Raw genomic sequence first — 288358 nt, 5'->3', positions numbered from 1 at the left:
GAAATAAAAAGAAAAACCCCAACTGGCTAAATCATTTTTTCAAGAAATATATACCTAACAGGATAGCTGGCGATATCTAATTTGGAGACTACAAAAGTAAAGTAAAATGAAATAAAAAGAAAAAATGCGAATATTATGGATCAAATTGAACTGGGGAAGAGAGTGGGATAGATTTGGAAGCGTGAAATAAGGTTGCATAGCAACTAACCCTGTTATCAGGAGATTTCCAAAATATAAGCGAACGGTTATTAATCTTAGATGTGATTTCTTTCTTGCATAGCCGTACCCGTACGACATGTGCTTTAACTAAATATCATTCGTTCTCAAATATGTCCACCATTAATAGTTGTTACCATCATAAAAATACTTTATATATTGTCTTTCACTTTATTATGATTGCGGCCAATAAAAGCCAGCTCCCTATTGTATCTTGCAAAGTTATATCACATCTGACAATATAATTACCTACATTCGGGATCATAAAAGAACACACTCCTTAAAAAAAGCTTTCAAAGAAAAACAGTAGCCAATGATCAGGCACTTAGAACATAATTTTTATGGTTTTGACCCTCCTTGCCCCCATTCCGCTTACGTTATGGCCATTTGTAAAACATCATTCCAGTTGTACTGTCAGCACATGGTGCAAATATTTTATTAATCACTGCAATTTGTTATGCTAGCGTTGGGATTGTTAAAAACTCTTTCTATGATCTCGCTAGCTGGCAATTTCATCAGTCTATCCTTTCTATTCTTCGGGTGGCAGAATAACTTCTAGTTTTATAGACAATAAAAAAACTGACTCCAAAGTGATATTCATGGGAGTTGCTTACAAGCTGATCATTATTAAATGATTGCAGAGAATCTTCTTCTGTGCACATTTAGCCACTCATGCCACAGTTATGAAGTTTACGGCTAGTTGGCATTATTGGCTTTATAGAATTGGTATTTATAGCTAAAGGGTGTTTCTTTGGAAGAATGATAGCATGGGAATTGAGAAATTATGTTGAAGAACATTAACCATTAACACAGACGAACGGAAAACAAGAGAGGCTACATATTCCTACAAAGGATCATGAAATGTTTTAAGGCCACATTTCTCGAGGACGAACTTAAAAGCGTGTGGGGTTGCAAAAGCGAGTTGAGGGAAATCGTGTCTTTAGGTTTAAGGTCCAGTTAGAAAATCTTTTTATGCGAGCAAAAACGTGGGTCAGCTGATCTGTATATAGAGCTGAACAGAGTTGAAGGAAAGCGTGTCTTAAGGTTTGAGGCCCAGTTAGAAAATCTTTTTATGCGAGCAAAACTTGGGTCAGTACATCTGTATAGAGAGCTTAACAAAGCTTAGCAGCTCTATATAGACAATAGCTGAACGGAGAATTCTAAAGGCTGTCTGAACTGGAGCCAGCTGGTCCATATAGAGATGGCCTGAACGGTGACCAAACGAAGGCCCAACAAAATTCATAAAGATGCGTTAGCAGTCTAGTCTGTTCCGTGTAGAGAAGCTGACGGGCCAGTGAAGACCATATAGCCAATTTGACAGTACAATGAAGTCCTTAAAGACCGGACAAGGACAAGTGAATTCCATATAGACAAGTTGGCGGGCCAGTAAAGCAACAACCATATGGGCGATCCAGAGGGCCACATAGGCAATCTGAAGGCCAGAGAAGTGAAATCCATATGGGAGAGCCAGTAAAGTCCATAGGAACAGATGACTAGCCATCGAATGCCATATAGACAAAATGGCGTACAAGTGAAGTACAATCCATGTAGGCGAACCAGTGAGTCCATATATGACTAGATGACAAGCTATTGAAGGCCATATAGAAGCAAATGAGCCATCGAAGGTCGTATAGACAAGCTGGGAGGCCAGTAAAGTAAAGATCATTTAGGCTAGGCAGTGAAGTAAAGTCCATATAGGCTAGCCTGTAAAGTCCACATAAGGCCAGATGAAGAGCCATTGAAGGACTTATAGATAAGGTGGCAGGCCTGTGAAGTCCGTTTATACCAGATGATACGTCACTGAAAGTCATATAGACAAGCTGGCGGGTCAGCTAAGTAAAGTCTATATATGCGAGCCAGTGAAGTCCATTTAAGACCAGATGACGGGCCATTCAAGACCATTTAGACAAACTGGCGGGACAGTGAAGTAAAATCCATATAGACGAGCCACTAAAGTCCATATAGGACCAAGTGTGCCATCGAAGGGCTGGCGGCCTGTGTAGTCCATATAGGACCAAATGACAAACCATATAAACAAACTGGCGGGCCAATGAAGTAAAGTCCATGTGGGCGACCCAGTGAAGTCCCTATAGGACCAGATAACCCATCGAAGGCCATATAGACAAGCTGGTGGGCCAGTGAGGTAAAATCTATATATGCGAGCCAGTGAAGTCCATATAGGACCAAATGACGAACTATCAAAGACCAAATGGACAAGTTGACGGGCCTGTAAAGTCCCTATAGGATCAGATGACAAGCCACTGAAAGCCATACAAACAAGCTGGCGGGTCAGTTAAGTAAAGTCCAAAAATACGAGCTGGTGAAGTCCATATAGATCAGATGACAAGGTAATATAGATAAACGGGCGGGTCAGTGAGGTAAAGTCTGTATAGGTGAGCCACTGAAGTCCAAATAGGACCACATGAGTAGCCATTGTAGGCCATATAGACAAGCTGGAGGGTCAGTAAAGTCAATTTAGGCGAGTCAGTGAAGTCCCTATAGGACCAGATGACAAGCCACTGAAAGCCATATAAACAAGCTGGAGGGTCAGTGAAGTAAAATCCAAAAAGAGGAGACGGTGAAGTCCATATAGGACCAAATGAAAAGCTATTGAAGGTAATATAGAAAAACGGGCGGGTCAGTAAGGTAAAGTCTGTATAGGTGAGCCAGTGAAGTCCAAATAGGACCAGTTGAGGATACACTGTAGGTCATATAGACAAACTGGAGGGTCAGTGAATTAAAGTCAATATAGACGAGCCAGTGAAGTCCCTATAGGACCAGATTACAAGCCACTGAAAGCCATATAGACAAGCTGGCAGGTCATTGAAGTAAAGAACGATCCTGTGAAGTCCATTTAGGACCAGTTGACGAGCCATGGAGGGTCATATAGGCAAGCTAGAGGGCCAGTAAAGTCCATATATGCGGCCCTGTGAAGTCCAAATGGGACGAGTTAACGAGCCATTGAAGGTCATATAGACAAGCTGTAGTAAAGTCCATTTGGGCGATTCAGTGAAGTCTCTATAGGACAAGATAGCAATCAATTGAAGGCCTTATAAACAAGCCTGGCGGGCTAGTGAAGACAATATCATCCGGATAGACGATCTGACAGGCCTGTGAAGATCATATAGGGCGTGTGATTTGTATATGGACATCCTGGTGGGCCAGTAAAGTCTATGTAGGTGAAGGTGAAGTTCGTATAGACAAGCTGGCGGACCTGTGAAATTGATATAGACGAGCTGAGGAGTCAGTAATGAATATAATTTTTCAGTCAGACGTGCAGTGGGGAAGTGATATTTATATGGGAGGTCTGACGAGGCAGTGGAACCTATAAATGCAAGCTGCGAGCCCAGTGAAGTAACTAGACGTGTTGCCGCAGTAGTGAAATTAAAATAAAGGACCTGAGGAACAGGGAACTTCTCATAGTTCGGAAGAGTGGCAATCCTTGTAGATGGGCTGGCCAAGGTATCAGGGTAACCGAGTTCACTGGACTTTGAGATTTCAACCAACGGATCTGTTAGTCCTTTGACCAAATACCCAAATTTTCCAACCTATCGCAATACCAAATATATTCCATCTTATCGTTTATTTCTATCCATAAAAAGAAGAAATCTCTTAAAAATAATCACCATCATCATCAGCAGCAGCATTATGTTGATTTAACGAACTACCAACCAACTAATTTTGGCAATATACTTCGTGGTTTTTATCTTTTTGGATTGTATTATAACTCCAAACCATTTCTAGCCATTTTTTCAGCTAATGGTCAATGCAATTTGACTTCCAAATAAATGCTGTGCAATGCGTAACTAACAGCCACTACCAAATCGCTGACACGATTTGCTGCTGCTGCTGTTCTCCCAAAACGAATTGCTCAGATTGACTGACAACCGGGCAGATGGGTAAAATACTGGAAAAAAAGATGAAAAAGACCCCACTCCAACATCAATGCTATCGGTTCAACAAGTAAGCGTCATGTTCATGCCACAAACCAAGGCAACATGTTGCTTGCCACCACCACTACGACCGTAACCAATACCACAAGCCAACCACCGGCAGCACCTTCTCAATAGGAAGTAGAAGTTTGTTACATTCAGTTGATCATCGTCTTGCCTGAAATTGATACCTTTGGCTCTGGCTGGCGAGAGTTCAGTTCTTTTTTTTTGTTTGGGTTGTTGGGAAACACGCCTGCCTTTGGGGTCTAATTTCATTTATTACCATAAACGGTGGCAGCGGCAATGTTGGCCATTTTCGGCTTGTCATGGCTTATTTAGGAATACATTTTGGCCCCCTCAACCCAAGACGAGGATGGATGTTGATGTACCTGCTGTTGTAATGGCTGGCTTTCTGATGTTCAATCATCACGGGCCACAACATGGGAGTAGTCATCATTATCAATGTCCAAAAAAAAAACAAAACTTCATCATAAGGCAATGTATTATCAACGTTACTGCTATCTGCGACTAAATATGGTCTTTATCGAATTGAACATTGTTATCGTTGATTCATTAATCTGCCAAGTCAATAACGGGCAGTCAAGAGGGATGCAAAGAATTTTCGATGGAAGAAACATGGTCCTTGAAAAAAATTAAATTAATAAAAAACCAAGAACACTTGTAATGCTGCATGGAAAAACTTTTTTATACAAATTCAAGTCGATGGTTAGCCCTTGAAAAATATTTTTAAAAAATTCAGGTCCTTAAAAAAATATATTTTTTTTAAAAATCCTAGAGACATGGATTTTTTTAAAAAAAAAAATCAAAAATAAAAATTTATAAAAAAATCAAAGTTTTTTAAACTAAATATTTAGAAAATATTTTTTAAAAAAGTCCATGTCTCTATACAAGAAAAAATATATATTTGAAAAAATACTTAAAAAAAAACCAAGGTTTTTAAAAAAATATTTAGAAAGTATTTTTTAAAAAATGCACGTTCCTATAAAATAAAAAATATATATTTGAAAAAATATTTAAAAAAACCAAGGTTTTTAAAAAAATATTAAGAAAATATTTTTTAAAAAAGGTCACGTCTCTATAAAAAATATATATTAAAAAAACCAAAGTTGTTTTGCACGTCTCTAAAAAATTAAAAAAAAACAAAGTTTTTAAAAAAAATATTTATTAAATTATTTTTTTAAAAAAGTCCATGTCTCTATAAAATAAAAAATATATATTTGAAAAAATATTTAAAAACCCAGGTTTTTAAAAAAATATTAAGAAAGTATTTTTTAAAAAAGTTCACGTCTCTATAAAAAAAATATATATTTAAAAAAACCCAAAATTTTTTTGCACGTATCTAAAAAATTAAAAATATATATTTGAAAAAATATTTAAAAAAATCAAGGTTTTTCAAAAAAAATATTTAGAAAATATTTTTTTTTAAAAATTCACGTCTCTATAAAATAAAAAATATATATTTGAAAAAATATTTAAAAAACCAAGGTTTTTAAAAAAATATTAAGAAAATATTTTTTAAAAAAGTTCACGTCTCTATACAAAATATATACATTTAAAAAAAAACCAAAGTTTTTTTGCACGTCTCTAAAAAATTAAAAAATATATATTTAGGAAAAAACTAAAAAAAACTAAGTTTAAAAAAAATATTTGAAAAATATTTCTTAAAAAATCCACATCTTTAAATGAAATTATGAACAATTTTATAAAAACTAAAGTTTATGGATAGCCCTTAAAATTGTTTTTTTTTAATTTATGTCTTTATAAAATATTTAAAAAAAATCTTCAAAAAATATTTTAAAAAAATTAAAAAAAAATATTTGAAAAAAAAAATATTTTCAAAAAATCCACGACTTTATTAAATAATAAACCAAAATATTTTTAAAGAATCCACGTCTTTAGAAATATTAAAACATATATTTGGAAAAATATTTTTAAAGAAGCCCTTAAAATTGTTTTTTTAAAACTTTATGTCTTTAAAAAAAATTTAAAAAAACTTCAAAAAATATTAAAAAAAAATTAAAAAAAATATTTGAAAAAAAAATATTTTCAAAAAATAAATCAAAAAAAAAAAAAATAATAAACAAAAATATTAAAACATATATTGGGAAAAATATTTTTAAAAAATCCACGTCTTTAGAAATATTAAAACATATATTGGGAAAAATATTTTTAAAAAAATCCACGTCATTCAAAAATAATTGGAAAAATATTTTTAAAAATGTACCTCTTTAAAAATATTAAAAAAATAAATATTTGGAAAAATATTTTTAAAAAATTCATTCAAAAAAAATATTATTATTTTATAAAAAATCTATGTCTTTAAAAGAATTAAAAAATATTAAAAAAAAACACGTCTTTAAAAGAAATAAACATACTTGGAAAAACTATTTATAAAAAATCAATGTCTTTAAAACAATAAAAAATATTTGGAAAGGTATATTTTAAAAAATAACAAAAAATGTTAAAAAATCACCGTTTAAAAAAATTAAAAAAAAATTTATATGTATCTATTATAAATATTTTTAAAAATCCACGTAATTTTTTTTAGCAAATCCACGTCTTTGAAATACGTTGATTTTTATTTTTTTTTAAATCCACACCTTTAAGAAATATTTTTACAAATCCCTGGTTTTTTAAGACAAAAAAATATTTGGAAAAATATTTTTTAAAAAAATCCACGTTTTTTTGTAAAATTAACAACAATATTTTTAATAAATTCACGTTTTTTGAAAAAATTAACAAAAATATTTTTTTTTAAAAAATCCACGTTTTTTGAAAAATTAAAAAAAATATTTTTAATAAATCCACGTTTTTTTGAAAAATTAACAAAATTATTTTTTAAAAAATCCACGTTTTTTTGAAAAATTAACAAAAATAATTTTTAAAAAATCCATGTTTTTTTTGAAAAATTAACAAAATTATTTTTTAAAAAATCCACGTTTTTTTGAAAAATTAACAAAAATAATTTTTAAAAAATCCATGTTTTTTTTGAAAAATTAACAAAAATATTTTTTAAAAAATCCACGTTTTTTGAAAAATTAACAAAAATATTTTTTTAAAAATCCACGTTTTTTGAAAAATTAACAAAAATATTTTTAATAAATCCACGTTTTTTTGAAAAATTAACAAAAATATTTTTTTTAAAAAATCCATGTTTTTTGAAAAATTAACAAAAATATTTTTAATAAGTCCACGTTTTTTGAAAAAATAACAAAAATATTTTTAATAAATCCACGTTTTTTTGAAAAAAAAATTACAAAATAATTTTTAATAAATCCACGTTAAAAAAATAACAAAAATAATTTTTAAAAAATTCACAATTTTTAAAAAAAATGAAGGAAAATATTTTTACGTCTTTAAAAATTTTTTTTTAAATATACGTCTTTAAAAAATATTTTACAAAATCTACGTCCTTGAAAAATATTAAAAGCAAAACATTTAAAAAGTGGGTCTTGAAAAAATAGTTTTAAAAATCCACGTCATTAGATGTCACTTGAAAACATAATTTAAGAAAAATTCACGGGTCTTGAAAAATATTTTTTTAAATCTACGTCCTTGATTGGTACTTAAAAAATATGTTCAAAAAATCCAAGTCTTCTGACGGTACGTGAAAAACTATTTTTAAATTCTATGTCTTTGGATGGTACTAAAAAATATTTTTAGAGAATCCACGTCTTTGGGTGTTTTTAGAAAAAATATTTTTAAAATATCCATGTCCTTGGATAGTACTTGAAAAAATATTTTTAAAAAATTAACAACTGTGGATGGTAATAAAAATATGTTTTCCACGTCTTTGGATGGTACTTGAAATAATATTTTTAAATATTAACGTTTGTGGATGGTACTTGAAAATATATTTTTAAAAAATCAACGTCTTTGGATGGTGTTTGAAATATATTTTTAAAAAATCCACGTTTATGTTTGTTCATGGAAAAATAATTTTAAGAAATCATCACCTTTGGATGTTTCTTGAAAAAAACATTTTAAAAAATCCAATCCTTTGTATGGTTCTTGAAAACAAATATTTTTAAAAAATCCCCGTCTTTTAATGGTATTTGAAAAAATATTTTAAAAAATCCAAGTTTTCGATGATTCTTGAAAACTATTTTAAAATGGATGTGTTTCCTTTTCCCCCACCCTGTCAACGTATTTTAGCTCGCCCATCATTTTCTTCGCTGCTAAAACAAAAACCAAAATCTCATTCTTAAATTATTGCCTAGCCGACCGGCAACTTGTAACCATGTCTTTGTCTTTAAAGACAAGAATCCCCCAACAAGAATGTTCAGTGAAAAATCCGCATTTAAAGGTAAAAGTTCACATTGCATGGCTGGTTCGCAGGTTGCTGCTACTCTCGCTCGCCGGCTCACTGGTGTAGTTTTTTGTTTCCGCAAGTCGTAGGGCAGGCAACAAATGAATGACGGTCGAACGGCGAACGAATAACTGAATGATTAACATCAGCAATCAGAAAAGAGGCTTAAAGCTAAATATTCATGTAAGAGCGGAAATGTAAATACAAAGCTGGAAAAAATGAGAAAAAGAATAAGAAGCGAAAATGCTTTAAACGTTGCAAGAAAAACGAACAACAAAAGAGGACAAAGATGAAAAAAAAACACCATTCAAAAGGACCCTTCGCAAAAAAAGAAAACAAACACAAACTTTGACCTCTGATATTGAGGGCTATGGGCAATTGTGTTCGGCTGGTGCTATTGCGGAAAATTCTATTTTTCCTCAACACTAAAGAAAATGAAAGCATAATATTGCTGGAGAAAGACACGAAGTGGAACAGAAAGGCATAAGGCGGCACAAGGATGCAGGAAATGATAACAAAACATAATGATTCCGCTGGGCCTTGCAAATAGTAGTCAAGTAATGAAAAATAAACACAAGACCCACTAAAAATTAAAAGAAAATAAAAGAGAATTACAGCAATTGCAGTGGATGGTAGGAAGTAGAGGAGGAGGAGGAAAGGGGGAAAACAATTGCCAATGTTTATTTATGTCAAAGTAATGAGAAAATCCTGGCAATGTGGGGAAGGTATTTCGGTTGAAGAGTGGAGAGAAATAAACAAAAATAGGAAATTTCTGGCGAAAACAAGAATTTCCTACAGAAAATCTATCGATAGTAAAGATTTTCTATAGAACATTTATTGACAGGAAAGATTTTCCACAGAAAACCTATCGATAACAGAGATTTTCGATAGAAAACCTATCGATAACAGAGATTTTCTATAGAAAACCTATCGATTACAGAAATTTTCTATAAAATACTTGTCGATAACAGAGATTTTCTACAGAAAATCTATCGATAACAAAGATTTTCTATAGAAAACCTATCGATAACAGAGATTTTCTATAGAAAACCTATCGATAACAGAGATTTTCTACAGAAAACCTATCGATAACAGAGATTTTCTATAAAAAACCTATCGATAACAGAGATTTTCTATAGAAAACCTATCGATAACAGAGATTTCCTACAGAAAATCTATCGATAACAGAGATTTCCTACAGAAAATCTATCGATAGCAAAGATTTTCTATAGAAAATCTATCGATAACAAATATTTTCTATAGAAAATCTATCGATAACAAAGATTTTCTATAGAAAACCTATCGATAACAAAGATTTTCTATAGAAAACTTATCGATATCAAAGATTTTCTATAGAAAACCTATAGAAAACCTATCGATACCAGAGATTTTCTATAGAAAACCTATCGATACCAGAGATTTTCTATAGAAAACCTATCGATACCAGAGATTTTCTATAGAAAACCTATCGATACCAGAGATTTTCTATAGAAAACCTATCGATAACAGAGATTTTCTATAGAAAACCTATCGATAACAGAGATTTTCTATAGAAAAACAAGAATTTCCTACAGAAAATCTATCGATTACAGAGATTTTCTATAGAAAATCTATCGATAAAAAAGGATTTTCTATAGAAAATCTATCGATAACAGAGATTTTCTATAGAAAATCTATCGATAAAAAAGGATTTTCTATAGAAAATCTATCGATAACAGAGATTTTCTATAGAAAATCCTTCGATAACAGAGATTTTCTATAGAAAATCTATCGATAACAGAGATTTTCTATAGAAAATCTATCGATAACAGAGATTTTCTATAGAAAATCTATCGATAACAGAGATTTTCTATAGAAAATCTATCGATAACAGAGATTTTCTATAGAAAATCTATCGATAACAGAGATTTTCTATAGAAAACCTTTCGATAACAGAGATTTTCTATAGAAAACCCATCGATAACAGAGATTTTCTATAGAAAACCCATCGATAACAGAGATTTTCTATAGAAAACCCATCGATAACAGAGATTTTCTATAGAAAATCTATTTTCTATAAAAAATCTATCGATAACAGAGATTTTCTATAGAAAATCTATTTTCTATAAAAAATCTATCGATAACAGAGATTTTCTATAGAAAATCTATCGATAACAGAGATTTTCTATAGAAAATCTATCGATAACAGAGATTTTCTATAGAAAATCTATCGATAACAGAGATTTTCTATAGAAAATCTTTCGATAATAGAGATTTTCTATAGAAAATCTATCGATAATAGAGATTTTCTATAGAAAATCTATCGATAATAGAGATTTTCTATAGAAAATCTGTCGATAACAGAGATTTTCTATAGAAAACCTATCGATAACAGAGATTTTCTACAGAAAATCTATCGATAACAGGGATTTTCTATAGAAAATCTATCGATAACAGAGATTTTCTATAGAAAATCTATCGATAACAGAGATTTTCTATAGAAAATCTATCGATAACAGAGATTTTCTATAGAAAATCTATCGATAACAGAGATTTTCTATAGAAAATCTATCGATAACAGAGATTTTCTATAGAAAATCTATCGATAACAGAGATTTTCTATAGAAAATCTATCGATAACAGAGATTTTCTATAGAAAATCTATCGATAACAGAGATTTTCTATAGAAAATCTATCGATAACAGAGATTTTCTATAGAAAATCTATCGATAACAGAGATTTTCTATAAAAAATCTATCGATAACAGAGATTTTCTATCGAAAAACTATCGATAACAGAGATTTTCTATCGAAAAACTATCGATAACAGAGATTTTCTATAGAGAACCTATCGATAACAGAGATTTTCTATAGAGAACCTATCGATAACAGAGATTTTCTATAGAAAACCTATCGATAACAGAGATTTTCTAAAGAAAACCTATCGATAACAGTGATTTTCTATAGAAAAACTTTCGATAACAGAGATTTTCTATAGAAAACCTATCGATGACCGAGATTGTCTATAGATAACCTATCGATAACAGAGATTTTCTATAGAAACACGTCATAAAAAATAACTAATAATATTAGATATGTTCTATAAAACCTTTAATATTCCAGAATTCTTCTTATCGATTTATTTCTGTTGGAAATTAGTTTCATACCCACACATCTCATTAATAACACACTAACGATAACATCTCTTGTGAAAGTTGCTCCACTTGTCATGTAAATATTATGATTAAAACTTGGCCATATGTTGTTGGTCTGTCTGTCTATCTGTCCGTCCGTCCATCCGTCCGTCCACCTCTGTGTGTCGATCAATAAACCATAACATTTTGTTTATTTATTGGTTACTTCTTCCCAGCTTACCCAGATGACAGATGTCATAATTGCATGCAATGCAAGTCATTTCAGATATTCGCCGTCGACATTGTGCTTTTGACGCTATGACAAATTATTGCGCATGCGTGACGGTATTCCGTGGTAAATGGTGCGCGATAGCCAAGGCGTCCATTTGCAAGAGACAAGCAAGAAATGTGTGTATGAGTGCGTATGTGTGAGTGTTGGTGCGTGGTAAGTACGTTTGAAAACAAGTGCCAATCGTTGTAATTGTAATTTATTGGTGTTGTAATTTAAAATGTTTTGTGAGGTGTGAGTTATCGGTGATTAGTCGTGGCTTGTTGTCAAGAATGTTTTGACAATAAGGAGAGCTGCGAATAACATTTTCAATTTATCGTTGGTATTAGAAATTCTTCGATTGCCAGTTAGGGCGTATTTATTTAACAAGCGAACGATTATTTTTAGTAGGTATCTTAAATGGCTTGTTTACTACATTGTTCGGAGTGCCAAATTATTCAAATGAATTGCTTGATAGACATCAGAAAATGCAGCCAAGACATAAGGTTGATGAACATATGCTATGAGGATGTCTATGCAGGTAACGCAATAAAAAGAATCATGAAAATATCGTTATCGAAATCTTCGTTATGATATTTTTTATTGAAAATCTTTGTTATCGAATGACTTTCTATAGGAAATCTTTGTTATCGATCGATTTTCTATAGCAAATTATTGTTATCAATAGTTTTTTTTCCATAGAAAGTCTTTGTTATCGATAGGTTTTCTTAGGAAAATCACTGTTATCGACAGATTTTCTATAGAAAATCTCTGTTATCGATAGGTTTCCTATAGAAAATCTCTGTTATCGATAGGTTTTCTATAGAAAATCTCTGGTATGGATAAGTTTGCTATAGAAAATCATTGTTCTCGATAGGTTTTTTATAGAAAATCTTTGTTATCGATAGGTTTTCTATAGAAAATCTTTGTTATCGATAGGTTTTCTACAGAAAATCTCTGTCATCGATAGGTTTTATATAGAAAATCTCTGTCATCGATAGGTTTTCTATAGAAAATCTCTGTTATCAATAGGTTTTCTATAGAAAATCTCTGTTATCGATAGGTTTTCTACAGAAAATCATTGTTATCGATAGGTTTTCTATAGAAAATCATTGTTATCGATAGGTTTTCTATAGAAAATCGTTGTTATCGATAGGTTTTCTATAGAAAATCATTGTTATCGATAGGTTTTCTATAGAAAATCGTTGTTATCGATAGGTTTTCTATAGAAAATCATTGTTATCGATAGGTTTTCTATAGAAAATCATTGTTATCGATAGGTTTTCTATAGAAAATCATTGTTATCGATAGGTTTTCTATCGAAAATCATTGTTATCGATACGTTTTCTATAGAAAATCATTGTTATCGATAGTTTTTCTATAGAAAATCATTGTTATCGATAGATTTTCAGAGAAATAGATAGATTTTCTGTAGAAAATCATTGTTATCGATAGATTTTCTATTGAAAATCTTTGTTATCGATAGATTTTCTATTGAAAATCTCTGTTATCGATAGATTTTCTATTGAAAATCTCTGTTATCGATAGATTTTCTATTGAAAATCTCTGTTATCGATAGATTTTCTATTGAAAATCTCTGTTATCGATAGATTTTCTATAGAAGATCTCTGTTATCGATAGGTAATCTACAGACAATCTATGTTATCGAAAGGTTTTCTATATATAATCTCTGTTATCGATAGTTTTTCTACGGACAATCTATGTTATCGAAAGGTTTTCTATAGATAATCTCTGTTATCGATAGTTTTTCTATAGAAAAACTTTGTTATCGATAGATTTTCTATAGAAAAAACTTTGTTATCGATAGATTTTCTATACAAAATCTTTGTTATCGATAGATTTTCTATACAAAATCTTTGTTATCGATAGATTTTCTATAGAAAATTTCTGTTATCGATCGGTTTTCTATAGAAAATCTCTGTTATCGATAGGTTTTCTATAGAAAATCTCTGTTATCGATAGGTTTTCTATAGAAAATCTCTGTTATCGATAGGTTTTCTACAGAAAATCCCTGTTATCGATAGTTTTTCTATAGAAAATCTCTGTTATCGATAGGTTTTCTACAGAAAATCTTTGTTATCGATAGGTTTTCTTTAGAAAATCATTGTTATCGATAGGTTTTCTTTAGAAAATCTCTGTTATCGATAGGGTTTCTATAGAAAATCTCTGTTATCGATAGGTTTTCTATAGAAAATCTTTGTTATCGATAGATTTTCTATGGAAAATCTTTCTTATCGATAGTTTTTCTATGGAAAATCTCTGTTATCGATAGGTTTTCTATAGAAAATCTCTGTTATCGATAGTTGTTCTATAGAAAATCTCTGTTATCGATAGGTTTTCTATAAGAAATCCTTGTTATCGATTACTGATTACTTTTAAATGTTCTTGTAATCGACAATTATTGCTTTAGAAAATTCGTATTAAAACTTTGTTGTCACGAAGTTTTGATTTTCAATAGAAAATCAAACTAATTTCATTCGAATTTCATTCTCGTCGCAAAATTTCTTTAATCAGTTTTCCTTTTCCTCTTTTCTTTGAATTCATTTTTATTATTTATTTTTTTTTTTTTTTTTTGAAGTCTCACACAATTTCCCTAGAAAATTCCATTTTGCACGGAAATCTCAGTGTCATTTGACATTAACGACATTTAATTTTCGCTTATTTCCTCCATGTGTCAACACATGCTGTGCTGTGGCCATGTCAGGCCAATGTTAGTTTTTCAACAGAAACAGAAAACTCTTCATCATCCAAAGCTAAGCCGCTTGTTATCAGCGGCCTGAACATGAACACATTTAATTGGAATCCAATTGTAGAAATGCCCATTAATATGCTAATGAGTCCTCTGGCCAAAAGTGATTACAATCAGCCAATAGATAAAGAACAAGAAAGTAGCCAACTAGGCAATTGAAGAAACGCATTCCAACAACAACAACAATGCCCCGATATGAAGCTATTAACTTGAAACCCCAAACGTCGACACTCCACACCATACGATCCGACTCGGCTTGACTGAAATGAGCGGCAGTCATGCGGTTGGAGTTGTACAAAATGTTGGTTACCACATTAGCGGCGGCTGGCTTTGGCACTCACAGCCTTTGTCCCAAACCCCCTCCGCCCATCCCCATCGTTGTGGGATGGCGGCTAATACAATAGAAACCGCAGTTCGTTTGCCACTTTTGCTAATCCATGGCCGCCAATTCAAGTGACTCGCAAGACAAAAGTCACGCTTATGCCACACGACATTCTATCACACACGCTCACCGGCCGAAACGCAGCATTCATATGTGAGTGTGTGTCGCTGACCACAAATACCGCACACACAACACACACGCCATGCAACCTGATAGCGAGCTGTGCTGGGAAAGGGAACCGCAGCGCAGAGAGCAGTCAAGACCTGCCTCTGTCAGTTCTTTTTTTGTTTTTCTAAAATAATGAATGCAACAATGGTAACTAACTAACATTAATCGAAAGCATTATGTTCAGCTTATATCCTGTTACGCATGTTATGGCCATAAAGTCAACTGTCCGAGCCAGCCAACCAACATCACAGCTAGGCCTCAGCATAGCTTGGAGAATTGCAATGCACGACTGCAAAGCCCACATATGTTTGTTGGCTGTTTGCTCTGCACATCGTCACCACTGATGTTGATCTGTCCCCGTCTCCTCCTGGGTTCCTTGCATGGCCCCAAAGATTGCCACGCCTCAGCCTCATTGCAATTCACCAGCACCAGTACCAACACCAGCCATCGAACCAACCATGCATGCAATGGTCGGTCCTCAACTCACCTGGCAAGCCACTAAATCCATTTGACCATGCGCATTGCAAATGGAATTGGTCGTAACTTGTCGGTTTTAAAAAGTCGTCGGTATTTGTAATTTGACTCTCGAGTCAATAGACAAACAACAACTCTCTACGCATGTGTCGAATGTTAGAGTCTCTGGTGTAACTCTTGTGATGATCGCAATGTGGTGCGGACATAACACGAATATATGCGGGCACATGCTCGCACAAAAACAGTGGGGCAATAAGGAAAATGTATCGTAAAAAAAGGATTTTCTATAGGAGTTTTTTTTTTTTTTATCGAAATGTAGACTTATATATTTTTTATTTTATCGACAATTATATTTTCAAGGAAATTTAAATTTTCTTTATCGAAAATTTATGTACAATTTATTTTCAATAGAAAATCTTAATTATCAAAATATTTTTTAAAGGAAATTTTTGTTATCGAAATATTTTCGAAAGAAAATGTTTGTTATAGATTAGTTTTTTATACAAAATCTTCGTTATATATATGTTTTATATAGAAAATCATTGTTATCGATAGGTTTTCCATGGAAAATCATTGTTATCGATAGGTTTTCCATGGAAAATCTTTGTTATCGAAAGGTTTTCTATAGAAAATCTTTGTTATCGAAAGGTTTTCTATAGAAAATCTTTGTTATCGAAAGGTTTTCTATAGAAAATCTATGTTATCGATAGTTTTTCTATAGAAAATCTATGTTATCGATAGTTTTTCTATAGAAAATCTATGTTATCGATAGTTTTTCTATAGAAAATCTATGTTATCGATAGTTTTTCTATAGAAAATCTATGTTATCGATAGTTTTTCTATAGAAAATCTATGTTATCGATAGTTTTTCTATAGAAAATCTATGTTATCGATAGTTTTTCTATAGAAAATCTATGTTATCGATAGTTTTTCTATAGAAAATCTATGTTATTGATCGGTTTTCGATAGTTATTCTATAGAAAATCATTGTTATCGATAGTTTTTCTATAGAAAATCATTGTTAACGATAGTTTTTCTATAGAAAATCATTGTTATCGATAGTTATTCTATAGAAAATCATTGCTATCGATAGTTATTCTATAGAAAATCATTGCTATCGATAGTTTTTCTATAGAAAATCATAGTTATCGATAGTTTTTCTATAGAAAATCATAGTTATCGATAGTTTTTCTATAGAAAATCATAGTTATCGATAGTTTTTCTATAGAAAATCATTATTACCGATAGGTTTTCTATAGAAAATTTTTGCAGATTTGAAAAATGGTTTTTTCTCTTTTCCTTTGTATATCATTGTGTCCAGTGTTTCTGATTTGTCGCTCCTTCCTTCATTGAATTTTAATCTGATTTCAAATGAAGATAATTTCGAAAATTTGAAATCTTTTTCTGCACTGCGTAGATTAGGTAACCAAAGTAAACCGGTCAAACTAAATGAACTCGTTTAGAAAAGAATTTTGTCGTTTTTTTCGTGGTCTCTTTGCCAATTACACAAAAACCATGGCAAAGTTGTTGTGGACCTGTTAACAGCTCCGAACTTGTTCTCAAATAAGTTGTTTACTACGTTTTTTTTTTCAATTAATGCTTGGAATCCTTTAGTTTAGGGCCATGGTTGCAAAATCCAATAACAAAATTGATGGGCAATTGCTACGGCTTGGCTTAGGTGTTAATTTCGAAATGATGAGGGTTGGCCATTGGGCTGGCCTAAGCCCATAACTGTCACTGTGACAAAGTGTAATTACGGCTAAGTGACACCCAGTGAGCGACCGCTAATTAATTCGATTTTCTACGTCCGCCATATTCGTTACATGGCCAGTTTTGGCAACCAACCGGTTGTCGTCGATAGGTAGGTCGATCATCTTGGAAGCTGCCGCCGAACACATAATATTAAATTTGCCAAACAAATATGGCTGAAACATACATTCAAGGCTTAATTGGTGGCACAATGTCCGAGGAAATCTCCAAAAGCAGATTTTCTTCAAAAGATATGAGGCGGCGCGCCAAGCACTTGATAATGGTCCGGGGAAAACTAGAACAGCATTCCCGAGGAAAGGCACCACAAACAGAATTGAATTCCATTTGAGAATTGTTGGAGTTGTTTGATTGATTTTTCGCGCTTATTGATTTGCTGTTCAACATTGTTGTCCCGACCAACTTGCGTATGTTGGTCTAATCAGGCAATCTCCTGATATGGACCGACAATGATGACTGATCGATCGTTCGATCCGATGTTTGTATCATGCGGATGAGTGCTGCTTTCAAACATAATTTCCCGCAAACTTATATCGGAATTTCCCCGGGTTGGTCAGGTGACTACCGCACCTTACTACTCTCCTCCTGCATTCCTTGCCAGAATGATAAATAACATTGTGGAGCATTTATTATGTTGTAGCTATCTTGTTTTGACCATTGTGATAAATGGCCATACCAGTCACAACATTCATTCAAACATCCCCGACAGACATGGCAGCATGTGAACATCGGTTTAGTTAATCGTCTTAATATTTAACGATTCACTGAGTAATCGGGTTGATTTACAATTAACAAAATGCAAAATCCTATAATTCTGGTTTGGGCGAAAACAAATCTCACTCTCTCCGTCAGTGTGGACCTAACCTAGCCCAACAGAGACATGTTGGATGGTAGATAAATAAAACAAAACAATGTCGTCGACAGACAAAGCTTGAACGAACGAACACATAGCCAACCTAGCCCTGAGTGGAAAGAAAAACAAAACAAAACAAAAAACCAACACGTCTGTTGTTCGCGTTCATAAAAAACCTCAACATTTAAGCCTTCTCAGTCATGTCATTACCTTAATAAGTTCAACCAAAGGTTAGAAGAAAATGTTGAGACTTTGAGTAAATGTGCCAATGGGTATACAAGGGTTTTAGGGTTGGAGGAAGACTTGTTTCGTTTGTTTTTTTTCTGTTCTTTATTTTCTTGTTTTGTCATTGAAATTCAAAAGGGAATGGCCTAATGTAATAGAAAATTAGGAAAACGTTTTCTTTTTCAATGGAAAATATTCTGATGAGTAAAATTTTCTATAGAAACGATTTTGATAACAATATTTTCTATAGAAAATACTTTGATAACAAAGATTTTCTATAGAAAATCTATCGATAACAAGGATTTTCTATAGGAAATCCATCGATAACAGAGAAAAACTATCGATAACAGAGATTTTCTATAGAAAAACTATCGACAACAGAGATTTTCTATAGAAAAACTATCGACAACAGAGATTTTCTATAGAAAAACTATCGACAACAGAGATTTTCTATAGAAAAACTATCGACAACAGAGATTTTCTATAGAAAAACTATCGAAAACAAAGATTTTCTATAGAAAAACTATCGAAAACAAAGATTTTCTATAGAAAAACTATCGACAACAGAGATTTTCTATAGAAAACCTATCGATAACAGAGATTTTCTATAGAAAACCTATCGATAACAGAGATTTTCTATAGAAAACCTATCGACAACAGAGATTTTCTATAGAAAAACTATCGACAACAGAGATTTTCTATAGAAAAACTATCGATAACAGAGATTTTCTATAGAAAACCTATCGATAACAGAGATTTTCTATAGAAAACCTATCGATAACAGAGATTTTCTATAGAAAAACTATCGATAACAGAGATTTGCTATAGAAAAACAATCGATAACAGAGATTTGCTATAGAAAAACTATCGATAACAGAGATTTGCTATAGAAAAACTATCGATAACAGAGATTTTCCATAGAAAAATTATCGATAACAGAGATTTTCTATAGAAAAACTATCGATAACAGAGATTTTCTATAGAAAAACTATCGATAACAGAGATTTTCTATAGAAAAACCATCGATAACAGAGATTTTCTATAGAAAAACCATCGATAACAGAGATTTTCTATAGAAAAACTATCGATAACAGAGATTTTCTACACAAAACCTACCGATAAAAGAGATTTTCTATAGAAAACCCATCGATAACAAAGATTTTCTATAGAAAACCTATCGATAACAGAGATTTTCTATAGACAACCTATCGATAACAGAGATTTTCTATAGAAAACCTATCGATAACGGAGTTTTCTATAGGAAACCTATCGATAACAAAGATTTTATATAGAAAACCTATCGATAACAAAGATTTTCTATAAAAAAAACTATAGATAACAGAGTTTTTCCATAGAAAAACTTTTAATAGCAGATATTTTCTACACAAAAAAAAAACTTCGGTAATAGAGATTTTTTTTAGAAAACCTATCGATAACAGAGATTTTCCATAGAAAACCTATCGATAACAGAGATTTTCTGTAGAAAACTCATCGATAACAGATATTTTCTATAGAAAACCTATCGATAAAAAAAATTTTCAATAGAAAACCTATCGATAACAAATATTTTTTATAGAAAACCTATCGATAACAGAGATTTTCTAAAGAAAACATATCGATAACAAACATTTTTTATAGAAAACCTATCGATAGCAGACATTCTCTGTCGATACCAAAGATTTTTAATAGAAAATAATTTCTGTTATCGATTGATTTTCTACTACTAATACTTATCAATTAATTTTCCTTAGAAAATCTCTGTTATCGATAAATTTTCTTCAAAAAATCTCTGTTGTCGATTGATTTTTTTTGATTGATTTTTTGGTTATCAATAGTTTTTCCACAGAAAATTTTTGTTATCGATAGTTTTTCTTTAGGAAATCTTTTCGTTATCGTTTGATTTTCTATGGAGAATCTCTGTTAGCTATAGAAAATCTTTGTTATCGATCGGTTTTCTATAGAAAATCTTTGTTATCGATCGGTTTTCTATAGAAAATCTTTGTTATCGATCGGTTTTCTATAGAAGATCTTTGTTATCGATAGTTTTTCTATAGAAAATCTTTGTTATCGATAGTTTTTCTATAGAAAATCCATGTTATCGATAGTTTTTCTATAGAAAATCCTTGTTATCGATAGTTTTTCTATAGAAAATCCTTGTTATCGATAGTTTTTCTATAGAAAATCCTTGTTATCGATAGTTTTTCTGTAAAAAAATCTTTGTTATCGATCGGTTTTCTATAAAAAAATCTTTGTTATCGATCGGTTTTCTATAAAAAAATCTTTGTTATCGATCGGTTTTCTATAGAAAATCTTTGTTATCGATAGTTTTTCTATAGAAAATCATTGTTATCCATAGTTTTTCTATAGAAAATCATTGTTATCGATAGTTTTTCTATAGAAAATCATTGTTATCGATAGTTTTTCTATAGAAAATCATTGTTATCGATAGTTTTTCTATAGAAAATCATTGTTATCGATAGTTTTTCTATAAAAAAATCTTTGTTATCGATCGGTTTTCTATAGAACATATTTGTTATCGATCGGTTTTCTGTAGAAAATATTTGTTATCGATAGTTTTTCTATAGAAAATCTTTGTTATCGATAGTTTTTTAATGAAAAATCTTTGTTATAGATAGGTTTTCCATAGAAAGCCTTTGTTGTCAATAGATTTTTAATAAAAAAATATTGTTATCAATAGCTTTCTTTTGAAAAAACTTTGTTATCGATAGCTTTCCTATAGAAAATCGTTGTTATCGTTTGATTTTCGATGGAAAATCTTTGTTATCGATAGCTTTTCCATGGAAAATCTTTGTTATCGATAGTTTTTCTATAGAAAATCTTTGTTATCGATAGCTTTTCTATGAAAAATCTTTGTTATCGAAATGTTTTTCATACAAAATTTGTGTTATTGATTTGTTTTCTAAAGCATTTCCCACAGAAAAATCGTTGCCATTTAGTGTTTGATAAGAATTATTACCATTACCAGATCAATAAATTTCTTTATGGCCTTTAATGGAAAAACATGACAACACTGCCCCGACGCCAGCAATAACAAAATAATAATATTAACAAAACTATTGAATTGAAGTCACCACAGCCTAATGCCAGTCAGAAAGCCTCCATTATGATGAGATCGCGTTGTACTCCAAGAATGCAGTGAATCACTCAAATTGACACTAACACTGCCAAGAGCGATAAAATTGTGACAAAACAAATGTTGTTTATGAAGAGCATTAGTTTCGAACGTGATTTAAATTTATTTAAGTTTTGTTTTTATTTTTACTTTTTTTTTGAGTTTAGTTGAAGAGTTGGCCAAAAGCCAAAATCGAAACAGTTTGATAACAAACCGTTTGCGAATACCAAATTAGGTACACAATGTTGGGGTAGGTTTGACAGTTTGTAACTGAATATCGAGACTTACAACATTTGGTGAGAAGAGAATCAAAACCAAAATCGAAATCGAAAAAAATGTTACAATTTTTTGATATTCCAAACGTTTGGCGATCGTTTAGTGATTACAGCTATGAATTGGCAAGCTATGGGCGCCCTTTAATACTGAATACTGGTGGCTGGTGGCTAATAAGGGTCAATGTCAATAATGTAAAATCGGAGGTCCCACCTGTCGTATGGGTGGTCGGTCTGCCTGCTAAGTAGTTGGTTTGGCCCGACTGGCCTAAAGCAGAGAGCGAGAGATAGAGAGAGGAGAGGTGTTTGGGCAATGCCTCACAAGCAGCCAGCTAGCAATTTAATGAGTCTTGAATCGACGTAGCCTGAATTCTAAATTTTTGCTTTAACCGTTTATTCAGTTGTTATTTTATTTTGTCTACCCCCAAAAACTTAATAATAATTTCTGTATTCGACAGTTTGACGAGGGGGAATTTTGTTTTATTTCAATTTTAATTTTTTTTTTTTTGATTTACAAAAAGCCAGCTTTGTTTCTGACCATCAAAACAGTTTGCTATAAAATCAAGCGGGTCTTGAATTTAAATATTAGTATTACATATCTCGATCTATTGTAAAGACAGGTGTTTTTTTTTCAGGAGAACAGTAAAGATGGTATCTTCGGTGGTCACAGTTGGTGTCCTGATCTTGGCTTTAGGTGCCTCGGCAATTCGTGCTGATGTTGCCCATTTGGGTTATAGCCGCTACAGCCGTCCCCAAACTTTACGCTTGCAGCGTTTGGAAGGTCGTCCAACACCTTATCCAGCCTCGGGTTATCGTCCCAACAAGGAGTTCCATTTGCCCGGTGAACAGCCAGAGTTCCCCTTAGGCAGTCATCCACAAAAGCAAGAAAATAACAACAACAACAATTTCAACAACTTTAACAACAACAACAATAATGGTGGATTTGATTTCCTCTCCGAACCCCAACAACCCGAGTTGTTGTACGGGGCACCAAATCGTTTGAGGCCCCAACAGGGACGTCCTCTGCAACCACAGCAACAAAACTTCAACAACAACCCTCAACAAGGCAACTTCAACAACAGTCCTAGGCAATCGAACTTCAACACCAATCCCCAACAACAAAACTTTGGCAACAACCCACAACCAGCTACCTTTAACAACAATCCTCGGCAACCCACAAACTTCAACACCAATCCCCAGCAAGCAACCTTCAGCAACAACAACAATAACCCACAACAACAATTTTTCACATTCGCTCCCGAACAAACCTATGGAGCCCCCGAAAGACAACCCCAACCTCAACCTGAAGTGGAAGTTGAACAACAATCTGAATTGGAGACACAAGACGTCATCAACTCGGGCTCCAATCAACTGGGTGAACCCCAACAAAGACCCAATGGTTTATACGCTGCCCCAGCACGTCTCAGACAAGCTCCCGCTCGTCTGCAACAACAACAACGTCAACAACCCCAACGTCTTTATGCCACACCCCAATCGGGACGTTTAACGGCCGCCCAACAATCTTCTCGTCTCACCGACAATCGCGAGGAAGACGAAGAAGATGATGAAGACACCAATTCGGAAATTGAAACCGAAATGAAAAAGGAAGAGGAAAAGAAGAATGCTTCCACTGCTCCTGCTGCGGCCGTAGCTGGACAAAATGTTGCCACCATTGCCTACTATCCTGCTGGAGCATTTAGTTTTGTACAACCGTTGGGCGCCAACTTTGTGGCCACTGCCCCCAAGGCCGCCTATGTAACAGCGCCCAGTGCTGGATATGTAAGTGCCACAGGTACATATGTTACAGCCGCCGCCGCCGCCGCCCCCACTTCTGCCATCTATCAAACGCCATCATTTGTGGCCGCCTCGCCTTATGTCCAACAGCCTTTGACCTTTGCCGCTGCCCCAGCTCAACTCAACGCTTGGTAAAGCGCTTGGAAACTATTTATTTGGTGAAACTTGTTTCTATTTTAAATTAAATTGTTGTTAAGTTTGTTTTATATTTTTTTTTGTTTTTGTTACTCCATTTGGCATGTGTTTTTTATCGACCCATCTTTATTTCTCATACTATTTAATAAAAGAAAAACATTTTTAAAATTTACTTTGAGTTTTTCATTAATTTTGAAATTTGTTCGATAGCATCGAAAAGTTGGCCATCAAAGAATTGTTTTGTAGAACAATGGACCGAAAAGTTGTTCGATAACAACATTTTCTATAGAAAAGTTGTTCGATAACAATATTTTCTATATAGAAAAGTTGTTCGATAACAACATTTTCTATAGAAAAGTTGTTCGATAACAACATTTTCTATAGAAAAGTTGTTCGATAACAACATTTTCTATAGAAAAGTTGTTCGATAACAACATTTTCTATAGAAAAGTTGTTCGATAACAACATTTTCTATAGAAATGTTGTTCGATAACAACATTTTCTATAGAAAAGTTGTTCGATAACAACATTTTCTATAGAAAAGTTGTTCGATAACAACATTTTCTATAGAAAAGTTGTTCGATAACAACATTTTCTATGGAAAAGTTGTTCGATAACATCATTTTCTATAGAAAAGTTGTTCGATAACAACATTTTCTATAAAAAAGTTGTTCGATAACAACATTTTCTATAGAAAAGTTGTTCGATAACATCATTTTCTATAGAAAAGTTGTTCGATAACAACATTTTCTATGGAAAAGTTGTTCGATAACATCATTTTCTATAGAAAAGTTGTTCGATAACATCATTTTCTATAGAAAAGTTGTTCGATAACAACATTTTCTATAGAAAAGTTGTTCGATAACAATATTTTCTATAGAAAAGTTGTTCGATAACAACATTTTCTATAGAAAAGTTGTTCGATAACAATATTTTCTATAGAAAAGTTGTTCGATAACAACATTTTCTATAGAAAAGTTGTTTGATAACAACATTTTCTATAGAAAAGTTGTTCGATAACAACATTTTCTATAGAAAAGTTGTTCGATAACAACATTTTCTATAAAAAAGTTGTTCGATAACAACTTTTTCAATTAAAAAGTTTTTCGATAACAACATCTTATGTATAAATGTTGACCGATGGATTGAATTATTCTCTATAAAAAAAGTAAACCGATAATCACATTCTCTTTTGGAAAAATGATACGATTACAATTTTTTTTCGAATAAAGTTGACCGATAACCACATTTCTCATTGAACAAGTTGATCGTTGACAACCTTTTCTATAGAAACCAATATTTTACATTTTCTAGGTTGACCGATAACAAGATTTACTACAAAAAAAATTATTCGATAACAATTTTTTTTTCCAAAAGTTGGCCGATATCAATATTTTGTGCAGGAATATTGATTGATAACATTTTCTATAGAAAAAAAGGATCGATAACCCCCTTTTCCTTCCTATGTAAAATATTTATGTTTTATTGGTGGTTACGGTGCCCTGTTCCCTTAAAATCGCCGACAATCATAAAATTAATTAAAAAATATTATTTTAATAAAAGTCATATAAAATTGCTCAAATCCGTAAAATTATTTCAATGGAATATAAAAAAACCGATAATGAAGTAATATTTTTTGCCAACCGCAATATGAACATGTAATCCAACAGGGTGACTCATGCCACCATATGTGTACACCAACAACAACAAAAACCATTGTTTTGTTTTTTTTTTGTTCGGTTTTTGTTATTCTATGCATTAATCGGCGATGATAATGATGACCACAAAAACCGAATTCCTTTATTTGCATTTCCATACGCAATGACTTGTCAAGCTTCCATCCAACCAGCCAGGCAACCCACCTTAGTTCTCCGCAGACATTAATGACAATTGATTGTATAAACAATGCATTTAAGTGTTGAATGGTGGTGGCGATCATTCCATCCATATTCGTTTGGCGGGAGAAGCAACCTGAACCCACCTCAACAAAGGAACGAAACGAACACCAACCATTGCTTGCCGTCATGTCTTCATTGAGGACAGAAAATAAGTCGCCAGAATAAATACAAATTATGTGAAGCCAGAAGGGAGATGCTTAGAGTCATAACAATGACGCAAAGGCAATTGAATAAACAAATGGAGAAGAGATGAACACAAATGAGGGCGATGTATATAAAAAGGTGTCAATGGACATCACCGTACTATGTAATCATAGAAAAGGCGGATATCGAAAATAATTCCTGTAAAGCAAGGTGTTATCGAAAAAAATTGTTAGGAAATAGTTGAACAACTCTCCTACAGAAAATGTTGTTATCGAACAACTTTTCCATATAGAAAAATGTTGTTATCGAACAACTTTTCCATATAGAAAAATGTTGTTATCGAACAACTTTTCTATATAGAAATTGTTGTTATCGAACAACTTTTCTATATAGAAAATATTGTTATCGAACAACTTTTCCATATAGAAAATGTTGTTATCGAACAACTTTTCCATATAGAAAATGTTGTTATCGAACAACTTTTCTATATAGAAAATGTTGTTATCGAACAACTTTTCCATATAGAAAATGTTGTTATCGAACAACTTTCCTATATAGAAAATGTTGTTATCGAACAACTTTTCTATATAGAAAATGTTGTTATCGAACAACTTTTCTATATAGAAAATGTTGTTATCGAACAACTTTTCTATATAGAAAATGTTGTTATCGAACAACTTTTCTATATAGAAAATGTTGTTATCGAACAACTTATCTATATAGAAAATGTTGTTATCGAACAATTTTCCTACATAGAAAATGTTGTTATCGGACAAAATGTTGTTATCGAACAACTTTTCTATATAGAAAATATTGTTATCGAACAACTTTTCTATATAGAAAATTTTGTTATCGAACAACTTTTCTACAGCAAATGTTGTTATCGAACGACTTTTCTATATAGCAAATGTTGTTATCGAACAACTTTTCTATATAGAAAATGTTGTTATCGAACAACTTTTCTATATAGAAAATGTTGTTATGGAACAACTTTTCTATATAGAATATGTTGCTATCGAACAACTTTTCTATATAGAAAATGTTGTTATCGAACTACTTTTCTATATAGAAAATGTTGTTATCGAAATACTTTTCTGTATAAAAATGCCATTATCGAACAACTTTCCTATATAGAAAACGCTGTTATCGAACAACTTTTCTATGCAGAAAATGTTGTTATCGAACAACTTTTCTATATAGAAAATGTTGTTATCGAACAACTTTTCTATATAGAAAATGTTGTTATCGAACAACTTTTCTATATAGAAAATGTTGTTATCGAACTACATTTCTATATAGAAAATGCCATTATCGAACAACTTTCCTATATAGAAATTGTTGTTATCGAACAACTTTTCTACATAGAAAATGTTGTTATCGAACAACTTTTCTATATAGAAAATGTTGTTATCAAACAACTTTTCTATATAGAAAATGTTATTATCCAACTACTTTTCTATATAGAAAATGTTGCTATCGAACAACTTTCCTATATAGAAAATGTTGTTATCGAACAACTTTTCTATATAGAAAATGTTGTTATCGAACAACTTTTCTATATAGAATATGTTGTTATCGAACAACTTTTCTATATAGAAAATGTTGTTATCGAACAACTTTTCTATATAGAAAATGTTGTTATCGATCAACTTTTCTATATAGAAAATGTTGTTATCGAACAACTTTTCTATATAGAAAATGTTGTTATCGAACAACTTTTCTATATAGAAAATGTTGTTATCGAACAACTTTTCTATATAAAATGTTGTTATCGGTCAACTTTTCTATATTGAAAATGTTGTTATCGAACAACTTTTCTACAAAAAATGTTGTTATCGATTAACTTTCTACAGAAAATGTTGTAATCGAACAATTTTTTTTTATAGAAACTGTTGTTATCGATCTACTTTTCTATAGAATATGTTGTTATCGAACAACTTTTCTATATAGAAAATGTTGTTATCGAACAACTTTTCTATATAGAAAATGTTGTTATCGAACAACTTTGCTATATAGAAAATGTTGTTATCGAACAACTTTTCTATATAGAAAATGTTGTTATCGAACAACTTTTCTATATAGAAAATGTTGTTATCGAACAACTTTTCTATATAGAAAATGTTGTTATCAAACAACTTTTCTATATAGAAAATGTTGTTATCGAACTACTTTTCTGTATAGAAAATGTTGTTATCGAACTACTTTTCTATATAGAAAATGTTGTTATCGAACAACTCTTCTATATAGAAAATGCTGTTATCAAACAACTTTTCAATATAGAAAATGTTGTTATCGAACAACTTTTCTATATAGAAAATGTTGTTATCGAACAACATTTCCATAGAAATTAAAACAACGTTTCTATAGAAAATGTTGTTATCGAAGAAATTTTCTACAGAAAATGTTGTCATCGAACAACTTTTCTATACAGAAAAATGTTGTTATCGATCAACTTTTCTATAGAAAATGTTGTTATCGAACAACTTTTTTATATAGAAAATGTTGTTATCGAACAACTTTTCTACATAGAAAATGTTGTTATCGAACAACTTTTCTATATAGAATGTGTTGTTATCGAACATCTTTTCTATATAGAAAATGTTGTTATCGAACAACTTTTCTATATTGAAAATGTTGTTATCGAACAACTTTTCTATAGAAAATGTTGTTATCGATCTACTTTTCTATAGAAAATGTTGTTATCGATCTACTTTTCTATAGAAAATGTTGTTATCGATCTACTTTTCTATAGAAAATTTTGTTATCGAACAACTTTTCTATAGAAAATTTTGTTATCGAACAACTTTTCTGTAGAAAATGTTGTTATCGAACAAGTTTTCTATAGAAAATGCTGTTATCGATCAACTTTTTTATAGAAAATGTTGTTATCGATCTACTTTCCTATAGAAAATGTTGTTATCGAAAAACTTTTCTATAGAAAATGTTGTTATCGAACAACTTTTCCATATAGAAAATGTTGTTATCGAACAACTTTTCTATATAGAAAATGTTGTTATCGATCTACTTTTCTATAGAACATGTTGTTATCGAACAACTTTTCTAGCGAAAATTTTGTTATCGATCAACTTTTCTAGAGAAAATATTGTTATCGACCAAGTTTTCGATAAGTTTTTTTTATAAAAAAAAATTGTTATAGAACAACATTTCTACTATTCGATTTTTTTTTCAAAAACGGTGTTTATCGATTATTTTTCCTGCTTTCTTTTACATTTTTATAGAAAAGTTGATATCGTTTGACTTATTTTTTTTTAAATGGTATTGTGCACCCTCTATAGTTATGAAAAATTTGTTATCGTTTTAAAAAATCTTGTTATCGAATACCATTTTCTTAGAAATATGAAGGTACATAAACCTACCAACCACTACATACCTCTCTAATCCCTGGAGTACAATAAATGTCATCAACAACGAAACAATTGCAAAAAAAAATTCCATTCCATTGACCGACCACAAATGCTGCCTCCAAAAAGGGGGGTGGGCAGCCAGCCATTAACGCCGCTAAACGCAGCACAATAAAACAAAATGTCAATGAACGATCAATGAATTCACAATTAAAATGCAATACCCAATGATCATTGGGGAGTATCATCATTGCATTCTCATCATCATTTGTGTTGCATATAAAGAGCGTGATGACTGGAATGGTCGAAGATGATGATCATCGTCATCATTACCATGATGATGATTGATCGTTCATTGACTGGCGAATAAAGCAACAATAAAACTTTAACATCAATAAAAACTTTTTGATGTTGTAGTTGTTGTGTGCGGTTTTGTTGTAATATAACAAAATCCAATTCCCTTTTGGAGTTGCTGTAGAATTTAAAACATTTCTAGTAGACTGGTCTGAGGATTCCAAAGAATGATTTTTAATTTGTTGCAATGTGCCAACAAATTGCTTAGGATTGCCTTTTATGGATTTTTAGAATTTCTTTGCTTTTTTGAATTGAAAAAAAAAAAAAAAATATTGAAAATATTTCCAGAGACTTGAAATCTTTTCTCGTTTTTTTTTTCTGAAAATTAAAATTTTTTTTCTCATTTCTCCCTGACCATACCCAACACAATTCCCTTGCATTCAAACTCTGAGAAATATAAATCATTTATTTATTTAAAATTTATTGAAGCGTTTCTAGACAATGACCTTAACCAATCAAGCACAGACCCACAATTGTTGGCGTTGATGATAAGCAAGCCCAGCTAGCCATAGCTTGGGTGCCATAAGACAAAATAAAATAACAGCAACACCATCACCATTCACTATCGAAGTCCGAAATGCTTTATTCCAAATAAAAATAAAAAAAAATGTAAACACCGTCCCCCCAGAAACTATATCGGACAGCGACACAGGGGGATGGTAATATCGATTCTGCAATTAATATGTAATTTGAGGAAATTTAAAATATAAGAAATCAGAAAGGTTGGAATGAAAGATGAATTCGTATGCCCCCCAGGGGTTGGGGCCCGAAAAATGTCAAATTCGGGATTCCTAAAATTCTACCGAATTCTTATTTTTGCCCTCCTCGGTGTTTCCAATGGTGAAAATTAGTTAAAACATCAGCCAATTCATCTCAAATAATAGCTGGAGATCCTACCTTCAATCCACCAATAGAAAATCCCTCCCAAAAAATCCATAAATACATGGGGTTAGAGTCTTGGGTAATGTAGGTTGTACGCATGTCACCTACACTCTCCACGAATTTTCATTCAACTTGTTGCACATAGTGTTGGTCTTCTTGTTGTTGCTGTTGTTCTGACTTGAGAAAGTTGAACATTCTCATTATATTCAAAAAGTATTTTTCCATAACAGTGGCGATGACCACGACAATAACAACAGCATTGAGCCCCACTTGGAAAGGGGTCCCAATTTACACAGAAGCAAAATGATAACAAACATTCCATTCGATATTGTCTGGGAAAAAAGAAGGTTAAATCATGCATGAAAAGGGAATTTAAACGGAGGGGAGAGAGAAGGGAAACAGAAATTTAAAAATGGGTTTAAACAATTAAATATGTTTTTTTTTTTTTAAATAAATTTTTTAAGTCTAAACATACACGTGGATTTTTTAAAAATATTTTTTCAATACCGAAACTTAAACGTGGATTTTTTAAAAATATTTCTCTATGACTAAACATATACGTGGATTTTTTAAAAATATATTTTTGAAAACTAAACATAAACGTGGATTTTTTAAAAATATTTTTACAAGGACCATTTATAAACGTGGATTTTTTAATAAATATTTTTTTAACGACCATTTTTAAACGTGGATTTTTCAATAAATATTTTTCAACGACCATTTGTAAACGTGGATTTTTTAAAAAATATTTTTTCAACGACCATTTATAAACGTGGATTTTTTAAAAATATTTTTTCAAGGCCAAGATATAAACGTGGATTTTTTAAAAATATTTTTTCAAGGCCAAGATGTAAACGTGGATTTTTTAAAAGTATTTCGTCAAGGCCAAAATATAAACATGGATTTTATAAAAATATTTTTCTATAACTAAACATAAACGTGGATTTTTTAAATATATTTTTTAAGTCTAAACATACACGTGGATTTTTTAAAAATATTTCTTCAATACCGAAACTTAAACGAGGATTTTTTAAAAATATTTTTTCAAGGCCAAGATATAAACGTGGATTTTTTAAAAATATTTGTTCAGGGCCAAGACATAGACGCGGATTTTTTAAAAATATTTTTTCAAGGCCAAGATAAAAACGTGGATTTTTTAAAAATATTTTTTCAAGACGTAAACATAAACGTGGATTTTTTAAAAATATTTTTTCAAGACGTAAACATAAACGTGGATTTTTTAAAAATATTTTTTCAAGGCCTAAACATAAACGTGGATATTTTAAAAATATTTTTTCAAGACGTAAACATAAACGTGGATTTTTTAAAAATATTTTTTCAAGGCCTAAACATAAACGTGGATATTTTAAAAATATTTTTTCAAGGCCTAAACATAAACGTGGATATTTTAAAAATATTTTTTAAATCCAAAATGTAAACGTGGATTTTTTAAAAATATTTTTTTAAGACGTAAACATAAACGTGGATTTTTTAAAAATATTTTTTCAAGGCCAATATATAAACGTGGATTTTTTTAAAAATTTTTTTAAGACGTAAACATAAACGTGGATTTTTTTGAAAATATTTTTTTAAGACGTAAACATAAACGTGGATTTTTTAAAAATATTTTTTCAAGGCCAAGATATAAACGTGGATTTTTTAAAAATATTTTTTTAAGACGTAAACATAAACGTGGATTTTTTAAAAATATTTTTTTAAGACGTAAACATAAACGTGGATTTTTTAAAAATATTTTTTTAAGACGTAAACATAAACGTGGATTTTTTAAAAATATTTTTTTAAGACGTAAACATAAACGTGGATTTTTTAAAAATATTTTTTTAAGACGTAAACATAAACGTGGATTTTTTAAAAATATTTTTTTAAGACGTAAACATAAACGTGGATTTTTTAAAAATATTTTTTAAGACGTAAACATAAACGTGGATTTTTTAAAAATATTTTTTTAAGACGTAAACATAAACGTGGATTTTTTAAAAATATTTTTTTAAGACGTAAACATAAACGTGGATTTTTTAAAAATATTTTTTTAAGACGTAAACATAAACGTGGATTTTTTAAAAATATTTTTTCAACGACCATTTATAAACGTGGATTTTTTAAAAATATTTTTTTAAGACGTAAACATAAACGTGGATTTTTTAAAAATATTTTTTTAAGACGTAAACATAAACGTGGATTTTTTAAAAATATTTTTTCAACGACCATTTATAAACGTGGATTTTTTAAAAATATTTTTTTAAGACGTAAACATAAACGTGGATTTTTTAAAAATATTTTTTTAAGACGTAAACATAAACGTGGATTTTTTAAAAATATTTTTTTAAGACGTAAACATAAACGTGGATTTTTTAAAAATATTTTTTCAAGGCCAAGATATAAACGTGGATTTTTTAAAAATATTTTTTCAAGACCTAAACATAAACGTGGATTTTTTAAAAATATTTTTTCAAGACCAAAACATAAACGTGGATTTTTTAAAAATATTTTTTCAAGACCTAAACATAAACGTGGATTTTTTAAAAATATTTTTTCAAGACCTAAACATAAACGTGGATTTTTAAAAAATATTTTTCTATGATTAAATATAAACGTTGATTTTTTAAAAATATTTTTCTATGATTAAATATAAACGTTGATTTTTAAAGAAATATTTTTCTATGATTAAATATAAACGTTGATTTTTTAAAAATACTTTTCTATGATTAAATATAAACGTGGATTTTTTAAAAATATTTTTCTATGATTAAATATAAACGTGGATTTTTTAAAAATATTTTTCTATGATTAAATATAAACGTTGATTTTTTAAAAATATTTTTCTATGATTAAATATAAACGTGGATTTTTTAAAAATATTTTTCTATGATTAAATATAAATGTGGATTTTTTAAAAATATTTTTCTGTGATTAAATATAAATGTGGATTTTTTAAAAATATTTTTTCAAGACGTAAACATAAACGTGGATTTTTTAAAAATGTTTTTTCAAGACGTAAACATAAACGTGGATTTTTTAAAAATATTTTTTCAAAACGTAAACATAAACGTGGATTTTTTAAAAATATTTTTTCAAGACGTAAACATAAACGTGGATTTTTTAAAAATATTTTTTCAAGACGTAAACATAAACGTGGATTTTTTAAAAATATTTTTTCAAGACGTAAACATAAACGTGGATTTTTTAAAAATATTTTTCTATGACTAAACATAAACGTGGATTTTTTAAAAATATTTTTCTATGATTAAATATAAACGTGGATTTTTTAAAAATATTTTTTATATGATTAAATATAAACGTGGAGTTTTTAAAAATATTTTTTCAAGACCTAAACATAAACGTGGATTTTTTAAAAATATTTTTTCAAATCCGAAACATAAACGTGGATTTTTTAAAAATATTTTTTCAAGACGTAAACATAAACGTGGATTGTTTAAAAATATTTTTTCAAGACCTAAACATAAACGTTAATTTTTTAAAAATATTTTTTCAAGACCTAAACATAAACGTGGATTTTTTTAAAAAATATTTTTTCAAGGCCAAGATATAAACGTGGATTTTTTAAAAATATTTGTTCAAGGCCAATATATAAACGTGGATTTTTTAAAAATATTTTTTCAAGGCCAAGATATAAACGTGGATTTTTTAAAAATATTTGTTCAAGGCCAAGATTTCAACGTGGATTTTTTAAAAATATTTTTTCAAGGCCAAGATATAAACGTGGATTTTTTAAAAATATTTGTTCAAGGCCAAGATTTCAACGTGGATTTTTTAAAAATATTTGTTCAAGGCCAAGATATAAACGTGGATTTTTTAAAAATATTTTTTTTTTAATTTTTTTTAAAAAAAAAATGTTCAATGCCAAAATTTAAACGTGGATTTTTTAAAAATATTTTTCAAGGCCAAAATGTAAACGTGGATTTTTTAAAAATATTTTTTCAAGGCCAAGATATAAACGTCGATTTTTTGAAAATATATTTTCCTATTTCTAAACATAAACGTGGATCTTTTAAAAATATTTTTCTATGACTAAACATAAACGTGGTTTTTTTCAAAAATATTTTTTCAAGGCCTAAACAAAAATGTGGATTTTTTAAAAATATTTTTTCAAGACCTAAACATAAACGTGTATTTTTTAAAAATATAATATAAGATATAAACATTGTTTTTTAAAAATATTTTTTCAAGACGTAAACAAAAAACGTGGATTTTTTAAAAATATAATATAAGATATAAACATTGTTTTTTAAAAATATTTTTTCAAGACGTAAACAAAAAACGTGGGTTTTTTAAAAATATTTTTTCAAGACCTAAACAATTGCTTTTTAAAAATATTTTTTCAAGACGTAAACGAAAAACTTGGATTTTTCAAAAATATTTTTTCAACGACCATTTATAAAAGTGGATTTTTTTAAAAAAATATTTTCAACGACCATTTATAAACGTGGATTTTTTTAAAAATATTTTTGCAAGGTCTAAACATAAACGTAGATTTTTAAAAATATAAAAAAAAAATAAAGATTAGTGATGTTTTTTAAATATTTTGGATTTTGTCTTTAATATTTATTAAGCTATGATTGAAAGTGAAACTCCAAATTCCCCCCCCCCCCCCCCAATTTTAGAATTTTTTTCATTTCCCTTTTTGCCTCTCTTTCTCCGCTTCTCTCAAAGTGATTTATTATTTGTTGACAGCAGAGTTTAATAGCCCCGCGCATGCCCAGTCAGCCACATAAGACATTCACATTTTGAAGTAACCTTGAAATAAAGTTTGAAATAAAAAAGTTCATTGTGCGTTTAAGCCTCTGCCGATGCAATGGCTTGAGTGCCTGCCTGGCTGCACCTTCAACACCTCCAAACCGGGCACAAAAACCAGAGAATTCCCTTGACGCGCATGCGGCCGGCCATTCAGCTCAGTGCAATTTCCAACTAGTGCATTAATTCTCGCCACGAGCTAGCTAGCTAGCAGGGCTGAGCTAAGCTGTAACCGGACCAGCTGGGACGTGACTTGAAGAAACAAAAATACCAACACCAACAAGAAATATTGTCAAGCTATCGACCAACTTTAACACCAGTAATGTCGTCACTAATAGACCGAGCGATTAACAATCGCCTCGCCACAAATGCCTGGAACTTTTACGAGTGTATTTCTCTCCACAACAAAAATCTCTGGAGCGCATGCGTTCAGGGGTATTTGTGTGAGTGTGTTGTCAATCGTTCAGAACCTCTGCAGCATGCTAATGAGTCTTAATTTTATTCGAATTTAAAAGCGGGAATTAGGGGTTTTTTCTCTCAGCTTAAAATGCACCGCCGATAAAAAAAATCACGTCGCGAAAATTAGTATGTAGCGCGATAGTGCACAGTAGGGTCGATACAAAATGGGGTCCTCCAGAAGGGAAGGGGACTATAAATGTACTCTTAAAAAAAACGAATGATTTCAGACTGACTTTGGAAAAATTCACGATTGTTTTTGAATAAAAAATATTATTAAAAAAATCCGCCAACCCTTCAAATTGATTTTAATGAAATTCGGAAAGTATTCCAAAGCTTTCTTCCAGTTCCATTTCCCAGCCTACATTAAAATAATTTCCATATCCTTTGTTATGGTTACAAAAAAGTTGGTTGCTTGTCCGTTCTTGTGTGTTTTTTTACCCTTCGCCGTAGTATGGAGGGTATATTAATTTTGTCATTCCATTTGAAATCCTCGAATTATAAATTTTAGGCCCCACAAAGTATATATATTCTTGATCGGCATAAAATTTTATGTTGATTTAGCGATGTCCGTCAGTATGTCCGTCTGTCCATCTACCCGTCTGCCCGTCTGTGGATATTACTCTAGCTTCCGAACGAAACGAAGTAGATTGATAAAATTTTACTCAAATGTATTTTATGTCTGCAGGACTTTTGATATTGAAAATGGACCATGTAGGTCCACGTTTTGGTATAGCCCCCATATAGCGGTACCTCCCTATATTCGGTATTTTGATGATTTTAGCGCCATTATTCACCGGAATTGTTTCAAATTTGGTATTTGAAGTTCTTAAAGGATACTACAGCCTATGACAGAAAATTGTCTTTGCAGGTCCACGTCTTTGTATACCTCCCATATAACGGCACCTCCAGATATTCGGTATTTTGATGATTTTAGCTACTTTATTCACCGGAATTATTTCAAATTTGGTATTTGAAGTTCGTAATGGGTGCTACAATTTATGACCAAAAATTGAATTTGCAGGCCCACGTTTTCGCATAGCCCCCATATAACGGCACCTCCCGATATTCGGTATTTTTATGATTTCGGCGGCATCATTCAGCGAAAATATTTCAAATTTGGTATTTTAAGTTCGTAATGTATTCTACAACCTATGACAGAAAATTGTCTGTGCAGGTCCACGTCTTCTTATAGTCCTCATATAAAGGCACCTCCCGATATTCGGTATTTTGATGATTTCAGCGACATTATTCACCGAAATTGTTTCAAATTTGGTATTTGAAGTTCGTAATGGATACAACAGCTTATGATAGAAAATTGTTTGTGTAGGCCCTCCCTATGTTCGGATGATTTTAGCTACATTATTCACCGGTTTTTTATACCCTACACCACAAAGTGGTCTGGGTATTATGTCTTTGTGCATTTGTTTGTAACATGCAAAAGGAAAAGAGATAGACCCATAGTTCCTTTTGATGATCTGCATAGAATCACATTCTGAGTCGATTTATGCATGTCCGTCCGTCCGTCCTTCTGTCCATGTATTTTTGTAAACAAAGTACAGTTCGCATTTATTGCCCTATCCAGATGAAATTTTGCACAAATCATTTGTTTGGCCCAAGGACGAACCCTATTGAAATTGGAGATAATCGGTAAAAATTTAGATATAGCTCCCATATATATCTTCGTCCGATTTGCCTTTTATTGTGCACCAAACGTGTAATATCAGTCCGAATAGTATGAAATTTTGCATGTACGATCAGATTGGACCTGAAAATAAGTATGCCAAATTTGATCGAAATCGGTTCAGATATAGCTATAGCTCCCATATATATTGTTCATCCGATTTGTTATTTTTGTCCTCCGCAGCCGTAATATGCACCCTGTAACAACAATATTTGGGGAAATATATCAAATACAGCTCAGAAATACATTTGCTAAATTTTATCGAGATCGGTTCAGATTTGGATATAGCTCCCATATATAACTTCGTCCGATTTATTTTAGATTGTGCACCAAATGTCTAATATTTGCCCAAATTGGATAAAATTTGACACTTACGACCGAATTGAGTCTAGAAGCTAGTATGTCAAATTTGGCGAAGAACGGTTCAGATATAGCTATAGCTCCCATATATACTGTTCATCCGATTTGTCTTATTTGTTACCCACAGCCGTAATATGCACTCCGTAAAAACGATATTCAGGGAAATATATCAAATACAGCTCAGAAATATCTTTGCAAAATTTTGTCGAGATCGGTTCCGATTTGGATAGATTTGGATTTTTTACCGATTTCAAATTAATTGTGCACCAAATGGGCAATACAAGTCCGAATGTAAAAGATACAAATGGTTCGGCATATTTAGTCCTTTGAACTTTAAATTACGATTATAATCATAGCGTGTATGATTGAATTCGAAGCTCCACTAAATTAGTAAAGTGGTGTAGGGTATCATAAAGTCGGCCCCGCCCGACTTTAAGATTTTCTTTACTGGTTTTCAGGTTTGGTATTTGAATATTGTAATGGCTTATGACAAAAGTATCCTATGCAGGTTCACGTCGTCGTATAGACCCTAATATAACAGCTACATTTGATATTTTTAAGATTTTAACAGAATTTTTAACTGATTTTATTTTTAATTATTCAAAGTTCGGCCCGACCAAACTTACAGATTTTTTACTTGTTTTATATATATTTTTTTAAAATTTTCTCCTTCCATATTAAAATAATTTCCATATCCTTTAGTCATGGCTACAAAAAAAAGGTGGTTGCATATCTGTGTGCGTGTGTGTTTTTTTTTTGCAATATTACAACATTAATAATAAATGTTATTTTAAAAGCCTACATTACAATGTATTGGTTTTTAATTTTAATTTTTAATTATCAATATAAATTATCAAAAAAAAAAAAATCCAACAATATTTATCATGTCATCATCTCCTGTGGCTGACCACAACAAGGAAGAGGCAGCCGAACAGACAGATGGTCATAGATGAGATTTTAATATTTGGTGTAAGATAACCAATGGGGGAGAAAATTATAGCACTATTAACCATTTCCCAAAAAAATAATAAAGATTTTAAGTTTTTTGGAAAAAATCTACGCTAATTCCAAGATCCTTGAATATATGTTTTTAAAAAATCCAAGCGATTTTAAATTCCTTGAAACATATTTTCAATGTTCTCGGAAAATTTCACTTTGGTTTTAAATCCCTTTTAAGCACTGCTATATATTCATTCGCTACTGTCTCCATTACCCAATATGTGCTTTTTTTCGTTACATTGACTACTTAATTTAAATTATTTACATTCCCATATTATGTTGTGGATTGTTGTTGTTGTTGTATTATTAATGAATTTTTTGTTACCATAATGATAGGGAAAAACAAATCCTCGTGGACTTGTAAAAAATACAATAAAAAATTGTGTTTTATAATTAAAAGCACGGCATATAAGCTTTTTGTTGTTATTAAACTTATTAAAGAAATAATTTAATTTTTTTCATTGAAAATAGAATTTAAAATTTTATGGGAAAATATTAAAGGGTATGCTACTTTTTGAACGGGAGCATATGAATACTTGAAGTGCTTTAGGGGTCTCATTAAGGCACAAAGGTGGGTAAGAGGAAATTACATTGGAACAGTGGGAGTCCATTTTATTATTAATATTTTTTTTTCAAATTAATGTGGTAACTGAATTTTTAATTTTTTTTAAGATTAGCAATAAACTTGGATTTTTAAAAAAAAATTAAGATTAGCATAGAACCTGGATTTTTAAAAAAAAAAATTATTTAAGACTAGCAATAAACGTGGATTTAAAAAAAAAATTAAGATTAGCATAGAACCTGGATTTTAAAAAAAAATTTATTTAAGACTAGCAATAAACGTGGATTTTTAAAAAATATTTTTAAAGATTAGCCATAAACGTGGATTTTTAAAAAATATTTTTTAAGATTAGCCATAAACGTGGATTTAAAAAAAAATTAAGATTAGAAATGAACGTGGATTTAAAAAAAAATTAAGATTAGAAATGAACGTGGATTTAAAAAAAATAAAAAAAATTCATTAAGATTAGCAATAAACGTGGATTTTTAAAAAACAATTTTTGTACGATTAGCAAATAAACGTGGATTTTAAAAAACAATTTTTTTACGATTAGCAATAAATTTGGATTTTAAAAAAACTATTTTTTTACGATTAGCCATAAACGTGGATTTTAAAAAAATATTTTTTATAAAATTAGCAATAAACGTGGATTTTTAAAAAAAAATATTTTTAAGATTAGAAATAAACGTGGATTTTTAAAAAAAATATTTTTTTAAGATTAGAAATAAACATGGATTTTTAAAAAAAATATTTTTTTAAGATTAGAAATAAACGTGGATTTTTAAAAAAATATTTTTTTAAGATTAGAAATAAACGTGGATTTTTAAAAAAATATTTTTTTAAGATTAGAAATAAACGTGGATTTTTAAAAAAATATTTTTTTAAGATTAGCAATAAACGTGGATTTTTAAAAAATATTTTTTACAAGATTAGCAATGAACTTGGATTTTTAAAAAATATTTTTTATAAGATTAGCAATAAAAGTGGATTTTTAAAAAAATATTTTTTTAAGATTAGCAATAAAAGTGGATTTTTAAAAAAAAATGTTTTTTTAAGATTAGAAATAAACGTGGATTTTTAAAAAAATATTTTCTTAAGATTAGAAATAAACGTGGATTTTTAAAAAAAATATTTTTTAAGATTAGAAATAAACGTGGATTTTTAAAAAAATATTTTTTGAAGATTAGAAATAAACGTGGATTTTTAAAAAATATTTTTTTAAGATTAGGAATAAACGTGGATTTTTAAAAAAATATTTTTTTAAGAATAGCAATAAACGTGGATTTTTAAAAAAATATTTTTTTAAGATTAGAAATAAACGTGGATTTTTTAAAAAATATTTTTTTAAGATTAGCAATAATCGTGGATTTTTAAAAAAAATATTTTTAAGATTAGAAATAAACGTGGATTTTTAAAAAAAATATTTTTTTAAGATTAGAAATAAACGTGGATTTTTAAAAAAATATTTTTTTAAGATTAGCAATAAACGTGGATTTTTAAAAAAAATATTTTTTTTAAGATTAGCAATAAACGTGGATTTTTAAAAAAAATATTTTTTTTTAAGATTAGCAATAAATGTGGATTTTTTAAAAAAATATTTTTTTTAAGATTAGAAATAAACGTGGATTTTTAAAAAAATATTTTCTTAAGATTAGAAATAAACGTGGATTTTTAAAAAATATTTTTTTAAGATTAGCAATAAACGTGTTTTTTTTAAATATTTTTTTAGGATTAGCAATAAACGTGGTTTTTTTAAAAAAAAATATTTTTTTTAAGATTAGCAATAAACGTGGATTTAAAAAAATATATTTTTTTAAGATTAGCATAAACTTGAAGTTTTAAAAAAATATTTTTTTAAGATTAGCAATAAACGTGGATTTAAAAAATATATTTTTTTAAGATTAGCATAAACGTGGATTTAAAAAAAAAATTTTTTTAAGATTAGCATAAACATGGATTTTTAAAAAATATATTTTTTAAGATTAGCAATAAACGTGGATTTAAAAAAAATATTTTTTTGAAGATTAGCAATAAACGTGGATTTTTTATAAAAAATATTTTTTAAAGATTAGCCATAAACATGGATTTTTAAAAAAATATTTTCTTAAGATTAGAAATAAACGTGGATTTTTAAAAAAATATTTTTTAAAGATCAGCCGTAAACATGGATTTAAAAAAATATTATTTAAAGATCAGGCATAAACTTGGATTTAAAAAAAATATTTTTTAACGATTAGCAATAAACTTAGATTTAAACCATAAACTTGGATTTAAAAAAAAAATATTTTTTTAAGATAAGCATTAGGATTAGATTAGGATTTTTAAAAAAATATTATTTCAAAGACCATCCACAATCGTGGATTTTTTAAAAATATTTTTTAACGATTAGCAATAAACTTAGATTTATACCATAAACTTGGATTTAAAAAAAATATTTTTTTAAGATTAGCATTAGGATTAGATTAGGATTTTTAAAAAAATATTATTTCAAAGACCATCCACAATCGTGGATTTTTTAAAAATATTTTTTAAGACCACCCTCAATTGCCGATTTAAAAAAAAAAATTATTTTAATATATAATTATATATATTTTATATATATTTTATTATCCACAATCGTGGATTTTTTAAAAATATTTTTAACCGCCCTTAATTACGGATTTTTAAAAAATATTATTTTAAAGACAATCCACAATCGTGGATTTTTAAAAAATATTATTTTAAAGACAATCCACAATCGTGGATTTTTAAAAAATATTTTTGTAAAGACCTTTCACAATCGTGAATTTTTAAGAAATATTTTTTTTAAAGACCTTCCACAATCATGGATAATTGAAAAATATTTTAAAAGAAAACATTTAAGTCCATCCATTATCGTGGATTTTTGAAAAATATATTTTTTTAATATTTCTCCGAATCTGACATAACCATGGATTAAAAAAAAAACTTTTCTCATAACCCAACCAAACACTTTGAATTTTTATACAAATATTACGGTAACTGCCCCTCCCTCCGCTGTTGCAACATTTTTGTCTAATTGCAACAACTCGTTGCACATTCTACCCTAATTATTTGTCAGTCGCATGCACATTCGAAAAGGTGTAACCAAGCAAAATTCTACACATGCAAGAACGACAATAAAAGCAGCAGTAACAGTAACAGTAACAGCAACACCAGTGACGAAATCAACGACAACGACAGTGACTGCAACAAGAACAGCGACACTTGAGTTAACACACCATAATGACAATGACAATTGCATTATGACACGTGACAACATTTCATTCACTCCCTGCAACCACTCATGGCAAGGAGGGGAGGAAATCGGCCGACTTGAGGAAGAGAAGATGTTGTTCTTTTGAATGGTTCCCCCCACAGACGTATGTGGCTCATTTGTTCTGGGCCACCAAAAAAAAAAAACGTTTTAGACAAAAGACATAATGATACTCCTTATGGGGTTACTAAACCCACAGGAAATGAAAACCAAATGAGTGCGGTTCGAAACTGGTGTGAATGAGTCGGGAGGGATGGTTGAATGGGCGAAATGGCTTAATGAAGAGATTTCGATTGCCGCTGGAATATTAGCTCATTTGAAAATATTTAAAAATTCACTTGTGATTTCCTTAAGGTGGTTATCAAGGGGCTTCGGTGAAAAAGGGGAGGATTGCAAGAAATGGGGAGGAATTTACTGAGGATTCAAGGACAAGGCATAGAAAAATATTATTTTAAGGAAAAATATTTATAGGGCCATCCATTAGCGTAGATTTTTTTTTTAAATTTTTTCAATACCGAAACAAAAACTTGGATTTTCAAAAAATATTTTTTCAATACCGAAACATAATTTTGGATTTATTTAAAATACTTTTTTCTCTAAGAAAATATAAACGTGGATTTTTTAAAAATATTTTTTCAATACCAAAACATAAACGTGGATTTTTCAAAAATATTTTTTCAATACCAAAACATAAACGTGGATTTTTTAAATATATTTCTTCAACGACCATTTATAAACGTGGATTTTTTAAATATATTTCTTCAACTAAATGGTAGTGGATTTTTTAAAAATATTTCTTCAACTAAATGGTAGTGGATTTTTTAAAAAATATTTTTTCAAGGGCCATTTATAAACGTCGAATTTTTAAAAAAATATTTTTTCAAGGGCCATTTATAAACGTGAATTTTTTTAAAAAATATTTCTTCAAGGGCCATTTATAAACGTGGACTTTTTTAAAAAATATTTTTCAAGCGCCATTTGTAAACGTGGATTATTTTTAAAAAATATTTTTTTCAAGGACCATTTATAAACGTGGATTTTTTCAAGGGCCATATATCAACGTGGATTTTTTTAAAAAATATGTTTTTACGCGCCATTTATAAACGTGAATTCTTTTAAAAAATATTTTTTCAAGGACCATTTATAAACGTGGATTTTTTTAAAAAATATTTTTTCAAGGGCCATTTATAAACGTTTATTTTTTAAAAATATTTTTTTAACAACCATTTATAAACGTGGATTTTTTAAAAATATTATTTCAACGACCATTTATATACGTGGATTTTTTAAAAATATTCTTTCAACGATCATTTATAAACGTGGACTTTTTAAAAATTAATTTTTTTTCAGCAACCATTTATAAACGTCGATTTTTTAAAAATATTTTTTCATGACCCATCTATAAACGAGGATTTTTTAAAAATATTTTTTCAACGACCATTTATAAACGTGGATTTTTTAAAAATATTTTTTCAACGACCATTTATAAACGTGGATTTTTTAAAAATATTTTTTCAACGACCATTTATAAATGTGGATCTTTTAAAAATATTTTTTCAATGGCTATTACAAACGTGGATTTTTTAAAAATATTTTTTCAAGGACCATTTATAAACGTGGATTTTTTAAAAATATTTTTTCAAGGACCATTTATAAACGTGGATTTTTTAAAAATATTTTTTCAATACCAAAACATAAACGTGGATTTTTCAAAAATATTTTTTCAATACCAAAACATAAACGTGGATTTTTTAAATATATTTCTTCAACGACCATTTATAAACGTGGATTTTTTAAATATATTTCTTCAACGACCATTTATAAACGTGGATTTTTTAAATATATTTCTTCAACTAAATGGTAGTGGATTTTTTAAAAATATTTCTTCAATACCGAAACTTAAACGTGGATTTTTTAAAATATATTTTTTCAATACCGAAACTTAAACGTGGATTTTTTAAAATATATTTTTTCAATACCGAAACTTAAACGTGGATTTTTTAAAAAATATTTTTTCAACGACCATTTATAAACGTGGATTTTTTAAAAATATTTTTTCATCAACCATTTATAAACGTGGATTTTTTAAAAATATTTTTTCAACGACCATTTATAAACGTGGATTTTCTAAAAACTATTTTTTCAACGACCATTTATAAACGTGGATTTGTTAAAAATATTTTTTTCAGCAACCATTTATAAACGTGGATTTTTTAAAAATATTTTTTCAACGACCATTTATAAACGTGGATTTTTTAAAAATATTTTTCAAGGACCATTTTTAAACGTGGATTTTTTAAAAAATATTTTTTCAAGGGCCATTTATAAACGTCGAATTTTTAAAAAAATATTTTTTCAAGGGCCATTTATAAACGTGAATTTTTTTAAAAAATATTTCATCAAGGGCCATTTATAAACGTGGATTTTTTAAAAATATTCTTTTCAGCAACCATTTATAAAAGTGGATTTTTTAAAAATATATTTTCAACGACCATTTTTAAACGTGGATTTTTTTAAAAAATATTTTTTCAAGGGCCATTTATAAACGTTTATTTTTTAAAAATATTTTTTTAACAACCATTTATAAACGTGGATTTTTTAAAAATATTTTTTCAACGACCATTTATATACGTGGATTTTTTAAAAATATTCTTTCAACGATCATTTATAAACGTGGACTTTTTAAAAATTAATTTTTTTTCAGCAACCATTTATAAACGTGGATTTTTTAAAAATATTTTTTCATGACCCATCTATAAACGAGGATTTTTTAAAAATATTTTTTCAACGACCATTTATAAACGTGGATTTTTTAAAAATATTTTTTCAACGACCATTTATAAACGTGGATTTTTTAAAAATATTTTTTCAACGACCATTTATAAATGTGGATCTTTTAAAAATATTTTTTCAATGGCTATTACAAACGTGGATTTTTTAAAAATATTTTTTCAAGGACCATTTATAAACGTGGATTTTTTAAAAATATTTTTTCAAGGACCATTTATAAACGTGGATTTTTTAAAAATATTTTTTCAATACCAAAACATAAACGTGGATTTTTCAAAAATATTTTTTCAATACCAAAACATAAACGTGGATTTTTTAAATATATTTCTTCAACGACCATTTATAAACGTGGATTTTTTAAATATATTTCTTCAACTAAATGGTAGTGGATTTTTTAAAAATATTTCTTCAATACCGAAACTTAAACGTGGATTTTTTAAAATATATTTTTTCAATACCGAAACTTAAACGTGGATTTTTTAAAATATATTTTTTCAATACCGAAACTTAAACGTGGATTTTTTAAAAAATATTTTTTCAACGACCATTTATAAACGTGGATTTTTTAAAAATATTTTTTCATCAACCATTTATAAACGTGGATTTTTTAAAAATATTTTTTCAACGACCATTTATAAACGTGGATTTTTTAAAAATATTTTTTCAACGACCATTTATAAACGTGGATTTTCTAAAAACTATTTTTTCAACGACCATTTATAAACGTGGATTTGTTAAAAATATTTTTTTCAGCAACCATTTATAAACGTGGATTTTTTAAAAATATTTTTTCAACGACCATTTATAAACGTGGATTTTTTAAAAATATTTTTCAAGGACCATTTTTAAACGTGGATTTTTTAAAAAATATTTTTTCAAGGGCCATTTATAAACGTCGAATTTTTAAAAAAATATTTTTTCAAGGGCCATTTATAAACGTGAATTTTTTTAAAAAATATTTCTTCAAGGGCCATTTATAAACGTGGATTTTTTAAAAATATTCTTTTCAGCAACCATTTATAAAAGTGGATTTTTTAAAAATATATTTTCAACGACCATTTTTAAACGTGGATTTTTTTAAAAAATATTTTTTCAAGGGCCATTTATAAACGTTTATTTTTTAAAAATATTTTTTTAACAACCATTTATAAACGTGGATTTTTTAAAAATATTTTTTCAACGACCATTTATATACGTGGATTTTTTAAAAATATTCTTTCAACGATCATTTATAAACGTGGACTTTTTAAAAATTAATTTTTTTTCAGCAACCATTTATAAACGTGGATTTTTTAAAAATATTTTTTCATGACCCATCTATAAACGAGGATTTTTTAAAAATATTTTTTCAACGACCATTTATAAACGTGGATTTTTTAAAAATATTTTTTCAACGACCATTTATAAACGTGGATTTTTTAAAAATATTTTTTCAACGACCATTTATAAATGTGGATCTTTTAAAAATATTTTTTCAACGACCATTTATAAATGTGGATCTTTTAAAAATATTTTTTCAACGGCTATTACAAACGTGGATTCTTTAAAAATATTTTTTCAACGACCATTTATAAATGTGGATCTTTTAAAAATATTTTTTCAACGACCATTTATAAACGTGGATTTTTTAAAAATATTCTTTCAACGAACATTTATAAACGTGGATTTTTTAAAAATATTTTTTCAACGACCATTTATAAATGTGGATTTTTTAAAAATATTTTTTCATGACCCATCTATAAACGAGGTTTTTTTAAAAATATTTTTTCAAAGACCATTACAAACGTGGATTTTTTAAAAATTTTTTTCAGGAACCATTTATTAACGTGGATTTTTTTAAAAATAATTTTCAAGGACCATTGATAAGTGTGGATTTTTTAAAAATATTTTTTAAAACGACCATTTATTAACGTGGATTTTTTAAAAGTATTTTTTCTACAACCATTTATAAACAACCATTTATTTTTTAAAAATATTTTTTCAACAATCATTTATAAACGTGGATTTTTTAAAAATATTTTTTCAACGATCTTATATAAACGTGGATTTTTTAAAAATATTTTTTCAAAGACCATTACAAACGTGGATTTTTTAAAAATTTTTTTCAGGAACCATTTATTAACGTGGATTTTTTTAAAAATAATTTTCAAGGACCATTGATAAGTGTGGATTTTTTAAAAATATTTTTTAAAACGACCATTTATAAACGTGGACTTTTTAAAAATATTTTTTCAGGAACCATTTATTAACGTGGATTTTTTTAAAAATAATTTTCAAGGACCATTGATAAGTGTGGATTTTTTAAAAATATTTTTTAAAACGACCATTTATAAACGTGGACTTTTTAAAAATATTTTTTCAGGAACCATTTATTAACGTGGATTTTTTTAAAAATAATTTTCAAGGACCATTGATAAGTGTGGATTTTTTAAAAATATTTTTTCAAAGTTTATCTATAAACGTGGATTTTTTAAAAATATTTTTTCATGACCCATCTATAAACGTGGATTTTTTAAAAATATTTTTTCATGACCCATCTATAAACGTGGATTTTTTAAAAATATTTTTTCAAAAACCATTTAAAATATTTTGTCAAACCAATTTTCTTTTGTTTTTTTTTTTCTCCTTCCCAATTTCGCCATTAATTCAAATTTCATTTTTTCCTAACTCCACACTTGGATGATTTGCTCAGACCCGGAAAGTTGTAATTAATCGCTGGCTAACAGATTAGCCAAAAATTGCTGGAAAGTATTGCTGGTTGCATTCTGCCACTATTTGGCGCTACTGATGCCTCTGTGTCTGCCATAATGGGAGTATTTTGTTTTCTTGAATGCCTTTCTTTCGTTTTTGTCGTTTTATCATTCTTTTTTTTGTTTTTGTTTCTGATTTTATAATTTGTGTTGCGTTTCTATGGCTCATTATTTTACAAGCATCAAGAAAAAAATTTAATATTTTAATCAAATACTGGAAGAAATTGTGGGTTTTTAGAGTGTAATGGTTAAATATTATGGCGGCTTAAAATGAAATGTTTTAGAGTTTTTTCTTTCTTCATACTTTGCAGACATCAAAATGTGATGTGCGGTAAGGTGAAAAGTTTGGGGGAAGGATAGCCAATTAGAAAAAAAAGAAAATATTTCTTTTTCTCGCAGTCGGTAGGATTCGAACCTACGCTCCCAGAGGGAATCTGATTTCTAGTCAGACGCCTTAACCGCTCGGCCACGACTGCTTATGTCTGATTGATCGATTGAGTCTTTAAATTAACATAAATCGTTGTTATAGTTTGTTATAATTCGCATATGGGATTTCCGTAAACTGTTTAAGTGATATACTTACCAGATTATCTGGAGTAGGTACTTCAATCAATTGAATCTATTTATTTGGGTAGAAATATATGAAAATAAAAATTAAGAAAAAAATTTAAAAAAATAGAAGGTCTTGGGAAGTATAAACTGTATAGCCATTGGTATCAGGACTGAATATATTCAATGATTATGGCATGAGCTATTTCAATAAAAGAGTATTCGACATGAATATTAGAACTATATTGAAATCTTACCAAAATAAGGGAGTACAAATCTCTCAAATCTGCCTTTAAAGTCTCTCTTCGCCTGTAGAAAAATTTGTCTGTTACTGATTCTACCTATACCATTGCTATGTTCCAGTACCTGCAATTATCTACTAGTTTTAATTTTTTTTTTTTTTCGATATCATAGAGAAAACCCAGTTATCGTAATAAAAACATGTACGTTCTTGCAGTTGAGGGACAGATCGATTATCTTTGAGTAACGCCGGGTCGAAAATTTCAAATATAAATAACAATATATTTCCTTTGTTCATTCCAGGATTCGAACCATGCTTCCTCGAGTCAAAAGTGCTAAATTACCCCAAAACACAAGCAGTCGTGGCCGAGCGGTTAAGGCGTCTGACTAGAAATCAGATTCCCTCTGGGAGCGTAGGTTCGAATCCTACCGACTGCGAATAATATATTCCATTCTTTTTTGAATTTGAGGTTACATTTCTCAATATTTAAAAATAATATTTTTACGAACTTTTCATTATGGAAGATTAAAAAAAATATTTTTTGGCGCCATTCATGTTTTTTTAAATATTTTTTCAGAAAATTTCAAAATCACGGATTTTTAAAAATATTTTTTTTAGGGACATTACCAAGAATTGTCCACACACGTGGATTTTTTAAATAATATTTTTTCATGGATCGTCCATATACGTGGATTTTTTTTTTAAAAATATTTTTTTAAAGATCGTCCATATACGTGGATCTTCTAAATTATATTTTTTCAAAGATCGTCCATATACGTGGATTTTTTAAAGAATATTTGTCAAGGACCATCTATAAACGTGGATTTTTTAAAGAATATTTTTCAAGGACCATCTATAAACGTGGAGTTTTTAAAGAATATTTTTCAAGGACCATCCATAAACGTGGATTTTTTAAAGAATATTTTTCAGGGACCATCTATAAACGTGGATTTTTTAAAGAATATTTTTCAAGGATCATCCATATACGTGGATTTTTTAAAGAATATTTTTTTCAAGGACCATCTATAAACGTGGATTTTTTAAATAATATTTTTTCAAAGATCGTCCATATACGTGGATTTTTTAAAGAATATTTTTCAGGGACCATCTATAAACGTGGATTTTTTAAAGAATATTTTTAGGGACCATCTATAAACGTGGATTTTTTAAAGAATATTTTTTAGGGACCATCTATAAACGTGGATTTTTTAAAGAATATTTTTTAGGGACCATCCATAAACGTGGATTTTTTAAAGAATATTTTTTAGGGACCATCTATAAACGTGGATTTTTTAAAGAATATTTTTAGGGACCATCTATAAACGTGGATTTTTTAAAGAATATTTTTTAGGGACCATCCATAAACGTGGATTTTTTAAAGAATATTTTTTAGGGACCATCTATAAACGTGGATTTTTTAAAGAATATTTTTCAGGGGCCATCTATAAACGTGGATTTTTTAAAGAATATTTTTCAGGGACCATCTATAAACGTGGATTTTTTAAAGAATATTTTTCAAGGACCATCTATAAACGTGGATTTTTTAAAAAAATATTTTTTCAAGGACCATTTATAAATGTAGATTTTTTAAAAATATTTTTTCAAGGACCATCTATAAACGTGGATTTTTTAAAGAATATTTTTCAGGGACCATCTATAAACGTGGATTTTTTAAAGAATATTTTTCAGGGACCATCTATAAACGTGGATTTTTTAAAGAATATTTTTCAGGGACCATCTATAAATATGGATTTTTTAAAGAATATTTTTCAGGGACCATCTATAAACGTGGATTTTTTAAAGAATATTTTTCAAGGACCATCTATAAACGTGGATTTTTTAAAGAATATTTTTTAGGGACCATCTATAAACGTGGATTTTTTAAAGAATATTTTTCAGGGACCATCTATAAACGTGGATTTTTTAAAGAATATTTTTCAGGGACTATCTATAAACGTGGATTTTTAAAGAATATTTTTCAGGGACTATCTATAAACGTGGATTTTTTAAAGAATATTTTTCAGGGACTATCTATAAACGTGGGTTTTTTAAAAATATTTTTTCAACGACCATTTATAAACGTGGATTTTTTAAAAACATTTTTCAGGAACCATCTATAAACGTGGATTTTTTAAAGAATATTTTTTCAACGACCATTTATAAACGTGGATTTTTTAAAGAATATTTTTTCAACGACCATTTATAAACGTGGATTTTTTAAAAATATTTTTCAGGAAAAATCTATAAACGTGGATTTTTTAAAAATATTTTTCAGGAACCATCTATAAACGTGGATTTTTTAAAGAATATTTTTTCAACGACCATTTATAAACGTGGGTTTTTTAAAGAATATTTTTCAGGGACCATCTATAAACGTGGATTTTTTAAAGAATATTTTTCAGAGACCACCTATAAACGTGGATTTTTTAAAAATATTTTTTCAAAGTCCATCTATAAACGTGGATTTTTTAAAGAATATTTTTCAGGGACCATCTATAAACGTGGATTTTTTAAAGAATATTTTTCAGAGACCACCTATAAACGTGGATTTTTTAAAAATATTTTTTCAAAGTCCATCTATAAACGTGGATTTTTTAAAGAATATTTTTCAAGGACCATCTATAAATGTGGATTTTTTAAAGAATATTTTTCAGGGACTATCTATAAACGTGGATTTTTTAAAGAATATTTTTCAGGGACTATCTATAAACGTGGGTTTTTTAAAAATATTTTTCAGGAACCATCTATAAACGTGGATTTTTTAAAAATATTTTTCAGGAACCATCTATAAACGTGGATTTTTTAAAAATATTTTTCAGGAACCATCTATAAACGTGGATTTTTTAAAGAATATTTTTTCAACGACCATTTATAAACGTGGGTTTTTTAAAGAATATTTTTCAGGGACCATCTATAAACGTGGATTTTTTAAAGAATATTTTTTCAGGGACCATTTATAAACGTGGATTTTTTAAAAATATTTTTCAGGAACCATCTATAAACGTGGATTTTTTAAAAATATTTTTCAGGAACCATCTATAAACGTGGATTTTTTAAAGAATATTTTTTCAACGACCATTTATAAACGTGGGTTTTTTAAAGAATATTTTTCAGAGACCACCTATAAACGTGGATTTTTTAAAAATATTTTTTCAAAGTCCATCTATAAACGTGGATTTTTTAAAGAATATTTTTCAGGGACCCTCTATAAACGTGGATTTTTTAAAAATATTTTTTCAAAGTCCATCTATAAACGTGGATTTTTTAAAGAATATTTTTCAGGGACCCTCTATAAACGTGGATTTTTTAAAGAATATTTTTCAGAGACCACCTATAAATTTAGTACCATTTAGTACAGCTGTTACAAATTTCCAAAAAAATACCTACTTATATTAAAACTGCTTCTCAAACATAATTGTTGTACCCTCAGCCATATGACTAGAGAGAGGGTATATATCATTTAATACATCCAAAACGTAAATCATCAAAATAATGGTGTTAGGCTCTAGGTCTCTTTGGACCAAATCCGTTTTAGGAAATTTGCAGTCAATCTAGAGATGTCCATTATTGCGTTAAAGGAATGTCTCTCACAAGCAGTCGTGGCCGAGCGGTTAAGGCGTCTGACTAGAAATCAGATTCCCTCTGGGAGCGTAGGTTCGAATCCTACCGACTGCGAATTCGGGTATTTTGATTAAAAGACCTCAAATTAAGAGTGAAATTATAACTGGATTAGGATTCAGTTATTCGAACTCCCAACAGATTTTTATACCCTCCACCATGTCAGACCCAACAAAGTATATTTATTCTTGATCAGCGTAAAATTCTTAGTCGATTTAGCGATGTCCGTCTGTCTGTCTGTCTGTTGTAATCACACTATCTTTCGAATGAATTCAGATAGATGGCTAAAATTTTGCACATGTTTATTTTTCCAGTAGGCAGGTTAAGTTCGTGAATGGGCCACGTTTTCATATAGCCCCCATATAACGGTACCTCCCGATATTTGGTATTTTGATGATTTTAGCGACATTTTTCAGCAGAATTGTTTCAAATTTAGTATTTGAAGTCCGAAATGGATACTACACCCTAGGACAGAAAATTGTCTTTGCAGGTCCACGTCTTCGTATAGGCCCCATATATCAGTACCTCCCTATATTCGGTATTTTGACGATTTTAGGTACAATACCCACCGAAATTGTTTGAGATGTGGTATTTGAAGTTCGTAATGGATGCTACAGCCTCTGACAGAAAATTGTCTATGCCGGTCCAGGTCTTCGCACAGCTCCAATATAACGGTACCGCCCTATATACGGTATTTTGATGATTTTACCTACATTATTCACCGTTTATTTCAAATTTCGAATTTGAATATGGTAATGGCTTATGACAAACAATGCCCATGTAGCTCCACGTCGTATAGACCCCAATATACCGGCTGTATTTGGTATTTTTAAAATTTTAACAGAATTTTTTTAGGATTTTATTTTTTGAAAATTTCCAAATTCGTTCCAAATGGTGGAGTTCGACCCGCCCGAACTTACTGCTTTTTAACTTGTTTTTTTTTTGTTATTAAATTCATAGCCATTGATCTTTAATCTTAGAAATGTTCTTCTATCCTAAGAGCTTTACAGGCTTTGACTGCGTAAGTCCTCAATGTCAATATTAAGGTTATAAAATTTGAACTCTCTACGGATTTTTTATTTTATATTATTTGATTTTAATACTTTTTATAGAATTCTCACTTATTTATTTATTTAAATAGATTATATTGAAGTACCTACTTGAGTAATGTATTATCTCTTCAATTTTCGAAGATAATCTTGTATTTATATCAAATTAAAAATTTATGGAAAACACATATGAGAATTATAATAATGAAATGCACTACATACTTACATTTTCAGATTATAAAGCATTGAAATTCAAATATGTCCATAGATTGTAAGCAGTCGTGGCCGAGCGGTTAAGGCGTCTGACTAGAAATCAGATTCCCTCTGGGAGCGTAGGTTCGAATCCTACCGACTGCGAGGATGATACATTATTTTTTTAAAAAAAATTAAAATAATTTGAGATGATTTTAATTATCATAAAAATAGCACAAATTTATCTGGAATATGTCATCGCATGTCTCTGAAATATGGCTATTCTCTGTACGAACATTTCTTGAAACTTAACATCCTGTATCCAATATTTGTCTTCTGCCTTTCGTCTTCATCCAATGACTATGTATTTTTCTCTTCTGATTTTGTAAATGTAAATTTTGGTTTTGTTATTTTTGGTAATTTTTCTTTTTGGATATTTGAGTTCGGATTTCAATTGGAAATCATAGAATTGCCCAGAAAATATTGGGAAATTTTCTCGCAGTCGGTAGGATTCGAACCTACGCTCCCAGAGGGAATCTGATTTCTAGTCAGACGCCTTAACCGCTCGGCCACGACTGCATCTGTATTTTCCTTCCGTACCCTCTCTAAATGAAGTAATTATTTCGACATCTATGGAAAATATCCAATGAAATTTTTAAAATAATTTTTCAGCATGTTCCTGACTTAATTGGCAACATTACCCACATTGGTTAGCAACATTCCTTCAGCAACTTGGAAGCATGATTCGTGCATGCGTTTTCGATCTCCTCAAAACACAACAATTGCCAACTAATTAGTAACGTACTGCAAATTGACACTTGAAGCAAAGAGAAAAATAGTCGCCACTGACATTGTCCACAAAATGCCAGGCCTCCACATACCAGCGCAAAACGTTCTAAGCACAGGTATGAAAGAAATGTTGTCTCCTGCTTGCTCAACAATGACCAGTCATTTCTTTGGGCCGCCAGCCACCGGATGGGTAGAATACACACACATCATAAACTGCCAGTGGCTGGAGGCCTGTTTGCTTGGCTGTTACTGCTGCAAAAAGAGAAAATTGTTTGCCGCTGGAAAGCTGACAGGTCCAGCAAAAAAATGCTGTGGGGAATTCTTCGAAATGATGGCTCACTCATTGAACCAATTAATAAATGTGTGGAAAAAAATTTATTATTTTTTGTAGTTTTAGTTTCGATTTTCAATTCGATAATAAAATAGTATAACAAATTGTTAACTTATCTCCCATCCATATTTTATTTAGTTTTATGCCATACAAACCTGTCAATTAATTGTCATTTATTATCAAATTTAAAATGCCATGCTTTGATTTATATTTATCGGGGAGCATATTTTTTATTTATTTATTTATTTTTCAATATAAAATTTTAATATCTTATCTTGGGCAATTAGTTATAATATTAAAGCCAAGTTAGTGATACTGGCCATAAATCGAAAAATGATAGTGTCGGCTGGACTGTGGCCAATTTTTTTTTTTTTTGCCAAAAATGAATGGGTTTTGGGATTCGAAAGTTTTACATTTTTTTAAATATTTTTATCAGCAGTCGTGGCCGAGCGGTTAAGGCGTCTGACTAGAAATCAGATTCCCTCTGGGAGCGTAGGTTCGAATCCTACCGACTGCGAGAAAATTTCCCAATATTTTCTAGGCAATTCAATGATTTTCTCTTTGAAAATCAATTTGGATTTAGGTAGAAAAAATTAACTGTGAAATCCAAACTTTAATATCCAAAAAGAAAAATTACCAAAACAATAACAAAATCTTTATTTACAAAATCAATCAATTGAATAAAAACGAAAGGCAGAAGACAAGCAATGGATGGATATAGGATGGTTAGATTTCAAGAAAAGTTCGTACAGAGAATAGCCATATTTCAGACATGCGATGACAATATTCCAGATAAATTTCGTGTAGAAAATTAAATAATACGTGCTAGTTTTATAATTTTGAACAACATTATAAATTATTTAAATTATTTTCAAAAAATTAGTGTATAATTCGCATCATGGTCCATCTATAAACGTGGATTTTTTAAAAATATTTTTTCATGGCCCATCAATAAACGTGGTTATTTTAAAATATTTTTTCATGGCCCATCTATAAACGTTGATTTTCTAAAAATATTTTTTCAAAGTCCATCCTCAAAAGTGGATTTTTTTTTAAATATTTTTTCATATTCCATCTATAAACGTGGATTTTTTGAAAATATTTTTTTCAAAGTCCATCCTCAATCGTGGATTTTTTAAAAATAGTTTTCCATGGTCCATCTGTAAACGTGGATTTTTTTCAAATATTTTTTCATGGCCCATCTATAAACGTTTATTTTCTAAAAATATTTTTTCAAAGTCCACCCTCAAACGTGGATTTTTTTAAAATATTTTTTCATATTCCATCTATAAACGTGCATTTTTTAAAAATAGTTTTCCATGGTCCATCTGTAAACGTGGATTTTTTTAAAATATTTTTTCATGGCCCATCTATAAACGTTGATTTTCTAAAAATATTTTTTCAAAGTCCACCCTCAAAAGTGGATTTTTTTTTAAAATATTTTTTCATATTCCATCTATAAACGTGGATTTTTTGAAAATATTTTTTTCAAAGTCCATCCTCAATCGTGGATTTTTTAAAAATATTTTTTCATGGCCCATCTATAAACGTGGATTTTTTAAAAATATTTTTTTATGGCCCATCTATAAACGTGGATTTTTTAAAATAATTATGTCATAATTCATCTATAAACTTGGATTTTTTAAAATATTTTTTCCTAGCCCATCTATAACGGGGATTTTTTAAAAAATATTTTTCCTAGTCCATCTATAAACGTGGATTTTTTAAAAATATTTTTTCATGGTCCATCTAAAAACTTGGATTTTTTAAAAATAGTTTTCCATGGTCCATCTGTAAACGTGGATTTTTTAAAAATATTTTTTCATGGTCCATCTAAAAACTTGGATTTTTTAAAAATAGTTTTCCATGGTCCATCTGTAAACGTGGATTTTTTAAAAATATTTTTTCATGGTCCATCTGTAAATGTTGACTTTTTAAAAATATTTATTCATGGTCCATCTGTAAACGTGGATTTTTTAAAAATATTTTTTCATGGTCCATCTAAAAACTTGGATTTTTTAAAAATAGTTTTCCATGGTCCATCTGTAAACGTGGATTTTTTAAAAATATTTTTTCATGGTCCATCTGTAAATGTTGACTTTTTAAAAATATTTATTCATGGTCCATCTGTAAACGTGGATTTTTTAAAAATATTTTTTCATGGTCCATCTAAAAACTTGGATTTTTTAAAAATAGTTTTCCATGGTCCATCTGTAAACGTGGAATTTTTAAAAATATTTTTTCATGGTTCATCTTTAAACGAGGATTTTTAAGCAGAAGACAAGCATTGGATGGATATAGGATGGTTAGATTTCAAGAAAAGTTCGTACAGAGAATAGCCATATTTCAGACATGCGATGACAATATTCCAGATAAATTTCGTGTAGAAAATTAAATAATACGTGCTAGTTTTATAATTTTGAAAAGCATTTTAAATTATTTTCAAAAAATTAGTGTATCATTCGCAGTCGGTAGGATTCGAACCTACGCTCCCAGAGGGAATCTGATTTCTAGTCAGACGCCTTAACCGCTCGGCCACGACTGCCCCTTGCTTTTAAAAGTATGAAAGTGTTTTGCTTGGATATTAATTAAAACTCTGGAAACCCAGGTTCGAATCCTGCTAATGATTTTTTTTATTTATGACAGAATAAACAAGTAAAAAAAGCAATTTTTTGTCATAGGCTGTAGTATCCATTACGAACTTCTAATACCAAATTTGAAACAATTCCGGGGAATAAAGTCTCTAAAATCATCAAAATACCGATTATCGGGAGGTACCATTATATGGGGGCTATACGAAGACGTGGACCTACACAGAAAATTTTCTGTCAAAGGCTGTAGCAGCCATTACGAACTTCAAATACCAAATTTGAAACAATTCCGGTGAATAATGTAGCTAAAATCATTAAAATACCGAATATCGGGAGGTACCGTTACATGGGGGCCATACGAAGACGTGGACCTGCACAGACAATTTTCTGTCATAGGCTGTAGTATCCATATCAAACTACAAATACCAAATTTGAAACATTTCCGGTGTAATATGTCGCTTAAATCACCAAAATACTGAATATTGGGAGCTGCCGTTATATGGGGGCTATACGAAGACGTCGATCTGCACAGACAATTTTCTGTCACAGGCTGTATTATCCATTACGAACTTCAAATACCAAATTTGAAACATTTCCGGAGGATAATATCGCCAAAATCACCAAAATACTGAATACCGAGAGGTACCATTATATGGAGGCTATACCAAAACATGGACCTACCTGACCCATTTTCAATACCAAAAGTCCTGAAGACATAATATACATTTGAGTTAAATTTTATAAGCCTACCTAACTTCGTTCGGAATCTAGAGTGATTTCCACAGAGGGTTAGACGAACCGACACCCCTAAATCGACATAGAATATTATGCTTATCAAGAACATAGGTACTTTGTGGGGTCTAAAATGTATAATTCGAGGTGTTACAAACGGCATGACAAATTCAATATATCCTCCATACTATGGTGGAGGGTATAAAAACAATCGTTTTCGCAGTCGGTAGGATTCGAACCTACGCTCCCAGAGGGAATCTGATTTCTAGTCAGACGCCTTAACCGCTCGGCCACGACTGCTTGTAATTCGAGTCAATTTTGTGGAGTAGAAGTACAGCGAGTCTGGGTTCGAATCCTGGGTTCCTTTAATTTCAATCCTTTAATTACAAATTTTATTTAACTGTGCCAATATTTTTTTTTCAAATTCATAGCCATTGATTTTTATTATTAGAAATGTTATTCCATTCTGAGAGCTTTACAGGCTTTGTCTGCGTAAGTCCACAAGGCCAATATTAAGTTTGTAAAATTTGAACTCTTTACGGATTTTTTTATTTTATATTATTTGATTTTAATTCTTTTTTATAGAATTCTCACTTATTTTTTTGCTCAAATAAAAAATAAATAGATTATATTGAAGTAGGTACTTGAGTAATATATTATCTCTTTTAATTTTTGAAGATAATCTTGTATTTATAGCAAATTAAAAATTTTGTGGAAAACGCATATGAGAATTATAATAATGGAATGCACTACTTACATTTTCAGTTTATAAAGCATTGATATTCCAATAAACCCATAGAATATAAGCAGTCGTGGCCGAGCGGTTAAGGCGTCTGACTAGAAATCAGATTCCCTCTGGGAGCGTAGGTTCGAATCCTACCGACTGCGAAGGCAAATTTTTTTTTCTAAAAATATTTTATTAAAGTCTAACCACCACCATGGCCATTGGAAAATATTTTTTTATGAGGCCTAAATATTATTTAAAATTTTTAAAAATATATTTTTAGTATTTTTCTATTTTCATATCTGGTGCATACTTTTAGGAGTCATCTAGCTCATTCTGTGGGAAAATGTTAACACAATTTTATCTTCGTCCCATTTCACAAGCACTTAGCTTGTTTATCGCCTTAATAAAAATTAATTGAAATTAAACACCAGCCATCATAGATTTTTCTCCGAAAATCTTCGTGAAATGAAGAAAACCAATTTATGTTCAATTTGCATCAGAACGTCCGATGTCATTGCCGGAGACTTAAGTGGAGCATTTGCAACTTGGCTACCTATCTAAGTCGGCGTCTCATGCATTCATTACCATGGTCATTGCCAATATCATTACCTTCTGTTTCTCCTTCTCCACCTCGTAGTCAGCCAGCCAGCCAACCTGCCAGTGGCAACATAAATAATTTCCAACAACATTTTGAAGTGTTCAAAGTTAAGTTTCAATTACAGGTTGTAACAATTAGCAACAATGTTGCAAGGAAATCTTGTTACTGCCGACTACTTATGAAATTGTTGTCTGTGAGGTTCTTTTTTTTTCTTTCTTTGCCAATGATTCTCAGGCTATGCGGAAATTTATGAAAGTCTTTTGTGGCGTTTTTCCTTTTCTTCTCGTTTTTGTGTCTATCTAGTCTTCGGTGCTAAAGGCTTAAAAGCATCATTTGATTTATTGGTGATTAGCTGACAAGATATTGAAGACATTGTCGTTTATTTCTGTTGTTCTTCTGCGGTCCATGGCGGAATAGGCCACGGAGAATGGGTTTTCATTAAGGAAGCAACGACAAACAAAAAAAAAAAAAATGGTAATAAAGACAACAAATTTGTATAAATTGAATAATGTCAGCGATAAATTTGTAGATGCCACTCACTACTGGTGGTTATTGGAAAACTCACATTGGAGATGTGAGAAAAAAGAATCTAGGAAATATGAAAAATATAATACTCTTCAAAGGACTAAATATGAAAAAGGATCTTTCGGATTTGGATTTTTTAAAAATATTTTCTCGTTAGTATCAAAAAAGTGGATTTTTTTAAAAATAATTTTCATTATTCATTTATAAACGAGGATTTTTTAAAAATATTTTTTTATGGTCCATCTATAAACGTGGATTTTTAAAAAAATATTTTTTATAAATATATTTTACCTAGTCCATCTATCTCTATAAATGTGGATTTTTTAAAAATATTTTTTCATGCCCCTTCTATAAGCGTGGATTTTTTAAAAACATTTTTTCAAAGACTATTTATAAACGTGGATTTTTTAAAAATATTTTTTCAAAGACTATTTATAAACGTGGATTTTTTAAAAATATTTTTTCAAAGACTATTTATAAACGAGGATTTTTTAAAAATATTTTTTCAAAGACTATTTATAAACGTGGATTTTTTAAAAATATTTTTTTAAAGACTATTTATAAACGTGGATTTTTTAAAAATATTTTTTCAAAGACTATTTATAAACGAGGATTTTTTAAAAATATTTTTTCAAAGACTGTTTATAAACGTGGATTTTTTAAAAATATTTTTTTAAAGACTATTTATAAACGTGGATTTTTTAAAAATATTTTTTCAAAGACCATTTTTAAAAAATATTTTTCCAAAGACAATTTATAAACGTGGATTTTTTATAAATAATTTTTCAAGGTCCATCTATAATCGTGGATTTTTTATAAATATTTTTTCATTGTCCATCTATTAACGTGGATTTTTTAAAAATATTTTTTCATGGCCCATCTATAAACGTGGATTTTTTAAAAATATTTTTCCAAAGACCATTTATAAACGTGGATTTTTAAAAAATATTTTTCCAAAGACCATTTATAAACGTGATTTTTTTAAAATATTTTTTCATAGCCCATCTATAAACGTGGATTTTTTTAAAATATTTTTTCATTGTCCATCTATAAACGTGGATTTTTTAAAAATATTTTTTTCATGGTCTATCTATAAACGTGGATTTTTTAAAAATATTTTTTCATGGCCCATCTATAAACGTGGATTTTTTAAAATATTTATGTCATAATCCATCTATAAACTTGGATTTTTAAAAATATTTTTTCCTTGTCCATCTATAACGTGGATTTTTTAAAAATATTATTTCCTAGTCCATCTATAAACGTGGATTCTTTAAAAATATTTTTTAATGGTCCATCTAAAAACTTTGATTTTTTTAAAATAGTTTTTCATGGCCCATCTGTAAACGTGGATTTTTTAAAAATATTTTCTCCAAGTCTCTCTATTAACGTGGATTTTTTAAAAACATTTTTTCAATGTCCATCTAGAAACGTCGATTTTTAAAAAATATTTTTTCATGACCCATCTATAAACGTGGATTTTTTAAAAATATTTTTTCATCGGTATCAATAAACCTGGATTTTTTAAAAATATATTTTCATGACCCATCTATAAACGTGGATGTTTTAAAAATATTTTTGCATGACCCATCTATAAACGTGGATTTTTTAAAAATATTTTTTCATGGTCCATCTATAAACGTGGATTTTTTAAGAATATTTTTTCATTCCCCATTTATAAACGCGGATTTTTTAAAAATATTTTTTCATGGCTCATCTATAAACGTGGATTTTTTAAAAATATTTTTTCATGGCCCATCTATAAACGTGGATTTTTTAAAAATATTTTTTCATGGCCCGTCTATAAACGTGGATTTTTTAAAAATATTTTTTCATGGCCCGTCTATAAACGTGGATTTTTTAAAAATATTTTTTCATGGCCCATCTATAAACGTGGATTTTTCAAAAATATTTTTTCATGGCCCATCTATAAACGTGGATTTTTTAAAAATATTTTTTCATGGCCCATCTATAAACGTGGATTTTTTAAAAATATTTTTTCATGGCCCATCTATAAACGTGGATTTTTTAAAAATATTTTTTCATGGCCCATCTATAAACGTGGATTTTTTAAAAATATTTTTTCATGGCCCATCTATAAACGTGGATTTTTTAAAAATATTTTTTCATGGCCCACCTATAAACGTGGATTTTTTTAAAAATATTTTTTCATGGCCCATCCATAAACGTGGATTTTTTTAAGTATTTTTCTATTGCCCATCTATAAACGTGGATTTTTTTTTAAGTATTTTTCTATTGCCCATCTATAAACGTGGATTTTTTAAAAATATTTTTTCATGGCCCATCTATAAACGTGGATTTTTTAAAAATATTTTTTTATGACCCACCTATAAACGTGGATTTTTTAAAAATATTTTTTCATGGCCCACCTATAAACGTGGATTTTTTTAAAAATATTTTTTCATGGCCCATCCATAAACGTGGATTTTTTTTAAGTATATTTCTATTGCCCATCTATAAACGTGGATTTTTTAAAAATATTTTTTCATGGCCCATCTATAAACGTGGATTTTTTAAAAATATTTTTTTATGACCCACCTATAAACGTGGATTTTCTAAAAATATTTTTTCATGGCCCACCTATAAACGTGGATTTTTTTAAAAATATTTTTTCATGGCCCATCCATAAACGTGGATTTTTTAAAAATATTTTTTCATGGCCCACCTATAAACGTGGATTTTTTAAAAATATTTTTTCATGGCCCACCTATAAACGTGGATTTTTTAAAAATATTTTTTCATGGCCCATCTGTAAATGTAATTTTTTTAAAAATATTTTTACGTGATGCATCTATGAACTATGTTTCTTCATGACCCATCTATAAACGTGAATTTTTTAAAAATATTTTTTCATGGTCCACCTATAAACGTGGATTTTTTTTTTAAATAGTTTTTCATAGCCCATCTATAAACGTGGATTTTTTAAAAATATTTTTTCATCGTCCATCTATAAACGTGGATTTTTTAAAAATATTTTTTCATGGCCCATCTATAAACATGGATTTTTTAAAAATATAAACATGGATTTTTTAAGAATATTTTTTCATGGCCCATCTATAAACGTGGATTTTTTAAAAGTAATTTTTCATGGCCCATCTATAAACGTGGATTTTTTAAAAATATTTTCTCCTAGTCCATCTGTAAACGTGGATTTTTTAAAAATATTTTTTCATGGCCCATCTATAAACGTGGATTTTTAAAAAATATTTTTTTATGGCCCATCTATAAACCTGGATTTTTTAAAAATATTTTTTCAAGGCTCATCTATAAACCTGGATTTTTAAAAATATTTTTTTATGGTCCATCTATAAACGTGGATTTTTTAAAAATATTTTTTCATGGCCCATCTATAAACGTGGATTTTTTAAACATATTTTTTCATGGCCCATCTATATACGTGGATTTTTAAAAAATATTTTTTTAAAAGTCCATCTGTAAACGTGAATTTTTTAAAAATATTTTTTCATGGCCCATCTATAAACGTGGATTTTTTAAAAATATTTTTTGTGGTCCATCTAAAATCGAGCAGTTTTTAAAAATATTTTTTTTATGGCCCATCTATAAACGTGGATTTTTTAAAAATATTTTTTCATGGCCCATCTATAAACGTGGATTTTTTAAAAATATTTTTTCATGGTCTATCTATAAACGTGGATTTTACAGAAATATTTTTTCATGGCCCATTTATAAACGTGGATTTTTTAAAAATATTTTTTTTATGGCCCATCTATAAACGTGGATTTTTTTAAAAATATTTTTTCATGACCCATCTATAAACGTGGATTTTTTAAAAATATTTTTTCATGGCCCATCTATAAACGTGGATTTTTTAAAAATATTTTTTAATGGCCCATCTATAAACGTGGATTTTTTAACAATATTTTTTCATGGCCCATCTATAAACGTGGATTTTTTAAAAATATTTTTTCATGGCCCATCTATAAACGTGGATTTTTTAAAAATATTTTTTCATGGCCCATCTATAAACGTGGATTTTTTAAAAATATTTTTTCATGGCCCATCTATAAACGTGGATTTTTTAAAAATATTTTTTCATGGCCCATCTATAAACGTGGATTTTTTAAAAATATTTTTTCCTAGTCCATCTATAAACGTGAATTTTTAAAAAATATTTTTCCAAAGACCATCTATAAACGTGGATTTTTTAGAAATATTTTTTCATGGCCCATCTATAAACGTGGATTTTTTAAAAATATTTTTTCATGGCCCATCTATAAACGTGGATTTTTTAAAAATATTTTTTCATGGTTCCTGGCCCATCTATAAACTTGTTCTTTTTTAAATATTTTTTCATGGCCCATCTATGAACGTGGATTTTTTAAAAATATTTTTTCATGGCCCATCTATAAACGTGGATTTTTTAAAAATATTTTTTCATGGTTCCTGGCCCATCTATAAACTTGTTCTTTTTTAAATATTTTTTCATGGCCCATCTATAAACATGGATTTTTTAAAAATATTTTTTCATGGCCCATCTATAGACATGGATTTTTTAAAAATAATTTTTCATGGCCCATCTATAAACGTGGATTTTTTAAAAATAATTTTTCATGGCCCATCTGTAAACGTGGATTTTTTAAAAATAATTTTTCATGGCCCATCTATAAACGTGGATTTTTTAAAAATATTTTTATATTATATATCATTTCATTTTTTTTTTCCCTAAACCCCCCAAGAAATTTATTTTAATTACCCCACAGCTAAAAGTAAAGTAGGAACGCTGACATTGCAATATTATTTTTTTTATGGCAATGACTGTGATTGTTCTTCGCCGATGCTGATGGCGAAGACACCATCGCAAGGTTGATTACATTTATTCACATTTCGCCCAGGCCTTATTGAACAGATACTTGCCAAACAGCTTCTGGTCATTACCTGAAAACGGCGTTGAAGGCGTTTTGTGGTATCTTTTTTATTTTTACAGTGACATCAGGTATAGCCGTCATGGAATCTTCGGTGTTTCTGCTTTTTGCAAGTCACACAAATGAAAAGAGCTTCAGGTATTGCCGTGTGCTGCAGAACGGACAGTGGTCCAGAGGCAAGCAAAGAAATCAAGTAAAGATAAATTAATTAAATTCCTCCTGGCTGAGTGGGACTTATTTCGACTTGATATTTCTTTGGTCGATAAGGGAGTTTCTCTTCAAAATGGATTCCAGAATATGATCCCTATTTGAAACACTGTCCTAGACTGACAAAATCAGATGCAACTGAAGTTACCTGTCTTCTTCTTTTGATAATTTTTTTAATTTATCTACATGAAATGATATTTATGGCAATGAGATGCCCTGGGGAAAAGTTGCTAAGATTTGCTAAAGACAATTCATAATTTAACTGAATAATGAAGAATTGTACAAAAATCTGAAGAGGAGTATTTTAAATATTTTTTTTTGAGAATATTTTTCCAACGACCAATCATAAATTTGGATTTTTTTTTTAAAAATATGCAAATATTTAAATTTATTTATATTTTATTTTATTAGTCATCTGGTCCACTGCTAGATCTGTATGAGCCTTAAGAGGGGTATTTTTTCCCTTCCCATATTGCGGTGAATTTTTTTGTTGTACCCCCTCTCTCTTTTAACGCCTGTTTTCACTTTATTTTTCATTGATTTCGGTTAGACTATTTGTTGGTGTTGTTTTTTTTTTATTTTGCTTTAGAGAGTTTTCCTATCAAAGTTCAACATTTGTTGTACGCTGTGTAGACTGCAGCCAACATTTGCCGGCAAAAAAAAAGAAATACATATACAATGTTGGATGAGTGCAGCTTTGCAATGACCTCGAACTTGTTCGGGTTATTCGTTGCAGTTTTGTTTTCATTCTTTTTCTATAAACCTTTTGATGTTTGATGGAGTTCAAATATACTATGCTAAAAAAGTTTTTTGTTGCATTTGGATAAAATCGAATTGGGATCAATGTCTGGATACATCAATTTTTCATGGCTCAGTTTTAGAGGACTTTCGAGTATTCCATAAAAAAGTGGAGCATAAAAATCTAACATTGGCCTTTAGCTACAAAGGAATTTAACGAACCGTGAAACATTTTCTAAAAAATTCACGATTATAGATGGGTCATGAAAACATATTTTTAAAAAATCCACGATTACAGATGGGCCATGAAAAAATATTTTTAAAAAATCCACGTTTATAGATGGGCCATGAAAAAATATTTTTAAAAAATCCACGTTTATAAATGGGCCATGAAAAAATATTTTTAAGAAATCCACGTTAGATGGGCCATGAAAAAATAATTTAAAAAAATCCACGTTTATAGATGGGCCATGAAAAAATATTTATAAAAAACTCAACGTTTATAGATGGGCCATAAAAAAATATTTTTAAAAAATCCACGTTTATAGATGGGCCATGAAAAAATATTTTTAAAAAATCCACGTTTGAGGATGATTGGGCTATAAAAAATATTTTTAAAAAATTCACGTTTGAGGATGATTGGGTTATAAAAAATATTTTTAAAAAATCCACGTTTGAGGATGATTGGGCTATAAAATTATTTTTTAAAAATCCACGTTTGAGGATGATTGGGCTACAAAAAATATTTTTAAAAAAACCACGTTTGAGGATGATTGGGCTACAAAATTATTTTTTAAAAATCCACGTTTGAGGATGATTGGGCTACAAAATTATTTTTTAAAAATCTACGTTTGAGGATGATTGGGCTATAAAAAATATTTAAAAAAAATCACGTTTGAGGATGATTGGGCTACAAAAAATATTTTTTAAAAATCCACGTTTGAGGATGATTGGGCTATAAAAAATATTTTTTAAAAATCCACGTTTGAGGATGATTGGGCTATAAAAAATATTTTTAAAAAAATCACGTTTGAGGATGATTGGCCTACAAAAAATATTTTTTAAAAATCCACGTTTGAGGATGATTGGGCTATAAAAAATATTTTTTAAAAATCCACGTTTGAGGATGATTGGGCTATAGAAAATATTTTTAAAAAAATCACGTTTGAGGATGATTGGCCTACAAAAAATATTTTTTAAAAATCCACGTTTGAGGATGATTGGGCTATAAAAAATATTTTTTAAAAATCCACGTTTGAGGATGATTGGGATATAAAAATATTTTTTAAAAATCCACGTTTGTAAATGGACTTATACAAAATATTTTTTAAAAATCCACATTCGTAAGTGTACTTATAAAATATATTTTTAAAAAATCACGTTTTTAGATGGGCCATGAAAAAATATTTTTAAAAATCCGAGCTTATGTTAAGACCTTAAAAAATATTTTTAAAAAATCCACGTTTATAGATGGGCCATGAAAAAATATTTTTAAAAAATCCACGTTTATAGATGGGACATGAAAGAATATTTTTAAAAAATCCACGTTTATAGATGGGCCATGAAAAAATATTTTTAAAAAATCCACGTTTATATATGGACTAGGAGATAATATTTTTAAAAAATCCACGTTTATAGATGGGCCATGACAAAATATTTTTACAAAATCCACATTTATAGATGTGCTATGAAAATATATTTTTAAAATATCCACCTTTATAGATGGGCCATTAAAAAATATTGTTTAAAAATCCACGTTTATAGATTGGTTATGAAAAAATATTTTTAAAATATCCAAGTTGATAGATTGGTTATGAAAAAAATATTTTTAAAAAATCACGTTTTTTTATCCAATGTTGGATGAGTGCAGCTTTGCAATGACCTCGAACTTGTTCGGGTTATTTGTTGCAGTTTTGTTTTCATAAACCTTTTGATGTTTGATGGAGATCAAATATACTATGCTAAAAAAGTTTTTTGTTGCATTTGGGTAAAATCGAATTGGGATCAATGTCTGGATACAACAATTTTTCATGGCTCAGTTTTAGAGGACTTTCGAATATTCCTTAAAAAAGTGGAGCATAAAAATCTAACATTGACCTTAAGCTACAAATTATAGATGGGCCATAAAAAAATATTTTTAAAAAATCCACGTTTATAAATGGGTCATGAAAACATATTTTTAAAAAATCCACGTTTTTAGATGGGCCATGAAAAAATATTTTTAAAAAATTCACGTTTATAGATTTGCCATGAAAAAATATATTTAAAAAATTCTCGTTTATAGATTTGCCATGAAAAAATATTTTTAAAAAATTCTCGTTTATAGATTTGCCATGAAAAAAGTATTTTTAAAAAATTCAAATTTATAGATGGGCCATGAAAAAATATTTTTAAAAAATCCACGTTTATAGACGGGCCATGAAAAAATATTTTTAAAAAATCCACGTTTATAGATGGGCCATGAAAAAATATTTTTAAAAAATCCACGTTTATAGATGGGCCATGAAAAAATATTTTTAAAAAATCCACGTTTATAGATGGGACATGAAAAAATATTTTTAAAAAATCCACGTTTATAGATGGGCCATGAAAAAATATTTTTAAAAAATCCACGTTTATAGATGGGCCATGAAAAGATATTTTTTTAAAAATCCACGTTTATAGATGGGCCATGAAAAGATATTTTTAAAAAATCCACCTTTATAGATGGGCCATGAAAAAATATTTTTAAAAAATCCACGTTTATAGATGGGCCATGAAAAAATATTTTTAAAAAATCCACGTTTATAGATGGGACATGAAAGAATATTTTTAAAAAATCCACGTTTATAGATGGGCCATGAAAAAATATTTTTAAAAAATCCACGTTTATATATGGACTAGGAGATAATATTTTTAAAAAATCCACGTTTATAGATGGGCCATGACAAAATATTTTTACAAAATCCACATTTATAGATGTGCTATGAAAATATATTTTTAAAATATCCACGTTTATAGATGGGCCATTAAAAAATATTGTTTAAATCAATAAAAAATCACGTTTTTAGATGGGCCATGAAAAAATATTTTTTAAAAATCCACTTTTATAGATGGACCATGAAAAAATATTTTTAGAAAATCCACGTTTATAGATGAGTTATGAAAAAATATTTTTAAAAAAATCCACGTTTATAGATGAGTCATGAAAAAATATTTTTAAAAAATCCACGTTTATAGATGGGTCATGAAAAAATATTTTTAAAAAATCCACGTTTATATATGGGCCATGAAAAAATATTTTTAGAAAATCAACGTTTATGTGGAGGTCCTTGAGACAATTTTAAAAACGAATCCATGTTTATGTGAAGTTCCTTGAGAAAATATTGGAATTTAATTTTTTTTTTTTTAGAAATCCAACTAAAATATTTAAAAAATTTCCCACCTTCCTCCCCGAAAAGAAGATAATCCTTGCTGCACACCCAACAGCGACATATTGTTTAAGCTTAATCGAATAATGTATGGTTATCGCGATAACAAAACAGGATATGTTATGGCCGAACATTCAAACAGACATCCCTTCAACAGACAACAATAAGGTTTCCACTTTTGTATTGGGGCATATCAGGACACATGGAACACATGTCAATGTTTGCGGACTTGTTGAGAACAAAAGCAACAAATGAATCTGAAATGAAATGATGAAGAAACAAAAAAAAAAAAAAAAAAAAAAAAAAACAATGACAGTCATGTCATGCGGGTAAGTCACCGGGAGAGAGGGGGTCGCGAGCAAATGAATCCATAATTGCAAAGGAGTGGTCAAACTGGGGAGACGGAAATGCTGATGACGTTGCAATATTCGAAGCACTTCAGGACCACCCGAAAAAATGTGAAGTATATTAATTAAAAAATATTTTTTGCCTTGTTGCATGCATCACCCCCTCCCCCACCCCCTTCAACGAGTTGAGAGAGTTAATGTGAACAAAACATCAGTCAACCCCCCCACCCTCGGCCTAGCCATTATTGATGCAGTCGCAGGGTTGGACAAATGAAGAGTTAAGCCAACAATGAATGCACTTTTCTTTACCCTCATAAGGATGCATTATGGTGGCATTTACAGTGGGATGATGAAATCCAGTGGGTGAATGAGAGAAATATTTTGGTTGAAATTACCCCCAGGGTGTTGTGTGGGTGCAGTGGGCGATGACGTTGATGGGTGATAAGAAAACAATAAAAGTCTTGCGTGAGCTAAGATATAAATCCGCTAACGTGTGTGATGGCAGGAAATCTTCCGAGGGGATATTGTATTGAGTATGTGGTATTATGTAAAATCAACCTTTAAATGGTTAGGCCTTGAAAAATTATTTTTAAAAATCCATGTTAGTGTTTAGGCGTTGAAAAATTATTTATAAAAATTCACGTTAATATTTGGGCCACAAAAAAATTTTGGTAGAAAATCCACGTTTTTGTTTACGCCTTGAAAAATTATTTATAAAAATTCACGTTAATATTTGGGTCATGAAAAAATATTTTTAGAAAATCCACGTTTTTGTTTAGTCCTTGAAAAAATATTTTTAGAAAATCCTCGTTTTTGTTTAGTCCTTGAAAAAATATTTTTAGAAAATCCACGTTTTTGTTTAGTCCTTAAAAAATTTTTTTAAAAAAATCCACGTTAATGTTTGGGCCATCAAATTTTTTTTTTTAGAAAATCCACGTTTTTGTTTAGTCCTTAAAAAATATATTCAAAAAAATCCACGTTAATGTTTGGGCCTTCAAAATTTTTTTTTAGAAAATCCACGTTTTTGTTTAGGCCTTGAAAACATATTTTTAAAATATCCACGTTAATATTTGGGCCTTGAAAAAATATTTTTAAAAATCCACGTTAATGTTTGGGCCTTGAAAAAATATTTTTAAAAATCCACGTTAATGTTTGGGCCTTGAAAAAATATTTTTAAAAATCCACGTTAATGTTTGGGCCTTGAAAAAATATTTTTAAAAATCCACGTTAATGTTTGGGCCTTGAAAAAATACACAACACACGTACAGAGTAATTGCGGTGTGTTCGCAATGTGTGACACCTACATCATTGTAAATAGATTAGTTCTAAGCGTTAAGGTTACATGTGTAGTGTGTAAGTAGAATAAGTTTTACTCGTAATAAAGCACTCAACAGCAACAGTCGTCTTTCATTTAAACAAACATCTGCAGAGAATACGCAATAATATTCAACACCGCGTTTATAGATAGACTTTGAAAAAATATTTTTAAAAAATCCACGTTTATAGATGGACTTTGAACAAATATTTTTAAAAAATCCACGTTTATAGATGGACTTTGAAAAAATATTTTTAAAAAATCCACGTTTATAGATGGACTTTGAAAAAATATTTTTAAAAAATCCACGTTTATAGATGGACTTTGAAAAAATATTTTTAAAAAATCCACGTTTATAGATGGACTTTGAAAAAATATTTTTAAAAAAATCCTGGTTTATAGATGGGCCATGAAAAAATATTTTTTGAGAAATCCACGTTTATAGATGGACCATGAAAAAATATTTTTAAAAAAATCCTGGTTTATAGATGGGCTATGAAAAAATATTTTTAAAAAATCCACGTTTATAGATGGGCCATGAAAAAATATTTTTAAAAAATCCACGTTTATAGATGGGTCATGAAAAATTTTTTTTAAAAAATCCACGTTTATGTGGAGGTCCTTGAAAAGATGTTTTTAAAAAATCCATGTTTATAGATGGGTCATGAAAAAATATTTTTAAAAAATTCACATTTATAGATGGGTCATGAAAAAATGTTTTTAAGAAATCCACATTTGTGTGGAGGTCCTTGAAAAAATTATTTAAAAAAATCCATGTTTTTATTGAGGTCCCTGAAAAATATTTTCAAAACATCCACGTTTATGTGTAGGTCCGTGAAAAAAATATTTTAAAAAATTAATGTTTGTAGATAAAATTTGAAAAAATATTTTTAAAATATCCATGTTTATAGATGGACTAGGAGAAAATATTTTTAAATAATCCACATTTATGTGGAGGTCCATGAAAAAATATTTTGACTGCCATTGATAAAAATATTTTAAAATATTCTTCTTTTTCAGGGATTTTTATTCATTCACCTGATGATATTCGCCATCAGGTAGCTACTTCATTATTTTTATTTCATTTAAAATCATAAAAGGAATTTCACATGAAAACATGCAGAGCAGCATTGGGAGGATATGAGGATTACATATCGTACATATCCTGCTTCGTAAGTAAACAGTTATTCATAAATATTCATTGTTTTTATTGGAATAAAAATGTATTTTAATGTATTCCACTCTTATCATAGAGAGTGAGGGAGAGAGAGCAAAGGAGGAAAATTCCCAGCAAGGTGACACTCAAGAATACGATGGGAGTGGGAAACGCCCATGAAGGTGGTATGACAAGCCATGGTTTCCGTTGCAATTATTTTTCTTCTCATTTTTTGAAAGGGGGAGATGGTGAATCTGTTGACAGCCATTATGAAAATCTTATTTGATTTTTCTTTTTTTGTTGTAATTTTTTTGTGTCCTGAGATGCAGAGATTGGGAGAACAAGATTTTCTGCTGCAATTCGAATATAATTGAATATTGAGTTTTATTTCTTAAGAAGCCATAATCGAACTCATATTCAATAGCCAGCACATTTCCAATTAGAAATTTGGAATATGCAAAAAAAAAAAAACAACGATTTTGCAACAACAAAAAAAAAAAAACTTCACCATCTTTATTAGCCGAGTATTTAAGGGTACCCAAAAACCGCGCGCTTAATACAACAACCCCAAAACTTAATTGAATAATTCACATTACTTACAGATAACAATGGCTAAAAACAATTTAAAATTGAGAGCCTAATAGAGTTACGGCCATATCCTGCTCGCATCATATCAACAATTTTTGGTGTATGCTTTTATTTCCTGCCAAAATATCGACATGGAAATTGAATTGCAATGAGGGAGCGGGAGAGGGAGAGAGATGGGAGATGGGAGTATACGCTACCATACGTGTAAATGCGACAAGAGGAAAAACGTGTTTGCACTTTAAAAATGCAGCTATTGTGTAATATTTAATTACAATACGAGGTGGGAATGATCAGGCAGGGAAAAAGGAAAAATGGCTTGAAAATCAAATAATTAAATTTGGATTTTTTTATATTTTTGAAACCCCTCTTAATCAACGTGTTTTTTTTTTTAATATTTCTTTCAAGCTGTATTAAGTCAACCATATGGATTTTTAAAAATATTTTTTTATAGTCTAATCATAAACGTGGATTTTTTAAAAATATATTTTTTATAGTCTAACCATAAACGTGGATTTTTTAAAAATATTTTTTTATAGTCTAACCATAAACGTGGATTTTTTAAAAATATTTTTTATAGTCTAACCATAAACGTGGATTTTTCAAAAATATATTTTTATGGTCTAACCATAAACGTGGATTTTTTAAAAATATATTTTTATAGTTTAATCATAAACGTGGATTTTTTAAAAATATATTTTTATAGTCTTACCATAAACGTGGATTTTTTAAAAATATATTTTTATAGTCTAACCATAAACGTGGATTTTTTAAAAATATTTTTTTATAGTCTAACCATAAACGTGGATTTTTTAAAAATATTTTTTTATAGTCTAACCATAAACGTGGATTTTTTAAAAATATATTTTTATAGTCTAACCAAAAAAGTGTTTTTTTTTAAATATATTTAAGAGTCTTACCATAAACGTGGATTTTTTTAAAAATATATTTTTATAGTCTAACCATAAAAGTGGATTTTTTAAAAATATATTTTTATAGTCTAACCATAAACTTGGATTTTTTAAAAATATATTTTTATAGTCTAACCATAAACGTGGATTTTTTAAAAATATTTTTTTTATAGTCTAACCATAAAAGTGGATTTTTTAAAAATATTTTTTATAGTCTAACCATAAACGTGGATTTTTTAAAAATATATTTTTATAGTCTAACCATAAACGTGGATTTTTTTAAAAATATATTTTTCTAGTCTAACCATAAACGTGGATTTTTTAAAATATATTTTTATAGTCTAACCATAAACGTGGATTTTTTAAAAATATATTTTTATAGTCTAACCATAAACGTGGATTTTTCAAAAATATATTTTTATGGTCTAACCATAAACGTGGATTTTTTAAAAATATATTTTTATAGTCTAATCAAAACGTGGATTTTTTAAAAATATATTTTTAAAGTCTTACCATAAACGTGGATTTTTTAAAAATATATTTTTATAGTCTAACCATAAACGTGGATTTTTTAAAAATATTTTTTTATAGTCTAACCATAAACGTGGATTTTTTAAAAATATATTTTTATAGTCTAACCAAAAAAGTGGATTTTTTAAATATATTTAAGAGTCTTACCATAAACGTGGATTTTTTTAAAAATATATTTTTATAGTCTAACCATAAAAGTGGATTTTTTAAAAATATATTTTTATAGTCTAACCATAAACGTGGATTTTTTAAAAATATATTTTTATAGTCTAACCATAAACGTGGATTTTTTAAAAATATTTTTTTATAGTCTAACCATAAACGTGGATTTTTTAAAAATATATTTTTATAGTCTAACCATAAACGTGGATTTTTTAAAAATATATTTTTATGGTCTAACCATAAACGTGGATTTTTTAAAAATATATTTTTATGGTCTAACCATAAACGTGGATTTTTTAAAAATATATTTTTTTGGTGTAACCATAAACGTGGATTTTTTTAAAATATTTTTTAAAAGTCTAACCATAAACGTGGATTTTTTAAAAATATATTTTTATGGTCTAACCATAAATGTGGATTTTTTTAAAAATATATTTTTATAGTCTAACCATAAAAGTGGATTTTTTAAAAATATATTTTTATAGTCTAACCATAAACGTGGATTTTTTAAAAATATATTTTTATAGTCTAACCATAAACGTGGATTTTTTAAAAATATTTTTTTTATAGTCTAACCATAAAAGTGGATTTTTTAAAAATATTTTTTATAGTCTAACCATAAACGTGGATTTTTTAAAAATATATTTTTATAGTCTAACCATAAACGTGGATTTTTTTAAAAATATATTTTTCTAGTCTAACCATAAACGTGGATTTTTTAAAAATATATTTTTATAGTCTAACCATAAACGTGGATTTTTTAAAAATATATTTTTATAGTCTAACCATAAACGTGGATTTTTCAAAAATATATTTTTATGGTCTAACCATAAACGTGGATTTTTTAAAAATATATTTTTATAGTCTAATCAAAACGTGGATTTTTTAAAAATATATTTTTATAGTCTTACCATAAACGTGGATTTTTTAAAAATATATTTTTATAGTCTAACCATAAACGTGGATTTTTTAAAAATATTTTTTTATAGTCTAACCATAAACGTGGATTTTTTAAAAATATATTTTTATAGTCTAACTAAAAAAGTGGATTTTTTAAATATATTTAAGAGTCTTACCATAAACTTGGATTTTTTTAAAAATATATTTTTATAGTCTAACCATAAAAGTGGATTTTTTAAAAATATATTTTTATAGTCTAACCATAAACGTGGATTTTTTAAAAATATTTTTTTTATAGTCTAACCATAAACGTGGATTTTTTAAAAATATATTTTTATGGTCTAACCATAAACGTGGATTTTTTAAAAATATATTTTTATGGTCTAACCATAAACGTGGATTTTTTAAAAATATATTTTTTTGGTGTAACCATAAACGTGGATTTTTTTAAAATATTTTTTAAAAGTCTAACCATAAACGTGGATTTTTTAAAAATATAGTTTTATGGTCTAACCATAAATGTGGATTTTTTAAAAATATATTTTTATAGTCTAACCATAAACGTGGATTTTTTTAAAATATTTTTTAAAAGTCTAACCATAAACGTGGATTTTTTAAAAATATATTTTTATGGTCTAACCATAAATGTGGATTTTTTAAAAATATATTTTTATAGTCTAACCATAAACGTGGATTTTTAAAAATATATTTTTATAGTCTAACCATAAACGTGGATTTTTTAAAAATATATTTTTATAGTCTAACCATGAACGTGGATTTTTTAAAAATATATTTTTATAGTCTAACCATAAACGTGGATTTTTTAAAAATAAATTTTTATAGTCTAACCATAAACGTGGATTTTTTAAAAATATATTTGTATAGTCTAACCATAAACGTGGATTTTTTAAAAATATTTTTTTATAGTCTAACCATAAACGTGGATTTTTTAAAAATATTTTTTTATAGTCTAACCATGAACGTGGATTTTTTAAAAATAAATTTTTATAGTCTAACCATAAACGTGGATTTTTTAAAAATATATTTGTATAGTCTAACCATAAACGTGGATTTTTTAAAAATATATTTTTATAGTCTAATCAAAACGTGGATTTTTTAAAAATATATTTTTATAGTCTTACCATAAACGTGGATTTTTTAAAAATATATTTTTATAGTCTAACCATAAACGTGGATTTTTTAAAAATATTTTTTTATAGTCTAACCATAAACGTGGATTTTTTAAAAATATATTTTTATAGTCTAACTAAAAAAGTGGATTTTTTAAATATATTTAAGAGTCTTACCATAAACTTGGATTTTTTTAAAAATATATTTTTATAGTCTAACCATAAAAGTGGATTTTTTAAAAATATATTTTTATAGTCTAACCATAAACGTGGATTTTTTAAAAATATTTTTTTATAGTCTAACCATAAACGTGGATTTTTTAAAAATATATTTTTATGGTCTAACCATAAATGTGGATTTTTTAAAAATATATTTTTATAGTCTAACCATAAACGTGGATTTTTTAAAAATATATTTTTATAGTCTAACCATAAACGTGGATTTTTTAAAAATATATTTTTATAGTCTAACCATGAACGTGGATTTTTTAAAAATATATTTTTATAGTCTAACCATAAACGTGGATTTTTTAAAAATAAATTTTTATAGTCTAACCATAAACGTGGATTTTTTAAAAATATATTTGTATAGTCTAACCATAAACGTGGATTTTTTAAAAATATTTTTTTATAGTCTAACCATAAACGTGGATTTTTTAAAAATATTTTTTTATAGTCTAACCATGAACGTGGATTTTTTAAAAATAAATTTTTATAGTCTAACCATAAACGTGGATTTTTTAAAAATATATTTGTATAGTCTAACCATAAACGTGGATTTTTTAAAAATATATTTTTATAGTCTAATCAAAACGTGGATTTTTTAAAAATATATTTTTATAGTCTTACCATAAACGTGGATTTTTTAAAAATATATTTTTATAGTCTAACCATAAACGTGGATTTTTTAAAAATATTTTTTTATAGTCTAACCATAAACGTGGATTTTTTAAAAATATATTTTTATAGTCTAACTAAAAAAGTGGATTTTTTAAATATATTTAAGAGTCTTACCATAAACTTGGATTTTTTTAAAAATATATTTTTATAGTCTAACCATAAAAGTGGATTTTTTAAAAATATATTTTTATAGTCTAACCATAAACGTGGATTTTTTAAAAATATTTTTTTATAGTCTAACCATAAACGTGGATTTTTTAAAAATATATTTTTATGGTCTAACCATAAACGTGGATTTTTTAAAAATATATTTTATGGTCTAACCATAAACGTGGATTTTTTAAAAATATATTTTTTTGGTGTAACCATAAACGTGGATTTTTTTAAAATATTTTTTAAAAGTCTAACCATAAACGTGGATTTTTTAAAAATATATTTTTATGGTCTAACCATAAATGTGGATTTTTTAAAAATATATTTTTATAGTCTAACCATAAACGTGGATTTTTTTAAAATATTTTTTAAAAGTCTAACCATAAACGTGGATTTTTTAAAAATATATTTTTATGGTCTAACCATAAATGTGGATTTTTTAAAAATATATTTTTATAGTCTAACCATAAACGTGGATTTTTTAAAAATATATTTTTATAGTCTAACCATAAACGTGGATTTTTTAAAAATATATTTTTATAGTCTAACCATGAACGTGGATTTTTTAAAAATATATTTTTATAGTCTAACCATAAACGTGGATTTTTTAAAAATAAATTTTTATAGTCTAACCATAAACGTGGATTTTTTAAAAATATATTTGTATAGTCTAACCATAAACGTGGATTTTTTAAAAATATTTTTTTATAGTCTAACCATAAACGTGGATTTTTTAAAAATATTTTTTTATAGTCTAACCATGAACGTGGATTTTTTAAAAATAAATTTTTATAGTCTAACCATAAACGTGGATTTTTTAAAAATATATTTGTATAGTCTAACCATAAACGTGGATTTTTTAAAAATATTTTTTTATAGTCTAACCATAAACGTGGATTTTTTAAAAATATTTTTTTATAGTCTAACCATGAACGTGGATTTTTTAAAAATATTTTTTTATAGTCTAACCATAAACGTGGATTTTTTAAAAATATTTTTTTATAGTCTAACCATAAACGTGGATTTTTTAAAAAAAAATTTTTATAGTCTTACCATAAACGTGGATTTTTTTAAAAAAAATTTTTATAGTCTAACCATGAACGTGGATTTTTTAAAAATATATTTTTATAGTCTAACCATAAACGTGGAGTTTTTAAAAATATATTTTTATAGCCTAACCATAAATGTGGATTTTTAAAAAATATATTTTTATAGTCTAACCATAAACGTGGATTTTATAAAAATATATTTTTATAGTCTAACCATAAACGTGGATTTTTTAAAAATATATTTTTATAGTCTAACCATAAACGAGGATTTTTTAAAAATATATTTTTATAGTCTAACCATAAACGTGGATTTTTTAAAAATATATTTTTATAGTCTAACCATAAACGTGGATTTTTTAAATATATATATTTTTATAGTCTAACCATAAACGTGGATTTTTTAAAAATATATTTTTATAGTCTAACCATAAACGTGGATTTTTTAAAAATATATTTTTATAGTCTAACCATAAACGTGGATTTTTTAAATATATATTTTTATAGTCTAACCATAAATGTGGATTTTTTAAAAATATATTTTTATAGTCTAACCATAAATGTGGATTTTTTAAAAATATTCTTTTATAGTCTAACCATAAATGTGGATTTTTTAAAAATATATTTTTATAGTCTAACCATAAATGTGGATTTTCTAAAAATATTTTTCAAGATTTTTTTCCCATCCTACAACATGGCTCCCGTTAAATGTCTATATGTACATATTCATTTAACCAATATCCATCCATTCGATATGAGAAATATGTACGAATGTTTGTAAGGTAATGACATGTATGTATTGAACCATACCGAAAATTGTTTATATGATAATAAAATCATGTTCGTTTTTTTTGCAAAAATCCAAAAAGACAAAAAAAAAGAAGCTCTTGAATATAAATTTTTGTGATATTCGTGTAAAAAAGGGCGCATGACCGTTCAACAAAAATTCTCAATGAAAATAGAAAAAGACAATTGTAAATATTAACAGGCAAATGTAATGCAGCAACAGCAGTTGGAGCAAGAACTCCCAATAACACCCATTGTAGGTCCTACAGACAATCATAGATAGCTGACGGGCTGGCTGGCTGGTCAGCATAAATACCACCCCAGTCCACCCAACAATTGGTGGTCGAATTGTAAAACAAGTTCGATTAAAAATGTTGTCGACTGAACTGAACATTATCAGTGTCATCATGAAAGCTCTGTGATGTACGTTATGGCCGGCTGAATGATGCTGATGCAACAAACAGACCAACCATCCAACCAGCCTGCCTGTCACCTACAGTCATGTTCATGGCCAGAATATTGCAGGTTGGAGTATCTGAAGTGCGTAGCTGATGCTGTTTTAATAGCCGGCTGAGCAAATGAAAAGTTTCCATAAAGAAGTAAACAAAATGAAAAAGGAAGCTCGTCGCCGGACTGAGCCATTGATTTTCAATTTTCGATATATGGACAATGGCCTAAAAGGGAATTTGTTTTTTTGTTTTGTTTTGGTTCGGAGGAGGGTATGGGTTAGTGGGGGGTTAATGTACTGAGCTTATAAAGATGATGTGGATTGGATGTGGGGATATTACCTTCCTTAAAAGACAAAGAATAAAAATAATTAAAAAAATTAAGTCTTGAAAAATTAGTTTTAAAAATTCAAGTTTGTAGATGAACATAAAAAATATTTTTAAAAATCCACGGTTGTGTTTAGGCCTTGAACAATTATTTTTAAAAATCCCCATTAGTGTTTAGGCCTTGAAAATTTATTTTTAAAAATCTACGTTCATACTTAGACCTTGAAAAATTATTTTTAAAAATCCCCTTTTCCATTTAGACCTTGAAAAATTATTTTTAAAAATCCATGGTTGTGCTAAGGTCTTTAAAAAATTATTTTTAAAAATCCATGGTTGTGGTTAGGTCTTTGAAAAATTATTTTTAAAAATCCCCATTTGTGTTTGGGCCTTAAAAAATTATTTTTGAAAATCCACGTTTGTGTTAAGGCCTTGAAAAAATATTTTTATAACCAACGTTTATGTTTTGGACCTTAAAAAATATTTTTAAAAAATCCACGTTAATGAGTTTTGGCCTGGAAAAATTATTTTTAAAAATCCACGCTTGTGTTTAGGCCTGGAAAAATTATTTTTAAAAATCCACGCTTGTGTTTAGGCCTGGAAAAATTATTTTTAAAAATCCACGTTTGTGTTTAGGTCTTGAAAAATTATTTTTAAAAATCCCCATTTTTGTTTAGTCCTTGAAAAAATATTTTTAAAAACCCCATTTGTGTTTACACCTTGAAAATATTTTTCAAAAATCTACATTTATGTTTTGGACCTTAAAAAATATTTTTAAAAAATCCACGTTAATGTGTTTTGGCCTGGAAAAATTATTTTTATAAATCCCCACTTATGTTTAGGCCTTGAAAAATTATTTTTAAAAATCCCCATTTGTGTTTAGTCCTTGAAAAAATATTTTTAAAAATCCCCATTTGTGTTTAGGCCTTGAAAAATAATTTTTAAAAATCCCCATTTGTGTTTAGTCCTTGAAAAATTTGTTTTAAAAATCGTCGTTTGTGTTTGCGCCTTAAAAAAATATTTTTAAAAATCCATGTTTGTGTTTAGGTCTTGAAAATTTATTGTTAAGAATCCACGTTTGGGTTTAGGCCTTGAAAAATTATTTTTAAAAATCCACGTTAATGTTTTTGGCCTTAAAAAAGTATTTTGTAAAAATCCCCATTTGTGTTTAGACCTTGAAAAATTATTTTGTGTTTGTGCCTTAAAAAAATATTTTTAAAAATCCACGTGTGTGTTTTGGACCTTAACACTTATTTTTAAAAATCCCCATTTGTGTTTAGGCCTTGAAAAATTATTTTTAAAAATCCACGTTTGTATTTTGGACCTTAAAAAATATTTTTAAAAAATCCACGTTAATGTTTTAGACCTTGAAGAAAAAAAAATCCACGTTGATGTCTTTAGCTTGAAAAATTATTTTTAAAAAATGTTTTGGACCTTTGAAATATTTTTAAAAAATCCAAGTTAATGTTTTGGACCCTGAAAATATTTTTAAATATCTACGTTGGTAGTTAAGCCCTGAAAAATTATTTTTTAAATTCCACGTTTGTGTTTTGGACCCTAAAAAATATTTTTAAAAAATCCACGTTAATGTTTTAGACCTTGAAAATATTTTAAAAAAATCCAAGTTAATGTTTTGGACTTTGAAAATATTTTTAAAAATCTACGTTGGTAGTTAAGCCATGAAAAATTATTTTTTAAATTCCACGTTTGTGTTTTGGACCCTAAAAATTATTTTTAAAAAAATTCAAGTTAATGTTTTGGACCTTGAAAATATTTTTAAAAAATCCAAGTTAATGTTTTGGACTTTGAAAATATTTTTAAAAATCTACGTTGGTAGTTAAGCCATGAAAAATTATTTTTTAAATTCCACGTTTGTGTTTAGGCATTGAATTTTTTTTTTTTAAATCCACGTTAATGTTTAGGCCTTAAAAATTATTTTTAAAAATCCACGTTTGTATTTAGGCCTTGAAAAATTATTTTTAAAAATCCCCATTTGTGTTTAGACCTTGAAAATATTTTTCAAAAATTCACGTTAATGATTAGACCCTGACAAATATTTTTTGAAAACATCCGCGTTAGTTTTAAGACCCTGAAATTATTTTTAAGAAATCCACGTTTATGTTTAGACCTTGAAAAATAGTTTTTTAAAAAATCAACGTTTGGGGATGGGAAAGTTCATGATAATGACTTAACATATCATGCCATTGTGGCGTATACGTGGTGTCATCAAACATACGCCACATTGTACCCCAAAACAAAATGTTTTTTTTTAATAATACCCTAGTTGGTAATGAGCTATATCGACAACGGCTACACCTAAAGAAGTCTCTTGAAAGTGTTTACCCATGATACAGATCACTGTAGCCCACACCTATGTACAATTGCAGCTGCCAAAAAATTAATTTTTATTGCCTACTTTTTGGAGCAAAGCATTTTTTGCGACATTTCAACAGTTCTTTTTTTCAGCTATTTCATTCGCTCGCTCGCTCGCATTCGCCCCAGCAATTTACATAAACATATATCGGTTTTTATATACCGAACAACAAATTACAAATAGCCGAAAATCAGACTTCAACACACACACACACACACATACGCCTGTATGTATGGCCCTGTACATACGACAGCCAATATATCTACGCAAACGTATTAAAACAATTGCTAAATATTTTTTGCACTATTTTCGATTTTTTTTTTGTCGGACGAGCGAAAAATGTGCGTGGAATGGCGTCTGACTGGTCAGAAGTACAGTTTTTTAATTCACCAACAATCGTCATGAACGGAAATGAAATTCCTCTGTCCACACAGCACAAAAGTCCGCCACCTGCCATTAAGGATGGGAGGAGAGAAATTTGCATTAACATGAATGTGTGTGTGGCTGGCCGGCCGGCCGGCTGCAAGCCTGGCTATATCCCACATGTCCAACGTGTCCAAAGTGCTATTGTCAGACACCAATGTGGTTAATAAAGTGTAGTGAACAGGAACCACGGGACAACAAAAGAATTGTCATCCAACAAAAAAAAAAAAAAAAAAAAGTCATCGAAAGGCAACAAAACCCTGTAGAAATCATATCCGAAATGAAAAGCAAATGGAAAATGCGTTTTTCATTGCCTTTTGATGGGAGGATTTTGGCTTTGCCGGTTCAATACGAAAAAAAGCTGAAAATAATAATTCTGCTTTTGTTTGCCAATGCGATTTATGTTTGGCCTGGCGGGTGGCGTTTGGTGCTCAAATCTGCCAGTTGTGGGCTTATAATTAATCTCGTTTTAATGATTTATAATATGGCTTTATGTTTGATTTATTAATTGATTTTGCAGCTAAGAAGCTGGGTGGTGGAGCAAAAGAGGGAGGGAGGAAGAATGGGGAAGAGAGGAGGACACAACGATTTACAAGAACCATAAGCCAGATTTAGAAGAAGGCCTAACAAAACTCTCAATAATAATGGCATTAAGGCTTCAGGTCGTATGACTAGCTTCGTTGCGTATACACCACAAAAGCCTAGTGCTAATTATACCCTCCACCATAGTATGGAGGGTATATTAAGTTTGTCATTCCGTTTATAACACCTCGAAATATACATTTTAGACCCCACATGGTATATATATTCTTGATCAGCATAAAATTCTATGTCGATTTAGTGATGTCGGTCCGTCTGTCCGTCTATCCACTCTAGCTTCCGCACGAAATGAAGTAGGTTGATAACATTTTACTCCAACGTATATTATGTCTGCAGGACGTTTGGTATTGAAAATTGGCCATGTAGGTCCACGTTTTGGTAAAGCCCCCATATAATGTACCTCCCTATTTTCAGTATTCTGGTTATTTAAGCGAAATTATCCACCGGAAATGTTTCAAAATTGATATTTGAAGTTCGCCATGGATACTACAGCCTAAGACAGAAAATTATCTATTCAGGTTCACGTCTTCGTATAGCCCCCATATAACGGCACCTACCGATATTCTGTATTTTGATGATTTTAGAAACCTTATTTACCGGAAATGTTTCCAATTTTGGTATTTGAAATTCGTAATGGATGCTACAGAATAAGACAAAAAATTGACCATGCAGATCCACGTTTTCGTATAGCCCCCGTCTAATGGTACCTCCCAATACACGGTATTTTGATGATTTTAGCGACATTTTTCACCGGAATTGATTCAAATTTGGTGCTTGAAGTTCGCAATGGATATTTACAGCCTATGACAGAAGGGTGTCTGTGCAGGTTCACGTCTTCCTATAGCTCCCATATAACGGTACCTCCCGATATTCGGTATTTTGATGATTTTAGCGACATTATTCACCGGAATTGTTTCATATTTGGTATTTTAGGTTCATAATGGATACTATAGCCTATGACAGAAAATTGTCTGTTCAGGATCACGTCTTCGTATAGCCCTCGTGTAACAGTAATTTCCGATTTTCGGTATTTTGATGATCTTAGCGACATTGTTCACCGGAAATGTTTCAAATTTGGTATTTAAAGTTCGTAATGGATACTACAGCCTATGACAGAAAAGTGTCTGTGCAGGACCACGTCTTCGTATAGCCCTCGTGTAACAGTAATTTCCGATTTTCGGTATTTTGATGATTTTAGCGACATTATTCACCGGAATTGTTTCAAATTTGGTATTTGAAGTTCGCAACGGATACTACAGCCTCTGACAGAAAATTGTCAGTGCAGGTTCATGTCTTTGTTTAGCCCCTTTAACTCCTCGGTACCTCCTGATATTCGATATTTTGATTATTTTGGTTTTATTTTATTTATTTATTTATTTATTTTATTTTTTTTTGAAAATTGCCCAATTCGCTCCAAATGGTGGAGGTTATTAAAAGTTCGGCCCGGCCGAACTTACAGCTTTTTTACTAAATTTTGATTTATCTTCTGGCTATGCGTATATTTGATGTCATAACGTATACGCCTATTTGAACATATTTAACATTTTCATGATTTTAATAGGCTTTTCCTGAATTTGACTTTGAAAGGTTGTTACGAATGTAACTTCTGATGAGGTTAAGGCATCGTGAAAAAATTGTCAAATTTTTAGTCATTTTGAAATCTTGTTCCTGGGTATGACTTTGAAAGTTTGGTGACAATTTTTTCTTCTGATGAAAAATATCTCCAAAGTTTGAGGAAGACATAGCAGGGCTACCTTACACTGTTCAAAATATGCTTCCAGAAAAGTAAAAAAAAATGCCAGAACTTCTTCATAATTTATCAATATTCTAGGAGGGCGTATGATTTATTTCACAACGTATACGCATCATAGGTTTGTATACATTTTCCACTGTTTTTTTTTTGCCCATAAAAAGGGCTATTATTTTCCACTGTAATTTTTTCGGCCATAAAAAGGGCTATTCCCTTGAAAACATAGTCTTGGAAAACCAAATTTGAAATTGATATGAAAAATTATTTTCAAAATATCTTCATAGTGTTTAATGTCCTCGGGTGCGTATGATTGTCGCCACAACGTATACGCATCTTAGGACCCATGGAATTAAAAATAATATTGAAAATGCTTTCTCTTTTTATTTCAATTTTTTTTTGCCCTGAAATATACCTCTCCAAAATCTCTTGTCTTTTTCTCCGAAGGCTTTTGATTTAGGTAGAGGGCGTATTATTTATGTCGCAGCGTATACGCATCATAGGTTTGTAAATCCATGTAATTCTACTGTATTTTTTTCAGCCATAAAAAGGGCTATTCCCTTGAAAATTTAGTCTTGGAAAATCAAATTTAAAATTGCAGTTATGAAAAATTATTTTTAAAATATCTGCATAGGGTTTAACGTCCTAGAATGCGTATGATTGTCGTCACAACGTATACGCATCTTAGGACCCGTGAAATTAAAAATAACATTAAAAATGCTTTCTCTTTTTATTTCAAAGTTTTTTTTTGCCTTGAAATATACCTCTCCAAAATCTCTTCAGTTTTTCCCCGAAGGCTTTTGATTTAGGAGGAGAGCGTATGATTTATGTCACAACGTATACGTATCATAGGTTTGTAAATCCATGTAATTCCGTTGTAATTTTTTCGGCCATAAAAATGCCATTCCCTTGAAAACGTAATCTTGGGAAACTAAATTGAAAATTTTAGTTATGAAAAATTATTTTCAAAATATTTGCATAGTGTTTAATGTCCTAGGGTGCGTATGATTGTCGTCACAACGTATACGCGCCTTAGGACCCATGGAATTAAAAATAACATTAAAAATCCTATCTCTTTTTATTTCAAAGTTTTTTTTTTTGCCTTGAAATATACCTCTCCAAAATCTCTTCTCTTTTTCTCTGAAGGCTTTTGATTTAGGAGGAGGGCGTATGATTTATGCCAAAACTTATACGTATCATAGGTTTGTAAAGCCATGTAATTCCACTGTAATTAATGTAATTACAAATAATGTTTTCGCTACCACAATTTAAAATTTTGAATTTTCGATTTCAAGGCGGGAAGCCTAGGAGGCCTACATTGAACTACTTAAGGAATATTTGGGAAGTGGTTTCTCAGGTGGCCCAATGTAGTATTAGGCCTCCCCGCTTGAAAACGAAAATTTAAAATTGTGGCTGTGAAAACGTTATTTGGATTTTTTTCTATACCCTCCACCTTGGAAAGGAGGGTATATTAACTTTGTCATTCCGTTTGTAACATAAAGTATATATATTTATAATCAGCATAAAATTCTAAGTCGATTTAACGATGTCCGTCTGTCTGTCTGTCTGTCTGTCCGTCAGTCTGTCTGTCTGTCCGTCCGTCTGTCTGTTGAAATCACGATACAGCCCACATTATTTGACGTAGAGCGCCAAAATTTACCTGAGCTATTTGCATTGTGTCTAGGATGGTTGGTATTGAAAATGAGATATATCGGTCCACGTTCTGGTATAGTCCCCATATAACGGTATCTCCCGATATTCGGTAATATGATGATTTATGGCACATTTTTTCACGGATTTGTTTGAAAATTGGTATTTGTAGGTCATAACGGGTCCCTGTGTGTGTGGCAAAACATTGCATGTATAGGCCCACGTTTTGGTATAGCCCCCATATAAAGGTACCTCCCGATATTCGGTAATTTGATGATTATTGCCACATTTTTTCACGGATTTGTCTAAAAATTGGTATTTGTGGGTCATAATGGGTCCTAGTTCGTGTGGCAAAACATTGTAATTATAGGTCCACGTTTTGGTATAGCCCCCATATTACGGTACCTCCCGATATTCGGTCTTTTGATGATTTATGCCACATTTTTTCATGGATTTGTCTGGAAATTGGTATTTGTAGGTCATAACGGGTCCCTTAGCGTGTGCCAAAGCATAGCATGTATAGGTCCACTTTGTGGCCCCATATAAAGGTACCTCCCGATATTCGGTATTTTAGTTTTTTTGCCACGTTTTTTTACTGATTTGTCTAAAAATTGGTATTTGTGGGTCATAATGGGTCCTAGTTCGTGTGGCGAAACATTGTAATTATAGGTCCACGTTTTGGTATAGCCCCCATATTACGGTACCTCCCGATATTCGGTATTTTGATGATTTATGCTACATTTTTTTACGGATTGGTCTGGAAATTGGTATTTGTGGGTCATAACGGGTCCCTGAGCGTGTGGCGAAACATTGCATGCATGGGTCCATGATTAGATATAGCCCCCATATAACGGTACCTCCCGATATTCGGTATTTTGATGATTTATGCCACATTTTTTCATGGATTTGTCTGGAAATTGGTATTTGTAGGTCATAACGAGTCCCTGAGCGTGTGGCAAAACATTGCATGTATAGGTCCACGTTGTGGTATAGCCCCCATATAAAGGTACCTCCCGATATTCGGTATTTTAGTTTTTTTGCCACATTTTTTTTTACTGATTTGTCTAAAAATTGGAATTTGTGGGTCATAATGGGTCCTAGTTCGTGTGGCGAAACATTGTAATTATAGGTCCACGTTTTGGTATAGCCCCCATATAACGGTACCTCCCAATATTCGGTAATTTGATGATTTTTGCCACATTTCTTCACGGATTTGTCTGGAAATTGGTATTTGTTGGTCATAATGGGTTCCAGCTTCGGTGGCAAAACATTGCATGTATAGGTCCACTTTGTGGTATAGCCATCATATAAAGGTACCTCCCGATAGTCGGTAATTTGATGATTTTTGCCACATTTTTTCACGGATTTGTCTGAAAATTGGTATTTGTGGGTCATAATGGGTTCCAGATTCGGTGGCGAAACATTGAATGTATAGGTCCACTTTGTGGTGTAGCCCCCATATTACGGTACCTCCCGATATTCGGTAATTTGATGATTTTTGCCACATTTTTTTACGGATTTGTCTGGAAATTGGTATTTGTTGGTCATAATGGGTTCCAGCTTCGGTAGCGAAACATTGCATGCATGGGTCCATGATTTGATATAGCCCCCATATTACGGTACCTCCCGATATTCGGTAATTTGATGATTTATGCCACATTTTTACACGGATTTGTCTGGAAATTGGTATTTGTAGGTCATAACGGGTCCCTGAGCGTGTGGCAAAACATAGCATGTATAGGTCCACGTTGTGGTATAGCCCCCATATAAAAGTACCTCCCGATATTCGGTATTTTAGTTTTTTTTGCCATATTTTTTCACGGATTTGTCTGAAAATTGGTATTTGTTGGTCATAATGGGTTCCAGCTTCGGTGGCGAAACATTGCTTGCATGAGTCCATGATTTGATATAGCCTCCATATAACGGTACCTCCCGATATTAGGTATTTTGATGATTTGTGCCACATTTTTTCACGGATTTGTCTGAAAATTGGTATTTGTTGGTCATAATGGTTTCCAGCTTCGGTGGCGAAACATTGCATGCATGGGTCCATGATTAGATATAGCCCCCATATTACGGTACCTCCCGATATTCGGTATTTTGATGATTTATGCCACATTTTTTCACGGATTTGTCTAAAAATTGGTATTTGTGGGTCATATTGGGTCCTAGTTCGTGTGGCGAAACATTGTAATTATAGGTCCATGTTTTGGTGTAGCCCCCATGTAACGGTACCTCCCGATATTCGGCATTTTAATGGTTTTTGCCACATTGCTTCTAATGTTTCTTTTACCCTAAGGTGGAGGGTATTAAAAGTTTGGCCCGGCCGAACTTAATGTTTTTTTTTTACTTGTTATAATCTCCAGGGGTGCGTATGATTGATGCCACAACGTATACGCACCCTCGGACTCATGAAGCATTTTAAGTATTTTGTAAAAAGCTTCTTTGTTTGGATAAAGGTTTTTTCTTGCCATGATATGTCCTCTGAAATGTTCAGAAATATTTTTGTAATCCATCCTCCATAGTTGTTGTAATAAACTGAGACATTTTTAGCAACCGAAAATTGCCCACAAATTTAATTTATATTTTTTCAAAGTGCAATGCCATGAAAAAAAAATTAGCTGGCCGAACAACAATATATCCATTAGTTTATAATTAACTTATGATGCATTTTAATAGTCTTCAAAGTTCGGGCAATCAGTCTTGTAGCCCCTGCCCCCCCCAAAAAAAAAAAAAAAAAAAAAAAAAAAAAATCGGGGTTTTTTAACCTCTCCTGCCTTGGCTTGGTGTTGCAATTGCATTGAACCGCAGCAACATGTAAATTATCTCTACAACTGAATACTTTGTGATGTTGGATGATGTGGGCCTGGTTTTTTTTGTCGGATAAGATGTATGTTGTTGTTGCTGCTGCTGGCTGTTTACCACAACCCCTACATGGAAAAATGGCCAGCCAAATGCATGTCGAACAATACACACGACAATGTTGCCGAGCACTACCACCACCACCACCACCACTCTACAGGACAAGAGGCATGTTTGGCGATGGCTTCAAGTGAACTGGACATGTGAAGAATAAATAAAAAAATAATAATAAAATTTATTAAAAATGTTGTTGGTGGTTAATTAAAAAAAGAGTATAGCAGGACACAAAAAAAAAAAAACATTGGATGCCTTGCCATAAATAGACGAAAAAAAGGATAGGAACAAAAAAACCAGCCAGCCAGCCATAGTTGACATCCGCCCAAAAATAAAAACATAATCAATATCTGAAAATTGTCAGAACTCGAAGTTAAAAAAAAAATGACTCCAGCATAATGCATTGTGGGCCAAATCGTTGGGTGTCGGCAACCAAATATGCTGGGAAAATTCACCCAAAAATATGTATGGTTATGGACACACACACCGAAATATATGTACACATATGTATATGTGTGTGCGTAAAAATACCAAAAAAAAAAATAGACAGAATATTCGTTTGGGTAAAAAAATACACGTTAATGCAAAACCGCAAAACATCAGCAGCCAGCATACGCATTGTAGATGTGATATACGTGCGTGCGTATATGGTATGCTGTATGTTCTTACATATCCTGTTTTTAAAACACACGCATTAATGCATATGTATGTGTGTGTGTGTGTGTGTTTGCATACATATATTGCAAATTGCATACCAAAAAGTATTGGTTAATCATATCCTGCGGGGTGGCATTTGGGATAACAGAGAGAGAGAGAGAAATTGACTGTTGGGTAGTGTCTTCTACAAACATATAATGATTAAACAGTTATTGCCATGCAAATGATGAGTGCATGGTATAAGAGGACTTGGGGAACTCCGTACTCGCAAGATCCAAAATTTTTTTAAAAAATGCTATTAGGCCAGAAAATTCCTTTGAAATTTTTTTTAAAAAATTAAAAAAAGACAACAATTATGATTTTTTTTTACTTAAAGATTCTATGAAAAATATATTTTAAACAAGTTAAAAAGCAGGCCGAACTTTGAATACCCTCCGCCATTTGGGAATTTGGAAATTTTCAAAAAATAAAATCCTTAAAAAATTCTGTTAAAATTTTTAACTTACCAAATATAGCCGTCATATTGGGGTTTATACGACGTGGGCCTACATAGGTATTGTTTGTCATAAGCCATTACCCTATTCAAATTAGAAACTTGAAATAAACGGTGAATAACGAAACTTGAAATAAAGGTGAATAATCAACAAAATATCGTACATAGGGAGGTACCGATATATCGGAACTGTGCGAAGACCTGGACCTGCATAGACAATTTTCTATCACAGGCTGTAGCATCCATTACGAACTTCAAATAACACATCTCAAACAATTCCGGTGGGTATTATACCTAAAATCGTCAAAATACCATATATAGGGAGGTACTGATATATGGGGCCTATACGAAGACGTGGACCTTCATAGGCAATTTTCTGTCACAGACTGTAGTTCCCATAACGAACTCTAAATACGTAATTTGAAACAATTCTGGTGAATAATGACGCTAAAATCATGAAAATACCGAATATTGGGAGGTACCGTTATATGGGGGCTATACGAAGGCATGGACCTGCATAGGCAATTTTCTGTCACAGACTGTAGTTCCCATTACGAACTCTAAATACGTAATTTGAAACAATTCTGGTGAATAATGTCGCTCAAATCATCAAAATACCGAATATTGGGAGGTACCGTTATATGGGGGCTATACGAAGACGTGAACCTTCACAAACAATTTTCTGTCTTAGAGTGTAGCATCCATTACGAACTTCAAATACCAAATTTGAAACAATTCTTGTGAATAATGTCGCTAAAATCATCCAAATACCGAATATCGGGAGGTACCGTTATATGGGGGCTATACGAAGACGTTGACTTGCACAAACAATTTTCTGTCTTAGGCTGTAGTCTCCATTACGAACTTCAAATACCAAATTTGAAACAATTCATGTGTATAATTCCGCTAAAATCATCCAAATACCGAATATCGGGAGGTACCGTTGTGTGGGGGCTATACGAAGGCGTGGACCTGCACAGACAATTTTCTGTCTTAGGCTGTAGTTTCCATTGCAAACTTCAAATACCAAATTTTAAACAATTCCGGTGAATAATGGCGCTAAAATCATCAAAATACCGAATATCGGGAGGATATTCGGTACATCGTATATGTGGGGGCTATACGAAGACGTTGACCTGTACAAACATTTTTCTGTCTTAGACTGTAGTATCCATTACGAACTTCAAATACAAAATTTGAAACAATTCCGGTAAAAAAATGTCGCTAAAATCATCAAAATACCGAATATCGGAAGGTACCATTATATGATGTCTATACCAAAACGTGTACCTATATGGCCCATTTTCAATACCAAAGGTCCTGCAGACATAATATACATTTGAGTAAAATTTTATCAACCTACTTGGTTTGAAAGCTAGAGTGATTTCCACAGACGGATAGACGGAAGGACATCGCTAAATTAAAATTAAAAAAATAAGAAAAAAATCACATGTACAAAATCATAGCCCTGAAGGAACTTTTGGAAATCCTTCAAGAAATCATTCAAAATTAAAAAAAAAAAAACATTCATTAAAAATTCCAATGTTCAAGGTCTTGATCACGGTCATTTAGAAAACGACCACATTAATGCTCTCAAAATACTATCTTTTTTTAAATCTAGTATTAATTGTATGGAAGATGCCTTGAAACCCGTAAATTATGCCCTTAAAAGTCCTTCAAAAATTTATCGAAAATTCTGAAAAAACCTCAAGAATTTTTTTTATTTTTTTTTATAAAAATTATGATTTGTATCTTGAAGAGACCTTTACAAAGTCCTTCAAAAAATTTTCCAAAAATTCGTTAAAAAATTACGATTTGTACTGAAAAGCCCTTTAAAACTCCTTGTTAACGCCCACGATATATATCCTCAAAAAAAAAAAAATCGGAGATTTATATCCTTTATTATTATCATTAACTCTTTAAAAATCCACGATTTATGCCATTAAAAAATCCACAATTTTTATACTTTAAAACAATATTTTTCTTAAAAAATTCATGATATATGTCCTTTAAAAGGTCGTAAAAAATGCTTAATTTATGTCTTTAAAAAGTCTTTTAGAAATCCTTAAAACATTCATAAAAAAGGTCCATTAGGAAATCTCTAAAAATTGTTGATTAATGTCCTTTAAATTTCTTTAGAATTTCTCAAAACATCGGGTTCCGAAATTCCTCAATTTATTACCTTTAGAAAGTGGTTTAAATTTAAATTTAAATAAATCAGCGATTTATGTCCTTCAAAAAGTCGTTAAAAAAACCTCGATTTATGTCCTTAAAAAAATTCACGATTTTTATACTTTAAAAATCCGTGATATATGTCCTATAAAAATTCTTGATTTAAGAGAGAGATTTATTGTCCTTCAATTTCGTTTAAAAATCCTCGATTTATGTCCTTAAAAAAATTCACGATTTTTATACTTTAAAAATCCGTGATATATGTCCTCTAAAAATTCTTGGTTTAAGAGAGAGAGAGAGAGAAAATTTAAAAATTGTTGATTCATGTCCTTTAAATTTCTTTAAAAATCCTTTCAAAAATCCTCTATTAAAGTCCTTTAAAAATCTGCGACTTATATCCTTTAAAACTCTATAAAAATCTGCGATTTTTATACTTAAAAAAATTCGTGATATATGTCCTTTAAAAAATGGTAAGAGTCCTTGATTTATGACTTTAAAAAATCCTTTAAAAATAGTTAAAAGGTCCTTTAGAAAATCTCTCAAAATGGTTGAGTAATGTCCTTTAAATTTCTTTAAACATTCTCAAACAATGGATTCCAAAAATCCTCGATTGCGATTTATGTCCTTTAAAACTCTGCGATTTATATCCTTAAAAAATCCATGATTTTTATACTTTTAAAAAATCCGTGATATATGCCCTATAAAATTTCGTAAAAAATCCTTGATTTATGTCATTAAAAAATCATTAAAAGGCCCTTTAGAAAATCTCTCAAAATGGTTGATTAATGTCCTTTAAATTTCTTTAAAAGTCCTCGAACCATGGGTTTCAAAAATCCTCTTAATGTCCTTTAAAAATCGCGATGTAAGTCCTTTCAATGATGGCCTTCAAAATTATTGAAAAATTCAGGAATGATGGCTTTCGAAATTTTTTAAAGAATCTACAATTGACGGCTTTCACAATTCTCTGAAGAATTTACGATTGATGGCTCCCAAAATTTTTGGAAGAACCCACCATGTAGGTTCTCGAAATTCATGACTCTCAAAATTCACAGAAAAATCCACGATCAGTTCATTTAAAAATTTAAAAATTCTGCCACGAATCTTGAAGAAGCCTTTTAAATCCCCGAGAGAAATTTCCCGATATGAGGACTTGAAGAATTCTTGAAAAAAAAAAAAAATAAAATCAACGTTAAGTCCACATGACCCAATGTAGCGCCCTCTCTCTTCATGGACATCACTAAAAAAAGGCATAAAACATATTCAAATAAAGGATTCACCAAAAACACAACAACAAAAAGAAACGTTTTGCTGTTTTCAATAATTGCATTTGACTGTGATAATTAGCCGCCATGTCATTGAGCAGCCAGCAGACTCGCACAGCCATTAGCGAGGCCCACTCCATGCCAGAGTCATGGCAACAACAACAACAAAAAAAACCTACAGCATTGGGAGTAAAGCTATGATTTCAGCCCTCCTCCCCCCGCCTTCCGCCACACACAAACTCTACACTGCTCAATATTGTTTGTTTCCTACAACATTTTTTGGGTTTATGATGAGTTAATGCAACAAAATGTTGCACTAGCAGCAGCCAGTTATCATAATGCATTGTCAACTGCCACAACACAACACCACCCAAAACAATAATTTTTTTCGATTTTTTTTTTGCTCTCGTGTTATTAAATATAATTTTTTTTTCTACCCCGATGTGTTAAACAAACCGTATTGAGAAAAAAAAATGCATAAGTGTGTGTGTGTGTGTTTGTGGATTTTTTTCGTTGTGTGTGATAATTTCTACATAATCAGCATTTAGTCCATTGCAAGGTTTCAAACAAAAAACTTAGTTTGTATTTTAGTTGCCAAGTACGTTTACAAAAACAAAACAAAAAAAATATTTGATAAACGAAAAATATAAAATTAATAACAAAAACCCCCATTCGAGGCTAAAAAGGATTTTTTTAAAACATTTCTCGCAAAGAAAAAAAATTCAACAATAATGGGTAACCGATACCATTAAGTGAAACCGCAGTGGAATGACATAGAAAAATGCATTCAAAATTCAAATTCAAACATAAATGAAAAATTTAACGGTTGACAACAACACCACAAGTGAGTGAATATATTATTATTTTTTATGTGTGTTGGGAATAAGAAGAAAAAAAAATAATTGTTTGCCAAATATTAATTTCATAGCTCAGCATTAATTCGAAATTGCTGACTTTGTAACTGCAGTTTTTTTTTTTGGAAGGGTTATATAATTTTTTTTTTATATTTTTTTAATAATAACAATGACATTTTAGAATGAATATTAAATATTTGGTGTTTGTTTACAATTAAATTTCAAAATAAAAAAAATTGTCGAAAGAAAACATGTTGCTGTGTGGCGTATACGTTGTATCAATACGTATACGCACCACTTTGCTAAATAGAGAGCTCATAGGGAAAAACGCTACAAAAAGGCAGTTATCAGAGCTATGAGAGAGAGATGTTAAAGACCAGAATGTGTGTTTTATACCGTCAGGATTTGAGAATGATGGAAATAATTGCAATGTACAGAAGTTATTTAAAACCCAACCCTGAAGTTCTTGAACTAAAAAAATTCACAAAGTCATAATACCCTTACCACTATATGGTGTAGGGTATAAAAAAAATCCTCGATTACTGGCTCTTAAAATTCTTAAAAAATCCACTATTACAAACTCTAAAATTCCTTCTGGCTCTCAAAATTCTTTAATAAACACACGATTTTTGGCTGTCATTTTAAAAAATAGACTATTCTTGGCTCTCAAAACTCTTTTAAAAATCCACGATTGAAGACTTTTAAAATTCTTTAAAAAATCCATGATTCCCGGCTCTCATAATTCGTTAAAAAATCCACTATTGAAGAATGAATAATAAATATTTTTTAAATTTCAAAATAAAAAGATTTTTGAAAGAAAACATGTTGCTGCATGGCGTATACGTTGTGTCAATACGTATACGCACCACTTTGGTACATAGAGAGAACATAGGGAAAAACGCCACAAAAAGCCAGTTATCAGAGCTATGAGAGGGATGTCAAAGAACAAAATGTGAGTTTTATACCGTCAGGATTTGAGAATGATGGAAATAACTGCAGTTTACAGAAGTCATATAAACCCCAACCCTGAAGTTCTTGAACTAAAATAAACTCACAAAGTCATAATACCCTTACCACTATATGCTGTAGGGTATAAAAAAAATCTTCGATTACTGGCTCTTAAAATTCTTCAAAAATCCACAATTAGTGGCTCCTTAAATACTTAAAAAAATCCACAATTACAAACTCTAAAATTCCTTCCGGCTCTCAAAATTCTTAAAAAAAATCCACGATTGATGGCTCTCAAAATTCTTTAATAAACACACGATTCTTGGCTGTCAATTTAAAAAATAGACTATTCTTGGCTATTAAAACTCTTTAAAAAAATCCACGATCGAAGACTTTTAAAATTCTTTCAAAAATCCGTGATTCCCGGCTCTCATAATTCGTTAAAAAAATCCACTATTGAAGAATGAATAATAAATATTTTTTAAATTTCAAAATAAAAAAAGTTTTGAAAGAAAACATGTTGCTATATGGCGTATACGTTGTGTCAATACGTATACGCCCCACTTTGGTACATAGAGAGCTCATAAGGAAAAACGCCACATAAAGGCAGTTATCAGAGCTATGAGAGGGATGTTAAAGAACAAAATGTGTGTTTTATACCGTCAGGATTTAAGAATGATGGAAATAATTGCAGTTTACAGAAGTCATTTAAAACCCAACCCTGAAGTTCTTGAACTAAAAAAAATTCACAAAGTCATAATACCCTTACCACTATATGGTGTAGGGTATAAAAAAAATCCTCCATTACTGGCTCTTAAAATTCTACAAAAATCCACAATTACAAACTCTAAAATTCCTTCCGGCTCTCAAAATTCTTAAAAAAATCCACGATAGATGGCTCTCAAAATTCTCTAATAAATGCACGATTCCTGGCTGTCAATTTAAAAAATATACTATTCTTGGCTCTCAAAACTCTTTAAAAGACTTTTAAAATTCTTTAAAAAATCCATGATTCCCGGCTCTCATAATTCGTTAAAAAAATTCACTATTGAAGAATGAATAATAAATTTGTTTTAAATTTCAAAATAAAAAAGTTTTGAAAGAAAACATGTTGCTATATGGCGTATACGTTGTATCAATACGTATACGCATCACTTTGGTACATAGAGAGCTCATAAGGAAAAACGCCACAAAAAGGCAGTTATCAGAGCTATGAGAGAGATGTTAAAGAACAAAATGTGTGTTTTATACCGTCAGGATATGAGAATAATGCAGTTTGCAGAAGTCATTTAAACCCCAACCCTAAAGTAGGGTATAACAAAATGGTGTAGGGTATAACAAAAATCCTCCATTACTGGCTCTTTAAATTCTACAAAAATCCACAATTACAAACTCTAAAATTCCTTCCGGCTCTCAAAATTCTTTAAAAAAATCCACGATTGATGGCTCTCAAAATTCTTTAATAAACACACGATTTTTGGCTGTCATTTTAAAAAATAGACTATTCTTGGCTCTTAAAACTCCTTAAAAAATCCACTATTGAAGACTTTTAAAATTCTTTAAAAAATCTATGATTCTCGGCTCACATAATTCGTTAAAAAATCCACTATTGAAGAATGAATAATAAATATTTTTTAAATTTCATAAGAAATTTTTAAAAGAAAACATGTTGCTATATGGCGTATACGTTGTGTCAATACGTATACGCACCTCTTTGGTATATAGAGACCTCATAAGGAAAAACCCCACAAAAAGGCAGTTATCAGAGCTATGAGGGAGATGCTAAAGAACAAAATGTGTGTTTTATACCGTCAGGATTTAAGAATAATGCAGTTTACAGAAGTTATTTAAACCCCAACCCTAAAGTTCTTGAACTAAAATAAACTCACAAAGTCAAAATACCCTTACCACTATATGGTGTAGGGTATAAAAAAAATTCTCCATTACTGGCTCTTAAAATTCTTAAAAATTCCACAATTAGTGGCTCTTTAAATACTTAAAAAAATCCACGATTGATGGCTCTCAAAATTCTTTGATAAATACACGATTCTTGGCTGTCAATTTAAAAAATAGACTATTCTTGGCTCTCAAAATTCTTTAAAAAAAATCCACTATTGAAGACTTTTAAAATTCTTTAAAAAATCCATGATTCCCGGCTCGCATAATTCGTTAAAAAATCCACTATTGAAGAATAAATAATAAATATTTTTTAAATTTCAAGATAAAAAAGTTTTGAAAGAAAACATATTGCTACATGGCGTATACGTTGTGTCAATACGTATACGCACCACTTTGATACATAGAGAGCTCATAGGGAAAAACGCTACAAAAAGGCAGTTATCAGAGCTATGAGAGAGATGTTAAAGACCAGAATGTGTGTTTTATACCGTCAGGATTTGAGAATGATGGAAATAATTGCAATGTACAGAAGTTATTTAAAACCCAACCCTGAAGTTCTTGAACTAAAAAAAATCACAAAGTCATAATACCCTTACCACTATATGGTGTAGGGTATAAAAAAAATCCTCGATTACTGGCTCTTAAAATTCTTAAAAAATCCACTATTACAAACTCTAAAATTCCTTCTGGCTCTCAAAATTCTTTACAAAAAATCCACGATTGATGGCTCTCAAAATTCTTTAATAAACACACGATTTTTGGCTGTCATTTTAAAAAATAGACTATTCTTGGCTCTCAAAACTCTTTTAAAAATCCACGATTGAAGACTTTTAAAATTCTTTAAAAAATCCATGATTCCCGGCTCTCATAATTCGTTAAAAAATCCACTATTGAAGAATGAATAATAAATATTTTTTAAATTTCAAAATAAAAAAGTTTTGAAAGAAAATATGTTGCTATACGGCGTATACGTTGTGTCAATACGTATACGTACCACTTTGGTACATGGAGATAACATAGGGGAAAACGCCACAAAAAGACAGTTATCAGAGCTATGAGAGATGTTAAAGAACAAAATGAAGAACAAATTATACCGTCAGGATTTAAGAATAATACAGTTTACAGAAGTCATTTAAACCCCAACCCTGAAGTTCTTGAACTAAAATAAACTCACAAAGTCATAATACCCTTACCACTATATGGTGTAGGGTATAACAAAAATCCTCCATTACTGGCTCTTAAAATTCTTAAAAAATCCACTATTATAAACTCTAAAATTCCTTCTGGCTCTCAAAATTCTTAAAAAATCCACGATTGATGGCTCTCAAAATGCTTTAATAAACACACGATTTTTGGCTATCATTTTAAAAAATAGACAATTCTTGGCTCTCAAAACTCTTTAAAAAAATCCACGATTGAAGACTTTTAAAACTCTTTAAAAAATCCATGATTCCCGGTTCTCATAATTCGTTAAAAAGTCCACTATTGAAGAATGAATAATAAATATTTTTTAAATTTCCAAATAAAAAAGTTTTGAAAGAAAATATGTTGCTATACGGCGTATACGTTGTGTCAATACGTATACGTACCACTTTGGTACATGGAGATAACATAGGGGAAAACGCCACAAAAAGACAGTTATCAGAGCTATGAGAGATGTTAAAGAACAAAATGAAGAACAAATTATACCGTCAGGATTTAAGAATAATACAGTTTACAGAAGTCATTTAAACCCCAACCCTGAAGTTCTTGAACTAAAATAAACTCACAAAGTCATAATACCCTTACCACTATATGGTGTAGGGTATAACAAAAATCCTCCATTACTGGCTCTTAAAATTCTTAAAAAATCCACTATTATAAACTCTAAAATTCCTTCTGGCTCTCAAAATTCTTAAAAAATCCACGATTGATGGCTCTCAAAATGCTTTAATAAACACACGATTTTTGGCTATCATTTTAAAAAATAGACAATTCTTGGCTCTCAAAACTCTTTAAAAAAATCCACGATTGAAGACTTTTAAAACTCTTTAAAAAATCCATGATTCCCGGTTCTCATAATTCGTTAAAAAGTCCACTATTGAAGAATGAATAATAAATATTTTTTAAATTTCCAAATAAAAATGTTTTGAAAGAAAACATGTTGCTGCATGGCGTATACGTTGTGTCAATACGTATACGCACCACTTTGGTACAATGAAAGCTCATGAGGAAAAACGCCACAAAAAGCCAGTTATCAGAGCTATGAGAGGGGTGTTAAAGAACAAAATGTGTGTTTTATACTGACAGGATTTAAGAATGATAGAAGTAATGGTAGTTTACAGGAGTCATTTAAACCCCAACTCTGAAGTTCTTGACCTAAAACAATTTAATTTAAAAGTTTAGTTATTTTCTTGTCCTTAAAAAATGTGTCCTAAAATTGTTTTTAATATGGATTAATGGATGACGAAGTTTATAAATTACTGTCTTTTAGGCTAAGAAATATTGTAATATTTTTGAAACTTAAAAGATTTCTTCTTAGAAAGACTCACCTTGGGCGCCACGTATAAAATTTGAGGCAAAGGAAGTAAGATTTTGAGCCAAAGCAATACAAAATCACAGTAATTTAAATAACCCTCAAAAAGTAATGATTTTTCATGTTGGGCGCCACTCCCAAAAATTTAAATATTGTCATTGGTCTTAAAGAAGGGCTTGAGATTGAGCTTGAGAAGAACGAAAACAATTTTCTTGGACCTTAAGACATTTTTGTTCCAAAGCTGACTTACGTTGGGCGTCACTAATGAGACTGTGAATTTGGTTCAAAGGTTCAAAAGAATGACGGATTTCGTAAATTACTCGAATATCATTATCACAATCATATTTACTACCTATTAAAATATTTGTTTCTTTCCTATTAGACACCACTCTCGGTATTATAAATAGAGTCTTTGTCTCAAAAAGAAATTCACCATGATATTCATGAAAGACTTCAGGATAAAGCTTGTCAAATCAAAAAATATTTTCTTTGGCCGGTACTAGCGAAAATATGACGACAAATTTTATGAGTCTTATACAATTTAAGCATATGATTACGAACTTTGGTTTTTCTCGTTGAACGCCATTCCCAAAGAGAAAAATAAATTTATAAATGAGCTGCATATAGTCTAAGGATATCAATTCAGAGTAAAGTTGTGTGACTTTTGGATTTTCTCATTTTATTATATTATGTTTATATATGGTTCACGTTGGGCGCCATTCTCATATACTAAAGGGGTGTGATGATGTATGAGACATTTAAGAATATCTGATTGAAATTTCACTTAAGTTGGTATTATTAAACTGTCCAGCCCACTTCCCTAGTTTGTCGCAGTCCCAGCCTCTGTAGACTAGCTGTCCCCGTTCAGCTTGTTTTATAGACCAGCTATACCCATTACTCCTCTATATAGCCCAGTCATCACCGTAATATACATCTGCTATCTGTATAGACTCCTTGGATCATTTCTACATATCCATAAATATCCTAAAACCTCACGAAATATTTAAAAGAGACTGGGTTCAAAAATATGAGGTATTTTATGCTTAGAATATCATAATCACAATCACCTTTTGGAATATATGTTCCTATACTGTTGGGCGCCACACACAAAAATTTTGATATGATATGGCCTCTGATTTAAAAGGGATGTATGAATCGCACATAGTCTTAACGTATCCATTCAAATTAAGTTTTGGACACTTGGATTCTTCCTTTTTTATTATTGCTTACGTTGGGCGCCATTCTCTAGTGGATGACAATTTTTTTAAATGACTCGCAAATAGTCGAATCATATCAAAGCAGAGTATGTTTCAGGTTGGGCGCCACTCTCATATCCAAACCAGCTGTGCTTAAGTATGAGATCTCTAAGAATAACAGATTGAAATTTAACTTAAGTTGGTATTATAAAACTGTTCAACTGTTCAGTCCACTTCTCTACACTGCCTCTGTCCCAGCCTCTGTAGACCAGCTGTTCCCCATTATGCTTGTTTTATGGACCAGCTATACCCATTACTCCTCTGTATAGACTCCTTTGACTGTTAACTCATATTTACATATGACTCCATTGTAGAACAGAGGCCACATATCAAAATTTTTGGGTGTGGCGCCCAACAGTATAGGAACATATATTCTAAAAGATAGTTAACATGATTGTGATTATGATACGTCATCTTTTTGAACCTAGACTCTTTTATATATTTCGTGAGGTTTTAAGATATTTATGGAAATGTGGACGAACTGATCTACAATGGAGTCATATGTTAATATGAGTTAAGAGGATAAAATTCTTATTTTTTTTTCCTTTTTTATTATTGCTCACGTTGGGCGCCATTCTCTAGTGGATGACAAATTTTATAAGTGACTCGCAAATAGTCCTATCATATCTAATCAGAGTAAAGATTATATCCTTATATTTTCTCATTTTATTTTGAATATGGTTCACTGGCGCCCAACGTGCATCATACGCATGGTACCTGTGAGAATATCTGATTGAAATTTAACTTAATTTAATATTATAAAAAATGTACTTCTTGGGTACTATATAAAAATGGTCCACGATTTACTTAGTCTATAAATCGATAAGCAAGTCAACTTCTCGAGGGTATCTCTTTCCCAGTTCAGCTCGCCTCTGTAGATCAATTGTCGCCCATTCAGGTTGTTTTATAGACCAGCTATACACTCTCAAGTCATCTCCGTAATTTAGACCAGCTATCTGTATATCCTCCCCTTTCGATCAGCTCGTCTACATTTCCGTAAATATCCTAAAACAGCTCTGTAGACCAACTGTCGCCCATTCAACTTGTCTTATAGACCAGCTATACCCTCTCAAGTCATCTCCGTAATTTAGACCAGCTATCTGTATATCCTCCCCTTTCGATCAGCTCGTCTACATTTCCGTAAATATCCTAAAACAGCTCTGTAGACCAATTGTCGCCCATTCAGGTTGTTTTATAGACCAGCTATCTCCTCTCAAGTCATCTCCGTAATTTAGACCAGCTATCTGTATATCCTCCCCTTTCGATCAGCTCGTCTACATTTCCGTAAATATCGTAAAACAGCTCTGTAGACCAACTTTCGCCCATTCAGGTTGTTTTATAGACCACCTATACCCTCTCAAGTCATCTCCGTTATTTAGACCAGCTATCCGTATATCCTCCCCTTTCCATCAGCTCGTCTACACTTCCGTAAATATCCTAAAACAGCTCTGTAGACCAACTGTCGCCCATTCAGGTTTTTTTTTATAGACCAGCTATCCCCTCTCTAGTCATCTCCGTAATTTAGACCAGCTATCTGTATATTCTCCCCTTTCTATCACCTCGTCAGCATTTCCGTAAATATTCTAAAACAGCTCTGGAGACCAACTATCGTCCATTCAGGTTGTTTTATAGACCAGCTATCCCCTGTCAAGTCATCTCCGTAATTTAGACCAGCTATCTGTATATTCTCCCCTTTCTATCACCTCGTCTACATTTCCGTAAATATTCTAAAACAGCTCTGTAGACCAACTATCGTCCATTCAGGTTGTTTTATAGACCAGCTATACCCTCTCAAGTCATCTCCGTGATTTAGACCAGCTAACTGTATATCCTCCCCTTTCCATCAGCTTGTCTAGATTTCCGTAAATATTCTAAAACAGCTCTGTAGACCAATTGTCGTCCATTCAGGTTGTTTTATAGACCAGCTATACCCTCTCAAGTCATCTCCGTGATTTAGACCAGCTAACTGTATATCCTCCCCTTTCCATCAGCTTGTCTAGATTTCCGTAAATATTCTAAAACAGCTCTGTAGACCAATTGTCGCCCATTCAGGTTTTTTCTTATAGACCAGCTATACCCTCTCAAGTCATCTCCGTGATTTAGACCAGCTATCTGTATATCCTTCCCTTTCCATCAGCTCGAACAGCTTTGTAGACCAACTATCGCCCATTCAGGTTGTTTTATAGACAGCTATCCCCTCTCAAGTCGTCTCCGTAATTTAGACCACCTATCGGTATATCCTTCCCCTTCCATCACCTCGTCTACATTTCCGTAAATATCCTAAAACAGCTCTGTAGACAAACTGTCGCCCATTCAGGTTGTTTTATAGACCAGCTATACACTCTCAAGTCATCTACTTAATATAGACCAGCTATCTGTATATCCTCCCCTTTCCATCAGCTTGTCTAGATTTCCGTAAATATTCTAAAACAGCTCTGTAGACCAATTGTCGCCCATTCAGGTTTTTTCTTATAGACCAGCTATACCCTCTCAAGTCATCTCCGTGATTTAGACCAGCTATCTGTATATCCTTCCCTTTCCATCAGCTCGAACAGCTTTGTAGACCAACTATCGCCCATTCAGGTTATTTTATAGACCAGCTATACACTCTCAAGTCATCTCCGTAATTTAGACCAGCTATCTGTATATCCTCCCCTTTCCATCACCTGGTCTACATTTCCGTAAATATCCTAAAACAGCTCTGTAGACCAACTATCGCCCATTCAGTTTTTTTTTTATAGACAAGCTATCCCCTCTCAAGTCATCTCTGTAATTTAGACTAGCTATCTGTATATCCTCCCCTTTCGATCAGCTCGTCTACATTTCCATAAATTTTCTAAAACAGCTCTGTAGACCAACTGTCGCCCATTTAGTTTTTTTTGTAGACAAGCTATCCCCTCTCAAGTCATCTCCGTAATTTAGACCAGCTATCTGTATATCCTCCCCTTTCCATCACCTGGTCTACATTTCCGTAAATATCCTAAAACAGCTCTGTAGACCAACTGTCGCCCATTCAGGTTTTTTTATAGACCAGCTATACCCTCTCAAGTCATCCCCGTAATTTAGACCAGCTATCTGTATATCCTCCCCCTTCCCCCAGCTCGTCTACATTTCCGTAAATATCCTATAACAGCTCTGTAGACCAACTGTCGTCCATTCAGGTTATTTTATAGACCAGCTATACCCTCTCAACTCATCTCCGTAATTTAGACCAGCTATCTGTATATCCTCCCCTTTCCATCAGCTCGCCTACATTTCCGTAAATATCCTAAAACAGCTCTGTAGACAAACTGTCGCCCATTCAGGTTTTTTTTTTCATAGACCAGATATACCCTCTCAAGTCATCTCCGTAATTTAGACCAGCTATCTGTATATTCTCCTCTTTCCATCAGTTCGTCTACACTTCCGTAAATATCTTAAAACAGCTCTGTAGACCAACTATCGCCCATTCAGGTTTTTTTATAGACCTGCTATACACTCTCAAGTCATCTCCGTGATTTAGACCAGCTATCTGTATATCCTCCCCTTTCCATCACCTGGTCTACATTTCCGCAAATATCCTAAAACAGCTCTGTAGACCAACTGTCGCCCATTCAGGTTGTTTTATAGACCAGCTATCTCCTCTCAAGTCATCTCCGTAATTTAGACCAGCTATCTGTATATCCTTCCCCTTCCATCAGCTCGTCTACATTTCCGTAAATATCCTAAAACATCTCTGTAGACCAACTATCGCCCATTCAGGTTATTTTATAGACCAGCTATACCCTCTCAAGTCATCTCCGTAATTTAGACCAGCTATCTGTATATCCTCCCCTTTCCATCAGCTTGTCTACATTTCCGTAAATATCCTAAAACCGGCATGAATTAATAATATTTATGTCTATATGCATGTGCTTAAATTTGTCTACACAACATAACTCATCTCTCGAAATGAGATTCATAGGCTATTAACTCATGATTGCAACTAGCCCTAAACTCATGCCAAAGCCCCCCCCCCCCCCCCCCCCAAAAAAAAAAAAAAAAAAAAAAAAATACGCAATGTCAGTTATAAATATGCATTATTGCAATATTTTTATGGCTGTGTGCGTGCATGTATAGGAAAGAGTGTATATGTATTTGTTTACTGTTCATATTGCATATTTTGGGGGGGGGGGGGGGGGGAGATATCACATCCAAATGGTATGACCATGCTGTTGTAGTTGTGTCTATTGTTAACATTTCTATGTTCAAGTGTGAGGCTTTGTGTGTATGTGTGTGAGTCTGTGTGCTCAGTGTGGGTGAATGTGTGTGTGAGTGCAGGTTTTTTTTTTTTTTTTTTTTTTTTGCAAGGTGTATTTGTAATAATGATTGTTTGTTAGCCAAAACCATATTGATTACATTCTGTTTGCCATTTATTCATTCATTTTTGTGGTGGGCTGATTTGTGGGTCCATCTCCCTTCATGTGGGCAAGTGTGTGAGTGTGTGTGTGTGTGCAATTGTGGTTTCCATGTCCTTTTTTGCCTATGTATTAGTGTTGGGTGATGTGTGTGTGTGTTTGGGTTTTTTTTTGAATATCTGCTATGTGGTTTTTGTTGTCGGTCAATTTGTGTTTTTTTTTTGTTGCCGTTGTTGTTGTTCTCCATCGCCTGTTTATTAATTTTTGTTAGTATTTGTTAGTCAAATGATTAAAACAAAATTTAGTTTAGAAATATCCGTTAGTGTTGCAACATTAATTTGTTTTTTAGCCAAAAAATTAAAAAAAAGAAACTCACAAGATCCGAAAATGTAGCTACATCAAAAACAAACCAACCAAAAAAACGGCAACACTTTTAGAGGACACCAAAAAAAAAAAAAAAGTAACCACCAAAATCCTAACGGAATATTTTTTAGGGCAATTCGTTTTTTGGCAAGTGTATTTGGAAAAAGTGCAGCCGAAAAAAATTGTCTCGAGTGTATTCAGAACGAAAAAAAACACCCAACGAGAAAAAATGTGAAGGTAATTGAAATACAATATCGAAATAAAAAGAAGAAAAAAAAAAAACGACAAATCGTCAAGGCAATGTGTGATTTTGGATAACAAAGTGAATGAAGGCAGTCAGTGAGGACGAAAAAAAAAAAAGAAACAAATTTGGAATGATTTCTAATATTCTTTTGATACTTCATTTAAAAAACAAAAATCAAATAATTAATATTGCCCCACATTGGGCGCCATTTAATTTCAGTTTCAGTTCAAGAGCATTTAAAGTCTCAAAACTTAATTTTAAGACATTACATATGTGTTAAGAAAAGCAAGTAAAGAAGCTGTAAGTTCGGAATGGCCGAACTTTGAATACTTCCACCATTTGGACGAATTTTAAAATATTTAAAATACAAAATTTAGCTATTATATTAGAGTCTATAGGACGACGTGAACCTGCCATTACAATATACAAATGCGAAACTTGCAAAAAACTTTGATTTAGCTACCGGTGGCTAAAATCATCAGAGTACCGAATATCGGGAGGTACCCTTTTATGAGGGCTATACGAAGACATGGACCTGCACAGACAATTTTCTGTCACAGGCTGTAGCATTCATTACGAACTTCAAATACCAAATTTGAAATAGTTCCGGTAAATAATGTCTCTAAAATCATCAAAATACTGAAAATCGGGAGGTACCGTTATATGGGGGCTATACGAAGGCGTGGACCTGAACGGACAATTTTCTGTCTTAGGCTGTATTATCCATTACGAACTTCAAATACCAAATTTGAAACAATTCCGGCTAATAATGTCGCTTAAATCATCGAAATACCGAATATCGGGAGGTGCCGTCATATGGGGGCTATACGAAGGCGTGGACCTGAACGGACAATTTTCTGTCACAAGCTAGAGTATCCATTACGAACTTCAAATACCAAATTTGAAACAATTCCGGTGAATACTGTCGCTAATATCATCAAAATACCAAATATCGGGAGGTACCGTTACATGGGGGCTACACGAAGACGTAGACCTGCACAGACAATTTTCTGTCTTAGGCTGTATTATCCATTACGAACTTCAGATACAAAATTTTAAACAATTCCGGTGAAAATTGTCGCTAGAATCATCAAAATACCGAATATCGGGAGGTACCGTTATATGGGGGCTATACGAAGACGTGGACCTGCACAGACAGTTTTCTGTCTTAGGCTGTAGTATCCATTAAGAATTGTAAACACCAAATTTGGAACAATTCCGGTGAATAATGTCGCTAAAATCACCAAAATACCGAATATGGGTAGGTACCATTGTATGGGCGGCTATACCCAAACGTCGACCTACATGACCCACATAGACATAATAAATATTTGAGTAAAATTCTGTCAACCTACTTTCTTTCGATTGTAAGCTACAGTGATTTTCACAGACGGATAGGCGGATAGACGGTCGGACATCTCTAAATCGACATAGAATTTTATGCTGATCAAGAATATATTTACTTTGTGGGTTCTAAATATATATTCTTCTGTATCCTTCGAGGTATTACAAATGGAATTACAAACTTAATACACCCTCCATAGTATGGTGGAGGGCATGGAAATCTTTCCAATTTGGGCTGATATTGCATATATGGTGGACAATAACCGTATAATCGGATGAAGATATATATCGAAGGTATTCACAAATCTGAACCGATCTCGATAAAATTTGGCAAGTGTATTTGGAAAAAGTGCAGCCGAAAAAAATTGTCTCGAGTGTATTCAGAACGAAAAAAAACACCCAACGAGAAAAAATGTGAAGGTAATTGAAATACAATATCGAAATAAAAAGAAGAAAAAAAAAAAACGACAAATCGTCAAGGCAATGTGTGATTTTGGATAACAAAGTGAATGAAGGCAGTCAGTGAGGACGAAAAAAAAAAAGAAACAAATTTGGAATGATTTCTAATATTCTTTTGATACTTCATTTAAAAAACAAAAATCAAATAATTAATATTGCCCCACATTGGGCGCCATTTAATTTCAGTTTCAGTTCAAGAGCATTTAAAGTCTCAAAACTTAATTTTAAGACATTACATATGTGTTAAGAAAAGCAAGTAAAGAAGCTGTAAGTTCGGAATGGCCGAACTTTGAATACTTCCACCATTTGGACGAATTTTAAAATATTTAAAATACAAAATTTAGCTATTATATTAGAGTCTATAGGACGACGTGAACCTGCCATTACAATATACAAATGCGAAACTTGCAAAAAACTTTGATTTAGCTACCGGTGGCTAAAATCATCAGAGTACCGAATATCGGGAGGTACCCTTTTATGAGGGCTATACGAAGACATGGACCTGCACAGACAATTTTCTGTCACAGGCTGTAGCATTCATTACGAACTTCAAATACCAAATTTGAAATAGTTCCGGTAAATAATGTCTCTAAAATCATCAAAATACTGAAAATCGGGAGGTACCGTTATATGGGGGCTATACGAAGGCGTGGACCTGAACGGACAATTTTCTGTCTTAGGCTGTATTATCCATTACGAACTTCAAATACCAAATTTGAAACAATTCCGGCTAATAATGTCGCTTAAATCATCGAAATACCGAATATCGGGAGGTGCCGTCATATGGGGGCTATACGAAGGCGTGGACCTGAACGGACAATTTTCTGTCACAAGCTAGAGTATCCATTACGAACTTCAAATACCAAATTTGAAACAATTCCGGTGAATACTGTCGCTAATATCATCAAAATACCAAATATCGGGAGGTACCGTTACATGGGGGCTACACGAAGACGTAGACCTGCACAGACAATTTTCTGTCTTAGGCTGTATTATCCATTACGAACTTCAGATACAAAATTTTAAACAATTCCGGTGAAAATTGTCGCTAGAATCATCAAAATACCGAATATCGGGAGGTACCGTTATATGGGGGCTATACGAAGACGTGGACCTGCACAGACAGTTTTCTGTCTTAGGCTGTAGTATCCATTAAGAATTGTAAACACCAAATTTGGAACAATTCCGGTGAATAATGTCGCTAAAATCACCAAAATACCGAATATGGGTAGGTACCATTGTATGGGCGGCTATACCCAAACGTCGACCTACATGACCCACATAGACATAATAAATATTTGAGTAAAATTCTGTCAACCTACTTTCTTTCGATTGTAAGCTACAGTGATTTTCACAGACGGATAGGCGGATAGACGGTCGGACATCTCTAAATCGACATAGAATTTTATGCTGATCAAGAATATATTTACTTTGTGGGTTCTAAATATATATTCTTCTGTATCCTTCGAGGTATTACAAATGGAATTACAAACTTAATACACCCTCCATAGTATGGTGGAGGGCATGGAAATCTTTCCAATTTGGGCTGATATTGCATATATGGTGGACAATAACCGTATAATCGGATGAAGATATATATCGAAGGTATTCACAAATCTGAACCGATCTCGATAAAATTTGGTAGAGTTATTTCTGAGCTATATCTGATATCGGGTATCAAACATGCTTGTTGTGGAGTGCATATTACGCATGTGAGGGATTTAAAACCCTAAATCGGATAAAAATATATATATATATAAATTATGGCTATATCTGAACCGATTTTCACCAAAATTTGAAGTAATTTCTTCTGGGCTAAATTGCGTCGGAAGTGCCAAAATTCAGGTCATTAGGGCTGATGTTAGCCAGTTGGTTCACAATAACCCTGAAATCGGATAAAGATATATATTTGGGAGCTTTTGCTATATTTGAACCAATTTTCACAAAATTTCCGACACTTATTTCTGAGCTGTATCTGATGTCTTGTACATAAGAGCATGTGAGGGACTTAAAACCCCCGAAATCGGATGAAACGTATATATGGGAACTATAGCTATATCTGAACCGATTTTCACCAAATTCGATGTACTTGCTTCTAGACTGAATTCGGTGGGATGTACTAAAATACAGGTCATTTGGACTTATATTGGTCATTTGCTGCACTATTTACCGAAAGTCTTTTAAAGATATATAAAGGTGGTGAGGTGAAGCTCTTGAAGAAGTAAATTCTCACTATGTCGCCTTTTTATTATATATATTATATTAATTCAATAACGTTGGGCGCCATTTGATGATTTGTCACATATCGTGCAGTTGAACTTACAAAACTTTATTTAAGGCATTACATGTGTAACGTGAAAAAGGCGACATAGTGAGAATTTACTTCTTCAAGAGCTTCACCTCGTTCCTCAAATATGCAGAATATGGTATATTTGAGAAAGAATAGACTGGAGCACTTGAGGAAGGAAATTATCACTAAGTAGCCTTTTTATACCCTGTACTTTTGAGGATCTTCATATAACTTTCTGAGTCGATTTATGCATGTCAGTCCGTCTCTCCGTCTGTTCATGTATTTTTGTGAACAAAATGCAGGTCACATTTATTATCCAATTGAGATGAAATTTTCCAGATAATATTTGTTTAGCCCCATGATGAACCCTATTGAAATTGGTGAGAATCCGTTGAAATTTAGATTTAGCTCTCATATATATCTTTAACCGATTTTAGGTTAATTGTGCACCAAATGAACTATATCGGTCCAAATAACCTAAATTTACGTACATCTGATCCAATTCAGTCTAGAAGCAAGTAAATCAAAATTGCTGAAAATCGCTTCCGATATAGAAATAACTTTCATATACATGTTTCATCCGATTTCGCGGGTTTCAGTCCCTCACATGCACTCCACAAGAATGATATTTGGCTCAGAAATAAGTGCCTAAAATTTTGTCACGATCGGCTCAGATTTGGATATAGCTTCCATATATATCTTTAAAAGACTTTCGGTAAATAGTGCAGCAAATGACCAATATAAGTCCAAATGACCTGTATTTTAGTACATCCCACCGAATTCAGTCTAGAAGCAAGTACATCGAATTTGGTGAAAATCGGTTCAGATATAGCTATAGTTCCCATATATACGTTTCATCCGATTTCGGGGGTTTTAAGTCCCTCACATGCTCTTATGTACAAGACATCAGATACAGCTCAGAAATAAGTGTCGGAAATTTTGTGAAAATTGGTTCAAATATAGCAAAAGCTCCCAAATATATATCTTTATCCGATTTCAGGGTTATTGTGAACCAACTGGCTAACATCAGCCCTAATGACCTGAATTTTGGCACTTCCGACGCAATTTAGCCCAGAAGAAATTACTTCAAATTTTGGTGAAAATCGGTTCAGATATAGCCATAATTTATATATATATATATTTTTATCCGATTTAGGGTTTTAAATCCCTCACATGCGTAATATGCACTCCACAACAAGCATGTTTGATACCCGATATCAGATATAGCTCAGAAATAACTCTACCAAATTTTATCGAGATCGGTTCAGATTTGTGAATACCTTCGATATATATCTTCATCCGATTATACGGTTATTGTCCACCATATATGCAATATCAGCCCAAATTGGAAAGATTTCCATGCCCTCCACCATACTATGGAGGGTGTATTAAGTTTGTAATTCCATTTGTAATACCTCGAAGGATACAGAAGAATATATATTTAGAACCCACAAAGTAAATATATTCTTGATCAGCATAAAATTCTATGTCGATTTAGAGATGTCCGACCGTCTATCCGCCTATCCGTCTGTGAAAATCACTGTAGCTTACAATCGAAAGAAAGTAGGTTGACAGAATTTTACTCAAATATTTATTATGTCTATGTGGGTCATGTAGGTCGACGTTTGGGTATAGCCGCCCATACAATGGTACCTACCCATATTCGGTATTTTGGTGATTTTAGCGACATTATTCACCGGAATTGATGGGTGTGAAGATAAATTGGAAAGTTAAATTGGATGTTAACAGACACAGTTACTTAACAGAGCTCTGTTAAGGACTTAACAGAGCTTTGTTAAAGACTGAGTAAAAAAGAAAATTTTGAAAAATATTATTATTTGTTAATTATTATATTAAAATTTATTACTTCGGTAATAAAATAGGTTCAATACAAATTGAAAAAATACTATGCAGCCCCAACTATAGAACAAACCGTTTCAGACATCCGAATTGGCTCATATCTTTATTATGATGTAAAAAAACGGAATGGACCACTGTGCAAAGCCTATAAAACCTGCGCGGATCAAACTAGGCTTAAATGAAAGGTCTCTCCGAGCACTTTCAGCTCATATATAGGTTATAGTCCAAAACCGTTTCAGAGACCCAAATTGGACCCATCCTTAATAATAATAAGGTCCTAACAGATTGAACCAATGTGCAAAGCCTATAAAACCTGCGCGGATCAAACTAGGCTTAAATGAAAGGTCTCTCCGAGCACTTTCAGCCCATATATAGGTTATAGTCCAAAACCGTTTCAGAGACCCAAATTGGACCCATCCAGATAATAAGAAGGTCCTAACAGATTGAACCACTGTGCAAAGCCTATAAAACCTGCGCGGATCAAACTAGGCTTAAATGAAAGGTCTCTCCGAGCACTTTCAGCCCATATATAGGTTATAGTCCAAAACCGTTTCAGAGACCCAAATTGGACCCATCCTTATTAATAATAAGGTCCTAACAGATGGAACCACTGTGCAAAGCCTATAAAACCTGCGCGGATCAAACTAGGCTTAAATGAAAGGTCTCTCCGAGCACTTTCAGCCCATATATAGGTTATAATCCAAAACCGTTTCAGAGACCCAAATTGGACCCATCCAGATAATAAGAAGGTCCTAACAGATTGAACCACTGCGCAAAGCCTATAAAACCTGCGCGGATCAAACTAGGCTTAAATGAAAGGTCTCTCCGAGCACTTTCAGCCCATATAAGGTTATAGTCCAAAACCGTTTCAGAGACCCAAATTGGACCCATCCTTAATAATAATAAGGTCCTAACAGATTGAACCACTGTGCAAAGCCTATAAAACCTGCGCGGATCAAACTAGGCTTAAATGAAAGGTCTCTCCGAGCACTTTCAGCCCATATATAGGTTATAGTCCAAAACCGTTTCAGAGACCCAAATTGGACCCATCCTTAATAATAATAAGGTCCTAACAGATTGAACCAATGTGCAAAGCCTATAAAACCTGCGCGGATCAAACTAGGCTTAAATGAAAGGTCTCTCCGAGCACTTTCAGCCCATATATAGGTTATAGTCCAAAACCGTTTCAGAGACCCAAATTGGACCCATCCTTAATAATAATAAGGTCCTAACAGATTGAACCAATGTGCAAAGCCTATAAAACCTGCGCGGATCAAACTAGGCTTAAATGAAAGGTCTCTCCGAGCACTTTCAGCCCATATATAGGTTATAGTCCAAAACCGTTTCAGAGACCCAAATTGGACCCATCCTTAATAATAATAAGGTCCTAACAGATTGAACCAATGTGCAAAGCCTATAAAACCTGCGCGGATCAAACTAGGCTTAAATGAAAGGTCTCTCCGAGCACTTTCAGCCCATATATAGGTTATAGTCCAAAACCGTTTCAGAGACCCAAATTGGACCCATCCTTATTAATAATAAGGTCCTAACAGATGGAACCACTGTGCAAAGCCTATAAAACCTGCGCGGATCAAACTAGGCTTAAATGAAAGGTCTCTCCGAGCACTTTCAGCCCATATATAGGTTATAATCCAAAACCGTTTCAGAGACCCAAATTGGACCCATCCAGATAATAAGAAGGTCCTAACAGATTGAACCACTGCGCAAAGCCTATAAAACCTGCGCGGATCAAACTAGGCTTAAATGAAAGGTCTCTCCGAGCACTTTCAGCCCATATATAGGTTATAGTCCAAAACCGTTTCAGAGACCCAAATTGGACCCATCCTTAATAATAATAAGTTCCTAACAGATTGAACCACTGTGCAAAGCCTATAAAACCTGCGCGGATCAAACTAGGCTTAAATGAAAGGTCTCTCCGAGCACTTTCAGCCCATATATAGGTTATAGTCCAAAACCGTTTCAGAGACCCAAATTGGACCCATCCTTAATAATAATAAGGTCCTAACAGATTGAACCACTGTGCAAAGCCTATAAAACCTGCGCGGATCAAACTAGGCTTAAATGAAAGGTCTCTCCGAGCACTTTCAGCCCATATATAGGTTATAGTCCAAAACCGTTTCAGAGACCCAAATTGGACCCATCCAGATAATAAGAAGGTCCTAACAGATTGAACCACTGTGCAAAGCCTATAAAACCTGCGCGGATCAAACTAGGCTTCAATGAAAGGTCTCTCTGAGCACTTTCAGCCCATATAGGTTATAGTCCAAAACCGTTTCAGAGACCCAAATTGGACCCATCCTTAATAATAATAAGGTCCTCACAGATTGAACCACTGTGCAAAGCCTATAAAACCTGCGCGGATCAAACTAGGCTTAAATGAAAGGTCTCTCCGTGCACTTTCAGCCCATATATAGGTTATAGTCCAAAACCGTTTCAGAGACCCAAATTGGACCCATCCTTAATAATAATAAGGTCCTAACAGATTGAACCAATGTGCAAAGCCTATAAAACCTGCGCGGATCAAACTAGGCTTAAATGAAAGGTCTCTCCGAGCACTTTCAGCCCATATATAGGTTATAGTCCAAAACCGTTTCAGAGACCCAAATTGGACCCATCCAGATAATAAGAAGGTCCTAACAGATTGAACCACTGTGCAAAGCCTATAAAACCTGGGCGGATCAAACTAGGATTAAATGAAAGGTCTCTCCGAGCACTTTCAGCCCATATATAGGTTATAGTCCAAAACCGTTTCAGAGACCCACATTGGACCCATCCTTATTAATAATAAGGTCCTAACAGATGGAACCACTGTGCAAAGCCTATAAAACCTGCGCGGATCAAACTAGGCTTAAATGAAAGGTCTCTCCGAGCACTTTCAGCCCATATATAGGTTATAATCCAAAACCGTTTCAGAGACCCAAATTGGACCCATCCAGATAATAAGAAGGTCCTAACAGATTGAACCACTGCGCAAAGCCTATAAAACCTGCGCGGATCAAACTAGGCTTAAATGAAAGGTCTCTCCGAGCACTTTCAGCCCATATATAGGTTATAGTCCAAAACCGTTTCAGAGACCCAAATTGGACCCATCCTTAATAATAATAAGGTCCTAACAGATTGAACCACTGTGCAAAGCCTATAAAACCTGCGCGGATCAAACTAGGCTTAAATGAAAGGTCTCTCCGAGCACTTTCAGCCCATATATAGGTTATAGTCCAAAACCGTTTCAGAGACCCAAATTGGACCCATCCTTATTAATAATAAGGTCCTAACAGATGGAACCACTGTGCAAAGCCTATAAAACCTGCGCGGATCAAACTAGGCTTAAATGAAAGGTCTCTCCGAGCACTTTCAGCCCATATATAGGTTATAATCCAAAACCGTTTCAGAGACCCAAATTGGACCCATCCAGATAATAAGAAGGTCCTAACAGATTGAACCACTGCGCAAAGCCTATAAACCTGCGCGGATCAAACTAGGCTTAAATGAAAGGTCTCTCCGAGCACTTTCAGCCCATATATAGGTTATAGTCCAAAACCGTTTCAGAGACCCAAATTGGACCCATCCTTAATAATAATAAGGTCCTAACAGATTGAACCACTGTGCAAAGCCTATAAAACCTGCGCGGATCAAACTAGGCTTAAATGAAAGGTCTCTCCGAGCACTTTCAGCCCATATATAGGTTATAGTCCAAAACCGTTTCAGAGACCCAAATTGGACCCATCCAATCCAATTTGGGTCTCTGAAACGGTTTTGGACTATAACCTATATATGGGCTGAAAGTGCTCGGAGAGACCTTTCATTTAAGCCTAGTTTGATCCGCGCAGGTTTTATAGGCTTTGCACAGTGGTTCAATCTGTTAGGACCTTATTATTATTAAGGATGGGTCCAATTTGGGTCTCTGAAACGGTTTTTGACTATAACCTATATATGGGCTGAAAGTGCTCGGAGAGACCTTTCATTTAAGCCTAGTTTGATCCGCGCAGGTTTTATAGGCTTTGCACAGTGGTTCAATCTGTTAGGACCTTATTATTATTATGGATGGGTCCAATTTGGGTCTCTGAAACGGTTTTGGACTATAACCTATATATGGGCTGAAAGTGCTCGGAGAGACCTTTCATTTAAGCCTAGTTTGATCCGCGCAGGTTTTATAGGCTTTGCACAGTGGTTCAATCTGTGAGGACCTTATTATTATTAAGGATGGGTCCAATTTGGGTCTCTGAAACGGTTTTGGACTATAACCTATATATGGGCTGAAAGTGCTCGGAGAGACCTTTCATTTAAGCCTAGTTTGATCCGCGCAGGTTTTATAGGCTTTGCACAGTGGTTCAATCTGTTAGGACCTTATTATTATTAAGGATGGGTCCAATTTGGGTCTCTGAAACGGTTTTTGACTATAACCTATATATGGGCTGAAAGTGCTCGGAGAGACCTTTCATTTAAGCCTAGTTTGATCCGCGCAGGTTTTATAGGCTTTGCACAGTGGTTCAATCTGTTAGGACCTTATTATTATTAAGGATGGGTTCAATTTGGGTCTCTGAAACGGTTTTGGACTATAACCTATATATGGGCTGAAAGTGCTCGGAGAGACCTTTCATTGAAGCCTAGTTTGATCCGCGCAGGTTTTATAGGCTTTGCACAGTGGTTCAATCTGTTAGGACCTTCTTATTATCTGGATGGGTCCAATTTGGGTCTCTGAAACGGTTTTGGACTATAACCTATATATGGGCTGAAAGTGCTCGGAGAGACCTTTCATTTAAGCCTAGTTTGATCCGCGCAGGTTTTATAGGCTTTGCACAGTGGTTCAATCTGTGAGGACCTTATTATTATTAAGGATGGGTCCAATTTGGGTCTCTGAAACGGTTTTGGACTATAACCTATATATGGGCTGAAAGTGCTCGGAGAGACCTTTCATTTAAGCCTAGCTTGATACGCGCAGGTTTTATAGGCTTTGCACAGTGGTTCAATCTGTTAGGACCTTATTATTATTATGGATGGGTCCAATTTGGGTCTCTGAAACGGTTTTGGACTATAACCTATATATGGGCTGAAAGTGCTCGGAGAGACCTTTCATTTAAGCCTAGTTTGATCCGCGCAGGTTTATAGGCTTTGCACAGTGGTTCAATCTGTTAGGACCTTATTATTATTAAGGATGGGTCCAATTTGGGTCTCTGAAACGGTTTTGGACTATAACCTATATATGGGCTGAAAGTGCTCGGAGAGACCTTTCATTTAAGCCTAGTTTGATCCGCGCAGGTTTTATAGGCTTTGCACAGTGGTTCAATCTGTTAGGAACTTATTATTATTAAGGATGGGTCCAATTTGGGTCTCTGAAACGGTTTTGGACTATAACCTATATATGGGCTGAAAGTGCTCGGAGAGACCTTTCATTTAAGCCTAGTTTGATCCGCGCAGGTTTTATAGGCTTTGCACAGTGGTTAAATCTGTTAGGACCTTCTTATTATTAAGGATGGGTCCAATTTGGGTCTCTGAAACGGTTTTGGACTATAACCTATATATGGGCTGAAAGTGCTCGGAGAGACCTTTCATTTAAGCCTAGTTTGATCCGCGCAGGTTTTATAGGCTTTGCACAGTGGTTCAATCTGTTAGGACCTTATTATTATTAAGGATGGGTCCAATTTGGGTCTCTGAAACGGTTTTGGACAATAACCTATATATGGGCTGAAAGTGCTCGGAGAGACCTTTCATTTAAGCCTAGTTTGATCCGCGCAGGTTTTATAGGCTTTGCGCAGTGGTTCAATCTGTTAGGACCTTCTTATTATCTGGATGGGTCCAATTTGGGTCTCTGAAACGGTTTTGGACTATAACCTATATATGGGCTGAAAGTGCTCGGAGAGACCTTTCATTTAAGCCTAGTTTGATCCGCGCAGGTTTTATAGGCTTTGCACAGTGGTTCAATCTGTTAGGACCTTATTATTATTAAGGATGGGTCCAATTTGGGTCTCTGAAACGGTTTTTGACTATAACCTATATATGGGCTGAAAGTGCTCGGAGAGACCTTTCATTTAAGCCTAGTTTGATCCGCGCAGGTTTTATAGGCTTTGCACAGTGGTTCAATCTGTTAGGACCTTATTATTATTAAGGATGGGTCCAATTTGGGTCTCTGAAACGGTTTTGGACTATAACCTATATATGGGCTGAAAGTGCTCGGAGAGACCTTTCATTTAAGCCTAGTTTGATCCGCGCAGGTTTTATAGGCTTTGCACAGTGGTTCAATCTGTTAGGACCTTATTATTATTATGGATGGGTCCAATTTGGGTCTCTGAAACGGTTTTGGACTATAACCTATATATGGGCTGAAAGTGCTCGGAGAGACCTTTCATTTAAGCCTAGTTTGATCCGCGCAGGTTTTATAGGCTTTGCACAGTGGTTCAATCTGTGAGGACCTTATTATTATTAAGGATGGGTCCAATTTGGGTCTCTGAAACGGTTTTGGACTATAACCTATATATGGGCTGAAAGTGCTCGGAGAGACCTTTCATTTAAGCCTAGCTTGATACGCGCAGGTTTTATAGGCTTTGCACAGTGGTTCAATCTGTTAGGACCTTATTATTATTAAGGATGGGTCCAATTTGGGTCTCTGAAACGGTTTTTGACTATAACCTATATATGGGCTGAAAGTGCTCGGAGAGACCTTTCATTTAAGCCTAGTTTGATCCGCGCAGGTTTTATAGGCTTTGCACAGTGGTTCAATCTGTTAGGACCTTATTATTATTAAGGATGGGTTCAATTTGGGTCTCTGAAACGGTTTTGGACTATAACCTATATATGGGCTGAAAGTGCTCGGAGAGACCTTTCATTGAAGCCTAGTTTGATCCGCGCAGGTTTTATAGGCTTTGCACAGTGGTTCAATCTGTTAGGACCTTCTTATTATCTGGATGGGTCCAATTTGGGTCTCTGAAACGGTTTTGGACTATAACCTATATATGGGCTGAAAGTGCTCGGAGAGACCTTTCATTTAAGCCTAGTTTGATCCGCGCAGGTTTTATAGGCTTTGCACAGTGGTTCAATCTGTGAGGACCTTATTATTATTAAGGATGGGTCCAATTTGGGTCTCTGAAACGGTTTTTGACTATAACCTATATATGGGCTGAAAGTGCTCGGAGAGACCTTTCATTTAAGCCTAGTTTGATCCGCGCAGGTTTTATAGGCTTTGCACAGTGGTTCAATCTGTTAGGACCTTATTATTATTAAGGATGGGTCCAATTTGGGTCTCTGAAACGGTTTTTGACTATAACCTATATATGGGCTGAAAGTGCTCGGAGAGACCTTTCATTTAAGCCTAGTTTGATCCGCGCAGGTTTTATAGGCTTTGCACAGTGGTTCAATCTGTTAGGACCTTATTATTATTATGGATGGGTCCAATTTGGGTCTCTGAAACGGTTTTGGACTATAACCTATATATGGGCTGAAAGTGCTCGGAGAGACCTTTCATTTAAGCCTAGTTTGATCCGCGCAGGTTTTATAGGCTTTGCACAGTGGTTCAATCTGTGAGGACCTTATTATTATTAAGGATGGGTCCAATTTGGGTCTCTGAAACGGTTTTGGACTATAACCTATATATGGGCTGAAAGTGCTCGGAGAGACCTTTCATTTAAGCCTAGTTTGATCCGCGCAGGTTTTATAGGCTTTGCACAGTGGTTCAATCTGTTAGGACCTTATTATTATTAAGGATGGGTCCAATTTGGGTCTCTGAAACGGTTTTTGACTATAACCTATATATGGGCTGAAAGTGCTCGGAGAGACCTTTCATTTAAGCCTAGTTTGATCCGCGCAGGTTTTATAGGCTTTGCACAGTGGTTCAATCTGTTAGGACCTTATTATTATTAAGGATGGGTTCAATTTGGGTCTCTGAAACGGTTTTGGACTATAACCTATATATGGGCTGAAAGTGCTCGGAGAGACCTTTCATTTAAGCCTAGTTTGATCCGCGCAGGTTTTATAGGCTTTGCACAGTGGTTCAATCTGTTAGGACCTTATTATTATTAAGGATGGGTCCAATTTGGGTCTCTGAAACGGTTTTTGACTATAACCTATATATGGGCTGAAAGTGCTCGGAGAGACCTTTCATTTAAGCCTAGTTTGATCCGCGCAGGTTTTATAGGCTTTGCACAGTGGTTCAATCTGTTAGGACCTTATTATTATTATGGATGGGTCCAATTTGGGTCTCTGAAACGGTTTTGGACTATAACCTATATATGGGCTGAAAGTGCTCGGAGAGACCTTTCATTTAAGCCTAGTTTGATCCGCGCAGGTTTTATAGGCTTTGCACAGTGGTTCAATCTGTGAGGACCTTATTATTATTAAGGATGGGTCCAATTTGGGTCTCTGAAACGGTTTTGGACTATAACCTATATATGGGCTGAAAGTGCTCGGAGAGACCTTTCATTTAAGCCTAGTTTGATCCGCGCAGGTTTTATAGGCTTTGCACAGTGGTTCAATCTGTTAGGACCTTATTATTATTAAGGATGGGTCCAATTTGGGTCTCTGAAACGGTTTTTGACTATAACCTATATATGGGCTGAAAGTGCTCGGAGAGACCTTTCATTTAAGCCTAGTTTGATCCGCGCAGGTTTTATAGGCTTTGCACAGTGGTTCAATCTGTTAGGACCTTATTATTATTAAGGATGGGTTCAATTTGGGTCTCTGAAACGGTTTTGGACTATAACCTATATATGGGCTGAAAGTGCTCGGAGAGACCTTTCATTGAAGCCTAGTTTGATCCGCGCAGGTTTTATAGGCTTTGCACAGTGGTTCAATCTGTTAGGACCTTCTTATTATCTGGATGGGTCCAATTTGGGTCTCTGAAACGGTTTTGGACTATAACCTATATATGGGCTGAAAGTGCTCGGAGAGACCTTTCATTTAAGCCTAGTTTGATCCGCGCAGGTTTTATAGGCTTTGCACAGTGGTTCAATCTGTGAGGACCTTATTATTATTAAGGATGGGTCCAATTTGGGTCTCTGAAACGGTTTTGGACTATAACCTATATATGGGCTGAAAGTGCTCGGAGAGACCTTTCATTTAAGCCTAGCTTGATACGCGCAGGTTTTATAGGCTTTGCACAGTGGTTCAATCTGTTAGGACCTTATTATTATTATGGATGGGTCCAATTTGGGTCTCTGAAACGGTTTTGGACTATAACCTATATATGGGCTGAAAGTGCTCGGAGAGACCTTTCATTTAAGCCTAGTTTGATCCGCGCAGGTTTTATAGGCTTTGCACAGTGGTTCAATCTGTTAGGACCTTATTATTATTAAGGATGGGTCCAATTTGGGTCTCTGAAACGGTTTTGGACTATAACCTATATATGGGCTGAAAGTGCTCGGAGAGACCTTTCATTTAAGCCTAGTTTGATCCGCGCAGGTTTTATAGGCTTTGCACAGTGGTTCAATCTGTTAGGAACTTATTATTATTAAGGATGGGTCCAATTTGGGTCTCTGAAACGGTTTTGGACTATAACCTATATATGGGCTGAAAGTGCTCGGAGAGACCTTTCATTTAAGCCTAGTTTGATCCGCGCAGGTTTTATAGGCTTTGCACAGTGGTTCAATCTGTTAGGACCTTCTTATTATTAAGGATGGGTCCAATTTGGGTCTCTGAAACGGTTTTGGACTATAACCTATATATGGGCTGAAAGTGCTCGGAGAGACCTTTCATTTAAGCCTAGTTTGATCCGCGCAGGTTTTATAGGCTTTGCACAGTGGTTCAATCTGTTAGGACCTTATTATTATTAAGGATGGGTCCAATTTGGGTCTCTGAAACGGTTTTGGACAATAACCTATATATGGGCTGAAAGTGCTCGGAGAGACCTTTCATTTAAGCCTAGTTTGATCCGCGCAGGTTTTATAGGCTTTGCGCAGTGGTTCAATCTGTTAGGACCTTCTTATTATCTGGATGGGTCCAATTTGGGTCTCTGAAACGGTTTTGGACTATAACCTATATATGGGCTGAAAGTGCTCGGAGAGACCTTTCATTTAAGCCTAGTTTGATCCGCGCAGGTTTTATAGGCTTTGCACAGTGGTTCAATCTGTTAGGACCTTATTATTATTAAGGATGGGTCCAATTTGGGTCTCTGAAACGGTTTTTGACTATAACCTATATATGGGCTGAAAGTGCTCGGAGAGACCTTTCATTTAAGCCTAGTTTGATCCGCGCAGGTTTTATAGGCTTTGCACAGTGGTTCAATCTGTTAGGACCTTATTATTATTAAGGATGGGTCCAATTTGGGTCTCTGAAACGGTTTTGGACTATAACCTATATATGGGCTGAAAGTGCTCGGAGAGACCTTTCATTTAAGCCTAGTTTGATCCGCGCAGGTTTTATAGGCTTTGCACAGTGGTTCAATCTGTTAGGACCTTATTATTATTATGGATGGGTCCAATTTGGGTCTCTGAAACGGTTTTGGACTATAACCTATATATGGGCTGAAAGTGCTCGGAGAGACCTTTCATTTAAGCCTAGTTTGATCCGCGCAGGTTTTATAGGCTTTGCACAGTGGTTCAATCTGTGAGGACCTTATTATTATTAAGGATGGGTCCAATTTGGGTCTCTGAAACGGTTTTGGACTATAACCTATATATGGGCTGAAAGTGCTCGGAGAGACCTTTCATTTAAGCCTAGTTTGATCCGCGCAGGTTTTATAGGCTTTGCACAGTGGTTCAATCTGTTAGGACCTTATTATTATTATGGATGGGTCCAATTTGGGTCTCTGAAACGGTTTGGACTATAACCTATATATGGGCTGAAAGTGCTCGGAGAGACCTTTCATTTAAGCCTAGTTTGATCCGCGCAGGTTTTATAGGCTTTGCACAGTGGTTCAATCTGTTAGGACCTTATTATTATTAAGGATGGGTCCAATTTGGGTCTCTGAAACGGTTTTGGACTATAACCTATATATGGGCTGAAAGTGCTCGGAGAGACCTTTCATTTAAGCCTAGTTTGATCCGCGCAGGTTTTATAGGCTTTGCACAGTGGTTCAATCTGTTAGGACCTTTTTATTATTAAGGATGGGTCCAATTTGGGTCTCTGAAACGGTTTTGGACTATAACCTATATATGGGCTGAAAGTACTCGGAGAGACCTTTCATTTAAGCCTAGTTTGATCCGCGCAGGTTTTATAGGCTTTGCACAGTGGTTCAATCTGTTAGGACCTTATTATTATTAAGGATGGGTCCAATTTGGGTCTCTGAAACGGTTTTTGACTATAACCTATATATGGGCTGAAAGTGCTCGGAGAGACCTTTCATTTAAGCCTAGTTTGATCCGCGCAGGTTTTATAGGCTTTGCACAGTGGTTCAATCTGTTAGGACCTTATTATTATTAAGGATGGGTCCAATTTGGGTCTCTGAAACGGTTTTGGACTATAACCTATATATGGGCTGAAAGTGCTCGGAGAGACCTTTCATTTAAGCCTAGTTCGATACGCGCAGGTTTTATAGGCTTTGCACAGTGGTTCAATCTGTTAGGACCTTATTATTATTATGGATGGGTCCAATTTGGGTCTCTGAAACGGTTCTGGACTATAACCTATATATGGGCTGAAAGTGCTCGGAGAGACCTTTCATTTAAGCCTAGTTTGATCCGCGCAGGTTTTATAGGCTTTGCACAGTGGTTCAATCTGTTAGGAACTTATTATTATTAAGGATGGGTCCAATTTGGGTCTCTGAAACGGTTTTGGACTATAACCTATATATGGGCTGAAAGTGCTCGGAGAGACCTTTCATTTAAGCCTAGTTTGATCCGCGCAGGTTTTATAGGCTTTGCATAGTGATCCATTCCGTTTTTTTATATCATAATAAAAATATGACCCAATTTGGGTGTCTGAAACGGTTTGTTCTATAGTTGGGGCTGCATAGTATTTTTTCAATTTGTATTGAACCTATTTTATTACCGAAGTAATAAATTTTAATATAATAATTAACAAATAATTATATTTTTCAAAATTTTCTTTTTTACTCAGTCTTTAACAAAGCTCTGTTAAGTCCTTAACAGAGCTCTGTTAAGTAACTGTGTCTGTTAACATCCAATTTAACTTTCCAATTTATCTTCACACCCATCCGGAATTGTTCCAAATTTGGTGTTTACAATTCTTAATGGATACTACAGCCTAAGACAGAAAACTGTCTGTGCAGGTCCACGTCTTCGTATAGCCCCCATATAACGGTACCTCCCGATATTCGGTATTTTGATGATTCTAGCGACAATTTTCACCGGAATTGTTTAAAATTTTGTATCTGAAGTTCGTAATGGATAATACAGCCTAAGACAGAAAATTGTCTGTGCAGGTCTACGTCCCAGCCCCCATATAACGGTACCTCCCGATATTTGGTATTTTGATGATATTAGCGACAGTATTCACCGGAATTGTTTCAAATTTGGTATTTGAAGTTCGTAATGGATACTCCAGCTTGTGACAGAAAATTGTCCGTGCAGGTCCAAGTCTTCGTATAGCCCCCATATAGCGGTACCTCCCGATTTTCAGTATTTTGATGATTTTAGAGACATTATTTACCGGAACTATTTCAAATTTGGTATTTGATGGATACTACAGCCTAAGGCTGAAAATGAGTCATGTAGATCCGCGTCTTCGTATAGCCCCCATATAACGGTTCCTCCCGATATTGGGTATTCTGATGATTTTAGAGACATTATTTTCAGGAATGATTTCAAATTTTATATTTGAAATTCGTAATGGATACTACAGCCTATGACAGAACGTTTTCCGGTATTTTTAAATTTTTAAAAGAATTTTAAACGGATTTTATTTTTTTAAAAATTGCCAAATTTGTACCGGCCCATCCGAACTTACAGTTTTTTTACTTGTTTCTATCTCTGCAAGTGAAACCAAATTTGAATATGGACTTCAAATTCATTGCCCCACATTGGGCGCCATTGTTTGTAGAGTATTTAAATCTCTATAAGTCTAGGAAAATCTCACATATCCGTGAATCTTATTCGTTATTTACATTTCTTTTGACGTTCCCCAGTTCCCCATTCTTCCTCAAAATTATCCTCAAAATACCATGCTATTTGTAGCATCCATCCCCTTCCCCCCAGGTTATACTCCAAATTATCTGTAAAATTTTAACAGCAATTTTCTCCTAACCCATAAAACTTAATTTGGACTAGTGAACTGCTTAAAGGCATTTAACCAAATAAATGCTTCCAAGAAGAGGCAACCAAGAAGCCCTTTCCCTTCCAAAGAAGTAGCAGCAGAAATAAAAATGAACAAAATCCCGCCTGACATAGAAAACCGGAAAAACGCCAAGTTTCAGTAAACTCCTTCACTACCCAAACGAACGAACGAATGAACGAAAGGGGCGAACTTTAAGTTGAGTAACAGTTTTTGGCGGGAAATGTTGTGTTTTTCTTTTTTTCCACAAAGAAATGCTGCCGGTATTGTTGTTTTCTTTTTTTTGAGTGATTCTTCATAATATTTATTAGAATATTATTCTACTATGGCCGTGTATGGGTGTAAAGGGTATTATTGTATGTGTATCTCCGAGTTGTTGTTTTTCTTTTGTTATAACGTTGTCATGCTTTCTATACAACACGGTTTTGCAACAACTCCCCTTCCCCTTCTTCCCCCTTGCACCCTGAACATTTGTTTTGTTGTAATATTTTCCCTCGACACGGGGTATCACATGGCGTTATGGAAAAACAGCGCCATACTCGCAGGCACACCTACAGCCAGAGAGACGGACAGAATTTGTGTTGTGTTTTGGGGATACATTTTGCGCCACAATTCCTATGAACCGGCAAATGCCAGTCAATGCTGCACAAATGTCGGGATACCAGACACACAGAGCCAAGAGGAGGGGAGGAGTGCGGCAGAGTAGTGGCTGCGTTTTGTGCCGGCTTGCCATGCCATGGAATGTATGTCTTGAATGAAAGTCAAAGTAAAAATATAGCTAAAACTTCAAAAACAAGAATAAATAAAAATCCAAAAGCGCTCACAACAACAACAACAACGGAAAAACAGCAACCACGACGGCGAATATTTTCAAAACAAAACGTATGGCAAAAATAAAAAGAAAACAATAAACAACAACAGAAAACTTTGAATGATAACAACCAAAACAAAAGAGGGGAAAATAAACTTAGCAAAATGCAAAATAAACAAAGCCAGAGATGAGGATGGGGATTTTCTAGTCGGTAAAGGGAAAATGAGTTGTAAAATGGCATACGCCAGGATTCGCAAAGAAGTTGGAAGCGATATAGATCAGATACAATGTTGAGGTAAAATAAGATACATTGCAACTTTCTTGGGATAATGTAGATGCATTATCTACCCAATTTAGATAATGTAGATACATTATCTTCGTAATGTGTACAGTTTAGATACATAATCCATGCAGCTTGGATGGTGTAGATACAGTATCTTCATAGCTAAGGTTTTAAATGCACTTCATGCAGGAAGTTTGGGTAATGTAGATGTATTATCCCAGCAGTTTTGATAATCTGAATGCATTATCTGCGTAGTTTGGATAAAGAAGGATATTGAAGATAAATCCTGAATGTAGTTTAAATAATGTAGACACACGATATGAAAAGTTTGGATGATATAGATACATTATCCAGATAATTTGGATGAGGTATGTATATTACTCAAGTATCTTGACTTATGTAGATACATTTATCAAGTTGTTTGGATAGTTTAGATACATTATCGATGCCATTTGGATTATGTAGATACATTATCTGAGCGATTTGGATAATGTAGATACATTATTTGAGTGATTTGGATAATGTAGATTAATTATCTATGTAATTTGGATAATGTAGATTCATTATCTGAATGATTTGGATAATGCAGATACATTAATCAAGTCATCGGGATAATGTAGATACGTTATCTGAGTGATTTGGATAATGTCGATACATTAATCAAGTCATCGGGATAATGTAGACACATTATCTGAGTGATTTTAATAATTTAGATACATTAATCAAGTCATCGGGATAATGTAGATACATTATCCATGTCATTTGAATAATGTAGATACATTATATGAGTGATTTTAATAATTTAGATACATTAATCAAGTCATCGGGATAATGTAGATACATTATCTGAGTGATTTGGATGATGTAGATGCATTATCCACGCAATATTGATAATGTAGATACATTATCCATCACATTTGGACAATGTAGATACATTATCCATGTCACTTGGATAATGTAGATACATTATCTGAGTGATTTGGATAATGTCGTTACATTAATCAAGTCATTGGGATAATGTAGATACATTTTACATGACATTTGGATAATGTAGATACATTATCTGAGTGATTTGGATAATGTAGATACATTATCCATGTCATTGGGTAATGTAGATACATTATCTGTGTGATTTGGATAATGTAGATACATTATCTGAGTGATTTGGGTAATGTAAATACATTATTTATGTAATTTGGATAATGTAGATACATTATCCATGTCACTTGGATAATGTAGATACATTATCTGAGTGATTTGGATAATGTCGATACATTAATCATGTCATCGGGATAATGTAGATACATTTTCCATGACATTTGGATAATGTAGATACATTATCTGAGTGATCTGGATAATGTAGATACATTATCCATGTCATTGGGTAATGTAGATACATTATCTGAGTGATTTGAATGATGTAGATACATTATCTGAGTGATTTGGATAATGTAGATACATTATCAATGTAATTTGGATAATGTAGATACATTATCCATGTCACTTGGATAATGTAGATACATTATCTGAGTGATTTGGATAATGTCGATACATTAATCAAGTCATCGGGATAATGTAGATACATTATCCATGTCACTTGGTTAATGTAGATACATTATCTGAGTGATTTGGTAATGTAGATACATTATCCATGTCATTGGGTAATGTAGATACATTATCTGTGTGATTTGGATAATGTAGATACATTATCTGAGTGATTTGGATAATGTAGATACATTATCTGAGTGATTTTGATAATGTAGATACATTTTCCATTTTATCTCTTTTATACAAATCAATTGTATGGAGTAGTTTGGATAATAAAGATACACTTAAGATAATGTAATCTACATGGTGTAGATATATTTTTCAGATTGTCTAGATAATACAGATTCGCTTCCCTACTAATTTAGATAACGTAGATACATTTTTAATCGTATCTAGATAGCAAAGATAAATTTTTTTCACAATATATACATGGTGCAGATACATTTTAAAGATTTGCTAAATAACGCAGACTCAGTTTCCTACTTTTCTAGATAACTTGTGAGCGTAGATACATTTTTCAACTTATCTACATATCATAGATACATTTTTTACCTCATCTGCCCGATGCAAATGCATATCGAGATAACTCAGACTCAGTTTCTATTCTATCTACATAATGTAGATACACTTTCTAACTTATCTAGTTACCATAGATACATTTTTTCACTCTTGTTAACATAGATACATTTTGAATATTATCTACATGATGTAGATGCATTTGCAGATTATCTATATAACGAAAATGTATTTTCATACTTACTTAGATATCGTAGATACGGCTTTTACACTATCTACGCAATGCAGATACATTTTAAACTTTATCTTTTTAACGTAGATATATTTTCCAATTCATAGATACAGTTTCTATATACCATAGATACAGTTTTCTTCTTATCTACACGATGCAGATACATTTTTCAGATTATTTAGATATAACAGATTTATTTTCCTACTCATTTAGATGGCGTAGATACATCTTTACGCTATCTCCGTAACGTAGATACAATTTAAATCTTATCTTTTTAACGTAGATACATATTCCAACTTATCTAGACATCAAAGATATATATTTTCACCTAATTTACAAGATATAGATACATTTTACAGATTATCTAGATAACGATGAAGTATTTTCCTACTCATCTAGATAGCGTAGATACATTTTTACCCTATCAACGTAAAGTAGATACATTTCAGATAATATATTTTTTTACGTAAATACATTTTCAACTTAGTTAAATATCATAGATACAGTTTCGAGCTTATCTACACGTTGCAGATACATTTTTCAGATTATTTAGATAAAGCAGATGTATTTTCCTACTCATTTTGATAGCGTAGATACATTTTTTTTCGCTATCTATGCAACGTAGATACAATTTAAATTTTATCTTTTTAATGTAGATACGTAATCCAACTTATCTAGACATGAAAGATATATTTTTCACCTCATTTACACGATGTAGATACATTTTATGGATTGTCCTACTCATCTAGATAACGTAGATACATTTTTACGCTATCTACGTAACGTAGATACATTTTAGATTACATCTTATTACCCTAGATACATTTTCAACTTAATTAGATATAATGGATACAGTTTTCATTTTATCTACACGATGCAGATACATTTTTCAGAGTATCTGGATAAAGCAGATGCATTTTCCAACCCCATACGCAACGTATATACAATTTAAATCTTATCTATTTAATGTAGATACATTTTTCATCTTATCTGGATATCATAGATACAACTCCTTATATACATGATGTATATGCATTTTCCAGATTATCAATAAAAGCTGATTCATTTTTCAGCTAATCAAGATAGCCTAGTTAAATTTTTACATTATCTACGTAACGCAGATACGTTTTAAATCGTATTTTGTTAGCCTAGATACACCTTTAACCCTATCAAGATATTGTAGATACATTTTTCATCATTTTATCTACATGATGTAGATGTATTTTCCAGATTATCTATATAACGTAGATTCATTCTTCTACTTATCTAGATAGTGTAGATACATTTTTAACATTATCTACGTGATCTAGATACGTTTTAGATAGTATCTTGTTAATGTAGATACATTTCCCAGATTATCTTGAGAACTTAGGTACATTTTTCTTCTCATCAAGATAATATAGATAAATTGTTAATGTTATCTACATAACGTAGATACATTTTAAATCATATCTTTTTAACGTAGATACATTTTTGGAACTCTGGAAAACATTTCCGACTTATTTGATTAACATAGATACATTTGTAAATGTATCTACATTATGTAGATACATTTTTCACTTTACCTTGGAAACTTGTACACACTTCTCTTCTTATCTACATAACGTAGATACTAATTTTTTATTATCTAGATAATGTAGATACATTTTATACCCTCCACCATACTATGGAGGGTATATTAACTTTGTCATTCCGTTTGTAACTCCTCGAAATACTCATGTCAGACCCAACAAAGTATATATATTCTTGATCAGCGTAAAATTCTAAGTCGATTTAGCGATGTCCGTCTGTCTGTCTGTTGTAATCACGCTATCTTTCGAATGAATTGAGATAGATGGCTAAAATTTTGCACACATGTTTATTTTTCCAGTAGGCAGGTTAAGTTCGTAAATGGGTCATGTAGGTCCACGTTTTCATATAGCCCCCATATAACGGTACCTCCCTATATTAGGTATTTTGATGATTTTAACGACATTATTCACGCGAATTGTTTCAAATTTGGTATTTGAAGTTCGTTATAGGAACTACAGTCTGTGCCAGAAAATTGTCTGTGCGGGTCCAGGTCTTCGTATAGGCCCCGTATATCAGTACCTCCCTATATTCGGTATTTTGATGATTTTAGCGACATTATTCACCGGAATTGTTTGAAAATTGGTATTTGAAGTTCGTAATGAATACTACAGTCTGTGACAGAAAATTGTCTGTGCGGGTCCAGGTCTTCGTATAGGCGCCATATATCAGTACCTCCCCATATTCGGTATTTTGAAGATTTAAGGTACAATACCCACCGAAATTGTTTGAAATGTGGTATTTGAAGTTCGTAATGGATGCTACAGCCTGTGACAGAAAACTGTCTATGCTGGTCCAGGTCTTTGCACAGCTCCAATTTAACGGCACCTCCTTATATACGATATTTTGATGATTTTAGCTACATTATTCACCGTTTATTTCAAGTTTCCAATTTGAATATGGTAATGGCTTATGACAAACAATGCCTATGTATGTCCACGTCGTATAGACCCCAATATGACGGCTATATTCGGTATTTTTAAAATTTTAACAGAATTTTTAAGGATTTTATTTTTTAAAATTTCCAAATTCGTTGCAAATGGTGGAGGGTATTTAAAGTTCGGCCCGGCCGAACTTAGTGCTTTTTAACTTGTTCACTTTACCTAGTAAACTTGTAGACCCTTCTCTTCTTATTTATATAACGTAGATACGTATTCTATATTAACTAGATAATGTAGATACATTTGTAGTCTTAGCAAAAAAGCATAGATACATTTCCCCCCCTAAGTTAATAACGTAGATGTTCAGAGATACATTATGTAGCAACAATATGAGCTCCTCCAGCTCCAAGGAGCCAAAAATTCCATAATTTTTCAAAAGCTACGACCTGCCTTCCCTCCTGACCCCTCGTCTCTTTATCGTTACTCTATATCTAGCACAAGCATCTCTAGTTCAACATAGAATCAATATAAAAACGGAATATTTTTCTTTCTTCTATTTTTTTTTTTTTTTTTTTTTTGGAAAAACATTAACCCAAAACTTTGATAAGGTATCACAAACTGCAATAGTTTCACTCATTCAGCGGGCCAACAACGCCACACGAAGTTTGGAAAAATAGTTTTCGTCCTTCGAATTCCTGGTTGTATTCAGACGAAATGAAAATTGTGTATCTATAACTGTGAACCACAAAATGCTTGGTGTTTTTTTTGTTGTTTTAATTTCTTTTGCTCACACAAATGAAGGCCAGAGAGATGGATGTGTCGAAGCTGGATGTAGGTGGTGGGGTGTTGGGGGATATATGTAGATGGACAAGAGGAAAAACAAAATGCATTTGTGAATCACAGTGTGTGTGTGAGGGTGAGTGTATGTGTGTTGGTAGCACTATTTTGGGTTGAATGCACGAGTCCTTGCGTTGCGAGAACAGATACATACATATATGTGTTGTGTGCACTTATACATGTGTACTTGCCAGATATATAGTATATATTGGGAGAGTATGGAGGAATGGGGGTCGTGGGATGGGAGAAAAAGGTTAATAAGTACATGAGCTGGACCCGGTGGGTCTGAAAGAGGAGTATGATGCAAAAAAATTGACATATACACAAATGTGTGTGTGTGTGTGTATTTTTTTTTTTGGTTAATTTGTCGTTGGTGTTTATTACTTCGGCATGCGTCTGTAATGCATGTATGGGTGTTGCGTATGTGTGGGTCCCTCAATTTGCTTGCTCTACTCACTGCACATGTCAAGTGGAAACTGCAGCAGAAATGTAGCTGCTGTTGGTTAATCTCTTTTTTTTTTGTGTGCGGGGAAATTTAACACTGTAGCAGCAGCAGGCTCATCATCATTATCACAACTTCACATAATCTGCATATCTCCTGGGTGAGGATGTTATCGGAATTGCAAGGAAGAAGGTAGGTGGCGGACAGGAGGGTGGGGGTTCATTTAAATTAGTTAGGAAACCTTTAGCCCCACACAAATATAATTTTCATACCATAGGCTTGCCATAAAAAAATCGGGGGATAAGTTCGATAATGCACTGAGAAAAAATGGGGATTTTTTTTAAATATTTTTTCAAGGTCTATTCTCCAACAAGGATTTTTTACAAATATTTTTTCGAGGTCTATTAACCTACGTGGATTTTTAAAAAAAAATATATTTTTTAAGGTCTATTCACCAACATGGATTTTTTAAAAATATTTTTTCCAGATATATTTACAAACGTGGATTTTTTAAAAATATTTTTTTCAAGATATATTTACAAAAGTAGATTTTTTAAAAATTATTTTTTCAAGATATATTTACAAACGTGGATTTTTAAAAAAATATTTTTTCAAGATATATTTACAAATGTGGATTTTTAAAAAAATATTTTTTCAAGATATATTTACAAAAGTGGATTTTTTAAAAATATTTTTTCAAGATATATTTACAAACGTGGATTTTTTAAAAATATTTTTTCAAGATATATTTACAAACGTGGATTTTTAAAAAAATATTTTTTCAAGATATTTCTACAAACGTGGATTTTCTTAAAAATATTTTTTCAAGATGTATTTACAAACGTGGATTTTTTAAAAATATTTTTCAAGATATATTTACAAACCTGGATTTTATAAAAATATTTTTTCAAGATATATTTACAAACGTGGATTTTTTAAAAATATTTTTTCAAGATATATTTACAAACGTGGATTTTTTAATAATATTTTTTCAAGATATATTTACAAACGTGGATTTTTTAAAAATATTTTTTCAAGATATATTTACAAACGTGGATTTTTTAAAATATTTTTTCAAGATGTATTTACGAAGGTGGATTTTTTAAAAATATTTTTTCAAGATGTATTTACAAACGTGGATTTTTTAAAAATATTTTTTTCAAGATATATTTACAAATGTGGATTTTTTAAAAATATTTTTTCAAGATGTACTTACAAACGTGGATTTTTAAAAATATTTTTTCAAGATGTATTTACAAACGTGGATTTTTTAAAAATATTTTTTCAAGATGAATTTATAAACAAGGATTTTTTAAAAATATTTTTGTAAGATGTATTTAAAAATGTGTATTTTTTTAAAAAATATTTTTTTCAAGATGAATTTACAAATGTGGATTTTTTAAAAATATTTTTTCAAGATATATTTACAAACGTGGATTTTTTAAAAATATTTTTTCAAGATATATTTACAAACGTGGATTTTTTAAAATATTTTTTCAAGATATATTTACAAACGTGGATTTTTTAAAATATTTTTTCAAGATATTTACAAACGTGGATTTTTTAAAAATATTTTTTCAAGATATATTTACAAACGTGGATTTTTTAAAAATATTTTTCAAGATATATTTACAAACGTGGATTTTTTAAAAATATTTTTTCAAGATATATTTACAAACGTGGATTTTTTAAAAATATTTTTTCAAGATATATTTACAAACGTGGATTTTTTAAAAATATTTTTTCAAGATATATTTACAAACGTGGATTTTTTAAAAATATTTTTTCAAGATATATTTACAAACGTGGATTTTTTAAAAATATTTTTTCAAGATATATTTACAAACGTGGATTTTTTAAAAATATTTTTCAAGATATATTTACAAACGTGGATTTTTTAAAAATATTTTTTCAAGATATATTTACAAACGTGGATTTTTTAAAAATATTTTTTCAAGATATATTTACAAACGTGGATTTTTTAAAAATATTTTTTCAAGATATATTTACAAACGTGGATTTTTTAAAAATATTTTTTCAAGATATATTTACAAACGTGGATTTTTTAAAAATATTTTTCAAGATATATTTACAAACGTGGATTTTTTAAAAATATTTTTTCAAGATATATTTACAAACGTGGATTTTTTAAAAATATTTTTTCAAGATATATTTACAAACGTGGATTTTTTAAAAATATTTTTTCAAGATATATTTACAAACGTGGATTTTTTAAAAATATTTTTTCAAAATTTTTCTTCAAGTGTATCATCTCCCACAAAAAATTTTGTTTATGTTGTAAATATTCGAGCATGTTAACAAGTCTCATAATGGAACAAAAACAACATGACCAGGTGCTGCAGTTCATTTTGCATTATTTCCAATTTTTGCTTACATTTCACAAAATATTCATCTCAACTCATTCTCTCTCCCATTCTTCCTCTCTCTCTTTTTCTCATATCCTTTATGTGACCATAACTCTTTATGTACTTCCTTTTTTTATATATCATAGTCAAATGAAATTATACTCAAACTGTCTGACCGACCACCACCATACCCCACCCTCCCATTTTTGGTATATAATTTCGTATTCCAAATGTTTTTGCCTGCCTCTTTTGGATTTTTACATTCCTCTCTTAATGATGATTAATGAAAATCCATATCCTTTGATGTTATGGATTTTTATAACTTTGACATGGTGATGATGTTCGCAGAAAACGGATGCGTTATTTTGCCTTGTCCTTGCTTGGCATTTTTTAGGGCATGGCTCGGAAACGAAGTTGTCGAATAGACACCAATGTTAAAAAGGATGTAAAAAGGTGATTTTGTTATAATAGGACAACATAGCTGATTAAAATCTGGTATCCTCTCTTCCATAAAGGTACCCACACCTTGACGATCATCGTAAAATAGAATGATTTTATGTCCAAGATTAGAAGAGGAGTTTGTTTTTGGTGTGATAGATGGTTTTCCCTTGAAGACAAAATGGATATTTACAGCCAAACGAGACCAGATTCAGGTTCTATGAAAGTCAAAATAGAAATCCTTGTCAGCCCTGTCGCGATTTTCTTCTCTACAAGTCGGTCCATAGCTAATAGTAGGATTTCTAGCGTACTCTTCCTTTAAGACTTTGACCTCTTGTGATATAATATTCCGCTATTCAGACTTTTTGTGAATTCCCTTTCTTTTAGTCCGATTTTAAGAACTACTTTCCCGCTAAACGAACCTTAACTTTTATGTCTCTCTCTTTCTCTCCTTCTCTTTCTTCTCTGCTACGATTCATATCTCTTAGAAGAACTTTCTCTACAAATCGAACTTCTAACGAACTCACTTTCTTCTTATCGCACCTCTAACGAGCTCCTCCTCTTCCAGTCGGACCTCTAACGAGCTCCTATTCTTCCAGTCGAACCTCTAGCGGGCTCCTCCTCCTCCAGTCGAACCTCTAACGAGCTTCTCCTCTTCTAGTCGCAACTCTATCGAGCTCCTCCGCTTCCAGTGGGACCTCTAATGAGCTCCTCCGCTTCCAGTGGGACCTCTAATGAGCTCCTCCGCTTCCAGTGGGACCTCTAACGAGCTCCTCCGCCTCCAGTAGGACCTCCAACGAGCTCCTCCACCCCAGTAGGACCTCCAACGAGGTCGTCCTCTTCTAGTCGGACCTCTGACGTGCTCGTCCTCTTCTAGTCGGACCTCTGACGAGCTCCTCCTCTTCTAGTCGGACCTCTGACGAGCTCCTCCTCTTCCAGTCGGACCTCTAACGAGCTCCTCCGCTTCCAGTAGGACCTCTAATGAGCTCCTCCGCCTCTAGTGGGACCTCCAACGAGCTCCTCCACCCCAGTAGGACCTCTAACGAGCTCCTCCTCTTCTAGTCGGACCTCTAACGAGCTTCTCCTCTTCTAGTCGCAACTCTAACGAGCTCCTCCTCCTCCAGTCGGACCTCTACTTTTATGTATCTCTCTTTCTCTCCTTCTCTTTCTTCTCTGCTTCGATTCATATCTCTTAGAAGAACTTTCTCCACAAGTCGAACTTCTAACGAGCTTCTCCTCTTCTAGTCGCAACTCTAACGAGCTTCTCCGCATCCAATGGGACCTGTACAGAGCTCCTCCGGTTCCAGTAGGACCTCCAACGAGCTCCCCCACCACAGTAGGACCTCCAACAAGCTCCTCCTCTTTTAGTCGAACCTCCAACGAGCTTTTTCTTCCAGTAGGACCTTTACAGAGCTCCTCCGCTTCCAGTAGGACCTTCACAGAGCTCCTCCTCTTCTAGTCGGACCTCTAACGACCTCCTCCTCTCCTAGTTACACCCCTAACGAGCTCCTATTATTCTAGTCGGGCCTCTGACTAACTCCTCCTCTTCTAGTAATACCTCTAACGAGCTTCTTCTTTTCTGGTCGCACCTTTAAAGAGCTCCTCCTTTTCTAATCGCACATCTAACGAGCTCCTCCTCTTCTAGTCGAATTACTCATCTTACGAGTTCCTCCTCTTCTAATCGCAGCTCTAAAGATCCACACCCCTAGCAAGCTTCTCTTATTTTAGTCGAACCTCAAACGAGCTCCTCCTCTTATAGTCGCACCTCTAACTAGCTCTTTTTCGTCTAGTCACACCTCGAACGAGTTCCTCCTGAAAACTCACCTACATCTCACGGATTCCATTAGGGTTAAAAGTCATTTTCAATGAAAATCCTCCTCCTCCTATTCAGCTTTCCCATACTCAATATCAATTTCCAAAATTCCTGTCTCTCTGAGGGACCAGAAAAAAATGCTGACACTATGGCCTCCGGGAGACATTCAATTTATTTTCCAAGTTAATTTGGCCAAAATGGAATTGATAGCAATTATCAAACATCCAACATCTTGACTTAAAACTGATTAAAAATGTTAGGGGGGAGACAATAGAGAGATGGTCCACCATTCCAAAAATTATTTGACATCATAGGCAAATGCCAATGGCCTCCATGAATCCACCACTCCATTAGATGGAATCAAACGGAAGCTGAGATAATGTACAACCAACTTAGACAGGCATTTGAAATCAACTAACTACAAAAAACTGATTTGACACCCACAAGTCGGCCAAAACAAACACACACACACAACATAGTGCCAAACTATTCCAAAAACACTGGTAGTCAGCCATCCAGTCAACAGCAACAACAACAAAGGAATGAAAGTAAAAAAAACATGAAATTTGACAACACAGCAACAGCTATGGCAATCGAGCCAGCAATCCATGCATCCCAGCCATGCAACATCAATTACAGTGAGCAATAACAACAAAAACCAACTGAAAAAATACTAAGGACGAAGAGAAGATAAAGTGCGGCGGCATTGACTATCTCAATGACTTACTAGTGGCTAAGTCCAAGCACACAGTCGTGCCCAACTCTCCACATTTTGATGATATACTATATATATATATTCGAACATATTAGGATGGATGGATGGATGGTTGAATGGCTACGGAGAGGAACACTTAAACACCATTATAATCACATTCAAACATTTTTTGGGAGACAACAACACAATCATGCAGGCAGGCAAGCAGGCAGGCAATAATAACAATCACATCACATCATCTTCGAACTACTACCCAACGACCGAGTGCAATGGACAGTTGTTCGGGTATCTTTTTCGTTTTTTCTAGTCGTGCAAGAGCGAAGGTGTGTGTTGGGGAGACAGAGACAGTCTCCCACCCAATACAACTGTAAACAATGCCACCATTACTAAGAGTGCAAAAACAACTTCCCCTTAGTTTTGTTGTTGTTGTTGCTGTTCTCTAAACACCTAATTCAATGAAGAGATTATTTACTGTGAAAGTTGGAGCACGACAACAATAGTAAAAGTGTTTTTGCTATCTCTTGCTTTTATTTTGTCATAGATTTGCTCTTTCTTTTTCTATCTCTCTTCGTTTACGGTTATTTACTGCAAAGCCGGTTTAGTGTTTAGAGAGTTTAGTTTAGATTGCAGAGATGGGGATTATTTGTACTCCCACGCATACAAGCGCGCCAAAAAATATTTTATCGTCTTCATTGTGAAGGTAAGGAGCGCCACTCTGTGAAAGCATGCTCTTTGAATGTTCTTTATTTCCTTTTTGTTTCACTGAGGAAGAGTGTGCTTGATTAGAGAGTAGTTGTTACTGTGCTCTTTAAAATAAATGTATTGCCTTGTGGTTAGTTGAGGGGAAGACGTTGCAATGATGCCAATTTAGTGTTTTTTTTTTTTTTGTGGGAGGCAAAACGTTAAAAATTATTGATCTGTCAGTGGGAATTGGAAATACCAAACGATGTCGTGTGATCAAAAACATTATGTCGTGATGCAGTATTAAATGTTGGTATATCGGTTAATAAAACAGTCACATCCCTGTCGAATTTCATCTTATATGCCCTGAGAAATTGTATTATAACAAGTTAAATGTATACCCCCAGCCTTGAGTTATGATTATTCAAACTGTTGACCCTTTATGGGGGAGGTTCCGAAGCAATTGGCCAATATTGACCAATTCATATCTGACCCAAGACTAATAAAAAAATATTACAACGTGTCAGATTTGGACTATATCTACAACTTCCAATACTTTATATGAGATATTTGAAAATTTTTGGAAAATTTGGAAATATGCGTGAGGTAACAGATATAGCTGAACGAAGTATTCCATTTTCATACTCCATCTAATACAGATCAAAATTTTGGTACGTGCAAAATTTGAAGGAAATCGAACATTTGTATGTAGATATAGAAAGTTGTATAGAATCGCCGACTTTTTTTTTCGCAAGTTATGACAGGTATAAATATTGAAAATTGTGAAACTTTGTGGGTGAGGAACGAAAAGGGTTTGGCAGATATATATCATCTTCACAACAGATCTTACGTTAGCAAAAATATTTAAATTTGTAAAGAGAGTTGGATGCTTATTTGAAGAGAGCTATTCCGCTTTCTCTGAGCGTTTTGTTTTTCAAAATCTTAAACCCTATGTGAGGGAGGTACCAGAAGAAATGGCCCGATCTCTCTCATCTTTATAACAGATCTTGTGTTGATGGAAATATTGAGATGTGCCAGTTTTATGCGAAATCATAAATTTCGAAAAATTACATATTCATATCAGGTTAGCCAGGAGGCTAACGGAAATATTTAGAAAGGAATCACCGACTTTTTTTTCGCAAGTTATGACAGGTATAAATATTGAAAATTGTGAAACTTTGTGGGTGAGGGACCGCAAGGGGTTGGCAGATATATATCATCTTCACAAAAGATCTTGCGTTAGCAAATATATTTAAATGTGTGAGAGAGTTTGATGCTCATTTGAAGAGAGTTATTTCGCTTTCTTTGAGCGTTTTGTTTTCCAAAATCTTGAACCCTGTGTGGGAGAGATACCAGAAGAAATGGCCCGATCTCCCTCATCTTTATAACAGATGTTGTGTTGATGGAAATATTGAGATGTGCCAAGTCTGAAAGGAATCGGATGTAAATTTTGCGTTTTATGGGCTTTATGGTTACTCAAAATGTTGACCCTTTGTGAGAGAGATTGGGACCGATATATCCCGACCGTGGCTTAATAAAAATACCATGGTATGTGTGATATGAAGAGAACCGATTGCTTATTTCGGATTTTGTGACCGTTTTGGTTATTCAAAACTTTGACCCTTTGTGTGGGAGGTACCAAAAGAAATGGTCCGATCTGTCAAGTCTAGTCTGAATGAATTCGGATAGCTATTTCGTGTTTTATCAGCTTCATGAATATTAAACATTTTGACCCCTTGTGGAAGAGGTACCAGAAGGAGTGGACCGATTTATCCCATCTTCACACCAGACCGTGGATTAATAAAAATACTGTGGTGTGTGTAATATGAAGAGAACCGGATGCTTATTTCGGATTTTATAATCGTTTTGGTTATTCAAAACTTTGACCCCTTGTGGGGGAGGTACCAGAAGAAATGGTCCAATGTCTACCATATTGATAACAGATCTTGTGTTTATGGAAATTTTCAGATGTGCCAAATCGGAATAGAATCGGATGGCAATTTGGTGTTTTATGAGCTTCATGAATATTCAAAGTGTTGACCCTTTGTGGGAGAGGTACCAGAAGGAGTGGACCGATATATCCCAGACCGTGGATTAATAAAAATACTATGGTGTGTGTAATATGAAGAGAAGCGGATGCTTATTTCGGATTTATGGCGGTTCCAGTTATTTAAAACTTTGACCCTTTGTGGGGGAGGTACTAGAAGAAATGGTCCGATGTCTACCATATTGATAACAGATCTTGTGTTTATGGAAATTTTCAGATGTGCCAAGTCTGAATAGAATCCGAAGGCAATTTCGTGTTTTATGAGCTTCATGAATATTCAAAGTATTGACCCTTTGTGGGAGAGGTACCAGAAGGAGTGGACCGATATATCCCAGACCGTGGATTGATAAAAATACTGTGGTATGTGTAATATGAAGAGAACCGGATGCTTATTTCGGATTTTATGACCGTTTTGGTTATTTAAAACTTTGACCCCTTTGTGGGGGAGGTACCAGAAGAAATGGTCCGATGTTTATCATATTGAAAACAGATCTTGTGTTTGTGGAAATTTTCAGATGTGCCAAATCTGAATAGAATCGGATGGCAATTTCGTGTCTTATGAGCTTCATGAATATTCAAAGTGTTGACCCTTTGTGGGAGAGGTACCATAAGGAGTGGACCGATATATTCCATCTTCACGTCAGACCTTGGATTAATAAAAATACCATGGTGTGTGTAATATGAAGAGAACCGAATGCTTATTTCGGATTTTATAATCGTTTTGGTTATTTAAAACTTTGACCCTTTGTGGGGGAGGGACCAGATGAAATGGTCCGATCTCTATAATCTTTATAACAGATCGTGTATTGGTGGAAATATTGAGATGTGCCAAGTCTGAATAGAATCGAATGGCAATTTCGTGTTTTAAGAGCTTCATGAATATTCAAAGTGTTGACCCTTTGTGGGCGAGGTACCAGAAATAGTGGACCGATATATCTCATCTTCACACCAGACCTTGAATTAATAAAAATATTGGTATCTGTGTAATTTGGAGACAATCGGACTCCTTAATCACATTTTATAAGAGTTATAATTATTCCAAATTTTGACCCTTTGTGGGGGAGGTACTTGATGGAGTAGACTGAAATTGTCCATTTTCGCACCTGACCTAGAAATGACTGAAATATTAAGATTTGCAAACTTGGAGCAAAATCAGCTTATCCGTTCTCTTTCTGTGCAAAAAATATTTTTTTTGAAAATTTCGAAATTTTGTGGGGGAGGTACCAGAAGGAGCAAACCGATATATTCCATATTAACACCAGACCTTGTGTTGATAAAAATATTGACATGTGTGAAATTCGAAGACAATCGGACTCTTATATCACTTTTTATAAGAGTTATAAATATTCCAAATTTTGACCCTTGGTGGGGGAGGTACTAGATGGAGTGGACCGATATTGTTTATTTTCGCACCTGACCTAGATATGACGCAAATATTAAGATTTGCAAAGTTGGAGCAAAATCGGCTTATCCGTTCTCTTTCTGTGCAAAAAATATTTTTTTTGAAAATTTCGAACTTTTGTGGGTGAGGTGCCAGAAGGAGCAAACCGATATATTCCACATTAACACCAGACCTTGTGTTGATAAAAATATTTACATGTGTGTAATTTGGAGACAATCAAACGCTTAAATCACATTTTATAAGAGTTATAATTATTCCAAATTTTGACCGTTTGTGGGGGAGGTACTTGATGGAGTGGATCGAAATTGTCCATTTTTGCACCTGTCATGGTAATGATGCAGATATTAAGATTTGCAAAGTTGGAGTAAAATCTGCTTATCCGTTCTCTTTCTGTGCAAAAAATATTTTTTTTTTAAATTTTGAACTTTTGTGGGGGAGGTACCAGAAGGAGTGGACCGATATATTCCATCTTCACATCAGACCTTGGATTAATAAAAATATTGTGGTGTGTGTAATTTGGAGACAATCGGACTCTTAAATCACATTTTATAAGAGTTATAATTATTCCAAATTTTGACCCTTTGTGGGGGAGGTACTTGATGGAGTGAACCGAACCATTTTCGCACCTGCCATAGTATTGACGCAAATATTAAGTTTTGCAAAATTGGAGCAAAATCGGACCATCGATTCTCTTTCTGTGCAAAAAATATTTTTTTGAAAATTTCGAACTTTTGTGGGGGAGGTACCAGAAGGAGTGGACCGATATTGCCCATCTCCCAACTCGATCTAAGTTTGATAAAAATATTACGATATGCCAAGTTTGGATCAAATCGAATACTCTCTTTGAGAGTTATCGTGCACACTAGCCAGACAGACGGTCCAAAGAGACCTAGGATCTAAAACCGATGACCCCATCCCCCATCGACCCAATCGAATGATACCCTCTAGCCATATGGCTGAGGGTATAAAAATGTTGTCATCACTGTTTAGCGCCAAATACCCATTTCCAAATGAATTGTGTCCATCATTTATGAACAGAGAACTCGCCGTGAGAAATTGAAGAGTAAACCACACGGGAATCATCTAAAAGACAATTATTATTACTTTTATGATTGATTTGAATTGTGTTTTCCATTTATATGCCTATAACACTGATAGTTGTTGCTGTTGTTATTTTTTTCTGTTATCGCAATAGTGCAGTGGCCCCACAATTACAATATTGGCCTTTGTTGTTGGTGGTACTGCTGCTGATGTTGCTGTCTTTGTTTCGTTTCGTTTTGTTTGGTTTTCTCTTTTCGGTACGATTACCTTTTGGCCTCGGCATTCAAAACAGTGAAAAGAAACTTTATATAGTGTTGCTGTTGTTGTGCAGTTTTTTTTTGCTATTCTTTGGTTTGGTTGTGTTGATTCTTTTGTTTTTATTTTTCGTGAAACGAAACAACAAAAAACCCCACACCACTTTTCTCCCATCCTCTCCCACTCTCACTCTCTGCTATCTCATCCAGTAAGGTGAAAGAGTAAGCCAATGACGAAGTATTTGTGTGGGTTACACTTGGCTAGTGTTGTATTGTATTTGATTATGTTCTTTGTTCTCCGAAATACTCTCCCGCTCATGGGGAGCCAGGCGAAAGAGAGTGGGGGAGATAACCATTTAGTTATATACATAACAGTGTGTTGTGTTCAATGGCAATTTGTGTGGTATAGGTTAAGAACTCACTACCCCCTTTATTTGCATGGAAATCGTTGTGAGTTTATTTTTTTTTTTTTTTGGTTTTTGACGAATTCTCTATTCTCTCTTTTGCCATCCATGCATTGGATCTGTTGCAAAACACACTTTTGTATTTAATTTCATTTCCTATCAAATGATTTTCAATTTGGCCCCCCCCCCCCATTCTCTTTTTGACTTTTCCTGCTTATCATTCCATTATTCTCCTAGATTGTTGTTACTTTTGTGTGATTATCAATTGTATTCTCTTTTGTGAGTTGCATTTTGTTTTAGGGTGGGGTTGTTTTTGTTGAACTTTTTTGTATTGCTGTTTAGGGTTTATGGACTATTATGCATTTTGGGGGTATGGCATGTCTAGCAGCGAAGGTTTTCAGTGCAAAACTTTTTATGCCGGCATAGATAAACAACTGAGCCAGGCCAACTGTCCGTCATTCTGTCACAGTCACACATATTTTAGTGGCTTTTTATTTGTTGTGCCTTCTCAATTGAATTTGTTATTTTATTAGACACGTTTCGTCTTGCCATGCAACAAAACATTCGGAAGTTGTTGTATTGTTGTATTTTAGTTCCGATTCTAGAGAGACACTCATAGAGTGTGTGTGAGAGAGAGAGAGCGCGAGAGCAAAAGAGTAAAAGGAATACAAATTGAAATTGAGTAATGAAAATAAAATCGCATAGAACTGCAAGGTTAAAGCATTTTATTAGGAGTTTTAGTGAATTCGAAAGCAAAACCAAACATGAATGGCAATGTTTTCCTAGAAATATGCAGAAAATTCATTAAAGGGAGAGCTGCATGGCCACTAAGACTACATGAAAATAATAAATTCAACTTTGTATTAACATTTAATTGCAGCAAACTTGGGAGTTGGGTACTTGGAATATTTAATTCCAAAATAAAACACCCTTATTGCTGATCTACAGAAACCTAAGCTGGCTAGAGATATTTTCCTTTCATGGTCCGGGGATTGCAACATTATCTTATGAGATATAGATAGGGATCAGTGACGGGAGGTTGCGGTGGGTATTTTTTGATTCGCGGGCACTCATACTCCCCACCACCGAATTTTTTTTGCAGTAGAATGTAATCAGCTCTCAATTGAGAGCACATCACAAAATGTAGTGTCTTCCATACAACCGAGTTTTAGAGAATCAATTCATTTTTGTTTTGGATGCGTATGAGTAAATGAGCGAATAGATCAGAAACACCGGATACAACGCAGAACGAAACCACAAGGATTCAAACGACAGTTATGATGAGTTTAAATGCAAAAAGAATGGTTTACTTGGTTGACTTGTCAGATGTATTTCGTTCTCCCGTTCTCTATACTCAGTATTGTTTCTATACTCTCTATTCATTTGATGATTGTTTTCATTCGTATTTCGTATTAGATCATGCTCATTTAAGAACGAATCAAACCGAGTGTTTGAGAAAAAAAATGTAAAACGGTGGAATACCTTGTACATACTTTTGAGTGCGGTTGAGGCTCTGGGAAAATCTAGCAATAAACAAGTTAAAAAGCTGTAAGTTCGGCCGGGCCGAACTTTTAATACCCTCCACCATATGGTACAAATTTGGCAATTTCCAAAAAAAAAAAAAAAAAATAAAATAAAATCCGTTAAAAATTCTGTTAAAATCTTAAAAATACCGAATGCTTATACGACGACGTGGGCCTGCATAGGCAACTTTTGTCATAAGTTATTACAATATTTAAATGCGAAACTTGAAGAAAATCTGTTTATAATGTAGCTAAAATCATCAAAATACCGAATATCGGGGGGTACCGTTATATGGGGGCTACATGACGACGTGGACCTATATGGCCTATTTTCTGTTTTATGCTGCAGTATCTATTACGAACTTCAAATGCCAAATTTGAAACAATTTCGGTAAATAATGTCGCTAAAATCATCAAAATACCGAATATCGGGGGGTACCGTTATATGGGGGCTATACGAAGACGTGGACCTATATGGCCTATTTTCTATTTTATGTTGCAGTATCTATTACGAACTTCAAATGCCAAATTTGAAACAATTCCGGTGAATAATGTCGCTAAAATCATCAAAATACCGAATATCGGGAGGTACCGTTATATGGGGGCTATACGAAGACGTGGACCTACATGGCCCATTTACGAGCTTAACCTACCTACTGGCAAAATAAACATGTGTGCAAACTTTTAGCCTTCTATCTCAATTTGTTCGAAAGATGGCGTGATTACAACATACAGACAGACGGACAGACAGACAGACAGTCAGACAGACACACAAACAGACAGACACGCAGACAGACAGACGGATATGGCTAAATCGTCTTAGAATTTTACGCTGATCAAGGATATATATATACTTTGTTGGGTCTGACATGAGTATTTCGAGGAGTTACAAACGGAATGACAAAATTAATATACCCTCCATAGTATGGTGGAGGTTATAACAATAAATATTCTGAAACTACATCCAAAGTATAAGGTTGTACTTTCTTTTCTCACATTTTATATTTGGTACTTTGAGCCAAATACAAGGAATTGCAATTACAGCCTAACGAAGCGGTCGTGTTTCTTTTCTCACTTTCCACATTGATCCTTTGAGCCGGATTGAGGATTGAAATTACACCCTAACAAAGCGGTCCTGTATAATTTTCTCACTTCATATTGCTCCAGTCGAGCCGAATAGAGAATATAATTGACAATCGAAGAGGGAGATTGGATTCTGTTCACACTATTAAAAACTCTGGGTCATTGTGGTTCGGTTATGCTTAAAAGAATTTGGAGTAGTAAAATTTATGAAATTCGTAAAATTCTCCGATACACTACGGTAATGCGATGATTCGAAGACGGAAGCCGTAATGGTGGATTAGCTATTGCTGCTGTGGTTGGAAGAAAAAATCCTACTTCCGAGCCAGGAGATAATATCTAAGATTGCGAATTATCTTAATAAGCTGCGCCCGTCAGAATGGATCGAATGGATCCACAACATTCCTGAACTCCACCCCTCTAACTGATATAAAACGATGCCTAATGACAGGCAAGCTTTCGTTAAATGTGGAGAATAAACTTCCAATCGTGAGATAAAAAGAGATGATGAACTGAAATAATGTCACAGAATTGCGACTAGCATAGTGAGAGCTGCTATTAGCGGAGACATAAAATTGCCGACTAGTAAAGCAGGAACTCATAAGAGCTGAAGCTGGTAAAATCTGCAACTAATAGACGAGGAGCCTACAATAGCTGCGGGTCTCAAGGACTCGTAAGAGGTATGACAATGAGGAAAGGGATGCAAATGAATGAATTGTTGATCTCAACAGAGCCGAGTCAGAAGTAGGCTGCGGCAATAAAAATGGTAGTGACGGCGAGCCCAGAAGACGAGGGGACTTCAAATCTCAGAAAAAAGGCTGCGGCTATGGGGGGTTCCCTAGAGGTCTTAATAGTTGGGAAGGAGGATATCGTAACAGAAGCAACTAGTAGAAGAGGAGATCGTAAGAGGTGCCACTTGTAGAGGATTAATCTAATGACAAGGGAGTTTTAAAATTCGGAATGAGAACCAGGATATGCTTAGAAGTGACACTTACTTGTTAAGCCCTGGGAGTCAATATTGACGACATAGAGGTAAGGGTCAAATAAGTCTGTGGAAGAAGCTTAATTTTTTACAAATTCACAAATGGCGCCCAATTTAAAAAGTCAATTTTCATAGAGATCCCAAGAAGTCTCAATAGCTAGGAAGGAGGAGCTCATAACAGTTGTGGCTATTAGAAGATGAGCTTGTAACAAGTGGGACTAAAAGAAAAAGAGCTCGTAAGACGTGCAAATAGTAGAGAAAAGATCTGTAAGATTTGCGACTTGTAGAAAAGAAGGAGCTGACAAGAAGCGCGACTTGGTGCTCCCAATAAGTTTCAATAGCTGAGAATGAGGAGCTCATAACAGATACGGCTGTTGAAGTGCGACTATACGAAAACCTGGTCTCCACCAAGTTTTCTATACGAAAACCTGGTCTCCACCAAGTTTTCTATACGAAAACCTGGTCTCCACCAAGTTTTCTATACGAAAACCTGGTCTCCACCAAGTTTTCTATACGAAAACCTGGTCTCCACCAAGTTTTCTATACGAAAACCTGGTCTCCACCAAGTTTTCTATACGAAAACCTGGTCTCCACCAAGTTTTCTATACGAAAACCTGGTCTCCACCAAGTTTTCTATACGAAAACCTGGTCTCCACCAAGTTTTCTATACGAAAACCTGGTCTCCACCAAGTTTTCTATACGAAAACCTGGTCTCCACCAAGTTTTCTATACGAAAACCTGGTCTCCACCAAGTTTTCTATACGAAAACCTGGTCTCCACCAAGTTTTCTATACGAAAACCTGGTCTCCACCAAGTTTTCTATACGAAAACCTGGTCTCCACCAAGTTTTCTATACGAAAACCTGGTCTCCACCAAGTTTTCTATACGAAAACCTGGTCTCCATGAAAGTTTTCTTTACAAAAACAAGATCTCCACTAAAGTTTTCTATACAAATTGTGGTCTCCACCAAGTTTTCTATACGAAAACCTGGTTTCCACCAACGTTTTCTATACGAAAACCTGGTCTCCACCAAGTTTTTTATACGAAAACCTGGTCTCCGCCAAGTTTTCTATATGAAAACCTGGGGCCATAGGGATGCGGCTATATTCCCAAGAAACCGATTCGATCAATGGCTCGGCACTGACGAAGTACGAGGTGGAGACAAGAGCTCTGCTACAATATATGGAAGAGACCATGGACATGATGGATAACCTGCCAACAGAGGATGAGTTGGATAGTGCATGCGTGTATATTCACCGAAGAGCTTGTAGAGATCACTGTATTGGCTGCTAACTGAGGAAATCAATAAGAGCAGCAGCAATAAGACAGAATCAGGCGAAAAGAGAAGAAACGAATACGAATTTTTATATCGTCTAAGTAGGCTCCAGGACATTTTTGATACTCTTAATTAATTAGTTCATGTTCAAGTTTTCGGTTTTTTTTTACTTTCTTTGTTGTTTATTGTTCCTTTTTGCATATTTCAGATGAGTTCCTCTTCTACCAGTCGGACCTTTTTTGAGCTATTCCTGTTTTAACACCTGGTTTTGAGCTATACTCTAGGGTCAGACTTTTTTTGAGTTCTTTCTTTAACATCTGAGCCCTTCCGCCACTAGTTATGTCAACTTTTCCTTAATCAGTCGAAAATCCTGTGGGCTCTTGTCGGACTTTTTGTGAGCTAACTCTTATTAGCTTTTCCTCTACCAGTGAGAGTATGATATGAGCCCTTCCGCCACTAGTCATAAGTCAACTTTTCCGTAATTAGTCGTAAACCCTGTGGGCTCTTGTAAATCCTGTGGGCTCTTGTCGGACTTTTTGTGAGCTAACTCTCATTAGCTTTTCCTCTGCCAGTCAAGCATAAGGTGGGGGTTTCCTTATCATTTCGAACTTTTGTGAGCTACTTCTCTTCATGTGGAACTTATGAACCCTTTATCTACTAGACGGACTCCTTCTACTGGTCGAACTTCTTCTAAGCTCCTCATCTTTTAGTCACACCCTTGTGAGTTTCTCCCCCAGCTCTTCACCTTTCCTCAGCTATTCATTTAAAATCTAGTTCTTATTAAAAATCAACCCTGCATCCAATGTGAACGCCATTGATTGGGCGCCATATTTCGTGGTTCTTTTATAACAGCTCTTTTGAGCTACTCCACGTGAACATCTAGTAGAACTTCCTTCTACGATCAGACTTCATAGCTCATATCAGCTGTTGGACTTTTTATGAGCTACTCTTCTACTTGTAGGACTTACGCGCTCTTCACCATCTAGACGGATCTCTTATAGGATCATCTTCTTCTGGTTCTTCTGAGCTCTTCACTCCCCTGTGAGTTTCTCCCCAAGTACTTCACCTTTCCATCCTTTAAAAGCCACTTCTTGTTAAAAATCAATCCTCTTCCCAAGTGAACGCCATTGATTGGGCGCCATATTTTGTAGTTCTTACATCACAGCTCTTTTGAGCTACACCACTTGAACATCTAGTAGAACTTCTTCTACGATCAGACTTCATAGCTCTTATCAGCTGTTGGACTTTTTATGAGCTACTTTTCTACTTGTAGGACTTACGAGCTCTTCATCAACTAGACGGATCTCTTATATGATCCTCTTCTTCTGGTTCTTCTGAGCTCTTCACTCCCCTGTGAGTTTCTCCCCAAGTACTTCACCTTTCCATCCTTTAAAAGCCACTTCTTGTTAAAAATCAATCCTCTTCTCAAGTGAACGCCATTGATTGGGCGCCATATTTTGTAGTTCTGACATCACAGCTCTTTTGAGCTACTCCACGTGAACATCTAGTAGAACTTCCTTCTACGATCAGACTTCATAGCTCTCATCAGCTGTCGGACTTTTTATGAGCTAATTTTCTACTTGTAGGACTTACGAGCTCTTCATTAACTAGACGCATCTCTTATAGGATCATCTTCTTCTGGTTCTTCTGAGCTCCTTATCTTTAAGTCACACCCCTGTGAGTTTCTCCCCAAGTACTTCACCTTTCCTCAGCTATTCATTAAAATCTAGTTCTTATTAAAAATCAACCCTGTATCCAAAGTGAACGCCATTGATTGGGCGCCATATTTTGTAGTTCTTTTATAACAGCTTTTTTGAACTACTCCACCTGAATCTCCAGTGGAAATGCCTTCTACGATCAGACTTCATAGCTCTTATCAGCTGTTGGACTTCTTATGAGCTAATTTTCTACTTATAGGACTTACATGCTCTTCATCAACTAGACGGATCTCTTATATGATCATCTTCGTCTGCTTCTTCTGAGCTCCTCACACCCCTCTGACTTTCTCTCAAGTACTTCACCTTTCCATCCTTTAAAAGCCACTTCTTATTAAAAATCAACCCTCTTCCCAAGTGAATGCCATTGATTGGGCGCCATATTTTGTAGTTCTTACATTAGAGCTCTTTTGAGCTACTCCACGTGAACATCTATTAGAACTTCCTTCTACGATCAGACTTCATAGCTCTTATCAGCCGTCGTACTTCTTATGAGCTACTTTTGTACTTGTAGGGCTTACGCGCTCTTCACCATCTAGACGGATCTCTTATAGGATCATCTTCTTCTGGTTCTTCTGAGCTCTTCACACCCCTGTGAGTTTCTCCCCAAGTACTTCATCTTTCTATCCTTTAAAAGCCACTTCTTGTTAAAAATCAATCCTCTTCCCAAGTGAATGCCATTGATTGGGCGCCATATTTTGTAGTTCTGGCATCACAGCTCGTTTGAGCTACTCCACGTGAACATCTAGTAGAACTTCCTTATACGATGAGACTTCATAGCTCTTATCAGCTGTCGGACTTCTTATGAGCTAATTTTCTACTTGTAAAACTTACGAGCTCTTCACCAACTAGACGGATCTCTTAAATGATTCTCTTCTTCTGGTTCTTCTGAGCTCCTCACACCAATATGAGTTTCTCCGCAAGTACTTCACATTTCCATCCTTTAAAAGCCACTTCTTATTAAAAATCAATCCTCTTCCCAAGTGAATGCCATTGATTGGGCGCCATATTTTGTAATTTTGACAATTCACAGCTCGTTTGAGCTTCTCAACTTGAATATCTAGTAGAAGTGCCTTCTATGATCAGACTTCATAGCTCTTATCAGCTGTCGGACTTTTTATGAGCTACTTTTCTACTTATAGGACTTACGAGCTCTTCACCAACTAGACGGATCTCTTATATGATCCACTTCTTCTGAGCTCCTCATTTTTAAGTCACACTCCTGTGAGTTTCTCCCCAAGTACTTCACCTTTCCACACTTAATCCTTTAAAAGCCACTTCTTATTAAAAATCAACCCTCTTCCCAAGAGAATGCCATTAGTTTTGCGCCATATTTTGTAGATCTTACATTAGAGCTCTTTTGAGCTACACCACTTGAACATCTTGTAGAACTTCTTTCTACGATCAGACTTCATAGCTCTTATCAGCTGTTGGACTTTTTATGAGCTACTTTTCTACTTGTAGGACTTACGAGCTCTTCACCAACTAGACGGATCTCTTATATGATCATCTTCTTCTGGTTCTTCTGAGCTCCTCACACCCCTGTGAGTTTCTCCCCAAGTACTTCACCTTTCCACACTTAATCCTTTAAAAGCCACTTCTTATTAACAATCAATCCTCTTCCCAAGTGTTCTTTTTCTCAGCTCTTTTGAGCTACTCCACTTGAACGTCTAGTAGAACTTCCTTCTACGATCAGGCTTCATAGCTCTTATCAGCTGTTGGACTTTTTACGAGCTTCTTTTCTACTTATAGGACTTACGAGCTCTTCACCAACTAGACGGATCTCTTAAATGATCCTCTTTTTCTGGTTCTTCTGAGCTCCTCATCTTTAAGTCACACCTCTGTGAGTTTCTCCCAAGTACTTTACCTTTCCTCAGCTAATTATTTGAAAGCAAGTTCTTATTAAAAATCAATCCTCTTCCCAAGTGAACGCCATTGATTGGGCGCCATATTTCGTGGTTCTTTTATCACAGCTCTTTTGAGCTACACCACTTGAACATATAGTAGAACTTCCTTCTACAATCAGACTTCATAGCTCTTATCAGCTGTTGGACTTTTTGTGAGCTACTTTTCCACTTATAGGACTTACGAGCTCCTCATCAACTAAACGGATCTCTTATAGAATCATCTTCTTCTGGTTCTTCTGAGCTCCTCACACTAATATGAGTTTCTCCCCAAGTTATTCACCTTTCCATCCTTTAAAAGCCACTTCTTATTAAAAATCAATCCTCTTCCCAAGTGAATGCCATTGATTGGGCGCCATATTTTGTAGTTCTTACATCAGAGCTCTTTTGAGCTACTCAACTTAAATATCTAGTAGAAGTGCCTTCTATGATCAGACTTCATAGCTCTTATCAGCTGTCGGACTTCTTATGAGCTACTTTTCTACTTGTAGGACTTATGAGCTCTTCATTAACTAGACGGATCTCTTAAATGATTCTCTTCTTCTGGTTCTTCTGAGCTCCTTATCTTTAGGTCACACCCCTGTGAGTTTCTCCCCAAGTACTTCACCTTTCCACACCTAATCATTTAAAAGTAATTTCTTATTAAAAATCAACCCTGCATCCAAAGTGAACGCCATTGATTGGGCGCCATATTTCGTGGTTCTTTTATAACAGCTCTTTTGAGCTACTCCACGTGAACATCTAGTAGAACTTCCTTCTACGATCAGACTTCATAGCTCTTATCAGCTGTTGGACTTCTTATGAGCTACTTTTCTACTTGTAGGACTTACGAGTTCTTCATTAACTAGACGGATCTCTTAAATGATCCTCTTCTTCTAGTTCTTCTGAGCTCCTCACACCCCTGTGAATTTCTCCCCAAGTACTTCACCTTTCCATCCTTTAAAAGCCACATCTTATTAAAAATCAATCCTCTTCTCAAGTGAACGCCATGGATTGGGCGCCATATTTTGTAGTTCTTACATCACAGCTCTTTTGAGCTACACCACTTGAACATCTAGTAGAACTTCTTCTACGATCAGACTTCATAGCTCTTATCAGCTGTTGGACTTCTTATGAGCTAATTTTCTACTTGTAGGACTTACGAGCTCTTCATTAACTAGACGGATCTCTTAAATGATTCTCTTCTTCTGGTTCTTCTGAGCTCCTCACACCCCTGTGAGTTTCTCCGCAAGTACTTCACCTTTCCATCCTTTAAAAACCACTTCTTATTACAAATCAATCCTCTTCCCAAGAGAATGCCATTGATTGGGCGCCATATTTTGTAGTTCTGACAATTCACAGCTCGTTTGAGCTTCTCAACTTGAATGTCTAATAGAAGTGCCTTCTACGATCAGACTTATTGGCTCAGACTTTATAGTTTTGTTATTAGTTTTTCCCCTACCATCCGAACATCTTGTGTACTTTTCCTACTCTAGTCCAACTTCTTGTAGGACTTACGCGCTCTTTATCACCTAGACGGATCTCTTATCTGGTCCTCTTCTAGTGGTCGAATTTCTTCTGAGCTCCTCATCTTTAACTCCCATCCTTTTGGGTTTCTCCCCAAATACTTCGCCTTTCCACAGCCACTTCTTATGGCAAAATCAACCCCCTATCCAAAGTGAACGGCATTGATTGGGCGCCATATTTTGTGGCTCTTTCATCACAGGGTAATTGCATTATTTTCGACAATGCAACATTTGATTCAATAATAAAAACTCATCCATTCTGCATATAATTAAATAAATGTTACAAAAGACACCACAGATCAGCGGCATTACAGTCTGTAACTCCCCAGAATTGAATCGAATCGAACCGAAAAAAAAAAAAAAAAACAGCAAAAAACGAATGAATTCTTGTACTACATTAGTGTTCGATGCACTTAACATGCATGCTGAAGCCGAAAAATACTACTCCCCACAAATTCCGTTCGGTTTTGTTTTTTTTTTTCGGGGGCGAAGTGCACAGAAAAACTCAGATGCGGATTGTAGTTGTTGTTTTTTCCTACGTTTTTTTTTTGTTGTTTTTCGGCTAGAGTAGTGAAGGTGTTTTGCTGCCGAGTACATTAAGGCTCTACGTAATTTCACATACTTATGTAGAGAGGGTAAATGTGTTTGTATGCAGCAATTGTGAGCGTATATAAGAGTAGAGCTACCTACCTACCTACCAACTCGTAGCCACTCTGGCGTACTCTATGGCTCTGTTTTTTACAATAAATAGCATCTATTTTTTGTGTGGCAGCTTGTTGTTGTTGTTGAAAGAACAAGTATATGGTCCGCATATTTATAACATTCGCACAGATATATAGTTTTTTATTCTATTTTCTTCCTTTTATTATAGTATTTTATTGTTCATTCCTTATTCTACCATACTTGTAAAAGAAGCTGTGCCGGAGGGCAGGAAATCTATAAATATTTTAGCTCAGTACTCCACAATGCAAATAGAAGCTGGGAGTATTGAGTTGTACGGAATTGTAAATTAATTTTTAGACAAAAGAACTTTATGGACCAGCTGAGGGGGATAGGCAAGTCATATATAGGCATTTTGAAGGCTAGAAGAGCCGAAGCACTGGAGGTTTTTATAGGTGAAATGCTGGTCAAGAAGTTTTTATGGAAAGCCATGATATCTATAAGTGAAGCTAATAGACTAGGTAAACTATATCGACAAGCTTCAGCAGTAGATCTCTATATAGACAGCCTGAAGCCTAGGGAGAATTTATTATAAAGTTGAAGTCGGTGTGATATTTTTAAGATCCGACGACAAGTAAGACCTGCTGAAGTCTATATGTACGAGTTGAGGGGGCGGGATAGCCATATATAGGCAATTTGAAGCCTAGACGACAATTTGAAGGCTAGTCTGAAGAGCTGTCGGTTTCGGTCATGCTGGTCAGGAAGCCTTTATGGAGTAGCATAAGGCCGTGGTGTCTATGAAGTAAAGCTAAACTATACCGACAACCTGCAACAGTACCATTCTATATAGACACCCTGAAGGCTAGGGAGTTTCGATTCTACAAACAGTTTATAAAATGCACGGCCAGTAGATAAATATCTCACAAAATTGTCGACCTGTTGGTAAGAATTGTTAATTGGTCTGACAAGCCGAAAAGTATCCAAATAGGACCCAAAGAAATAAAAATGGATATGAAAGGAGTTATGAGGACAACCAGTACGTAATAAGTCCGAATAATTCAAATGGCGTCAGAGTTTCTTTTTTTCGAGTTCGCAAATGGCGCCCAATTAAAAAGTCATTTTTTTTTTACCTAGAGGTCTTAATAGTTGGGAAGGAGGAGATCGTGAGAGGTGCGACTTGTAGAGGATTAATCTAATGACAAGGAAGTCTTAAAAGTTGGAATGAAAGCCAGAGTGTGCTTAGAAGAGACGCTGGCTTGTTAAGCCCTGGATGTCAATATTGACGATATAAATGTCAGGGTCTATAGAAGTCTATGGGAGAAGTCAAAGTTTTTTTACGAATTCGCAAATGGCGCCCAATTTAAAGAGTCAATTTTCATAGAGATCCCAAGAAGTCTCTATAGCTGAGAAAGAGGAGCTCATAACAGGTGTCACTATAAGAGAATGCGCTCGTAACAAGTTTGACTAATAGAAGAAGAGGAGCTCGAAATAGGTGGCACAAGTACAGGAGGAGGAGAAGCTCCTAAGGGGTGCGACTAGTAGAGAAGAAGGATCTCTAAGATTTGCGACTAGTAGAAAAGAAGGAGCTCACAAGAAGCGTGACTTTTAGAGGAGGTGCTCGCTCCAAGTTTGGGGTGTCTTAATGGTCAATCTGATGAGAAGGGAGTCTTAATATTCGAAATGAAAACCAGGATGTGCTTAGAAGTGACACTGACTTGTTAAACCCTGGGAGTCAATATTGACGACATGAAGCTAAGGGTCAAATAAGTCTGTGGAAGAAGCCTCATTTTTACAAATTCACAAATGGCGACCAATTTAAAAAGTCCATTTTCATAAAAATCCCAAAAAGTCTCAATAGCTAAGAAGGAGGAGCTCATAACTGGTGTGGCTATTATAAGATGAGCTTGTAGCAGGTGGGACTAATAGAAGATGAAGAGCTTGTAAGACCTGCAAATAGTAGAGAAAAAGGATTTGAAAGATTTGCTACTAGTAGAAAAGAAGGAGCTGACAAAAAGCGCGACTTGGTGCTCACAAGTAGTTTCAATAGCTGAGAATGAGGAGCTCATAACAGTTACGGCTGTTGAAGTGCGACTATACGAAAACCTGGTCTCCACCAAGTTTTCTATACGAAAACCTGGTCTCCACCAAGTTTTCTATACGAAAACCTGGTCTTCACCAAGTTTTCTATACGAAAACCTGGTCTTCACCAAGTTTTCTATAAGAAAACCTGGCCTCCACTAAGTTTGCTATACGAAAATGTGGTCTCCACCAAGTTTTCTATACGAAAATCTGGTCTCCACCAAGTTTTCTATAAGAAAACCTGGCCTCCACCAAGTTTGCTATACGAAAACATGGTCTCCACCAAATTTTCTATACGAAAACATGGTCTCCACCAAGTTTTCTATACGAAAACCTGGTCTCCACCAAGTTTTCTATAAGAAAACCTGGCCTCCACTAAGTTTGCTATACGAAAATGTGGTCTCCACCAAGTTTTCTATAAGAAAACCTGGCCTCCACCAAGTTTGCTATACGAAAACATGGTCTCCACCAAATTTTCTATACGAAAACATGGTCTCCACCAAGTTTTCTATACGAAAACCTGGTCTCCACCAAGTTTTCTATACGAAAACCTGGTCTCCACCAAGTTTTCTATACGAAAACCTGGTATCCACCAAGTTTTCTATACGAAAACCTGGTCTCCACCAAGTTTTCTATACGAAAACCTGGTCTCCACCAAGTTTTCTATACGAAAACCTGGTCTCCACCAAGTTTTCTATACGAAAACCTGGTCTCCACCAACGCTTTCTATACGAAAACCTGGTCTCCACCAACGTTTTCTATACGAAAACCTGGTCTCCACCAACGTTTTCTATACGAAAACCTGGTCTCCACCAACGTTTTCAATACGAAAACCTGGTCTCCACCAACGTTTTCTATACGAAAACCTGGTCTCCACCAACTTTTTCTATACGAAAACCTGGTCTCCACCAACGTTTTCTATACAAAAAACCTGGTCTCCACCAAGTTTTCTATACGAAAACCTGGTCTCCATGAAAGTTTTCTTCACAAAAACAAGATCTCCACTAAAGTTTTCTATACAAATTCTGGTCTCCACCAAGTTTTCTATACGAAAACCTGGTCTCCACCAAGTTTTCTATACGAAAACCTGGTCTCCACCAAGTTTTCTATACAAAAAACCTGGTCTCCGCCAAGTTTTCTATACGAAAACCTAGTCTCCACCAAGTTTTCTATACGAAAACCTGGTCTCCCCCAACGTTTTCTATACGAAAACCTGGTCTCCACCAAGTTTTCTATACGAAAACCTGGTATCCACCCAGTTTTCTATACGAAAACCTGGTATCCACCCAGTTTTCTATACGAAAACCTGGTCTCCACCAAGTTTTCTATAAGAAAACCTGGCCTCCACTAAGTTTGCTATACGAAAATGTGGTCTCCACCAAGTTTTCTATACGAAAATCTGGTCTCCACCAAGTTTTCTATAAGAAAACCTGGCCTCCACCAAGTTTGCTATACGAAAACATGGTCTCCACCAAGTTTTCTATACGAAAACCTGGTCTCCACCAAGTTTTCTATACGAAAACCTGGTCTCCACCAAGTTTTCTATACGAAAACCTGGTCTCCACCAAGTTTTCTATAAGAAAACCTGGTCTCCACCAAGTTTTCTATACGAAAACCTGGTCTCCACCAAGTTTTCTATATAAAAACCTGGTCTCCACTAACGTTTTCTATACGAAAACCTGGTCTCCACCAACGTTTTCTATACGAAAACCTGGTCTCCATCAAGTTTTCTATACGAAAACCTGGTCTCCACCAAGTTTTCTATACGAAAACCTGGTCTCCACCAAGTTTTCTATACGAAAGCCTGGTCTCCACCAAGTTTTCTATACGAAAACCTGGTCTCCACCAAGATTTCTATACGAAAACCTGGTCTCCACCAAGTTTTCTATGCGAAAATCTGGTCGCCACCAAGATTTTCTATTCGAAAAACTGGTATCCACCATGTTTTCTTTACGAAAACCTGGTCTCTACCAACGTTTTCTATATGAAAACCTGGTCTCCACCAAGTTTTCTACAGGAAAACTTGGTCTCCACCAATATTTTCTATACGAAAATCTAGTCCCCACCAAGTTTTCTATACGAAAACCTGGTCTCCACCAAGTTTTCTATATGAAAACCTGGTCTCCATTAACATTTTCTTTACAAAAACAAGGTCTCCACTAAAGTTTTCTATACAAAACCAGGTCTCTACCAAGATTTTCTATACGAAAACCTGGTCTCCCCCAAGGTATCTACAGGAAAACCTAGTCTCCATAAAGGTTTCCATACGAAAACCTGGTTGAGGTTATTATTAAGTTATTAAGGCTGGCCGGATGAACCATAGGCTTATGTCACGGGGGTCCTTGTCCTTGTAGTCTATCAGAAGCTCAGTGGATCTACATAGACGACTCAGTCAAATAGGCGATAATGCTCTCCAAATTTCGGTAGACTCTCATTAAAAAAAAAGAAATATTATTTACTAGCTTTACTTTGCGTTATCATGAATGATCCTGCTTAATTTCCCCCAAAAAAATTTTTTCTTTTGTCAATTGTTTAAAGACTCTGTTTATGCTGCGGCTGTGGTTTTTGTTATTGTTGCTGCTTGCTGTGGCGTTGTTCTGACTTAATCGTACCTCACAAAAATGCATTTGGGATCAGAAAACAATATAAAGTAATGTTTGGCTCGAGAGAGGCGCGTGCGCTAATTTTTTCGTTCTTCCCTGTGCTTACAATACATACCTACCGTATGTATGTAGAACTCTTCAGCGGTATACATACATAAGATTGCAGTAAATGAGTTCGGGAGCGGGAAAGAGGGGTTCTGTGGGGAAGTGAATTTTCGGCGCTTTTTTCCAACCGGCATTATAAATGCAATCAATATAAAGGTGCTCAGTCTCTCTCTATCTCTCTCTCCCACTCACACTTTATCTCTGGCCCCCCTTTTTGGTGGGGTTTGATGTGTGGTTGGAGCAATGGCTATGTGTGTGTGTTTGTGTTGTAAGTTCTCTTCCATTGAAGAGAGTGTGCAAAATCTGAGAAACTGCGAGAGTTGCATGTCAGACAATGCATTGCTTGGTGCAGCAGTTACTTTGCTCTTGGCAGTGTTTCCTTGTTGTTGCAATGCATCCAACCATCCATCCATCTCAAGTATGCAGTTTTTTTGTGGCGTGTGTGTGTGTTGTCGCTTTTTCTGTGTTCTCTGAGTACACACAAGATGTGCGTGTGTGTGTGTCTGAGAATGGGTGCTTTCCTTGTTGGGTTTATGTTTTGCACCAGCGAACGTGGCAGAGTATGGAGTGTAAGGCCATGAAGATACAGCACTGCATGAGTGTGTGCGTGTGTAAGTTTGTTGGTAGCCTCTACTTTGCGCGGGCAATCTGCATCTTTTTTGTTTGATTTTTCATTTAGTACGTCGCTCACATTTCAACTGTTCGGTAGGGCATTGGCGTTGTTGTTTGTTACGTCGTTATAACGTTACGTTGTGCATTGTGCTCTGCTTTCTTTTGATTGTGTTTTTATTTTCAACATTTTTTTGCAATACGATTCTTGAGTTGTTACTGTATGAGCGTTTTTTTTTTTCTGTTTACAGTTCTTCAGAGTGAACTCTTTTTTTATTCTTTGCTGGTGTTGTGAGAAAATCTTTTGAACACCCGAAAAATGTCTTTGAAAGTGTCTTGTTGTTCTTTGTTTTTTTTGGGGGTACTCGAGAGAGTGCGTGTGCGTAAATATTGCAAAGTGATTAAGAGGTTTTATTAAGTCTTTTTTATGGGGGGTTTCCTGGACCTAAGATGTGTGAGTGTGATATTTATAAAAACAACCAAAAAAAAAAAAAAAGAAAAAAAAAAACGGTGATATGAACGGCAACAGAGAATTAAGAGTACCCTTCAAATTGGGCGCCAGTGCAGATGTTGAATGAAAAACGAAAAACAAAATTTGCCATATGGAATGGATTCCTTGGACAGAGTCAGAATGTGGGCTAAGCTAGATAATAGACACAAGATAATAGTCTAGCACAAGGTCAATGATTAGATGAGCTGAAGTCTAGGGATTCCTTACAGAACAACAGGGCAATTTTATACAAGCTGAGGGTCAGGGACTCTACGAAGGAGTTGTAATGACAGGCACTACACAAAAACAGCTGGAGAACCGGAAGCCTGACATATTAGATGTTGGGTAAATAATTTTTATTATTGAGTTGAAAGGTCATAAAGAGCTGAACCCAAACAAAATATAAAAATTGTTTAAGAAGTCTATCAGAGGCAAGCCATAGGGTCAGTAAGTGTTGAATGTTTAAGAAGCCTACAGTACACAAAGTGGAGCTAGGAGTATGTGGAAAGAAGTTTGAGGGCCAACGAGGTTCTGCAAGTGAGCGGAAGAGCCACGGAGTCCTTGAAGATGACCTGAACTGCCAATGAGACTATAAAGACCTGCTGTCGACTTAAGCGGACTGAATACCTAGTTGGTACATATAGATTAGCTAATGGCTCAGTGAGTCTTTGTGCATTCGCTGAAGTTTCAGGCAATTTGTATAAGCGTGACAATGTGACAATGGGGATATAAACGAGCTGAAGGTTCGGGCCGTCCAGGGAGTCTACAAAGACAAACTTATCTAACCAAACTGAAGGGTCAGAGGTTATGCGGGGTCAAACCAAATTATCTTCACCAAGTTTTCTATACGAAAACCTGATCTCCACCAAGTTTTCTATGCGAAAACCTAGTCTCCACCAAGTTTTCTATACGAAAACCTAGTCTCCACCAAGTTTTCTATACAAAAACCTGGTCTCCACCAAGTTTTCTATACGAAAACCTGGTCTCCACCAAGTTTTCTATACGAAAACCTGGTCTCCACCAAGTTTTCTATACGAAAACCTGGTCTCCACCAAGTTTTCTATACGAAAACCTGGTCTCCACCAAGTTTTCTATACGAAAACCTGGTCTCCACCAAGTTTTCTATACCAAAACCTGATCTCCACCAAGTTTTCTATGCGAAAACCTAGTCTCCACCAAGTTTTCTATACGAAAACCTGGTCTCCACCAAGTTTTCTATACGAAAACCTGGTCTCCACCAAGTTTTCTATACGAAAACCTGGTCTCCACCAAGTTTTCTATACGAAAACCTGGTCTCCACCAACGTTTTCTATACGAAAACCTGGTCTCCACCAACGTTTTCTATACGAAAACCTGGTCTCCACCAATGTTTTCTATACGAAAACCTGGTCTCCACCAATGTTTTCTATACGAAAACCTGGTCTCCACCAAGTTTTCTATACGAAAAACTGGTCTCCACCAACGTTTTCTATACGAAAACCTGGTCTCCACCAACGTTTTCTATACGAAAACCTGGTCTCCACCAAGTTTGCTATACGAAAACCTGGTCTCCACCAACGTTTTCTATACGAAAACCTGGTCTCCACCAACGTTTTCTATACGAAAACCTGGTCTCCACCAAGTTTTCTATACGAAACCCTGGTCTCCACCAAGTTTTCTATACGAAAACCTGGTCTCCACCAAGTTTTCTATACGAAACCCTGGTCTCCACCAAGTTTTCGATATGAAAACCTGGTCTCCACCAAGTTTTCGATATGAAAACCTGGTCTCCACCAAGTTTTCTATACGAAAACCTGGTCTCCACCAAGTTTTCTTTACGAAAACCTGGTCTCCACCAAGTTTTCTATACGAAAACCTGGTCTCCACCAACGTTTTCTATACGAAAACATAGTCTTCACCAAGTTTTCTATACGAAAACCTGGTCTGCACCAACGTTTTCTATACGAATACCTGGTCTCCAGCAAGTTTTCTAGACGAAAACCTGGTCTCCAGCAAGTTTTCTAGACGAAAACCTGGTCTCCACCAAGTTTTCTATACGAAAACCAGGTCTCCACAAAGTTTTCTATACAAAAACCAGGTCTCCACAAAGTTTTCTATACCAAAACCTGGTCTCCACCAAGTTTTCTATACGAAAACCTGGTCTCCACCAAGTTTTCTATACGAAAACCTGGTCTCCACCAATGTTTTCTATAAGAAAACCTGCTCTCCACCAATTTTTCTATAGGAAAACCTGGTCTCCACCAAGTTTTCTATAGGAAAACCTGGTCTCCACCAACGTTTTCTATACGAAAACATAGTCTTCACCAAGTTTTCTATACGAAAACCTGGTCTGCACCAACGTTTTCTATACGAATACCTGGTCTCCAGCAAGTTTTCTAGACGAAAACCTGGTCTCCACCAATTTTTCTATACGAAAACCAGGTCTCCACAAAGTTTTCTATACAAAAACCAGGTCTCCACAAAGTTTTCTATACGAAAACCTGGTCTCCACCAAGTTTTCTATACGAAAACCTGGTCTCCACCAAGTTTTCTATACGAAAACCTGGTCTCCACCAATGTTTTCTATACGAAAACCTGGTCTCCACCAAGTTTTCTATACGAAAACCTGGTCTCCACCAAGTTTTCTATACGAAAACCAGGTCTCCACAAAGTTTTCTATACAAAAACCAGGTCTCCACAAAGTTTTCTATACGAAAACCTGGTCTCCACCAAGTTTTCTATACGAAAACCTGGTCTCCACCAAGTTTTCTATACGAAAACCTGGTCTCCACCAAGTTTTCTATACGAAAACCTGGTCTCCACCAATGTTTTCTATACGAAAACCTGGTCTCCACCAAGTTTTCTATACGAAAACCTGGTCTCCACCAACGTTTTCTATACGAAAACCTGGTCTCCACCAACGTTTTCTATACGAAAACCTGGTCTCCACCAATGTTTTCTATACGAAAACCTGGTCTCCACCAATGTTCTCTATACGAAAACCTGGTCTCCACCAAGTTTTCTATACGAAAACCTGGTCTCCACCAAGTTTTCTATACGAAAACCTGGTCTCCACCAACGTTTTCTATACGAAAACCTGGTCTCCACCAACGTTTTCTATACGAAAACCTGGTCTCCACCAACGTTTTCTATACGAAAACCAGGTCTCCACAAAGTTTTCTATACAAAAACCAGGTCTCCACAAAGTTTTCTATACGAAAACCTGGTCTCCACCAAGTTTTCAATACGAAAACCTGGTCTCCATCAAGTTTTCAATACGAAAACCTGATCTCCACCAAGTTTTCTATACGAAAACCAGGTCTCCACCAAGTTTTCTATACGAAAAGCTGGTCTCCACCAAGTTTTCTATACGAAAACCTGGTCTCCACCAAGTTTTCTATACGAAAACCTGGTCTCCACCAAGTTTTCTATACGAAAACCTGGTCTCCACCAAGTTTTCTATACGAAAACCTGGTCTCCACCAAGTTTTCTATACGAAAACCTGGTCTCTCCCAAGTTTTCTATACGAAAACCTGGTCTCCACCAAGTTTTCTATAAGAAAACCTGGTCTCCACCAAGTTTTCTATAAGAAAACCTGGTCTCCACCAAGTTTTCTATACGAAAACCTGGTCTACACCAATATTTTCTATAGGAAAACCTGGTCTCCACCAACGTTTTCTATACGAAAACCTGGTCTCCACCAACGTTTTCTATACGAAAACCTGGTCTCCACAAAGTTTCCTATACGAAAACCTCGTCTCCACCAAGTTATCCATACGAAAACCTGGTCTCAACCAAATTTTCTATACGAAAACCTGGTCTCAACCAAATTTTCTATACGAAAACCTGGTCTCCACCAAGTTTTCTATACGAAAACCTGGTCTCCACCAAGTTTTCTATACGAAAACCTGGTCTCCACCAAATTTTCTATACGAAAACCTGTTCTCCCCCAAGTTTTCCATACAAAAACCTGGTCTCCACCAAGTTTTCTATACGAAAACCTAGCCTCCACCAAGTTTTCTATACGAAAACCTAGCCTCCACCAGATTTTCTATACGAAAACCTAGCCTCCACCAGATTTTCTATACGAAAACCTGGTCTCCACCAACGTTTTCTATACAAAAACTTGGTCTCCACCAACGTTTTCTATACGAAAACCTGGTCTCCACCAAGTTTTCTATACGAAAACCTGGTCTCCACCTAGTTTTCTATGCGAAAACCTGGTCTCCACAACGTTTTCTATATGAAAACCTGGTCTCCACCAAGTTTTCTATACGAAAACCAGGTCTCCACCAACGTTTTCTATACGAAAACCAGGTCTCCACCAAGTTTTCTATACGAAAACCAGGTATCCACCAAGTTTTCTATACGAAAACCTGGTCTCCACCAACGTTTTCTATACGAAAACCTGGTCTCCACCAACGTTTTCTATACGAAAACCTGGTCTCCACCAACGTTTTCTATACGAAAACCTGGTCTCCAACAAAAATGTATGTGGTTCCTACCAATCGGTACCCTAAATTCTCTATACAAAAAATAGGCTATCCACCAAGATTTCTATGTTTGTAATCGACCAAAGCTATCGACAATATCCTTTTTTTGCGGAGTATAGTTCATTAATATGTTCTTGGGGCAAAGGGTTATCACAACGCATTTTGACCCTTGACTATTTCTTACTCAAAGATCTGTGCGTCTCTTCGATGTCTCAGTGAACTCCTCTCTTTAATGGCAACACCAACAAACAATGCAAGCAAATTACTCCACCCTCAACCTTAATGTTGCTGGCTGGCATCTCATCATCGACAACATCATCATCGTCGTCGTCAGCAACGACGGCAAGCAACGACGACGTTGTTGTTGTCGTTTTGCAGTTGTTGGTGTCTGGTTGAAAGTTGTCGTTGTAGTCATCGTTGATTTTCTTTTTATTGCACGACTTCAACGACGATGGCGTTGACGACGACGACGAGGATGATGATGATGGGGTTATGTGTTGGAGAGTAATGTGTCGTGTGTGTTTTTTGTTCTTGTTAATGGCCATTGGGATGCCATACTTGTACATCAACTCACATGGATGGATGGCTGGTTGGCTTGCTGGTGGATACCCGCGCTCTTGCATATGACTGCATGTATGTATGGATTTCTATATGTTGGAGGGTATGACAGGCATAATGGCAAAGCTATTGCCCGCCACTGCTGCTGCTGCCGCCGCCGACTATGAGGATGATGATGTCTACGTTGTGTTCACTCACTCACTCTCTCACACCCTTCCCCAAAACAAACAAAAACGAAAAAACTTCTCTGCAGTTTTTTGTTGTTCGTTCCTTTTTCTATAAACCGGCGGCAGCGGCCGAGACACACACTCACACATACCATGCCCAATGTGAGACTCGGAGCAGTTTTGTGTGGTTCTTGAACATTTACAAAAGATTTTTGCTTATATTCATCTTTTTGGCCGTTTTCGGTGCGTTTCGCGTGGCGCTTGGTCTGCCTGCCTTAATCGAAATATTTTTCTGTTCAAAAAGCAAGATTTTTTCAAATTTTTACCTTAGCCAATTCTCCTCCGGTTTTTTTAAAGTATAAGAATTTCTTGTTATTTGATTTGCCTGGGTCCTGGCTGGCTGGCTGGCTTCTTGAAGCAATTTTTCGTTTTCTTATTGCCCAAAAAAGAAGACAAGTGTGTGAGCGTGTGTGTGTGGGTGCTGGTGTTTGTGTTAAACTCTCGGGTTTTAAGATGTTTTGTTGTGGTGACCACGATTTATTCTTATTATTCTTTTTAAGATATTTATTTTTTCGTTTCTTCCTTTGAAGAGAAGAAGCGAGGCATAAGCATAAGAAAAAGTACAAAACATCTTCTTTGTAAAGATATGTATGTTGAGAAAATTTTGGTGTGTAGATAAAAGAGATTTGGATGTGTTGCAAGTTAGTTTTCGTATGACTGACTGGGTGTGCGTGCCTCTGTGTGTGTGTGAGTCCCAACTAAACTACTTTTGCTGGCGAGTGAGGCGAATTAGATCAATTCATTCGCCAATTCTAAACAATTGTCGTGGCGATGATGATGATGACGACAATGACGTTGTTGACGCTAATGACGATGACGACGATGCTGATGATAATAGAAGGAAATCTAAACATGAGAGAGTTTGCAGTGTGGGAGATTAGAGATTTTTGTTTATGATTTGTTATGTCTTTGCAAAGTGTTGCTGTTGTTTTTCCTCACGTACACACAAACACATACATGTGTGAGGTGTATCAAAGAAATTCCTATTTTGTTTTGCCGCCGTTAAATTGTTTTTGTCAAAATATCTACACTTAACAGCCGGTGAACTTTTCTTTATTTTTGCCAGACCGGCAAAATAAACGTGACATTGTTATGGCGTGCCGTGTCTTTTTTTTTCTGTGACAATAAATATTAAATAAATAATAATAACAAAAATAATTAAAACCAAAAAAAAAAAAAAAAAAAAAATCCGAACAACAACAAAATAAGAACACGAAATGTGCATTATTAAAAAAAATAAATGTGATAAGAAATAAATACAAGATGTATACAAATGAAAAAAATAAACATAGAATTAAAACAAAAACAAAAATAAATAAGTTAAGGAAACAACAAAAATTGTGGACAAAAATAAAAATTTATAAAAATATAAAACAAAATATATGTGTATAAAAATAAAAAAAAAATAAAATAACAAATAATTGAATACAGAAACAACGATATGTGGACATAAACAAAACTTTAAAAGAAAAATATTTAAAAAAAATAACAAATTGAAATATGAACCAAAAAAAGGTGTTTATAAATATAGAAAAATAAAAATAAATAATAATTAAAATATAAAAACACTATAACAAATATAGTTAAAAAATCGGACTAAATTTCTGTGGTGAAATATATTAAAAAAATATATATCAGAATATCAGAAAAAAATTTTTTAAATAAGTTTATTTTTATTATTTTTTAAGGTAATTGATGTTACCTTAAAAAATAATAAAAATAAACTTATTTAAAAAATTTTTTTCTGACATTTAAAAAAACCAAATCATCCAAAAAACTTAAAAAAAATATTAAAAAAAAATTAACAAATTGAAATATGAACCAAAAAAGGGTGTTTATAAATATAGAAAAATAACAATAAATAAATAAATAAGTTAAAAAATGATTAATATATATATATATATATATATATATATGCATCCAAGATAATAATTAAAATATAAAAACACTATAACAAATATAGTTAAAAATCCGACAAAATTTCTGTGGTAAAATATATTCAAATATAGTTTTTAACATCAATTACCTTAAAAAATAATAAAAAAATAAACTTATTTAAAAAACAATTCTGACATTTAAAAAAAAAAAAACCAAATCATCCACGATATGTGGACATACATAAAACTTAAAAAAATATTAAAAAAAATTAACAAATTGAAATATGAACCAAAAAAGGGTGTTTATAAATATAGAAAAATAAATAAAAATAAATAAATAAGTTAAAAAATGATTAATATATATACATGCATCCAAGATAATAATTAAAATATAAAAACACTATAACAAATATAATTAAAAAATCCGACAAAATTTCTTCGGTAAAATATATTAAAATATATTTTTAACATCAATTACCTTAAAAAATTATAATAAAAAAAAAAATAAACTTATTTAAAAAACAATTCTGACATTAAAAAAAAAAAAACTAAATCATTTACGACTTTTCAGAACTGCATCTGTTTTCAATCAGAGTATAATTTTCTTTAAATCAATTACATTAAAAAATAATAAAAAAATAAACTTATTTAAAAAACAATTCTGACATTTAAAAAAACCAATTCATTTACGAAATTTTTTTTAAAAATCGGACTAAATTTCTGTGGTAAAATATATTAAAATATATTTTTTAACATCAATTACCTTAAAATAGAATAAAAAAAATAAACTTATTTAAAAAACATTTCTGACATTTAAAAAAAGACAGTTCATTTACGACTTTTCAGAACTGCATCTGTTTTCAATCAGAGTATAATTTTTTTAAATCAATTACAATAAAAAATAATAAAAAATAAACTTATTTAAAAAAAAATTCTGACATTTAAAAAACCGGACTAAATTTCTGTGGTAAAATATATTAAAATATATTTTTTAACATCAATTACCTTAAAATAGATTAAAAAATTAACTTATTTAAAAAACAATTATGACATTTAAAAAAGCCAAATCATTTACGACTTTTCAGAACTGCATCTTTTTTTTAACCAATTACCTTAAAAAAATAATAAATACAGACTTATTTTTAAATATAAAAAAATATTTTCAATCATACGGAGTATAAAAAATATATATTTTTTTTAAATTAAGAAATATTAACAAAAATAAACAAATTGAAATATGAAACAAAAAAAGGTGTCTATAAATATAGAAAAATAAAAATAAATAATGTTAAAAAAAAGTTGAAACAAAAATGAATAAATGAAAAAAATAAGTAAATGGAGAACCAAAACCTAGAACATAAAAAAACCAAAAAAAAAAAAAACAATAAAAATATGCACCAAAAATTTATGTTTAAAAAATAAAAAATATATATTAAAAAAATTAATAAGCAAATTAAACACAAATTTGTTGACATGTATAAAAATTGATTAAATAAAGTAAACACCTAAAAACTAAAAAAAAATATTTTTGTTTACAAAAATATATTTTTCTTTTAATCAAACACAGTATAAAAATATTTTGTTTTAATCGCCAACTTTAAAAAATAATCTTATTTTTAAAAATATAAAAAAATAATTTTTAGGACATTCAACAAAACCAAATCATTTACGACTTTTCCGAACTGCATCTGTTTTCAATCAAACAGAGTATTAAGATAAAATAAAAAAAATAGTGATATATTCGAAGGCATATTTAAATTTTTGTTTATAAAGATAATAAATATATAAATAAAAATAAGAAAAAAAGTGGTCACAGATTGCGGATTATAAATAGCACAGGGACAGAGGATTTTCAAAATAATTAAAAATTATACTTAAAATATGACAATAATATTACTTGTAACAAATATAGTTAAACAACTGATTTAATTTCTATGGTAAAAAAATAAAAAATTAAAAAAATTAATCAATTCTTTAAAAATAAATATTTTTTTATATTATTAAAAAATATATATTTTTAACACAAAACCAAATCATATACGACTTTTTCGAACTTCATGTGTTTGCAATCACGCAGAATATAAAAATATATATATAAATATTTTTTGAATCAAGTTTTTTAATCAAACAAAAAAAAAAAAAAAATATATTTTTAATACTTAATATTGCCAATCAAACAGATTATAAAAAATATATCTTCATTAAATCAACCTGAAAAAAAATAAAACAAAAAAAATATTTTTAAGACATCAAAAAAAAAAAAGAAAAAATTAATTCGTCACTTTTGAAGTGTTTTCTTTCAAATCCCTCTTTTATTTTCAAAATGTGTTGAAAAATAAAAAAGTTATGGACAATTTTCCAAAAATACCCTATAATTAACAACACTCATACGCAATGGTGGGTGACATTTAAAATTCTTAATTGCATGCGAAATAACAACGTTTTTGGAAACAATTTTAAAGATATGCTATTACAACTTAAGGTGGGGTCTTAAGAATATTCTTGCGGAGAATATATAAATTTTAGCAGCTATAAATGAGATAATCGAAATATTTCGTTTTATTTTTGATAAAGATCTTCCAGTCAAACTATTGAAAGATTATAAACATATGACCCAAATATATTCAGAAAATAACAAATCCAGTTTACTTTTCGTCACTGTTGAAGTGTCGTTTTTTCAAATTCCATTTAAATTGTCAAAAATGCTTGAAAAATAAAAAAGTTATGAACAAATTTCCAAAAATACCCAATAATTAATATCAATCATACGCAATGGTGGCTCGCTTTTAAAATTCCTAATTCTATGGGAAATAGCAACACTTTGGCAGCATTTTTAATGCCACACCACCATTGGAACTATAGTCGAGGATATTAATGGAATATTTTTGAGGAGAAAATAGAACCATAAATTTTACGTTATTTTTTTTTTGACACAAATATTTGCAATTATAATATTAAAATTCTAATAAAGATATGACCCGATAATTTTTTGAAAATTAGAATTCTAGACTATTATTCATAAACGTTGAAGTGTTCTCTTTCAATACCCATTAAGATTCTCAAAATATCTCGAAAAATAAGAAAGTTATGAGCAGTTTTCTAAAAATATCCAATATTTAATAACAATCATACGCAGTGGTGGCTGACATCTAAAATCCTTAATTTCAAAAGAACTGAGAATTTTTTTTGGAAATTTTTAAATAGAAAACCATTTTAAATTCGAAAGGCTTTCAATTTTTTTATATTAAATTATTTTTTATTTTCTTATTTGTATTTAATTAATTTTTTATTATTTTTTTTTATATATAAATTAAAAAAATGGGGAATTTTTTAAATTAAAATTATTTTTTTAACAAAAATTAGCTTTTTGTTAGAGAAATATACAAATTTCAAGCCTTGATTGGGACTAAAAAAATCAAGTAACCCATTTTGAGAGCGGAAATTATTTGCGATAGATCGCAAAAATTTTCGATGGAAATTATTTGCGATAGATCGTAAAAATTTTCGATGGAAATTATTTGCGATAGACCGTAAAAATTTTCGATGGAAATTATTTGCGATAGATCGCAAAAATTTTCGATGGAAATTATTTGCGATAGATCGCAAAAATTTTCGATGGAAATTATTTTCGACTAGTCGCAAAAATTTCCTATGGAAATTATTTGCGATAGATCGCAAAATTTTCGATGGAAATTATTTGCGATAGATCGCAAAATTTTCGATGGAAATTATTTTCGACTAGTCGCGAAAAATTTCCTATGGAAATTATTTGCGATAGATCGCAAAAATTTCCTATGGAAATTATTTTCGACTAGTCGCCAAAAATTTCCTATGGAAATTATTTTCGACTAGTCGCGAAAAATTTCCTATGGAAATTATTTTCGATAGATCGCAAAAATTTTCTATGGAAATTATTTGCGATAGATCGCAAAAATTTTCTATGGAAATTATTTGCGATTGATCGCAAAAATTTTCGATGGAAATTATTTGCGATAGATCGCAAAAATTTTCGATGGAAATTATTTGCGATAGATCGCAAAAATTTTCGATGGAAATTATTTGCGATAGATCGCAAAAATTTTCGATGGAAATTATTTGCGATAGATCGCAAAAATTTTCGATGGAAATTATTTGCGATAGATCGCAAAAATTTTCGATGGAAATTATTTGCGATAGATCGCAAAAATTTTCGATGGAAATTATTTGCGATAGATCGCAAAAATTTTCGATGGAAATTATTTGCAATAGATCGCAAAAATTTTCGGTGGAAATTATTTTCGACTAGTCGCGAAAAATTTCGATGGAAATTATTTGCGATAGATCGTAAAAATTTTCGATGGAAATTATTTGCGATAGATCGTAAAAATTTCCTATGGAAATTATTTGATCGCAAAAATTTTCGATGGAAATTATTTTCGACTAGTCGCAAAAAATTTCCTATGGAAATTATCTTCGACTAGTCGCAAAAAATTTCCTATGGAAATTATCTTCGACTAGTCGCAAAAAATTTCCTATGGAAATTATTTTCGACTAGTCGCAAAAAATTTCCTATGGAAATTATTTTCGACTAGTCGCAAAAAATTTCCTATGGAAATTATTTTCGACTAGTCGCAAAAAATTTCCTATGGAAATTATTTTCGACTAGTCGCAAAAAATTTCCTATGGAAATTATTTTCGACTAGTCGCAAAAAATTTCCTATGGAAATTATTTTCGTTGAGTCTCAAAAATTTCCTATGGAAATTATTTTCGACTAGTCGCCAAAAATTTCGATTTAAATTGTTTGCGATAGATCGCAAAAATTTTCGATTTAAATTGTTTGCGATAGATCGCAAAAATTTTCGATGGAAATTATTTGCGATAGATCGCAAAAATTTTCGATGGAAATTATTTGCGATAGATCGCAAAAATTTCATATGGAAATTATTTTCGACTAGTCGCCAAAAATTTCCTATGGAAATTATTTTCGACTAGTCGCGAAAAATTTCCTATGGAAATTATTTGCGATAGATCGTAAAACTTTCCTATGGAAATTATTTTCGACTAGTCGCGAAAAATTTCCTATGGAAATTATTTTCGACTAGTCGCGAAAAATTTCCTATGGAAATTATTTTCGACTAGTCGCCAAAAATTTCCTATGGAAATTATTTTCGACTGGTCGCAAAAATTTTCTATGGAAATTATTTTCGACTGGTCGCAAAAATTTTCTATGGAAATTATTTTCGACTGGTCGCAAAAATTTTCTATGGAAATTATTTTCGACTGGTCGCAAAAATTTTCTATGGAAATTATTTTCGACTGGTCGCAAAAATTTTCTATGGAAATTATTTTCGACTGGTCGCAAAAATTTCCTATGGAAAAAATTTCCTTTGGAAATTAAATTCAAGAAATCAATATCCCTTCACCATATGCCAGTTGTGTGGGTCCGTGTTCAATGACCAGTAACTCCTCTCTCCCCGCCATTTTTGAGTTCCTCAAAAATCTAAATAAATCTAATTTCATGCTCACGTGTGTGCATTCGTTTTGTTGTTGTTGTTTTTTTTTTGTTCGTTTCAAAAGTGTGTACACAATATGAACAGGCAGTCAGTCAGCCAGCCAGCCATGTGGGGCTTTCGCGGCTGCTTTTTCAACTTTGTACCTCAAACGAAATACTACAACTACAATGTGAAATTGGCTGCATGTGTGTGTGTGTGTGTTTGAAGAGTGTGCCTGCAACCAGGCTGGATGTATGCCTGGCTGACTGGATGGTTGAATGTCTGTCTGTCTGTCTGTCTGTCTGCGATTGTTTTGAATTTGTGTATCTATGCAAAATTGGTTGTTATGTATGGGTGTCTGTGTGTATGTGTGTGTGTGTTTATGTTTTATTTGTTTGTTCCTTTGTTGTTGGCTTGGGCTTTGGTTTGACTGTCTGCAATTTCTACATATGCGTGTTGTGTTATCGTCATCATCAGCATCATCGTACTACCACTTCCACTTTACACATCCTGCTGCATCTCCTTCACCTCCTCCACCGGCACCACCAACAAAACTATACAAGTAGTCTTTCATTTGGATGCCTCGTCCCTTTGACTATCACCGGGGTTGTGGTTGTTGTTGGTGGACCAACTTTTGCTGTGTTCTGCTATTCATTCTGTTTTGTTTGCAAAAATTTTGTTGCCTCCACTGTTTATTCCTGTGTCTGGCTGGCGGCGTTTTGAACTTGAAAAACATTTTTATTGCCGGGCTTTGTTGTTCACTCTTCGTTTGTGTTGTTCTTTTTCGATGCTGCCGCTGCTTTTAGTTACTATTCTCCACATTTGCTTTTGGTTGTTTCGTTTTATATTTTCTAAATTCCTGGCACGAGTCGTCGCTTCGTCGTTTGGCTGGTTACTTCTGCCACTGCCACATTTTCGGTTTCCATTTTCGTCCTCCATTGTTGTGTTGACTGACGTTTGTTTAGGATTTTTGATTTGATTTTAGTTGGAAAAAGTATGCACACAATAAGCGCCAAAAAGGATTCTAGCAAATGGTTGAGTGAAGAGCGCGAGAGGGGGAGGGGATTGGGAGGTCGTTGTGTTTAGTTTAGGAATCCCGGTATTTAGAGAGCGCACAATTTTAACATAAAGTTTTGCAAGTTTTGTTTTTCTTTTTTTTTTTTTTTTGGGAAATTTTGAACCCAAAGCAAACTGACATAGTTTCTGAATGCCAATGAGGAAAATCGAAAAATGAGAAAAGAGGAAAAAACACGTGGAATTTAGCAAAACTAACACATTTAGGGTTCAAATGATTAGAGAGTTTTGGAATGAGTTTTGTTTTCTTTAAGAAATGCTTAGATAGGTCAATGAATTTTAAAGGGGTTGAAAAGGAAATAGAAAATAACGACAGGATTCAAAAAAATCAAAACAAAATTTTCGACAAAAAAAAAAAACTTCCATAGAAAATTTTTTCGATCCGATAATTTCGTTAGAAAAATTTTCTCGACTAGTCGAAAATGATTTCGTTAGAAAATTTTTTGCGATCCGATCGAAAATAATTTCCATAGGAAATTTTTGCGACTAGTCGAAAATAATTTCCATAGGAAATTTTTGCGACTAGTCGAAAATAATTTCCATAGGAAATTTTTGCGACTAGTCGAAAATAATTTCTATAGGAAATTTTTGCGATCCGATCGAAAATAATTTCTATAGGAAATTTTTGCGACTAGTCGAAAATAATTTCTATAGGAAATTTTTGCGACTAGTCGAAAATAATTTCTATAGGAAATTTTTGCGACTAGTCGAAAATAATTTCTATAGGAAATTTTTGCGACTAGTCGAAAATAATTTCTATAGGAAATTTTTGCGACTAGTCGAAAATAATTTCTATAGGAAATTTTTGCGACTAGTCGAAAATAATTTCTATAGGAAATTTTTGCGACTAGTCGAAAATAATTTCTATAGGAAATTTTTGCGACTAGTCGAAAATAATTTCTATAGGAAATTTTTGCGACTAGTCGAAAATAATTTCTATAGGAAATTTTTGCGACTAGTCGAAAATAATTTCTATAGGAAATTTTTGCGACTAGTCGAAAATAATTTCGTTAAAAATTGTTTGCGACTAGTCGAAAATAATTTCGTTAGAAATTGTTTGCGACTAGTCGAAAATAATTTCGATAGAAATTGTTTGCGACTAGTCGAAAATAATTTCGTTAGAAAATTTTTTGGCGACTAGTCGAAAATAATTTGGTTAGAAAATTTCTTGGCGACTAGTCGAAAATAATTTCGTTAGAAAATTTTTTGGCGACTAGTCGAAAATAATTTCGTTAGAAAATTTTGTGTAATTTTCTATGGAAATTATTTTCGATCGGATCGAAAAAAATTTTCTATGGAAATTATTTTCGATCGGATCGAAAAAAATTTTCTATGGAAATTATTTTCGATCGGATCGAAAAAAAATTTCTATGGAAATTATTTTCGTTCGGATCGCGAAAATTTTCTAGGAAATTATTTTCGATTGGATCAAAAAAATTTTCTAACGAAATTATTTTCGACTAGTCGAAAATAATATCTATAGGAAATTTTTGCGACTAGTCGAAAATAATTTCTATAGGAAATTTTTGCGACTAGTCGAAAATAATTTCCATAGAAAATTTTTTGCGACTAGTCGAAAATAATTTCCGTAGAAAATTTTTTCGATCCGATCGAAAATAATTTCTATAGAAAATTTTTTCGATCCGATCGAAAATAATTTCTATAGAAAATTTTTTGCGATCCGGTCGAAAATAATTTCTATAGAAAATTTTTTGCGATCCGGTCGAAAATAATTTCTATAGAAAATTTTTTGCGATCCGGTCGAAAATTATTTCTATAGAAAATTTTTTGCGATCCGGTCGAAAATTATTTCTATAGAAAATTTTTTGCGATCCGGTCGAAAATAATTTCTATGGAAAATTTTTTGCGATCCGGTCGAAAATAATTTCGTTAGAAAATTTTTTGCGATCCGGTCGAAAATAATTTCTATAGAAAATTTTTTGCGATCCGGTCGAAAATAATTTCTATAGGAAATTTTTGCGACTAGTCGAAAATAATTTCTATAGGAAATTTTTGCGACTAGTCGAAAATAATTTCTATAGGAAATTTTTGCGACTAGTCGAAAATAATTTCTATAGGAAATTTTTGCGACTAGTCGAAAATAATTTCTATAGGAAATTTTTCGCGACTAGTCGAAAATAATTTCTATAGGAAATTTTTGCGACTAGTCGAAAATAATTTCGTTAGAAAATTTTTCGCGACTAGTCGAAAATAATTTCGTTAGAAAATTTTTCGCGACTAGTCGAAAATAATTTCGTTATAGAATTTTTGCTATCCGAACGAAAATAATTTCCATAGAAAATTTTTTGCGATCCGATCGAAAATAATTTCGTTAGAAAATTTTTGCGATCCGGTCGAAAATAATTTGGTTAGAAAATTTTTCGCGACTGGACGAAAATAATTTCGTTAGAAAATTTTTGCGACTCGTCGAAAATAATTTCGTTAGTAAATTTTTTCGATCCGATCGAAAATAATTTCGTTAGTAAATTTTTTCGATCCGATCGAAAATAATTTCTTTAGTAAATTTTTTCGATCCGATCGAAAATAATTTCGTTAGTAAATTTTTTCGATCCGATCGAAAATAATTTCGTTAGTAAATTTTTTCGATCCGATCGAAAATAATTTCGTTAGTAAATTTTTTCGATCCGATCGAAAATAATTTCGTTAGTAAATTTTTTCGATCCGATCGAAAATAATTTCTATAAAATTTCGAAAATAATTTCGTTAGAAAATTTTTGCGACCAGTCGAAAATAATTTTGTTAGAAAATTTTTCGCGACCAGTCGAAAATAATTTCGTTAGAAAATTTTTCGCGACCAGTTGAAAATAATTTCGTTAGAAAATTTTTCGCGACCAGTCGAAAATAATTTCGTTAGAAAATTTTTCGCGACCAGTCGAAAATAATTTCGTTAGAAAATTTTTCGCGACTTAGTCGAAAATAATTTCGTTAGAAAATTTTTCGCGACTAGTCGAAAATAATTTCGTTAGAAAATTTTTCTGCGACTGGTCGAAAATAATTTCGTTAGAAAATTTCGACTAGTCGAAAATAATTTCGTTAGAAATTTTTTCGCAACTAGTCGAAAATAATTTAAATAAATTTTTTTTCAACTTTGTTGTTGTTTGTTTTTTGTTATTAGAACCTTCTTGTTCGTTCGTTGGCTGCTCTGGAGAATTGGTTCCTTTGAGTTTTTTCTTTTGTTATTTTTTTTTTAATTTAAATGAAAAATACCATATCTTGAAATTTTGTTAATACCGTTTTCCCATTGCTTTTTTCCTATCTTCCAGGTGCTTTTTGACTGTTTGGAACATTTTTTAAAAACTTACGTTAAAACGTTGTTGATACTTATTAATATTTGTTTTATTTTATTAAAATAATAATAATAACAAAATAAAAAACCAAAAAAAAAAAAAAGAACAAAAACGTAAAATTGTCACAACCAAACCAACACCTAACCGAAATTCCCAGTCGAACCAAAAACAGGAAGAACTCTCCTTAAAAACAACAACTCCCCGTTAATACAAAAACAAAAATTCAAAATCAAGAACTTTTTAGGAACAAAGTGCAATTTTGTTTTAAGTTTCAAATACATATGATTTAAAAAAAAAAAAAATAAAACCAACAACTTTCAGTTCCGAAAAAAAAGAAAAACGAAATAAAATAGCAACAACAAAAATAGTAACTTTTCATTTTCAGTTCAAAAACAAAAGCAAAAAAAAAAAACCACAAAAAGAATATTTTTAGTTTTATTTCTCAAAATTTAACAAACAAAATTCAAAACAACAACAAAAAAATTTGGAAACCAACAACAACAACAACAAAACTCAAATCAACTACAGCAACAAACTACAACAAACAAAAGGAAATAAGGAACCCCCAGCAGCAATAAACAGAAAAACCAAAACAACAACAACAACAATAACACAACAATAAACCGTAACAATAAAATAAGCAAATAAAACAAACAACAAAACAAGTAACACAAAAAAGTAACGAAATAAAACAAAAACCAAAACCAAGCAACAACAACAACAACAACAACAAGAAAAACCAATCCAAATCCCTCTACTTCTCCTCAATAACAAAGCAACAACAAAAACTAATTAAATAAATAATAAAGCAACAACAACAACAACCGATCAATCAAATCCCCCTCCTCCACAACTCCAACTGAAGCAGCAACAACAACAAAATAATAATAAAAATAACATTCACTACAACAACAACAACAACAAAAATAGTAACGAATCTTAAAAAAAATTTCGGAACTTCAAACACAAATTCAACATTTTATGCAGTAAAATAGTTAACAACAACAATAATAATAAAAAAAAACTAATAGCCAAACAACAACAAAACGGAAACTCACCGCCAAAAAATAAAAACAACTCCCAAACTCTGTCAAAATCCAAATCCAAAGAAATAAACCGTCAAAATTCAAAAAACAAAAAAAAAATAGCCAAAATTTGTTAAATTTTACGAGAGAAAGCCATAGTCGAAATTTTTGAATTTTTGTAAGACTAGCAGCCCCCAACCTCCCCCACCCCGGAACTCACAACGAATTTCAAATTCAAAAGTCCAGAATTCCGATTCATGGTCATGGTGAAATATTCGGTGAAACTGACTAACTAACTCAGAACTAAATATGATTTGTCAAATTCTAAGTTTGTGATTTCGTTTCAACACAAAAACCAACCAAACAACAAAAACAAAAAAAAATGTTTCTTTAAAAACACGTCAAAATCAGCACAGCAGCACAGTGTTCTGAACTTGAAAACCAAAAAAAAAACAAACACTCGAAAGCGATAATAATTTGCAAGCAAACCAAAAAAACGTTTCTGAATAACGCCAGCGTGAGAAATCTAGAATCCAAAAAAAAAACAAGGATCACAAAAACAATTTTGAAAACAAGGAAAAAAATTCCAATACTCCTTTCAAGGGCATCAAGCCGGAAATTTCTTCAGAGAAAATAGAAGGAAAAACCCCAAAAATTCATTCAAAATAATAAGAAAAAAAATCAAATCCAAAATTACAATTTTGGCCAAGGCAAGAAATTCAAAAAAAAAAAAAAAAAACAACAAATTTTTGTCAAAAAAAAAAAAAATACAAAAAACCAAAATCTTCCGCGAAAGGAAAAAGTTTTGAAAAAAATCACCCTCTGAACATTTTGTGTGCAAAGCAAAAAAAAAAAAAACAAATTCATAAAATTATTATAATTATCATCAGAAAAACAAAAATATATTCTAAGATATTAATTATTAAAAAAACAAAAACACACACAAATTATGATATAAATGAATGTCTCATAAAATAAAAAAAAAACCAAAAACAAAAACAAAACATTTTACTGCATTAAAATTAAAAAAAAAAGCAAAATAAAAATAAAAATTAAATAAAAACAAAAAAAAGGAGAACTCAACACTTCGAAAAAAAAAAATATTCAAAATTTTCGTTTTTGGCCCATTATCTAAACCCCCAAAAAACAAACAAAACAATCGTCCATTGCTGTTAACTACATCCGAGGGCATAAGTAATATCAGCTCTGAAAATTCGGAAAAAATACAATACTGCAATTTTTGGCTCTAAAACCAAATTTTCAACAACGCCAAGGACAACTTCAAACAAAAGGTAAGCTTTCATTGTAGAAATAAGACCCTAGCTTGCGTTTGGACTGAGATTTTGTTCAAAGTAAATATTCACCGAAAGGAACGAATAGTTGGAACTCTATCATGAAGGCTCAATTATTGTTCAATGAAAATTCGAAATAACAATTTGAAAAGCAAAAAAAAAAAAAAAAAACAGTAAAGAAAGTCCTAAAGTCGGGGCCGGGGCCGATTTTATGATACCCTACACCACTTTGCTAATTTAGTTGAGCTCCACTTAATAATTAAAAGTTTTTTTATGGGAGAATTCAATCATACACGCCATGATTATAATTATAATTTAAAGTTCCGAAGGACTAAATATGCCAAAGCATTTGTATCTTTTAAATTCGGACTTGTATTGGCCATTTGGTGCAAAATTAATTTGAAATCAGATAAAGATATATATAGGGGAACTATATCCAAATCGGAACCGATCTCGATAAAATTTGGCAAAGATATTTTTGAGCTGTATTTGATATATTTCCCTGAATATCGTTGTTACAGAGTGCATATAACGGCTGCGGAGGACAAAAATAACAAATCGGATGAACAATATATATGGGAGCTATAGCTATATCTGAACCGATTTCCATCAAATTTGGCATACTACCTTCTAGACTAAATTCGGTCGTAAGTGCCAAATTCCATCCCATTTGGACAAATATTAGACGTTTGGTGTACAATCAAAGGTAAATCGGACGAAGTTATATGTGGGAGCTATATCCAAATCTAAACCGATCTTCACCAAATTTGAAATACTAGCTTCTACACTCAATTCGGTCGTAAGTGCCAAATTTCATCCAATTTGGACAAATATTAGACGTTTGGTGCACAATCAAAGGTAAATCGGACGAAGTTATATATAGGGGAGCTATATCCAAATCCGAACCGATCTCCATAAAATTTGGCACAGATATTTCTGAGCTGTATTTGATATATTTTCCCAAATATTGTTGTTACAGAGTGCATATTACGGCTGCGGAGGACAAAAATAACAAATCGGATGAACAATATATATATATGGGAGCTATAGCTATATCTGAACCGATCTTTACCAAATTTGACATACTAGCTTCTAGACTCAATTCGGTTGTATGTGCCAAATTCCATCCCATTTGGACAAATATTAGACGTTTGGTGCACAATAAAAGGTAAATCGGACGAAGTTATATATGGGAGCTATCTGCTAAATCTGAACCGATCTCGATAAAATTTAGCAAAGCTATTTCTGAGCTGCATTTGATATATTTCCCCAAATATTGTTGTTACAGAGTGCATATTACGGCTGCGGAGGACACAAATAACAAATCGGATGAACAATATATATGGGAGCTATAGCTATATCTGAACCGATTTCGATCAAATTTTGCATACTTATTTTCAGGTCTAGTTGAGTTGTATGTGCAAAATTTCATACTATTCGGGCTGATATTACACGTTTGGTGCACAATAAAAGGCAAATCGGACGAAGATATATATGGGAGCTATCTGCTAAATCTGAACCGATCTCGATAAAATTTAGCAAATGTATTTCTGAGCTGAATTTGATATATTTCCCCAAATATTCTGGTTACAGAGTTCATATTACGGCTGTGGAGGACAAAAATAACAAATCGGATGAACAATATATATGGGAGCTATAGCTATATCTGAACCGATTTCGATCAAATTTGGCATACTTATTTTCAGGCCTAATTTGGTTGTATGTGCAAAATGTCATACTATTCGGGCTGATATTACACGTTTGGTGCACAATAAAAGGCAAATCGGACGAAGATATATATGGGAGCTATATCTAAATTTTGACCGATTTTCTCCAATTTCAATAGGGTTCGTCCTTGGGCCAAACAAATGTTGTTTGCAAAGTTTCATCTCAATCGGATAATAAATGCGACCTGCATTTTGTTCACAAGAATACATGGACAGACGGACGGACAGACTGACATGCATAAATCAACTCAGAAAGTGATTCTATGCAGATCATCAAACGGAACTATGGGTCTATCTCGTTTCCTTTTGCCTGTTACAAACAAATGCACAAAGACATAATACCCTGACCACCTTGTGATGTAGGGTATAAACATGTTAAAAAGCAGTAAGTTCGAACTTGGAATATCCTCCACAATTGGGAACGAATTTGGAAATTTTCAAAAAGTAAAATCCTTAAATAATTCTGTTAAAATTTTAAAAATACCGAATATAGCCATTATATTGGTGTCTATACGACGTGGACCCACACAGGCATTGTTTGTCATAAGTCATTACCAAATTCAAATTCGAAACTTGAAATAAACGGTGAATAATGTAGCTAAAATCATCAAAATATCGTATACAGGCAGGTAGCGTTATACCGGTGCTGTGCGAAGACCTGGACCAGCATAGACAATTTTCTGCCATAGGCTATAGCATCCATTACGAACGTCAAATACGATATTTCAAAAAAAATTGTACCTAAGCTCATCAAAATACCGAATATAAGGAGGTACTGGTATGTGGGGCCTATACGAAGACCTGGACCTGCATAGACAATTTTCTGTCACGGACTGTAGTTTCCGCTATGAACTATAAATGCGTAATTTGAAAAAATTCCGGTGAATAATGTCGCCAAAATCATCAAAATCCCGAATATCGGGAGGTACCGTTATATGGGGGCTATACGAAGACGTGGACCTGCACAGACAATTTTCTGTCTTAGGCTGTAGTTTCCATTGCGAACTTCAAATACCAAATTTTAAACAATTCCGGTAAATAATGTCGCTAAAATCATCAAAATACCGAATATCAGGAGGTATCGTTATATGGGGGCTATACGAAGACGTGGACCTGCACAGACAATTTTCTGTGTTAGGCTGTAGTTTCCATTGCGAACTTCAAATACCAAATTTTAAACAATTCCGGTGAATAATGTCGCTAAAATCATCAAAATACCGAATATCGGGAGGTACCGTTATATGGGGGCTATATGAAAACGTGGACCTACATGGCCTATTTACGAACTTATCCTGCCTGCTGAAAAAATATACATGTGTGCAAAATTTTAGCCTTCTATACCAATTCGTTCGAAAGATAGCGTGATTACAACAGAAAGACGGACAGACAGACGGACATCGCTAAATCGACTTAGAATTTTACGCTGATCAAGATCATAGTATGGTGGAGGGTATAACAAGTTAAAAAGTATCCGTCGGTTTTGCCGGCAGATGTTTACCCTCAGCCCATATCATCGTCATCATCATCAGTTTTAGTATCATCATCAGTTTTAGTAAGAAAATTCAGATCCGCTCCAACAGTTCGTGTTAGGCCATTTTATACCCTACACCACAAGGTGGTCAGGGTATTATGTCTTGACACCAAACGTGTAATATCAGTCCGAATAGTATGGAATTGTGCACATACAACCAAATTAGGCCTGAAAATAAGTATGCCAAATTTGATCGAAATCGGTTCAGATATAGCTATAGCTCCCATATATATTGTTCATCCGATTTATTATTTTTGTACTCCGCAGCCGTAATATGAACTCTGTAACCAGAATATTTGGGGAAATATATCAAATGCAGCTCAGAAATACATTTGCTAAATTTTATCGTGATCGGTTCAGATTTGAATATAACTCCCCTATATATAACTTCGTCCGATTTACTTTTTGTTGTGCACCAAACGTCTAATATTTGTCCAAATGGGATGGAATTTGGCACTTACGACCGAATTGAGTCTAGAAGCTAGTATGTCAAATTTGGTGAAGATCGGTCCGGATATAGCTATAGCTTCCATATATACTCTTCTTCCGATTTGTTATATTTGTTACCCACAGCCGTAATATGCACTCCGTAACGACGATTTTCAGCGAAATATATCAAATACAGCTTAGAAATATCTTTGCCAAATTTTATCGAGATCGGTTCCGATTTGGATATAGCTTCCATATATAACTTAGTCCGATTTACATTTTATTGTACACCAAATGTCTAATATTTGTCCAAATCGGATGGAATTTGGCACCTAGGATCGAATTTAGTCTAGAAGCTAGTATGTCAAATTTGGTGAAGATCGGTTCAGATATAGCTATAGCTCCCATTTATACTCTTCTTCCGATTTGTTATTTTTGTCCTCCACAGCCGTAATATGAACTCTGTAACAACACAGTATTTGCGGAAAAATATCAAATACAGCTCAGAAATACCTTTGCTAAATTTTATCGAGATCGGTTCAGATTTGGATATAGCTCCCATATATAACTTCGTCCGATTTACTTTTTGTTGTGCACCAAACGTCTAATATTTGTCCAAATGGGATGGAATTTGGCATATACGACCGAATTAAGTATAGAAGCTAGTATGTCAAATTTGGTGAAGATCGTTTCAGATATAGCTATAGCTCCCACATATATACTCTTCTTCCGATTTGTTATATTTGTTACCCACAGCTGTAATATGCACTCCGTAACGACGATTTTCAGCGAAATATATCAAATACAGCTCAGAAATATCTTTGCCAAATTTTATCGAGATCGGTTCCGATGTGGATATAGCTTCCATGTATAACTTCGTCCGATTTACTTTTTGTTGTGCACCAAACGTCTAATATTTGTCCAAATGGGATGGAATTTGGCATATACGACCGAATTAAGTATAGAAGCTAGTATGTCAAATTTGGTGAAGATCGGTTCAGATATAGCTATAGCTCCCACTTATATTCTCTTCTTCCGATTTGTTATATTTGTTAGCCACAGCTGTAATATGCACTCCGTAACGACGATTTTTAGCGAAATATATCAAATACAGCTCAGAAATATCTTTGCCAAATTTTATCGAGATCGGTTCAGATTTGGATATAGCTGCCATATATAACTTCGTCCGATTTACATTTTGTTGTGCACCAAACGTCTAATATTTGTCCAAATGGCATGGAATTTGGCACTTACGACCGAATTGAGTCTAGAAGCTAGTATGTCAAATTTGGTGAAGATCGTTTCAGATATAGCTATAGCTCCCACATATATACTCTTCTTCCGATTTGTTATATTTGTTACCCACAGCTGTAATATGCACTCCGTAACGACGATTTTCAGCGAAATATATCAAATACAGCTCAGAAATATCTTTGCCAAATTTTATCGAGATCGGTTCCGATTTGGATATAGCTCCCATATATATATCTTTATCCGATTTCAAATTAATTGTGCACCAAATGGGCAATGCAAGTCCGAATTTCGAAGATTTTAGTCCTTTGAACTTTAAGTGATAATTATAATCTTAACGTGTATGATTGAATTCTCCCATAAAAACTTTTAATGGTTATGCGGAGCTCTAGTAAATTAGCAAAGTGGTGTAGGGTATCATAAAATCGGCCCCGCCCGACTTTATGACTTTCTTTATTTTTTTTTTTTTTTTTTTTTTTTTTTTTTAAATATTAACACTTGATTGGTATATAGTAAAGGTATGGATGAAATATTTTCTCTCTTCTATCAATTTTTTTTTTCAAATATCCAAAAATTGATTTTTTCCAAAATATGTAGATATTGGGTCTGAAATTAGTATTTTTTTTTACCAATTGTTGACCATATTAAACAAGACAAGGGAGTGCTATAAAATTCTTTTGAAAATCGCTAGAAAAATTGTTTTCGATTTAAATTAAAAAAAAATTAATTAAAAAAATTAAACTGTTTTTAAATTATAATTATTAAAAAAATTAAATTAAATTATTAAAAAAAATTAATTAAAAAAATTAAACTGTTTTTAAATTATAATTATTAAAAAAATTAAATTAAATTATTAAAAAAAAAATTAATTAAAAAAATTAAACTGTTTTTAAATTATAATTATTAAAAGAATTAAATTATATAATTAAAAATTAAAATTAAAAATTAATTAATTAAAAAAAAATTAAATTAAAACCACACCCAATTAAAAAATAATATATATTTATGTATATCTATTTGATATTAATGCTCCCTAGAAGCATAATTTTGATTATGGAGGATCTCCCCTCAATAAATAAAATATTAAGATAAATATTTATATGTTTATATAAAACAAAAAAAATAAATAAAAATCGCGGAAATTAATTTATGTAAATCTATAAATGATGGGATAGGTGGCTGGGAGTTGCACTGGCACTTGCAAAGTGGTGTGAGCGGGCGAATTATGCTGATGAGCAGCATATTATCCTTTATGTGTCTCCACCTCATAAAAGCATATACATCAATACATATACATAATTATATACAATTTCTATTTACATATCAATTTTTTTTATGTATCTCTGCGTTTAATTGTCTCCCAGAAAAAAAAATACCTGCATCCCGTATTTTGGAAAAAGCCAAATGGCGTTTTCCCCTCAAAATATAAAAAAGTACAGTTACGTTGTCAATAAAAACGGGCTGATGCCAACTGATGCTGACGATTTGGTGCGTACTGTCTGTTGGCGTTTGTTTTTTTTTTTTTTTTTTTTTTTTGGGGGGGGGGGGGGGGGTTGCTTTTGGTTGGGAGTTCGATGCAGACCACAATTTCTGCCACTTTGCCGGATTTTTTGTTTTACATTTTTGGAAACGCAATTTTTTTGACCATTGCCAACGCATCAGCAAATGGAAGCTGATGACCACAGCCGGCTGCAGTTTGAACTCCCATTTGGAAAAAAATATAAAACCGTCCTGGCTGATGATTTCTCCATCCAATTGAAAAATAAAAAATTATAAAAATCTCAACACCCCCCCCCCCAAAAAAAAAAAAATCTTAACTCATTATCCCTCATGTATGGAACTCCTGGGTGCGTAGACCTACCCCCCTCCCCACTCTTTATTACCGAACAACCATTGTGTCTGTTTATATGGGCTTATATGGTTCGGCCACCTTAATGACATGTAAAACTTCCCCTGATGGCCACCCACACCCCCTCCCTCTCCCTTACTCCTGACCAATAATGACCACTCACATTGACCATTAACCAGTCCAGTCCAGTCTCATTCTGCAAACGAGTTAAAGTCAAAAGGGGGTTGTTTGTTCGATGATGATAAGCCTACTGTCTGCCATGGCTACTGGCATCAGCAGCCGCAGCAGCAGCAGAGAAACAATGTATATCCTTTGGGTGTCATCCTACCAGACCATATGCATATGTGGAAATTTTGGGCAGAGCCCTGACATTACCAAAAAAATGCATTCTTATGCATTCAGCCTTTGCGAGATGATGTGCATCAGTAATAGGCCCAGCCAGCCATAAAAAAAAAACACACACACACACACACAAAATTGGGTGGACAATGATGCCGGACACTGCGAAGCATTCCACCACCCAACAACGTGGGCGACATGGACATGCGGCCAGGGTTAAACAGAAATAGTTATATACAATTTCAAATACATAGACACATATATGTACACACATATATATGTATGTAAATAATTTACCACTACATAAAAATCCAGCTGGATGCATTCTGAATGCATTGCCTGCAATTTTTTTGGGGAGTTTTTGCTTTAAAATATTTTTTTTTTTGGGTGGCCAAAATGGATGCAGTTTCTGTGGGGACACAACCCGAATAGGTGCTTATGTACACACATACGCAATACCTATGTATATCTCCACTTATATACATAACAATCCATTTGCATATACAGTATGGTATGGCCGAGCTCATCATTAATGATAACAACAACTTCACATAAATTGCTGCATCAGCCGGGCAGCAATAACATTGAGAATTTTAATTTGAGTTTTTAATTTCCGTTACGATGGATGGATGAATGGACGGCTGGTTGGGTTACCGGCCAGATAAAATGTCAGATGATTTTTTTGTTTGATTTTTTTTTTTGCCCCGCCGTTAAAGGATAATTGCAGTCGAGGTTATGAACAGGATTCATTTTGGTAATTTTGCATGATGTGCAATTGTCATTAAACTTATGTAAATTGTTGTATATATATAATAAATGATAATGTTTATTATTATATACAAGAGGAAATTAATAACACACACATATATACGCACACACACACATACATGGAAATTGCCATTTCCTGGAATTTTTTTCAAAAGTACAGTTTTTATTACGAATTTTAAATACAGAATTTTATTGACCAGCAAGCCTTTTCAAATGGCTAGGTAGCTAGGGGTGTAGAGCTGAGAGGTCATTGTTTGCTCTGACCACATTAACGACGAAAAAAAAATGGGAATTACATCAATGAAGCCCTTATCCATAATGAGCAGCAGTAGCAGGCTCAATTAAATGTGGCAAGATGAGGGGGCACCCCCGGGGAATAATTATTAATATTTGTTGGTGATTACAGCAGGGCATTTTGGAGGCAACTGTACTCGATGAACTTTCAATGGGAAATTAATAAATTGTTAATAGATATTTTAAATAAATTTTAAACCAGTAAAGAAAGTCCTAACGACGGGCGGGACCGACTTTATGATACCCAACACCACTTTGCTAATTTAGTAGAGCTCCACATAACAATTAAAAGTTTTTATGGGAGAATTTAATCATACACGCCATGATTATAATTATAATTTAAAGTTCCGAAGGACTAAATATGCCGAAGCATTTGTATCTTTTAAATTCGGACATGTATTGCCCATTTGGTGCACAATTAATTTGAAATCGGATAAAGATATATATGGGAGCTATATCCCATATCTGAACCGATCTCGATAAAATTTAGCAAAGGTATTTCTGAGCTGTATTTGATATATATATCCCTGAATATCGTTGTTACGGATGTGAGTAACAAATATAACAAATCGGATGAACAATATATGTGGGAGCTATAGCTATATCTGAACCGATCTTCACCAAATTTGGCATACTAGCTTCTATACTCAATTCGATTATATGTGCCAAATTCCATCCTATTTGAACAAATATTGGACGTTTGGTGCACAATAAAAGGCAAATCGGACGAAGATATATATGGGAGCTATATACAAATCGGAAACGATCTCGATAAAATTTAGCAAAGGTATTTCTGAGCTGTATATATATATATCAAATATTTCCCCAAATATTGTTGTTACGCAGTGCATATTACGGCTGTGGGTAACAAATATAACAAATCGGAAGAAGAGTATATATGGGAGCTATAGCTATATCTGAACCGATTTTCACCAAATTTGGTATACTAGCTTATACACTCAATTCGATCATATGCGCCAAATTTCATCCCATTTAGACAAATATTGGACGTTTGGTGCAAAATAAAAGGTAAATCGGACGAAGTTATATATGGGAGCTACATCCAAATCGGAACCGATCTGGATAAAATTTGGCAAAGGTATTTCTGAGCTACATTTGATATATTTCCCTGAATATTGTTGTTACAGGGTGCATATTACGGCTGTGGGTAACAAATATAACAAATCGGATGAACAGTATATATGGGAGCTATAACTATATCTGAACCGATCTTCACCAAATTTGACATACTAGCTTCTATACTCAATTCGGTCGTAAGTGCCAAATTCCATCCTATTTGAGCAAATATTAGACGTTTGGTGCACAATATAAGGTAAATTGGACGAAGTTATATATGGAAGCTATATCCAAATCTGAACCGATCTGGATAAAATTTGGCAAAGATATTTCTGAGCTGTATTTGATAAATTTCCCAAATATTGTTGTTACAGAGTGCATATTACGGCTGCGGAGGACAAAAATAACAAATCGGATGAACAATATATATGGGAGCTATAGCTATATCTGAACCGATTTCGATCAAATTTGGCATACTAGCTTCTAGACTCAATTCAGTCGTAAGTGCCAAATTCCATCCCATTTGAACAAATATTAGACGTTTGGTGCACAAAAAAGGGTAAATCGGACGAAGTTATATATGGGAGCTACATCCAAATCGGAACCGATCTCGATAAAATTTATTTATTTATATTATTTCCCCAAATATCGTTGTTACGGAGTGCATATTACGGCTGTGGGTAACAAATATAACAAATCGGATGAGCAGTATATATGGGAGCTATAGCTATATCTGAACCGATCTTCACCAAATTTGACATACAAGCTTCTACACTCAATTCGATCATATGTACCAAATTCCATCCCATTTGAGCAAATATTAGACGTTTGGTGCACAAAAAAGGTAAATCGGACGAAGTTATATATGGCAGCTATATCCAAATCTGAACCGATCTCGATAAAATTTAGCAAAGGTATTTCTGAGCTGCATTTGATATATTTCCCCAAATATTGTTGTTACAGAGTGTATATTACGGCTGCGGATCACAAAAAAAAAAAACAAATCGGATGAACAATATATATGGGAGCTATAGCTATATCTGAACCGATTTCGATCAAATTTGGCATAATTATTTTCAGGCCTAATTGAGTTGTATGTGCAAAATTCCGTACTATTCGGGCTGATATTACACGTTTGGTGCACAATAAAAGGGTAAATCGGACGAAGATATATATGGAGCTATATCTAAATTTTGACCGATTATCTCCAATTTCAATAGGGTTCGACCTTGGGCCAAACCAATGACTTGTGAAAAAATTCATCTTAATCGGATAATAAATGCGACCTGTATTTTGTTCACAAGAATACATTGACAGACGGACGGACAACTCAGAAAGTGATTCTCGCTTCCTTTTGCCTGTTACAAACAAATGCACAAAGTCATAATACCCTTACCACTATGTGGTGTAGGGTATAAAAAGCATATTTTCTGAAGGGCTCCACTAGCGAATATTTAAAAAACATATTTTGAGTTTTGAAGTCATCTAAAATTTTTTCGACCCGTTCTAATATTTCGTGTTTGGTCTTTTTAGTACTTAAGATGCACAATTTGTTTATTTTGACAAAATGTTTTTTTTTTTTTTTTTGTTTTTTTTTTTTATCAAAATTTCACATACCGTACTAAATATTCCGACTTTAAAGTTTTTAAATATTATTCATTTTTTTTCTTTTTTCGGAAAGAATTGTTCAATTCCAGATACCAACAGAGATCTCGGTGTCCAATTTGAGAATTCCAGCTCTATCTCTTTACCCAATACCTAATTTCAGTTGTATTCCTTTATCCAATACAATATTTAGTACTATTCAGTAATTGTCGTACAATTATAGTACACATTTTCAAGACCACCTCCATATTTTAACCACTGACACAAACAGTGAGATTTACATCAAATTTCCGGATTTTAGTTTTATTCCCTTACACATTACAAAATTTAGTACTGTTTTGTACTTTGCGTACAAATATAGTTCACATTTCCAGAACCACCACCATATCTCAATTCCAGATACCAACAAAGCCCTCAAGATCAAATTTTAGGACTCCAATACAAAATTTAGTACCAATTAGTAATTTTCGTACAAATATAGGACATATTTTCAAACAACTGTCAAATATTAAAAACAGATACCATCAGCAATCTAAATATCTAATTTAAAATTTATCGCTATTGCTTCAACCAATACCAAATGTTGTACCAGTCAGTACTTTTCGTACAATTATAGTACACATTTCCGATACCACCTCCAATGTCTAGGCTATACATGAACAAATTTCTGTTTTCAAGCACTATCTGTTCACCTTTAACCAATTGTACCAAATATAGGACTATTTAGTACTCTTCGTGAGCAATACCATTTCTTTATCACAAACCTACCACCAATATGGAACCCAATACAAAATTTTAATTCATCAATCACCCAAAACCAAACTGTTCCAAATTTATTACCATTAAGTGCAGTTTGTACACTTTCTACACATTTCCAAAACCATTTTCATATATCAAACTTATTTTCAAAATATACATTTTAGACCCCACAAAGTATATATACTATTGGTCAGCACAAAATTCTATGTCGATTTAGCGGTGTCCGTCCGTCTGTGGAAATCACTCTAGCATCCGAACGAAGTGAAGTAGTTTGATAAAATTTTACTAAAACGTACATAATGTCTGCAGGACATTTGGTATTTAAAATGGGCCATCTAGGCCCATATTTTGGTATAGCCCCCATATAATGGTACCTCCTTATTATCGGTATTTTGGTAATTTAAGCGACATTATTAACGGGAAATGGTTCCAATTTTGAATTTGAAGTTCATAATGGATACTACAGCCTATGACAGAAAATTGTCTGTGCTGGTCCACGTCTTCGTATAGCCCCCATATAACGGTACCTCCCGATATTCGGTATTTTGATGATTTTAACGACAATATTCATCGGAATCGTTTCAAATTTTGTATTTGAAGTTCATAATGGATACTACAGCCTATGACAGGAGATTGTCTGTGCAGGTCCACGTCTTCGTATAGACCCCACATAACGGTACCTCCAAATATTCAGTTCTTTGATGATTTTAGCGACATTATTCACCGGGATTTTTTTCAAATTTTGTATTTGATGTTCGTAATGGATACTACAGCCTATGACAGGAGATTGTCTGTGCAGGTCCACGTCTTCATATAGACCCCATATAACGGTACCTCCAATTGTTAATTGATCAACCTGGTTTGTTAAAATTATTTTTTTAATAGCTATTCATTAACATGATTTTTTTAAATTTTTGTTTTAAAAGCCATGCATCAATTTTCAAAACTTTTCTAGTAAAACTTTTCCAGAATCTGTTGACTAGATTTTTAAAAATATTTTTTGAGACCTATCCACGACGTGGATTTTTAAAAAGGTATTTTTTAAGAGCTCCCTATCAAAATGGACTTTTTATTTTATTTTATTTACATTTTTTTAAGAATCGGTTGATTTTTTTAAAAATACTTTTTTTTCGAGATATATCCATGATGATGATTTTTTAAAAATATTTTTTTCGAGACCTATACACAACGTGGATTTTTTAAAAATATGGAGTTTTTAAAAAATATTCTTGAAATTTTAAAAATATCTTGTTAATCGAATTGATATTGATGTTTCGAATTGATATTGATGTTTGTTAACAATAATTAAAGAGATTTCCATAAACGTAACTTTAAAAAATCACAAGCTTGTTCTATTACTTGCCCTGCATCTTCAAAAGGATTTCTTCCGATTTTTTAAATAATTCAAGAGTTATACATTTACGTGGTTTAAATTAAAAAAAATATTTTTATAGCTTTCTTAAAAAAGAAATATATCGAAATATATAGAAATATATATATATATATATATATATATATATATATATATATATATATATATATATATATATATACTCTAAAACATTTTTTATTTATTAAAAAAAATTAAAAATCTTGAATAGGGTTAAATATAATAGCCACAGATACAAATATATTAAATATACTACTACAGAGCTTCAAAAACATATTAAAAATTTCCTACAAATGCTAAAAAAATCCAGACACATTTAATAAAATCTCTATTAAAAAATTTCAAATTTTTGTAGAAAAAAATTCTCACCCTTTCGAAAAATATTTTATAATAAGAGTTCTGGTGATATTGGAACAGTCATCACCTATGATAAATAAGACAGTTCAGTACGATATAAATATTGGCTGGCCTAGGATGTGTTTTTGTCAGATATGTGTACCTAGGAGTGTATCCAGCCCCCCTCTCTTCTAGATGAATTCGAATTTATTGCCATATGAGTGTTTGTGAATTTGTCAACCAACTGGAAATCCCCCCTCCTCCCTATTGGAATATGAAAAATCCAGCCCAAAAGAGTAATGGGTGACCATCTGAAAAAAAATAAACAAAATAAAAAAATAAATAAAGAAAAGAACGAAGTAGCAACTCCTGCAATAACCAAACTGATGGTCATGTGTGCATGGAGCTATGATGGTCTGTGCCTGTGCCTTGATGGTGGGCTACGATGACAGCAAATACAGCCTCCGCCACACCAACAAGAGGCATGTGGCTGTGTTTACTTTCCTTTATTTTTGCACTTCCCCTGCTGTTGTTCCGCTGCTACATGTTAAAGTTTATTTTTATTTCAGTTCTCTTTTTTTTGCGATTCTTCTTTTTATTTGTTAAAGCCGTTCACGGTCTTTCTGTGTTGCCATTGTAACCCTCCCCTATCTCCCTCTCTCCCACATTCACACACCCATTGAATTGCGTTTGTTGTTTCAGTTGCTACTTTCTTTTTATGGGTTATTTTTTTTGTAGTCCATTTGTCTTTGCCGGATCGTATCGGTTCTTTGCCCAACCATTGTTGTTGCCATGGCATCCTCAGAGTAGGATGTGTCTGTGAAGTTCAGTTTTCTTGTTCTTTGTTTTTATTTTCACATTTCGCTTTTCTGTTGTTATTTACCAGGGTTTGTTTTTTTTTCGTTGCTTTTGATGCGAAAGACATTTCCACAATGCGTGCCCCTGCAAAAAAAAAAAAAAAAAACGGCAACAATAAGTTTTCCCCGACACATAAAAATCATTTTTGCTTTAATATTTTGTTTTTATATTTTTCTGCGATTCAAGTTAAAGTTGTATTTTATTTTTTTAAGCGAAATAATTTTTTTGGCTTATTTTCTTTGGAATCCTAGGCCTGGCATTGGCCAAAAATTTTTTTTCATCCATCCATCTTGTCCTTCTTTTTTCAAGGACTCCATATATATGTGTTTTTATCCTCCTCCCAAGAAAGGTGGAGTAGTGGCTGGCTGGACGGTTTGGTTTATTTAATGTTCTGCGAAAATTTTATATATTTCCCGATTGGGAGTTTTTGTTTTCATTTTCTTGGAGGAAGGGTGTGGGCTTGCGTTGGGAAATGAGAAAAAGAAAAAACGGTTTATCAAGAAATATCTGCATATAACGCACAATTAATGCATGGGTTCGCCTGGCCATTAAATGGAGGATGAGGTTGGATTATGGACTTTCAATTTAAATGCTGTTTGACAAAAATGTATGAAAAATAATTCGTCTGCTAAGGATCTGAAAGAGCATTATAAATCTGTGATAATGGCTCCCATTAAAAATCCCAAAATTGGCTTTGAAAAATATTAAAAAAAAAAGAAAAATTAAAAATTATTTAAAAAATTCAATTCAAGAAAAAAACCAGTAAAGAATGTCTTAAAGTCGGGCGGGGCGGACTTTATGATACCCTACACCACTTTGCTAATTTAGTAGAGCTCCACATAACAATTGAAAGTTTTTATGGGAGAATTCAATCACACACGCCATGATTATAATTATAATTTAAAGTTCCGAAGGACTAAATATGCCGAAGCATTTGTATCTTTTAAATTCGGACTTGTGTTGCCCATTTGGTGAACAAATAATTTAAAATCGGATAAAAATTTATATGAGAGCTATATCCAAATCTGAACCGATCTCGATAAAATTTGGCAAAGATATTTCTGAGCTGTATTTCATATATTTCCCTGAATATCGTTGTTACGGAGTGCATATTACGGCTGTGGGTCACAAATATAACAAATCGGATGAACTGTATATATGGGAGCTATAGCTTTATCTGAACCGATCTTCACCAAATTTGACACATTAGCTTCTAGGCTCAAGTCGGTCGTAAGTGCCAAATTCCATCCCATTTGGACACATATTAGACGTTTGGTGCACAATAATAGGTAAATCGGACGAACTTATATATGGGAGCTACATCCAAATCTGAACCGATCTCGATAAAATTTGGCAAATGTATTTCTGAGCTGAATGTATTTCTGAGCCCTAAATATTGTTGTTACGGAGTGCATATTACGGCTGTGGGTAAAAAATATAACAAATCGGATGAACTGTATATATAAGGGAGCTATAGCTATATCTAAACCGATCTTCGCCAAATTTGACATACTAGCTTCTAGACTCAATTCAGTCGTAAGTTCCAAATTCCAACCCATTTGGACAAATATTACACGCTTGGTGCACAATAAAAGGTAAATCGGACGAAGTTATATATATATCGGAGCTATATCCAAATCTGAATCGATCTCGATAAAATGTAGCAAAGACATTTCTGAGCTGTATTTGATATATTTCCCTGAATATCGTTGTTACGGTGTGCATATTACGGCTGCGGAGGACAAAAATAACAAATCGGATGAACAATATATATGGGAGCTATAGCTATATCTGAACCGATCTTCACCAAATTTGACATACTAACTTCTAGGCTCAATTCGGTCGTAAGTGCCAGGTTTCATCCCATTTGGACACATATTAGAAGTTTGGTGCACAATAATAGGTAAATCGGACGAACTTATATATGGGAGCTACATCCAAATCTGAACCGATCTCTATAAAATTTGGCAAATGTATTTCTGAGCTGTATTTGATATATTTCCCCAAATATTGTTGTTACACAGTGCATATTACGGCTGCGGAGGACAAAAATAACAAATCGGATGAACAATATATATGGGAGCTATAGCTTTATCTGAACCGATTTCGATCAAATTTGGCATACTTATTTTCAGGCCTAATTTGGTTGTATGTGCAAAATTTCATACTATTCGGGCTGATATTACACGTTTGGTGCACAATAAAAGGCAAATCGGACGAAAATATATATGGGAGCTATATCTAAATTTTGACCGATTATCTCCAATTTCATGGGGTTCGTCCTTGGGCCAAACAAATGATTTGTGCAAAATTTCATCTGGATCGGGTAATAAATGCGAACTGTACTTTGTTTACAAAAATACATGAACAGACGGACGGACAGACGGACGGACATGCATAAATCGACTCAGAATGTGATTCTATGCAGATCATCAAAAGGAACTATGGGTCTATCTCGTTTCCTTTTGCCTGTTACAAACAAATGCACAAAGACATAATACCCTGACCACCTTGTGGTGTAGGGTATAAAAAGTATTGAAAATTGTGACCCATTGAGAGTGAGGTACCATGAGAGGTTCGCAGATATCTAGCATCTTCACAAAAGATCTTTTTTTAGCAAAAATGTTTGTATGTTTGAAATTTGAAGTCGATTTCATATCCATCTCAGGTTTCTGAATAAAACAACCCTTTTGACCCTTTGTGAATGAAGTACTAGAAGGTGTTCGCAGATTTATATCATCTTCACAACAGGTCCTGTGTTAGCAAAAGTGTTCGTATGTGTGAAATATGAAGAGAACCGGATGCTTATTGCGGATTTAATAATAATTTTTGTTATTCAAAACTTTGACCCTTTTGTGGGGGAGGTACCAGAAAAAATGGTCCGATCTCTACCATCTTTATAACAGTTCTTGTGTTGATGGAAATTTTGAGATGTACCAAGTCTGGATGCAATCGGATGTTAATTTCGCGTTTTATGGGCTTAATGGATATTCAAAATTTCAACTTTTTGTGAGGGAGGTACCAGAAGGAGTGGGTCGATATATTCCACCTTAGCAATAGATCTTGGGTTAATAAAAATATTAGTATGTGTGAAATTTAAAGACAATCGGACTCTTATACCACATTTTATAAGAGTTATAATTATTCAAGAATTTGACCCTTTATGGGGGTGGTACTTGATGGCATAGACCGATATTGTCCATTTCCGCACCTGACCTAGTACTGATGCAAGTATTAGGATTTGCAAAGTTGGAGCAAAATCGGATCATCCTTTCTCCATTTGAAAATTTGGACCTTTTGTTTGGGAGGTACCAAAAGGAGAGGACCGATACTGCCCATCTCCGAACTCTATCTAAGTTTGATAATAATATTATGTTTTATCGATCTAAGTTTGATATATATTATTCGAGAGTTATCGTGTGCACCAGCCGGACAGGCAGACTGACATTTATAGATCGACTCCAAATGTCATGAAACGGATTTGGCTTTCAAAATATATATTTTAAAATTTTTCATCGAAAATCCATGATTACGGCTCGTTGGTCCTTAAAAAAAATATTTTTAAATATTCATCTATTTTAGTTATGCGAGGAATATTAAATCCTTGGTATTTCTTCTTCATTTTCAATACCACCAGCAGCTAACTTTCTTTGAAGATAACTTTCTTTTTGAGAAAATTAATATTTTCTAAAATAATCCAGAAATTAATGATAATCATACGCACCATGGGTCAAATATTTAAAGTTTATTTTAAATGGTCTCCAATAGAGCAAATTAGAAAAATGTTTACTTTTAGAAGATTTTTAATTATTTTGTTATTTATAGAAAACTTGGAAAAGCATAGTATTCAACTTATAGAACGTATTTTCGAAGTCTATTACTCAGGGGGAAATTTTTTAGAGTCCTAATTTTTTTTTTCTTTTATTAAAAACAGTTCCAAAAATATTTCCATAAATTTACAAAAAAAAAAAATATTTACAAATCTACGATGTTAAAAATTAATAAAAATGAATATTTTTTGTTGACAGTTGAATAGATGTTTTGAGAAATTTTGTCTAAAAAGTGAAATCTATAAAAAAACAATTTTAATGGATACTCATGAATGTTGACTTTTAGAAATGTTTTTTTTTTTTTTTTTTTTTTTCAAAAAATAACCTTTTATGGCTTTCAAAAAATGTTTTTTTAAAAATTTTCATCGAAAATCCAAGATTACGGCTCGTTGGTCCTTAAAAAAATATTTTTAAATATTCATATATTTTAGTTATGCGAGCAATATTTAATACTTGGTATGTCTTCCTCATTTTCAATACCACTAGCAGCTAACTTTCTTTGAAGATAACATTATTTTTGAGAAAATAAATGATTTCTAAAATAACCCAGGAATTAATGATAGTCATACGCACCATGGGTCAAATATTTAAATTTTATTTTAAATGAAAAAATGTTTACTTGTTTTAGATTTTTAATTAGTTCCATATTTGGCCGTATCAAGTGATAGACAATATTTTTCAAAAAAAAAAAATATCCATGTTAAGGAACCGGTGTTAAAAAATGAATATTTTTTTGTTGACAGTTGGTCCTCATCGTGAATGTTTTGAAAATGTTTGTCTAGAAAGTGAAATCTATAAAAAAACAATTTTAATGGATACTCATGAATGTTGAAGATTAGTTTTTTTTTTTTTTTTTTTTCAAAAAATAACCTTTTATGGCTTTCAAAAAATGTTTTTTAAAAATTTTCATCGAAAATCCAAGATTACGGCTCGTTGGTCCTTAAAAAAATATTTTTAAATATTCATATATTTTAGTTATGCCAGGAATATTTAATCCTTGGTATGTCTTCTTCATTTTCAATACCACCAGCAGCTAACTTTCTTTGAAGATAACGTTCTTTTTGAGAAAATAAATATTTTCTAAATTAATCCAGGAATTAATGATAATCATACGCACCATGGGTCAAATATTTAAAGTTTATTTTAAATGGTCTCCAATAGAGCAAATTAGAAAAATGTTTACTTTTAGAAGATTTTTAATTATTTTGTTATTTATAGAAAACTTGGAAAAACATACATGTATATATAGTCTTTTACTCAGGGGGGAAATTTTTTAGAGTCCTATTGTATTTTTCTTTTATTAAAAACAGTTCTAAAAATATGCCCTGCTTTCTATTTCATTTGGAAAAATCCATATCTGAACACTTAAATTCCAGTCTAAAACAAATCTCCATTGGGGGAAAAAAATGGAAAACCAAATCAAGTCCATCATGGTGCCGGCAAAAATAAAACAAAGATTTCCCCCTTTTTAATATTTTTTTTTTATTTCTCTTGTACCTTTGCCCGGTTGCCATGGTTAGTGAAAGTGGAAATAGTCATAGAAATGACAAAAATATCCAATACAGATAAACCAAAACCAGCTATTGCCAAAAAACAAAACAGGAACCAAAAAAAAAAATGTGTAACATTTAGTTGAGAAAACAAGAAAAACTATAACTGCAAAAAATACTGAATGTTGCCAAAAAAAAAAATCCGGCACGTTCGTGTTGTATAGGGAGATAGGAAAATTCAACGATTTTGGTGGTCACCGGTTTTTCCAGCATTTTGAAATGACAAAAACAAAGCCAAAAAACATGGTTTTGTTATAAATGTTTTTGATCTCTTTTTTTTTTTTTTTTTGAAGGGGGGGAAACGCACATGTTGTGTCTGGCACAGAGCACAGATTTACACCCACCATAGCGATATGGAGTTGTTGTTTCTTTTTCATTTTGGAAACAGGTGAAGTGTTTTTTTCTGCCGTTGTCCGGCAATCGTTTACAGCAACCACCTATGATGCCTGGTTTCACCATTGCACATGCAGCCAGCCAGCCATGGCCACTAAAGCCTTTGTCTGTCTGCTCCGCACACCAAAAAAAAAACTTTATTTTTGTCTGTCTAGTTGGTATTTGATGTATGTCTGTGTCTAAGGATTCAATTTATTTTAGAGATTTTTATTTGTAAAACAAGCAACAGCCAACTGAGCTTTTGAAAACCAGTGATGGCCTTGGAAAGGTTTTTTTTTAAAGCGGCAATTTTTGTTGGCGAAGTTTGCATAGAGAATTTCATGGTTTAAAGTGGTGAAATATATTGCAAATATTGAGGAGTTTTAAAATGATATTTTAATGAGACAAGAATTTCTAAAAATTAGAAACAGTTGTTTCATTGGAAATTGTGAAAAATTAAATTTTATTGTTTTGGCCTAGACAGATTCTTCTTCACATCATTAGGATTTTTTATTATTTTTTCAAAATCAACCAATCATTAGATTTTTTTTTTTTGAAAATCTACCTATGTCATCTCATAAAACTGGAAGTTTTGAATATATTCTGTACATTTATTCTTTGAAAATTACATTTAATTCCTTTGGCCCAGGTTGCGTATGAGTATTTTGATATTCCAGAAAAAAAATTATTTCCTCCAAAATTTCATAGTAAAGTTAAACATTTTTATACCACCATAGTATGAAGAGTATATTAAGTTTGTCATTCCGTTTGTAACACCTCGAAATATACAATTTAGACCCCACAAAGTATATATATTCTTGATCAGCATAAAATTCTATGTCGATTTAGCTATGTCTGTCCGTCTGTGGAAATCACTCTAGCTTCCGAACCAATTGAAGTAGATTGATAAAATTTTACTCAAATGTATATTATGTATGCAGAACTTCTGGTATTGAAAATGGGTCATGTGGGTCCACGTTTTGGTATACCCACCATATAATGGTTTGATGATTTTAGCGACAACATTCATTGGAATTGTTTCAAATTTGGTATTTTAAGTTCGTAATGGATACTACAGCCTATGACAGAAAATTGTCTATGCAGGTCCACGTCTTCGTATAGCCCACATATAACAACACCTCCCCATATTCGGTATTTTGATGATTTAAGCGATCTTATTCACCGGAATTATTTCAAATTTGGTATTTGATGTTCGTAATAGATGCTACAGTCTATGACAAGAGATTGTCTGTGCCGGTCCACGTCTTCGTGTGGCCCCCATATAAGGGTTACTCCCGATATTCGGTACTTTGAAGATTTTAGCGACATTATTCACCGGAATTGTTTCAAATGTGGTATTTGTAGTTCGTAATGGATACTACAGCCTAAGGCAGAAGATTGTCTGTGCCGGTCTACGTCTTCGTATAGCCTCCATATAACAGTATCTCCCGATATTCGATATTTTGATGATTTTAGCGACAATATTCATCGGAATTGTTTTAAATTTGGTAGTTGAAGTTCGTCATGGATACCACAGCCTATGACAGAAAATCGTTTGTACAGGTCCACGTCTTCGTATAGTCCCCATACAACAGTACCACCCGATATTCGGTATTTTGGGGATTTTAGCGACATTATTCAACGGAATTGTTTCAAATTTGGTACTTGAAGTTCCTAATATATTCTACATCCTAAGACAGAAAATTGTCTATGCAGGTCCACGTTATGGTATAGTCCCCCTATAATGGTACCTCCCCACATTCGGTATTTTTAAAGACTTTAACAGAATTTTTAACGGACTTTATATTTTTGAAAACTGCCAAATTCGTTCCAAATGGTTGAGGATATTAAAAGTTCGGCCCGACCGAACTTACAGCTTTTTTACTTGTTTTTAATCCCTAGACATGAGAATGCAATATATCCACAAATTTTATTTGACTCAAAAAACAAAAATGTTGAATTTCAATCTGATTTCCTTCAAAAAATTGTTTAAACTTCCAATTTTATTATTTGTAGCAAATCCCAGGAACTCTCACCTTTCATTTGAAACCAGTTTGAGTGCGATCAGATAAAAACTACCAATGTTATGACCATTTTATGAAAATATCAGCAAAATTAATAACAGTCATACGCCAGGGTGTTCCCAAGTTGAGTAATTTACTTAAATCTGCTATTATATATAGAAAATTCTCAAAAAAATCACATTATTTGTGTGATTTAAACTCTTCAGAATATATTTTAAATAAATACAAACGTGCAAACCTGGAAATGACATTTTAAAATAAATTTCCACTCGTTGTAATGTCACAATTTTTGCCTGGCATTTTTCCGTTTCGAATCACTTTTTATGTTTCCAATAAGTTTTCAGTCTTATAGTTATAAATCCCATGTAATCATCACCTGCAAATGACCCTTAATACTTTAATAGTTACTATTAATGGTTGAATGGTCACAAATAATGGTAGTGATGATGATGAAGATAATGATGACGAGGAACCTGAACCTCGCATAAGGTGGTGTGGTCTTTCTGCTAATAGCTCTTGCCACCATGTAATTTCTAAGACGATTAGTAAAATGCCAGCCAGCCATTTTCTAGACTCTTAGTTTTGAACATTTTTCCTTAATATTTGCCGCTTTTCTTTTATTTTCTGCTTTTACATTTTCTGTGTTTATGTTTTTCGGTTTCAGCTACCTGTCTGTATTAGTAATAATTTATCGCCTGCGGTTTTTAGCTATTTTTTCCCTTTTTGTTAACGCATTATGGATGTACGTGCTTTACGGGTGGTGCCATAAGTGCGTTACTAGCTGTGTTTATTTCACAGAGATTTTCACACATTGTATTGAAAAGCTGGTCATGTTCTTCTTTTGTCCCTTTTTTGTGTTGATATATTTGCCATACGCACGGTTAAAATGTTAAGCGTTTTAGAGAAAACGTTTTATATTTGGTGTCCTACCGCTTTCGTGTTATCTCGCTAAAGTGTGGGGACAACAAATGTTTATACAAAGTTTACAAAACTGCATCTAATTGCATTAGACTCGTGAAAAAAACACTAGTTTAGAGCCATATGTGGCGGTAATAAAGCGGAAGAAAATCATAAGCGAAACATAAGTACAATAAAATATATATTATTGCCTGCACAAAAAACAAACATGGTGTAAATAAAATTCTAACCATATTTGGTTAAATTTTGTTAGCAGATATTACATTAAAGAAGACCGGCCAATTGTGGAAATTTAAGTAAAGAAAAAAAAAGAAAAAAAAATATTTTGATTTCAATTTAAATTTTAAAATACTTAATTATTTAGCATCAGATTTTATTTTCCAACACATGAAGCTTAATGTGTCTGCTTTTAAAGGAGCCATAAAATTTGAATTTCCCATTAAAATTGGAAAAGTTATTGACAATTTATTAAAATAGTATAAAAATTAATATCAGTCATACGCCAAAGGGTACCAAAAAGAATTTTTGCTTTAACAAGGAAATGGTTTAAAAAGTGGTATATAATTTTTAATTTTTTAAAATCTTAAATAACTTGCAATGAAATTGGATTGCTAAAATTATTTAAAAGTAAAAAATATAAATGAAACAGAGCTTTTGATCATCTTATAAAAAAAATTAAACAAACAAAAAAATGTTTTTATTGAAATATTTTTTAATTTCAATTAAAATTTTAAAATACTTAACTATTTAGCAAGTGATTTTATTTTCCAACACATGAAGCTAAATGTGTCTGCTTTAAAATGAGCCATAAAATTTGAATTTCCTATTGAAATTGAAAAAGTTATTGACAATTTATTAAAATAGTACCTAAATTAATATCAGTCATACGCCAAAGAGTACCAAAAAGAATTTTTGCTCTAACAAGGAAATCGTTTAAAAAGTGGTATATAAATTTTAATTTTTTAAAATCTTAAATAACTTGTTATGAAATTGGATTGCTACAATTATTTAAAAGTAAAAAATATGGATGATACAGAGCTTTCGATCGTCTTATAAAAAAAAATTAAACAAACAACAAAAAATGGTTTAAAAAGTTGTATATAATTTTTTAATTTTTTAAAATCTTAAATAACTTGCAATGAAATTGGATTGTTACAATTATTTAACAGTAAAAAAATATAGATGATATAGAGCTTTTGATCATCTTATAAAAAATTTCAACAAACAAAAAAAAATGTTTTTATTGAAATATTTTTTTATTTCAATTTAATTTTAAAATGATTAACTATTTAGCATCTGATTTTATTTTCTAATATATGAAGCTTAATGTGTCTGCTTTAAAACGAGCCATAAAATTTGTATTTCCCATTAAAATTGAAAAAGTTATTGACAATTTATTAAAATAGTACAGAAATAAATATCAGTCATACGCCAAGGGGTACCCAAAAGAATTTTTGCTCTAACAAGGAAATGGTTTAAAAAGTGGTATATAATTTTTCATTTTTTAAAATCTTAAATAACTTGCAATGAAATTGGATTGCTACAATTATTTAAAAGTAAAAAAATATAGATGATACAGAGCTTTTGATCGTCTTATAAAAAAGTTTAAACAAAAAAAATGTTTTCATTGAAATATTTTTTAATTTCAATTTAATTTATTTCAATTTAATACTTAATTATTTAGCATGTGATTTTATTTTCCAACACATGAAGCTAAATGTATCTGCTTTAAACTGAGCCATAAAATTTTAATTTCCCATTAAAATTGGAAAAGTTATTGACAATTTATTAAAATAATACAAAAATTAATATCAGTCATACGCCAAGGTGTACCCAAAAGAATTTTTGCTCTAATAAGGAAATGGTTTTAAAAGTGATATATTATTTAATTTTTTTAATATAAAACAACTTGCAGTGAAATTGGATTATTGTAGTTATTTAAAATCTAAAAATATAGAGCTTATGACCATAATAAAATTGAAAGTTTTAAGTTTATCGATTTATGATAAATTACTCAGAATAACATCAAAATATAAATGAATTACGACTTAAAAAAAAATCTTTAACAAAATTCTTACTATATTTGATTTTATCTTTTAAGGAGATTAGATTAAATTAAAAAATACATAGATTTTGTGGAATTAAATTAAGAAAAAAAATGTGTTGGAAAAATAATTTAAAATCCTCATTCCATTTTGTAAAAATTACTCTCCTAACCTACTATTTTATCTTCTCGCACTTGAAACTCAAGGAATCGGGCTTAATCTGAACCATAAAGTTTTAATTTCTCATGAAAAATAAAAAACTTATTGACAATTTATTAAAAAACTACAGAAACTTCGACCAGCTGCTTAACAATAAATTTAACATGTTCATTCCAATTTAATATACTTAACTGTTATATATATTATCTTATTTGCTTTCCTAATAAAGTGGTATGTATCTGCTTTGATTTGAGCTATAAATACTAATTTTCATGCAAAAATTGAAAAAGTTATTGTTGATTTACTCAAATACCACAGAAATTAATAACAGTCATACGCCATGGGGTACCCAATACAAGTTCTTCTCTAAAAAGAGAGGATTTATGAAATTATCATTTATTTTTTACTATTTATATTTCTTAAATGATTTGTCGTGAAACTTGTTATTCGCAAATATTTATCGATAAATAATATCGATTATGTGGAGTATTTTTTAAAATAGTGTAATAATCAAATTTTCTTTAAGAATGAAAATAGATTGCTCAGGCAAAAAAAAAAAAAAAACTGGTAATAAAGTTTTAATATACTTACAATATTACACTTCAGGATCTCGCATAGCCTTGGTATTTACTAAAAATCAAGAGGGAAAATTGCAGCAGAATTATTTTTAAATATTTAGAGTACCATACCGCTGGACAATTCAGCCCATCGTTACACACCACTTGCCTGAATACAAGAGGCACAATTGTGCAAAATTTTAGGAACGTATCTCAACTCGTTTGGATTATAGGGCTTTTTTAACATACAGTGCACCTTGGCGTATGATTGTTATTAATTGAGGTATAATTTCAATAAAATATTCATAACTTTGGTAGTTTCTACTTCTCGAGCACACAATCAGTCGCAAATTAAAGCTAAGACTTTCAGCTTACTAAGATAAATAATAGAGAAATATATATCGATAGATATACAGCAGAAAATTTAATTTCAATTCACTTAATTCATTCCAAAATTTTTATACACACCATTGAATTGTTCAGCCTATCTTTGCACACCACTCACCTGAATAGCCACATGTACGCAAAATTGGAGGCTTTATCTCAACTCGTTTAGATGCTAGGGCCTTTTTAACATACAGTGCCCCTTGGCGTATGATTGTTATTAATTGAGGTATAATTTCGATAAAATATTCATAACTTTGGTAGTTTTTACTTCTCGAACACAAAATTGGTCACAAATTAAAGCTAAGATTTTCAGCTAGCTAGAAAAAATTATAGAAAAAGGGATATCGATAAATATATAGCAGAAAATTTCATTTCAATTCAATTAATTCATCCCAAAAATGTTATACAGAGGGAAAGAAATTGAATGATATTCATCCCATGAATTAGATGAATTGCAGTACATGTATATACGACCATGACAGTGATAATAGTGAGAGACGTTTCCTGTCTATTTCCAAGTCAAAAAGTCAAAATGATGTCCGAAATTTCAAAAAGTGCTTAAACACTTTGAAAAGGTCGAAAACAAAATTTTAAAACTTTAATAATTGTGAACCCGTCTGACCATCTTCGAAAGTAGCTTGCCTGAAAACAAAGTGATATTTGTCTATAATTTTAGCTATTTATTTCTATTATCTAAAATATTATATTGCTACTATTGTTCTATTCACCTATCGTATGATTGTTAATACTTGTATTCCAATTCTAATGGTATATTCATAGCTTTAGGATTTTTTTTCACACGCCTTAAATTGGTCTGAAACGAAAGGTACAAGTCAATTATAATTGGAGTCACTATTACAAATGGATATCTTTACAGATATACTCACTTCAAAAATCATAACCAGCTCTCCATTTTCTTTAATTTGTCAAATGGATAATTTTGAAAAAATTTGCTTTTCTTTATCCTGCCATGGGTATAAAAAATACATCTCCAAAAGAGCGGACAAAAATTAAGAATTCTCAAGACGCCTTTTATCAATGTACGCATTCTTGTAAAATTTTAGCCACCTATCGATATTTGCTGGAATGCTAGCGCAACTTTAACATGCAGTACACCATGGCGTATGATTACTAATAATTTTTGTGTTATTTTAGTAAAATACATATAAATTTTTTAGTTAATTCCCTACAATCTACATATTGGTCTCAAATGAAAGGGAAGATTCCCAGATGCTTGAGAAAAATAATAAATATTAGAACCGTTAGTGGTTTAGTTGGGAAAAATTCAATGAATTCGGTAATAGTTTTTCTAAGATTTATTTATTTATTTCTTTTTAACTTTATTTTGGCTTAAGGTCAATTGAAAACATCAGAATTTTATTTTTATAATTTATTTATTTATTTATTTTTATTTTTTGTAATTCTGTGTAAATGTACAAATTTTCCCGTCTTCTCCAAAATTTAAATAGGGCATATTCCAGAACCTCAAAAATAGAAAGAAACCTACATATTTCTAGTAACTTGAAAAGTTGTTAAAGACGTATGTTTTCTATATCAGATAGACATATTTTTAAAGTTAATATTCCTGTAAGGAGCAAAAATTTCTAGTTTTTAAAATTATATTTTACCATATGCTTTCAACAAAAATATACGTATTTGGGTAAAGTATTTTGTCATTTGTTTGGATGCTAGAACATTTTCAATATGCAGTACTGTTGGGCGTATGACTGTTATTAATTTCGGTGTTATTTTAATAAAATATTCACAACTCGTTGAATTTTGTCTCCCTAAATTTCATGTGGGCCTTGAATGATTGACAACGATTCTAGTCACCCGAGCAAATTTACGAGAAATATTTATTTTGCCGTTTTATTGCAAAATATTTAAAAAGAAATTCTTTAAAATTGGTTATGCCTAAAATCATCCCATTTATTCGTTATGTCTTGCATCCACTTTTCCCACTCTTCGCCTCGTTTGTTATTGCATTTGCGGTTCACTAACCTTTGCATTCGTTTTATTTTGTATAATCCACCAGCTATCTAAATATCTATATGCGTTCAGCTGTTTATTTGGCCACGTTTGTTGATGTTGTTATAAAAATAAACAAAAATTTAGAAAATAGATTTACGTTGTCGGTTTTTCGTTGTTTTTACTTTTGGCATCGCATCTTTTGAGAGCATCTAGTTGACTTAGATTTGGATGCAGGCGATTTTTTGGTGGGTTTTTTTAGTATTCTAGTTTGGTAGTTTTGTATTTTTGTTGTCGATGTTGTTTGACTTTGGGCTATGTGTTTGAATGCATTTTTTCTCGTTTTTAGGCACAATCATTTCACTTTCTATGAGAAAGAAAGTGAAATGATCACAAAAAAAAATGAAAAAAGAAATCTATGGATTTTAAGGTATGCTGAGGTGAATATTTTTGAGTTCTATGTGTTAAATTTTCGAATTGATTTTGAGTTGTTTAAATTTGAAATTCTTATAATTGAAAATGCATTAGAAAAGGGGAATTTGGGAGTTCGTTTTAGGCTCTTTAAAATACTTTCAGAAATGCATATTACTTATTGCTGTCTAGTCCTTATAAAACTTTTTAAAATCCCGTTTTGACCATTATTGCTTTGTGGGATTGAAGTGTGTTTTCTATAACAAATCCCTGACCAATTTTCTCCATTTTCACTCAGAACTTGCCTGCAGGCCCATTGCACGTTTGTGTAGAATTTCATCGATCTATCTCTATTCGTTTGGGCTCTAGCGCTAATTTAATATGTTGTGCACCTTGGCGTATGATTGTTATTAATTTTTGTATTATTTCAGTAAATTAGCGCTAACTTTGGTAACTTTTATTTCTCAAGCTTCAAGCTAGTCTCAAATGAAAGATAAGATTTCTAGCTATATGGGAAAATATATAAAAAATATATTATTGATAGATATTTAGAGAAAAAATAAAAAAATCCCTTTTTGACCATTATTGCACTGTGGGATTGAAGTGTGTTTTCTATACCGAATCCCTAACCAATCTTCTCCATTTTCACTCAGCACGTTTGTGTAGACCCATTGCACGTTTGTGTAAAATTTCATCGATCTATCTCTATTCGTTTGGGCTCTAGCGCTAATTTAATATGTTGTACACCTTGGCGTATGATCGTTATTAATTTTTGTATTATTTCAGTAAATTAGCCATAACTTTGGTAACTTTTATTTCTCAAGTCTCAAACTGGTCTCAAATGAAAGATAAGATTTCTAGCTATTTGGGAAAAATATATAAAAAAATAAATTATTGGCAGATATTTAGAGAAAAAAAAATAAAATATAGGAATCAAAATTAACTTAAATTTTTAAGCATGTTATAAATTGCTAAATAATTTTTCTATACTTAAAATTGATATTGGTGGGTGTGGCGCAATGAAAATAACAATATTCAGCAAGGAGATTTTCAGCTAATACTGAAACCAGCTATCTATTTATCTATAAATATTCAATTGTAATACCAACAATCTTAAAATTTCAATTAAAATAAAAAATAAAATCATTAAAATAAGAACAAACCGAAAGCCGATTTAGAACGGCTTCTAGTATGATCTGTCGGACAGCCTCAAAGATATTTGTCTGGAATTTAAGCCACCTGTCTCTATTACTTTAAAAGTTAGAATGATTTTAACATTCTGTCCATCTTGACGTGTGATTGTTATTAATTTGGATCATATTTCAATAAAATATTCATAACTTTGGTAGTTTTTATTTCACAAGCCTCAAACTGGTCTCAAATGAAAGATAAGATTTCTAGCTATTAGGGAAAAATATAAAAAATATTTAATTATTGGCAGATATTTAGAGAGAAAAAAATAAAAAAAATAGGAATCAAAATTCACTTAATTTTTTAAGCATGTTATAAATTGCTAAATAATTTTTCTATACTTAAAATTAATGTTGGTGGGTATGGCCCAATGAAAATAATAATATTGAGCAACGAGATTTTCAGCTAATACTGAAACCAGCTATCTATTTATCTATAAATATTCAATTGTAATACCAACAATCTTAAAATTTCAATTAAAATAAAAAATAAAAATCATAAAATAAGAACAAACCGAAAGCCGATTTAGAACAGCTTCTAGTATGATCTACCGGACAGCCTTAAAGATATTTGTGTTGAATTTAAGCCGGATATTTCTATTACCATAAAAGTTAGAGTGATTTTAAATTTTATCCATCATGGCGTATGATTGTTATTAATTTATATCATATTTCAATAAAATATTCATAACTTTGGTAGTTTTTATTTCACAAGCTTCAATTTGGTCTTGAATGAAAGATAAGATTTCTAGCTATTAAGGAAAAATATAAAAAATATTTAATTATTGGCAGATATTTAGAGAGAAAAAAAATAAAAAATAGCAATCAAAATTCACTTAATTTTTTAAGCATGTTATAAATTGCTAAATAATTTTTCTATACTTAAAATTGGTATTGATGGGTGTTGCCCAATGAAAATAATAATATTGAGCAAGGAGATTTTCAGCTAATACTGAAACCAGCTATCTAGATGATGGCAATTTTAAAATTTTACATTGCGTAATCTCACCTCATCTTGAAAAGTAAAAATTATAGAATAAATTACCAAAACGATTTAGAACAGCTTTTAGTATGATCTGCAGGACAGCTAGAAACATATTTGTGTTGAATTTAAGCCGGCTATCTCCAATAATTTTAAAGTTAGACTGATTTTAACATTCTGTCCATCTTGGCGTATGATTGTTATTAATTTGGATTACATTTCAATAAAATATTCATAACTTTGGTAGTTTTTATTTAACAAGCCTGAAACTGGGCTCATATGAAATATAAGATTTCTAGCTATTAGGGAAAAATATAAAAAAATATTTAATTATTGGCAGATATTTAGAAAGAAAAAAATAAAAAATAGGAATCAAAATTCACTTAATTTTTTAAGCATGTTATAAATTGCTAAATAAGTTTTCTATACTTAAAATTGATATTGGTGGATGTGGCCCAATGAAAATAATAATATTGAGCAAGAAGATTTTGAGCTAATACTGAAACCAGCTATCTAAATATTTATAAATATTTATTTGTAATTGATGATGGCAATTTTAAAATTTTACATTGCGTAATCTCACCTCATCTTGAAAAGTACAAATTATAGAATAAATTACCAAAACGAGAGCCGATTTAGAACAGCTTCTAGTATGCCGGACAGCTGGAAAAATATTTGTGTTGAGTTTAAGCCGGCTATCTCTATTACCTTAAAAGTTAGAATGATTTTAACATTCTGTCCATCTTGGCGTATGATTGTTATTAATTTGGATCATATTTTAGTAAAAGACTCATAACTTTGGTAGTTTTTATTTCACAAACCTCAATTTGGTCTTGAATGAAAGCTATGATTCCCAGATAGTTGTCATTTCCTTTAAAGGAAAGAATTTTTTAATGTCTGCTGCATACTTTTAGGCGCTTCAAAATTTTTTTCAAGTTTTCAGCTGAAAATTCAATAAATTCCGAAATAAAATTAATTTAACACACATAACCAAACGATAAAGCACTCGTTTTCAGTGGAAAAACCTTCTTCCTCATTCTATTGTTAATACAAAATTTAATTCACAGAAGAAAAAATGGGGAAAAAAAAATGGCATTACAATTTGGAGTGATAGAATCTGGGAAGTAATGGAAAAAAAACTTGTGAATGGGTTTGGGTTCTGGGTACTCCAAGAAAAAAGTATTATGGATTTTCTAGTTACCTATCCATAACCATAATCATCATCATCCCCATCATCATTTGTTCACCATTATCACCTTCCATCTTCATGCCTTAGTTTTTCCATAGTGTAACTATTTTCATTCACCCCTGTTTTTTTTGGTTCTAAGATTTTTTTCCTCATCGCCTTGTTAACAATGACGAAAAACGTGAAACTGCATTTTAGGTTCCTTGTTAGTATCCTCTCGATCTCGAGAGTACATTACAAGACTAAAACGGTAGTCTCACAAAAAAAAAAAAAAAAAAAAATCTCACAACATGAATGAAGAAGAATAACTGAATGAATGAATAGCTGACTGACTGACTGACTGAATAGCAGTTTGCCTAACCATGGCTACCCCTTGGGCAGGTCCTGTGAATTTTCATGTGTTTTTCTTCACTCGAATACAACAACAAAAAATCATGTTTTATTTTGGATAGCACAAAAATCTAGCTGTTGTTTTAGTGTCCTTTTGGATGGGTTGCATTCACACGAAATCGTATGTACATACGTATGGGTACATATGTGATGATGTTTAGCTCTGGGGAATATGCCCTCCTTTTTTTTCTTGGCTACATGTTCCTCACACTAGCGAGTGATTTTTTAGTTTTTAAGTTGAATTGCAGTCATGTGGGGGAATGTTATTGTTCACAGTTATGCCCAGAAGAAACGGGGAAATAAGAAGAGTTTTTTTTTCGAATAATATATTTCATTATTTTCTCAGCGAGAGAAAAGGAGATTTAAAGTGCTGCAAAAACAACGTGAATGTGAATAGCAAAATTTCATAATGAAGGGGAGAAGTTGTGGGGGGGGGGGGTCAGAATTTCCCTCTATTAAAATAATGCATAAAATTTGGAAGAGGCTGGCATGCAACGAATTTGTTGGTTACCCTTTAACTAAAGGAAATAAATTTGTAGAGCTCATTATTATTTATTTTAAATTTCAGATTTCCGGAGATGCCTGACATTTTTTTCTTATATACCTATTTTTGGACTTAAAAGCCTTCAAAATATTGTTAAAATTTTTGAATATATTTTTAGGAAAAAAATATGATTTTTAAAAATTTACGCTTCCAAAACTCAGCATGGGCTAAATTTGAATATTGATTTGAAAAAAAAAAAAAAAAAAAAAAAAAAACATTTCAAAAAAAAGTTCATGTTTTTAGAGCTTGGAATACAATATAAAATCTTTTAAAAAAAAAAACTTGTGTTCTTAGAGCTCAGCATAGACTTCCAAAACTATTTTAAAAACCATAGTTTCACAACTCCGGAATAAACTAGAAAATATTTTATAAAAATTCCATGGCACAGCTCGAATTTTTTTTGAGTATATTTAAAATATTTTTTTAAAGGCTTTTCTAGAGCTCAGCAAAGAATTCTAGCAATCCAAGTAAAAATATCATTGAAAAAAAAAACAACTAAATAAATAGCCGGGACGTACTTTTAATACACTCCACCAGTCTGAAGAAACTTGAAAATTTTAAAAAAAAATCTGTAAAAAATCATAAGTGTTGTTTTGTTATAGGCTGTAGTACCGATTCCGAACTTGCGAATATGAAATTTAAAACATTTCCGGTGAGTAATGCCGCCAAAATCATGAAAATATCAAATATCGGGAGGTACCGTTATATGAGATCTAGAATATATATACTTTGTAGGGTCTATTATAAATATTTCCAGGAGTTACAAACGGAATTTAATATACCCTCATAGAATGTTGGAGGGTATACAAATAATACAATTTTTAAAACCGCATTCAAAATATCCTTTTAAAATCTTTAAATAAAAATTAACACCAAACAAAATTCAAAACAAAAAAAAAACAAAAAAAAATAATAAGGATATCCCGGATTTTTTTAAATATCTGAGTTAATATATCTTTAAAAATATTTTTAGACCAAATTAAAAAAATTTTCCATGGAAATGTTTATTTATTTTGTAGTATCCATATCATTTTCAAAATATTTTCAAAAAATCCACATACGGATATCCTTTAAGATATTAAAAAAAAAACACTTAAGAATAATTTTAAAATATTTTTAAAAAAATCCCAGTTTCAAGAATACCTAAAAATCTAAGACAGTATTCAGAGGATACTTGAAAAGTTTACGTCAGGTTATTAGAGATATATTTAAAAATTCTCATCAGTATATCAAGGATTTCTAAAAAATTACATCAGGATATCAGGGAATCTAAAAAATATCATATTCTTAAAAATCTTCGTCAGGATATTAAGGACATTTTAAAAAATCCACATCAAGGGTTCATAAGAAATTACTCTAAAGGATGCTTAAATGCACGACAATTGTTCCAAAAATTGAAAAGCCCACATGATGATAGCACAATAAAAAACCCAAATCGGAACATGTAGGATATTTGGAAAAAATCCACAAACTTAAAATTCGATGCTAAAATATTAGGGATATTTAAAAAATCCACGTCGGAAAATTATTGATATTTGAAAAAAACCTGGTTAGGATCAAGATATTAAGGATACTTACATACACAAGGGTACTTAAATTAATTAACTCTACATCAGGATATCAATAAAACTTTAAAAATCCACCCAGGATATTCAAAAGATCGACTTCAGAATACAGCAGTGGTACTTTTTGTGTTGTTGGACGAAGAACGCTCAGAAAAGGTGACGAGAAAAGCTCTTAGAGATTTCAGCAACCCACTGGAGTTGCCGGAGATAGCGTAAGTAATTTTTTTATTGTGAACTTACTCATAAAGCTTCTTTGCAGATTTATGGTTTATGGTCCTTTAAAAATTCTTTAAAAAATCTTTAAAAAAATCCACGTTTATGGTCCTTTAAATATCCTTTAAAAAATCTTTAAAAAAATCCACGTTTATGGTCCTTTAAATATCCTTTAAAAAATCTTTAAAAAAATCCACGTTTATGGTCCTTTAAATATCCTTTAAAAAATCTTTAAAAAAATCCACGTTTATGGTCCTTTAAATATCCTTTAAAAAATCCACGTTTATGGTCCTTTAAATATTCTTTAAAAAATCTTTAAAAATCCACGTTTATGGTCCTTTAAATATCCTTTAAAAAATCTTTAAAAAATCCACGTTTATGGTCCTTTAAATATCCTTTAAAAAATCTTTAAAAAATCCACGTTTATGGTCCTTTAAATATCCTTTAAAAAATCCACGTTTATGGTCCTTTAAATATCCTTTAAAAAATCCACGTTTATGGTTCTTTAAATATCCTTTAAAAAATCTTTAAAAAATCCACGTTTATGGTCCTTTAAATATCCTTTAAAAAATCCACGTTTATGGTCCTTTAAATATCCTTTAAAAAATCTTTAAAAAATCCACGTTTATGGTCCTTTAAATATCCTTTAAAAAATCTTTAAAAAATCCACGTTTATGGTCCTTTAAATATCCTTTAAAAAATCTTTAAAAAATCCACGTTTATGGTCCTTTAAATATCCTTTAAAAAATCTTTAAAAAATCCACGTTTATGGTCCTTTAAATATCCTTTAAAAAATCTTTAAAAAATCCACGTTTATGGTCCTTTAAATATCCTTTAAAAAATCTTTAAAAAATCCTTTAAAAATCCACGTTTATGGTCCTTTAAATATCCTTTAAAAAATCTTTAAAAAATCCACGTTTATGGTCCTTTAAATATCCTTTAAAAAATCTTTAAAAAATCCTTTAAAAATCCACGCTTATGGTCCTTTAAATATTCTTTAAAAAATCCACGTTTATGGTCCTTTAAATATCCTTTAAAAAATCTTTAAAAAATCCTTTAAAAATCCACGTTTATGGTCCTTTAAATATTCTTTAAAAAATCCACGTTTATGGTCCTTTAAATATCCTTTAAAAAATCTTTAAAAAATCCTTTAAAAATCCACGTTTATGGTCCTTTAAATATTCTTTAAAAAATCCACGTTTATGGTCCTTTAAATATCCTTTAAAAAATCTTTAAAAAATCCACGTTTATGGTCCTTTAAATATCCTTTAAAAAATCTTTAAAAAATCCACGTTTATGGTCCTTTAAATATCCTTTAAAAAATCTTTAAAAAATCCACGTTTATGGTCCTTTAAATATCCTTTAAAAAATCTTTAAAAAATCCACGTTTATGGTCCTTTAAATATCCTTTAAAAAATCTTTAAAAAATCCACGTTTATGGTCCTTTAAATATCCTTTAAAAAATCTTTAAAAAATCCACGTTTATGGTCCTTTAAATATCCTTTAAAAAATCTTTAAAAAATCCACGTTTATGGTCCTTTAAATATCCTTTAAAAAATCTTTAAAAAATCCACGTTTATGGTCCTTTAAATATCCTTTAAAAAATCTTTAAAAAATCCACGTTTATGGTCCTTTAAATATCCTTTAAAAAATCTTTAAAAAATCCACGTTTATGGTCCTTTAAATATCCTTTAAAAAATCTTTAAAAAATCCACGTTTATGGTCCTTTAAATATCCTTTAAAAAATCTTTAAAAAATCCACGTTTATGGTCCTTTAAATATCCTTTAAAAAATCTTTAAAAAATCCACGTTTATGGTCCTTTAAATATCCTTTAAAAAATCTTTAAAAAATCCACGTTTATGGTCCTTTAAATATCCTTTAAAAAATCTTTAAAAAATCCACGTTTATGGTCCTTTAAATATCCTTTAAAAAATCTTTAAAAAATCCACGTTTATGGTCCTTTAAATATCCTTTAAAAATCTTTAAAAAATCCACGTTTATGGTCCTTTAAATATCCTTTAAAAAATCTTTAAAAAATCCACGTTTATGGTCCTTTAAATATCCTTTAAAAAATCTTTAAAAAATCCACGTTTATGGTCCTTTAAATATCCTTTAAAAAATCTTTAAAAATCCACGTTTATGGTCCTTTAAATATCCTTTAAAAAATCTTTAAAAATCCACGTTTATGGTCCTTTAAATATCCTTTAAAAATCTTTAAAAAATCCACGTTTCTGGTCCTTTAAATATCCTTTAAAAAATCCACGTTTATGGTCCTTTAATATCCTTTAAAAAATCTTTAAAAAATCCACGTTTATGGTCCTTTAATATCCTTTAAAAAATCTTTAAAAAATCCACGTTTATGGTCCTTTAAATATCCTTTAAAAAATCTTTAAAAAATCCACGTTTATGGTCCTTTAATATCCTTTAAAGAATCCACGTTTATGGTCCTTTAAATATCCTTTAAAAATTCTTTAAAAAATCCACGTCTATAGTCCTTTAAAAATTCTTTAAAAAATCCACGTCTATAGTCCTTTAAAAATTCTTTAAAAAATCCACGTCTATAGTCCTTTAAAAATTCTTTAAAAAATCCACGTCTATAGTCCTTTAAAAATTCTTTAAAAAATCCACGTCTATAGTCCTTTAAAAATTCTTTAAAAAATCCACGTCTATAGTCCTTTAAAAATTCTTTAAAAAATCCACGTCTATAGTCCTTTAAAAATTCTTTAAAAAATCCACGTCTATAGTCCTTTAAAAATTCTTTAAAAAATCCACGTCTATAGTCCTTTCAAAATTCTTTAAAAAATCCACGTTTATTGTCCTTAAATGTCCTTTAAAAAATCCAAGTTTCTAGTCCTTTAAAAATTGTTTAAAAAATGAAAAGTGACAGCTCTAAGCAACTTGGTTTATTTCCAATAACGAAACCAATAACATTGGCTTCTATGACAACCAAAACCGATAAAATTCTAATTCGAAAATAAAACCGATAATATTGATTTTCATGACACCAAATCATTTTTTCTTGTCGTTTTTAAAACCAATAGTGACAAAATTGGTTTCTATGACAGCCCTGAATATGTTTATAAAGAATCCAATATTTTAAAAAATATTTCAAAATAAGTTATTGACCTGTTTTTGGAAGTCAAGACAAATTTGGAAAAATCAAAAAAAAAATCATGCGATAATTTTCACTTTCAACTTGAACTAAGGAGATGGCATTAAAAATTGGGATTTAGCGAAGTACAAGGAATCAACCGGCATGCCAGAGGTCGAAAATCTTCTTGAAAAAGGATATCTTTGGAAAAAATTAAAAAAACCCCATTGATTACAAATACATTCCATATTTATAAGTATCTCCAAAGCCCTCTATTTGAAGGACAAGACATATTTGGAAAAATTTTGAAAAAAAAAAACAAAAACTTGATAAAAACCAGGATATATTTTCAGGATATATTTGTTGAAAAGTTGTTTAAAAGATTTCGGTATATCCTGAGAAATATTCTTAGAAAATTCACTTTATAGATGCTAGGACATATTTGGAATAATTCCTACAAATTCCACGTGGATGGAGCTCAATACGTATTTGGAAAAATTCATAAGGACAAGAATTGAGCCCCTGGACGGAGGAAAATATATATATTTTTTTTTCGACATATTGACATATTTCTCTGAGAAAAAATTTCCCGTGCCGTGTATAGGGTGCCAAATTTAGGACAGTAATTTCAACATTTACTGTCAACACACATATGTGTTCTCGTTCTGAGCAGAGTACCCTTATCCTCTCAACTACAATTGCCAACATATGGGGGAATAAAATAGTTTTATATTCTCTATTGTTCTTACCCCCCCCCCCCCCCTTTTCTTAACTGTGAATGAAAAATAAAATAAAAATAAAATATTCTAATGGTTTGCATTAATAAAAAAAAAACATTTTTTGAAAATAAATATAAAATTGAATTTTATTTATTTTAAAGAAAATATTATAAGGAAATATATTAATTGTGGTTTCAGAGCGGGTAAAGTATAAAGAAAATTCCTTAATAAAATGAAGGCTGAATAGCTCAGTTAGTGCTTTGATAAAATCTTCTAAAATCCAATTCAAGTGGCTCGGGAAGTACTTTGAGAAATATTAAAAAATTATTGACAAAAATTTGAGTTTTTTTTATTCAGGTATCTTTTTAAGATCTAAATTTTTGAATTATATTAAAAAAAATTGAAATTCCTTTTTTGGAGATCTTGTCAGTTTATTTAAATTTTTAATTACTGTGATTTTTTTCAAAATTGTTTTTGTAATTCACGTTTGTCTACAAAAAATATTAAACGATTCTCCTCTCCTTTCTACATTTATGAAACATGTGGCATCCTCTGGAATCTATTTTTTTAACGTCCAAGCCCACATATTTTTGGCCCTTGAAAAATATTTATAAAATCTACTTTTGATCCTTTAAAAAAATGTATTGATAAGTTCACGTGTGGTTATTAAAAAAATATTTTAAAAAATCCGTGTTCAGTCTTTTCAAAAAAATATTTGAATAACACTTTTTCCTTTAGAGAAGAAATGCTTGTTTTGTTGGCTAAAAACATATTTAAAAAATCCATATTTGCGACTCTAAAAAAATCCACTGTTAGTCCATTGCACACATGTTAAAAAAAACACATTTTAAATTGTTGAAAACCCCTCAATGGTTCCTCAGAAATTATATAAAATATCCATGTTTGGCCCTTTAAAAAAAATATATATATAAAAATTCATGTTTGATCCTTAAAAAATTTGATCCGGAAAAATTATTAACCCAAATTTATTTTTTTTTCGTTACCTTTAAAGGAAATATTAAAAGGAAACAAATTAATTATTTTTCAGAGAGGGTAAGGTATAAAGAAAATTTCATAACAAAATGCAGGCTGAATAGTTCAGTAAGTGCTCGGGAAATATTAAAAAAAATTTAAATTTTTTCCATATTTTTTAGTTAGATATTTTTAAGATATAACAAATTTGAAAATTCTTGTTTAATGACTATGTCAATCCATTGAAATTTTTGTAAAATTAACAAAAGTAAGGCTCTACAAAAATCTTCAAAATTCATTTTTTTAGGCAATGCATTGAAATTGTTTTTTTCAAAATCCACGCTTTCAAACTAAGTTAAGGCTTCAAAGTATTCTTGAGAATATTTTTCACATATACAGGGTGAGATAAAAAACACTGTAACAAAGCCAAAAGCCATAATTTTTACATTTTTTTGCTAATTTTACTGAATGAAAGCAAAAAATGTCGGAAATAGCATCAAATTTTAGAATAAGTTTAGATTTGTTCGAATTGGTCACCTTTGGCCCGAATTATGGCCTTCAAACGGCCAATGAAACCGTCACACGCTGTCCGATTGTTGCTCTGCGGTATTATGGCCCATTCCCGGCGAAACGCTTGCTAGAGGTAATCGACACTGTTATTTTTTAGTGGCGACCTTGCTTTCCAAAATACTCCAGACACAATAGTCCAATGGAGATTTTGTTGGCCACTGGAAATGAAGCGAGGAACCTCATTTTGTAACCATTCTTGGGTGGCGCGTGCTGAGTGCGATGGTGCTGAGTCCTGTTAGAATTTCCCAGGTCTGCGGCCAAATCGTTTTTGCTTGACCAAGGCTTTAATACACCCTCCAGAATATTTTCGCGATAATATTCGGTATTTATTCTGATGCCACGGTCGGTTAATACGGGCGGAGAGCTACTATCGGCTGTTATGGCGGCCCACACCATCACCATGGCCGGCGCTTGAGTTCTGGTGGCCAACCAAAGGTGCACATTTTCAGCTGGCTTCTTTGGCAAGAAAACACAATAATTTTGTTTGTTTACAATCTGCTGGACAACGAATGTTTTCTCATCGGAGAAAATGCAAGTTCAGCAGTTCAACACTTTCGGCCAAGCGAAGCAACTGTGTAGCTCTTTTGAGTAATTTTTTTTCATATGCGGTGTAAGTTCCTGCACTTTTTGGAATTTCAATGGCTTTGACCCGAGCTCATTTTGCAATATTTTTCGAATGGGATATTGCGATATGCTCGGCTCACGAGCTACTTTTCGGTCACTGTGACGCTGGTTTCAATCAAGTCGCTTCTTCACTTTTTGAACCATTTCTGCTGATGTTGCTGTCCTTGTTAAGTGACTCTGTCAATCGATTGATTTTTTTAGAGTTAATGTTGGTCCTTTCTGGAAAATAGTTTTGTAATCAATGGTTGTCTACAAAAAATTCTAATACTTCTCCCTAGATTATCCAAAAAAAAAAAAAATTTAATTCCACTTCCTTGTTCCTTTAAAAATATTAATAAATCTATTTTTGATTCCTGGAAAAAATATTAAAAAAATATGTAAAAAAATTCATATTTCAATTTTTTGAAAAATCCTTAATAGTCCCTCGGTAATTATTTAAAAAAATCCATGTATAGTTCTTCAAAAAATTTACGTTTTGTCCTTTTGAAAAAATATTACAAAAAATCATGTTTGATCCTTAAAAAGAATATTGAAAAATATTGAAAATCGGTCCTTTGAAAAAGAACAAATACACTGTTAATCCTTTCAAATAGTGTTTGAAAGTTCCAAATCCGTTTTTTTTTTGTCATATGAAAATAAAGATAAATAAATAAAAACCAAAATTTGATACTTTGAAAAAAATTTGGAAAAAAATTGAAAATAAATTTAAATAAAAACCAAAATTTGATACTTTGAAAAAAATTTGCAAAAAATCCTTGTTAAAAAAAACCCAGGTTCTATAAAACTGTTTCAAATATCATAGATTGATATTTCAAAAAATATCCAAAAAAAAAAGACAAAATTTTGGGTCTTTCGCATTTTTTTTTTTTTTTTTTTTTTAATTCAAATTCCTTGTTCCTTTAAAAATATTAATTAATCAATTTTTGATTCCTGGAAAAAATATTCAAAACATATTTAAAAAATTCATATGTCAATTTTTTTTAAAAATCCTCATTAGTCCCTCAGTAATTATTTAAAAAAAATCCATGTATAGTTCTTCGAAAAATTTACGTTTTGTCCTTTTGAAAAAAATATTACAAAAACTCATGTTTGATCCTTAAAAAGAATATTGGAAAAAAATGAAAATCGGTCCTTTGAGAAAAAAAAAAAAAAAACAAATACACTGTTGATCCTTTCAAATAGTGTTTAAAAGTTCCAAATCCGTTTTTTTTTTGTCATATGAAAATAAAGATAAATAAATAAAAACCAAAATTTGATACTTTAAAAAAAATTGGAAAAAACTTTGAAAAAAAAAATTGAAAAATAAATTTAAATAAAAACTAAAACTTGATACTTTGAAAAAATTTGGAAAAAAATTTGAAAAAAAATGAAAATAAATTTAAATAAAAACCAAAATTTGATACTTTGAAAAAAATTTGCAAAAAATCCTTGTTGGAAAAAACCCAGGATATATATATATATATATATATATATATATATATATATATATATATATATATATATATATATATATATATATATATATATATATATATATATATATATATATATATATATATATATATATATATATATATATATATATATATATATATATATATATATATATATATATATATATATATATATATATATATATATACATATATATATATATATATATATTTTTTTTTTTTTTTGTTTTTTATTTATATATATATATATATATATATATATATATTTAAACAAATACTTTTAAAAAAATACAATGAGAAAGAATTTAAAAAAATCGTTTTGGTTGGTTTTTTTGAAAAAGATCCACGTTTCGATATCTGTTGGTCATTCTAAAATGTATTCCCTTAAATTCAAAAAAAATGTTTCTTTAACTAAAAAGAAAATACATTTCGTGGCACTTAAAGTGTTATCCTTTCTTGTAAGTGACTCTTTGTAACGTCCTTTTTTTTTTTTTGCCTTGGACCTTAACCCAAATATGCAAAAAGTGTTCCACTTAAACTTCAATATGGCCAAACGAAACGGATTCTGGCAAAGGAGAAGTGAAATTTGCTGCAGCAGACATGCAAAACAACAAAGGATCACAACAAAAACAAGAAAAAACCCCAATGGTTAATAAACAAAACTAAAAGTTTAGCTGTGGAAAAATATTACCCTCCAAAACAGAAGTAATCACAAAACAATAATTTACAAAACTGCATTTGCTTCCTACCGCTTTCGCTTCAAAAAAAAAAAAAAAAAAAATCTATTGAAACTAGGAATCCTTTGCTTGAATGGCTCAGTAGACCACAAGGAGCACCAAAAGGGCACAAACACACACACACACACAAGAATGTTCCCAAAGAGAAAAAAGGAGAGAAAAACAAAAAAACAACTCACAAAACGATTTGAATGTTGTTTCTTAGTAGGCGCTACGTCGCAGACGTCGACATTGGCCAGACAACGCAGAAAACGTGAATTGTGTCCCCTGTTGGTTTTTTTTTTTTTTTTTTTTTTTTTTGCTTCCAACATTTGGCCGGTAAATTCAACAACAAAAATAAAAATATAAACAACAACGATTTTTTCCATGAACCAAAGACATGCCATAGCTCTCTGGTCAGTTATTCTGTATATCCAGCTGGTACTTGAAATAGAAGTGGTAGCCAAAAAAAAACCTAAAAAAATCCAGCGAAAACGTGGCCAAGACAAACAAACAAAACTGCCCGAGTAATGATGTTTGTTTTGGAATAATGTTTTTGTTGTCTACTTTTGTTCTTTGGATTTGACATTTTTTAGATCCATGGGTGGTTGCAGTTCAACACCAGCTGCTATGGAATTTAATTTTATTTTTCCAGAGGACTGGTTTTTGTTCTCTTTCTGGGGAAAATAAAATGCTTACCTTTATTTTCTACTCTTTTCCAGAAGAAAATTTTCCATGAAAGTGAAAACCAAATTTCGAAGAGCAAAAATTGGAAAGCAGAACAATTTTGGGAATTCATTTGCCTCTAAATTCGGTAACAGTGAGTCATGTTTGACCAGTTCTTAAGCTTGAATTAATCACGAAAAATCCCCATATCTTGAGCACAGCAAAGGCTTGAGACTCCGAAAACTTTATACATATATTTTAAGCCCACTTTATTATAGCATCGAAATATCTTTAAATTTTCGGATTGTCAGAGCAAAACAATTTTCAAACTATTCTTTGATATACTACAGCCCAAGACAGAAAATTGTGTGTGCAGGTTCACCTCCCGTATAGCCCCCATAAAATCGTACCTGCCTATATTCGGTATTATTCGGATTTTAGCTATCTTATTCGCCATATTTTTATACCCTCCACCATACTATGGAGGGTATATTAATTTTGTCATTCCGTTTGTAACTCCTCGAAATACTCATGTCAGACCCAACAAAGTATATATATTCTTGATCAGCGTAAAATTCTAAGACGATTTAGCCATGTCCGTCTGTCTGTCTGTGTGTCTGTCTGTCTGTCTGTCTGTCTGTCCGTCTGTCTGTCTGTTGTAATCACGCTATCTTTCGAACGAATTGAGATAGAGGGCTAAAATTTTGCACACATGTATATTTTTCCAGTAGGCAGGTTAAGTTCGTAAATGGGTCATGTAGGTCCACGTCTTCGTATAGCCCCCATATAACGGTACTTCCCGATATTCGGTATTTTGATGATTTTAGCTATATTTTAAACAGATTTTTCTTCAAGTTTCGCATTTAAATATTGTAATAACTTATGACGAAAGTTGACTATGCAGGTCCACGTCGTCGTATAGCCATTCGGAATTTTTAAGATTTTAACAGATTTTTTTTTGAAAATTGCCAAATTTATACCAAATGGTGGAGGGTATTAAAAGTTCGGCCCGGCCGAACTTACAGCTTTTTTACTTGTTATACCCTCCACCTTGGAAAGGAGGGTCTGTTGAAATCACGATACAGCCTCCATTATTTGACGTAGAGCGCCAAAATTTAGCAGAGCAATTTGTATTGTGTCTAGTATAGTTGGTATTGAAAATGAGATATATCGGTCCACGTTCTGGTTTAGTCCCCATATAACGGTACCTCCCGATATTCGGTATTTTGATGATTTATGCCACATTTTTTCACGGATTTGTTTGAAAATTGGTATTCGTAGGTCATAACGGGTCCCTGTACGTGTGGCAAAACATTGCATGTATAGGTCCACGTTGTGGTATAGCCCCCATATAAGGGTACCTCCCGATATTCGGTATTTTGATGATTTATGCCACATTTTTTCACGGATTTGTCTGGAAATTGGTATTTGTAGGTCATAACGGGTTCCTGAGCGTGTGACAAAACATTGCATGTATAGGTCCACGTTGTGGTATAGCCCCCATATAAAGGTACCTCCCGATATTCGGTATTTTGATGGTTTTTGCCATATTTTTTAACGGATTTGTATAAAAATTGGTATTTGCGGGTCATAATGGATTCCAGTTCAGGTGGCGAAACATTGCATGTATGGGTCCATGATTTGGTATAGCTCCCATATAATGGTACCTCCCGATATTCGGTAATTTGTTGATTTTTGCAACCTTTTTTCACTGATTTGTCTGAAAATTGGTATTTGTTGGTCATAATGGGTTCCAGCGCCGGTGGCGAAACATTGCATGTATGGGTTCATGATTTGGTATAGCCCCCATACAACAGTACCTCCCGATATTCGGTATTTTTATGGTTTTTGCCACATTTTTTCACTGATTAGTCTAAAAATTGGTATTTGTGGGTCATAATGGGTCCAACTTCGTGTGGCGAAACATTGTATGTATAGGCCCACGTTTTGGTATAGTCCCCATATAACGGTACCTCCCAATATTCGGTATTTTGATGATTTTTGACACATTTTTTCACGAATTTATCTGAAAATTGGTAGTCGTAGATCGTAATAGGTCCTAGTTCGTCTGGCGAGACATTGTATTTATAGGTCCACGTTTTGGTATAGCCCCCATATAACGGTACCTCCCGATATTCGGCATTTTAATGGTTTTTGCCACATTTCTTCTAATGTTTCCTTTACCCCAAGGTGGAGGATATTAAAAGTTTGGCAGGCCGAACTTAATGTTTTTTTACTTGTTTTTTTTTTTTAATATTGCAATGGCATATGACAAAGTATTTTTAAGATTTTAACAAAATTTTTAATGAATTTTATTTTATTTATTTATTTAATTTTTTTTTTTTTTTTTTTTGAAAATTGCCAAATTCGTTCCAAATGGTTCAGGGTATTCAAAATTCGACCCGGCCGAACTCTCGACTATTTTACTTGTTTTAATTTTTTCCACATCTTTTTTGAACAGTGTTTTTTAATGAATAAAAAATGTCCTCAAAAATATGCCAAAACATGCCTCTTCGAAATATCGGTTTTAAACCCTAGGTCTTCTTGAACAAAATCCGTTTCGGGACATTCAGAGTCGATCTAGCGATGTCCGTCCGTCCGTCTGTCTTTCTGGCTGTTGTGCACAATAACACTCGAAGGGAGTTTCCGATTTGTCCAAACTTGCTACATCGTATTGTTTTTATCAAATTTATATCGAGTTCGGATATGGGCAATATCGGTCCACTCTTTCTGGTACCTCCCCCACAAAAGGTCAAAATTTTCAAAAAAAAAATATATATTTTACTGCATAGAAATATAGAGATAATCCGCTGCTAGATCAGGTGCGAAAATTGACAATATCGGTCCACTGCATTAACTACCTCCCCCTTGATAACTCCTATAAAATGTAATGCAGGAGTCAGATTGTCTTCAAATTGCACACGTAACAATATTTTTATTAACCCAAGGTCTGTTATGAAGGTCGACACCTTTTGGTACCTCCCCCACAAAGGGTTAACATTTTGAATATTCATGGAGCTCATAAAACGCGAAATTCAGATCCGAATCCATTCAGACATCTCAATATTTCCATCAACATAAGATCTGTTAGATATAGATGTTAGATATAGAGAACGGAACATTTCTTCTGGTAGCTCCCCCACAAAGGGTCAAAGTTTTGAATAACCAAAAAAAATTATAAAATCTGAAATAACATCAGATTCTCTTCACACATCCCATTATTTCTACAAACACAAGATCTGCTGTGTAGAAGGGATGTATCGGTCCACTCCTTCTTGTCTATATCTCCCTCACAAAAGGCTAAGGGTATACATTTGTCGGCAAAACCGACTGATACTTTTTAATTTGTTTCGTTTATTTTAAAATTTCTATTTTTAAAAATACTTTTTTTTTAGAAAATGCCAATAATATTTATATCGAATTCAAAGGATCCATACCTAACCTAAAAATATTTCCAATTCTGATTTATATTTAATGTTTTTTCACCCACTTGTCTGCCAGGAAAACAACAGGAAGGAAGAGACTTTGTATTTCGTAGTATACTTTTTTGCGGTTCCTTGTATTGTATGGTATACTTTTAAGCGTTACCACGAGTTTGTTGTTGGCGCAAAAAGTTTTCATTTTTAGTTTCCCCCCGAAAGCAAAAAAAAAAAAAAAAACACAAGACCCAATATCTATAAAGCCCAACTTTCACAGACATCGACTAGACGAAAAGGATTTTATTTTTGGGGAAACAAAATGTTAGTAAATAATAAAAGAACTCGCATATCCTGTGTGAGTATGTAGATAAAAGTTATGCACATACAGATATTCAAAAATAGGTAATTCGTAACAGGAATTTTTATACCCTCAGCCATATGGGCTGCAGAGGGTATATATCATTTGATACGAATGAATTGATATGAAATAACGGTTTTAGACCCTAGGTCTCTTTGGACCAAATTCGTTTCAGAACATTTGGAGTCGATCTAGCGATGTCCGTCCGTCCGTCTGTCTGTCTGGCTGGTGCGTACGATAACTCTCGAAGGGAGTATCCAATTGGTCCAAACTTGACACATCGTAATATTTTGTCAAACTTAGATCGAGTTCGGAGATGGGCAATATCGGTCCACTCCTTCTAGTACCTCCCCCACAAAATGTCGAAATTTTCAAAAAAATATATTTTCTGCACCGAAAGAGGAAGAATAATTCGATTTTGCTCCAACTTTGCATATACTAATATTTGCATCCGTGCTAGGTTAGGTGTGAAAATGTACCTCCCCCACAAATGGTCAAATTTTTGAATAATTACAACTCTCATAAAATGTGATGTAAGAGTCCGCTTGTCTTCAAATTTCACATATCCCAATATTTATATTAATCCAAGGTCTGGTGTTAAGATGGACAATATCGGTTCACTCCCTCTGGTACCTACCCCACAAAAAGCCGAAATTTTCAAAAAAAATATTTTTTGCACAGAAAGAGAAAAGGATAATCCGCTTTTGTTCCAACTTAGCAAATCCTAATATTTGCATCAGTGCTAGGTCAGGTGTGAAAATGGACAACATCGGTCCACTCCATGAAGCACCTCCCCCACAAAGGGTCAAAATGTTGAATAACTACAACTCTTATAAAATTTGATGTAAGAGCACGATTGTCTTAAAATTTCACACATCTCAAGTTTTATATTAACCCAAGGTCTGGTGTTAAGATGAGCAAAATCGGTCCACTCCTTCTGTTACCTCCCCCATAAAAGGTCAACATTTCAAAAAAAAAAAAATAAAATATATATATATATATACATTTCATGTCGGACCTAAACCAATATGATATAAATATTGCGACGTGCTAAATTTGGACTGTGTTGTGTTAATAGAAATTTTTGGGATGTACCAAGTCATGAATAGAATCGGATGTATATTTCGCTTTTTATGAGTTTCATGGATTTTCAAAATTTAAAAAAAAAAAAAAAAAAAAATATATATATATATATATATATATATATATATATATATATATATATATATATATATATATTTTTTTTTTTTTTTTTTTTTTTCAAAATTTTGAAAATCCATGAAACTCATAAAAAGCGAAATATACATCCGATTCTATTCGTACATTCCAAAAATTTCCATTAACACAACACAGTCCAAGCCTAGAACGTCGCAATATTTATATCATATTTATTTTGGTCCGACATGAAATGGCCAATATTGGCCAATTCCTTCGGAACCCACTGCATAAAGGTTTAAACATTTGATCAATCAAACCAGAAGTCAAAAGATTTTAAAATAATCGAACATTGGCTGAGGGTATACATATGTCGGCAAAACCGACCGGAACTTTTTTACTTGTTTAAAGAATATTTTCTCGAAAAGTCATCAACTTCTATTTAAAACAAAAAACTTCAACGTGAATATTTCTCAAAACAAAAAAAAAATAGTCAAGAAGGTTGCAACGTGGGTTTTACAAAAATATTTTTTAGGAAAAAAAAAACAAGCTTGGATTTAAAAAAAAATCATGGTATTTTCCACAAAAAATATCTACGTGGATTTAAAAACAAAAAAACATTTTTAAGTCGAAATCGTTAGAATGGATTTTTTAAATATTTTTTCCACAAAAGTGGAACATTTTCCCAAAAAGCTGTCAAAGAGGATTTTTAAATATATTTGTATACCCTCTAACATTCTATGGAGGGTATATCAGCTTTGTAATAGCATTCTGAAGTTGGTTGCAGTTTTTTCATCTCACCCTGTATGGAAAATTATAGTCTTCTATCTCAATTCGTTCGAAAGATAGCGTGACTAAAACATACAGACGGACGGACATCGCTAGATCGTCTTAGAATTTTACGGTGATCCAGAATATATAAAATTTGTAGGGTCTACAAATTTTTTGTCCGATGAGAAAAAATTCGTTGTCCAACAGTTTGTAAACAAACAAAATAATCGTGTATACTTCCCAAAGAGGTCAGCTGGCCATAACAGCTGATGGTCGCTCTTCGCTCGTATTAATCGATCGTGGCATCAGAATAAATGTCAAATATTATCGCGAAAATATTCCGGAGGGTGTATTACAGCCTTGGGCGCGCAAACATTTTGGCCGGAGACCTTGGGCATTCCAACAGGACTAAGCACCATCGCACTCAGCCAGCGCCACCCAAGAACGGTTATAAAATGAGGTTCCTCGCTTCATTTCCAGAGCACAATGACCACCAAAATCTCCGGATACCAATCCGTTGGACTATTGTGTCTGGAGTATTTTGCAAAGCAAGGTTGGCACTAAAAAACACCAAATTGTTGATCACCTCAAGCAAGCGCTTCGTTGGGAACGGTCCAAAGTGCGGCAGAGCAACATTTGGGCAGCGTGTGACGGTCTCATTGGCCGTTTGAAGGCCATAATTCGTGCCAAAGGTGACCAACTCGAACAAATTTAAACTTATTCCAAAATTTGATGTTATTTCTGGCATTTTTTCCTTTCATTAAATAAACTTAAGAAAATGTAAAAATTATGGCGTTTGACTTTGTTATAGTTTTTTATGTCACCCTGTGTTTTAACAAATATTTTAAAATATTTTTTTTAGGTATTTCTTAATTTTTTTTAATTAACTGTTAAATTTCTATATTTTTATAATTTAAAAAAAAACTTTCCAAATACTCTCATCATTTTTCAATATTAAATTCTTCAGCTTAGATTTATCTCTTCACATTTTTTCCCAGATACAACATTCAGCGATTCAACCACCCATCCATCCATCATCATTTATTCGTCTATCGACCGAAAAGTACTTTAGATTTTTTTCGGCTTTTGTATTACCATTCTTTTTTTTTTTTTTTGCAACCCATCCACTAATCTCTTTTACTCACTCTCTGAGTGCCAGGTTCTCTAGATTTAAGGTTACAGTAAATGACCACCAAAAAGATATAAATTTTTGTATCTACACATAAATGGGCGCAATACCTCCCTCAATACAAAAAAAAAAAAAATAAAAATTTCACCCAACCTGCTGCAACTCAATGAACCCATTGCAAATACTTGGGCTTTTTTTGGCACTCATATCCGCATAACATTAGGCATTACAACAACAACAATGCCAACGAGTCGTTGTTGCAACTGAATTTAACTCGGATTCGAATTCATTTGGAGAATAGATACTTTTTCGTTTTGTTTGAAATGATTCTAACAGATGTTTGGGAGGTTAGAGCAAACGAATGAACGAACACCGAATAATAACAAATGCATTTGCTTCTTTTTGTTTAGAGCGGTGGGTGGTAGAATCCGCCAAAGTAACAGAGACTGCAAGTTCAAAGTATATTTGATGCTCAATAGAGTAGTTGTTGTTCGTTGCCTGGATTAGTAATGGCGTTTTTTGTTATTGTTTTTGTGGTGGGAGTATGAGAGTACAGCTCTGATCCAAAGAGGGGGATTTATTTTCGCAGAGAACTTTTAGGGAAGAGAGTACAAGTGTTTAGATTTTTTTGCAATTTCTCTGAGATTAGGAAATGGTAGAGAGGGAGAGAAAAATGGAGCAAAATAGAGCGCCATAATTGGGGTATTAATAAATGCATATGTAGTAGTTGTTCAAAAGAGAGTTTTTATTAATGGAAGAGCCAAATGAGATTTGGGGGGATACTGCGAGAGTTTAATAGGCAGTGATGCTAATATGAATTACAAAATATTACTATTGACGATTTAAACGCTTAAAACGTAAATAGTTATTTAAACTGTTCCAAATCAAACTCTCTATTAGGGAATAGGTAAAATCGAGGTAAGAAATAGTGAAACTCAAAAACTGTATGAAATTAATGGCAATAAAAAAAATTTAATAAAATGATTATAATAATAATAATAAAAATAGAATAATTAGATTCCCAGTGACATTTTTACCAAAAAATAAAGTAAAAAAATATATAAATGAAATTAATGGTAATAAAATAATGTTACTAAAATGGTAATAATAATAATAATAATAATAATAATAATAATAATAATAATAATAATAATAATAATAATAATTATAATAATAATAATAATAATAATAATAATAATAATAATAATAATAATAATAATAATAATAATAATAATAATAATAATAATAATAATAATAATAATAATAATAATAATTATAATAATAATAATATTAAAAATAATAATAATAATAATAAACAATAACAATAATAATAATAATAGAATTAAACAATTCTTAGATTCCCAGAAATATTTTTATAAAAACAAAATTAAATAAAATACATAATTAAAATAAAAAATAATAAATAATTAAATCAATAAGTAGCATGCCAAAACCAAGCTCCGAACCTTCTATACATGATAAAGGGCTTAAGCTTAAATTATAGACAAGTAAATTGCCTTCGAAATCTCTGAAATTTTTGGGTACCGATATATGAACGACATACAAATAAATAATAAATTTATTTGTCAGCCAACCCAAAATATCAAATTTTAATTTGATATCTTAATTTGAGACATTTAATTTGAAAATGTGACTAGGACCATCAAAATATCAGTAATGGATTATTTCCATTCTATGCGGACTATTCTAAAAAGTTTTCCGGACTTAAGTCATCGGCTTGCCGACAGATGCTTTTAACCCTTTGTGGGAGAGGTTCTGAAAGAGTTGGCAAATATTTTCCGTTTCGTATCCGACCTATGTCTGATATAAATATTACAAGGTGCCAGATTTGGCCCATACCGACTACTTTCTATGCTTTAAATGAGATATGTGATAATTTTTTTGGAAAATATTCAAAAGTGGACCGAAGTATTCCACATAATCTGCTATTGATAAAAATATTGAGATGTGCAAAATTTAAAAAAAGTCGATCATTCCAAGTTTCGAAATGGAATATTTCGAATTTTGTGATCGTTTTGGTGTCGGAAATGGACAGATATATCAAATCTTCACTCCAGATATTGTGTTAGTGGAAATATTGGGGTGTGTGAAGCTTAGAATGAATCGGATGCATATTTCCCATTTAATGATCACTTTGGTTATTCACAATATTGATAAAATGTTGACCCTTTGCGGTGGAGGTGCCAGAAGGAATGGATCGATATCTACCATCTTTGTAACAAATCTTGTGCTGATAGAAATGTAGAGATTTGCCAAGTCTTAATGGAATTGGATGTTAATTTTCCATATTATGAGCCTCATAAGAATGAGGGTTTAACAAATAAAAAGAAGTTAATTTCGGCCGGGCCAAACTTTTCATACCCTCCACTATTTGGAAGTATCTTGAAAATTTTCACAAAAAAAAAAAAAAAAAATCCGAAAACTACCACTTAATTGAAAACCCAATTTCGGGAGGTACCGTTATATGGGGGCTATACGAAGACGTGGACCTACATGGGTCATTTTCTGTCTTAGGATGTAGTATTCATTACGAACTTCAAATACCAAAATTGAAACAATTCCGGTAAATAATGTCGCTAAAATCATCAAAATACCGAATATCGGGAGGTTCCTTATATGGGGGCTATACGAAGACTTGGACCTGCACAGACAATTTTCTGTCATAGGCTGTAGTATCCATTTCGAACTTCAAATACCAATTTTGAAATAATTCCAGTGAATAATGTCGCTAAAATCATCAAAATACCGAATATCGGGCGGTACCGTTATATGGGGGCTATACGAAGACGTGGATCTACATGGCCAATTTTCAATACCAAAAGTTCTGCAGACATAATACACATTTGAGTAAAATTTTATCAACCTACTTCATTTTGTTCGGAAGGTAGAGTGATTTCCACAGACGGACGGACATCACTAAATCGACATAGAATTTTCTGCTGATCAAGAATATATATACTTTGTGGGGTCTAAAATGTATATTTCGAGGAGTTACAAAAGGAATGACAAAATTAATATATCATCCATAGAACGGTGAAGGGTATAAAAATATTCCCTAAAATACCACTTTTATCTCACTTTCTAAATATCCTCGCTTTTGCCTGTGAAATGTCATTAAAAACATCTTTAAAAGTTGACATCACTGATGTGTTACTGTGCGACTCTTTTCTTTTTGCTTCTGCTTCGCCATTCACATTCAAAACAATTCTAATTTGTAACTCAATTTTTTCTTGTTACTCTTTAATGGTAATGGCTCCAGCTTAGGGACCACTGCCAATGGTGAGTATTAAATACTATTTGCCATGCACTTGTCCATTAACCACACTACCTTGTGTTTGTGGGGCGCTTTGGGTGCTCTCATCCTCAAAACAACAAAGAGTTGATGGAAGAGAAGTAAATCCCGTATTGCATGAGTGTTTGGTTCTCGCTCTTTGCTCTATCTCTCGCTCTCGCTCTCCCCCTCCCATTTTGTTGGTGTGTGCAATGGGAGCCCAAAAAATCATCATCTTTGGGGCTCGTTTACACGAAATCGGCTATTTCGTTGTTGCTCGTTTTTGTTGTTGTGTGTGGTTAAGCGTGTATGTGTGTGTGCGTGTGTGTGCGCCTCTGCAAACTTAGTTGATGTAGTTTAGTGTTTGTTGTGAACTTTTTAGATTGAGATACACTTCTTTTTTTAGTTTTTGGCGTACGAACAACAACGACGTATGTTCTACGACGATATTAACTCGTGCGGTAGTTAGACATAATTTTGTTTTTTTTTTTGCTTTTCTTGGTTATGTTTTTTTTTCTGTGGGTATTTTGAATGATTTTTATTTTTGTATATCGTTTTATTTTCCTGAGGTATTTTTGTTTACTTTGTTTGCGGTGGTATTGTTGTTGCTGTTGCTGTGAGTGAATTAGTGTTGGACTGGAGAAAAATAACCAACAAAATTGCTATAGAGCTACTGTGTTATTTTATTTGAAAAAAATAAAAAAATATACAAAATAAAGAAAAAAATATGAAACTCTCTGCTGAGGGCCCGTCAAACCCAAGGCATTGCGAAAACCGATGAATAAACAAAAATAAAAAATAATAAAAATTGGAAACAAGAAAAATATAATGAAAAAAAAAAAATTGCAAACGTCTCCACGATATCGTAATCAAAACAAATCGTTATACAAATAAATGAATATAGTAAAAATATACAAATCCAAACACACACACACTCGGCGATACACACACACACAGAATCTCTCTACTACTACGTACAGCTGAAGACCTATACCATATATTTTATTTTAAAAATCTATATCTGTTGGTATCAACCAGACACACGCCATGCCGTGCCGAATACGAAACGAATCCAAAAACGACACAAAAAAAAATCAAGTAAAAATAAAATCGAAAAAAAATTGCAATACACCAACAAATAATTTTTCGTTGTTGTTCTAAAAAACGCTTCGCAAATTCTCAACTGATGTTTAGCATTTGTTGTTGGACTTTTGCCGGTATAAATAAAAATATATATCAGCAGGCAGTCAGCCAGCCAGTGAGACAGCCAGCCAGCGAGCCAGCACAACACAATCGCGAAACAAACAAAATACAAACTCGCACACACACACACGAATAGATTCGACAACTACGAATGTGTAATGCAAAATAAAAAATAATAAAACGAAAAAAAACACCGAAAATTGAAATGTGTACAAAATTTTACCGAAAATAAATGGCAAACGTAACAAAGATACGACGAAACGAAACATAGAATCAAGACACCATGGACCCCCACCGACCCCTCAACCCTAGCCTTTGGCCCACCTCTTGAGCCATTGCAGTGATGTTTGGTGTTGTTGGTGTGTGTGTGTGTGCGTTTTTTTTGCCAGTGAATGGAACAAGCTCCAACATCATGTACTCGAACTGCCTGCATGGCTGGCATGTCATGCATGTCACATCTCACGTCTGAGAGATGGCGCGTCACTTATAGTTTGAAAATGAAATGAACCCAAAAAAAATAAAAAATAAAAAATACAAAAATCCAAAATTTAAAAAATAAATATTTTATGAAACATTTTGAAATATTTTTTTCTAATATCTGTAAAATCTTAGATTTTCTAAACAAATATTATTTACAATTAACAGATAGAATCTTTCAACTTTCGAAAATCGTGGATTTTTTCAAAATATTTTTCAAGACTTTTGGAGAGCGTTGATTTAAAAAAATTTTTTTCAAGACTTTTGGAGAGCGTGGAATTTTTTAAAAAATATTTTCAGACTTTTAGAGAGCGTGGATTTTATAAAAAAAAAAAAAATTAGGACTTTCGAAAATCGTGGATTTTTTAAAAATATTTTTCAAGACGTGGATTTAAAAAAAATATATTTTTCAAGACTTTCGGAGAGCGTGGATTTTTTAAAAATATTTTTCAAGACTTTCGAAAATCGTGGATTTTTTAAAAATATTTTATCAAGACGTGGATTTAAAAAAAAATGTTCTTCAAGACTTTTGGAGAGCGTGGATTTTTTAAAAATATTTTTCAAGGCGTGGATTTTATAAAAAAAAATTTAAGACTTTCGAAAATCGTGGATTTTTTAAAAATATTTTTCAAGACGTGGATTTAAAAAAAAAATATTTTTCAATACTTTCGGAGAGCGTGGATTTTTTAAAAATATTTTTCAAGACTTTCGAAAATCGTGGATTTTTTAAAAATATTTTTTCAAGACGTGGATTTAAAAAAAATGTTCTTCAAGACTTTTGGAGAGCGTGGATTTTGTACAAAATAAATTTTCCAAGACTTTCGGAAAGCGTGGATTTCTTAACAATATTTTACAAAACTTTAATAAGCATGGATTTTTGAAAAATATTTTTCAAGACCTTTGATAAGACTTTCGGCAAACGTAGGTTTTTAAAAAAAATATTTTTTCAAAAGTCTTTCGGCAAACGTGGGTTTTAAAAAAATATTTTTTCAAAAGCCTTTCGGCAAACGTGGGTTTTAAAAAAATATTTTTTTAAAATACGTTCGGCAAACGTAGGTTTTAAAAAAAAATTTTTGAAGACCTTCGATAAGGGTGGATTTGTTTAAAAATATTTTTGAAGACCTTTGATAAGGGTGGATTTGTTTAAAAATATTTTGGATTTAAAAAAGCAAAATCTTTAATAAGCATGGATTTTTGTAAAATATTTTTTCAATAATTTTTATAAGCATGGATTTAAAAATCTTTAACAATAACAAAAACCAAAAATATTTTTTAGTAATTAAAATCGAGGACCTTTTTTAGGGAGAAATAATTATGGATGTTATTAATTTATAATTAACAATTTTTTCGAATTTCCATACATTTTTAAACGGCCAAAATGTGCCTCATTGAAATAACGGTTTTAAAGCCTAGGTCTCTCTGGACCAAATTCGTTTCAGGACATTTGGAGTCGATGTAGCGAGGTCCTTCCGTTTGTCTGGCTCGTCGAGAGCATCCGATTTGATCCAAACTGGTTATATCGTAATATTATTATCAAACTTAGATCGAGTTCAAAGATGGGTAATATCGGTCCACTCCTTCTGGTACCTCCCCACAAAACAGTCAACATCTGCAATATCCATGAAACTCATAAAACGCGAAATTTACACTCGATTCTATTCAGACTTGATGAATCTCAATATTTCCATCAACAGATCGGTCGGACCGTTTGAAGGGTGGTTCTTATTTTGATTTTGCGAAACTCCATACAATAATGGGAATATATATTTTAAATTTTAGTAGCAATAATCGTGGATGTTAACTTATTTTCATACCCTCCATTTACCTCCATACCCTCCTTCAATATATTAAAAACAAGTAAAAAAGCCATAAGACGGGCCGAACATTAAATGCCCTACAGCATTCGCAACAAATTTGGCAATTTTCAAAAAAAAAAAAGGAAATCGAATTTAGGGAGTTTTGGTATGGCTCTGTCTATGGAAGCCCTCTAGAATGTTTTCTATCTCTTGTCTCTAAAATATCTTCTGTCCGAAGAATACCTGCAGAGGTTCTGTTATTTGTGAAAGAGAATATATTACATCTGCAAAATCAATTTATCTATTTTTTGGAGACCTCCATAAGGTTTTCAAACTAGAGAATGTCAGGGTTTCGTATCTGAAGAATGTCAAGAAGGCTTTATGATTACATTTATAGAGGAGCCTTAAAAAGCGTCTGTTTATGGAAGACCAATAGGAGGCCTTCTTTTCACAAAGAACCCTAAGGTGGTCTTCTCTGATGTCTACCGAAGATTTCAAGGCATTTTTTTATTAATAAAATACCCAGAAAAGTTCATCTAACTTTGAAGGTCTGTCTTTAGAAAAGCTCAAAAGGACAGAAAAGAAAAGCTAGAAAAGCTCAAAAGGACATTTTATTCTCAGAAGACCTGGAAAATGTATTCGATCTGCATAATTACTCTAATGGGGTTTCTGAGGTCTTCTGTCTATAGGAGTGTCCTTGAGGGTCTTCTGCAAATATTTGAAGTGTCGATTTTTAGAAATAATTTTCAAGACTTTTGGAAGACGTGGAGTTCTTAAAAATATTTTTTAAGACCATTAATAAGCATGGATTATTTAAAAATATTTTTTCAAGACTTTTGGAGAGCGCGGATTTTTAAAAAAAAATATTGTTGAAGACCTTTTATAAGGGTGAATTTTTTAAAATATTTTTTCAAGACTTTGGAGAGCGTGGAATTTTTAAAAAAATATTTTCAGACTTTTGGAGAGCGTGGATTTTTTAAAAAATATATTTTTGAAGACCTAAGATAAGCGTGGATTTAAAAAAAAATAAGACTTTCGAAAATCGTGGATTTTTTAAAAAAATATTTTCAGACGTTTGGAGTGCGTGGATTTTTTAAAAAAATATTATTCGAGAATTTCGGAGAGCGGGGATTTTTTAAAAAAATATTTTTGAAGACCTATGATAAGCAAGGATTTTTAAAAAAATATTTTTGAAGACCTATGATAAGCGTGGCTTTAAAAAAAATTAAGACTTTCGAAAATCGTGGATATTTTTCAAGACTTTCGGAGAGCGTGGATTTTTTGAAAAAAATAATTTAAGCTTGGATTTTTTAAAAATATTTTGGAATTTTTAAAAAAAATATTTTCAGACTTTTGGAGTGCGTGGATTTTTTAAAAATATTTTTCAAGACTTTCGGAGAGCGTGGAATTTAAAAAAAAAAATTTTCAAGAGACTTTCGGCAAAGGTGAGGTTTGAAAAAAGATTTTTTCAAAAGATTTTCGGCAAGCGTGGGTTTTAAAAAAATATTTTTGAAGACTTTTGATAAGCGTGGATTTGTTTAAAAATATTTTTTTCAAAAGACTTCCGTTAAGCGTGGACCTTTTTAAAATATTTTTTCAAGACCTTCCATAAGCATGGTTTTTTGAAAAATACTTTTTCAAGACCTTTAATAAGCATGGATTTTTGAAAAATATTTTTTCAATAATTTTTATAAGCATGGATTTAAAAAAAGCTAAATTTTTAATAAGTGTGGATTTTAGAAAAAATGTTTTCCAAGATCATTAATAAGCCTAGATTTTTTTTTAAAAATTTAAAAATATATTTTCAAGATTTTTGGATTTTTTAAAAATATTTTTAAAAAACTCTAATAAGCATGGATTTTTTAAAAATAAATTTTCAAGATTTTTGGATTTTTTTATAAATATTTTTAAAATCCTCTAATAAACGTGATTATTTTAAAGATATATTTTCAAGATTTTGAAGATTTTTGGATTTTTTTAAAATATATTTAAAATCCTCTAATAAGCGTGTTTTTTTTAAATATTTATATTAAGACATTCGGTAAGGGTGGATTTTTTAAAAACGTTTTTTTTTCAAGAGTTTTGCCTAGCGTGGACATATTAAAAATATTTAAAATATTTCAAAAATATTTTTAACAAAATTGTTAGCAGTAGGCACTTTTTGAAAACTTTTCCGTGTATTTTTAAAATAATTTCAAGCTTGGATTTCTTAAATCTATTTTTTTGGAATGCTTCTTGAAAGTCTTCCGACTATGGTGAACCTGCAGAAGGTCTTCTATCTGTAGGTTTTTTTTTTCTATCCATAGTAGACTTTCTTCTTTTGTTTATGGGTGACTTAAACACGCCTCCTATGGCGAGCCTGCAGAAGGTCTTTTATCTGTAAGACCTCTTTAGAAGAATTTTTTCTATCTTTAGAAGACCATCTTCTTGTGCTTATGGATAACCTCTTTAATAAGTGTGGATTTTAGAAAAAATGTTTTCCAAGACCATTAATAAGCCTAGAATTGTTTAAAAAATTTAAAAATATATTTTCAAGATTTTTGGATTTTTTTTTATAAATATTTTTAAAATCTTCTAATAAGCGTGGGCTTTTTTAAAATATTTATATTAAGACATTCGGCAAGGGTGGATTTTTTTAAAAACGTTTTTTCAAGAGTTTTGGACTTATTAAAAATATTTAAAATATTTTAACAAAATTGTCTTCTATCGGCAGAACACCTCTAGGAGGTTTTTTTCTATCTTTTGTTTATGGCTGACTAAAATACGCCTCCTATGGCGAGAAGGTATTTTATCTGTAGGACATCTTTAGAAGAATTTTTTTCTAACTTTATAAGACCCTATTTTGGGTTTATGGATAACCTAAGTTTTCGAATCTTTCGAATACATTTACGTGTTCTTTTGTCTGCAGAAGACCTACAGAAAATTATATTTTTGCTTAAGCCTGCCACAGAGTCCTACACGAATTAAAGACGCTTAAAAAATCGATTGAGGATCTTCTACCTCGAAGAGCTTTAGAGGTGCTCTGTGTGTACTAAAAGCTCTCATTAGCTCCTGTATCTATGGAACCCCTCTAGAAGGTAGCATTTAAGGCTATGCAAAAAGCTGTCGGTTATTAACATTTCTGAAAATTGTTTTTGTTGTTCCTTTTTTAAATTTCTTTTACACAACAACAAATAATTCAAATTATCACCATGGGAAGAGGGTGATGCTGATTCCGATGATGACGATGATAACGACAAACACATTCGGATAATTACTTCGAGGCATGCTTAACGCTCAAGCAAAAGGCTATTTTTGGCAACCCAAAGAAAAAAAAGTAACAACAACAAGATAATGCAAAATTAAAAATAACAACCATCGCGAAACAAAAACAAAATGGGCAAAACCACAACAACAACAGTAAAATAAATTATGCAACAGAATTCTCCCTCAAAATAAATATCAATTTTAAATTTCTTGTTGTTGTTGTTTTTGTTGTTTACAACAAATAAGAACTGTAACGCTGTGGGGAGATGGTTAGTTGGTCATTCATCCCACCAGCCATCAGCCATCAAAGACTCGAGCATTCAAAACCGATTGTCATTAGCAGTCGATTATTGAAATTATTTCAAATTAATATTTCCATTGATTTCATTTGAAATGCAAAATATGAATGGAATGTTTTTCATTTGTGAAGGTGATATGTGGTTGAGGGGGGAGGGGGAGGGAAGGGGATACCCTGAAACGACCTGCCTGCAGTTTTGATTGCTTAAGATTATTTTGGCGCGTTTTTTTCTGGTTCTTCAGTTATTGTTATTTTTGTTTTTTTTTTCGTTTCAAAAATACCCACCCGTCTTTAAGTTATTTTTGTTGCTGTTTTTTTTTTTTTTTTTTTTTTAATTTTTTTTGTTTATAAATAAGTCGATATGATTATTTTTGTTCCGGTTTCAATTCTCACAGTGAGTTTTTTTTTTTTGTTTTTTTTTTTATTTACAGCGAAATTAAACAAGAACAACTGTGGAAATTATCATTCTTGGCCTGAAATTTCGAAAACAAAAATAAAAGGAAGAGAAATCGTATTTTTTTTCTGATCAATGGCAAAAGGATACATTTTGGAAAGAGGTAAGTTGAATATACAAATATCCACCATTTACTTACAATTTTAGGATCAAATATATAAAATATTCGAATCGTTTATAAGGCGGAGCTGCAGGGGAGTGCTCCTATGTAATATCTATATTAACAAGTAACAAGTTAAAAAGCAGTAAGTTCGGCCGGGCCGAACTTTTAATACCCTCCACCACTTGCAACGAATTTGGAAATTTTCAAAAAATAAAATCCTTAAAAAATTCTGTTAAAATTTTAAAAATACCGAATATAGCCGTTATTTTGGGGTCTATACGACGTGGACATACATAGGCATTGTTTGTCATAAGCCATTACCATATTCAAATTCGAAACTTGAAATAAACGGTGGATAATGTAGCTAAAATCATCAAAATACCGAATATAGGGAGGTACCGTTATATGGGGGCTATACGAAGACCTGGACCCGCACAGACAATTTTCTGTCACAGACTGTAGTTCCCATAACGAACTTCAAATACCAATTTTAAAACAATTCCGGTGAATAGTGTCGCTAAAATCATCAAAATACCGAATATAGGGAGGTACCGTTATATGGGGGCTATACGAAGACCTGGACCCGCACAGACAATTTTCTGTCACAGACTGTAGTTCCCATAACGAACTTCAAATACCAATTTTAAAACAATTCCGGTGAATAGTGTCGCTAAAATCATCAAAATACCGAATATAGGGAGGTACCGTTATATGGGGGCTATATGAAGACGTGGACTTGCACGGACAATTTTCTATCTTAGGGTGTAGTATCCATTTTGAATTTCAAATACCAAATTTGAAACAATTCTGGCAAATAATGTCGCTAAAATCATCAAAATACCGAATATCGGGAGGTACCGTTATATGGGGGCTATACGAAGACGTGGACCTGCACGGATAATTTTCCGTCTTAGGGTGTAGTATCCATTTTGAACTTCAAATACCAAATTTGAAACAATTCCCGTGAATAATGTCGCTAAAATCATCAAAATACCGAATATAGGGAGGTACCGTTATATGGGGGCTATATGAAAACGTGGACCTACATGGCCCATTTACGAACTTAACCTGCCTACTGGAAAAATAAACATGTGTGCAAAATTTTAGCCACCTATCTCAATTCATTCGAAAGATAGCGTGATTACAACAGACAGACAGACAGACAGACGGACAGACAGACGGACAGACAGACAGACGGACATGGCTAAATCGTCTTAGAATTTTACGCTGATCAAGAATATATATACTTTGTTGGGTCTGATATGAGTATTTCGAGGAGTTACAAACGGAATGACAAAGTTAATATACCCTCCATAGTATGGTGGAGGGTATAAAAAAGCAGTAAGTTCGGCCGGGCAGAACTTTGAATACCCTCCACCATTTGGAAAAAAAATTGGAAATTTTCAAAAAAAAACTAAAATCCGTTAAAAATTCTGTTACAATCTTAACCAGTAAAAAAAGTCTTAAAGTCGGGCGGAGCCGGGCTTTGTGATACCCTACACCACTTGGCTAATTTAGTAGAGCTCCACATAACAATTAAAAGTTTTTATGGGAGAATTCAATCATACACGCTATGATTATAATCGTAATTTAAAGTTTCGAAGGACTAAGTATGCCGAAGCATTTGTATCTTTTAAAATCGGAATTGTATTGCCCATTTGGTGGACAATTAATTTGAAATCGGATAAAGATATATATGGAAGCTATATCCAAATCTGAACCGATCTGGATAAAATTTAGCAAAAATATTTCTGAGCTGTATTTGATATATTTCCCTGAATATCGTTGATACGGAGTGTGGGTATTACGGCTGTGGGTAACAAATATAACAAATCGGATGAATAATATATATGGAAGCTATATATCTATATCTGAACCGATCTTCACCAAATTTGACATACTACCTTCTAGACTAAATTCGATCCTAGGTGCCAAATTCCATCCCATTTGGACAAATATTAGACGTTTGGTGCACAATAAAAGGTAAATCGGACGAAGTTATATATGGGAGCTATCTGCTAAATCTGAACCGATCTCGATAAAATTTAGCAAATGTATTTCTGAGCTGTATTTGATATATTTCCCCAAATATTGTTGTTGCATAGTGAATATTACGGCTGCGGAGGACCAAAAATAACAAATCGGATGAACAATATATATGGGAGCTATAGCTATATCTGAACCGATTTCGATCAAATTTGGCATACTTATTTTCAGGCCTAATTTGGGTGTATATGCAAAATTCCATACAATTCTGGCTGATATTACACGTTTGGTGCACAATAAAAAGCAAATCGGACGAAGATATATTTGGGAGCTATATCTAAATTTTGACCGATTATCTCGAATTTCAATAGGGTTCGTCCTTGGGCCAAACAAATGATTTGTGCAAAATTTCATCTGGATCGGGCAATAAATGCGAACTGTACTGGACAGACGGACATTCATAAATCAACTCAGAATGTGATTCTATGCAGATCATCAAAAGGAACTATGGGTATATCTCGTTTCCTTTTGCCTGTTACAAACAAATGCACAAAGACATAATACCCTGACCACCTTGTGGTGTAGGGTATAAAAAGCAGTAAGTTCGGTCGGGCCGAACTTTGAATACCCTCCAACACATGGAAAAAAATTCAAAAAAATAAAATCCATTAAAAATTCTGGAAAAATCTTAAAAATACAGAAAATAGCCGTTATATTGGGGTCTATACGAAGACATGGACCTGCAAAGGCAACTTTTGTCATAAGCCATTACAATATTCAAATACGAAATTTAAAAAAATCCGGTGAAAAATTTAGCTAAAAAATACCGAAAAATACCGAATAGAGAGGGGTACCGTTATGATGGGGCTATACGAAGACCTGGACCTGCATAGACAATTTTCTATCATAGGCTGTAATACCTATCAGGAACTTCAAATACAAAATTTCAAACAATTTCGGTGAATATTCCACCTAAAATCGTCAAAATACCGATTATAGGGACGTACTGATATATCGGGGCTATACGAAGATCTGACCCTGCATAGACAATTTTCTGCTACAGGCTGTAGTATCTATTATGAAATTCAAATACGAAATTTCAAACAATTTCGGTTAATATTCCACCTAAAATCGTCAAAATTCCGGATGTAGGGAGGTACTGATATATCGGGGCTATACGAAGACCTAACCCTGCATAGATAATTTTCCGTCACAGGCTGTAGTACCAGTTTCGAACTTTTATTACGAAATTTCAAACAATTTCGGTGAATAATGTCGCTAAAATCATCAAAACATCGAATATTGGGAGGTACTTTTACATGGAGGCTATACAAAGACGTGGGTCTGCATACGCAAATTTTTGTCATAGGTTTTAGGACCCGTTACGAATTTTGAAAACGAAATTTGAAACAACTCCTGTGAATAATGTCCTTAAAATGTTTAGAAAGAATGGGAAATTTGAAGAGAGTTGGCTGCTTATTTCGCTTTCTTTGAGCGTTCTGTTGTTCAAAAATTTGAACCCCATGTGGGGGAGGTACGAGAAAAAAATTGTCCGATCTCCACCATCTTTATAACAGATCTAGTGTTGATGGAAATATTGAGATTTTCCAAGTCTGAATGGAATCGAATGTTAATTTCACGTTTTCTGAGCTTCATGGATATTCAAAATTTTGAGCCTTTACCAGAAGGAGTGGACCGATATAGTCCATCTTCACAGCAGATCTGGTGCCATTAGAAATTATGGGATGTGTGAAATATGAAGAGAACCAGATGCTTATTTCGGATTTAATGATCGTTTTGGTTATTCACAACTTTGACCCTTTGTGGGGGAGGTACCAGAAGGCATGGTCCGATCTCCACCAACTCTATAACAGATCTTGTGTTGATGGAAAAATTGAGATGTATCAAGTCTGAATGAAATCGGATATTAATTTCTCGTTTTATGGACTGCAGGGATACTCAAATTTTTGATCCCTTGTGGGAGAGGTACCAAAAGAAGTGGTCCGAGATAATCTATCTTCACAGCAGATCTTATGCTAGAAGAAATTATGGGATGTGTAAAATATGAAGAGAACCGGATGCGTATTTCGGATTTTATGATCGTTTTGGTTATTCACAACTTTGACCCTTTGTGGGGGAGGTACGAGAAGGCATGGTCCGATCTCCACCAACTCTATAACAGATATTTTGTTGATGGAAAAATTGAGATGTATCAAGTCTGAATGGAATCGGATATCAATTTCTCGTTTTATGGACTGCAGGGATATTCGAACTGTTGACCCTTTGTAGGGGAGGTACCAGAAGAAGTGGTCCGACACAGTCCATCTTCACATCACTAATAATAATAAAAATATTGTGATGTGAGTAACTTGAATACAATCGGACCCCTACATCACATTTTATGAAAGTTATATTTATTCCAAATGTTGACCCTTTGTGGGGGAGATACTTGATGGAGTGGACCTATATTGTCCATTTTCACACCTGACCTAGCACCGATACAAATATTACGATTTGCACAGTTGGAGCAAAACCTGATTTTTATACCCTACACCACAAGCTGGTCAGGGTATTATGTCTTTGTGCATTTGTTTGTAACAGGCAAAAAGGAAACGAGATAGAACCATAGTTCCTTTTGATGATCTGCATAGAATCACATTCTGAGTCGATTTCTGCATGTCCGTCCGTTCGTCCGTCTGTCCGTCCGTCCATGTATTTTTGTAAACAAAGTACAGTTCGCATTTATTGCCCTATCCAGATGAAATTTTGCACAAATCATTTGCTTGGCCCAAGGACAAACCCTATAGAAATTGGAGATAATCGGTCAAAATTTAGATATAGCTCCCATATATATCTTCGTCCGATTTGCCGATTTATTGTCCACCAAACGTGTAATATCGGCCCGAATAGTATGGAATTTTGCACATACAGCCAAATTAGGCCTGAAAATAAGTATGCCAAATTTGATGGAAATCGGTTCAGATATAGCTATAGCTCCCATATATATTGTTCATCCGATTTGTTATTTTTGTCCTTCGCAAGCCGTAATATGCACTCTGTTACAACAATATTTGGGGAAATATATTAAATACAGCCCAGAAATACATGTGCCAAATTTTATCGAGATCGGTTCAGATTTGGATAAAGCTCCCATATATAACTTCGTCCGATTTACCTTATATTGTGCACCAAACGTGTAATATCAGCCCGAATAGTATGGAATTTTGCACATACAACCAAATTAGGCCTGAAAATAAGTATGCCAAATTTGATCGAAATCGGTTCAGATATTGCTATAGCTCCCATATATATATATTGTTCATCCGATTTGTTATTTTTGTCCTTCGCAGCCGTAATATGCATTCTGTTACAACAATATTTGGGGAAATATATTAAATACAGCCCAGAAATACATGTGCCAAATTTTATCGAGATCGGTTCAGATTTGGATATAGCTCCCATATATAACTTCGTCCGATTTACCTTGTATTGTGCACCAAACGTCTAATATTTGTCCAAATGGGATGGAATTTGGCACCTAGGATCGAATTTAGTCTAGAAGGTTGTATGTCAAATTTGGTGAAGATCGGTTCAGATATAGCTATAGCTCCCACATATATATTGTTCATCCGATTTGTTGTATTTGTTACCTACAGCCGTAATATGCCCTCGGTAACAACGATATTCAGGGAAATATATCAAAAACAGCTCAGAAATACCTTTGCCAAATTTTATCGAGATTGGTTCAGATTTGGATATAGCTCCCATATATAACTTCGTCCGATTTACCTTATATTATGCACCAAACGTCTAATATTTGTCCAAATGGAATGGAATTTGGCACCTAGGATCGAATTTAGTCTAGAAGGTAGTTTGTTAAATTTGGTGAAGATCGGTTCAGATATAGCTATAGCTCCCATATATATTGTTCATCCGATTTGTTATTTTTGTCCTCCGCAGCCGTAATATGCACTCTTTTACAACAAAATTTTGGGGAAATATATTAAATACAGCCCCGAAATACATGTGCCAAATTTTATCGAGATCGGTTCAGATTTGGATATAGCTCCCATATATAACTTCGTCCGATTTACCTTATATTGTGCACCAAACGTCTAATATTTGTCCAAATGGGATGGAATTTGGCACCTAGGATCGAATTGAGTCTAGAAGCTAGTATGTCAAATTTGGTGAAGATCGTTTCAGATATAGCTATAGCTCCCACACATATACTGTTCATCCGATTTGTTGTATTTGTTACCCACAGCCGTAATATGCCCTCCGTAACAACAATATTTGGGGAAATATATCAAAAACAGCTCAGAACTACCTTTGCCAAATTTTATCGAGATCGGTTCAGATTTGGATATAGCTCCCATATATATCTTTATCGGAATTCAAATTAACTTTGCACCAAATGGGCAATACAAGTCGGAATTTAAAAGATACAAATGCTTCGGCATATTTAGTCCTTCGGAACTTTAAATTATAATTATAATCATGGCGTGTATGACTGAATTCTCCCATAAAAACTTTTAATTTTTATGCGGAGCTCTACTAAATTAGCAAAGTGGTGTAGGGTATCATAAAGTCGGCCCCGCCCGTCTTTAAGACTTTCTTTACTGGTTTTGTTATCGATAATGACAATTCCCTGTTGACCTCAGGTGTCATAACAGCCAGGCATCTGTATTTCTGGCTGGGAAAAACTTGTAATTTTACAACATTTCAAAATGTTTGACAAGAATAACAACAATGCGATTTTGAGAATTTCTGATTTTTTTTTTTTTTTTTTTTTTTTTTGCAAATTGGAAAACTTCTTCAGCAAACTTTCCTGGTGAACGAGAGCCAGGCCAGGCCAAACAGCCAATCCAGTCGACATTTCTTACAAGTATTTGTTAATTTGTGAAATTTTTGTTTGGTTTGTTGGCCCAAAGATATGATCTCGTTTTGTGATCATAACTAAAAATATAAAACAACAACAACAACAGCAACAACATGCCAATAACAACAACAACGAGAAGACATTATTGTTTGCCACAAATTTTTGTTTTGGGTGAAAGTTGCAAGGCACTTGTCTGAACGAACGAACGAACGAATGTTGGCGGCATGACGGTATGATGTTAAAACTATGGCTATGGGTAGTTGCCGCCGAAACGGACCCTCCGCCCCTTTTATAGGCATACCTCCATTGCCGTTTTATTTTTCTTTGGCTGGCTATCTGTGTGCCTGTAAAAAAAAAAACAACAAAAAAAAAAAAAACATGGACCTGCCATCGTCATTGCCATCTAATGAATTTATCGTGTTCCAACTTAGTTTGCAATAGTTTCTCTCGCTCTCTTTCAACGCCGCCATCGTCGGCTGCGAAATCGTTAATGTAACACAAAACTGTTTACAATTCCAGCCAATAGACACGACGCTAACGTTTTTGGTAAGACTTGACGACTTGGAGAAAAAATGGAAATAAAACATTAAAACAAAAATAAAAAATGATATGAAGAAGCCGGGAGGCAGACCGTCAAGTAGTCAAAACTTGAAACCAAAAAAAAAATAGAAAAAAAACACTTGCAATTGGGGGTCTCCAACACAAACGGAAAACTCACAAAACGCTTAGTTTTCAGAGCGTTTTGCCACCATCTGATGCCGTGTTGCTAGTTTTCGTTACGATTGAATGCCTATTTTGAAATGAATACCCAGCAACCAGGGATGGGGATTCAAAAAATTTGAAAAATAAATAGAAGACTTGTAGACCGGTTTCTCCCTACAGAAACTTAAATGCGGTCTGCTATGGATGGATGTCTTATAGGTGGTCTACTATTGACAGAAGAAGTTGTCCCATACGCATATGCCTGGAAACCCCGTTGAAGGTCTCTTACCCATGGAAAACCTATTGAAGGACTCCTATCACTAGAAGGCCTCGAAAAAATCGTAGTAGGTCTCCTATTCATAGAAAAGATGTGGAAGGTTAACTAACCATACAAGATCTGTAAAAGTTCTCCCATCCATACCTAGGAAGGTCTCCTAACATTAAAAAAACCTATTTAATGTCTCCTATATATAAAATTCCAGTAGAAGGTCTCCTATACACAGATGACCTGTTGAAGGACTCCTGTCTCTTAAAGACCTGAAGAAAGTCTCTTAAGAAGATCTGAAGAAGGTCTTCAATCTCTAGAAGACCTGCTAAAGGTCTTCTATCTCAAGAAGACCTGTTAAAGGTCTTCTATCTCTAAAAGACCTGCTAAAGGTCTTCTATCTCTAGAATACCTGCTAAAGGTCTTCTATCTCTAGGAGACCTGCTAAAGGTCTCCTATCTCTAAAAACCTGTAGATGGCCTCCTACTCACAGAAGACCCTTTGAAAGTCTCCTATCTCTAAAAGACCTGTAGAAAGTCTCCTACCCATAGAAGACCTTCTGAAGGTCTTCTGTTTCTAAAAGACCTGAAGAAGGTCTTCTAACTCTAAAAAACCTTTAGAAAGTCTCCTATCCATCGAAGACATTAAGGAGGTCTCGTATCCATAGAAGACATCATGTTATAGAACCCTCTAACAGATCTCCTTTCCATAGTTGACCTGTAGAAGGTCTCCTATACCTAGAATACCTTTTGAATGTATGTTGAAGGCCTCCTAACCATAGAAGACCCGAAGAAGGTTCCATATCTCTAGAAGACCCGTGAACGGTCTCCTAACCATATAAGACCTGTAGAAGGCCTGCTGTCTCTGGAAATCCTGTTTAATTGGTCTACAATGTTAAAGTCTTCCTACCCATAGAAGACCTGCAGAAGGACTCTCATTAGAAAGCCTGTAGAAGGCCTCCTCTCTCCTATAGAAAGCCTATAATAGATCTCTTTTCCATAGTAGACCTGTAGAAGGTCTCCTACATATATCTAGAAGACCTTTTGAAGGTGTATTATCTCTAGAAGACCTGTTGAAGGCTTCTTAACCATAGAAGACCCGAAAAAGGTTCCCTATCTCTAGAAGACTTCTGAAAGTTATCCTAACCATATAAGACCTGTAGAAGGTCTCCTGTCTCTGGAAAACCTGTTTAATTCGTCTACCTCTACAAGACATGGTGAAGTCTTCCTACCCCTAGAAGACCTGCTGAAGGATCCTAATCATAGAAAACCTGTAGAAGGCCTCCTCTCTCCTATAGAAAGCCTATAACAGATCTCCTTTCCATAGTAGACCTGCAGAAGGTCTCCTACATATATCTAGAAGACCATTTGAAGGTGTGCTATCTCTAGAAGACCTGTTGAAGGCTTCCTAACCATAGAAGACCCGAAGAAGGTTCCCTATCTCTAGAAGACCCGTGAAAGGTTTCCTAACCATATAAGACCTGTAGAAGGTCTCCTGTCTCTGGAAAACCTGTTTAATTCGTCTACCTCTACAAGACATGTTGAAGCCTTCATACCCATAGATGACTTGCAGAAGGATCCTAATCATAGACGATTTGTAGAAGGCCTCCTAACCATAGAATACATCGTAGAGAGGTCTCCAATCCATAGAAAGCCTATAACAGTTCTCCTTTCCATAGTAGACCTGAAGAAGGTCTCATATCTATAGAAAACTCGTTGAAGGCGTCCTATTCATAGAAGACCTGTTCTAGGTCCATAGAAAAGCTTTTGCAGCACTGCTATCTATAAAAGGCCTGCAGAAGGTCTCCTAACCATCGAAGACCCGTAGAAGGCCTCCTAACCATAGAAGGCATCGTAGAGGCCTCCTAACAACAGGGGAAGATCTCCAAGTCATAGAAGGTCTTCTATATCTAAAATACCTGTGGAAGGTCTTCTATCGCTGGAAGACCTGTGGATAGGAAGCCTATCCACAGAAGACCTATTAAAGGCCTACTAACCATAGGAGACATCGTGGAGGTCTCCAATCCATGGAGGAGCTATTGAAGATCTCCAATCCATTGAAAAACTTTTGAAGATCTTCTCTGCAGGCCGATTGAAGGCTTTCTAACCATTGAAGACCTGAAGGAGGTCTCCAATCACTGGAAGAAAGGGGAAGATCTCCAAGTCATATAACGTCTTCTATCTCTAAAATACCTGTGGAAGGTCTTCTATGGCTGGAAGACCTGTGGATAGGAAGCCTATCCACAGAAGACCTATTAAAGGCCTCCTAACCATAGGAGACATCGTGGAGGTCTCCTATCCATGGAAGAGCTATTGAAGATCTCCTATCCATAGAAGAACTATTGAAGATCTTCTATCCGGGCCGGTTGAAGGCTTCCTAACCATTGAAGACCTGAAGGAGGTCTCCAATCACTGGAAGGAAGGGGAAGATTTCCAAGACATAAAAGGTCTTCTATCTCTAAAATACCTGTGAAAGGTCTTCTATCGCTGGAAGACCTGTGGATAGGAAGCCTATTCACAGAAGACCTGTCAAAGGCCTTCCAACCATAGGAGACATCGTGGAGGTCTCCTATCCATGGAAAAGCTATTGAAGATCTCCTATCCATAGAAGAACTATTGAAGATCTTCTATGCAGGCCGATTGAAGGCTTTCTAACCATTGAAGACCTGAAAGAGGTCTCCTCTCTCACTGGAAGACCTCTAAAAGGACTTCTAGTACATGTGTAAGGTCTCCTGCCTTTAGAAGACATATAGAAGGCCTCCTAACAATATAAAACCTGCTAAAAGTCTCCTGTCTCTAGGCCTGTAGATGGCCTCCAAACCATAGAAGACTCCGTGGAAGAAGGCCCATAAAAGGCCTCCTAACAATACAAGACCTGTAAAAGTCAGCTGCCATGTTGAAGGCCTCCTAACAATATAAAACCTGCTAAAAGTCTCCTGTCTCTAGACCTATAGAAGGCCTCCGAACCATAGAAGTCCTCGTGGAAGAAGGCCCGTAAAAGGCCGCCTAACAATATAAGACCTGTAAAAGGTTTGCTGCCTCTAGAAGACCTCCTAACCACAGAAGACCCTGTGAAGATCTCCTATCCATATAATAAGTATAGAGGGTCTGCTATTCATAAAAAACTGATTGGAGGTCTTCTAGCTGAAGAGGATCGGCTTAAGGTCTCCTACCCACGGAAGACTTGTTTAAATTTGACTATCCTCAAAGGATCTCGAGAAGATCACCTAACTATAGAAGACCTATAGCAGGTCCTATCCATCCATAGCAGACTTATGGCAACTCTTCTAAACATAAAATGTTTTATTCTCTCTCTCTCTCCCTCTCTTACTCTCTCTCTCTCTCTCTCTCTTCTGAATTTAAAAACAAGAAAATATAAAAATTCTTATTTTTTCTACATTTTCCAACCCTGCCTCCAACGTGCCACCACCTCTACAGACCCACAACACACACACTCTCCCCACCATGTGTGTGTGTGTCTATGGTGTGGTAAAAGTGGGTGGAGTTTCCACCAGACAACAACAAGTACAACAACAATACCATGGAAAACAATATGTTGTTTAGTGTTACCAACAACACCAGTAGTAGTTATGGCCTAGTGACTGGCTGGGTGGCTATCTGATTGACAGACGACAACAACAACAAACAGCTTACACATGGCAGTACATCAAAGTGAAGACGCTTGTTTTGTTCTACGACAAGATCATCTTTCCATGAAAGAAACCGCCAGCCTAAACGCTTGGAAATCTGTTGATCTGCTTTGTTAGAAAAACGCCAAAGACAAGGACAATGTTAGCGGCGGTGCAGGTTGGCAGTTTTAGATTTCATTTTGTAGCGTTTTTTTTTGTTGAGGAAATATTCTAAATTTAATCGTTTTTTTTTTTAGTCTAATTTCAACATTCGGTCGGGGCTTTACGCGGCGGTATAGAATATAGAGAAATATTTTTCGCAAAGTTTGTGTTTTTTTTCCTTGGAAGGAGACTTATATCGAATCCGGCGTTTTAAAAAGGAAACTAGACAAAAATCTTTCGGAATGTTACAGATAGCATCAAGAGAAGGTCGAATATTCTGAATTTGATACCATCTAAAGTCATAAAGGAGCTGAACGGAAAGTATAAGGTATTTTCTAGGAAAATATAAGAGTAAGAAAATGTTTATTTTAAGGTTTTCAATGAAGAAGTATAAGAGTCCATCTACAAAATTTTAGAAAACTTTTAAAGTGATCTTCTCGAGATCCTTTGAGGATAGTCAAATTATAACAGGTCTTCCCTGGATAGGAGACCTTAAGCTGATCTTCTTCAGCTAGAAGACCTCCAATCAGTTTTCCATCAATAGCGGACCTTCTATAGTTTTTTTATGGATAGGAGATCTTCAATGGGTCCTCTATGGATAGGAGATCTTCACAAGGTCTTCTGTGGTTAGGAGATCTTCTAGAGGCAGCTGACCTTTTACAGGTCTTATATTGTTAGGAGGCCTTTTACGGGCCTTCTTCGACGAGATCTTCTATGGTTCGGAGGCCTTCTACAGGTCTAAGTCACCAGTATAAGACATCGGTGATCTTCTCGAGATCCTTTGAGGATAGTAAAATTATAACAGTTCTTCCCTGGATAGGAGACCTTAAGCTGATCTTCTTCAGCTAGAAGACCTCCAATCAGTTTTCCATGAATAGCGGACCTTCTATAGTTATTTTATGGGTAGGAGATCTTCAATGGGTCCTCTATGGATGGGAGATCTTCACAAGGTCTTCTGTGGTTAGGAGGTCTTCTAGAGGCAGCTGACCTTTTACAGGTCTTATATTGTTAGGAGGCCTTTTACGGGCCTTCTTCGACGAGGTCTTCTATGGTTCGGAGGCCTTCTACAGGTCTAGAGACAGGAGACTTTTAGCAGGTTTTATATTGTTAGGAGGCCTTCTACATGTCTTCTAAAGGCAGAAGACCATGCACATGTCCTAGAAGACCTTTTAGAGGTCTTCCAGTGATTGGAGACCTCCTTCTGGTCTTCAATGGTAAGAAAGCCTTCAATCGGCCTGCATAGAAGATCTTCAATAGTTCTTCTATGGATAGGAGATCTTCAATAGCTCTTCCATAGATAGGAGACCTTCACGATGTTTCCTATGGTTAAGAGGCCTTCAATAGGTCTTCTGTGGATAGGCATCCTATCACAGGTCTTCCAGCGATAGAAGACCTTCCACAGGTATTTTAGAGATAGAAGACCTTCTATGTCTTGGAAATCTTCCCCTTCCTTCCAGTGATTGGAGACCTCCTTCAGGTCTTCAATGGTTAGAAAGCCTTCAATCGGCCTGCATAGAAGATCTTCAATAGTTCTTCTATGGATAGGATATCTTCAATAGCTCTTACATGGATGGGAGACCTTCACGATGTCTCCTATGGTTAGGAGGCCCGCAACAGGTCTTCTGTGGAGAATTGAGTTTTAAAACAGAAAAGCAAAAAGACTTTCCATAGGAGAAAATGGCCTATTTTAAAGTGTCCGTATCAGTAGTATAAGACATATTTAGAGATTCTCTTCAGCGGTATAAAACATCTGAATATTTTCACGGAAGAGTGAAAGGCCTCTAAGGTCCTCCGTTAAGGAAGAAAATGACAAATCTTAAGTGTTCTATAATCACTTATAAGAAATCTTTGGCCTTCGACCTATGATTTTCTCAGTGGACTAGAAAAACTCCTAAAGAATGACGGCTTTAAAGTCTGCAAGATGAAATGGTATTGTAGAGAACCTGAAGCCGGAAATTGTAAGTTATAAATATAAATGATATGAAATCTTTAGAAGCGAAAAGAGAAACGCAACCCCTCTGTTCGGGTGTAGTTTTAAATCTATCCGAACCAATAGAAAAGGCGAGAAGAGAAAGGCATCAATTTTAATGAAGTATCAATTCAAGTCTCTTTGGCTCGAAGAACAAATCTTGGGAAAAGAAATTTTCAACTATTGAGAAAAGGACAAGTAAAAAAGCTGTAAGTTCGGCCGGGCCGATTTTTGGAACGAATTTTCAAAAAAATAAAATCCGTTAAAAATACTGTTAAAATCTTCAAAATGTCGAATGTAGCCCTTATATTAGGGTATATACGACGACGTGGACCTGCATCGGCAACTTTTGTCATAAGCCATTACAATATTCAAATGCGAAACTTGAAAAAAATCGGTGAATAATGTAGATCATACCGAATATAGGGAGGAACTATTATATGGGGGCTATACGAAGACGTGAACCTGCACAGACAATTTTCTGTCTTAGGCTGTAAGTATCCATTACGAACTTTAAATACCAAATTATCTTTTGTATCCATTACAAACCTCAAATACCAAATTTGAAACAATTCCGTTTAATAATGTCTCTAAAATCATCAAAATACCGAATATCGGGAGGTACCATTATATAGGGGGGCTATACCAAAACGTGGACCTACATAACCCATTTTAAATACCAAAAGTCCTGCAGACATACTAAACATTTAAGAAAAATTTCATCGACGTATTTTATTTCGTTCGGAAGCTAGAGTGATTTCCACAGTCGGATAGACGGACGGAAATCGCTAAATCGACATAGAATTTTATTCCGATCAAGAACATATATACTTTGTGGGGTCTAAAATGTATATTTCGAGGTGTTACAAACGGTATGACAAACTTAATATGCCCTCCAAACTTTGGTGGAGGGTATAATAACCCGCTGTTCTCGGCTTCAGATTTAGTGACAAATGTAAAAAGTTAGAAAAAATGCGTCGATTTTGCCGACGGATGTACTTCCCCCACCTATATTGTGATGGTACCGAAAGAGTGGGCCAATATTATCCATTTCGTATCTGACCTATGTCCGGTATAAATATTGCAACGTGCCAGATTTGTACTATTTATACCCTCAGCCATATGGCTAAAGTAGGGAATATACCATTTGATACAGCGAAAGTGTGACTCATCGAAATAACGGTGTTAGAAACTAGGTCTCTTCGGACGAAATCCGTTTCAGGACATTTAGAGTCGATCTAGTGATGTCCGTCCGTCCGTTCGTCTGTCCGTCTGGCTGGTGCGCACGATAACTCCCGAAGGGTGTATCCGATTTGGTCCAAACTTGGTACATCGTAATATTATTATCAAACTTATATTGAGTTCGAAGATGGACAATATTGGTCCACTCCTTCTGGTATCTCCCCCACAAAAGGTCTAAATTTTCAAAGAAAATATTGTACTGCACAGAAAGAGAAAGGATTATCCGATTTTGCTCCAACTTTGCAAATCCCAATATTTGCATCAATGCTAGTTTAGGTGCGAAAATGGACAATATCGGGCCACTCAATCAGGTACACCCCTCCCCCCCAACAAAGGTTCAAAATTTGGAATAATTATAAGTCTTACAAAATGTGATGTAAGTGGTCGATTGTCTTCCAATTACACACATCACAATATTTTTATTAACCCAAGTTCTAGTGTGAAGGTGGAATATATCGGTCCACTCCTTCTGGTACCTCCCCCACAAAGGGTCGAAATTTTGAATATTCATGAAGCTCAGAAAACACGAAATTAACATCCGATTCAACTCAGCTTTGCCACATCGTAATATCTCTATCAACACAAGGTCTATTATAAAGATGGTAGAGATCGGACCACTCTTTCTGGTACCTCCCCCACAAAGGGTCAAAATTTTGAACAAACAAAACGATCATAAAAATCCAAAATAAGCATCTGGTTCTCCCCAGGTCTGCTGTGAAGATGGTCCACTCCTTGTGGTACCTGCTCACAAAGGTTCAAAATTTTTAATAACCACGAAGCTCGTAAAAAAGCGAAATTAACATCCGATTCCATTCATACTTGGCACATCACAATATTTTCATCAACACAAGATGTGTTGTACAGATAGTAGAGATCGGACCATTCCTTCTTGTACTTCCCCCGCAAAGGGTCAAAATTTTGAATAACCCAAACGATCATAAAATCCAAAATAAGCATCTGGTTCTCTTCATATTTCGCACATACCACTTTTTCTACTTACACAAGATCTGCTGTGAAGATCGGATATATCGGTCCACTCCTTCTGGTACCTCCCCCACAAAGGGTCAACATTTTGAATATCCATAAAGTTCATAAAACACCAAATTAACATCCGATTCCGTTCCGGCTTGGCACATCTCGGTATTTCCATCAACAAAAGATCTGTTATAAAGATGGTAGAGATCGGAAAATTTCCTTCTGGTACCTCCCACACCAAGATTCAAAATTTTGAATAACCAAAACGATCATAAAAATCCGAAATAAGCATACATCCCATTATTTCCACTAACACAAAATCTGCTGTGAAGATCGGATATATCGGTCCATTTCTTCCGGTACCGCCCCCACAAAGGGTCGAAATTTTTAATATCCATGGAGCTCATAAAACGCCAAATTAACATCCGATTCTATTCATACTTGGCACATGTCAATATTTCCATCAACACAAAATCTGTTATAAAGATGGTAGATATCGGACCATTTCTTCTAGCACCTTCCACACAAAGGGTCAAAGTTTTGATTAACTAAAACGATCATAAAATCCGAAATAAGCATCCGGTTCTCTTCATATTTCACGCATCACATTATTTCTACTAACACAAGATCTGCTGTGAAGAAGGAATATATGGGTCCACTTCTTCTGCTACCTCCCCCACAACGGGTCAATATTTTGAATAACCACGAAGCTCATAAAAAAGCGAAATTAACATCCGATTCGATCTCAATATTTCTATCAACACAAGATCTGTTATAAAGATGTTACAGGTCCAATACGAAATGGTTAATATTGATTCGGAACCTACACCATAGAGGGTCAACAATTTGAATAATCATAAAAGAAATCAAAATATATTTAAGTAAGCGAATATTGGGTGAGGGTATACATCTGTCGGCAAAACAGACTGATACTTTTTAACTTGTTATACCCTCTACCATACTATGGAGGGTATATTAATTTTGTCATTCCGTTTGTAACTCCTCGAAATACTCATGTCAGACCCCACGAAGTATATATATTCTTGATCAGCGTAAAATTCTAAGACGATTTAGCCACGTCCGTCTGTCTTCCTGTGTGTCTGTCTGTCTGCCTGTGTGTCTGCCTGTCCGTCTGCCTCTGGTAATCACGCTATCTTTCGAAAAAATTGAGATAGAAGGCTAAAATTTTGCACACATGTATATTTTGCCAGTAGGCAGGGCCAAATGGGCCATGTAGGTCCAAGTTATCATATAGCCCCCATATAACGGTACCTCCCGATATTCGGTATTTTGATGATTTTAGCGACATTATTCACCGGATTTGTTTCAAATTTGGCATTTGAAGTTCGTAATGGCTGCTACATCCTAAGTCAAAAAACGAACTATGTAGGTCCACGTCTTCATATAGCCCCCATATAACGGTACCCCCCGATATTCGGTATTTTGATGATTTTAGTGACATTATTTAACGGAATCGTTCCAAATTTGGCATTTGAAGTTCGTAATGGATACTACAGCCTAAGACAGAAAATTTTCTGTGCAGGTCTACGTCTTCGTATAGCCCCCATACAACAGTACCCCCGATATTCGGTATTTGGATGATTTTAGCGACATTATTTACCGGAATCGTTTCAAATTTGGTATTTGAAATTCGCAATAGCTACTACATCCTAAGTCAAAAAATGAACCATGTAGGTCCACGTCTTCATATAGCCCCCACATAACGGTACCCCCCGATATTCGGTATTTTGATGATTTTAGCGACATTATTTAGCGAAATCGTTCCAAATTTGGCATTTGAAGTTCGTAATGGATACTTCAGCCCATGCCAGATAATTGTCTGTGCAGGTCCATGTCATCGTATAGCCCCCATATAACGGTACCCCCTATATTCGGTATTTTGATGATATTAGCTACATTATAAACGGATTTTTCTTCAAGTTTCGCATTTAAATATTGTTATAACTTATGACAAAAGTTGCCTATGCAGGTCTACGTCGTCGTGTAGGCATTCGGTATTTTTAAGATTTCAACAGAGTTTTTAACGGATTTTATTTTATTTATTTTTTTTTTTTTTTTTTTTTGGAAATTGCCAAATTTGTACCAAATGGTGGAGGGTATTAAAAGATCGGCCCGGCCGAACTTACAGCTTTTGTACTTGTTTTTATTTAAAAATATTTCCTTAAGTACTACAAAAACTAATCAAACGTTAGCCAGCCAATTGTAGGCGACTGATAAGGGATAGTTTTAGAATTTTGTTTTAAATAGTTAGATTTCCCAGCGGATCAACGACATTCATTTTCGCGGCTCTCAATTCAAGGTGTTTTGCACACATACCATAAATTTTAGTTTTCCGTTTTTCCTTGGATAATTAAGCTCGTGCCTCATCGCTCTTAGATAAATATAAGACCTCTAACACGTGCCTCCATTGCCCGCCTTGAAAGCAAAAAAAAAAAAAAAATACTTAAACGTTTCCAGATGTGTGCATTACTTTTTCCTACGTCTTTCTCTTTTTTTTTTGATTTTGGTCAGTCATAAATCTCTCGGAATGAAGAATATCGAGCGCCAAGCTAACCGATTTGTAGTTAAAAATCAATCTAAACAAATAAATAAGTACCCACATAAAATTCAAGAGATTTCCGTCTCCCTTTGTGCCCTCCCATAGAGTGCATGTGTATGTTTGTGTGAGTAAATGTGTTGTTGTCATCGTTTCGTTCTCCTTTTTTTTTGGCAATTGCCGGTAAATTACCCTCCAAGGTCGTTGAGTTCTGTTATCAAAATGCTTTTGTTGGCGCAAAAAAAAAACTTTCTATTTTCTTTGATCGCAATTTGATGGGTTGACGGCAGAGAAACTGAGAGATAGAGAGACAGACAGAGAGAGAGAGAAAATGAGAAATTATAGGAAATGTACTCAATTCGAACTATATATCAGATGCCCATAGTCATGGCGAAGGTGTGTGATGAGTCTAGATTTTCGGAAATTCGTACCATTAGTGTTATTTTCCGGAATTACTGCTTGGGTAACTGAGGGGTCATATATTGGCTTAAAGATTACCTCATAAAATACTCAAAATATTGGCAAGTTCTCTTTTTAAAACATTATATATTGCCACAAAGTATATATATTCTTGATCAGCATACAATTCTATGTCGATTTAACGATGTCCGTCCATATATCCGTATGTGGAAATCACTCTAGCTTCCGAACGAAATGAATTAGGTTAATAACACTTTACTCAAATTTGCATTATGCCTGCAGGACTTTTGGTATTGAAAATGGGTGATGTAGGTCCACGTTTTGGTATAGCCCCTATATTCGGTATTTTGGTGATCTAAGCGACAATCCTATGAGAGAAAATTGTCTGTGCAGGTCCACGTCTTCGTATAATCCCAGTATTGCCATGGATCACGGGTCTTATATTCTGAATGAAATTTCTACATGGCTTCAAAGAAATTCTCTTCTAGAGTTATCACAGGTGGAGTACAATCGCTATGAGTAGATGCAAAATGGGGTTTCTACAGAAAAAATCGCTGACTTCTTTCGCAAGTTATAACAGATAAAATTACTGAAAAGTATGACCCGCTGTTTGTGAGCTAACAGAATGGGTTCGCAGATATACAGGGTGAGATAAAAAATCTGCAACAAAGTCAAACGCCATAATTTTTAATTTTTTTTTTTTTTTTCAATTTTTTTGAATGATGTCAAAAAATGTCGGAAATAGCATCAAATTTTAGGATAATTTAGATTTGTTTGAATTGGTCACCTTTGGCATGAATTATGACCTTCAAACGGCCAATGAAACCGTCACTAGCTGCCCGAATGTTGCTCTGCGTTATTTTGGTTCATTCCCGGCGAAGTGCCTGCTTGAAGTGATCGACTTTGGTATTTTTTAGCGCCAAGTCCACCAGAATGGTATCCGGAGATTTTGGGTGGCCATTGTGGGCTGGAAATGAAGCGAGGAACCTGCTTTTGAAACCATTCTTAGGTGGCGCATGCTGAGTGCGATGGTGCTGAGTCCTGTTGGAATGTCCAAGGTCTGCGGCCAAAATGTTTGCGTACCCAAGGCTTTATTAAACCCTCCAGAATATTTTTGCGATAATATTCGGCATTTATTCTAATGCCACGGTCGACTAATACCATCGGCTGTTATGGCGGCCCACACCATCACTCTGTCTGTTGGGAAGATGATATATATCTGCGGACCTCTCCTTGTACTGGTAATCAAAGTTTGCCTAGTTTTAGTGAGCCAATTTTTCTTATATATTCTAAGATTGAATACGGAATAATGCAGGTTCAGCTAGTCGCTTTATTCAAGCGGTCTTGGCTACCTATTGGACGCATCGATATCGGTGTGTGTGGTTCATAACCTTTATTATCTTACACATTATTGCTGGCTACCGAAAATAAGTAGTTTTAGAATTTTGCATTTATTCTAATGCCACAGTCGATTAATACAAGCGGAGAGAGACCATCGGCTGTTATGGCGGCCCACACCATCACTATGGCCGGAACTTGAGTTTCGGGTGGCCAACCGAGCACATTTTCAGCTGTCCTCTTTGGCCAGTAAACACGATCATTTTTTTTGTTTACAAACTGCTGGACAACGAATGTTTTCTCATCGGAGACAACCAAATTCGGTAGTTCACCACTTCCGGCCAAGCGACGTAACTCTTTAGCTCTTTTGAGTATATTTTCCTTCCGTTGCGGGGTATGTTCTTGCATTTTTTGGAATTTCAATGGCTTTACCCCGAGCTCATTATTCACTATTTTCCAAATGGAATATTGCGATATGTTCAGCTCACGAGCCATTTTTCGACCACTGCGACGCGGGTTTCGATCAAGTCGCTTCTTTACTTTTCGAACCATTTCTGCTGATGTTGCTGTTTTTTTCCGTCCACTTCCTTGACGTCGTCGGGCTACGCTACCAGTATCACGGTATCGAGCAATGGAACGAGACACAAACGATTTATTCACATTTAAATGCTGGAGTGCTCTAACGATAGCCACTTGTGGTTTTCCCAGCCAAATATAAAGAAATCACACTATCGCGCTAGAATTCCATCACAAATAACTTTTTTTCTGGAAAATTCTCACCAAAATGATTTTGCACGCTTGTTAACAATATAATGAGCTGTCACTGGAAAAAATTTTAAAGCTGTCGAACGCATGGCTTAGAAATGCCAGCTGTCTGAATTTGGTTGCAGTTTTTTTTAATCTCACCCTGTATATCATCTTTACAGCAGACCTTGTGTTAGCAAAAATGTTTGTGTGTGTGTGAAATTTGAAGAGAGCTGGATGATTATTTCGCCTTCTTCGAGCGTTTTGCTCTTCAGAATCTTGAACCCTATGTGGGGGAGTTACGAAAAGAAATTGTCCCATCTCTACCATGGCATCAGATGTTAATTTCGCGTTTTATGAGCTTCATGGATATTCAAAATTTTAACCCCTTGTATGGGAGGTTCCGGAAGGAGTGGACCCATATATCCCATCTTCCCAGCAGATTTTGTGTTAGTAGAAATAATGGGACGTGTGAAATATGAAGAGAACCGTATGCATATTTCGAATTTTATTATCGTTTTGATTATTCAAAACTTTGACCCTTTGTGGGGGAGGTACCAGAAGGAATATTTCGATTTCGACCATCTTTATTCCAGATCTTGTGCAGATAGAAATATTGAGATGGGCCAACTCTTAATGGAATTGGATGCTAATTTCGCTTTTAATGAGCTTCATTGATATTCAAAATTTTGGCCATTTGTGGGTGAGATACCAGAGAGAGTGGACCGATATAGTCCATCTCCACAGCAAATCTTGCGTTGGTAATAATAATGGAATGTGTGAAATATGAAGAGAACTGGATGCTTATTTCGGATTTTATGATCGTTTTGGTTATTCAAAACATTGACCCTTTGTGGGGGAGGTAATTGATGGATTAGACCGATATTGTCGAACCTGCCCTAGAACTGATGCAAATATTAGGATTTGCAAAGTTGGGGCAAAATCTGATTATCGTTTCTCTTTCGACCATTTCTGGGGGAAGTACCGGAAGGAGTTGACCGAACTTGGGTTAATAAAAATATTGGGATGTGTGAAATTTGAAGACAATCGGACTTATACATCACATTTTATAAGAGTGGTAAGTATTCAACATTTTGACCCTTTGTGGAGGAGGTACTTGATGGATTGGACCGATATTGTCCATTTTCGCACCAGCCCCAGCACTGATGTAAATATTAGGATGCGCAAAGTTGGAGCAAAGTCGGATAATCCTTTTTTTTGTGCAGTAAAATATATATATATATATTTTTTTTTTTGAAAATTTCGACCTTTGTGGGGGAGGTACCAGAAGAAGTGGAGCGATATTGCCCATTTCCGACCTCGATCTATGTTTGGTAATAATATTACGATGTTTCAAGTTTGGACCAAATTGGATACTCCCTACGAGAGTTATCGTACGCACCAGACATAGCTAAATCGACTCCAAATGTCCTGAAACGGATTTGGTCCAAAGAGATCTAGGGTCAAAAATCATTATTTCGATAGGGCAGAAAATTGTCTGTTGCAGATTTGCTTCTTCGTGTGTGTGCTGATGATTTTAGCGACATTATTCACCGAAATTATTTCAAATTTGGTATTTGAAGTCCGTAATAGATACTACAGCCTATGACAGAAAATTGTCTGTGCAGGTCCACGTCTTCGTATGGACCCCAATATAATGGTACCTCCCTATATTCAGTATTTTGATGATTTTTGCGACATTATTCACCGAAATTGTTTCAAATTTGGTATTTAAAGTTCGTAATGGACACTACAACCTATGACAGAATATTGCCTATGTAAGTCCAGGTCTACATATAGTCTCCATTTAACGGTTCCTCCCTATATTCGGTATTTTAATTATTTTTGCGACATTATTTACCAGAATTGTTTCAAATTTGGTATTTGAAATTCATAATGGATCCTACAGCCTATGACAGAAAATTGTCTGTTCAGGTCCATGTCTTCGTATAGCCCCCATATAACGGTACCTCCCAATATTCGGTAGTTTGATGCTTTTAGCGTCATTATTTACCAGAATTGTTTCAAATTTCGTATTCGAAGTTCGTAATAGATACTACAGCCTATGACAGAAAATTGTCTGTGCAGGTCCACGCCGTCGTATAGCCCACATATAATGGTACCTCCCGATTTTCGGTATTTTGATGATTTTTGCGACATTATTCACCGGAATTGTTTCAAATTTGGTATTTGAAATTCATAATGGATCCTACAGCCTATGACAGAAAATTGTCTGTTCAGGTCCATGTCTTCGTATAGCCCCCATATAACGGTACCTCCCAATATTCGGTAGTTTGATGCTTTTAGCGTCATTATTCACCAGAATTGTTTCAAATTACGTATTTAGAGTTCGTAATGGGTACAGCCTATGACAGAAAATTGTCTGTGCAGATTCACATCTTCGTATAGCCCACATATAACTCTACCTCCCTATATTCGGAATTTTGTTGATTTTAGAGACATTATTCACCGAAATTATTTCAAATTTGGTATTTGAAGTTCGTAATGGATACTACAACCTATGACAGAAAATTGTCTGTGCAGGTCTACGTCGTCGTATAGCCCACATATAATGGTACCTCCCAATATTCGGTAGTTTTATGCTTTTAGCGTCAGAATTGTTTCAAATTACGTATTTAGAGTTTGTAATGGGAACTACAGTCAGTGACAGAAAATTGTCTATACAGGTCCAGGTCTTCGTAAAGGTCCCATACATCAGTACCTCCCTATATTTGGTATTTTGACGATTTTAGGTACAATACCTACCGAAATTGTTTGAGTTGTCGTATTTGAAGTTCGTATTGGATGCTACAGCCTGTGACAGAAAAATGTCTTTGCTGGTCCAGGTCTTCGCACAGCTCCGATATAACGGTACCTCCCTATATTCGATATTTTGATGATTTTAGCTTCACCGTTTATTTCAAGTTTCGAATTTAAATATGGTAATGGCTTATGACAAAGTATGCCTGTGTAGGTCCACGTCGTATAGACCCCAATATAACGGCTATATTCGGTATTTTTAAAATTTTAAAAAAATTTTTTAAGGATTCTATTTTTTGAAAATTGTCAAATTGGTTCCTAATTGTGGAGGGTATTCAAAGTTCGGCCCGGCCGATCTTACAACTTTTTTACTTTTTTTTTATTGTTTTTTTTTTTTTTTAATCGAATTGTATTTCCTTATGGGGTCTAGGAAAATGCCTATATTGTCCCTTAGGCAACCCTACACTTTCCATTCCAGGGTAGTTTTCTAAATTCCTTCTTAGATTTTCATAAAACTTCCAATAAAAAATTTCACAAGAATTGTACAACCCCCACTGCCCATTTGTGGGTTAATTACCAGAAAAAAAGAGAAATCACTTGAATTGCTGTCAGTCATTCATTTCGTACAGCCACGAATGCAGAATACTCCATTAAGCGATCTTTCTTCTTTTTTTTTTTTTTTTGTTTTCTTCAATCAACTCCCTACCTTTTATTCGTGTTTTTTGCGAGCACCAGCTACAAGTGGCTGGTGGGGAAGGAGTGGAGAGGGCAACACATGATCACCACCAGCATTTTTGCCAATAACGAACAACACCATATCAAATCGATTGCAGAGATTCTTACAAACAGCAAAAAAAATTCTACAGCAAAAAAAAATTCTACAGCAACAAAAACAACAACACAACGGCAAACATTAAATATATTCTGTCCAGTATCAGTTTATTCTGTGCAACAGCAACAACAACAAGAATGCCAAACAATTAATTCCACCCGTTTCCAATGCCATGACTGTGAAGCGCTCGAAACAAAGTAATGATCATCTGTTTCGGTGCCCGGCCCTGGTTCGTTCGTTTTTTTTTTTTTTTTTTTTGTTTGTTTTGTTCTGAAAGTTCTTTTTTTTAAGGAGTGCCCGCCATGCACACACAAGCCATCCACACACAAGACATGTTTCAAGTGGAATACGAAATGCCATGGAACTCCTGTGCCCCTCCGGATTTTTAGCTCCTTTAATGGCCATGCCAAAATTGGCATTGTGACAGTGCTAAATGTGTGTCCGTCGTGTGTGTTTTTTTTTTTTATATTTTTAATGCGGGATCAAGGTCTTTCTGTAAAGCAGTTCTTACTGCCCTCTTTCTTTGTCTCTTGGCGGCTAATTGCTGGAGAGAGAGGGAGAGAAGGAGAGAAATATATCTGTCTGCCAAGAGAAGTTTGGGGACTCTTTTCTGATCATTTTGTGTGTTTTGTTTGAAAAACTTTGAATATTTCATTAATATTTGATATTTTGTTATTGTTGTTGTTGTAATTTCTTATTGTCTGTTAAATATTCTAGCAGATGAATTGTTTATGATGTCATCTTAATGATCATCATTATCGTTATTAATGAAGTTTACAATGATGGATGGCTTTGCTTTAAAGACTTTTGTTGCAATTCAGTTTTTTATTTTCGGCACAGAATTGAAAAAAAAAAACTGATTTGAATTGTTTGATTTTTGGCATGTCGAATTTGTCGTGATTTGAAATTAATCTGGGTTTTTTTTTTTGGAAAGATGGGAAAGTAATTCCAAAGATGGGTCATATGTATGAGAGGAAATGAGAGAGAAATATTAGAATTTTGAAAAAATTTCTTAAGAAGGGTCAGTCGCCTTTCACTGAGGAGATTAAATTATTTCGCTCCTCTGTTTGATTTTTCGAACAGTAACAAGTTAAAAAGCAGTAGAATACCCTCCACCATTTGGAACGAATTTGGAAATTTTCAAAAAATAAAATCCTTAAAATTTTTTTTTAAAATTTTAAAAATAGACAATATTCTGTCACAGGCTATAGCATCCATTACGAACTTCAAATACGATATTTAAAACAATTTCGGTGGGTATTGTACCTAAAAAAAAATTAAAAATAGACAATATTCTGTCACAGGCTATAGCATCCATTACGAACGTCAAATACGTTATCTCAAACAGTTTCGGTGGGTATTGTACCTAAACTCGTCAAAATACTGAATATAGGGAGGTACTGATATATGGGGCCTATACGAAGACCTGGACCTGCATAGACAATTTTCTATCACAGACTGGAGTTTCCATTACGAACTCTAAATACGTAATTTGAAATAATTCCAGTGAATAATGTCGCTAAAATCATCAAAATACCGAATAGAGGGAGGTGCCGTTATATGGGGGTATGCGAAGACGTGGATCTGCACAGACAAATTTCTGCCTTATGCTGTAGTATTCATTTCGAACTAAAAATACCAAATTTAAAACAATTTCGGTGAATAATGTCGCTAAAATCATCAAAATACCGAATATCGGGAGGTACCGTTATATGGGGGCTATACGAAGACCTGGACCTGCATAGACAATTTTCTGTCACAGACTATAGTTCCCATTACGAACTCTGAATACGTAATTTGAAACAATTCCAGTGAATAATGTCGCTAAAATCATCAAAATACCGAATAGAGGGAGGTGCCGGTATATTGGGGCTATACGAAGACGTGGACCTGCACAGACAATTTTCTGTCATAGGCAGTAGTATCCATTTCGAATTTCAAATACCAAAGTTGAAACAATTCTGGTGAATAATGTCGCTAGAATATATATACTTTGTTGGGTCTGACATGAGTATTTCCAGGAGTTACAAACGGAATGACAAAATTAATATACCCTCCATAGTATGGTGGAGGGTATAAAAATACCTTTTTCAAAAAAATATTTAATTATGAAGAGGGTAAAATTTTAATTTACAATTTTAGGACCACATTTCTGAAACCCATATAAATGGATACTTTTATACCCTCAGCCATACATATATATCCTCTACATATCATTTAATACAGTCAACACGTGCCTCATCCAAATAACGGTTGTAGAAACTAATCCGTTTCAGGATATTTGGAGTCGATCTAGCGATGTCCCTCCGTACTTCCATCTGTCTGTCTGGCTGGTGAGCACGACAACTCTAGAAGGGAGTATACGATTTGGTCCAAACTAGATACATCGTAATTTTAATATCAAACTTAAATCGAATTCGGAGATGGGCAATATCGGTCCACTCCTTCTGGTACCACCCCCACAAAAGGTCGAAACTTTCAAACAAAATATTTTACTACACGGAGAGAGAAAGGATAATCGGATTTTGCTCCAAATCCTAATATATGGATCAGTTCTAGGTCAGGTCAAAAAATGGACAATATCGGTCCACTCCATCAAGTACCTCCCCCACTAAGGGTCAACATTTTGAATAATTATTATTCTTATAAAATGTGATGTATAAGTCCAATTGTCTTCAAATTGCACACATCCCAATATTTTTATTAACCCAAGCTCTGGTGTGAAGATGGAATATATCTGTTCACTCCTTCTGGTTCCACCCCCACAATGGGTCAAAATTTATAAAATTCATGAAGCTCAAAAAACACGAAATTAAAATCCGTGGCCATTCAGACTTAGAACATCACAATATTGCTATCAACACAAGATCTGTTATAAATATGGTAGAGATCGGACCATTTCTTCTGGTACGTATCCCACAAAGGGTGAAAGTTTTGAATAACCAAAACGATTAAAAAACCCGAAACTTATTTCTACTGACACAGGATCTGCGGTGACGATGGGATATATTGGTCCACTCTGGTTCCTCCCCCAAAAAAAGGTCAAAATTTTGAATATTCAAGAAAATCGTAAAGAGCGAAATTAACATCCGATTCCATATTTCCATTAACACAATATATGTTATAAAAATGATAGAGATCGGACCATTCCTTCTGGTATCTCTACCACAAAGGGTTAAAGTATCAAATAACCGAAACGACTATAAAATCCGAAATAATAAATGTGATGCATTTAAAGGGGGGTTTTTAGAGCCTACATGTGTCGCATACCTTCTTCTACTAGACTTCAAAAAAAGTATACACCTTTATAATAAACCCTAAGTATTATATTCTTCTATGGAAGGTCTCAAGCTCTTATATTCTAGTCATATAAGAGTCATATAATCTACTTTAGAGGACTTTAGAAGTCGCATAATTGCCTTTAGAGACATCATACATTGCCCTCTAGAAGCCTTCAATGATCTTATACTCCTCCATGGGATACCTCAAATGCCTCAAAGGTAGTGTACTGCTCTTTATAAGACCTTGGAGACAATGAGTTTTTCGAAAGGATTTTTGCATTATTCGGCTAAAGGACAATTAGAAGCCTTATAATTTTTCAAAAATATTATCTCTTCATTAGGATGTACTGCGGATTTTGGGAAAACCTCAAGCATTTTTTACCTCAAACATTAATTGTGGACTTCCATCAAATCCACTCTTAAGAGGAGTATAAGGTTTTGTCAACTATAAGCGTTTAAAGAATAAGAATATCCATTATTTTCAGAATTATTAGACTTTTCAATTATTTCCTGAAAAAAGAAAAAAATCGTGAAAAATTCAAATAAAAATTTTGTCAATTTTTCCTGACTCCAAATCGCCATTTCAAAATCCTTTTAATTTCAATATTTTCCCCATCTCTACTCTAGCCTTTTTGTTATCTTCCGATATTTATTCCCTTGAATGCATTTTTCCTTCTAAAAATACTTTCCTTTGTTTGCGGGAGCATATTTTTTAGCAGTCACCTAAGGGTTAAAACCATCCAATAAATTCTTGCCTGGCCATGCCATGTAGAAGTCATGGAAGTTTCTTTGTTTTTGTTTGTGTTATCTTTGGAAGCTTGTTTATGCATGGGGAATGCATTTTGCATACTAAACTCGACGATTCTTAGCAATGAACTTGAAATAATGTCGATATGAGATTGTCACCTATCCAATTGAAGGGAATTGAAAGGAAATAAAAGGAATAAAGAAAAATGCGTTTTCCAGTTGTGGGAGGACAGGATAGATAGGGAAATGGTGAAAATGAAATTCGATTTATGAAATTTTGAAAATTTTGTATTTTTATATTTTTAAAATTTATTAAAAATTAAAAAAAAGTATCAGTCGATTTAGCCGACAGAGGTATACCCTCTGTCCATATTCGATTATTTAAAGATATTTTTACTTCTATTATGATTATTCAAATTCTTGACCCTCTATGGAGTAGGTTATGAAGGAATGAGCCAAAATTGTCCATTTCGTATCCGACCAAAATAAATATGATATAAATATTGCGACGTGACAGGTTTGGACTATATCGATTGCTTCCTTCACTTTATATGAGATATGGGATAATTTTGAGAAAATTTTAAAATGTGGTTGAGATTCCAGATATTTTCGACGTTTTCGAAGTTTTCCCATTTTCATACTTCATCCAATACAGATAAAAATATGGGTATAGGCAGAATTGCAAGAAAAGTTTAACATTTATATCCAATTTTTGGCGAAATTGTAAATTCCATATTCATCTCAGGTTTTCAGATTCTGATAGAGCAAATTTCAGTGTGACCCTTTTGTGGGTGAGGTATCAGAAGGGGTTCGCAGATATATATCATCTTCACAACAGATCTTGTCTTAGCAGAAATGTTTGTCAGCGTGAAATTTGAGGAGAATTGGATGCTTATTTCGCTTTCTTTGAGCGTTTTGTTTTTCAAAATCTTGAACCCTATGTGTGGAGGTACCAGAAGAAATGGTCCGATCTCTACAATCTTTATAATAGATTTTGTGTTGATAGAAATATTTGAGATGTGCCAAGTCTGAATGGAATCGGATATTAATTTCGAGTTTTATGAGCTTCATGGATATTCAAAATTTGTTGACCCTTTGTGAGGGAGGTACCAGAAGAATTGGACCTATATATTCTAGCTTCACAGCAAATCTTGTGTTGGCAGAAATAATGGGAGGTGTAAAATATGAAGACAACCAAATAATTATTCCGGATTTTATAATCGTTTTGGTCATTCAAAATTTTGACCCTTTGTGGGGGAGGTACTCGAATAAATTGTTCGATCTCTACCATCTTTATAACAGATCGTGTGTTGATAGAAATATTGAGATATTCTAAGTCTGAATGGAATCGGATATTAATTTCGCATTTATGGGCTTCATGGATATTCAAAATTTCGGCCTTTTGTTGGGGAGGCACTAGAAGAAGTGGACCTATGTACCATCATCTTCTCAGCAGATCTTGTGTTAGTAGAAATAATGGGATGTGTGAAATATAAAGAGAACCGGATGCTTATTTCGGATTTTATAATCGTTTTGGTTATTCAAAAACGTTGACCCTTTATGGTAGAGCTACAAGAAGAAATGGTCCAATCTCTATCATCTTTATAACAGATCTTTTGCTGATAGAAATATTTGATATGTGCCAAGTCTAAATGGAATCGGATGTAAATTTTTCATTTTATGGGCTTCATGGATATTCAAAATGTGGACCCTTTGTGGGGGAGATACCAGTAGGAGTGGACCACTATATCCCCTCTTCACAGCAGATCTTGTGTTAGTTGAAATAATGGGATGCATGAAATAGGAAGAGAACCGGATACTTATATCTGATTTTATAATCGTTTTGGTCATTCAAAATTTTGACCCTTTGTGGGGGAGGTACTCGAAGAAATGGTCCGATCTCTACCATCTTTATAATAGATTTTGTGTTGATAAAAATATTCAGATGTACCAAATCTAAATGGAATCGGATGTTAATTTCGCTTTTTATGAGCTTCATGAATATTCAAAATTTTGACCCTTTGTGGGGGAGGCACCAGAATGAGTGGTCCGATATATTCCACTTTCACAACAGATCTTTGGTTTATAAAACTATTGTGATATGTGTAATTTGAAGGCAATCGGACCCTTATAATTTATTAGAGTTATAATTATTCAAAATGTTAACCCTCTATGTTAGAGGTACTTGATGGAATGTACCGATAGTGTCCATTTTCGTACCTGACCTTGCACTGATGCAAATATTAGGATTCTAAAAGTTGGAGCAAAATCGGATTATCGTTTCTCTTTCTGTACAGAAAATATATATTTTTGAAAATTTCGACATTTTGTGGGAGAGGTACCAGAAACAGTGGACCGATATTGCCCATCTCCGAACTCGATCTAAGTTGCATAATAATATTAGGATGTACCAAATTATGACCAAATCGTATACTCCCTTCGAGCCAGCCAGCCATACAAAAGGACGGACATCGCTGCACCGACTCCAAATGTCCTGCAACGGATTTGGTCCAAAGAGACCCAGGGTCGAAAATCGTTATTTTGATGAGGCAAATTTTGGCCGTATCAAATGATATATACCTAGAGAGGGTATAAAAAATATGGCAATTATTAAACCATTTCTAAATGAATTTTTTATACCCTCCACCATACTATGGAGGGTATATTAACTTTGTCATTCCGTTTGAAACTCCTCGAAATACTCATGTCAGACACAACAAAGTATATATATTCTTGATCAGCGTAAAATTCTAAGTCGATTCTGTCTGTCTGTTGTAATCACGCTATCTTTCGAACGAATTGAGACACAAGGCTAAAATTTTGCACACAGGGTTATTTTTACAGTAGGCAGGTTAAGTTCGTAAATGGGCCATGTAGGTCCCCCATATAACGGTACCTCCCGATATTCGGTATTTTGATGATTTTAGCGACATTATTCACTGGAATTGTTTCAAACTTGGTATTTGAAGTTCGAAATGGATACTACAGCCTAAGACAGAAAATTGTCTGTGCAGGTCCACGTCTTCGTAAGCCCCCATATAACGGTACCTCCCTATATTCGGTATTTTGGTGATTTTAGCGTCTTTATTCACCAAAATTTTTTCAAATTACGCATTTAAAGTTCGTAATGGAAACTCCAGTCTGTGACAGAAAATTGTCTACGCAGGTCCCGGTCTTGGTATAGGCCCCATATACCAGTACCTCCCTATATTCGGTATTTTGACGAGTTTAGGTATAATACTCACCGAAGTTGTTTGAAATGTCGTATTTGAAGTTCGTAATGGATGCTACAGAATATGACAAAAAATTGTCTACGTAGGTTCAGGTCTCCGCACAGCTCCGATATAACGGTACCTCCCTATATTCTATACTTTGATGATTTTAGCTACATTATTCGCGTTTATTTCAAGTTCCGAATTTGAATTTGGTAATGACTCATGACAAATAATGTCTGTGTGCGTCCACGTCGTATAGGCACCAATATAACGGCAATATTCGGTATTTTTAAAATTTTACCAAATTTTTTTCAGGATTTTATTTCCAAATTCGTTCCAAATGGTGGAGGGTATTCAAAGTTCGGCCCGGCCGTTTGTTTTAATTAAAATGTTTTTTTTTTCTTTTTTTTTTTTTGAAGTTATATAACATCCTTATTAATCCTTAAAACTAGAAAAAAATGTATATATAAATCCTTATGGAAAATATAAATTTTAATTAAATATTAATTTTAAATTAATCTGACATTGTATTAAATTCAAAAATAATTTTAAAATTCAAAAATGAAAACTCAAAATTAATTTTTTTTTTGATTTTAAATTAATTTATTCATAATTAAAATTATATATAAATATTCTGTAATTTTCTCTTTCCAGTTGATATCTGAAATACCCTCTCAGGAGTACCAAAAAAAAATTAACAGCAATTGAACGATTAGCTGAGAGAGAGAGAAAACCAGAGAACACAATTTTTGTCTGAAACCCCAAAAAAATTTCAACAAAATCCCATTTTGGTAAAAAAAAAAATAAATTTTAAATAAATAATAATTTAAACAAAGAAAGAGAAGGAGTAATAATAATACAAACAACCCAAGAAGAAAGGAATAATACTAAAACAAAGAGAAAACCAATACAAAAAGAATCCCAAAACAGAAAACGGCAAACAAGAGAACAAGTTTTTTTATTAAAAGAGTAAAACCAAGCATAAACCCCTACGAGAAAACAAAAACAACAACTGTAACAAGAGAAGTAGTTCGAAAAGAGATAGAAAGAGTAAAGAACAAAATAACAACACCACAAAAGTGATAGAAATCAAAAGCCTAATTCCACATTGAGTTCAAGCAGCGAAATTCAACGAACATCATCATGAATTTAAGTGGTTATCACAGAAACTCTCTCTAAAGAGAGAGAGCGAAAGAAAAAAGAGAGAGTTGCAATAATTTAAAAAAAAGACACAAAGAGTCATAGCGAAAAAAAACATCATATCTCATTACATTATTTAGCTAAGACTTAAACCAAAAACACCAAACACCCAGAAATCAAACACCCACCCACCCACAAGAATAGCAACAACAACAACAGCAGCAGCAACAAAATGGCAATAAATTTCTCCGCCTCATTTGCCGCCTGCATAGCTGCCGGCCTCAAAGTGCCACGCCAGATTATGTACTGCATCACCCAGGACACGGGCCAGCCGTATGTCCTCTACAAAGATTCACAGGAAGCCGAACGAAATGCCGCCGCCATTGGCGGCACCCCAACCCAATGGGGCACAGAAATGTATCCCGGCATCCAGCAACAACATTTAAGTGCACAACAACAAAATGCCATAACGGCAAATGGTCAAGCGGCCGCCTCAAATGGTCCAACGTCACATTCGCCCAACGGCGATCCACATGGCCGTGAAAATGGTGGCGATGGTGCGGGTGGAGCTGGTGGTGGAGTGCGGCAACAGGGCTCACCGTCGACCAGTCCGTACCCGCCTCAACAGCAGCAGCAACAACAACAGCAGCAGCGGACAAATGGAACCAATGATGATGATGTGAACATGAATCAGGTGAGTAATGGGGAAATGGAAAGGGGGCAGATAAAGTATCTATGTTACATAGATCAGTTGGATAATAGATCTACGTCACACAGATAACGGTAAAATTATGTTTTCATATTCAGATAATGGGAGTTGTCATGTATCTTCATCCATTGGATACTGTATCTATGTTATCCCAATGACATGGATAATGTATCTATGTTATCCTGATGACATGGATAATGTATCTATGTTATCCTAACGATGTGGGTAATGTATCTATGTTATCCTAACGATGTGGGTAATGTATCTATGTTATCCTAACGATATGGAGAATGTATCTATGTTATTCTAATGGCATGGATAATGTATCTACGGTATCCTAATGACGCGGATAATGAATCTACGTTATCCTAATGTCATGGATAATGTATCTATGTTGTCCTAATGTCATGGATAATGTATCTATGTTATCTTAACGACATAGATAATGTATCTACGTTATCCTAATGTCATGGATAATGTATCTATGTTATCCTAATGAGGTGGATAATGCATCTACGTTATCCTAATGGCATGGATAATGTATCTGTGTTATCTTATGTCAGGGATAATGCATCCTGATGACATGGATAATGTATCTATGTTATCCTAATGACATGGATAATGTATCTATGTCATCCTAATGACATGGATAATGTATCTATGTCATCCTAATGAGGTGGATAATGTATCTATGTTATCCTAATGTCATGGATAATGTATCTATGTTATCCTAACGACATAGATAATGTATCTACGTTATCCTAATGTCATGGATAATGTATCTATGTTATCCTAATGAGGTGGATAATGCATCCATGTTATCCTAATGATGCGGATAATGTATCTACGTTATCCTAACGACATAGATAATGTATCTACGTTATCCTAATGTCATGGATAATGTATTTATGTTATCCTCATGAGGTGGATAATGCATCTATGTTATCCTAATGACGCGGATAATGTATCTACGTTATCCTAACGACATAGATAATGTATCTACGTTATCCTAATGTCATGGATAATGTATCTATATTATCCTAATGAGGTGGATAATGCATCTACGTTATCCTAATGATGCGCGTAATGTATCTACGTTATCCTAACGACATAGATAATGTATCTATGTTATCCTAATGGCATGGAAAATGTATCTATGTTATCCTAATGACAAGAATAATGTATCTATGTTATTCTGACGATATGGATAATTTATCTACCCTATCCTAATGTCATGGATAAAGTATCTATGTTATCTTAATGACGAGGATAATGTATCTACGTTATCCTAATGTCATGGATAATGTGTCTACGTTATCCTAATGACGTGAATAATGTATCTATGTTATCCTACTAACGCGGATAATGTATCTACGTTATCCTAATGTAATGGATAATGTATCTATATTATCCTAATGGAATGGACAATGTGTCTGTGTTATCCTAACGATATGGGTAATGTATCTATGTTATCCTAATGAAGTGGATACTGTATCTATGTCATCCTAATGACGTAAATAATGTATCTATGTTATCCTAATGTCATGGATAATGTATCTATGTTGTCCTAATGACGTGGATACTGTATCTATGTTATCCTAATGTTATGGATAATGTATCTATGTTGTACTAATGTCATGGATAATGTATCTATGTTATCTTAACGACATAGATAATGTATCTACGTTATCCTAACGACATGGATAATGTATCTACGTTATCCTAATGTCATGGATAATGTATCTATATTATCCTAACGACATAGATAATGTATCTACGTTATCCTAACGTCATGGACTATGTTATCCTAATGAGGTGGACAATGCATCTATGTTATCCTAATGACGCGGATAATGTATCTACGTTATTCTAATGACATGGATAATTTATCTACGTTATCTTATGTCATGGATAATGTATCTATGTCATCCTAACGACATAGATAATGAATCTACGTTATCCTAATGTCATGGATAATGTATCTATGTTATCTTATGTCATGGATAATGCATCTATGTTATCCTGATGACATGGATAATGTATCTATGTTATCCTAACGATATGGAGAATGTATCTATGTTATCTTAATGACATGGATAATGTATCTTTGTCATCCTAATGACGCGGATAATGTATCTATGTTATCCAAATGTCATGGATAATGTATCTATGTTATCCTAATGAGGTGGATAATGCATCTATGTTATCCTGATGACATGGATAATGTATCTATGTTATCCTAACGATGTGGGTAATGTATCTACGTTATCCTAATGTCATGGATAATGTATCTATGTTATCTTATGTCATGGATAATGCATCTATGTTATCCTGATAACATGGATAATGTATCTATGTTATCCTAATGACATGGATAATGTATCTATGTTATCCTAACGACATAGATAATGTATCTATGTTATCCTAATGACATGGATAATGTATCTATGTTATCGTAATGACGCGGATAATGTATCTACGTTATCCTAACGACATAGATAATGTATCTACGTTATTCTAATGTCATGGATAATGTATCTATGTTATCCTAATGAGGTGGATAATGCATCTACGTTATCGTATGTCATGGATAATGCATCTATGTTATCCTGATGACATGGATAATGTATCTATGTTATCCTAACGATATGGAGAATGTATCTATGTTATCCTAATGACATGGATAATGTATCTATATCATCCTAATGAGGTGGATAATGTATCTACGTTATCCTAATGTCATGGATAATGTATCTATGTTATCGTAACGACATAGATAATGTATCTCCGTTATCCTAATGTCATGGATAATGTATCTATGTTATCCTAATGACGCGGATAATGTATCTACGTTATCCTAACGACATAGATAATGTATCTACTTTATCCTAATCTCATGGATAATGTATCTATGTAATCCTAATGAGGTGGATAATGCATCTATGTTATGCTAATGACGCGGATAATGTATCTACGTTATCCTAATGACATGGATAATGTATCTACGTTATCTTATGTCATGGATAATGTATCTATGTTATCCTAACGACATAGATAATGTATCTACGTTATCCTAATGTCATGGATAATGTATCTATGTTATCCTAATGAGGTGGATAATGCATATATGTTATCCTAATGACATGGATAATGTATCTATGCTATCATAACGATATGGGTAATGTATCTATGTTATCCTAATGACATGGATAATGTATCTATGTTATTCTAATGACATGGATAATGTATCTATGTGATCCTAACGACGTGGATAATGCATCTATGTTGTCCTAATGACATTGATAATATATCTATGTTATCCTAAAGAGGATGATAATGCATCTATGTTATTCCTATGATATGGATAATGTATTTATATTATTCCAACGATATGGATAATCTTTCTATGTTGTCCTAATTAGGTTGATAATGTATCTGTTATCCTAATGACATGGATACTGTAAAAATGTATCTACGTTATCTTAGGGTATTGGATAATGTATCTATGTTACCCTAATGAGGTGGATAATGCATCTATGTTGTCCTAATGACATTGATAATATATCTATGTTATCCTAACGACATGGACAATGTATCTATGTCATTCTAATGGCATGGATAATGTATCTATGATATCTTTATGACATGGATACTGTATCTATGTTATGCCAATTACGTGGATAATGAATCTACATTACTCAGATTACGTGGAAATTGTAAAATATTTGACTTCTTTTGCAACCAAGTTTTGACTCTTTCTCACATTCCCATTTTCTCTCTCTCCCCAGGTCAATGGTTTACAAAATCAACAGCCAAATTCCAATCCACAATCAAATCCAAACCAAAGCTCAAACGATCCCCAACAGCAACAGCAGCAGCATCAACAGCAACAAAATGCCAATGCAGCCTCTGCGACAGACAATAATCCGGCGGGGAATAATCCACAGCACGTCCAACAGAATGGTCAGCCCAATGATCATGCCAACAATGGCTTTCCGGGCTCACAAAACGGCGAATTGTCCAGCTATTATGCGCCACGACATCCTGGCGCCCAAGGTGGTCTGATGGCACCACCCGGTTTCCCACCTCTGCATTATCTAAATAAACCTGTTCTGCCGGGTTTGAATGGAGCCATGGATCAGGGTGCCGCTAACGGTCCCACAAATGGCCTGGAAGCCTATGCCCTGCCCGAACTGTTGCCAGGGCAAAATGGCACTGCCAATGGCAATAACCAGCAAAACGGCAGCGGGCACAGTGGCAATGCCACGTCAAATGGCACTGGGGGTAGTGGACGACAGAATTCCTCGGTCAGCCATAAACCGCCCAAACCACACAGTGATCTGCGGCTTTTCAAATGTCTTACCTGCGGAAAAGATTTCAAACAGAAAAGTACACTGCTGCAGCACGATCGCATACACACCGACGCCCGGCCGTATCCCTGTTCGGAGTGTGGCAAACGCTTCCGCCAGCAGTCGCATCTGACCCAGCATCTGCGCATCCATGCCAACGAGAAGCCCTTCACCTGCGGCTACTGCAATCGAGGCTTTCGCCAGCGGGCAATACTCAATCAGCATGTTCGCATCCATTCGGGTGAGAAGCCCTTTGCGTGTCCCGAGTGCGGCAAGCACTTTCGCCAGAAGGCCATCCTTAATCAACATGTGCGAACCCACCAAGGCGAGCGACAGTTCTTGAATAAATTCCAAAATAAAAAAAAAACCAAAACCAAAAAAAGAAAAGAAATTAGATCAGATTGAAATCACCTTTAGCAAAAAAAAAAAAAAAAAAAAAAAAAACTGAGAGTTACAGTTTAGGGCACAATTTTCGGCCTCAAAAACAAAATCAAAATTTTTCCTCTTGAAATCTGGAAACAAGTAACGAAATTCAAAATTCTCTGTGTGTGAAGCACTTTGTTATCAAGGAATTGGCTGATTTTCCAATAATGGCTTTAAGGAGTATTCACCCAAAACAAAAGAAAAAAACAAAAAACAAAGCTCGTTCGCCTTGCTTACCTTTTTGGTTCTAAAAAAAAAAAATAACTCAAAATTTTGCAAATTTCAAAAAATAAGAACAAATAATTGGCTTGCTCTCTGCTCTTAAGGTCATTATTTTGGAAAGTCTCTTAGTTAAGCAAAAATCTTAAAAAAAAATCATCTGGCAAAAACTTTCAAAATTCTTAAATTAACTGTAAGTCTCTCAATACCCTATCCGTATTCATATTCAAAATCAAAAAAAAAAAAAAAATACTGGAGAGTGCTGAAGCACTTTGCCGGCTCCACACAACCCTTTAGAGTAGCTTAGTTACCGTTCTAGATGTATTCCTCACTTCCAACATGGGACATATTATCATTTGATTTTTTGTTTTTATTTCCACAGATGTTTCACCACATCTCATATTCAAAAATGGACCACATCCGACCCTGTGGCCCCAGGATGTACCCTATCCGGGCGATGAGACTGATACCAAGAATGGCATTGCCAATGATGGTTACAATGACGATGATTCACAGAATGGTCAAGATGGAGGTATACATTATCCCGCCTACTTTAAGGATGGTAAAGGTAAGGATCCTTTAGGTTTGCAGCCTTGAAAATTCTTTACTAATTTCCTTTCTTGCTTCTAGGACAAAAAATCTTACCCGATGTCCTGTCACACATTGGTATCCGTCCGGCAAATATGCCGTTGTATGTTCGCTGTCCGATCTGCGACAAGGAGTTCAAACAGAAAACAACTCTCTTGCAGCATGGTTGCATACATATCGAATCACGTCCCTATCCATGTCCCGAATGTGGTAAACGTTTCCGCCAACAGTCACATTTGACCCAGCATTTGCGCATACACACGAATGAGAAGCCATTTGGCTGTTTGTACTGTCCGCGTTTCTTCCGTCAGAGAACTATTTTGAATCAGGTGAGAATGGAGTTGGGAAATATTTTTAAAGAATTACGATTAAAATTTATTTATTTGTTGCAGCACGTCCGCATCCATACCGGCGAGAAGCCCTACAAATGTGGCCAATGTGGCAAAGATTTCCGCCAGAAGGCGATACTGGATCAGCACACAAGAACGCACCAGGTAGTGGTATATTAAGGAAGTACAGAACCGGAGATCGTAATGGAGAAACTTTAAAAAATTTGCTAAGTCCTGAAAACCTGAAGAAATTTAGTCAAAATATCACGTTTTAAGTCCTTGAAGTCCATGAGAAATATGGAGTCTCTTTAGGGTCCTTTAAGAATTTGAACAAATACCTTTAAAGAGTCTCAACCAGAGCCCTTTCAATATTCTTAAAAAATCAGGCATAGGCCCCCAAAAAATTCTGTAAAAGTACGGGGTTGAAGCCCACAAATGCATTTCAAGTTTAGAGCCCTTAAAATATTCATTAGGAGTCCACGTTTAGAACCTCTAAAATATTCTCTAAAAGTCAAGGAATATAGCCCTCAAAATAATCAAAAAGAATCCACAATTGTGATCCACAAAATATTCATAAAGAGTCCACTACCCTCAAATATTGTGCGATCTGGGCCCTCAAGTTATTCATAAAGAGTCCACCAAAATATTATTAAAATTTCAAAGTTTAGAGCCCTTAAATATTCTTTAAAAAATCTATTCTTAAAATATTCTTAAAAAAACGATGAAGAAAAATAGCCGTTAACATATTCATTAAAAGTTTAGAATCCCTAAAATATTCTCAAAGATTCAACATTCTTCGCCACTAAAATGTTCTTTAGAATCCCTTTAAAGAACCTGAAAATATTGTTTAAAAATCGATGTTCAGAGCCCTTTAAATGGTCCTAAAAATATTCCTTAAACATCCACATTCAGAATCCTTTAAATACTCCTGAAAATGTACCTTTAAATCTATTTTCAGAGCCCTTGAAATTCACCTGAAAATATTCCTTAAAAATGTTCCCTAAAATCCGCTTTCAGAGCCCTTTAAATGCTTCTGAAAATATTCCTTAAAAATCTATGTTCAGAGACCTTTAAATACTCCTAAACAAATTCCTTTAAAACTCCAAGTTCAGAGGTCTTTAAATACTCCTGAAAATGTTCCTTAAAATTCGCGTTCAGAGCCCTTTAAATACTCCTAAAAATATTCCTTGAAAACGTGTGTTCAGAGCCCTTGAAATACTCCTAAAAGTATTCCTTAAAATCCAAGATCAGAGCTCTTTAAATACCCTTAAAAATTCACGTTCAGAGCCCCTTTAATAATCCTGAAAATAATCCTTAAAAATCTATGTTCAGAGCCTTTTAAATTCTCTTGAAAATATTCCTTGAAAATCCATGTTCAGAGCCCTTTATATACTAGAGCAAATATTCCCTAAAATCGGAGTTCCAAGCCCTTTAAATATCCATGAAAATATTCCTTAAAATCCAAGTCCAGAGACCTTAAAATACTCCTAAAAATATTCCTTAAAATCCAAGTTCAGAGCCCTTGAAATACTCCTATAAATATTCCTTAAAATCCAAGTTCAGAGTCCATTATATACTCCTGACATTATTCCTTTAAAAATCCATGTTCAGATACCTTTAAATACCCCTGAAATTTTTCCTTAAATATCCATGTTAAGAGTCCTTTAAATACTCCTAAAATATCCACCTTCAGAATCCTTTGAATACGCCTGAAAATATTCCTTAAAATCCAAGTTTAGATCCCTTTAAATTCTCTTGAAAATATTCCTTAAAAATCTATGTTCAGAGCCCTAGAAATACTCCCAAAAATATTCCTTTAAAACCCACTTTCAGAGCCCCTTAAATAATCCTGAAAATAATCCTTAAAAATCTATGTTAAAAAGAACTTTCAGAGCCCTCTAAATACTCCTAAAAATATTCCTTTAAAATCCACGTTCAGAGCCCTTTAAATACACCTGAAAATATTCCTTAAAAATCCAAGTTCAGAGCTCTTTAAATACCCTTAAAAATATTCCTTAAAAATCCATGTTCAGAGCCCTTTAAATACCCTTAAAAATATTCTTAAAAATCCAAGTTCAGAGCCCTTTATATACTCCTGAAAATAATCCTTAAAAACTCCATCTTAAGACTCATTAAGTATGTTTTAAAAATCCGAAATTTTAACTCTTAAAGATCATTGGAAAATAGAAGCCATGTTTAGAGTCTCTTAACTAATCCATAAATCCCAGAATGGACACCTAGAAGAACTTCCTCATTTTTTTGAAAACTCCACATTTAGACCCATTAAAAAAAATTAATTAAATCCACGTGTAGATCCCTTAAAGATCTCCATATTTTTTAATCACGATTATAATCCTTAATATGCTCCAGAAAGTATGCCTTGAAAATCCAATATTAGAGTCCTTTTTCTTCATCAGATAATAATTTTGTAATAATTTTCTCTCAGTATATTCAGATATAAGTATATTCAGATATATTCTTAAAAAATCCACGTCTAGATCCCGTAAAATACTCTGAAAATACTCCAAAACTAAGGCTTTAATAATCCAAGATCAGGCGCTTAGAAGATTTTTAATTTTTTTTTTTTTTTCAAAAATCCTCTGGAAATATTTCGAATAATTTCAAAACAGTTATTCGTTTAAAATACTCCCGAAAATATTCTAAAACATAAATGTTTGCATCCTTAAAAATACTCCACAAAATATGCTTTAAAATCCACGTTTAGAGTCTGAAAATATCCCAGAATATAGGCTTTAATAATCCCCTAGAAGGCATCCAATATTTTTTTTTTCAAAAATCCTCCTTAGAGTCCTTGAAGAAAAATATTGCGAATAATTTCGAAAATTTTATTATTTTAAATTCTCTACAAAATATTCTAACACATCAATGCTCCAGAATGTACGCTTTAATAATCCAAGATCAGGCACCTAGAATATTTTTATTTATTTATTTTTTTTTTTTTTCAAAAATCCTTTTTAGAGTCTTTGAGGAAATATTTCGAATAATTTCAAAACTTTTATTATTTTAAAATTCACCAGAAAATATTCTAAAACATCAATCTATGTGCTTTAAAAATTCTCTAGAAAATAATCCCCTAGAAGGCATCAAAAAATTGTTTTTCAAAAATCCTCCTTAGAGTCCTTGAGGAAATATTTCGAATAATTTCGAAAATTTTATTACTTTAAATTCCCTACAGAATATTCTAAAACATCAATGTTTGCTTTAATAATCCACGTTTGAGTCTGAAAATACTCCAGAATGTAGGCTTTAATAATCCAAGATCAGGTCCCTAGAAGATTTTAAATTGTTTTTTTTTTCAAAATCCTCTTTAGAGTCTTTGCGGAAATATTTCGAATAATTTCAAAACTTTTATTATTTTAAAATACACCAGAAAATATTCTAAAACATCAATCTATGTCTTTAAAAATTCTCTAGAAAATAATCCCCTAGAAGGTATCCAATACGTTTTTTTTTTCAAAAATCCTCCTTAGAGTCCTTGAAGAAATATTTCGAATAATTTCGAAAATTTTATTGTTTTAAATTCTCTACAGAATATTCAATGTTTGCTTTAATAATCCACGTTTAGGGTCTCCAGAATGTAGGCTTCAATAATCCAAGGTCAGGTCCTTAGAAGATTTTTATTTATTTTTTTTTTTTTTTTTCAAAAATCCCTTTTAGAGTCTTTGAGGAAATATTTCGAATAATTTCAAAATGTTTATTATATCAAAATACTCCAGAAAATATTCTAAAACACCAATTTATGTAGCCTTAAAAATACTCCACAAAATATGATTTAAAAATCCTTGTTTAGAGTCTGAAAATACTACAGATGTAGGTAGGCCCTAAACGATCGTCATTAATTTATTTTCAAAAATCATCAATGTTTGTAGCCTTAAAAATACTCCTGAAAATATACTTTAAAAATCAAAGTTCAAAGTATTAAAATGCTCCTGAATGTAGGCTTAAATATTCCAAAATCAAACCCCTAGAAGATCTTCATTAATTTATTCTGAATAATCCTCCATTATTTTCAATAATTTCAAGATTTTTTATTTTAGCTTTACTTTGGGTTTTTTTCCAATTTTTTTTCTAATATTTTTTTTCTTTTTTTCTCTCTTGTATTGCCTCCAAAAAAAGGGTGACCGTCCCTTCTGCTGTCCCATGCCCAATTGTCGAAGACGTTTCGCCACCGAAAACGAGGTTACCAAACACATTGACAACCACATGAATCCGACAACCAAACGCAGCCGCCAGGCCAATAATACCGCCAACAGCAATAACAACAATAATAACAACAACAACAATTCACATGCAGCAGCTGCCGTGGCATCGGCGGCCGCTGCAGCGGCAGCAAATCATTTAATCAATGAAACCAAAAATGCAGCTGCTCAACAGTTTCTGAACAACAACAATCCAGCGGGTGACAATAAGAATAACATACTGCCGCGTGGTATGGGTGGCGGCGGCGGTGGGGGTGGTGGTCCAAATCCCGGATCACAGGTGAAAAATGAGCTGTATTTCCCCCAGTGTTATGGACCACCATTCCAGCATCCATTTCAAACGCAACAACCAACGGCGGCCCACAACAATGGACAACCGGCTGTATCGGTAAGTGTGGCCAATTCGGTGGCACCCGGAGTGGTTGGGCAACAGAATGCCCCAACATCGGTGGTTGTGGCCCAGTGACATCCCACCACAACAACGGCAGCAGCGGCGGCGGCGGCGGCGGCGAGCCAACAATCCACAGCTGTAACGGGGGCAAGTGGCACGGCACCGCCAAGTAATTCACATGGCCCTCACCAACAGCAACAGATATCGCAACATGCCAATACGGCAGCGGCAGCTGCAGCTGCAGCGGCCCACAGTCAAACTCCGCAGACGGTGACACTGTCCATAACCCTGCCGCCTGTGGGGGCATTACCACCCTCGGCTGCGGCAGCCGCAGCAGCAGCGGCGGCCCATCATCACCAGCAACAGGGTGGGCATGTGGTCAACACCTCGCATGCCCATAGTCAGCCACCGGCAGCGCCACCGCCACCAACTTCGGGTCCACCGCCAACCCTGTCACATGCAATACCCATACATCCTCATATACACTCAATATTCGGATCTCTATGATAATATCAGCAATAACAGCCAACACAATAACAGCAACAACTATCAGAACCACAATCACAGCATTATCAGCAACAAACACAATAACAAGAACTGCAACTACCACCCACACAAACTTATGTATACAAATAACAATAACAACAACAACAACAAAAACAATTATGAAATCTATAAGAATTTTTTGTAATGGAAACTCTTTTTCACAGCAAAAGGATAAGAGTCCTTTGGCTAAGAGAATGTACACTAACGGAAGAGAATAGAGCAGTATATATATATGACCAAGAAGAATAGTGTATGTTAAGCCGATCTTAGATTTAGTTTCATACTCTCATGCAAATCAAATCACTGAACTCACTCATTTTTATAAACACCCTCACCCGGACTCACACATAAAAGCCTAATTACATATATGAATTACACAAGGGCTTAGGTTTATTAAAAAAAAACCAAGCTAAACTTTTAAAATTTTTACTAAGTTTTTTTTTTTTTTTAAATCACATATTAATTATTAACGACACACACACACACATACACTCAAAGATTGAAATACCTTGATTTTTTGGTGTATCGGAAAAAAGTGTTTCAACAAAAGAGCAACTAGTCTTTTAGAAAAGGACTCTAAACTTGGTAATTACCTTTTTTTTTTTTCTTTCTTTGTTTGATTTCGAACGGAAGACAAAAGAACAATGAGTGAAGGACTCACAAAAAAAAAAAACGCAATTTTTTCACTTCTTTTTTTTTTATGTGACAAATATAGGAAAAAAAAAACAAAACACACAAGAAACACTTTGGGAAATACATATTTATTATATTTTTAGAACTGAGGAGTAATAGGATTTTTTTGAAAATTTTTATTTTGAAAAACTTAAACATGAAATGTTATGAAAATTCAATTTATTCATCTTAGAAAACAAATTTCCCAAATATTTTGTTTGCAGTGTATTTATTATTAAGAGTTTTCAAATTGAAGTTAAATGACCCAAATAAATTTTCTATAAATTAAAGATATTTTGAAAATATATATATATATATATATATATATTTTGAATTTCAATTCATTCGTCTTAGAAAAAAATATCCCAAGAGTTTTAAAATTAATTTAAATGACCCATATAAAATTTTTATAATTTTTTATTTTTTTATAAAATATTTTGATTTTAAACAAAAAAATATTTGATTAATTCTTACATTTTTTATTAGAATTAAAAAATTCTATATCCAATTTCAAATCGTTTAAAACAATATGAAAATGGAAATATTTTTATTAATAATAATTAAAAACAAGTTAAAAAGTATCAGTCGGTATTGCCGGCAGATATATATCCTCAGCCTATGTTCGATTAAATAATCGAAATATATTTGACTAGTGTTACAATTATTCAAACGTTTGACCCTCTATGGAGCCGGTTCCAAAGGAATGAGCCAATATTGTCCATTTTGTATCAGACCCAAAAATATGATATAAATATTCCAACGTTCCTGGTATGGATTATATTGACTCACTCCTTCACTTTTTATGAAATATGTAATAATTTTTAGAAAATGTTAAAATGTGCGTGATGTACCATATAGAGTCTACCGAAATATTCCATTTTTATACTTCATCTGACACAAATAAAAAATATTGAGCGAAATATGGGGCAAAATTACAAGAAAGGATATTTATGTCCAATTTTATGCGAAATCATAAATATATTTGGATGCTAATTTCGCTTTATTTGGGCGTTTTGTTTTTCAAAATCTTGAACGCTAAATGGTTCGATCTATACCACCTTTATAAAAGATCTCTTGTTGATAGAAATATTGAGATGTGCCAAGTCTAAATGGAATCGGATCTTAATGTGGCGTTTTATGAGCTTCATGGGTATTCAAATTTTCGACACTTTGTGGGGGAGGTACCAGAAGGAGTGGACCGATACATTCCATGTTAACAGAAGATCCTGGTTTTTTAAAAATATTGGAATGTGTGAAATTTGAAGACGTTCGGATCCTTACATCACATTTATAAGAGTTATAATTATTCAAAATGTTGACCCTTTGTGTGGGAGGTACTTGATGGAGTGGACCGGTACTGTCCATTTTAGCACCTGACCTAGCACTGACGCAAATATTAGGATTTGCAAAGTTAGAGCAAAATCGGGTAACCGTTTCTATTTCTGTCCAAAAAATTTCGACCTTTTGTGGGGGAGGTACCAAAAGGAGTGGACCGATGTATTCCCTCTTAACACCAGACCTTGGGTTAATAAAAATATTGGAATATGTGAAATTTGAAGACGTTCGGACTCTTACATCACATTATTTTAAGAGTTGTAATTATTCAAAATTTTGACCCTTTGTGGGGGAGGTACTTGATGGAGTGGACCGATATTGTCCATTTTTGTACTTGACCTAGAACTGATGCAAATATAAGGATTTGCAAAGTTTGAGCAAAATCGGATTATTGCTTCTCTTTATGTGCAGAAAAAGAAAATATATATTTTTTTGTTTTTGAAAATTTCGACCTTTTGTGGGGGAGTTACCCGAAGAAGTGGACCGATACATTCCATTTTCACACCAGACCTTGGGCTAATAAAATTATTGGGATGTGTGAAATTTGAAGACAATCGGACTCGTACATCACATTTTATGAGAGTTGTAATTATTCAAAATTTTGACCATTTGTGGGGGAGGTACTTGATGGAGTGGACCGATATTGTCCATTTTCACACCTGGCCGAGTACTGACGCAAATATTAGGATTCGCAAAGTTGGAGCAAAA

The 288358-nt window shown here is 32.9% G+C and overlaps 2 protein-coding genes and 9 non-coding genes across 14 annotated transcripts in view; 7 read left to right on the top strand and 4 right to left on the bottom strand.

Moving 5' to 3' along the window:
* The window catches only part of LOC101896213 (tRNA-splicing endonuclease subunit Sen34), a 3216-nt gene extending 3165 nt beyond the window's left edge, over window positions 1-51 (top strand). The window contains exon 5 of the mRNA XM_005178895.4: window positions 1-51. This exon is cut by the window's left edge and continues 1296 nt beyond it. The gene's annotated coding sequence lies outside the window, so the exon portion shown is untranslated.
* A 48462-nt stretch (window positions 52-48513) lies between these two features.
* Window positions 48514-48595, bottom strand: TRNAS-AGA (transfer RNA serine (anticodon AGA)). The gene has a single exon. It is a non-coding gene; the product is annotated as a tRNA-Ser (tRNA).
* A 669-nt stretch (window positions 48596-49264) lies between these two features.
* Window positions 49265-49346, top strand: TRNAS-AGA (transfer RNA serine (anticodon AGA)). The gene has a single exon. It is a non-coding gene; the product is annotated as a tRNA-Ser (tRNA).
* Window positions 49347-52502: 3156 nt separating this feature from the next.
* On the top strand, window positions 52503-52584 carry TRNAS-AGA (transfer RNA serine (anticodon AGA)). The gene has a single exon. It is a non-coding gene; the product is annotated as a tRNA-Ser (tRNA).
* Window positions 52585-53851: 1267 nt separating this feature from the next.
* On the top strand, window positions 53852-53933 carry TRNAS-AGA (transfer RNA serine (anticodon AGA)). The gene has a single exon. It is a non-coding gene; the product is annotated as a tRNA-Ser (tRNA).
* A 332-nt stretch (window positions 53934-54265) lies between these two features.
* On the bottom strand, window positions 54266-54347 carry TRNAS-AGA (transfer RNA serine (anticodon AGA)). Its single transcript has one exon. It is a non-coding gene; the product is annotated as a tRNA-Ser (tRNA).
* Window positions 54348-55323: 976 nt separating this feature from the next.
* Window positions 55324-55405, top strand: TRNAS-AGA (transfer RNA serine (anticodon AGA)). Its single transcript has one exon. It is a non-coding gene; the product is annotated as a tRNA-Ser (tRNA).
* A 1946-nt stretch (window positions 55406-57351) lies between these two features.
* Window positions 57352-57433, bottom strand: TRNAS-AGA (transfer RNA serine (anticodon AGA)). The gene has a single exon. It is a non-coding gene; the product is annotated as a tRNA-Ser (tRNA).
* A 996-nt stretch (window positions 57434-58429) lies between these two features.
* On the bottom strand, window positions 58430-58511 carry TRNAS-AGA (transfer RNA serine (anticodon AGA)). The gene has a single exon. It is a non-coding gene; the product is annotated as a tRNA-Ser (tRNA).
* A 506-nt stretch (window positions 58512-59017) lies between these two features.
* Window positions 59018-59099, top strand: TRNAS-AGA (transfer RNA serine (anticodon AGA)). The gene has a single exon. It is a non-coding gene; the product is annotated as a tRNA-Ser (tRNA).
* A 101177-nt stretch (window positions 59100-160276) lies between these two features.
* Window positions 160277-286334, top strand: LOC101896562 (endothelial zinc finger protein induced by tumor necrosis factor alpha). Of its 4 annotated transcripts, none has more exons than XM_059129438.1 (9): window positions 160277-160307; window positions 177666-180006; window positions 240899-241024; window positions 273384-274563; window positions 278367-279168; window positions 279952-280137; window positions 280200-280486; window positions 280550-280651; window positions 284624-286334. In XM_059129438.1, the coding sequence occupies exons 4-9, from the start codon at window positions 274102-274104 to the stop codon at window positions 285170-285172; spliced, it is 2388 nt and encodes a 795-aa protein (XP_058985421.1). In that variant the 5' UTR covers window positions 160277-160307; window positions 177666-180006; window positions 240899-241024; window positions 273384-274101; the 3' UTR covers window positions 285173-286334. The 4 variants fall into 4 exon arrangements, with proteins under 4 accessions (XP_058985421.1, XP_058985420.1, XP_058985419.1 ...); XM_059129437.1 differs by having other exon boundaries at window positions 280550-280654; window positions 284624-286331; XM_059129436.1 differs by having other exon boundaries at window positions 278367-279252; window positions 284624-286330.
* Window positions 286335-288358: the final 2024 nt, after the last annotated feature.

The sequence above is a fragment of the Musca domestica genome, unplaced genomic scaffold (assembly GCF_030504385.1).
Source record: "Musca domestica strain aabys unplaced genomic scaffold, Musca_domestica.polishedcontigs.V.1.1 61, whole genome shotgun sequence".
Classification (NCBI taxonomy): Eukaryota; Metazoa; Arthropoda; class Insecta; order Diptera; family Muscidae; genus Musca; species Musca domestica.
This window is presented reverse-complemented; position numbering and strand designations above follow the sequence as displayed.

Bases quoted from the DNA above. Each gene is read 5' to 3' on its own strand.
- LOC101896562 (XM_059129434.1), top strand. From the start codon at position 274,102: ATGGCAATAAATTTCTCCGCCTCATTTGCCGCCTGCATAGCTGCCGGC. The intron at 274,564-278,366 runs GTGAGTAATGGG...CTCTCTCCCCAG, and splicing joins ATGATGTGAACATGAATCAG to GTCAATGGTTTACAAAATCA. The intron at 279,253-279,951 runs GCGAGCGACAGT...TTATTTCCACAG, and splicing joins ACATGTGCGAACCCACCAAG to ATGTTTCACCACATCTCATA.